General features: G+C 38.3%; 18 protein-coding genes, 1 long non-coding RNA gene and 1 pseudogene across 40 annotated transcripts in view; 11 read left to right on the top strand and 9 right to left on the bottom strand.

Moving 5' to 3' along the window:
* Positions 1-3,100: 3,100 nt before the first annotated feature.
* On the bottom strand, positions 3,101-3,852 carry LOC131302670 (ethylene-response factor C3-like). The gene has a single exon (XM_058329419.1). The coding sequence runs from the start codon at positions 3,804-3,806 to the stop codon at positions 3,180-3,182; it is 627 nt and encodes a 208-aa protein (XP_058185402.1). The 5' UTR covers positions 3,807-3,852; the 3' UTR covers positions 3,101-3,179.
* A 10,676-nt stretch (positions 3,853-14,528) lies between these two features.
* On the bottom strand, positions 14,529-15,322 carry LOC131302669 (ethylene-response factor C3-like). Its single transcript, XM_058329418.1, has one exon. It carries the CDS (start codon positions 15,254-15,256, stop codon positions 14,630-14,632), a length of 627 nt encoding a protein of 208 aa, XP_058185401.1. The 5' UTR covers positions 15,257-15,322; the 3' UTR covers positions 14,529-14,629.
* A 15,543-nt stretch (positions 15,323-30,865) lies between these two features.
* On the top strand, positions 30,866-35,142 carry LOC131302667 (receptor protein kinase TMK1). Its single transcript, XM_058329417.1, has 2 exons — positions 30,866-33,362; positions 34,352-35,142. Exons 1-2 carry the CDS (start codon positions 31,079-31,081, stop codon positions 34,879-34,881), a joined length of 2,814 nt encoding a protein of 937 aa, XP_058185400.1. The 5' UTR covers positions 30,866-31,078; the 3' UTR covers positions 34,882-35,142.
* Positions 35,143-49,035: 13,893 nt separating this feature from the next.
* Positions 49,036-50,724, top strand: LOC131302666 (U-box domain-containing protein 21-like). Its single transcript, XM_058329416.1, has one exon. It carries the CDS (start codon positions 49,250-49,252, stop codon positions 50,561-50,563), a length of 1,314 nt encoding a protein of 437 aa, XP_058185399.1. The 5' UTR covers positions 49,036-49,249; the 3' UTR covers positions 50,564-50,724.
* Positions 50,725-55,256: 4,532 nt separating this feature from the next.
* On the top strand, positions 55,257-56,879 carry LOC131302664 (probable methyltransferase At1g29790). The gene has a single exon (XM_058329415.1). The coding sequence runs from the start codon at positions 55,514-55,516 to the stop codon at positions 56,678-56,680; it is 1,167 nt and encodes a 388-aa protein (XP_058185398.1). The 5' UTR covers positions 55,257-55,513; the 3' UTR covers positions 56,681-56,879.
* Positions 56,880-70,741: 13,862 nt separating this feature from the next.
* LOC131302665 (uncharacterized) lies at positions 70,742-75,830 on the bottom strand. Its single transcript, XR_009191864.1, has 2 exons — positions 75,659-75,830; positions 70,742-72,527 (listed from the first exon to the last, which is right to left on the bottom strand). It is a non-coding gene; the product is annotated as an uncharacterized LOC131302665 (long non-coding RNA).
* Positions 75,831-76,861: 1,031 nt separating this feature from the next.
* LOC131302663 (PHD finger protein MALE MEIOCYTE DEATH 1) lies at positions 76,862-80,603 on the bottom strand. Its single transcript, XM_058329414.1, has 3 exons — positions 80,220-80,603; positions 79,306-79,549; positions 76,862-78,660 (listed from the first exon to the last, which is right to left on the bottom strand). Exons 1-3 carry the CDS (start codon positions 80,509-80,511, stop codon positions 77,145-77,147), a joined length of 2,052 nt encoding a protein of 683 aa, XP_058185397.1. The 5' UTR covers positions 80,512-80,603; the 3' UTR covers positions 76,862-77,144.
* Positions 80,604-81,976: 1,373 nt separating this feature from the next.
* On the top strand, positions 81,977-83,455 carry LOC131303174 (peptidyl-prolyl cis-trans isomerase CYP57-like; annotated as a pseudogene).
* A 9,640-nt stretch (positions 83,456-93,095) lies between these two features.
* On the bottom strand, positions 93,096-98,266 carry LOC131302662 (peroxidase 47). Its single transcript, XM_058329413.1, has 4 exons — positions 97,624-98,266; positions 96,008-96,196; positions 95,155-95,317; positions 93,096-93,635 (listed from the first exon to the last, which is right to left on the bottom strand). The coding sequence occupies exons 1-4, from the start codon at positions 97,840-97,842 to the stop codon at positions 93,253-93,255; spliced, it is 954 nt and encodes a 317-aa protein (XP_058185396.1). The 5' UTR covers positions 97,843-98,266; the 3' UTR covers positions 93,096-93,252.
* Positions 98,267-102,668: 4,402 nt separating this feature from the next.
* On the top strand, positions 102,669-105,639 carry LOC131303173 (uncharacterized). The gene is made up of 5 exons (XM_058329956.1): positions 102,669-103,758; positions 104,202-105,161; positions 105,281-105,289; positions 105,391-105,520; positions 105,573-105,639. The coding sequence occupies exons 1-5, from the start codon at positions 102,669-102,671 to the stop codon at positions 105,637-105,639; spliced, it is 2,256 nt and encodes a 751-aa protein (XP_058185939.1).
* A 787-nt stretch (positions 105,640-106,426) lies between these two features.
* On the bottom strand, positions 106,427-107,338 carry LOC131303172 (uncharacterized). The gene is made up of 4 exons (XM_058329955.1): positions 107,333-107,338; positions 106,898-106,990; positions 106,534-106,800; positions 106,427-106,447 (listed from the first exon to the last, which is right to left on the bottom strand). Exons 1-4 carry the CDS (start codon positions 107,336-107,338, stop codon positions 106,427-106,429), a joined length of 387 nt encoding a protein of 128 aa, XP_058185938.1.
* A 4,827-nt stretch (positions 107,339-112,165) lies between these two features.
* LOC131302661 (uncharacterized) lies at positions 112,166-117,650 on the top strand. 6 transcript variants are annotated; one of them, XR_009191862.1, is made up of 4 exons: positions 112,166-112,464; positions 112,789-114,027; positions 114,226-114,313; positions 117,054-117,650. XR_009191862.1 is itself a non-coding variant. In XM_058329410.1 (3 exons), the coding sequence occupies exons 1-3, from the start codon at positions 112,295-112,297 to the stop codon at positions 114,132-114,134; spliced, it is 696 nt and encodes a 231-aa protein (XP_058185393.1). In that variant the 5' UTR covers positions 112,213-112,294; the 3' UTR covers positions 114,135-115,368. The 6 variants fall into 6 exon arrangements, 2 of the variants coding, with proteins under 2 accessions (XP_058185394.1, XP_058185393.1); XR_009191863.1 differs by having other exon boundaries at positions 112,167-112,464; positions 112,789-114,007; XR_009191860.1 differs by lacking the exon at positions 117,054-117,650 and adding an exon at positions 115,095-115,368 and having other exon boundaries at positions 112,167-112,464; positions 112,789-114,007.
* On the bottom strand, positions 116,706-153,418 carry LOC131302659 (protein ABA AND ROS SENSITIVE 1). 10 transcript variants are annotated; one of them, XR_009191857.1, is made up of 10 exons: positions 153,241-153,418; positions 149,267-149,489; positions 148,252-148,351; positions 146,903-147,119; positions 146,009-146,294; positions 144,431-144,506; positions 144,288-144,334; positions 143,838-144,034; positions 143,418-143,519; positions 142,611-143,007 (listed from the first exon to the last, which is right to left on the bottom strand). XR_009191857.1 is itself a non-coding variant. In XM_058329407.1 (10 exons), the coding sequence occupies exons 2-9, from the start codon at positions 149,353-149,355 to the stop codon at positions 143,515-143,517; spliced, it is 1,017 nt and encodes a 338-aa protein (XP_058185390.1). In that variant the 5' UTR covers positions 149,356-149,489; positions 153,241-153,418; the 3' UTR covers positions 142,658-143,007; positions 143,489-143,514. The 10 variants fall into 10 exon arrangements, 7 of the variants coding, with proteins under 7 accessions (XP_058185392.1, XP_058185390.1, XP_058185391.1 ...); XR_009191858.1 differs by having other exon boundaries at positions 149,267-149,400; positions 153,241-153,410; XR_009191859.1 differs by having other exon boundaries at positions 142,658-143,007; positions 143,403-143,519; positions 153,241-153,386.
* Positions 120,209-133,240, bottom strand: LOC131302658 (potassium channel SKOR-like). The gene is made up of 15 exons (XM_058329402.1): positions 133,176-133,240; positions 133,028-133,093; positions 132,308-132,633; positions 128,649-128,873; positions 127,386-127,449; positions 126,236-126,575; positions 125,756-126,051; positions 125,511-125,591; positions 125,160-125,258; positions 124,398-124,619; positions 123,998-124,186; positions 122,974-123,049; positions 122,579-122,873; positions 121,360-121,481; positions 120,209-120,744 (listed from the first exon to the last, which is right to left on the bottom strand). Exons 3-15 carry the CDS (start codon positions 132,619-132,621, stop codon positions 120,497-120,499), a joined length of 2,571 nt encoding a protein of 856 aa, XP_058185385.1. The 5' UTR covers positions 132,622-132,633; positions 133,028-133,093; positions 133,176-133,240; the 3' UTR covers positions 120,209-120,496.
* Positions 153,419-153,563: 145 nt separating the features above from the next.
* On the top strand, positions 153,564-163,107 carry LOC131304432 (tRNA threonylcarbamoyladenosine dehydratase). Of its 2 annotated transcripts, XM_058331665.1 has the most exons (11): positions 153,564-153,731; positions 154,102-154,145; positions 154,691-154,808; positions 156,535-156,682; positions 158,843-159,055; positions 159,576-159,710; positions 160,186-160,320; positions 160,483-160,698; positions 161,305-161,429; positions 162,170-162,227; positions 162,572-163,107. In XM_058331665.1, exons 1-11 carry the CDS (start codon positions 153,640-153,642, stop codon positions 162,680-162,682), a joined length of 1,395 nt encoding a protein of 464 aa, XP_058187648.1. In that variant the 5' UTR covers positions 153,564-153,639; the 3' UTR covers positions 162,683-163,107. The 2 variants fall into 2 exon arrangements, 1 of the variants encoding a protein (XP_058187648.1); XR_009192404.1 differs by lacking the exon at positions 162,572-163,107 and having other exon boundaries at positions 161,309-161,429.
* A 1,470-nt stretch (positions 163,108-164,577) lies between these two features.
* LOC131304430 (nicastrin) lies at positions 164,578-181,446 on the top strand. 4 transcript variants are annotated; one of them, XM_058331664.1, is made up of 16 exons: positions 164,578-164,789; positions 165,757-165,867; positions 165,984-166,098; positions 166,749-166,831; positions 166,918-166,994; positions 167,830-167,907; positions 173,101-173,172; positions 173,286-173,359; positions 174,474-174,606; positions 174,705-174,770; positions 175,068-175,187; positions 176,722-176,793; positions 177,512-177,652; positions 179,329-179,413; positions 179,530-179,977; positions 180,946-181,446. In XM_058331664.1, the coding sequence occupies exons 1-16, from the start codon at positions 164,705-164,707 to the stop codon at positions 181,208-181,210; spliced, it is 2,025 nt and encodes a 674-aa protein (XP_058187647.1). In that variant the 5' UTR covers positions 164,578-164,704; the 3' UTR covers positions 181,211-181,446. The 4 variants fall into 4 exon arrangements, with proteins under 4 accessions (XP_058187647.1, XP_058187645.1, XP_058187646.1 ...); XM_058331662.1 differs by having other exon boundaries at positions 165,751-165,867; XM_058331663.1 differs by having other exon boundaries at positions 165,751-165,867; positions 165,966-166,098.
* Positions 181,447-181,730: 284 nt separating this feature from the next.
* LOC131304429 (DExH-box ATP-dependent RNA helicase DExH18, mitochondrial) lies at positions 181,731-186,356 on the bottom strand. 3 transcript variants are annotated; one of them, XR_009192403.1, is made up of 3 exons: positions 183,918-186,356; positions 182,581-182,837; positions 181,731-182,250 (listed from the first exon to the last, which is right to left on the bottom strand). XR_009192403.1 is itself a non-coding variant. In XM_058331660.1 (3 exons), exons 1-2 carry the CDS (start codon positions 186,119-186,121, stop codon positions 182,783-182,785), a joined length of 2,259 nt encoding a protein of 752 aa, XP_058187643.1. In that variant the 5' UTR covers positions 186,122-186,356; the 3' UTR covers positions 181,731-182,250; positions 182,771-182,782. The 3 variants fall into 3 exon arrangements, 2 of the variants coding, with proteins under 2 accessions (XP_058187643.1, XP_058187642.1); XM_058331660.1 differs by having other exon boundaries at positions 182,771-182,837; XM_058331659.1 differs by lacking the exon at positions 181,731-182,250 and having other exon boundaries at positions 182,452-182,837.
* Positions 186,357-187,986: 1,630 nt separating this feature from the next.
* LOC131304428 (protein MAINTENANCE OF PSII UNDER HIGH LIGHT 1) lies at positions 187,987-194,198 on the top strand. 2 transcript variants are annotated; one of them, XM_058331656.1, is made up of 3 exons: positions 187,987-188,422; positions 191,047-191,184; positions 193,700-194,198. In XM_058331656.1, the coding sequence occupies exons 1-3, from the start codon at positions 188,198-188,200 to the stop codon at positions 194,060-194,062; spliced, it is 726 nt and encodes a 241-aa protein (XP_058187639.1). In that variant the 5' UTR covers positions 187,987-188,197; the 3' UTR covers positions 194,063-194,198. The 2 variants fall into 2 exon arrangements, with proteins under 2 accessions (XP_058187639.1, XP_058187641.1); XM_058331658.1 differs by lacking the exon at positions 191,047-191,184.
* Positions 194,199-242,270: 48,072 nt separating this feature from the next.
* On the top strand, positions 242,271-242,822 carry LOC131303170 (uncharacterized). The gene has a single exon (XM_058329954.1). The coding sequence runs from the start codon at positions 242,271-242,273 to the stop codon at positions 242,820-242,822; it is 552 nt and encodes a 183-aa protein (XP_058185937.1).
* The window catches only part of LOC131303169 (uncharacterized), a 2,046-nt gene continuing 1,047 nt past the window's right edge, over positions 242,355-243,353 (top strand). Inside the window, exon 1 of the mRNA XM_058329953.1 lies at positions 242,355-243,353. This exon is cut by the window's right edge and continues 171 nt beyond it. Within this exon, the coding sequence (XP_058185936.1) occupies positions 243,048-243,353 (306 nt within the window). The 5' untranslated portion in view covers positions 242,355-243,047.

Here is a 243,353-nt window from a genome sequence, read left to right as displayed (position 1 = left end):
ATTGGATCAGACTTTCCTTGTTGCCTTCGGAAAATAATAATGGGCTAAACTTTCGTTTTCTTTTTCACGTCTGGAAATTTATTTTTGTATTGTATATAATATATATGTCGTAAGTATGTAGTTTTTTTTGGTAATGCATAGTGTCTTGAGCAAGTTTGCGTGCACCTCAAACCAATTCATACAACTGTTTCACACGCTTAAGATGATGGATGAGGTGGTTCCAAGAGTTGTTTACTAAGAGAATCGAACCAGCATGAGACCTTAAAATGGATCAAATATCTAAGTTTCAGGCCAAGACCACTTGACCAACCCTTTGGGGTTCGTTAGTATATAGTATTTATCAATAAGCCTAGTTACACTCCTACGTACCGACCACTCATTCCTCACATATGTGTGAGGTGTTGGTTTAATTTAATATTTTACATTAAAGTGGTTAGCTAATATATTATTTACCTCTGGAGTGCCATTAATGATGGGCAAGTTAGAAATATCTAGGATTGGTTAGTTGATAACCAATTTGACTTGGTCTCCTATTTTTTCTCCTAAAAATTAGAACACTAACGTTACTGCCTATAGCTGAATGCTTTCTCAGTTGACATAAAACAGAGATACGCTTGGCTTCCTATTTATTCTCCATGTTATTAGCATGAACGTGGAGTTCATAACAAATTCTGATAGATATCTAATCTCTATAAATAAGTTACTGATTTTTCCTTGAAAACTACTACACTCCTGAAAAACTACTTCTCTACTCAGTTTTGGTTGTTTACACAATAGACAATAAAATTCTTCTCTCTTTCACAAATACAAAAGCTTTTCCTGTTTCTTTTACTTCATACATTCGTGGATTATTTTGAGTGTCGGGAAACTATCGGTTCGTGAGTTTGATTCGCTGCACCGAAGAGAACTTGAAGGTCGTTGTATCTTGGGGAAAGAACGCCATCCAACCCCGTGCAGAGGGGGGTGTATCATTCCTTAGGAGGGCGTCATCACGTGCCTCGATCACCCCACAGGCTATTCTTATCTTTTCTCTAATAATATTGAATTGCCTTACTTGGTTGATTATTTATTCTTGTTTAGGCATTTAATTTCTAGCAGAAATTTCCAAATCTTATAATTTTCCCAACATGAGGTCCATCTCACAATTAAATAAATGGGTTCGATACATATGTGAGAGAGGAGTGGTCGGTAGATGTGTATGTAACATTGTTCTTTGTTTATGCACCTAATCAAAATGATCAACAGCAGAAACTAAACATATGCTGTTTGGGCATCTAATTAAAACAGAAAAGGATTAAGTGAAAAAGAGAGGGATATATATTGTGCTAAAAGTTTTAAATCTTAAAAATATCAACTTTTTAGGGTCGACTGAGAAGCCTGTTGTGCTCAAATACAGCGAGGTATGCTACAAGTGGGGGATCTAGATCCATCATCCATCTCGGACCTGATGACCTCTTGAGTACTGGAAGTCTGGAACCATTGTTATTTCTTCCAAATTCGATCATGAACAAAGTATAAGATTAATCAGTCTCGATCGGTAGTTGTATAATTAAACACGTACGTACGTTTGCCCTGAATAGTTGCATGAATGGCTACTAGCTAGTTGACCAGCTTAATGAGTCGAAAAAAATGAACGGTGTAAATCATAGGATTGATCATCTGGTGCAGCCTATAACGAGCGCGCAAAAGGACATGTATTCAGTATGCAGCCTTGAGCCGAGTAAGGCTACTTTCTAGAGAGAAGCTCTTAACTCTCCCCACGTCCTTTCTCGGATAGGAAAAAAAGCAATGCTAGCTAGGTACACTAAAAATGTACTCTGAAAAGATAGATCAAGGGTACAAATTCACTTCAGAAGATAAATCAACGGTACTGATTCACAAATGATTCAATGCTCTTGACGCATTGTTCTAAATTAAAGTCTTCGTCGATCACCTTGTACCGGTGTACAATTCGAGCTCTAGAATTCACTAAAATATCCAGCACCAAACACCCCTTTAGTATCTTTGTAGGAGTAGAACTAAAGGTGAAAATAGAATTTTCATGTTTTTCTGCATTAAGGCCATAAACATGTCAATAATTTCCACATCTCAATAAACCTTAAATCCATCTTAACGAGTGGAGTTCTCAAGAGAGGTATTGGTAAACAATGTTCTAAAGACAACAATATGGCAAAAAATAGGATGCAATGCTTATCTGATTTTGTAACATATATATTTAAGTGAAATTATTTTGGTCTGTTACTATACCCAAAATGTAGACCTAATAATAACTGCGTACCATATTTGTTCCAAACTTTCATATATGGCCCAAAAAGGAGGTCTAACTTAACCTTGCAAAATAGAATCAAACCGGGAATAATGCCAGATGAAATTCACATGCCCTTCTAGCGCTTTTTTTTATTGGCAAAAAAATTTATTAGAAACTTGACAAAAGGTACATCAAAAAATTTAAAAAAAAAGGGACAAAACACGCCTTCAGGTAAAATGTTAATTGTCTGTTCCCTTTCCAAATTCTTTGGACAATAGTTTTTTTTGTTGAACAGCAAAAGAAAGTTTTATTAATATTTGAAATTGTTACAAAGACAAAAGTAAACAAGTATTAGACATCATCATATCCCTAAACATACAAGCTAAGAAAAATCATGTGCCAATACGAGACTCAATCTAAGATTGGCAAAATGCCAACCAAAAAAACACCCAATGGGACAAGCCCAGACCTGAAGAGCCAAGCCCAGAACACCAATTTGGTTAAGCCCAAACCTAAAAATAAAAATAAAAATAAATCCTAACCCTACCAACAGCAACTAAAACCACCGCACTCCTCCAAGACCAGTCTTGGCCCAACCACCGCATCATAATCCCCTAAACCCTAGACAGCTGTTGTTTCTGGAGAGGAGGGGGAGAGAATTTTCTAGAGCGAGAAGGAGTAACGTTTTATAGCTGTGAACACAAAGGATATTATTACTCTTTGGACAGTAGTTTTGCTAGATGGGAAAGTGTTACAATAAACACCTAATTTCTGGGTGTGTACAATACAACACCCTTTTAATTGTATCGGAATTCTTTTTCAAAGATTAATAAAATTTCTTTTGCCGAGCAAAAAAAAGTATCGGAATTCATAGCAATTGCACATAAAACTCATAAGAATTTTCTCCTTAAATTGCACACACACATATCTTTCATAATTCTACATCAGAAGTAGTACTAGTGCTAGTGCTAGAACTAGTGGCATTAGATGTGGTTAAAAGCTCATCCAAGAGATCAACCCCTAAATCCTCAAACACAAACAACACATTTTCTTCCTTTTTCTCACTCCTCTTATGATCATTACCTGATCGCAACAACTTCATTCTCTTCATCTTGTTACTCTCCTTCAAAGCTGCAGCTGGTGATGTTCCACTACTCTCACACCTATTAAAACACTCGATCTCGCGAAGCGATTCGCGAACCCTCTCGGCCGGGAAGTTGAGCCGAGCCAACAATCCACGCATCGCGAATGCGGCTTGGTCGTAGGCCATGGCTGCTTCCTCCGCGGTTGCGAATGTTCCGAGCCACACGCGCGCTCCGTTCCTCGTCGAGTCGCGTATCTCGGCTGCGTATTTTCCCCATGGCCTCTTCCTCACGCCTATGAACCTTTTTTCCTTTCTGGGTTCCTTTTTCCCGTCAGTTTCCAAAGCTTTTCCCTTCACTTTTTCATCAGGGAAATTGCCTGGAAAACTTTCATCTGAGCTGTTTTCTTCGCTTGGAAGAAGCTCAGACAATGATGTATCAAAGCTCAGGTATTGAGGGGAGGAAAGATTTTCCATGGAAAAAGGAATTATTTGCAGTACTATAAGATTAGATCTAGAGTTTTTTTTTTTTTGTGGTTTAGACAATTTCCTTATGTAGGCTCTCTCTCTCTCTCTCTCTCTCTCTCTCTCTCTCTCTCTCTCTCTCTCCAGAATTGATGGCTTAGAATGAACAACGAATGGGACAATTTTGAGCTGAGAAAAAGAAGAGGAAAACAAAGATCTATGAACTTTTCAAACAGATCACTACAGGTGAAATATGGCGTTATGAAATTATTTTATTAAGGATGTTGATTTTGACGCTCCGCTTTTGTACACAGGCGTTTCACTTTTAACGCGAAGTTTATGTTAAAAACGGAGCGTCTGCGTAAAAATATGGAACATGAAACTCAATTTCCTTTATTAAATGCAGGGTAGTGGTAGGGTTTCTTTCTTTCTATAATTGTTTTCAAAGGAAGTGGTACTACTGTGGTAGGGTTCTTTTTTTGTCTAGTTGCAATTTCTTATTTGTTTATTTAGAGCAGCCACTTGGGGCTCCGCCTAGCTTCCTATAATGGAGGTTGTGGACTCACGCCCCGAAGATAAATAATTCGTTAAAAAATTATTTTAGTGAGCGATATATATTATTCCTCATATCTGAATTCAATTTTCTTGTCAGGAGACAAAGTTTTAGTTCCTCATGAGGCCATTTGAGTGTTCATCTGATTAGAGTGAAAATGATAGAAAATGCAAGAAAGAGGGAAAAATTATAATTTTTGTTGTTGTTTGATTAGTATGAAAATAGGAGAAAACGCTACAAAGTGAATTTTGATCAACCCATTTAATTAAGTATGGTTACATAAAATGAGTAATTACCATATTTGAGCACTTTATGATAAGAAGTTTTGTGAGTAAAAAATATTTTTGTTATATTTTTGGTGATCACATTATGAGTTTATGGGACACATGTGATGAGTTCAATGTTAATAACATATACTCCCTTCATCCCAAAATAAATGTTCAGTTCGCAAAATGAGAACTTAAAAATAATACAAACTTTTCAAGAAAAATGCAAATTTTTCTCAACAATTTGCCAGATATCCATGAGTTATTTTGATTTATGAAAAACATTAAATTTTTTCTTGAAGAAAATGTATTATTTCGAAGTCCTCGTTTTGCAGACCGAACATTTATTTTGGGAAAAATGTTAGGGTCCATGAAAACAAAACATGCATGAAAGTGACCAGCAAAGTGTAACGAGCGGTCCGGATCCACTTGTACCGTCCATCACAAGTTAACATGGACCGTCCATTACACTTTTCTGGGACACTTTCATGTTTTGTTTTCATAGACTCTGCAGACCAGACATTTATTTTGAGATGGAAGTAGTAATAATTTTATCACTGATGTATCCCATACACACTACATGAGTGAATTGTGGAAGCATTTCTCGTGTCATAGACTATCTAGCTTAATTGCTAAGCGTGTATTAGGTACGTATTTGTTACTAATTAATTAGAGAGTCAAGAATGCTACATGTGTTGAACCTATATATTAAGGTATGTATTTGTCTTTGTACATATTGGAAGTTGATGAAAGGTATATATATGTGCACAATCCTCGTGCTGCATGTTTCGATGGCAAGCCAAGGTATGGATCAGCTCGCTAAACAACGAAGACCCGGAGCATTGAAGGGATCAACGCTCTCGATGACCTGGAGGAGGAGGAGGATGATGATTTAGAGGATCTTGATCGATGATATCAAGAAAGGAGCTTCTCTCTTCTTGGAATTTTAATTCCGAGGTTTGGCCTTCATTTTGCCCCTTGGTTAGATCGTTGTGCGTTGGTTTTTTTTTTTTGGTTGCTTAGACTGCTTTTCTAGATTTGTTTGGTTTGGTGGTTTGATTTTCATTTCTGCTTGTTAGGTCCTGGTGCTTTTAGGTCAGTCTTCTCTGGTTTTTGTTTTTCGGTTGACGTCTTGCCTTCCTTTAGGTCTTGGTGGCTCTATGCCGGTGTGCCATAGATCCTTTTAATTTTTGTAACCCTTTATAAAGATTAATAAATCATTTTTTATTAGCGAAAAAAATGGGGAGAACAAAAGAGGCATGGAGAAGATTAATAAAATCCGCGCTCCATTTAATCTTTGTAATGCTTATTCAAAGATTAATAGGAAGGAGAAAGGTCAAGCGAAGCGGCATACTCTACGCTGGATTTACGCAAACGAATATTTGAACATTTGTAGAATCTATTATTCGGATACTTATTTTTTATTTCATATATGCATTCAACATTAGTGTTATTAAAACTAGCCAGCCACGTTGAGGGTATAACTCGGATACTCCAAAATGAGACTGCAAAATCACTGATCAAATTGTATAAGTGTATCTTGTCAATTATATATAAAAATGTCATAAATTTTTGGACATACATTTGGAATTGAATACAATGAAATAATTAAGGTGCACATATACCATACCTACTTATACCATTAGATGGGTTAAACTGCCGAGATGCCGAGATGAACAATTGGATTGGCCGCTCGACAACATCCCGTGTCTGGTTAAACTACTCAGTACTCACTTTAGGACTCACTTAATTTTAAAGAAAACAAAAGCAAAGAGACCACAATAGTAGCTAGTATATGCTGTTTCCTACTTATATATTTGAGAAAAAATAGTTGACAAAGTTTGTTGATAATTAACAAGACTAGTTGATAAGAAAGTGGGAAAATTTTGGTTGATAATTAACAAGACTAGTTGATAAGAAAGTGGGAAAAGTTTGGTTGATATGCACAGGTCCAGCTCCTTAATTAATTATTTAAATTCATTTCTAGTTTGATCCCCCGTATACCATCTTAAGCATCTTCAACCCACTGTGTACCCTCTGATACTCAAATTGAGATGATCAATATAACATCTATTTTTATAGTTCAGGTGTCTGTGGCAGTTTATAAGGTGCATCTCAACTATTTTTGGGGGTCCAATCTCACCGTTTACTTACGGGAGTCTGAATTAAAGCCAAAACAAAGTTCTGTATAAATGAGAGTCGAAATAAAATTGAACAGGGTCACCATAACATTTAGGGCATCTCTAACCTACCCTCTCCTTTTTTTTCTTTTGGTAAATATTCTTTCTTTCTTTTTTCTTCCTCTTTTTTTTTTTTTTTTTTTTGATACATGCATATCCTTATTTTCTGAAATATCATGCATTCTCCTCAAGCCCATCCTCCCTCCAAATGAAAAAATTGAAAGAAAAATAGAGAAGTAGAGGGTGTGATTGGAGATTCCTTATCTTGACTTCTTTGATCCAACTTGAGTGCATTATTGAGGTCTAGATTGAGTGAATATTAACCAATATGGTTAGAGTATGCAAAACTCTGATCATTTGTTGAATCTTGACACAAAAGTTGATCACAAATTCCCAATTCGATCCCTAAAGAAACCCTAAAGGAAGATTGCTTATATTGTTTAACCACGAGATATAATTTGATGACATTCTCGTAATCATAGAGATGTATAGCTATATATTCAAATTTGACAGCTATAATTACTTCCAATATAGCAGAATTGCGGGAGTTATGGACACCTTTAAAGCAGCGTTGATCAAGTGAAAGACGATTAATTACTGATTCTATTTCCCTAACACATTAAAATCAACAGGCAGTATCAACTATGTACTCCCTCGGTACCTTATAGGTCGGTACCTATCGTGGGGTTCAGGATCATATATATATGCTAAGATTTACCTATATTTGTGAAATATTCCTGGTAATACATTTGCCAATCTTCGCTGGTAAACATGGGTTTTTTAGGTGAACATACAAATCCTTGCGTTATCAGGAATATTTCACAAATATTAATAAATTTATCTTTTACCTTTAAAAAAAATAAACAAGTCATTTTATTACTTGAGCTACCTATTTTAAAATGTATATGCTGCAGTAGACTCTCAATATTAAAACTATACAATTAAACACCCCTCTCTCAAACTTTACTCTCTGATGTTCAACCAACAAACCAAGCCAAGATCAACCAGCAAACCAAACCACTTCCACAAGCTCCTCTCCGTTAACCTTCCGATCGACCCCCAAGATTGAACCCCTCTCTCTCTCGTGTGGGTTTTGATTCGGGTCAGGTACCCTTCGCCTCTCCAATTCCTCCCCAATGCGTGCATCGTGTTGTTTCTTGTTCAGAGCTTGGATAGGTTGGTTTTGCGTTTGGGTTGCTTGTGGATCAAATTGAAAAAGATCAAGCCAGTCTTGAAAGGAGGAGCAGTGGAGAAACTAATTCCTATTTTTCAGGGAATCAAGCTGTGCCGATCTTAGGACCGACTGAACTAAAATCCTTCGTTTTCTATATAAAATTTGATGAAAAAAAATTAACTATGAACGTAGTACACAATTAAACCACACGGGAGTCATACGCTACTAAATGAAGTTCAAAAGTTTATCTGCACATCGACCAAATCACATGAGATTTAAGTGAAGTTTGCACTGTCTATAAATAGGTAATCGTAAGCAAATATTACACGTGATAGTGTTTTGGTCAAAACCAGTAGAAAAAAAATACCCTGAGCTAGGAAATGAATTTTGTCACTGTTTTATGTCACGGCCAAGCATGACCGTCGTGATTTGCTATGTCGGTGGAAAAACTAAATTTTCTCTTGTACGTCACGTGGCAAGGTTTCAATAAAATTCCGACAGCAAAGGCATACATTTTTTAGTATTAGCAAAAAAATTAAGACATTATTACAAAGATTAAAAGGAGTAAAGACACGACGGTATTGTAACATGTAGCAAGCACCCCAACTATATGTGTTATCATGCACCCACGCACCCAACCAGTGGCGGGTGGGGTGGCGAAGGCCCCCCACTTTTTTGGGAAAAAATTAGTTTGAACTGAGAGGGGATTAAAGGCTTTCAAAGTCTCGCAACATTTTGGGGTTGCTGTGTGCTTTACCGATTCCTAAACCTAAATTAATGGGTTGCCCCAAGCGTAGGGCGGAGACTGACGCAGCATAATATCCGGTAAGACCGGAGTCGAATCCACAAAGACGGTAATGTGTGCTGAACAAAAACTCGGGTTGTTATAATTTAAATGGGCTCTTAGGTAGCCACCCCTTGTTGTTTTGATTGAGATTAACTAAACTTACGAAATAATTAAACTTTTCAGATAATTAAAAGAGGTACGGTCGTAGGGTTCATAGCACTTGTAACTAGTCCGGATTAACCTGCTCTGTTTGGAGTTCTTAAAAACGTTTAATTTTAGATTGAAATAGATACCCCGCAAGATGCGAGACCCTATGGTCGCCGTATACTCATGCGCAGCGAAGAATGAGTTTTGGATCCCCATTCTCCCGTTCACATGGGCTCCAACGATGCCCAGGTTCGTCCGCGGGAAGTATTTTCCAATCTAAAATCGTTTTTTCATTGTTTGATAAAAGAAGCAGTGCCCGAACTAGCCACAGTGTGCTAATCACCCCGCGACCCTACCTAAACGACTACTCACTAATCATTATGCAATAAACAAAAGAAACCCTAAATTGAAACATGGTTCTATTACGTAGAAGAGAAAATAAACAAAAGATTAATACCAATATAACTCAAACGAATAACTTTAATAAAGAACATAAATTAAAACGAATTACTAAAATGCGAGTAACTGAACAAAATTTCAAATAATTTAAAAGGAATAAAACTCCGAAGAAAACCTACAGGAACAGAAAGAGATCTTGGCAGCCACCGTTCCTCCTTTTTCGTCCGTAACCTTTTTCTTTTTTTTCCAAAAAGCTGCCGAAGACCAGTAGGGTAAAAAGTGGTATTTATATAGGAATTGAAAGGAAGAATCACATAGAGGCCCTTGGGTTTCATCTACTTCGCGCTTTGGCCCAAAACTTTTGCTAACTTCTGTCTTTACCCCAAAATCTTGAAAATCGAGCTCGAGCAACCTTTATACATAACAACAAATAATAACAATCAGTTAACAAAAAAAAAAGACTAATAAATATAGATTGGAGGGCCAAAATATACATATTTTGACACTTATCACTGTGACTACCTTCTTGTCACTTAAAAAAATTTCATTTCAAAATAAAACAAACCAACATTCTTTTGAGTTCTCTCTGTATTTTCCTCGCACAAACTCTCCCACTCCACTTCAATCCGTCAAATCATGCGTCGAACTTGAAAGCTGATTAAGGTGAGGGTCCTCGGCCAGCAATCAAGTCTATTTTCTACGGCTACCGGCGCTTGGAATTGACGAATGATGAGCGATGACTCTCTCTCTCTCTCTCTCTCTCTCGAATAGATCGAGATTATAGGATCGAGATTATAGGATCGTTCATCTCAGGCAATCTATTTAGTGCTATGTGCTTTTGTAATTTTCATAGCTAAAAGATTGTTTTGATTTGGCACCCCCGGATCATAAATCATAGCTCCACCATTGCACCCAACAATTGTATGCCACCCAAGAGCCCGAGAAACAAGCACTAAGTTGGCACGATACCAACCCATGCCAATACAATGAACACAAAAATTGACAAAATGATTGGAAAAATACAACCCACGAAAATAAAGCTGGCAAAATACAGCAAAGCTTAACTTTACTAAGGAAAGGTGCAAGGCGAGTGCTAGCTCAATGGTGGGCACCAGTGGCAACTTCAAGAATTATTAACACTGGGGAGTCATTCATTTGTTCAAATTTCAATTATTTCACACAAAAATTACTTCATAGTTCGTAATAAAAAGTAAAAAACAATTCATTTATCTCCAAAGAAAATTAAAGTTTCAAATAGGTCTGTTTAGATATACCTGTAAATAAAAAATTTAGATCAATTTCCAAAATACATAAAAACTATTTGAGGGCAATAGTTTACGAGATGAAAGGGAATCCTAAATTAATACTCCTCTTGCTAAGTTTACGTGATGTTTCTTTCCAAAAAAATTTGAGTGCAATAATTTTTTGAGAGCGGGATACAAAAAACAATTTGGAGAGAGGGGGACGGGGGCACCAAACTAACCAAAGTATGCATGAGTTATAAGGTTGTAGGGAAAAATTATCTAGTGAGTTACTGTATTGGACATGAGGTCATACAGACTACTAACAGACATAATTTATATACGCCAACCGTAGCTCTAATTTTTTGTCCCATGGTGTCAAGCAACCCTACAGCTAATAGGTTGGCGTCACCTCTGGTTGCTACCATATACTCCATGTATGTGACTATGGTTTAAACCTCACTAATTACAACACTGCTGACTTTTGCCGAGCGGAAAACATAATAATAGTAAATAAAATAAAAATAAAACTTTACTAAAGAAGGACAAGTAAGCATTGCCAACCCAAAGCAAAAATTGTGGCCCATGAGATTTCGGCCTGGTTTTTATTCTTCCCTAACACAAGTGGCAAGACTGTGGCATACGCAAAGTCTACGGCCCAAGTACGCGAACCAAGTTGGAATTGGATCAGACTTTCCTTGTTGCCTTTCGGAAAATAATAATGGGCTAAACTTTCGTTTTTTTTCTCCTTCTTTTTCACGTCTGGAAATTTATTTTTGTATTGTACATAATATGTCGTTAGTATATAGTTTTTTTTGGTAATGCATGGTGTCTTGAGCCAGTTTGTGCGCACATCGGACTAATCTATACAGCCGTTTCACACGCTTAAGTGTATGGGTGAGGTGGCCTCAAAAGTTGTTGACAAGGAGAATCGAACCAACTAGAGACCTTAGAATGGAGCAAACACCTAAGTTTTAGACCAAGACCACTTGACCAACCCCTTGGGGTTCATTAGTATATAGTATTTATCAATAAGTCTTGGGACACTCCTAGTGGTGGAGCTAGGATTTTGTTACCAGAAGAGCCGGCTTAACGGACATATATTTTTTATCGGAACGTATAATTATTATATCATAAGATTTTTGTTTTTCAGTTCATTACATTTGTACATTGAATTGATTCTTTAGGCTATTTCAACTATCACGTGCTTATTATTTATGAAAAAAATTAAGAAATGAGAATATAAAATAATCAATTTTTTATCAAATCGAAGCAAAATTATTAAGATTATAAGTAACTATACACGAATAATTATCAATAATATTTAAAATCAAGTATATAAAAATATAAAATTATAAAACTCGGACGCTAGGGGAGCCGGGCCCCCCCGGGCCTCTATATACCTCCGCCCCTGTACACTCCTACCGACCACTACTCTCTCACAAATGTGTGGGATCCATCCCACAATTAAATGTATAGACCCGACACGTATGTGAGAGAGGAATAGTCGGTAGGAATATATGTAGCATTGCTCTTTGTTTGTGCACCTAATCAAAATGATAATAGCAGAAAATAAATATATGCTGTTTGAGCATCTAATTAAAACAAAAAGGATTAAGTGAAAAAGAGAGGGATATATTGTGCGAATTAAAAGTTTTTAAATCTTAAAAATATCAACTTTTTAGGGTCGACTGAGAAGCCTGTTGCCCAAATACAGCGAAGGTCTGCTACAAGTGGGATCTAGATCCATCATCCATCTCGGACCTGATGACCTCGATCTTGAGTACTGGAACCATTGTTATTTCTTCCAAATTCGATCATGGGGATATCATTGTGTTGATCATACATAGCTCATGAACAAATTAATCAGTCTCGATCGGTACGTAGTTGTATAATTAAACACGTTTGCCCTGAATAGTTGCATGAATGGCTACTATAGTTGACCACCTTAACGAGTCCAAAAAAATAAACGGTGTGAATCATAGAATTGATCATCGAGTGCAGCCTATAAAGAGTGTGCAAAAGGACATGTATATATGCAGACTGCAGTATGCCTTGAGCCGAGAGAGAAGCTCTTAACACCCCCCACGTCCTTTCTCGGATAGGAAAAGAGCACAATGCTAGGTAATAAATCAATGGTACAAATTCACTTCAGAAGATAAATCAACGGTACTTATTCACAAATGATTCAGTGCTCTTGAAGCATTTTTCTAAATTAAAGTCTTCGTCGATCACCTTGTATTGGTGTACAATTCAAGCTCTAGTGACTTAGCGTTTTACGTATGCAATATTATATCTTATGAAGCCGATATATATATATATATATATTAGCTTCAAAATTTTTAATTTTGCTAATTATTATGAGTCGATCGATTGACTCGGCTTAACAAAGCTGATCGATCATGACTTAAGTTTGAGCAGAGCTTTATTAAAATTTGAAGCTTAATTATTGCTCATATGAACTAACTTTCTTTTTGGTACACTGGACAAGCAAAAAACAACTAAACTCTCTCAAGGGTCATTTCTTACACATCCATCTCAAGAAACGGAATGATAACATCCGGTGAAACGACGTGAGACACCATGTTATCATCTTGTTCTACTCCTAGCAAAAAAAAAAACCAGAAAGATAAAAAGAACTCTGTGTCATAACCTAGTTTTTACCGAACACTTTCAAGATGCATGCATAATCTATTTTTCATACATTCACAATACACTTTCACAAATTTTTAGTATGAGTTTTTCAGAATTCAGAAACATAATCCATAATCTAGAATTCACTAAAATATTCAGCACCAAACACCCCCTTAGTATCTTTGTCGAACTAAAGGTGAAAATAGAATTTTCATGTTTTTCTGCATTAAGGCCATAAACATTTTAATAATTTCCACATCTCAATAAACCTTAAATCCATCTTAACGAGTGGAGTTCTCAAGAGAGCTATTGGTAAACAATATTCTAAAGACAACAATACTATGGCAAAAAATAGGATGCAATATATGCATATCTGATCATTTTATAACATATATAAGTGAAATTACTTTGGTCTAATTGACTGTTACGTTTCTGTACCCAAAATGTAGACCGATAACTGCGTACTATATATATTTGTTCAAAACTTTCATATATGGCCCAAAAAGGAGTTCCAACTTAACCTTGCAAAAAAGGATCAAACCTGGATTAATAATACCAGATGAAATTCACATGCCCTTCAAGCTTTTTTTGTTTATCGGCAATAAATAAATATATATATATATATATATATATATATATATATATTTAGAAACTCGACAAATGGTACATCGAGAAGTAAAAAAAGGGACAAAACACCCCCTTCTGACTTACGGTGTGCAACAACCTCAACAATTTGATCTGTTTTGGGTAAAATCCTAGATATATATTTGAGGATTTGGGTATGCTAATTGTCTGTTACCTTATCAAATTCTTTGGACAGTTGTTTCTTTTTTTCCTTCAACGGTAAAAGAAAGTTTTATTAATATTTGAAATTGTTACAAATACTAAAGAGAACAAGTATTAGACAGTATCATATTCCTAAATAAGCTAAGAAAAATCATGTTACTAGACCTAATCCAAGATTGGCAAAATGCCAACCAAGGAAACACCTAATGGGATAAGCCCACACTTGAAGAGCCAAGCCCAGAACACCTATTGAGTCCAGCCTAAAAAAAAAAACCTAACCATACCAACAACAACCGAAATTGCCGCCTTCCTCCAAGGCCGGCCTCGGCCCAACCACTGCGCCATAATCCCCATGAACCCTAGACGGTTGCGGTTTTTGGAGAGGAGGGGGAGAGAGTTTTCTAGATAGAGAACGAGTAACGTTTTAGAGTTGTGAACACGAGCATATTACACTTTGGACAATAGTTTTGCAAGATGGGAAATTGTTACAATAAACACCTAATTTTTGGGTGTGTACAATATACACCCTCTAAATTGTATCGGAATTCTTTTCAAAGATTAATAAAATTTCTTTTGCCGAGCAAAAAAAAGTATCGGAATTCATAGCAATTGCACATAAAACTCATAAGAATTTTCTCCTTAAATTGCAAACACACATATCATATCCTTCATAAGTCTACATCAGAAGTAGTACTAGTGCTAGTGCTAGAACTAGTGGCATTAGATGTGGTTAAAAGCTCATCCAAGAGATCAACCCCTAAATCCTCAAACACAAACAACACATTTTCTTCCTTTTTCTCACTCCTCTTATGATCATTACCTGATCGCAACAACTTCATTCTCTTCATCTTGTTACTCTCCTTCAAAGCTGCAGCTGGTGATGTTCCACTACTCTCACACCTATTAAAACACTCGATCTCGCGAAGCGATTCGCGAACCCTCTCGGCCGGGAAGTTGAGCCGAGCCAACAATCCGCGCATCGCGAATGCGGCTTGGTCGTAGGCCATGGCTGCTTCCTCCGCGGTTGCGAATGTTCCGAGCCACACGCGCGCTCCGTTCCTCGTCGAGTCGCGTATCTCGGCTGCGTATTTTCCCCATGGCCTCTTCCTCACGCCTATGAACCTTTTTTCCTTTCTGGGTTCCTTTTTCCCGTCGGTTTCCAAAGCTTTTCCCTTCACTTTTTCATCAGGGAAATTGACTGGAAAACTTTCATCTGAGCTGTTTTCTTCGCTTGGAAGAAGCTCAGACAATGATGTATCAAAGCTCAGGTATTGAGGGGAGGAAAGATTTTCCATGGAAAAAGGAATTATTTGCAGTACTATAAGATTAGATCTAGAGGTTTTTTTTTTTTTTTTTTGTGGTTTAGACAATTTCCTTATGTAGGCTCTCTCTCTCTCTCTCTCTTCAGAATTGATGGCTTAGAATGAACAACGAATGGGACAATTTTGAGCTGAGAAAAAGAAGAGGAAAACAAAGATCTATGAACTTTTCAAACAGATCACTACAGGTGAAATATGGCGTTATGAAATTATTTTATTAAGGATGTTGATTTTGACGCTCCGCTTTTGTACACAGACGTTCCACTTTTAACGCGAAGTTTACGTTAAAAATGGAACGTCTGCGTAAAAAAATGGAACATGAAACTCAATTTCTTTTATTAAATGCAGGGTAGTGGTAGGGTTTCTTTCTTTCTATAATTGTTTTCAAAGGAAGTGGTAGGGTTCTTTTTCTGTCTAGCTGCAATTTCTTATTTGTTTATTTAGAGCAGCCACTTGGGGCTCTGCCTAGCTTCCTATAATGGAGGTTGTGGACCGGAAGAAAAATAATTCGTCAAAATTTTATTTTAGTGAGCGATATATATTATTCCTCGTATCTGAATTCAATTTTTTTGTCAGGAGACCAAGTTTTAGTTCCTCATGAGGCCATCTGAGTGTTCATCTGATTAGAGTGAAAATGATAGAGAATGCAAGGAGGAGGGGAAAAAAAAAAAAAATTGTTGTTTGATTAGTATGAAAATAGGATAAAATGCTACAAAGTGAATTTTGATCAACCCATTTAATTAATTTTGGTTACATAAACTGAGTAATTACCATATTTGATCGAGCACTTTATGATAAGATGTTTTGTGAGTAAAAAATATTTTTGTTATATTTTTTGTGATCACATTATGAGTTTATGGGACACGTGTGATGAGTTCAACATTAATAACATATACTCCTATCATCCCAAAATAAATGTTCGGTCCGCAAAACGAAAACTTAAAAATAATATGAATTTTTCAAGAAAAATACAAACTTTGTTCAACAATTTACCAGATATCCATGAGTTATTTTGATTTATGAAAAACATTAAATTTTTTCTTGAAGAAAATGTGGAAGCATTTCTCGTGTGGAAGCATTTCTCGTGTGGAAGAAAGTTGATGTATCCTATATACACACTAGCTACATGAGTGAAGTGTGGAAGCATTTCTCGTGTCATGACTAGCTTGTTAAGCTGCTTTTTCGTGTCATAGACTAGCTAGCTTGCTAAGCGTGTATTAGGTACGTATTTGTTAGTACTAATTAATTAGAGAGTCAATTAAGAGTAGAACTGGGCAACGGACACGAGACACGATAACACGACACGAACCGGACACGAAGTTAGCGGGTTAGGGTTGAACGTTTCTGACACGAAACACGAAAATGACACGACTCGAAAAAACGAATTCTAAATGGGTTGGGTTCGGGTTGAACACGCGAGATACGAAATTATCACGATTAAAACGGTTACTAATCTGTGTCACCCATTAACACGAACGTATATACATAATATATGGTATATCTGTAATTCTATATAGAGTTGGGCAATAGACACGATAACACGACACGAACCGGACACGAAGTTAACGGATTAGGATTGAGCATTTCTGACACGAAACACGAAAATGACACGACTCGAAAAACACGAATTCTAGATGAGTTGGGTTCGGGTTGGGTGATTTGTGATACGAACCCGAATAACACGACACGAACACGACCCGACACGACCTGTTACCCAGGTCTAATTAAGAGTGCTACATATATCTGTTGAAACTAGATAGTACTATTAATTAAGGTATTTGTCTTTCTACGTTGGAAGTTGATGTAAGGGTCTGCATGTGGACAGTATTTTGTTGGACCATCTAGCTAGAGTTTTTATTTTGATCTTTTTTATTTTTGCCCAAGCTGACTCTTTAAATAGTTTAAGACGTACGTTAATGATCCCTCATATATAGAGTTATACTGGAATCCAAATCTTAATTGCGATGTGGAGGAGAAAGACATGATCGATTGAAGATCAGAAAAAGAAGAAAGGTATGTGTGTGGAGTAGATTAATAAGGTATACATGTTTTGATGGCATGTAAGCCAAGGTATGGATTGCAGGATCGGCCCACTAAACAACGAAGACCGGGGGTCCGGGATCATTGAAGGGGCCGGGAACAAAAAAGGCATGGATAAGATTAATAAAATCCGCATTTTCTTTAATCTTTGTAATGCTTATTTAAAAATTAAGAAAAGAAATTTGAAGTTCAAGAAAAAGGCATGGAGAAGCAATCTGAGCATTACAAAGTATATATAAGTAGGAGGCCCACCTCTTTCTATTCTGAGCTTCTCAATTTAGATGGAGTAATAAAGCATCACTTAGCAGCCTATAACCTAAAGAAATCGTAATTAAGCAGCTCTTTCACTTCCTATTACAAAGGAAGGAGAAAGGTCGATCAAGCGAACGCATACTCTACGGTGGATTTACGCAAACGAATATTTGAACATAAATTGTAGAATCTATTATTCGGACGCTTATTTTTTATTTCATATCAGGTACTCCGAAACGAGACTACAAAATCACTCATCAAATGGTATAAGTGTATCTTGTATAAAAATGTCATAAATTTTTAGACATACATTTGGAATTTAAGACAATGAAATAAGGTGCATATATACTGTACCTACTTAAACCATTAGATGGGTTAAATTGTTGAGATAAATGGCCGCTAGGCAACATCCTCTGTCCAGTTAAACTACTCACTTTTAAAGAAAACAAAAGCAAAGACCAAACACAATTCCATGAACCTCCCACCCAAAACTTATTCCAGATTTGGAAAGACTAGTCAAATCATTAAAAGTATCCCAATACTAGCTAGTGTACGTATGCTGTTTCCTACTTGATTAAATATTACCTACCCAAGTTTGTTGATAACAAGACTAGTTGATAAGAAAGTGGGAAAAGTTTGGTTGATATGCACAGGTCCAGCTCCTTAATTATTTAAAGCCTCCTTTCTAGTTTGGTCCCCCATATACCATCTTAGGCATCTTCAACCCACTACGTACCCTCTAATACTCAAATTGAGAGGATCAATATAACATCTATTTTTATAATTTAGGTGTTTGTGGCAGCTTATAAAATGCATTTCGACTATTTTCGGGGGTCCAATCTCACCGTCTACTTGTGGGGATCTCAATGGCAGAGCAAAGCTTTATCTGAACAAGAATCGATATAAAATTGAAGAGGATCAATATAACATTTAGGACATCTTCGAACCAAAAAAAAAAAACATTTAGGACATCTATATATAACCCATTGTTTACATGTATATCCTTATTTTTCTGAAATATCATTCTCCTCCAGCCCATCCTCCCTCCAAATGAAAAATAGAGAAGTAGAGGGTGTGTCGGAGATGCCTTACATTGACTTCTTTGAACCAAGTTGAGTCCATTATTGAGGTCTAGAATGAGAAAATATTAACCAATATGGTTAATTACGAGTAGTGAAATGATATTAGCACTCCAAAAATTGATGCAGACACTCTAAAATCAGTGTAATTCCAAAGCCACTTTTTTTTTATTTTTTGAAGTGTCTGCATCAATTTTTTGAGTGCTAATATCATTTTCCTTAGAGTATACAAAACTCTGATCATTTGTTGAATTAATCTTGACAGCTATAATTACTTCCAATATAGCAGAACTGCGGAAGTTATTGACACCTATAAAGTAGCGTACGATTGATCAAGTTGAAGACAGTTACCAAATCGATTTCCCTAAAACATTAAAATCAAAATTAAGTATCAACTACTCCCTCGGTACCTTATAGGTCGGTACATGTAGTGGGGTTCAGGATTATATATTACCAATATTTGCAAATTTCTGGGTAATCCATTTGCCGATCTTTTCGGGTAAACATAGGTTTTTTCGGTGAACATACAAATTCTTGTGTTACGGGGTGATATATTGTTTTGTTTTGTTTTCTCAATTCTGTAACTTTAATTTTATTTTTTACTTACGTACGATGAGTGTCTCGGGCCAATTTGCAAGCACGTCGGACTAGTCCCTATACAGCTCTTTCCACAGTCATTTCCTCAATGTTGAAACTTGTTAGCAGTGAAGTGAAAGAATTTGATGGATATAATACTATTTGAACTTTGAAACTTGTTAGCAGTGAAGTGAAAGAATTTGATGGATATAATACTATTTGAACTTTGAAGGCATGGAGATATATGTGGTCTATGGACCCAAGCATTGGCTTACCCATTAAAGGCATGAGGCTTAGAGGTTTGGTCCACTCTTAAGGTTTCATTCACAAATTACACATATTAAATGCTATCAATGCTTAATCTATACAGAATTTTATTCTAACTTTAAATTGGACTCCCACAAGTGGGAGTGTGATTGGTCCCCCTATATTAATTGAGATAAGTATAAGTGATAAGGATAAAATGATCTCCCAAGGTCAGCCCAAATTACAAAGTCCAGCACAGCCCTAAGGGCTCAAGCTAGAGTCTCAAGAACATGGAATCTAGCCTATAAGAACTAGTCTCTATTAACCAGCCCAGAGACAGAGCTCAGCTCATGAGCACAGCTCATAAGGTGAGCTCAGCAGACGCGACAAACCAGCAACCAGGAACCTATTATTATAAAACACTCCATGGCAGAAGTTCATACAGTCTAGGGGACTCATAGAACAACCAAGACCTTATCTCATCCGAAGAGATTAGGCCGCGAGTCTTAGAGGATAACCACAGAGATCCGTCCACCATGAGGACTCCTAACCTTGATGACAATTACAGAGTCCAAGGGAGAGAAGAACTCCTAAACCTGATAAGGACCAAAGAAGTCCTAGGTAAGGAGAACATTCCATTACCAATCTATTCCCGTCATGTATGGATAAGACCAAGAGGTCCCAGTCCCAATTGGATTCCTCCCAAGATGCCTGTACAAAGATCAAACCTCCACAACTCAAAGGTACATAACTAATACTCAGTCCATACTCTCATCTGAAGTAAATCGACTGACTTAGGCATAAGAGGGGTGATGGCGACAGCCACGCCTATGCCCATAGTTTACCATTTTGTTTTGCAGATCGTTAATTGAGCACGCCGGAAGCCGCTTCATCCGCTGGAGGATCAGATGGACAGTTGAGGAACCCCTCTTTCGAAAATGACCAAAAACAACTTCGCCAATAAGCTAGCCCAATCACCCGAGTAAATAAAAAAAAAAAAAGATACATGATTGTGGTCAAAAAGGCATGAGGTTTTTTTTTTTTTTTTTGGAACTTGAAAAAATGATGCTCCATTCTTGTAATTAATGATCAGGATTGGCTCAATCTCTCTCCGAAACAGTTTTCTTTTTTGTGGAAGAGTTTTTTTTAAATCTAAACCGTCTAAAGCACATCTCGACGGCCAGTACGAGTTACACAAGTGTTGCATAGGTTGTGCACGGAACATTTGTGGTCTGTGTGCCTATGTCAATGTAGTACTAACATGCTTACGTACATTTAGGAGGTTATTATTGAGAACTAGAATCCTTTTAAGTAGAATATCTCACAAAAGTTTAAACCCCTTTTTCTTCTGTTTCCTTATCCCTTCTTTATTTATGGCCTACAACAGCTTTTTCTTTTTCTTTTTCTTTTTCTTTTTTAAATTACCCAACTTGCATTTTTTTTTAAATGTAATAATAAATCTCATAAAATTCGATCCTGACCTACATGGGTTCCCACTACCCAATCACTTGCCTGTGTAATTCATGCTTTTAGGAGAGAGAGAGGAGCACATAGACATAGGTTTGTTTTTGCAAACCCCTAGGTTTTGTCGTGTTACGTCGGCGGACGGTCCACGTGTCTTTCCGTACTACTGACATGGTCCTAAAAAGACTAAAAAAGGATTAGAATCAAGTTTAACAATATTATAACTAATAAATTATTAGAATCAAGTTTAACAATAATTACTTAGGAAAATGATAATGTCAAAATAATTTTTGTTGGTACCACAACTTTAATACCCAAAAAGCTTGGATAACATCAATTGCAGTTATCATACTCTTTCTTACCCATTCTGTTTCAAAATATTTATCAGGTCCGTAAAAATGAAAATTTGAAATTGATTTTTAAAGAAAAACTTCAAATATTTTTCATAAATTAAACAGACTCATTGATATTAATTAAATTGTTGAAATAATTTGATTTGTTTTTTTGAATATATTGCATTATTTTAGAGTTCTCGTTTTGCAGACCAAACATATATTTTGGTATGGAAAGAGTATTTTTGAGAAATTGAATTATCATACTAATCTTTGGCCTACTAGCTAGCTAAAACAAAATATGGGACGACTATGAATTAAGCACAATAATATTGAATCAGCGATCACCATCAATTCTCTTTTTCCGTAATTGCTTAATTACTTATGCGATGAGAAATATTCCTATTTCTATTACTTATGTGATAAAAAAGTGAGATCATTTTTACATTATGTAGAGGAACTTCCTATTCTTCTATTTTTCAATCGATATGAGAAATCATGACGGCGGAGTTTTCAAATGGGACGGAAGAAAGGTAAAAAGGGATAAAGGGATAATCGCTCACCACCCAAGTTATGAATCAACGGGATACAGATATCACCGCAAGAGGATTTAACTAGGGATACAGAGCGTAGGGAACCGCTCGCCACTCGAAGGAATCCACCTAAGAGAAATACAGAAACGGGAAACTCGCCACCTATCGGAATCCACCGAAGGATAAGAGTTACAAGAAAAATTATCTCCTCACAAGCCAAAGGCTATTTTAATTCAAACACACTCTCTCCACTTCCATTTCATTAGATCAACTATTTATAGGCATTACAAAGATGACTCTTCAAGACTAAATAACAAATACTCGACATTTTCCAACACAGACCTTCCAATACCTAGACCACAACTTACTAGATACTTTAAGACACATATTAAATACTGAGACCAAAAAACTAAAAGACATTGAAAATGAAAGAAAGACTCATAAAAGAAATACAAAAGACATTTAGCATGAACTTCACGATATTTCCCAATAACCATTAATATTCTTGACGTGCACATCATGCAAAATCAAGAACCCATCTTCAGTGTATTCATCATAGATTGGCGGCTTACTCCAATCCACAATTGGATCTAGAATAATTTTTGTTGTAAAGGGCCATTCAAGAGTAGCATCGTCCACTTTGAAACTATCCTTGTCCTTCCCACGACGTGGATTCTGAAATGATTGTTGTTGTTTTTGTTGCTGATGTTGAAACACTCCAGCCATGGCAACCCAAGAGCTCTGATACCAAACTGACGGCGGAGTTTTCAAATGGGACGGAAGAAAGGTAAAAAGGGATAAAGGGATAATCGCTCACCACCCAAGTTATGAATCAACAGGATACAGATATCACCACCCGAGGATTTAACTAGGGATACAGGGCGTAGGGAACCGCTCATCACTCAAAGGAATCCACCTAAGAGATACAGAAACGGAAAACTCGCCACCTATTGAAATCCACCGAAGGATAAGAGTTACAAGAAGAATTATCTCCTCACAAGCCAAAGGCTATTTTAATTCAAACACACTCTCTCCACTTCCATTTCATTAGATCGATCAACTATTTATAGGCATTACAAAGATGACTCTTCAAGACTAAATAATAAATACTCTGACATTTTCCAACACAGACCTTCCAATACCTTGACCACAACTTACTAGATACTTTAAGACACATATTAAATACTTAGACCAAAAAACTAAAAGACATTGAAAATGAAAGAAAGACTCATAAAAGAAATACAAAAGACATTTAGCATGAACTTCACGATATTTCCCAATAACCATTAATATGCTCCTGCATCGGATCATTTGCATTATATAAAGTACAAAACCCGACATACTACATCAATCGTGAGAGTTCATGAGATAACCAAGCCCTACAATTCAACCAATACAAGAAATTAGCCCATCATAGGAAAGAAACAAAGAAATAAAGAAAAAACCCTCTAAGGAAAAAACACTCACACAATGGAGTCTGGAGAGTAGATTCGAACTCTTGAATTCCTAATGAGATGCAAGAGTCCTGATCAATTAAGCTAGCCCTAGTTGATTTACGACATAGTGTTTGAGCAGTGGGACAAATTAATTTTGGAAACAAAACAAAGATATATTTGTGTTCAACATGGTAATAAATTAAGTATGGGAAAAAATTGATATGGTCCATGTAGTTAAGTGTTTGTGTCAACTTGGTCCCTGTAGTTGTAATTGGCTCGATTTACACTCTGTACTTTCTATTTTGTCCCAATTTGGTCTAATTGCTAACTGCCGTTAGTCCGTCGTTAGTCCTTTAAACAGCAAAATCAAGTAGCCTCCTTTTTTGGGGGTTAAAACAGTAATTCTCTCATTCTCCTATTACCCTAATTTGTTTCCTGCTGGATTTGGACTTCTCATTTTGAAGCAGACGATTTTGGAGGCAGAAGAACTTCCAACACCTTGGCTAGCTTCAAGAGATAGAAGAACTGGATATGGCTTGCTGCAGATTCGACGGAAACATGCCAAAATATGGTGAGTTTTTCGACTAATAGACAATGGAAAAATGTTCTGCTCAAATACTTTGTTTTTCAATGGAAACATGGCAGAATATGGTGAGTTTTTGGACTAATAAACAATGGAAAAATGTTCTGATCAAAAACTTTATTTTGCTTTTATGGCACAAAATTTCAGTGGTTCTATTTTATTATGTCCACATCTTTAGTACTCCCTCCGTCCCTTTTTAAGTGTCCTGCTTCGTAATTCCAACTTATTAAAAAGACATCATCATTATACCTTTCACATCAAATTTTTCCTCCACTTTTCCTACTTACCCATCATCATTACACTTTTACTCACTTACTTTTTAAAAAAAAAATCTACTTTTAGGGATAAAATAGATAATACATCAACTTTTACTCACTAACTTTACAAAATGGACACTTATTAAGAGACAGCCCAAAATGGAATACTGGACTCTAAAAAAGGGACGGAGGGAGTACCTATCAATATTATATGCATAGAATATGTATATAATGGTCAATATCATGTCGTGACTTTTGGGTCAATATCATTTTGTGACTTTTGATCTATATCATGTTGTGACTTTTGGACATGGTTCTATTTGCATTTTTAGTACTATGCAGAAAAATAAAGCATCTCGGTATTTGTCCATAAGTTGAACAGGTAGACAATACCAGTGGTTATGTTGCCTCATAGTTGATAATGAAAATGCTGAATTGGTGGACAACTTTTTTCAGAAAACTATAACCAAATTTCTTCTCAAGTGCCTCATTATCAATGAACAATGGAAGAATGGGCTGTGTTTTAGTTCAAATGTATATTAGGGCAAGAGGGGAATGAGAGAATTACTGTTTTAACACTAAAAAAGGAGGCCATTTGATTTTTCTGTTAAAAAGACTAACGGCGGACTAACGGCAGTTAGTAATTGGACCAAGTTGGAACAAAATGGAAAGTATAGAGTGTAAATCAAGTCAATTATAACTACAGTGACCAATTTGACACAAACACTTAACTATAAGGACCATTTGAGTTTTTTCCCCATTAAGTATTGTTTCGTAGGAATAATAAGTCATGGCCGCAAATAGAACTACCTCTTTGGTGTCGTTTAGATTTTCCATTTTGAATTTTCATTTTATCAAAAAAAAAAAAACACAACCAAAATTGTTTTCTAATTTATTATTCCCTGAAAATAACCCAATTTTCAGAAAATGAATGAAAGATATTTCCATTTTCAAAACTACTTTTGCACCAAAAAATTAGCATTCAAATTTTAGATTTGGCTTTCATAAGAATTACAAGAAGCGAAAATGAAAAACAAAAATGAAATCAGAATAAGTTAATTACTAAGAGAACAAGTCTTGTTTTGTAGGCTGCTTCAAAATTGCACCCTTTCTAAAGGAAAAATGATTCTACAGCAGAGAAGGCTGTCTAAAAAGACTAGACTTCAAATATTTCAAATTAAACTTCCTGTTTTTCTCTTGACCTTCTCTTGACCTTTGGCCATCAGAAAGGACCAAGAAAATGATGTGAAATTATATAATAGTCCGGGAGTGTCGCCACTCCGGACCACTTTACAATTATACATTCTCGTAGGGTCTACTACTAAGTGTATAGATCCCACAAAAATGAGTGGTTGTAAAGTAGTCCGGAATACTACATAGCGGTACTCCCAGAATATTGAATAATTACTCGAAAATGATATGTGCATTAGGCATTGGGGGCCCTTGTGCTCGGTGGTATATCATTAGTTGGAACAAAAACAAGAGTTATTTCTAAGCTTATTAAGTCTTTGAATAAGTCTGCTCGATAAGATACAACTTCCCTGGACTTGTTCTCAATTCATCAGGGAATTCATCAACTTGCATTATGACATCTTCTTTGTTTCGGGCTACTGTAAAAACCTCGTGTGTCGTAGATGTAGACATTCTCGTAGAACCATGCATGCGTGTAAGGGATGATTACTTGATTCTTCATTGTACTCTTTGAATGTTTGGTTTGCTACCCATCCACAAAAATCAACCATTAGCTAGCTTGTGTCATAAGTTGAGACTTTGATTTTGTTAATCTTGATGTATGTCTTACTGGCAAGAGAGGGATTTTTTCGAATTTAAATTTACAAAAATGCTACTGGTACAGCAGCTGCTATACAGCAGCTGTGTACAGATCCCCTTTGAGCCCGCCTCAAGTTCCGCAAAGATGATCGGAGCCACTCATTTTATTCAAAATACGTCGTTTAAGGTCCCTGAAAAAAATCACCTCAATCCAATATCAGGAAGGGTGTTTACGAATCATCCAACTTTGCTTCAAAATTTAGCCTAAATTTTGAAGCAAAGTTGGATGATTCGTAAACACCCTTCCCGATATCGGATTGAGGTGATTTTTTTCAGGGACCTTAAATGACGTATTTTGAACAAAATGAGCGGCTCCGATCATCTTTGCGGGACCCGAGGTGGGCGCAAAGGGGATCTGTACGCAGCTGCTGTACCAGTAGCACTACTCTTAAATTAATAACAATCAACCACTAAAGAAAAAGAATCGAGTCATGAATGGCTTACGTACCCGGCTCTATTAACATTCTTGCAAAACCTAGTCTTATATCCGCCCTTCACAAATCCGTTTAAGTTTCGGATTGGAATATGAAAAATCGGATCATCCGATGAGATTTAATTATTCTTTTAAGAAATTAAGCAAGCAATCCAAAATATCCATCCTTGAAATCTGGGAATCATACTCCAAAAAAGGATTGCATCTGATGTGTTTCCGAATCTAATAGGTTTGGTTTTCGGATTAAAACAGATTATTAGATCGAACATGGACAATCAGATCGGGTTGAATCGGGTCGGATTCAGATCGGATTTGGACCTAATCCAGTCTTTCACAGGCCTAATTTGAAGGAAGGCGTGAAGCAGCGAGGCTTGGGCTTGGGCTCATATTTATAGCGGTCCAATCTGGGCTTGGGCTCATGATGTTTTTGCACTTACACCCCCTAATCCTGTTTGGGTCAAGTTTTGAGTTTCGATTTGGAGATTGGGCCTAGGCTCCTCCCATGATCATAATAGGCCTAGCAGAAATGGCCCGAAATTGAATTTTATTGGGCCTAGAGGTCTGTCCATGTTATGGTAGTAATTGAAAGTCAAAATCCAGCTCCAAGAGTTGGTCACACAAACCGGACAAATATTTTAGAACGTAGAGAGTAATTGAAAGTCGAAATCCAGCCCCAAGAGTACGTTCGGTTGGTAGCTAGGTAGGTTTGTTCTTCACACAATTGACCAGGATTCGATTCTTGGAGTCAGGCTAGTCTTGTGATTCTTCTAATTCTGGCGTGGATGACTTGCCTTTGATCACGCCAAGAAGGGGATTAACCGAAATGTGCGTAAGAAGACCCGGACACGCCTGATCATGAAAAAAGAAGAGAAGCAGTTCAAATCGACATATTTAAATCATGTGACCTCCTGCCAAGTTAATTTCCAGTTGGGCCCTTAGTAATTGTATAACTGAACCGCCAAGTCCATAAATTTAGGAATAAACATGAACCTGTTTAAAAAAATAGAAATAAACACGAACATATAACATATGTAGGAGTATATATATTTTTGTTTATTGTTTACAGTAATTTTGGTAAATATCCTCTTTTAACTACTTGTATGGAACTTTTCCCTAGCTTTTACTTACTAGTGTTTACATATTCGGATATCGGACACATGGGTTTGTTTAGTTTGGGTCTCAAAATTCTTGCACATGTGCGCTTCTTAATAAATTTTCTCTATCTGTCTCCATTCATCACTGTCAAAAACCTCCCCCAAAACCCAAAACGGTGGTAATTAAACCCGTCCATATATGCCCGCGCCAAGCGGCGCCCAACAGCCTTGTCAAAATTACAGGCCCGCAAAATGAGGTTTTATTTGGTGTATAAAAGGATCATTGGTTGCTGCGATAACCTTAGTTATTCACAGACAGAGGTAAACCAAACTAAACCGAACCAAAACCAATCAAGCCTTAAGTACCAATTAATTGGGGTCGGCTACATGAATCTGTATTTTTCATTGAGCTTTGTTGAGAGCATTGTGTTCCGTAATGTCCAGTAAGCCTAGAATCTTGCGCGCTACCGCTTCTAAATTTTTCTCCCAAAAAAAACATCATTCAGTCATATGCATCCAAAGTGATTCCGCAAATGACAAACATTTGTGTTCTGAAATGGTTCATCACTGTATTGGTGACCATAACTACTTCAACTCTTATTCATTAAATTCACAATAGACTAAACTCTGTTTTTGTAGAATCCCAACACTCACCTTCCACATGGCTATGCATGCATGTAAGCATCTTCTCTTCTCTTCTTTTCTTTTCTTTTTTAACTTTAAAATTGTGACAACCCTTCTGCTATTGGTCAGATTATTTCCTATGCTGACAGTTGTTTTGAAGACATCCCCATATAATATTTGGTATAATATTGAGGTGTTTTGACATTTTCCCTCTCTCCTTTGGCTATTTAAAAGATTAAAAACCAAATATTCCAGCACCTTTCAAGACTACTGACTAGCCATATGGAGTGTATATTGGAGTAAATAGCTAAGATAGGCATCAGCCGGCCGTCCAGCATCAGTAGTAGCGCCAATAACAGTATTACGCTGTTCGGGCAGGTTCGTATTCTAATGATAAAAGCTAGCAAATGATAGGCCGGGGGAGACTAGGCCGGCTAGACCACATGAGAGCTCGTCCAGGGAAAAGGGCTTCCGGTGGATCTTGATATCGATTTCGTAATACCACTAAGAAAGAAAAGGGGGGAAAAAATGTAGAACTTTTTGTTGATTTGAACGTATTCGTCCAAGACTCTCAAATGATGTTTGATCTCTTTGTCAAATTTCTATTGAGAGGAATCTAGATTTTCTTGATGTCAGTTGAAACATGTGAGCCTAATAATGCCTTTCTAGAAAAGCCTAACGATGGTTCTCCAGATTGGTTATAGGATTACAAGAATTGTCAAAGGGAGCTTCAAAATCAATGGAGACCTGACAAATAATTTTCTATTACGATTCTATGCTCTTTGAAGTGCGGGTCTGACGCAATGGTAAAGTTGTTCTATTATGACCTAGAGGTTACGGGTTCTTTTTTTTTTCAAAAAAAAAAGAAATTTAGTCTCTTTGCTTTTAGGGATAAGGTTGCGTACGTACATCAACCATTTCCCAAACCTCACAATGGTAGGAGCCTCGTATACTGGGTTTGCCTTTTATTCTATATATGCTCCTAGATAAACATTTTGACTTCCAATAATTTTCTACTCGATCCAATTCTACACCAAAATTTATGCGCCTAGATAAAAGTTTTGATTTCCACTATATGAATTAAAATTTATCTCCACATGCACTTGCCCTAATTAAAATTGACTTCCAATAATTTTTACTACGATTCTACCCCCAAATGTTATGCTCCTCGATATAAAATTTTTGATTTCCACCATATGAAATTTATTTCTACATGCACCCGAGACCCGCCCTAATAGCCACCTCCAGACCTCTCACTCCCACACCGTGTGGCCCTTAAAGCCCCAGACCCTGAACCCTATTCAGTCATTCCCACCGTCCCCCAACATGTATCATCAGTGTGTACTCCTTTCTCTCTGAGTGATTATTATTCCCAAGCCCCTTTAACACTACACATTAGTACAAGAGTCAATTCAAATTATGTTACTTAATTGGTTTCATCAAGAGGTTGGTATAGAAATTTTTTTTGGATAAATTGAGATTATAGCCTAAACCACATAGAATGTAGCTAGCAAAAGAAGAAAAAAATGTGAAATCACACAAATGATAACACAAATAATACACGAAGAACAATCAAACAATAAAAAAACGCAAGACAAAGAGATTTTGCGTAATTAATTCCCAAAACGTTCAATTGGGTACATCACCAAGTCACACCAATTTTCACTATGTATTCAATGAGGAGAGCACAAGAGTTACATCGATTGCTGCATATAACAAGTCAAACTTCGAGTAGTACTCAGCAAAGTTCAAATTTAACCAAATCAAGTCTGGTTGTGGATCCTTTCTGAGCTCATTTTGATTATCGAGACCGTTGATTAACTTTTTAAACTTTGTCGAGAACATCAATCACGTGGCGAATCATGTTCATCGAATATCATTTGATATGATTTTCGAAATACATTTATACTGCAGAAATTATTTTTAATGAAAACATAATTTAGAATGATTAATTTCCTCATTTTAACCTCTTAAAAGTGAACAATTTCAATAATCACAACATATATTTGATGCAATTTCCAAGCGGGCCCCAAATTTGCTTCACAATTGGTGCATGGTGTATTCCACCAGTTGATGCCACCTCATAAAGTTGTGGTTTCCAACCGTAGAGGGATTGGGTTGCTTTCTGCGTAGGGCCAGCCAGGCACATGCAAGACAGACTAGCAGCCAAAAAGACAAATATACTCCTTTTAACCAAGTTGGCCATGAAATTAAGCTAGCACCAAACATTCACCAAACCCCTCAAAACTCTGCATACTTTTTATGGGAAATTGAAGAATCTTCAAACTTTAAAATACTCCAGCTTCCAACACTCCCCTTGACAGCCATTTCGTTCCCATTTTAGGCTATCCAAAAGCTGTGGTCCCCACAATCATGTGCATTACTCATACCCCCTCAGCTAGTATCCCATATTATCGTGTGACATTGTGATTTGGTACTTTCCGTAAATAAAATATTGTCGGCACAAGCAGTGGGTTACTCCTTGTTTTTCTGACCGCCTAACGAAGGTGAATGAGAACTGCCAAGCTAGCACAGTTGGTAAGTTCATGTTCCCCTCCGTAGTGGCTAAAGTTCGAGTCTCACGATGGGCTGGATTTGAGGTATCAGGGCTATAGACAGCCTCTGAGTCTTCCGTTGATTAACATTTTACTAACCTCGCTAACTATATAATATTGACAAAAAAAAAAAGAATGAATGATAATAGCAACTTGTCGTTACGTAATTGGAAGTACCACGTAAACAACGTCACATGATATTCGGGAACACCAAATAATTACTCTCATACCAGGTCCAAGTCCCTACTTGCCCCTTCCTACTCCACTCTCATCAATCCTCTCTCTCCTTCCCTCTCCCCCTTCTGGCCTTCTCTCTCCCCTCTCCATCATCCTCTGTCTTCAGCATCCAATGCCTCTCTAAACCCTTGAACCCATTCCTCCTACACCACCTCATAGCAACCCATTTCTCTCTCTCTCTCTCTCTCTCTCTCTCTCTCTCTCTCTCTCTACAGCTCCTTCCAAAGATGAAAATCCATCTGGGTTTTAACCTCTTACTCATTTGCCTCATTGGGTTTTCTTCAATCTTCACGTTTGGAGTAGTATCCCAAACCAACCCAGCTGATGCTGAAGCCATGTTATCTCTCAAGAACAGCTTAAACCCACCCGATACTCTCGGGTGGTCCGACCCGGATCCGTGCAAGTGGAGCCACGTGGACTGCTCAAATGACAACCGGGTAACCCGGATCCAAATCGGGCGCCAGAACCTCCAAGGTAATCTCCCTCCAACCCTCTCAAACCTCACTGAGTTGCAGCGGTTAGAGCTCCAATGGAACAACTTAACGGGTCCTTTGCCTAGCTTAAACGGGTTGAGCTCATTACAAGTGTTAATGCTTGCTAATAACATGTTTACTTCAATCCCTAGTGATTTCTTTATGGGTTTGTCAGCACTTCAATCTGTTGACATTGGTAATAACCCATTTTCCGCTTGGGAAATCCCACGAAGTATGTTGAATGCTTCCTCCCTCCAGAATTTCTCTGCGAATTCGGCGAATATAACTGGAGAAATACCGGCCTTTTTGGGGCCTGATGGGTTTCCCAGCATGGTTAATTTGCATTTGGCTTTCAATGGGTTAGAAGGGGGATTGCCAGCGGCTTTTTCCGGGTCGCAAATCGAGTCTTTGTGGGTCAATGGGCAGGGGCTAAGTGGTGGGATTGAGGTTATTGGAAACATGACATTGTTGAAGGAGGTTTGGTTGCATTCCAATTCATTTTCCGGTCCATTGCCCGATTTTTCGAGGTTAAAGGGGTTGGAAGTCTTGAGTTTAAGGGATAACTCATTCACGGGTCCTGTACCGGTTTCTTTGGTGAATCTTGGGTCATTACAAGTTGTCAATTTGACCAATAATTTTTTACAAGGACCAATGCCCAAGTTTAATGACTCAGTTGCAGTGGATATGGGAGTGGATAGTAATAGCTTTTGTTTGCCTCAACCCGGTGATTGTGACCTGAGAGTGAATACTTTGATTTCCATTGTGAAATCCATGGACTACCCGGTTAAGTTTGCTGAGAGTTGGAAGGGAAATGATCCTTGTGCGGATTGGTTTGGGATTACTTGTAATGGTGGGAACATTACCATTGTTAATTTTCAGAATATGGGTCTAAATGGCACCATTTCTCCTGAATTTGCCTCGATTAAATCGTTGCAAAGATTGATTCTTGCGGATAATAATCTCACCGGTACTATTCCAGAAGAGCTTACCACTCTGCCTGCGCTTAGTGAAATTGATTTGGAAAATAACAACCTTTACGGAAAGGTACCAGCATTTAAGAGTAATGTGATAATGAATACACATGGTAACCCGGATATTGGAAAGGAGAACAGTAATTCTTCATCTTCAGGTGTGTTGCCAAATGGTGGAAATAATGGCAGTTCTAAAAGTGGTCAGAAATCTAGGCATTGGATCGGAATTCTGGTATTTTCGCTAATTGTGGGACTCATTTTGATTTTCTTGATTGGTTTGGCTGCTTTCTGTTGGTACAACAAGAAGCAAAAGAGGTTTACGAGAGTACAAAGCCCTAATGCAATGGTTGTCCATCCCCAATCATTTTCTGATAACGAGGGTGTGAAAATCACAGTTGCTGGATCAAGTGTTAGTGTGGGTGCAGTTAGTGAGACCCACACTGTTCCAAGCAGTGAGACCAGTGACATCCAAATGGTCGAGGCTGGTAATATGGTAATTTCAATCCAAGTCCTGAGAAACGTGACAAACAATTTCAGTCAAGACAATATCTTAGGACAAGGAGGATTTGGGACGGTCTACAAAGGGGAGTTACACGATGGAACGAAAATTGCAGTGAAAAGAATGGAGTCCGGGGTAATTGCGGGAAAAGGGTTGGCGGAGTTTAAGTCTGAAATTGCTGTTTTGACCAAGGTTCGACACAGGCACCTTGTCGCTCTTCTTGGTTACTGTTTGGACGGGAATGAAAGGTTACTTGTATATGAGTACATGCCTCAAGGGACACTTAGTAGGCATGTGTTCAATTGGGCTGAAGAGGGGTTGAAACCATTGGAATGGACACAAAGATTGACACTGGCTTTGGATGTGGCAAGGGGTGTGGAGTACCTCCACAGTTTGGCTCATCAAAGCTTTATACACAGAGACTTAAAGCCCTCTAACATTCTTCTTGGGGATGATATGAGGGCTAAGGTTGCGGATTTTGGTCTTGTTCGTCTTGCTCCCGAGGGAAAAGGCTCTATTGAAACAAGGATTGCTGGAACTTTTGGATATCTTGCACCAGAATATGCAGGTATATATACTTGTTCAGTTGTTCAGCTTTCCATATTAGTTAAGGTCAGTTTACAATTTATGATTATTTCCATTGTTACTTGTTATGCTTCAATTCAGCAAACCTTTTACGAGTAACTAAATGGTGGTGATGCTTATTTTTCGCTAAATTGCTAATGATAGAAAACCTTGATGCCAAAATTAAATTAGCTAATGGATTCCCATTTCGATTTCCTGTTGCAAAATTGGGTTTGCATTTACACCTTAGGGTCCATCTTTTGAAAGTAGCAGAGTTGGTACATTTTCATCCTTGACTAGTATGGATGCTATGAGAAAATGTTGGGACAAATGACCTGTTTCTTTCCTTTCATCTCAAAACTGACTCTATAAACAGGCTATTTAGAATTTTAGATGACTTTAAGTGACAGTACTGGCACCTTTGTCAAATATTATCTACTTACTCACCAAACTGGGTCCTTAAATCAACATCAACTAGACATTTTTTAGCTTCTTTTGTAGTCTACTCAGTCACACTTTATAATTAGGCAAATGATTTACCAACAAATAGTGCATAGAAAGAACTCACTAGAATGATCTTTAGCTTCTTTGGTAGTCTACTCAGTAGGAAGTAGTTGCATCAGCTTTATGTTTAGGCAAACGGTTGCAGAAGAAAATTTGTACGAAGAACTCACAACGGTGTGGGTGTTTCGGTTTAAAATGATTGTACCACCAAAGGCCACCAAATTCTGTTTGAACATTTTGTGCAAATTTCTTTCTTTTTCGTTGCTTGAAATGACTACCCGTATGATCATTAGTGTTTTCCCAATTTTTTGACGGATAGTTATGCCATCACTATCATGTTAAATGATTCACCTCTTATTCCCCTTTCTGACATGACAACTTAGCTAACAGAATTGAACTCCATGATCATGAGCGTACAACTTGTTCTCTTTTTATTTGCATTGAATTCTTCCTAGAAAAACATCATATTTTCAAAGTTGTTTATTGCAGTGACGGGGCGAGTGACTACCAAAGTCGATGTCTACAGTTTTGGTGTGATTCTAATGGAGCTAATCACCGGAAGAAAAGCACTCGATGAGAGCCAACCGGAGGAAAGCATGCACCTTGTGACATGGTTCCGAAGAGTGCATCTAAACAAGGACACATTCCGAAAGGCCATAGACCCCTCAATCGACCTCACCGAAGAAACCCTAGCCAGCATCAGCACCGTCGCTGAGCTGGCAGGCCACTGCTGCGCAAGGGAGCCCTATCAGAGACCCGACATGGGCCACGCAGTGAACGTGCTCTCATCCTTGGTGGAACTCTGGAAACCGTCGGACCAAAGCTCAGAGGATGTTTACGGAATTGATTTTGAGATGTCTTTGCCACAAGCTCTGAAGAAGTGGCAAGATTTTGAAGGAAGAAGTCATTTAGATTCTTCTTCTTCTTCGTTCCCACCGAGCTTGGATAATACTCAGACGAGTATCCCAACTCGGCCTTATGGATTCGCGGAATCGTTTACCTCTTCCGATGGTAGGTGATGAGAAGTTTGGGTATAGTTTTTGGTGTTGATTATGGTGGGTTTTTCTTTTCTTGGTTTGTTTGTTTTGTTACTTCTATTTGCATCACTCTTTGGCTGTAATCTATGCTAGTTTTTTCTTCTTTTCTCTTTCGGCCTGCTTTTTGGTACTCTAATTTGTTCAGGATTTCACTGCTGTAGTTTGGATACTTTTCACATGGTTTTTTATGCAATGGGAAGAGGATCACATGAAAAGAAGGTGGTGATGTTTCTGTTTTTGCCATTCTGTTTTTCCTTTTGGACTCGTCTCTTCCGTTACATCTCAATCGTTCGTCTTTGCATTTAACTGTCTAGATTTTAGAAAATTCTTCCTAACGAGTTTTTTCTTCTTCTAAATTTGAACCATTAAAACACTTTTGGATGACTAAGATCATACGAACGGCTCTCTGCGGTAGTTGAGGAAAGGCCTCTTGTTGCTTCACTTTGGAGATAAAGTTGAAATCATTATATTTGCAAGGGACCATTCAATCTGTCTTTGTTCATGTCGCTCTCTTTTGGCTTGTGAGAAAAGGTGAATCAAAAGGTGGGCATTGGTAAAGCAAATGTGAGAATGCTTCTCAAAAGTGTTTGCCAGAGAAAAAAGAAAAGGACGGGAAACTGATAATTGTCATCACAGGAAAGGAAATTTAGGTGAGGGAAAGGAAAAGTGTTGCCAACGGGGTGCCGAGCGGCATTCGGCGGTTCATCTTGGCACAGACGGTTCAGATTGAATTTAAGCACATACAAATCTAAACCGTTCATTGCTCAATCAAAATCTGAACCGTGAATTGTCGAGATGAAAGGCCGGATCAGCCGCTTGGCAGCATCCCCCGTTGGCTTTCCTTTCAATTATAGTAACTGAACAGCTCCAATTCTGGCAATTTGTTCGGTGCACATGAGGGATCCGGGGGTGCTATAGTGCATCTGGGGGTGCTGTACTGCACACCCGCACTACACGTGTAGTGCGGTTAATCCGGCCGTCCATCTCGACAATGGATGGCTCAGATTTTCATCCAAACAATGGATGACTTGAATTTGTAGGAGCTCGAATTAAATCCAAGCCCCTCATATCGAGATGGACATTCGGATCTGTTGGAGTGTTGTTGTCAGACTACAGCAACTCCCAATCCGCACAGGGAAATCTGATTTTATTTTGTTCGGATACTCTTCAGTCCTCATTTTGGACTTGACCGGACGGTCCGAATCTAGACTGCTCATCTCGGCTTTTTTCATTATAAAAAACAAATTCGAATTAGTTTTTAACGAACCGAGCACGAGTCAAGCACCAGAGACTTGGTTCATTTAACAGCTCAAATAGACATTCACAAACTCGTAATCTTTGGTTAAGCAAAGTTTTATCATGATTCATGAGGCCGAGCTCATGAATTTCTCATCTAGCTTTTCTGGTTCCTCTGTCTAAATAATTATTCTCTAAAATTGACTATTAGTAAGATTTATAAAGGGCTAAATTCAGTTATCTTATTCAGATTTTGGTATATACCTAGTTTTCGGTCAATTTTCATAATCTGCCTTTTTTTTTTTAAACAATAGATATTAGTATGTTAGTAATTATTAGATAGATTACGTCAAGGACCAACCTTCTATTCATAGAAGACGAATCCGAAAACTCACTCTTCAAAGGAGCGCTACACATGCATGAATAGGAATAGAGGGGAATGGGGACAAAAGCACGTATCGAATGTCTGCTTCTAGTGTTTGTGCTAGCTGTAATTGTCAAAGCACACACATGGGTTGACGTTCGGTTGCCAATTCCAAAAGGAACCTGTGGCCTGTCAATTCTCCCAATTGAGTACAATCTTTTCTCCCATACTTGCTATTTTCCACAAAAATCCGAGCTTGGGTCTAGCTGTGTCAATTCAACAGCGCAGAATACGTTCACGACACGTTTGGAATACGGTACGGAATGAGTGAGTGTGGCATGTGACACACACACTTAAGTGATCGGGTTAGGCCATAGTTTTATAAGGACACGCAACCTAGGCACAATAAAGCACAGGCACAGACATGGAATGGACACAGCAGAAACACATATGTATTATTTGTGCCATTTAGACACAAATGAGTTGGGCCATCAAGATATGACCTATTTGACACATCTATTTTGGGCCCTCTTGCATGGAGCTTATCTGTTCAGTTAGGGTTACGAAGAAGTTAATCTAACAACCATGTCCATGGGCAAACACTCCATGTGGTTCCGCGTACCACATAGTCACAACGTTGGGCCATTGTCATAAGGTTATATGATGCAACGCGAGCATACGAAAACATGAAATTAGCACGTGTTAAGATTCGTTGCTTCGAGCACGAATATTCGAAAATTAAATCCTTCTCTAAACCTGTTGAATACTTTGTTGATTCTCCGGAATACCAAATAATTTGGAAGATAAAAGAGATTCTCCTTCTAATTCTAAAACTCAGTATGTTAATTATTCAATCCACTCCTTTGCATAAGACTTGCAAACACTCGACTCTTAATATTCCCAAGACACCATAAATAACCTAGAACTTAGAACCAATCTTTAGACTCTTGTGCATATAGAAAAAAATAACTCTTCGATCGACTCCATTAGTCTTTGATTGACTCAATGACTCTTTAATTAACAAAATGACGTCAAAGATTATGACCAAACAATTAAATAGACACGACTTTGACAAGAAATTAAAGACATGATTAGAAGAACTGAGAAACGCCCCCTCGATTCTAGTTGCTTCATTATGCCCCGGTATCATTATATGACAATCATTCATCACAACGTTGAGCCATTTTGGGGCATTGTCCGAAGAGAAGTCTGTGTGCACATATTAATATGCGCAGATCTCGATGTAGATGTGTTTGAATTTGTCGATGAAGGTGACGAAACAATGAGAAGCTCGATCGAACGGTACATGACACAATTGTGTTCGAATCTATATACGTAACATTTTTTCCTAGTACGAGATAGGGATAATAGATTTGGCAAATAGAGCTATCATTTTGAGTGCTCGTGAAAACCCCAAATGATAACTCTAAGGGGTTCAGCCAAACGGGTATAAAAAAGCAAATAAGTGATTGTCATTCATCATGTCACATGTTCGAATTCCACGAAGGCCAAACATTTCTAGGGGCCACTTGAGAATTTGTCTGGACGTTAACTTCAAGATCCTAAAATTAGTCGAGGTGTGCACATGTCAGCCCGAACATCAGATTAAAAAGGAATACCCCAAATGATACGGTGTAAAGAAAATGACAGCTAACGGGATGAATTACCTATGGGCTGGATCAAAGCTCAACTGATCAGAAGAATAACGTGTCTCCACTTGCGTTAATTTTCCACACCATTGCGCACGCAATACATGTGCAGTTTAAGGGTGAATGGAAATTCTAATCGTATACAAGATTTGCAGAGAATCACGCAAAAAAAAACCCGTTTGGACCCATTTCGAGTCCCACAAAAATTTTAAAAAATATTCATAAATTTTTGAATATTACGAATCCAAAAGTAATACTTACTGATGTCCGTTAGAGCTGATTTTTTATAGGGTCCCACTAACACAAATAAGAACCTTAGTGAAACGTGGCCTGAATTGGCAAACTTTACAATTTACATGCACGTGCTTCTCCGACATCTAAGTGTTTTGACCAATTTATCACTGGATGTATATATCCTTCATTTGTTTTTGTTTTTGTTTTTGCTATTCATTTGATTTAAATGTGTTATTTGTCGTTCACATGTGCAGTTAATCTTATTTAATTGTATTAGATGCATTCGGTAGGTTGTAATTTCAAAGTTCTTACTCTTCTTCTTAAAAAAAAAAAAAATACAATTTAACATTGGCACGTGCATGGGATCACCATTGTCATTAAGCTTGCTTTTAACATAGTAAAAGATACACTTCTGTCAATTGCGCGTATAATGAGTGTATCGTGTCTATTAAGCAAACTTTTTTTAACGAAGAAAATAGAAAATCTGAAGACTCATTAAGAATGCTAATTTTCCTTGTTAGAAAATATGTGGAGTATACTTTTTGTGCAATTGTGATACTAGGCCCCGTTCCCAAACACTAAATAAGTACTTATTTTTTAAGAAGGTAATTTCAAGCTAAAAAATAATGGGCTAATTGAAATCTAAAAATAGTATGTAATATGGATCTTGTTTGAAAGATTTCATTGAGATCTTTAATACGGTGCAAAAAAAAATTGAAAAATTATTTTCATTTATATTATTTTTGAGTTTGAAAATATAAAATAAGTATTTATTTTTTAAGAAGGTGTTCAAGAATGGACTCTAAAATGATAAAATCATAAAGAGAAATGCTACACTTACAACATTTTTCTACAATATGGTGACGTGGCCAGGGGACCCACTCAATTTACCCAGCCAAAAAATAAAAAAATGAGTGGGTCCCTTGACCACGTTACCATGTTGTAAACATGTTGTAAAAAAATGTTGTAAGTGTACGTAGCATTACCTGAAAAGGCGCATGAAAATTAATCAAGGCTAGCGTTAGGCACATGTCATTAAGAAAGATTTGTCCCCACCACGTTGCTTATTCATTCTTTGGATGTCTGGACTTCGGGTGGGTGCTGTGCAGTGAGATACACAGTATTGTGCTGCGTGTCTTTGAGCCATCGGATCATGCATCCAACGATCGAGAGCCGTTCATTGCCGAGATAAGATCCGAGCCGTCGGATACACAATCCGACGGCTCGAAGGTGTGCAGCATGGTGCTGCGTACACCATTGCACAACACCATCCCCAATTCGATATATACAATGATCTCTCAAGTTTTTCGACGAGATATAAAGAATGAACACTTTTAATTATCAAAGTGAGTTATGTTTGTCTCCATAAGAGTATCCACAATGGGAATAATCAAAATCGATAACCAAAATGTGCCACGTCAGCATTTGATTATCCATTTAGTTCATAATCAAACTTAACAAACTTGACCTTCACATTGGTTATTTTTGTATCTTTATAAAAAAAACCTCCACAATACTCAATGCACTTATGTCCAATTGCAAGTTCCAATCACGCACCCGACCACACCAAATTATTCGTCTTGATGAGACGATTCTAATGTGAGGTGTTTTTTAATTTTTTAGTTTTGAATTTGGTCATTGGGTTTGGTTATTGAGTTTTGGTTATTGGTAAAAGTTGTTAAGTTTGGTTATGGAATGGATGGAATTTGGTTATTTGCTAAAAGACTTGTAACTTTGCTTATTACAATGTGAGGTGTTTTTTTAGCATTGTTGTTAAGTTTGCTTATCTATACCAATTTGCTTATTACAATGTGGATGCTCTAAGTCAGCATGTTCATGTTCGTATCCCGCAAAGGACGAACATTCTAAAATTTTGGCTCCACTGGAGGGTTGTCTATTGTTAACTCTTATACTTACTAATGATTTTAAAAAAAACACACACACACACACACTCTTGTACTTAGAGTTGGGCAACAGACACGAGACACGACAACACAACACGAACCGAACACGAAGTTAGCGGGTTAGGGTTGAACATTTCTGACACGAAACACGAAAATGACACAACTCGAGAACACGAATTCTAAATGGGTCGGGTTAGGGTTGAACACGTGAGACACGAAATTGAAACGACCAACACGGTTACGAATCTGTGTCACCCATTTTCATGAACATATATACATAATATATGGTATATCTGCAATTCTATATAGAGTTAGGCAACAAACACGATAACACGACACGAACCGAACACGAAGTTAACGGGTTAGGGTTGAGCATTTCTGACACGAAACACGAAAATGACACGACTCGAGAAACACGAATTCTAAATGGGTCGGGTTAGGGTTTGGTGACTTGTGACACGAACCCGACTGACACGACCCGACACGACCTGTTACCCAGGTCTACTTGTACTTACTCGTTTAACAGACTAGTTAATATTGGTAAATCCTTACATTGTCCTTTGCAATTATTTTCTGAGATTAATTAATTTTTTTCTTTTTTCTGTTAAAAAAAATGCCTACATTGTCAAGATTTGACATACTGCACTCTTGGCAAAATTGGCTTTCACGGATATCATTTGAGATTTGAATGACTGCGGGTGTGTTCCACTAACACAAATAAGAACTTTAGTGAAACGTGCCCTGAATTGGCAAACTTTACAATTTACATGCACGTGCTTCTCCGACATCTAAGTGTTTTGACCAATTTATCACTGGATGTATATATCCTTCATTTGTTTTTTTTTTGCTATTCATTTGATTTAAATGTGTTATTTGTCGTTCACATGTGCAGTTGATCTTATTTAATTGTATTAGATGCATTCGGTAGGTTGTAATTTCAAAGTTCTTACTCTTCTTCTTTAAAAAAAAAAATACAATTTAACATTGGCACGTGCATGGGATCACCATTGTCATTAAGCTTGCTTTTAACATAGTAAAAGATACACTTCTGTCAATTGCGCGTATAATGAGTGTATCGTGTCTATTAAGGAAACTTTTTTTAACGAAGAAAATAGAAAATCTGAAGACTCATTAAGAATGCTAATTTTCCGGTTTTTTATTTTTAGAAGAAGTGAAAGTAGACTTTTGGTACTTTTTCAATTTTCAAAAATTTAGAAAACTCATTTTAATTTTTAAAAATGAAAATAGATAACCAAACAAACTTTCGGTTCTAAATTTTAAAAATTTTGAAAATGAAAACAGAAAACAGGAAATGAAATGGTTACCAAACAAGGCCTAAGAATGCTAATTTTCCGTGTTAGAAAATATGTGGAGTATACTTTTTGTGCAATTGTGATACTAGGCTCCGTTCCCAAACACCAAATAAGTACTTATTTTTTAAGAAGGTAATTTCAAGTTAAAAAATAATGGGCTGATTGAAATCTAAAAATAGTATGCAATATGGATCTTGTTTGAAAGATTTCATTGAAATCTTTAATACGGTGCAAAAAAAAATTGAAAATTTATTTTTCATTTACATTATTTTTGAGTTTGAAAATATGAAATAAATATTTATTTTTTAAGAAGGTGTTCTAGAATGGACTCTAAAATGATAAAATCATAAATAGATAGAACCTGAAGACCCGCATGAAAATTAATCAAGGCTAGCGTTAGGCACATGTCATTAAGAAAGATTTGTCCCCACCACGTTGCTTATTCATTCTTTGGATGTCTGGACTTCGGGTGGGTGCTGTGCAGTGAGATGAACAGTATTGTGTTGCGTGCCTCTGAGCCGTCGGATCGTGCATCTAACGATTGAGAGCCGTTCATTGCTGAGATAAGATCCGAGCTGTCAGATGCACGATCCGACGGATCGAAGGTGTGCAGGACGGTGCTGCGTACACCACTGCACAACACTATCTCCAATTCGATATATACAATGATCTCTCAAGTTGGGCCTGATGAACCAACTTAAATACATTATCAAAACCCATTTGTTTTGACAAAAAATAGGTTTCGATCCAATTTGCGCACTTATTGGTATAAATTTTAAAAAGACTAATTTTTTCGATGAGATATAAAGAATGAACACTTTTAATTATCAAAGTGAGTTATGTTTGTCTCCATAAGTCAGCATGTTCATGTTCGTATCCCGCAAAGGCCGAACATTCTAAAATTTTGGCGCCATTGGAGGGTTGTCTATTGTTAACTTTGGATTCCTAAATTAGCTGAGGTGTGCGCAAGCTGGCCCATTGTGGGCAGTGTGCCTTTAGAATTTCTGGATTCCAAAATGCAAGGGCCCGGATCGAGGGAGCGTGAGCGGGGAAGCAAACGCTCACAAAATACAGAGTCGTCACTCGGGTTTTGAAGGTCCGACACCCAAGGAACCGTATTTCAAAGCACTTGTCGCGCTATTTGATTTGAAAAAGTTAAGGAACCAGTCTGTTATAACCATATCTGGGTTCGGGAGCCAGGTTATGAGAGGGGAAGGGTTTTATGGCACCCCTCTCGCCCAATCCGGAGATCAGTCTCTACTTAGGCATTTGCGAAAATATTTGTTTGCGATTCTATTTGATTAATAAATTCTTTAGCCATTTAGGGAGAGGGAACAGTTTAAGGGATTAAAGCTGTAACATATTTTGCAGGATGTGAATGATAGCATGGATGAGCAGTTAGTATATGATGAGAACTGTAACGCCCCGATTTCTCAAGGGATTTCGGAAGCATTAACCCTAAAATACACTGAATTTTACAAACTATTAGGCCCTTATTTATCCTTATACAAAAATTTCAATTTCAAAATAATACAAAAATCTATGTACATTTATTTAACAAAAGCAATTCCAGAGCGACTCTAGTTTTGACACGAAATTCCAAGCAATATTGGCCCAGACTCCGTTTCAGGGGTCCCACCTGTATCAACTGCTCCACTGTGGAATCCTGCACACTCTGGTAAATTGAACGCCGAAGCAAACGATTTGCCAGGATACAAATGTATCCTGAGTGATAATTCACTAAGTAGAAATCCTAAAACCCAATACCACAATATGCAGATCAACAATATAATAATTCATAATACACCGAAGGTACAAAATAATAACACATCGTCTTTTTCTTTACTATCCATCATCTTACATGTAATCTAAGGATTCTCTCCGCGAGATCCTTTCCTCCCACATCCACTAACTACAATCGTCTCATGGGTCCACTCTTCTTCTTGCTTGTCCTACACCAGGGTCCTAGGTGAGCGCATCTAAGTTATGTACCGAGTATGTTCTCACTTAAGACCATAACAGGAGGATCAAGTCATCCCACGACGTATCGTACATTAGGGTCGGACATCCACTACCCCACGCTAACTATAACCGTCTCATGGAACCCATTCTCTTCCTCAAAGAGAAACTTTCCATGATGTATCATACATTAACGTCTCACTAACTATAATCGTCTCATGGGACTCATTCTCTTCCTCGAAGAGAAACTTCCCATGACGTATCATACGTTAGCGTCACAACACCGGGCCCCTCAGGTAACCCATTTCAACACAGGGCCCCATAGGTTACCCTTGCCATCACCATAGCTCAAATCACAATCCACACAATCACACTTCCAACACTTTATCAATTTCCATTTACTTAACATCGTCTACATGAGTCACTACTCGTAACCACTCAGGGAACCTATTTGTTCAATCTACAGCCACAACAAAATATCACACGGTTCAACATTTCAACTAAAAGTACTAACAACACATAACCATGCGATAAAATTAATCCTGTCATAGAATTAATCATTCGAGTAACAAAATAATATTCAGTCAAATAATTAATTACTACACTTAAAATTAAGTCTATTTCTCTCGTTTAGAAATTTTATAAAACATTTTTACTATTTAAATATTTTCTTTAACTCTCATATTATTTATAGATTTTAGAAACTAATTTTTTTATTGAAAAATACTTATTGCTAAATTTAGCATTTACTAACTATATTAAATATTAATATGAGATTTTTATAACAACAAAATTATGCGAGGCTATTTTAGTCAATATTTATTAGAGTTAAAGATTAACTAATATATAATCTAAAATATTTCTTGTTTACAATCTAAATAAATTTTTACTTATAAAATATTCTTGTTAATGTTTCATAAATATTTATTTACCCCAATAATTTATTAGACACGTAAACGTCCACTCAAATACAAATTAACAATGCAACATCAATAATAATTTCACAATCAAACACTTGTTAAACGATCATAAATTTTCACAGGGTATAACACTAATCATTCCAGCACAGCCGAACTGAATTTTAATATAAACAGAACTAAAAATAAATTAACAATTTAACAGCAGATCATCATCTTCAATAAACTTTAAATCTAAGTAACTCCATTAAAATGCAGATAAAGGTTTTGGATTTTCGGAAAACTACCTCAAACGCGATTCTAAGTTCGGATAAGTGTTGTCGGTGTCCGTAGATGGCCATGGTGGTTTTGAAATCTCGGGGCAGCGTCCGGCGGCACTCTGACAGGGCCCGCAGCAGCGGTGTGCCCACGAAACTCATGGTGTGCACACACCTACGGTCACAACTCTCTCTCTCTCTCTCTCTCTATTCTAGACTCAACAATAGAATTGGGAGTGAAATAATATACTGGTGTTCAATTTTTTGAATTTATGTGGGTATGTATAATGAGAGAGAATAAGGTAATGAGAAGGTGAGAGGATAAGTGTAGAAGTGGTGGAATAAGGAAGGAGAGTGATACTGATAATGATAAAAAGATAGGGGACAAGTGCCACATTTGGGGAGTTTTCAATTCTAATGTATGTGGACGCATGTATGTACATGGTGAGAATGTATCTGGACGCTTTTATGTATAGGATGAGAGATAGAGAAGTGGAGAGTTAGTTTGAATAGAGTTCTACTTAGAGTTTAGATAGAAAAGATAAGAGATAAATATGAATCACTGATTCGTATATCTAAAGTTTAAATACATATCTTATACAATAGTGTAAATAATATCAATTGTACACATAATAATATATTTTAATTATTCAATCTAATTAATTATTGAATTAGAAATTTAACAATATAAATTTGTATAAAAAAAATTGGGTCAAAAATCCGGGTCGTTACAAGAACAGACTCCTGTGGGAGTTTAAACAAACTGGGATGCCCCTGTTTTGGAGTGACGTGCATAGGAAGAAATCAGTATGCACTGAACAAGTCACTGCATGCTGTTTATTCCTGCGCGCACAACTCCAAGACATGCGCGCGCCGGTGAGCTCAAACCCACAACTCTTATTCTCAAACCATCTGGGCTCTGGAAGGACCAGTGCACACCCAGGACAAACCACGCAGTTTATAGCAGCATAATATACAGTTTAAAGGCTGTAAAGCCCTACAAATTAATAAAACACCCCATAAACAGTGTGGGGACAAAATAATGGCCTAAGGCCGAGCTACCTGTGCAAGGCCATTCACTGGTCAGAGGCAGACAGTCGCGCGATGGAGTCACTCTGGCACGCGATGGTGCGCCCTGGCGCGATGGAGCCAGTCTGGCTCGCGATGGTGCGCCCTGGCGCGGGATGGCCGCGCCCTGGCGTAACCAGACCAGTGCTTGGTTTACACATTTCTGGGTTCTGAGACAGGTCCAGAATGATCCCAATGGTACTCTAAAACAGCAGAAACTCATATTGAACTACAAACTAGCAGCTTATACTAAAGAAAGCAGTACAGTGGTTTTTATCATACTTAACAGTGATCTATATGAAATAAAAGCATAAAACAGTAAGAAACGAATCCCCACACGGTCCAACGCGTGCAACAACAAAGTGTCGTGCGCGAGAGTGGGACCGTCGCGCGCTGGTACTACCACGACGGTTTTTGAAACCTTGCCAGCTTTAGGACCAGGACTGGTATTGATTACCAGCCTTGACCCTGCCAGCCCCCCTCAGGGATCAGAACAGAGAGCAGAACAAAGGTAAGTTATACCTTCGGTTCTTGAGTTTTGAAAGATGTTTGAGCTTTGAATTGAGGTTGAGGTTGTTTGAGGTGTTTGAGTTGAAGAAGAACAAGCTATGCTCTTTATGGTGCTTAAGGTGTAAACCTTTGAATGCCAATTTTTGTTAACCCTTTGAAAGAGAACAAATGGAGGGTATTTATAGGAGGAAATGGGGGTGAATCTGGTTGAAAACGGAGAAGTTCAGCCAGTCCACGAGGCTTGGCTGAGGTTGCATTGGTGGCCAACTATCCTTCTTCAAAAAGGTTAGTGGTAAGTTGAACCGCCGTGCGACAGAGTGAGTCTGTCACGCGATGGTGCGCCCTAGCGCACAATCGCGCGATGGAGTGAGTCGGGCGCGCGATGGTGTGCCCCGGCGCTGGATGGTTGCACCCTGGCGCGCATCAGTAGGGTTTTTGGTTTTTGAAGTGGCTTAGGTTAGGTTAGGTTCAAGGGTTTTTCAAACACTCAAAGCTCAAACACTCGACATTCCCGGGATGTTCTTGATCCGTTTCATCATCGAGGAATCAAATACCGTAAGTAAACTAATCTGGAAGTCCAGATTGGGGTGTCTACACCCATACATTCAATTATCAAAGTTTCTTCTCATTATCAATCAAAGAGAAAAACTTTCTTTACGGGGCATCCCGTAAAGAAGATTTACGGCGCGAAATCGCACGGATCCAAAAGTATTTTAGATGATTCAAATTGAAAACCAATTTTGACGGATAAAAATTGAAAATATATCTCAGCTATTAATTACGCGAATGGACGAATGAAAATGAAAGGAGCCGTGAAAAAGTAATTCACGGCACCGTTAAGTTTATTTCCTTATGAAAGTGAGTTCGAAAAGAAGCTCACAGATGTCTCAAGTGCACGTGTTTCAGTCGGTTACTTTTCTTTTCTTCTTGGAATACCATAACCCAACAAACACAGCGGTCAAAATCATGCAAAATAAAAAACCTATGGGTTTCCGCCTCGTCCGGACAGAACGCGTTCTCTTGACAAAATAGGTTTCGGTCTGATTTGCATATTTATTTTCCAAAATAAAAAGTTCTAAAATCATATTGATCGGTGTACATTTTGAAACAACAATGCTACTTGCACATATTTTTGTTCACATATCATGCACATACATTTTTGTGAGGTCCATATCGGGATCTCACAAAATGATTTGAACCGCTCATCTTTTTTAAAATATTTTTTGGAGAGTTTCTGTAAAAAATCAACTCCAACGAATATCGGTAAGAGCTTTCTTAGAAATCGTAGGGCAAAATAGAATGATTCAGCTTACGATTTCTGAGAAAACCCTTACCGATATTCGTTGGAGTTGATTTTTTACAGAAACTCTCCAAAAAATATTTTAAAAAAGATGAATAGTTTGGATCATTTTGTGGAACCCCAATATGAGTCCCACCAAAATTTATTTGTATGATATGTGCACAAAAATCTGTGTGGGAATCATTATTGATTTTGAAAAGGATAAATTTTTTCGACGAGGTGTAAAGAATGGATTCGTCTTAACACCCCATTTCGCTAAGATTCTTATTTTTTAAATACTTATTTTCTCTCATAATACATCACCTTTAATTCAAAAAATATGTACTTATTTCAGTTAGTGAAACACAACTAATTTGTAAAGTGAGTTTTGCTTGTCCTTCATGGTTGCAAATTCAAATTTCACGAAGGCCAAACATTCTAAACATTGAAGCCACCGAAAGATTTGTCCGCTTATTAGCTTCGAATCCAGATATTAATTGAGGCACGCACAAACCAATCCATACCTCCCTACCTATTGTCACAATTTCTTTTTATCAAAGTGAGCTCGAAAAGAAACTCACAGATGTCTCAAGTGCACGGCTCAGTCGGTTACTCTTTCCTTGATTCTTTTCTTCTTGGAATAAAATAAACCCATCAAACACAGCGGTCAAATCCATGCAAAATAAAAAAGGCCCCATTTGCTGATTTTTTGAGGAAAAAAAAGGTGAAAGTACGCGGGTCCCCTCCCAACTATTACTTTTTCTCACAAAAAATTTCTAACATTTAAAATCGACGATCCCTTCAACTATATGAAATAAAAAATTGGCCAACTCTTAATAGAATGAGAGGAAATGATGATTCGATCTCTTAAAAATTGCACACACTAACCTCTTCATCTATAAAAATGTCCATACTGACTCTTTTATCTTAACGATTTTTTTGACAGAAAGGTGTTGATTTGGTTAACGGTTGGGTAGCCAAAATTATTTTTGTTGGTGTCAAACCTTTAGTGCATAAAAATCTTGTACACTGCACATGGTACAAATCTTTTGTACACTAGAGTTTTAGCACCAAAAAAACAATTTTGATATTATCAATTCTGTATAAACAGTTTTATTTTAAATATTAAGAGATCTCCGTAGAAAAACTTGATAGTTGAGGGGAATTCTGTATAAACAGTTTTATTTTAAATATTAAGAGATCTCCGTAGAAAAACTTGATAGTTGAGGGGGTCTCCGTGTATTTTCACCTAAATAGAAAAGAGAAAAGAAAGGAAAAAAAAACCCTGTTGGCTGATTGGCTCACCGGCCAAGTTGACCCCTGACCGAGTCACCGGTCAAACCACCTAGCCGACTCACCTCCCAGTCGAACCTTCAGTTTCAAACCTTCAACGGTCAACATTCAAATACTCCCACAGAAACGTTTAAATCTTCCCCATTCAAATTCAATTCCAATTCGTGTGCATTTGAACGTTTTCCCCTTTTCCCCTACTCTCTGGCCTCCATTATTGTTTCCCAACCTTTGACTCACCCATCCAAAACCCTTACCTTAAAAACCACAACAAACCCATACCCAATTCCAAACATTACCCATTTAGTTTAGTCTCCCAACTTTCAGTGCCATACCATTCTTCTCTCTCTCTCTCTACCTGAAGAAAAGAATGGTATTACCATGGAGGAGACCGAGAGCGTGCCATCCTGTCAGCAAGGCCACTCTGTTGGAAAACGGCAGTTCGGAGATGGAACTGATGACGGTTCCGACCCATTTCCGGTGCCCGATCTCGCTCGATTTGATGAAGGATCCGGTCACTCTACCGTCCGGGATTACTTACGACCGGGAGAACATCGAGAGGTGGATAGAGTCTGGCAACCGGACGTGCCCCGTGACCAGCCAGGCGCTCGGGAGATTCGAGCAGATACCCAACCACACGATAAGGCGGATGATCCAGGACTGGTGCGTGCAACACCGGTCCCTGGGGATCGAGCGGATCCCGACGCCGAGGATTCCGGTGGGCCCGCACGACGTCTCGGGGATTTGTTCGAAGATTTTGGCGGCAACCCAGCGCGGGGATCAGAGAAAGTGCCAGGAATTGGTGGAGAAGCTCAAAGCGTGGGGGCGGGAGAGCGAGCGAAACAAGCGATGCATCGCGGAGAACGGAGCCGGATACGTGCTATCGGTCTCGTTTGACTTCTTCGCATCGCTGTCCATCGAGGAGCACGAAAGCTTGCTCGAGAAGACCCTGTCGGCTTTGACATGGATGTTCCCACTCGGCGCCGAAGGCCGATCCGTGCTGGGTTCACCTTCGTCCTTACGTTGCATGGCGTGGTTTTTGGAGGGCGAAAATCTCACTTCGCGCCAAAACGCGGTTTTAGCCCTGAAAGAGCTTCTCTCTTCCGATCAAAAGCACGTAAGCTCGTTCGCGGAGATCGACGGCGTCGAAGAAAGCTTGGTCAGGATGATCAAGGAGCAAATTTCCCCGGCAGCCACCAAAGCTGCACTCATGGCCATCTACCACATGATCTCACCGTCCAACACAAGCGAAAAAACCGCGTCGAGATTTGTGGAACTGGGTTTGGTCTCTTTAGTCCTGGAGATTCTCGTTGGCAGCGAAAGAAGCGTAACTGAAAAGGCCTTGGGTGTTCTAGACAGTATTTGTGACTACGGACAAGGCATAGAGAAAGCGCGCCATCACGCGCTTACTATGCCGGTTCTGGTCAAGAAGATCCTCAGGGTTTCGGATTTGGCGACGAATTTTTCGGTGTCGATTATATGGAAGCTCTGCAGGGGTGAAGATGGCGGTGATCAGCAGATTGAAGCAGTTCAATTAAGGGCTTTTCCTAAGACGTTGTTGGTGTTACAGATTGGTTGTGGGGAGGGAACAAAGGAGAAGGCCACTGAGTTGTTGAAAATGTTGAATCAGTACAGAGATAGGTTTGGCTGTTTTAATTTATACGTAGGTGATAGAAAGATGTAGAAAAAAATATACATACAAATTTAGACACTCAAACAATTTAACCAGTATGCATATATTATTGGACAAGTTAATTGAGTATTCGAGTTGTTATTTGGTTTTGGCTAGTTTTGTTGTTATAAATGATACAGGTTTTGGCAAATGGTAGAAACTAGTATGATGCACATTCAATTGTAGAAAACATAATCCAAATACAAGTTTGGTGGTGTTCTAGTTACTCCCACCGTCTCAATTTACTTGTCCCAGTTTTATTCTAACTGGATAAAAAAATTAGTTATATCTTTAAATTGGTAATGAATTTTATATCCAATATGAATCTTGTTTGATGATCTCGATTTGTTCTATAATACAATGTTTTCAAAATCACCTAAAATATTATAAATTATAAGATATAATCAATTGAAAAATGACACGAACTCCCAAAAATGACAATTAAATTGGGACGGAGGTAGTACTAAAAGGAAAAAAGAGCAGAATAATGTGTTGATGGACTTAAATGCATGATTGACTGTCCATTTTGATCTAATATTGTGGAACACCGGGATATTTTGACAACGTGTACCGGTTGAAGGGGTTAAATTGGAAAAATTGGACCAAAATTGTCCAATTCGAATCGGAGATTTCATGTTCTTATATGCTCTCAGTAGTTGGATTATCTACTATTGATTGACAGGGAAAAATCAAGATTTTTTAGGATTGGCCATTCTGATTGACACATTATATAGATCTCGGATTTTTTTTCCATGCGGTATACATCAGCCGAGGTTAGAGGGTAGTTAGTAAGTTAGCGCACAAGGGTTTAAAGACTGTCTATAACTCTAAACCAAAAACGCCCTTGATGGGTCGCGAACCTTGGCCTCCCACAAAGGAATGACCAGAAAATACCATTGGGCTACAAGCCCTTTGGTGGTCAAGGGTGGCTTATGGTTCTGGACTAATGACTACATGGATTAGGCTGCTAAATTTTCTTGGGCCGAAGCCTACTTTTTATGGGCCTAATTTGCGGGCCAAAATATCCTAACTTCTTGCCTTGGGCTGTTGATTTGGTTTGCTATTCTGTGACAAGAAGGATTTTCAATCCCTCTCTGGGCAACTCTCTGAAGGAAGAGGAATGTGAATGCTAACAATCGAAGAGACACAGATCATGACACGTCTGTCCGAAACCATCCGGAGCACTTGAATTCCGCACGACACTCATGGGATGCACACGTCAGACAGTTTCAGACACATATGTGTATGCCCATCCGCGTCCCTGGCATTTTTACAGGAGAAACTACAGGTTTCATTTCGGCCTGCATTTTTGTATTTTTTTCAGTTCAGACCTTCCGTGATAGTGATATTGGTTCCGCCACTGCTAATTATGGGATTCTTTTGAGTTGATTGGCCATTCTAATTAGCACATTAAACAGATCATACGAATCTCATTTGTCTCTTTGTATGGGGGGTAATTATTCGATAGTTCCGGACCACTTTACAATCACATATTTCTGTGAGGTCTATACGTTTAGTGGTAGATAGAGACGGATTTAAGTGTGAGCATATGGGGGCCAAGGCCCCCGCACGGTTTCAGGTTATTTTTTAAATTAATATTAATATTAGTTGTTTTCGTTTTTTTGTTTGTTTGTTGAGAACACCTAGGTATTGTCTTTAGTATGGGTTGTTATTTAGATATTTAAATGTTTTAAGAATGTGTTCGTTTCAGGTCCCAAACCCCAATTTCTTTTTCTGCCTACGGTTTCCCATAAGTTTTTCTTTCACTTGTTAATCTCATTTCTTTTTCTATCTCTCTCCACTTGCTATCCAAAAAACTTTCTTCAAAATCTAAACCAAACAAACTATTAGATTGCCAAACCTTAACATTTTAAAATCTTGTTCATAGTTTGACTCCCGCATTTACAAAATCCTTGTTCCGTCCCTGATGGTTAGGGCTGTAAATGAACTGAGCCGTTCGTGAACTGTTCGAGGCTCGACTCGGTAAAGACTCGTTCGAGTTCGATTCGTCTACTAAATGAACCGAACCTGAATCTCAATTTTAGGCTCGTTTCATAAATGAGCCGAACATGAACGCAACAGTATTCGGCTCGATTAGACTCGCGAACCTGAAGTATATGTGTATCATGGGGATTTTATATAGTTATATAGTAAAAATTTTAAAACTTGTACAAGTCTAAACGTTTACAATTACTAAAAATTTACTTATGTATATGTTTTTATCTTTTTATATGTATATGAACATATTTATGTACATAATAAAAAATTTATTTGCAGTTTTAGACCTGTATAAAAACATAAAAATATGATATTATTGAATCGTTAAGGCTCGTAAACAAGCTCGAGTTCGACCCAAACCTGGGCAAGCTCGGTTCGAGTTTGGCTCGTCATAATTTTCATTGAGTTCGGCTCGAGCTCGAGCTCTCTAAAAAACTTAACGAACGAATCTGAGTATTCTAATATTCGGCTCGATTCGGCTCGTTTACAGCCCTACCGATGATAGACCCCACACAAATGTGTAATTGTAAAATTCTCCGGAATATCATGTGGCGATACTCTCGGACTATTATATAATTTCACTTGTAAGGGGTGGTTTATGGTTGTGGACTTTCCAACGGCCAAATTTGCAGGCCGAAATATCACAACTTCTTACCTTGGGCTACTGGTTTGGTGTACCATTCTGTGACCGCACTAATAGGATTTTCATTACTTCCTGAACGACTGTCCGGAGGACAAGGAATGTGAATGTTATAGATCATCAGAGAGACGATACAACTGTCTACGAAACCATCCGATGCATGTGAATTTTACACGATGCACATGTGATGCTCATGTCAGACAGTTTTAGACAGATCTGTCTCCGTAGCATTTTTATCGGAGACAAGTATAGTTTAGGGAGTTTAATGTTGTTATTAGGACCTGCGTCCGTAGCATTTTTACTGGAGATAAGTATAGTTTAGGTAGTTTAATGTTGTTATTAGGACCCGTACTGAACCATGTATTTTGAATTCAACTTTTGTTAGCCGACTTGTAGCTGGTTAACAGCCTTGCATTTGGAATGGAAAACTCCACCTACCCATATACGTATATCTGGGATACATAATGGTACATGTATACAAAGACACACACACCTATAGATCCTTACACGTCAGCACTAGGCCCCAGTGCCAATGGAAGTTCAAGTGAAACAAAAAAAATGTGGTGGGCTCCGGTGCTGACGTGTAAGGATGTTGTAAGTATGTTGTAGAATTTTGTTGTCAGCCTAACATTTTTGTTTTGGCCTTCATGGTTTTGGCTTGTAATCCTGTAATCTTAATCGTCAAACTCCGGCATACCTGCTTCTTAATAATATGGAATTCTCCAGACCCATGATGTGCCCTCGAATACGTGCCAACGCGACCACAAGTGTGGGGTGTTGGCCATGTCAAAAGTGCAATTATTTGGACATCGTTAATGAATTGAAACAGTAATGATTTTCAGAAAAAAAGTTCCAAGAAAAATGTGTTTCTTTTTTTTGTTGGTGCTGATATCTGCATAGTCATTTGTGGCATGAACGAAAAACTCAATGAGACGAACAAAATGAACGGTTAGGAGCACAATCATGAGCTCGGGACAGGACACACACCCCAACATCAAATTACCAACATATCTATTGTTATAATGTTACTAGTACTTTGAGTGGCATCTATATATACGTTCATAAGCTTCACTTCGCTGCATAAAAGCAAGCTTGAAAGCCGTTTTCTTCAAAGAACACAAGTGAAACTGGTATAGTAGGTCATCTATCGTTCGTAAGGAAAGTAGTAAGCCATGCCTCAAACAACACAATATGCTTTTCTACATCCTTCTCTACCAATATGTATGTCACCATATTTCTGGGGTTTAACCTTGCCGGAATGGCTCCAAAATGACTCTATATTGAAATGGCTCTTTGTTAAAATGAACTAAAAAAAGAGAGGGCAAAAACTGAGATCAGGTGAATGTAGTCAAGAGTATGTCATAGTTACTCCCGCCGTTACCTTCGATTGGTTGAATGTCTTCACCTTTGTCGAACACTGCAAAAATCGCATTACGCGAGCATGAGCAAGGTCCGGGGAACATCACAAAGAAGTCTAAGTTCAAATTCACGGAAACTTTATTGTGCTGTCTAATACTTTACATTTCCCTGGACAGGAAATATTATCTTTGGCTACTCATCCCCATAAAATACCTTAAATTTTTTGAGAAGCAACAGGTTTCATACGCTGAGTTAGGCTTCCATTGCATTATTTGCGTTACAATTGTCCCAGATCCACCTCCTATTGCGGATCTGCATAGAAAGACGAGATTTGTCCAATAAGCATGCAAAAGTCAGCAAGGGCATGCTAGCTAGAGAGAGCGCATTGTTTTAAATAAAAGCCGTTTCGTAACGGGACTTTGGACATCCGATACCGTTGTTTACCAATGTATCGGGTGATACTGTCCGATATCAGCCAATATATAAATCTATGGCCGTATCACCGATACCATTACATTTGCCCATGCCGCGATTTAAAACCATGAGAGAAAGAGGGAGATAGATTTAAATACACCAGATAAGAAATTTACCAGACGGGGTTAATTGTATAGTTGTATTACATGTGGAAACCAAGATCTTGGTTTTCTGGAAGCTTCACCCAGCGTTGACCTAGTACAAGTTGCAGTACCTGCTACAAGAGTAGTATAATATGGGGTGGTAATCAAGAACACTTGCTTTCAATATCAAAAAGGAGCTGCTTGACATAACTGCCCATGAATTTTCAAATCTTTCATAACCCGAAAAGGTACATATATCACACAAGTTTGAACCCATTCATCTTATTGGAAGGGGTGTAAAAGTCTTTTGATCAATTAGAACAGGCACATAGAACTATACATTCTCAATCGCCTACAATACAATTACCATTTTCAGCACCTTACCAAGATTCACAACAAAAACCACCCATGGATCAGTTTCTTAAGCCCGGTTCTCTTTCCAAAACTCTCCTCTTCCTTTTTCTCCTCTTTTCCACAAATCTTCTCACCTTTTTCATTTCCACCACTTTATATTCTCCTTGCTCTCTCAACCTGCCACCCGCTGCCGATGCTGAAGAAGACGATGTTCAAGTATCTGATGACCCTCAAACTACTTCAGACTTGCCACCAGAATTCCTAGCCTTTACATCAGCCCAACTACTTCCTTTTGGATACAACTCCAACTTCGATTCCGACACAATCTTCCCTCCAGTGGGCCGACCTTGCACCCTCTTTCCCGATGAACTCCGCGGCTTCATGTCATACAAAGTAAACGGTTCCTGCCCTGACGATGAACTTCTCGCCCAAAAGCTCCTCCTCAGAGGCTGCGAACCACTCCCCCGCCGCCGCTGCCACCCAGTGGCTCCGCCGGAGTTTGCCGAACCCTACCCACTTCCCGCCAGCCTGTGGGCCTCCCCACCTGACTCATCAGTTGTCTGGACTTCATACACTTGCAAGAACTATACGTGTCTAATCCACCGTAAGAAAAACAAGGGGTTTGATGACTGCAAAGACTGTTTTGACCTTGAAGGTCGAGAGAAAACTCGATGGGCTCAACCAGGCACCAGTACTGGTCCCGACTTTTCCATTGATGATGTGCTAGCAGTAAAAAGCCCGGGGACAATCCGGATAGGGCTTGACATTGGAGGTGGTGTGGCCACATTCGCCGTAAGGATGAGAGAGAGGAACATAACTATAATAACTACTTCAATGAACTTAAACGGTCCTTTCAACAGCTTTATAGCTTCAAGAGGAGTTGTACCCATGTACATAAGCATTTCTCAGAGGCTTCCCTTTTTCGACAACACGTTGGATATTGTCCACTCAATGCATGTGTTGAGTAACTGGATTCCAACTACGCTACTACACTTCTTGTTTTTTGACGTCTACAGGGTGCTTAGGCCAGGTGGGTTGTTTTGGCTCGATCATTTCTTCTGTGTGGGGGACCAGTTGGAGGAGGTTTATGCGCCGCTCATTAACAGCATTGGATTTGAAAAGGTGAAGTGGGAAGTGGGGCCGAAGCTAGATCGAGGACCGGAGCTCCGGGAGATGTACCTTTCAGCTTTGTTGGAGAAACCATTGAAGAACTCTTGGTGACTGTAGCTGTAATTTCCTTAATTTTTCCAACGGAGGTTTCTGTTTTCTTTCCTTTTCCTTTTTCTGATCTCAGAATCTGTCTCTAAATTGTAAATGTAATTTCTGCAAAAAGAATCGCAGTTAGTAGGACTAGGGTAATGAAATTACTCGATTTGAATGTTTTTCGTTCATATATGCACCATGACAACAGTGTTTATCCACATTAACTGCATTCATGAATTAGGATCATGTCCTCATTGATCAAAAGGTATTGAGAAAAGAAATAATTCTCATCCACGCCCCTGGACTTTTCGAGCAGGAATCGTAGTTCACATGGTAACTAATAAAAATTCCAATTCTAGAAGGCCAGATTTCCAACAACTTTAACAAAAAAATTCTAGAATTTACTGCCAAATAAAGAGAGATGAGCGTCTGAGTCAGCAGCAACTATAAAATCTGGACGGTCTTGCTTAAATTTTGAAGCAACTGCCAAGACATTCAGGTTCACAAAAGTACCAAAAATACACCAAGTAAAAGGTAATCCCTGTCTTGCAATGGAATGAGAGAGAACTGGAGATTACCACTTCCCACAAAGTCTCTACATGGGGAGAGGGGGACGGATGAGTGCCAAAATCTGCAAAACGTCAATACGAATTTGAGAAATGAAAGATATTGAAGGAGTTGACCGACCTTACTGTGTTCCAACATCTATTTACAAGAAACACCACATTGTCATCATGTTTTAACTAGAACAAAAGCACTGTTTGAGATACAGATTTTTCTTTTCGTTTATCTTCTCATCATGACATTAGAAATAGATTACAAGTGGTTTCTATCTTGGGGAAAGAAAAAGAGAGGACCAAGCAATCATGTCCATTCCTACGGTCTCTCCATGGGAAATCTATGAGATGCAAATTCCATAACAACGTAACGACCTGAATCCTATCATGACTAATTACAAAGAAAATTTTGGTCCTGTGCTACGTTCATTTCTCAAAGCTGACAATATGAATTTCATAGTCAACCTGATTACGATGGAAATTCCATTAGATCAACAACAATGACGTTGGATCTACATCTAGCATATCCTACTGAAATCATAGTGGAATAGTTCTTTCCACAATTTCGTTTAATAATGAAATTTAATGCTAATGCTTTAAGTATGCTCATGACAATTGTAAGAGAATGTTCTAACTGGGTACAACCAACTAAAAAATACAGACAATTCCATTTTATCTTCTGTGGTTTAGGCCTCAAGAACTCTACCACCCATCATTATTATTAGCAAGTTGATCACCTCGTGGTTTTATACTACAGTGCAATGTTATCTCCATTGGCATCGAACATGAAAACTGCCCTCTCTATCTTCTTCTTCTTCTTGCTCCTATCGTATCTGTCTCTTTTGGTTTCTGTACAAATAGATTCTTACTGGGACACATCTTAACACATTTAAGACATATATGAACCAAAATTTCCAAGTTTTTGGTAATCGAAGGTCGTTTACAAATTGACCACATAGGTGTGTGAAATGTGTGTCTTTTTGTCCATACTTAGTATATATGTGCAGCTATACAAAGGCTTTGGATGAAGCTCCAAAACCCCATACAAATCAAACCTACACATATAATTAAAGGGAACTTGCAATATATACAAATACTCCCTCTGTTCATTTTTAAGTGTCCATCAGTGGGAATCCAACTTCTTATGGGGACGACAACATTACACTTTAAAAAGGTTAACTTTCAAAAATACTTACAATTGAAGAGTTTTGTTTAACTTGAGCATTTAATGTGATTATTTGAAATCTCGCGTACTTCAATTCTCAAAAGAGGATCGGGTTTTACCTGTTAGAATTTGAAAATGGAAACTTATTTTGGGACAACAGAAAATGGGAAGGTGGACAATTAAAAACAGATGAAGTAGCTATCTATAATCTAACTATCTATACATGCGTATAGAGATGCATGCATAAAGTATGACTTCCAATACGCAGAAACACACATGCAATCTATATGTCATTACCACTGAACTATGAACTTAGCACATGGAGGGAAGGTTGGCAGTAGTGGATGGAGAGGGGAGAGGGATTGGTGACTGGGGGGGGGGGGCGGGGGGTTGGGAGAATGGTGTTAGGAAATGATGGAAAGGGTGGCGGGACAACAAGGGAGAGGTGAGTGGATGACATTTATGGCAGGGAATGTTGGAAAGAGTTATGGTGCTGGCTAGAGAGCTGGGAGGTAGTGGCAGAGGGTTATGGAAGAGGGGAAGAGATGGTGGTTGCAAGGGCTAGGGGTGGTAAGAAGTAGCTGTGGTTATGGCTTTCGGAGTTGAGATTAGGGTTTTTAAGGTTAAGGTCTTCACTCTATTTTAGAGTAATAAGAAGAGGATAAAGGCTTTGCAGTCTATTTCTTACAAGTTGATTCCGGCTTGAACTTTTTGGCATGCCAACTCTTATAATACACATGTCACGCTTGGGGCACATTTTACAATAATTTGAATGAAATACTAACAAAGTGCATGACTAGATACATTCTTGGAGTATCTCCAAAAACACAGAATGCTATGACATACAAGCAATGCCCTAACTACAAAGCAAGTAAGAGCTCAATGACAAGGAGCAAGTTGTAGGAACCCAAGTCCCACATCGGTAAAGAAATGAAAATGGAAGTAGTATATATCGTACTACGAGCAGCTACTGTATCAGCCAAGATTAACCTTTTGAGCCATGTGGTTAGGTTAAGGGTTTGCAAGTCATGTGGCACGGGTCGTTATAGTTGGTATCAGAGTACAACCTTGGTCTAAGGGGACTGGGGGGGAGGCAAGTCCCACATCAGTAAAGAAATGAAAATGGAACGAATATATATTGTACTACGAGTAAAACTTGAGGTTAATCTTTTGAGCGACGTGGTTAGACTAAGCATTATTAAAGCATCCAACTCCAAACCAATTGGCAATGAATGGAGAGGCCGCCCAGGCTCATATACTAGTTTTGGAGGAGATAATTAACCGATGTGGGACAATTTCCAACACTCCCTCTCATGTGTGTGACCCCCGACTCGCACGTGAAGAGTTCAACAAAGGATTCGGAACACATGGATCAAAACGAAACAAGTGCAACTATGGCACAAACAAAGGGGAAAAGCTGCCAAAAACCTAGCTCTGATATCATGTTAAAGCATCCAACTCAAGACCAATTGGCAATGAGTGGAGAGGCCGCCCAGGCTCATATACTAGTTTTGGAGGAGATAATTAACCGATGTGGGAATATTTCCAACAAGCGTTAGCAGGTCAGCTGTTCAAAGCCATATCCACAAGCGTGCGGGCATATGTGCTTGTGTGTGGGTTTGTGTGTGTGTGGGAGAGAGAGAGAGAGAGAGATGGAAATCACAATAATTTCATTTGAGTTCTTTAAATTTCTTGGCAAGGCCCAAGTAATACTAAATTGATTGTGTTCACATTATCAGGGAAACAACAAATGGTACATTGGTGGGCAACCACCAAAAACAAAGAAAAATATGAACAAATCCTGTGACCAAGAAGGAACACAATCAATTGTATTGCTTGAGAGAGAGAGAGAGAGAGAGAGAGAGAGAGAGAGAGAGAGAGAGAGAGAGAGAGAGAGTGAAATCACCAATAATCTGTTTGTTTCACGTAAGATTCAATTTGATTTGATTTGATTTTTTTAAGTTCACGTAACTATGTACAAACACATACTTTATGATAGCCAACACTAATTTGGCAGTGCCATCTTCTAAACGAGTTCCAACGTCATTTCTGACATCCTGGTTCTCATTGGATACAGCATTCTAAGCCTATATAGTCTAGATGTGTTACAAATCAGAAAGATCATTTACTAATAGGAACATAGGATAAGCAAAACTCTCAAGCAGATGCCTAAGAAGCACGCCTACAACTTGACAACGGCACACTCACAATGTCATTTTTCTATGTATTAGGAGTCTTAGGACATGACATGATAGAGTTATACTGGAAGAGAAGTTTCAATAAGACCTAATATCCTCTCCAAAGATGGCACAGCTTGACTAATGTTATTTTTTATAACTGCTCTTAGTCATATGAGATAGACCCTAAATATAGGAGTGAAGTCTCAAATAACTTTTTCCAAGCACACATAATAGTAGAATTTTCTTCCCCTAGAGAATATTGCAGACAAAAATCTATGGCGAGTTCTTTGGAGAAAAACTCTTGCAACATTTTCAATGTTAACAGTGAACCACAAGTGATTTTTCCAAGCTTGAAATGTAATATTTTGTGTCTATAATTGACACCTTCATCTAGCAAGCATCTGAAGGGTGTATGGTTCTAATAAAACAAAAGGGATAATATGATCCGACTTCTATCCTGGAGAGTACAACACATTTCCAATATGGACACACCCCATTCTTCATTATATCCATATGCTGTGCTATTACACTTACAATTAATATCAAGTTAGTTTTCTCAGGTGTTCTATTAATGGTTACGAATTGATTGGTCCATAGTTGCAATTCTTCAATGAGCATGCGAAGACTGAAGAGTATTAATTGCATTACAGTAAAATATTTAATGTAACCCAATTTTATCTAGTTCAAAGCCTAAGAAATTGTAATTATAGAAATTCTTAAAGGTTTATAAATTATCAACCAAAGCAACGAAACTAATAAGGAAAACTGATCTCCAACAGTAAATCAAAAAATCACAACTTTCCTGGATAACTAAATTGCAATGACTAAGAAGGTAAATTCTTTAAAGCAACCAAATGGGATTCTCCCTATTTATGTCAATTGAAAGATGCTATTGAGTTATAGTAGTTAATGCCCAATTTCTCCTTGTGTTCTACAATACCGCTCTATATGGTAGGTGTTAAATGCATAATAAAAGCCATTTTTGTTCATAACTCAACTGTCCAGGCCAGCTTAAATGGACCTCGACTAATTTTGGTGGACCAATCTCACTGCCTACTTACAGGGATCCTAATTAAAGTCAACGCAAAGCTTTGTATGAACTGGCCCCAAAGGAGTTTATAGCACCTGAAACGCCCACTTACGGGGTTCCAATTAAAGTCAGAGCTTTGCTTTGTATGGACTGGCCCCAAAGGAATTACTAGCAACTGAGGGGTTTTGAACCCGAGACCTTAAGAGGGAGCAAACCCCTAAGTCCTAGGCCTTGACCACTAGATCAACCCCTTGGGGTTCATTATAAAAGCCATTTTTTTAGGAGTACGAATGAATTTTTTCATTAAAAATACATTTAAATCTCTACTAGATGCGATTAAACGGATTTCCCTTACTGTAATCATCAACAACTTAGTATAGTCCTCGTACAAGAAGAAGTTACTAAGTGCAATTTAGATTGCTCAATCTAGTCTGACTTATTTGTGAAACGAGCTAGAAAGTTCACAAGTGCAATAAGGGAAACCTACTAAAGCGCAAGCAATATAGATTTAAATTCAATTCCAAGGAAAAAACTTAAGGATGAATTTAGCAGAAGCCCCTAGTAGATGATAAGTAATCAACTAGCTTTCTTTGTAAGAAGTGTTATTCGTTTCTATTGATGAGTTCAATAAGGGAAACACAGACAATGATGTACCAATGTTTTTCCATAAAATCCTCGATTAACTCTTTTTCGTATTTGTTGTATTTTCAAAATGTAACCCCATGAAGTGTTCAACCACAAACTTAGAGACCTTCAACTCTCCATATATGTATCACAACTGCCCTCTATTTGCTAGCTCTAAACTAAGAAGCAAAGACACGTATAACGCCCTCATGTATCCATGCCTGACATAGATTAAACACGGGACTCCACAAAGAATGCCCCAAACACTTTACTTGGACACAATAGGGGCACATTGGCGACATGTTGGAACGCACTAGGGACTCATTAGAGACACATTTAGAGGTCATAATAAGTTTTCAAAAAGTCGGGTCAGGGTCGAAATTCGATGGATTCTTAGGTCATAGATACTTAATTTAGCGGCAATTTTTTTGTTAGTTATCATTTGCATTTTTTCACCTTAATTTGATGGATTTTATGCCAAGCTATATAAAGAAACATGTATCTAACATATTCGTGTGGCGTGTCCCAAGTTTAAGAAAAATAATGGGTCTATGTTGATTCGTCTTATTAGAGTGTCTGTGCTTTGTATGCCATAAACTAAGAGATAAACTACCAACAACAATAACATTTAATGTATCTATGCTAACCTCAATCGATGGGGTATGGGCGGAGGAAGACTGTAGACACGCCTAACCTTGCTCATAATGTTTTACCACAAACAGTGGCCCCCCTATACCACCAAAAATAGAGGAACTCAAGGGTCGTTGTGCAGTGGAATCATGCCCCCGAATCAGAAGGCATTAGAGAGGATAGGTCTAGAGACCCATTGTTTGATTTTACTATTCAACCCTTTCATATAAACATAGGAGAAGTAATTGCCAGGAAAAACCTCAAGGAATAAGACCACCAATATAAGAATGAAATGTGTTTTGAGAGTTTCTCCTTTCATTTCCTCATTCAAAAGAATTCTCATTGCCTAATACTTCCATTATTTCTCCCATTCTAAACTTACCCAACCACCTTTTATTGCTCTACCTCATTCCTCACGCTAAGCAAAAATGAGCTCTTCTAGTTCAGACCAGGTAAGTAATTCTGTCATTCTGTGCATAATTTCTTTATACATGTTCTTTGAAACTTTGTAAATCCCATTTTATTTAATAATTTTGTATGTTTTGTTCACCAATCAGGTTGAAAAAGATCTAGAGAATGTTGGATAGGTTTGATCTTGTCCAATCTTGTTTTTCAAGGGGTGAATTAGAAAGGGAGGATTGATGAAAGAAACTTGTTTTTTTCTATATAAACAAAATGGTGTAAAGTTTCTTCCATCTCTTTCTCTATTAATGTGACTATATTCTGAATTTTATAATGACCACATAAGGCATCATTGATATATTGACAAATGTCGTTGGACATTACAATTACTAGAATATCAACCGACTCAAACAACTTAAAATTAGTAACTATATGATGTTAGTCTTCAAGCCGTTATTGGTAACAGAAAAGAAAATTTAGGTTAATCGAGAAGAATTAACTCAAGCTTAATAATGAAACTAAATATTTAAAACACATCAAGTATACTAAAACAAGTCTTGTGCCGTGGATATATCGGATTCTAGACCTTTACAACACTTGTTTCAGCATTTTGCCGTACACTTTTTTTTTCATTGGCATTTTCGGGTAAAATATGACATGTATAAGTTACAAAAATATATTCAGCTCAAAAAAACTCCGAGTGTCCTTAAACTGGAAGAAAATTAAGCTACTAAATGTGCACAGATACAGCCGATCACAAGTTGTCAAAGGTCATACTTACCTATTATATAAAGGTATGGACCACAACAGCCACATAATAGAACTACGAATGTGAATTATAATTCCTATACAAGATTGGGATCCTCCGGCCATTAAATAACGCATTTACACCAAAGTCGTAGCCAACTTAAAAACTGATTATGATGCTGAAAGAAATTTTCCCTATAAATTTAGATTCAAAGTTATATCTTCCATAAAAGTTACATAATGTGCATCGATTGTACCTCTTGTGGAGTTTGAGAGAGGCCAACCTTCAGATGAGCTTTACTTACATTAGCGGATTTGTTTGTTTCGTACCCCATATGCAGTTCAAGCAAGCAAAGTGCTCAGCCTTATCCTTGGTTCACTTTCTACAAAACATAGAGATCACAAGTCCACTTACTTCCACTATTATCATAATTATGACATTACCACGCCAATTTTCATTTCTAAAATATTTCTCTAACTCAATGGGGAAAAATAAATTAAGATCAGTATAGTTTGCATAATTCACTTTTGCTAAACCCAAAACAAATTTATAACATTGAAAAATACAAATAAATTTCATGCTGGGCAACAGATAGCCCCATCTGAAACTTAAGCTTAGTTTTGCAGCCGTACATACAAGTCAAATACAAACGGCAAAAGAACAATAGTTATTCTGAATATCATCTTTTAGCAAAAAACAACGGTTGAACATAAAACTAATTAACTGAATTGTCAATATTAATGAGACCAATTGTCAATATCAATGAGGTGGTTTACTGTAGCTGATTAACTGATTTGCTCTTACCACTAGATATTTCATCACTACATAACTTATGATGGGCAATATCTGCATTGTTTTGCCAAATGGTTGATCAAACTAACTGAACACCAATGTTTTAAAAACCGGACCGGTGAGCAAACTGGAGAGGGACTGGATGGATGGGTCACCAGTTCAATTGCGGGTGAACCAGAATTGAATCGTGACGTCATTTATTTATGTATGAATACATCCTAAATCTACCTACTAATTTATTTTCCACCTCGTAGTTTTCAAAGTGTGGTAGAATAATATAGTTGACCATAAATTAAGCTCTGCAAAATCTACAATAGGTAATCTTTTTTCCTTTTAAGAGAGTTGCAATTAGCATATAAAGTTTGCTAATAATGGAATATGTAGTATCTTGGCCAAGTGCATTATTTATGTAGTTTGAAAGTTTCAAAATGTAATTTCCATAATGCTGCTCTTTGAACTTTGAAGAAAGGAAAGAGAGGAGGATGCTCTTGCATCAAGGCAGGTTAAGTTAGTCCCACATCGGTTGAGAGATAAAGCAGAAGTTCCTTTTCAATATAAATACTCGCCTAGGCTACAGTTTTAGCTACCCAGCAACTGTGATAAACAGAGAGTTACTTGATATAATTCCAAGTTAATAATTTTAGTGGCATGGTTCATCGGAACCACAGCGGTTCGGCTGGTTCAACCGTATAGTGGGGGCGGTTTTCATAAAATAGCCTGGTTCTGATACTTAAAACAGTATTTTAGTTGAAACAAACTGGCAAAGTAGCTGGTTGATGAGTTAACCGGTTTAACCAGTCGGTCCGGTTTTTAAAACACTGCTCAACACAACTTGCCTTCATCAGATCATTTGAGGTCCCGTAAATGGACCATTTCCTCCGGTTAATCATACTCAAAATCACATTCTTGATTAAGTGGAAGAAATCATCTCTATCTGCAGCAATTGTTAGATTTCTTGGAGGGTTCCAACCTAAAACCAATTGGCAATAGGTGGAGTAGCCTCTAGAATACATTAACCAAGCTTGGTTGGCTTAGATGAACGATGTGGGACAAGTCTAACAGCAACAACCCATGTTTTCCACAGCCTTATCTTAATTTATCACCCTCCATGTGGATCAAATCACTACAACTTACAACCCGCGTTAGTTGCTAATGATGCTTATAATCACACAATCTCGAACTGTTTTCCCTCATAATATTTTCAATCGATGCCACATTTTTAACTTCTTCCAAATGGATTTGTGCTCGTTTTATCTTTGTTTTCATAGAATCTTACGCTCAACATTCTTATTCTAAGGTATACTCACTCTTTGAAAATGTTTTTTCCCTTAACCGTCCAACGTTTGGTACATACATCATAGTGGTACTAGAAAACTCCTACGAATTTCCCCTCATTATCAATATTGTGATAATCCTGAAACACTCATCCATTTCAACGGTACTTCTGCTCTACGACTAAAAGCTAAAAACATATTTTACTGTCGCATGTTACCACGAACATTACAGTTGTAGTGTTAAATATTTTATTCTATATCTTCTTTATGATTTAAGTTCAGTAACTATATCATCTTATTTATTGAGTCTCCATTTTCTAACAAAGGAGTTAACTTTGTAGGCTGAACCTGCAGTGCAACCGGAGGGAAAGCCCGAGTGGCTAGACTCCTTTCTGCAAAGAACCTATTTCGGTTCTTGTGAACTCCATGAACCACCAAAGAATGAACTAACCAAGTACTGCATTGATTGTGATTCACCTGCTTGCCTCCATTGCATTGATGCAGGTACTCATGCAGAACACAGAGTATTGAAAATATATCGACATGTTTACAAAGACGTCGTCGTCCGAAGTGAGATGGAAAAACATATTGATTGCTCAAAAATTCAGGTACTTTTTCCTAAATTTAAGAACTCCATGGATAACCATTTTAGTTAATCAACCTCATTTTTGTCTAGATTTCTTTGCAGTTAATGAGATTGTCATCTTCGTCTAAGAAGCTTGAGTTCTAATGCCTCTTTACTTCACTGAACTCCTCATGAAACAGAATCGACGCACTTGAAGGGTTTTTCATCTTCCTTCGTTTTAATCAATGGTTTTTGGATTTTCAGATTTTCGCAGTTAAAGCTTGCCAATATAACCAATTAATCCTTGTTGATTGTTATCACATTTTCTATACAAGGACACATTTGGTGTTTGCCTAACATGTCTAACCGGATGTATCACCTTGAAGGCATGCTTCGTGACTCCAGGCTTCCTCGGTGTTAGATAAGGCAGACCAGCAAGATCTTAGTGGGACCTAAAAATGTGACAAATGGACGAAGAGGCTACGTAATCATAGCAAACCAGGAGCGGAGTTGCTTCAAAATAAACATAGATTAGGCCACACGAGGAAGTACAAGGGGAGTGTCTACTAAGACTTGGTGAAAATACAAAGAATTTCCAGCAAGGAGGACCATAAGTCTAAAGGAGAGAAAAAGTGAAAGAATTCAGGTAGCTCCATCAAAAAAAATGGAAGGAAAAGGGTAGTGGATGAGATGAATAAAGAAGTGAACAACCTAGATCCAATCTCTAACGAAGCCTATAATTCTTATCATGAAATTCGTTGTAGGTGGGAGGGAGATAATCAAGAAAAGGCAAAAACTTAAAGGTAACAATCCACATTTTGATAAGAACTGACCAATCAAATAGTAGACCATGCCTCACTTGCGTGCAGGTGGTTCATCACAAATCGCAATATATGTTCCAATAGAGAGTATCATAGTGGGGATGGAGTTGTTAGTCCTTATCCCACATAGCAACTTGTACCAGTACCCAGCCAATTTGAGGATACCATGTGAGATTTCTTTTAGGGGTACAACCTTTACCAATTGGCTATAGGGGGATTGACCTCTGGATTATAATAACCAAGCTTGGGTGGCTTAGGTGACAATGTGGGTTAAAGTCTAGTAGAAGTCACCGAACTAACACTACAACGACGGGTGAAGGAGATAACGATAATCTGACAAAAAGAAGATGGAGAGCTTTTGTATAAAGAAGGCTTAGGCCAGGGAAGCCAACTAGTGGTATGTGCCCTGGGCACATTATGCTAAGATTACTGAGAAGATATGCAGGTACCACGTTGGGCTTGACACACCATTGAGCGGCCTCAATTATGTTGGAAATATATGCAGTAAATCACATGCAATTATTAAATAGAAGCTTATCAAACATATAACAAACCCTTAGAGGATGGGACATAAGGTGATTCCAGGCACAAGTCCCTCAAAAGGGAAATACACCATGATGAAACCTCAACTCTAGACATTGAACCAATTGCTTCCAACGACCTCTAGGTGAGTTAAAAGATAGTTGTAAGGCTATACCCATGACTACAAAACTTAGGGTGCCCTCACACCGGCATAGTTCATTTTTCTTTCACACCAAGCAACGTAGGACTTCATTTCAAAGATCTCAAGACACAAAAAAAGTACTTGATTTCTTTTATTAGATTTTCCTATTCAACATGGATCTTGTTTAAAAGATCCCAAAAAGACTACTCCGGAAATTTAGTTTTCATTGAACATGGATGTGAAAATTCAAAGCTAATAAAATTTTAATGCAAAACAAGCTTCTAAAAGGTTTGGTACCTGATGATGTGTTGCGGTGGGCAGCATTGTCTAGCAAAACTTGCACGCAATTATGGACAAAAGTTGATCAGACCTTGGACGTTCGGTGGAAATGTCCTGAAGCGGCCATAGAAGAATAAGAAAAAGACTAGAACTACATGTGTTATAGTAATGAAAAGACATGAAAATCTTAGACATGTCTGGGTAAATGATTTGAAGAAGAATTATAGAGACAATGGATCCATGTAAAAGGCCTAAAAAAAAATGAGACAAAGACCTGTTGCGCGAGCTTAGATCGTTTACAACTTTGAGAGAAGAGAAATTACATCTAAAAAAATGAAAAAGCCAGATTTTGAAAACTTTGTGTATTCTTACACCAAACTGGCTTCTGAGTAGTTAGATTCTTATGATGCATATATCTATAAAGATGCCAGGAATTGTGGAAACCTTGGAAAACATTCAACTAAAAAATATAAAAACCAACATGTTCATAAGTAAATCTAAGATGATTAAATCAAGATCTAGAAGAAGTATGCATGCTGCACCAACATACCACTACAGATGCATCATAGATTCATATCCAAATGTCACTTGCTTCCAAAAATTTTGAATTGGTTAAACACGTAGATGAAGAGGTTGCCTGAAGATTTTTAGTACATATTTTATTTATTTATCAGATAATTGGATATAAGGCGAGCAAATCTAGACATAGGGGAAGTATGCATGATTAAACAACCTATCATCAGAAATCCAAATCTGTAAATAATCAAACACAAAAATAGAAAGAAAATGTGGGAAACAGAGAACTGTACCTTTATGCCCCCCAAAAAAATCAACGATCTGCTTTCCTTCTGAAAATACGAGGAATAAAATACAAACACTTTGATCATGTGATGCAGGACAAGAAGATGATTGAACTTTTATTCTTCCATGAGATGGATTAACTTGCATGGGATGTTGATGTGAAAGAACCTTATATTTGGGTCCCATGTGAATTTGGTGAGGACACCAGAACAGGACCCTTTCACAAGATATCTTCCATACGTGTGCCATCAATGTTTTCATATGTTGAGGGGCAGAGAAATGCTAGCGTAACATGACCAATATGGCGGAGATTCATACGATGAAGGCCCCACTAAAGTTCATCGTTCGAGTAAAGCCTGTGGGGACAAAACGAGGAAGATCATAAATGGGGTTAAACTAATTAATATACACGTCATTGTGATAAGTACCACTTGAGTGATGTGCAATGGTACGTCAAATAGGTGGATATTGGTGTCATGTAAGCAACATGCCCTAAATATTATCAACTCCAACCCAAAAAAGAAGAAAAGAAAAAAGGATGTGACGCGACTGACAAGCAGTGGCATGTCAATTGAATCCAAACAAAGAATGAGACAAGATTGGCTTCCGTTCTATCTAATTCTAACGACATAAACAAAGTGGGTGGATGAAACATCTCCACAAAGAAGAAAGATAAGGAAAAATCAAAGGTTACTTTATCAAACTAAATTTTAACATTGAATAATCGCAATAGGACCTAAAAAGGTCTATACTAGATAGTTAAATGAAACGGCGTCCATAAAATTAAAAGCAACATATGACATATTAGGTAATTGCTTGCCTCTTTGACTGAATTTTCCAACATGATTCTCATGAGACCCTCACAAAACGAGTATGCATAATATCAACACTTCCGGAAGAAATCAAGGGTGAATCTATTTGTACTTCAAGAAAGTAGATATGTTGTAAAATCCACACGAATTGAAAAACAAAAAACGAAAAAGAAAAAAAAAACAGATATAGAACCGGAAAAAAAGAAGAAGAAGATATATGGTAAGAACCCACACAAATTGAGTTATACGACCACTATCAGTATAAAAAAAAAAAAATTTGAAAAGCCCACTATCAGTAATTGGCAGTTACACAATTAGAACAATTCTGAATTCGCCTCATTATAAAAGGCAATGTAGACATAGAATTAAGAGTTAGAGAGAAAAGTGTGGGAAAACCAAGAGGAAACAAAAACAGAGAACCTAAAAATCCAAGGTTGGGGAGCGAATATAGAAGACTCTAAGGTTGGGAGCGTCTTGAACGTGTGTGTGTGTGTGTGTGCTCGTGCGTTTGTGCGTGAGTATGTAAGTAAACCTATAAATACTCCAAAAAGTATCGATTCTGTCATTACTCCTAGTATACCTGTCAATTCATAATTGACGTCAAACTGCAAATGTTCCTTATGCGAATAGCAGGAAATAACATCCCTATACTAAGCACTTGAGCAAGTTTGAGTAAATACTTGTCTAGTTTCTTATCATTACTTGCCATCTTCTTACTTGGTAGCATTTCATTAGTTTCTTTCGGAATTTATATGCTTGAGAGGATTATCATAATTGGGAGCACGCTCTTTCATGATGGGAGCAGCAAGTTTTTAAGGAGATTCTGACTTTACAGCAAGGTTCTGAGGTAGATTAGCCACCCCAACAGGGGGATCCTGCAACTAAGTCTCCTTTTCTCCGAACCTATGTGAAACAAATGTAACAATATAGGCAAAAAAATACAATTTGAATTTTACATTTCTCCAATAGAGAACTTGCGTGGAAGCAGGAAACTTGATAAGGATGGAATGATGCTTACAATTAGCTAGTCAATTGATTGCTTTAAGCAGTCCTAGAAAGAATGAAATTAAGCTTGGTTCATGGTTGGCTTGCCGTCTCAATCACTTAGGCCCACAAATCCCTGCTATAATCGTAGAGTGGCCAAATTCTGACTCTTTCATGTTTGCATACTGCAAATCCTAAATCCTAAACCAAACAATAAGAGATTGAATTTATTCAGGCAAACATGAAAATTCTAAACCTTGCAGCCTTCCCTATTGATTTGAGACACTAAACGCAGTAGGGATTTTCATTGCTTCCATTTACTTAATTGTTCAAATAAAATCCAAGTTTAGACGCTAAAAATCATGTCATTAAACAGAGATGGTTATCTTAATTGAAATTGGATTTTCTACCTTTTCTAATTGTTAAGAGAAACGTATATGAACTTAGGAATTTTGTGTAATGTCAAAGCTCAAGCTTTGACTATATATCTGTGCAAGTACATGTTTGATCTCCGATGTAAGGCATATAGGTTATTCATGTAGGACAGGGTTCAAAGAATTGTCGTTTTGGAAGTTCTAAAGATATGTTTTAAAATTCCATGGTCAGCTGGTTTGTATTAAGCATGAAAAGTCAAAAAGTTAAGATCATCTACCCTTGACAACTCATCAGTAACTTGAAAATGCCCCCTTGTTGGTTCTACTGACCAAGGGCGAGTAGCTTCCCGTCCCGAACTTTTACCAAATGAAACTGGAGTAGATAGGAGTTGCTCTTAGTAGTATTAAGTATTTTGTTTTGGGAATATCAAAAGTAACATAAAAAATAGATTGGAATCTAGATTATAGATGGGGTTCTAGCAAAAATAAAACTTGTATCAAGTTTAATCAAGTGAAAAAAGTTCCTCCATTCCCTCTGTCCAAAGTGTTTATCTTTTTCTTGTGGACTCGCGAAACCATCTATTAAAACAAGATCTGACCAACTCGTATACTATGATGATTCTCAGTCGGTCCTGCAGCTACAACGATGGTATTGATTCCACATAAAAAAAAATTACTTCATGTGCATCATGCCCCTATAATTGTGTGTCCCTACTTTTGTGAAAAAAATCGTGTCGTCATGCCAGTAAATTGCCATATCCATGTCGCACATTTATATTGTTGCTTGCTGTGTCAGCACTGATACATACAAACTGCACTTAAGGAATCGTATACTAAGTTAATTGATATGCAGTCCTACTTCAAACTAAGGAAGCATAAACTTCGATGAATAAGCTTGTAGAAACAGGAGGAACTTCTATTGTGATGATGAGTTTATAGCCAGTGCAAATAGATCATTTCCTCTTTCTCCTTATTAGATCATTTTCTCGGCTTACAATAAATTGCCCTTGCTTTTGACTTCAGGCTTACAGAAATAACAGGAAGTTGGTGATAGCTTTGAATCCTCTTCCCCATAGTGGCTCACAAACGGGTGAAGAAACAACATGTGAGATATGCAAGAGGATATTGATGGACCCACGTTCAAATCGCTATTGCTCCATTGCCTGCAAGGTAACAAGGAAAGCAACAATATAATTTTTACTATTCATCAACATAAAGTATTATGTATACAACAAAAATGCAGAACAATAAGTACTCGTAAAAGAAAATAGACAAAAATGTTCACGTGTCACACACCACCGTCCAATCTACAATAATATAAAAGATATACATGAATCTCTTTAAAGGGACATGAGACAGAAGTCTAAACGGATGACAGATAGATGACAATAGGAGAATTGATAACATTTTTTTTTCCTTTTCACCAAACATAAGGTAAACTTGTTCAATTCTATTTCAGGTCGCAGCATTTATGAAAAAGACAAACAATGCAGAACCTCCATTTCTTGCACTCTGGAGTCCATCACCCTCACCATCACCGCCACCGTCACCGTCACCGTCCCCAGACAGGAATCCGAATTCGAAACGCCCTAGGAAAGGGGTACCTCACAGGGCTCCAATTTCCTGAAGATTTGAGTGAGCTTACTGTTTTCTCATTCATTGTCTTTGGAAATGCAAGCATTCATATCACGCAGCTCAAGTCAGCTTTGATGGAGCTTGAGATATGACTCTATGCTTTTGTGTGTGTGTTTTTCATCCTTTTAGCGGATCTTTTATGCCTTTCCTGGGTTTCTAAGGCACATATCATAAATAAGTTGAAGCACAGAAGGAAAGGGGTACCTAGAAGGTCTGCTCTTTTCTACTTGCTGTGCTCCCGTTGATTTAATAAGTGAAGCATTGCCTTCATGCAACTTAAACTTATAATGTTGTGGTATTTGAAATATGATACTCTGTTTGCTATCTTGTTTTCTCCTTAAATTGCACTTTGGATCCCTATCATGCATAACACTTGTATAGCGACGAAAAGGCATCAGAAGAAGGGAGAGGGGTGGATACTTCACAGCGCTCCCTTTACTAAAGACTTGAGTGTGCTTAGTGCACATAGAATTGGCAAGGGGAAGCCTTCCATGCAGCAAACCAAAATCACAGCACAACTTGAACATGATTACTTTTGTAGGTGCTTGCTCCTGAGCTCTAAATTGAAACCCAAACCTAGACTTCCCTAGAAGCAGAAACACGACATCTAGTCCACAAGGTTCCTAAGCAATCTGACTACTTCATTACGATTGTTCATTTGGTATATGGAAACCTTTTGTTGCCAGCACAAAGAAGTTTGCAAGCACATAGGAACAAACACCATCATTTTTCCCTACTTGCCCCAGCCATTATTTGGAACATAGGAATACACTAAAGATTCCTTGGAAAGTGCACAACTGAAACAAGGTTTTGTGCTGGCAAACAGCAGTGTTCAATGCAAACGTCAATGGTGGTGAAAGGCAGGGTCAAAGTGATTTCAATTTTCAGGCAAAATACTGGTGTCCTAAGTAGCACGACATGGACACACTAACACAATGAATCTTTTAAGCAATTGGAAGACAAATAGAAATATAGTTCGTTACACACGTTTATGTCATAAACTATCGATCTACCATGTATTAGGAAAAAAAATGCCAGCTACTGGATTGTTGTGGCCGCAAGATACCCACAAAGTTGAAGGGGAAATTCTTCTGTACAACCATAAGGACGGCCAAGCTACTAAGAAACAACATGCGAGTAAGATGAGTGTGACTGAAATGAGAATGTTGAGATGGATGTGTGATAAGACTATGGGAGATAGAATTAGAAAAGAAAACCTTCGTGGGATGGAGGGTGGCACCAATAGTAGATAAGATGTGAGAGAACAGACTAAGGTGGTTTGAACATGTCTATCGTACATCAGTCGACGCGGTTGATGCAGTAGTTAGGAGCGATATGGTTACGGTAGATGGTAACACTAAAGGGAGGGTTAGACCAAAATTGACTTTAGAGGTAGTAGTTCAAAAAGACCTAGGTTTCTTGGAGATCACGTAACACGATGCTCTCGGCACAACTCTATGGGGACAAAGGATTCAGGTAGCCGACCCCAATTGATTGGGACTTAAGGCTTTGTTTGATTTGGTTGCTAGTTAAAAGAAAGTAGACCTTACTCTAGAGCTTAATATACTAATACATAATTCACATAGTAATTGTGTTTGATCAAAGCTAGAAGAGTAACTGCATATCTTTTCAGGAAAAAATGCTCCATCAATTTGTTAATCATAGTTTACATCAATCATTTAACAGAACACTCTTAAAATTAAAAAAGTATCAAGAACGAGATATCAATAGATATAAACCTGTCATTGTCATTTTTATCAATGTAAAACAAGTTATTTTTACTGAACTTCTAATGTTTCATAAATGCCTAAAAGTGATGGAAATGCGTGACCTCCAACCAACCATCTGAAGAGTGTCCAGTTCCAAAAACAAAGATGTAAAAGACATGTTTTAATCACCGACACATTGTCCGAAATTATCCAATGGGGGCTGATGTCGGACATGACACACGAGCTTCTCATAAGTGAGTGCTTCTTAGCTGGTGGCGATCATAGTAGTGCTTGGATGGAAGAATTTGCTTCGTCCAGAAGCCCATTTATAGATGGAGCAGATTCATTGAATTGCTAGACTTTCTTATTGTAATATAGTCTACTTGACACAACTTCCGAGGCATAACCCCCACCTGACTCAAGAACCACACTTCCACATACGACACCTACTCAACCACCTCAAGCTTGTCCCCCGGCAAAGCAGTTGCAAGCTCGAACCGAGCCCTAAGTTCCAATCATTTGAGAGGAGTCGCCAACATGGATCCATTTTCCCCATTGATTGCTATCAATGACATCGTGTTCCGTGATATCCAACAAACCTATAGCTTTTCGACCCACCCCCTCCCCTCATTGTTGTCCTCTACCGTAACCATATCACTCCTTCTACTAACTGCATTCACTGATCTAGGACAGACATGTCCAAACTACCCTAATCCATTGTCTCAAGCCTTATGCCACTGTTAAAACGAAAACGACCCCAATACCGATTAGTATTAAAACCCAACGGAAAACATCAGCACACATTACACAAACCACTCTAGGTTCAATAACTCAAAGCTAAATTTAACCCACAAGTATATGCGTATTTCGATACAATGTCCAGACATCAAACTATATATTACACGCAACATATATATGTGGGTGAGAGAGAGAGAGAGAGAGAGAGAGACCTGAGGAGGTGAGCGGGATCGCCATGAATGAACCCTAGGCTACCAATCAGCAACAATGAGCCGTTGCAAGGCCTGAGTACTGCTTAAATGGGAATCGGTTTCTGATTTCTTATTCCGTTTGAAGGCAAAAACTGAACCGGGTCGTTTGACGGTCTAAAGTATCGACTTATAAGGCCGGTTTGGTTTGGCCACTCTCGGTAGTAAACGAGCCAAAGCTAGCTAATTTCCTTAACGAGTCTCTTTAAAAGAGCCGAGCCAATACAAATGAGCCGAGCTTTTGCAAGCTGAGCTTGGCTCGTTTAGTAAATGAGCTCAAAACTCAAGCTCGAGCTCGGCTCGATTTTTGAACGAATTTAGTCGAGCCAAGCTTTAATGAACCAAGCCACGAGTTGCTAGTTAAAATCGATAAAACTAAACCAATCAAAAAGTTCCATGTTTTATTTTTGAACATGGAAAAAAAGTTTGATGGTCAATCGTTCAAATTATTGTTTTGAAATTTGTAGCGAGCAGAAAAATTTGAGATTATGTCGTTCTAAGCAATGTTTTGAAAATTGTTGTGAGTAGAAAAGAAAAAGGAAAAAAAAAATTAGGCGAACGGATCACTAGTTCAACCGCAATTCTATCAAAGTCAAACGGTGGCATCATAAATACCTCAAAATATACTGTAATGAAAAGCATACTCGAAATATTATTATGGCATTTCCTGAATAACATGAGTTTTTGTTCATTTCGTTTAAGTTAATTGGCATAGCCCCAAATCCTTGGGACATATGGTATTGGGAGATTTAAAAGTTGTTCGAGCACTTCAAAGAACAACACTGCAATTAACATGCTTGCAATATAGCTTAACATGGCACATTTGTTTCATTTGTTTGACCATACATTTGTCCAACATAGTTCCTGAACAAATCGATTCAGTGTTACACATCCAAAATCATTGAACCCGAACCAATCGTACCCTTACTTCTTCTATGAGAACTTTGCGACACGTGAAAAAGCGTGTTGAGAACGAAAAATAACGAAGTCACCACCTCTCTCACTCGGCTTTCTTCTATCATTTTCACTAGTAAAACTTAGTAGTCCATATTTCAGAAACTCACTCATCATTTGGCTCTGTTAGTACTTACTCCAACCTATGCCTATGGAATTAGGGAGAAAAAAATTAAAAGGCCCCACACTCACTTTGTGGTCTAAAAGAATTTTCTTTATTGAGTTTCTAGTTCACATATCAAAGAATGGATCATATTCCTAACATTCTCTATCACTTCTTTTCCCATACACTACAACAATATCAGCTACAGAAAATGCTATTGACCGGCACTATCACTTCTAGACTGTGCCCGTTCGATGCACAAAGACAAAAAAACACTAATGTGAACTCTTTTCTTGTTGTTCTCGTGCATCGAACAGCCCGTTCAAAATTAGCTATACAAATGTTATTCACCTGCACATGACACCCACAGCACACATTAGCCCTCATCACTCTCTACAATTCCCACAAACCAGAACCAGACTCCATCCCAAACTCCTCAAACACAAGGCTTGAATCAGCCACAGACGGCACCAGAGAGGCGCAGCATCCGGCACACAAAAACAACGGTGGTACTGCATCAGAATCCTCAATGCCACAGCACCTAGTGTGCTGCCAAACCTCACATATATCACAAGCCACCATTCTCTCCCCATCATCATCCCTCGCCCCACACCTACACCTCACTGTCCAGTTATCAACCCCACTCTCATACTTCAACTCTGAACCCGAACCCGAACCCGAACCGAACCCTTTAACCCGAATCTCAGAACCCGACTCCACCAGTCCAAACAGCACCTCACAGTCTTCTATCCCTTCCATTCCTTCGATTTCAGTCACCACTAAACTCTCAGTGACACAGTAAGTGTCCCTCATTGCATTTTCCACTTCTGATTTTAGATCACCAAATGTGGAGTGCAATGGCAGTACAATGATTTCCCCATGAGAGAATTCCCTTCTTGAAAAATCACGCTCTGAGTCTCTGAAATTCGACACCACACGACAAATGAATCGAAGCAATTCGTCCTCTTCATCCTTAAAAGGCCACTCCTTCACAAAGTGTTTGGTGTCTAGAACAGTTTGAGCTGCCAATTTGATCTGTTGTGATACAGGGTAACCCGTCAGTACATTTCTGTAAAGGAAGTCTACGTCTTTATAAACATCAATCCCTGGAGAAAATGCTGGTGAGGGCACTGGATTATGCACTGCTTCTAGTTCTTGTTCAGTGTCATTGACATGAGAATCTCTTCTGATCTCCTCGATCGAAAACTCTAAAATCCCAGTGGACCTATTCACATTGCGACGAATGACTAGCCCTCCAACAACCACATTATTCATTGATTTCAGAACGTAATCGATCAAACCTGTGTCACCTATCTGGAGTCGGGCCGCATCTCGTGCCTCCTGCCTAGTCATCCCACAGTTAAAACCCTTGTTAGCTACTTTCTTTTCTTTCAGGGCATCCGCCACCACATCTGCTACATGCTCCAGTCTTCGAACCGGCCAACGGCTATTCAAACTCACAGCCACCTTAGAAAACTTCCTGCACTTCACGGGTTTCTCCTTGGCAAAAGACTTAGTCACAGGTTTTGAACAAGAAGCTGCAGAAATGCTAGTGGAAGCAACACTGGCTGATCTTCTCTGAAATGGGACTCTGGACTTGAGAGCGAGCATGAACCTGAGCAGGTCTCTGAGTGTGATCAACTTGGTTTCACTCAAATCTCTGTAGTAACGTATGATGTGCTTGAAATCTCGGAATAAGCTGCCGGTAGTGAAATCGTGAGTGATCTGATCAAGTTCTAAGAAGCTGAGAATTTCAACTGCTTTTTCATACTTGTGTTGGGTTACTCCAAAGCTCCCATTGCAGAATCTGTACCCCCAACGGCCAAACCATGGGTGCCCATAAGCTACCCCATGGAGCAGTCTAAGATCCATTGAGTGTTTCTTGGAATCATCTTCTACTGTTATTTGCCTTCAAAACAAACAGGACCCAGAACAATTTAGTCCATCTTTCATTCAAAAATCCATGTAAATTCTGTCAAAAGCAACTTTTCATTGCATAAGAATCAGAACTTGGACAATTTTCCTTCAAAACAAGCATAACTAAGAATTTTCCCCCCACTTCTAATAAAAACATGCAACTAAAATGTATGAAATAGCAGCATTTCCATTCATACGAATAAAAGCTAAGACCATTTTCCTTTGAAACAAATAAAACCCAGAAAAATTTAACCCATTTTCAGTTCATGGAAGTACTACAAATCTTGAGATTCAGACAAAACAACTGTAGGTGATTTCTGTAATTTCTCTATTTGTTCCACATGCTGAGCTGGCAGTTGGCTAGTTTGTTTAGTTTCTGTGATTAGTTTAGTCCGTTAGTTAATCTCAGATTAAGAGAGGAGTATATAAGCTCCTGTGAGCTCTTTGTCTTCATTGAAGAAAGAAAGAAATCGAAAACAGTTGAAACCCTAACTCAGTTCTGTATCTTGTTTGTGTTTCTATATGAGTATTGTGTTGATTCTTGCACATTTCTTCACAAACAAAACCCAGAAAAATTCTGAGCCTTTACACAACTCATAGACCTAGTTAAAATCTCTAAACAAAAATATTATTGTACCGGGCATGAAGATTTGAGCAGATACGATCCCAGAGATCCATGACTTCTCGACCACAAAGGTACTTAGACCCGCCTTCGATCCCATTGATACAGATCAGATGACCGAAACCGTTGCAGTGGATCAATCCGTGCAGTAGATGGGTTTGCAGATCAAAAACCCCTTCATCCAAAGGCTTATTCCACTCATCGTCCACCGGGATTATTATGTGATACTTTCTTTTGGACACAAAATGGTGACTCCAACCTGCAACAGAATTTTAAGCCCAAGAAACACGCAAGAACATTGATGATAAGGACCCCAAAAAAGTGCCTAGAAAATGTAATGTAGGGGCGGAATCATTCTGGGTAGGCCTTGAAATTTCTAAATCGTATCAAGAATTGAAGATTTCAGTTCGCAAAGCCGAAAAATCCACTTGAAATTGAGAAATTGAAGCTTTCCGATTAAAGTCTCGCAAAGATAAATTCTAAAATCAACGAAAACCCCTCAAGATTCCACGTAATTCCTGATTTCCCAAATCCAACCAATAAATTGAAGCTTTCAGATCAAGAATCTCAAAAATACCCAGTATCAAAACGAAACAGAACCTATAGGTTTTTTTTTCTCTAAACCCTGAAGTCCCACATCAAATCGAAGCACATTTCGCATTTCCAAAACCGAACAAAAAACTCTGTTTTCCCCCCAAAAAAAGAAATCAACTCAAAAACTGAAGCTTTCGAATCAAAATTGGACAAAAACGCAGTTCAAACCTCAAGAAACCCAACCTTAAAATCAAACCGTAGCTTTCAAGTCTGAATTCCACAAAACCCAGTTCTAAAATCAAAACTCAGTATCCTCTCGAAAATCGAAGCTTTCAAATAAAAAATTAGTCAAAAACCCAGTTCAAGAATCAAGAGAAAAGGGGGTACAAACTCACCAGTGCTACGGCAGTGATCGCAAAATGGCGTGAGCGAGTGCTTGACGCTCTCTTCAATGGTGTACAGAGGGACCAGAAACCCCCTGTTCTCGTGAACCAGAAACGTGCTCCAAACTGGCATGCCGTCCACGTTGTACTCCTCGGGCTCGGAGCACTGCCGGAGGAACACCCGGATGTTGTCCCGGAACGGACCCGCCGGAGCAATGGGGCAACCCGGGTGGCCGAACGTATGGAGCCCGTAGATCTTTGGGCTCCGCTTTCGTTTGTTGAATGCTTCCAATGGTGTCGACATTGTTGGAGCTAGATAGGTGAAAGGGAGAGGGGTTTAGCGAGAGAAAGCAAGATTGAGAGAGAGAGAGAGAAGGAGAGAGAATCGAAGTTAGTTGTAGTCTTGTAGAGCTTGCAAAAGTTTGTTGCTTTGTGATTTGGACTGGTAGTGTATTTACCCGCTCGATTTGGGGGTGGTTTGGATTGACGTGAATGCCCCTGGTAGTTCAGAGAGCTACGTTCGTGATTGGGGGGTGTAATGGTCATTTGATACGGAATCCCAACGGTTTGGTAGTTCTTTACGGTTGAAGAGGTTTGGGATGCGGCGACTAGACGCGCACAACCTTTTGCTGACGTGGAGGAATAAGGTTGTGTTTGGATGGAAAGAAAAGGGGACGGAAAACAGAATATTATTGGTGTTTGAATGGAAAGAAAAGGGAAGGCAAAATTATTGGTTGATTTGTTTGCTGAATGACTGTTTAGAGCTTGCAATAGTCGAAGGAAGAGAATTTTGTTTTGGGAAATTAAAGTAAGAAAAATCTATTGTGGTCTTGGCCTGAAATTTGGGTGTTTGCTCAATCATATGATCTCAGGTTCGATTGTCCTCGCCAACAATTCTTCGGTTCACCTCACCCCACGCGTAAACGTGTGAAATGACTATGGGAGGGGTTGTAGGGATTAGTATGAGGTGTGCGGAAACTAGCATTGGACACCCTGCATTACCCAAAAAAAATAAGTAACAAAAATCTGGAAAAGAAGGATTTTTCTGTGTTTTAAAAGGGTGGAAAATTACGCACAATGTGTTAGTAATAAGGAAAATGAGAAAAGAATAAGGAAGAATTATAGGTAGAAATTGAGTCTGTTACATGTTGTCGATTATGGGCCTACTTCTGCATGATGTCCGTAAGTGTAGTTGGTTTTTGTAGTGTTAAGTAGATGAACGGAAGGAGAGAGAGAGAGAGACTGCATGCTGTCCATAAGTGTAGTTGGTTTTTGTAGTGTTAAGTAGATGAACGGAAGGAGAGAGAGAGAGAGAGAGAGAGAGAGAGAGAGAGAGAGTGCATGATATCCATAAGTGTAGTTGGTTTTTGTAGTGTTAAGTAGATGAACGGAAGAGGAGAGAGAGAGAGAGAGAGAGCTGTGCCGGTTCCGGAGGGATCACCGTTCGAACGAGGAAAGATTTGATGACGCGGTGGAAGATGGTGTGGTCGTAGTAACCCTCCAAGCAGAGCCGGGCGAAGTTCCCGACAGCCTTGGGGGACTCTTTGGGCCATAGCTCTATGTCCAGTGGTCCGTAGGTCGTCTGTGGAGGTTTTAGAAATCATCATCATATTCATAAATGGTTCGGTATTGGTTTTGAGGTATTACCCCCATTACCTGCATATCAAAGCTTATCGACTGGACACACCATACGTGAGCCAGAGAAATTCGGACCCTGATTACCACTCATTCAACGGCCTTTCATGCCGGCCAGTCAATTCTGCACTGAGATGGATTTGGATCTATTTTCCTGTGAGCATCTATTGTGGGAATCGGGTTGTTGATTCCCGAAATTTTAGAACAATCTGAGTCATGCAATTCAGTGCTCATGAAATTTTCACTACATGAAAAGGACTTGTCTTTGTCAATTTTGCTGGCCCTCTCTCCTTTCTGATTGTGCATTGGGAAATGAACGGGATGAGAACTAAATTTAGTTTACTAATTCATTCGTGGGACCTCTGGCTGCTGCATTTGCATCCTTCAATCTTTTGATGCCGTTCATTTACAGTCGGTGGTGGTTCTCAATATATGCAGGTGGTGAAAGTATATGGAAATGTGTTTTCTGATGAGTTCCACTCGCGTCTAAGGTTCAACCACAGGGCTATTGTTGCATGTGCAGATGCCGGTCCACCACATTCAAATGGAAGTCAATTCTTCATAACCTTGGATCGTTGTGAGTGGCTTGACCGTAAGCATACCATATCTGGAAAGGTAACAATGACATCATGTATTGCTTCACATATCTATCGCCATTTTTTGATTTTGGAACTTATTCCCCTCTTTACAGGACTGGGGATTCAGTCAATAGTCTCACAAGGTTGGGTGAGGTTGAAACTGAAATTGATCGGCTATTGGATCCTCCACCAAAGATAACCTCTGTCGAGGTAGAATATTATGAAGCCTTGAAAATATTAGCAGTTGATGCTTTCTAGATTAGCACTTCAGAGATATGTAGTGTATTGAAACTTGGCAACTCACAAGGAGATATAAACGCATTTACGTACCTATATATTATAGACTATAGTTTCTATCTTTGTGTTGAAGTAGATTGTTTTTCATGGTTTCTTTGTAAGTCTACCTCCAGGAATCTCCTTCATTCAGCAATGCTAGGGTCTTCTGTAACGCAGTCAATTTTGTTGCCCGGTATGGAATTTCTGCTTTAGGTGGTATGGAATCCTTTTGATGATATTGTTCCTAGAGCAGTGCCTGCCAAGGCTTTGCCATCTTCCACAGTTGATGTTGACAACAAAGCCTCGAAGAAGATAGCTGTGAAGTAAGTTTCTGACCTCATATTTGGTACAGAAAGCAGTTCTGCACGTAGTTGAAGTCTCGATGCTATCGCACTGAAGTACTACTGGTAAAAAGATGATCAATTTGCAGAAAGCTGAACTTGCATCTGTGAAGACAAAAATTAAGAGTAGTCATGATGTCTTGAATGATCCTCACCTCTTGAAGGGAGAAGGTCTGAGTAAAGAATTGGTAAGAGTCCGTTTTTCTCTCTCTTTCTCATATGGTCTGATAAGCTACAGGAATACTTCTTGCAAGTATGTCCGTCCTGTTTCTATTAGAGCTTACCCAGCAGTATTGGCAAGACAGTATTTTCCCTTGTTTTTTATCAGATAGATTGCATTTACACTTTTGACGGAGAAATCAGTTTCGCTTTCAGTATGTTGGTCAAGTCACTTTGTTGGTCTCTGTGCTCAAATTGTGTTGAGTACATTCATCTATTTGGGGCTGGTACAACTAACACGTGCATTACCCACTAATGCAGGCTGCTGCCAGGAGTGGAATTGTAATAGCCCTAACCTCTGGCTCTTTGGCCCTTCCCAAGGCCCGCCGCGGGTTTGGAGTCCCTATGGGAGGGCTGCCATGCCTGGTTGCTCTCCTCCATTGGTTTTTTTATTTAAGCAAAAATTTCTGGTATTATGTGCTTAGCATTCTCCCACTTGACAGCAGAGTTTCTTACTTTCCCAAAACTATTGCTATTCTTGCTTACATGCGATTTGCAATGTGAAACTTATCATTAAAATTTCTCGTCTCGTTCTTCCCACGATAATGTGCCACTGTGTTGTCATCAAACGAGAAGAACGAATTATAGCACTTAAAGGTTTTCCTTTGCTATTTAAATCTAAATCCTCAATTAATCAGTACATCGGTCATTATCGTACTTCAAAAACCTTCTTGTAGGATCAAGCGCTTACCATCTTACCAAAACCCGCAGGTAGTGGTAAAGGCGCAACTCTATTTCCTTATACCATAGCGTAGCAGGCCCCAAGCGCCACGGTTCGACCCGCATGGGCAAGATGCTGGCCCGCAACCAACAATCCCCCCCCCCAGCACCTGCCCGCAAGCAGCATGCCATCCAGGGGAGTCGAACCCGCGACCTTGGCTCTGATACCACTTGTAGGATCAAGCGCTTACCATCTTACCAAAACCCGCAGGTAGTGGTAAAAGCGCAACTCTATTTCCTTATACCATAGCGTAGCAGGCCCCAAGCGCCACGGTTCGACCCGCGTGGGCAGGATGCTGGCCCGCGACCAACACTTCTCCATGTATCTCTTGTTCTTTTTCATGACTCTGTGAAGACTGTGATTTCCCTTCTTGCTTTTGGCTTCGACGTAGCTTAAACTACAAATTTGCTTGTGTCGCTCAATTTGCCCTTAAGAAAGTGACACGTCAAAAGATCATCTGCCCTTATTTTTTCAAGTGTGGCGAATTTTTTTGTTCTTATCTGGTGCAAATGTGTTGGCCTATATTTTGGATAAGTAGTATTTGATCAATCAACTATGTATCTTTAAATCTTATAACGTGAAGATTCATTTTCCCATCATCACTGTTACCTGCAGGTGATGCACAAGAGAAGAAGCTACATAGTCCCACTGAAGAGGTGGAGGAGAAGAAGAATGCTCCTGGGGAGAGCAAAAGCGCAAAGAAGGATAAGTCTTCAAAGGAGGCTAAAGAACAGCAGGCTCATCCCAATGGCACTGACCCCACAAATGAAAGTGATGAAGCTGCTGTGACTGAGAAGGCAGAAGTAGATACAACTGTTGTTGATGGGAAAGAGAAGATAAACAAAGTGGCATGAATGAAGAAGAATAACAATGAAAGCATCCTGAACTCTAAAAACTGATAGTGTGCAGTGCTCCCTTAGTTCATCTCTGCTGTCGAAAGGATTCAATTCAGGGTATTCTCAATATGCTTTCAAGTAACAATGTCAAAGGGTTTTTGCTATTCACCTTTCTCCTAATATTGTACTTGTAAATGGACAAATAAAGATAAACAAATTAATAGTAGTATTACTTTGTCATGACCCAAACCTAGAGGTTGGAATCCATGATAGCTTAGGGATTAAGAATCACCCTAGGCCTCTTCTCACTCTTGTTTCAAAAACAGGTTACTACCAACTCTAACTCAAAGTTGCTCATCACCATAGCTCTCGTTCTGTTTTGCAGGGGGTGTGGTCTTTTAAAAAGGAAACATACAAGTTAAAGGTACAAATTATTTTTGTATGTACTTTAAGCATTGAATGTATAAGAACCATAGAACCAAGGCATATACAATGATCATGGGGGCCCAGTAAAACAACAATCACAAAGTGTGGGTAATGTTGAAGAAAATTGTTTCGGGTAGGCTTACCGTGCTCCGAACAAAACCGTTTTTGGGCAGGCATACCTTGTTTTGTACAACATCAAGGATTGTTCCAAAGTATTTTGTTGCGCAGTTACCCAAAAGGGTTCGAAATGATGGGCAAGATAATACTCAGACGTATATCCCATTTGCATGGGTGATCTGTTAGTGCAGTTGGCATGAAACCAGTGGAAATTACCATTTTGATTCAGGATATTGGAATAGATTCCAGAAGGCCACAGTGTATAGATTCCACCACCTATGATAACGTTTTGAGTTCTCTAGGGGGAAAAGGCTAAAGAGATGTGCATAATTTCAGGAGTCTATTTGCTCCTATTGTAGGATTCAACTTGAATATTCTAACTATTTTGACAAAATTCTGCTATTGATAATTTTATTGATTGATTGGAAAATATGGTAATTGGTATGCCTCTAAAACTTGGATAACCGAATGATTGTTCTCTGCAACTACATCTCCTTCTGCAAGTTTAACACTTGGACATCGTGATCAGATAGAAGCAGATGACAAGCAAGTCTAAAATAAACATTATGTAGTGAAGATTCAAGGAATTCTAGATATCTTTTGTCTCTTACTTTCGTTTGGCTTCAATTAAATGTGTGTCCAGCTTGTGGAAGACACCGGTGGGGAAAATGTTAACAATTCCATCAACAGATTTACCTACCACATCTCCATCCCTGATGACTTGGATGAATTTTGAATGAGAAACTGAATTTTTATAAAAATCAAGATTTTGCAGAATGTTCATGATGGATTCCCACTATACTTACCCTGATTCTTTTTCTTTGTGTAGACCGTTGATGGAGTGATTGATGAAACCTCTACTTCTGATCCATTGGGTTACAACATGTCCACCTTTCTCCAAAATATTAACCTCGACGATCAATCTTGTTTCACTTCTCTTAGAATCAAAGCATCTGAAATATGATAAGAGGATCCAAAACAATGTTCCTCTCAGTAAGCCAGAATTCTTGTTATCACACTTAGTGGTTTTCGTCGTTCATATCCTTTCATTACATAGCTGCTGCCAGTGAGGCAGCTGCTAGGAATGCAAAGCTTGCTGCCGCCAAGAAATAGGAGAAGAACCACTACAACCAGCAGTAAGTGCGTTATCTTACTTGGGTATGGACATGTACTTTTTGGTCATTTGGTTAATGCAGTATAAACATCTGAGTTTGGGTTCACTGGGATATGAACTTCAAAATAGGATTTTTTTTTTTTTTTTTGGCTTTCCTTGATCACAGAAAAAACAAGTTGTGTTTAGGAATTCTTAGATTGCTTTTATATAGATGCTCGAGCTTTGACCATAAATCTGTGCAAGTACATGTTTGATCTTCGATGTTGTGAGGCATATTCATGTAGGACAAGATTCAAAGAATTGTTGTTTTGGAAATTCCAAGAGATATGCTCTAAAATTCCACGGTCAACTGCTTATTCCACAGAAGACCTGGCATTGTACACAGGAGATTGGAGACATGCCTAAAGTGGAAGAGGTTGATTAAGCTCCGAAATCATCTGGGTGGACCGTTGATTTCATGAGATTACCCAGAGGATTTTATCTGAGCAGCTCTGTTACTTAATTTCAATTCATGCATATGGAATGAGGGAGAGAAAAACTGAAAGGCCTCACTTACGTTGTGGTCTAAAAGAATTCTTTATTGAGTTTCTAGTTCACATGTCAAAGAATGGATCATCTTCCTGACATACTCTTATCACTTCTTTCATACAATACAAGTTTACAACAAATCCAGAATCGTGCCCGTTCAATGCACAAAGACTAAAACACTAATGTGAACTCTTTTCTTCTTGTTCTCATGCATTGAATGGCCCATTCAAAACTAGCTATAGAAATGTTATTGACCTACACATGGTGAACAACACCCACAGCAAACATTAGCCCTCATCACTCTCTACAATTCCCAGAAACCAGAACCAGACTCCAGAGAGGCACAGCATCCAGCACAGAAAAACAAGGGTGGGACTACATCAAAATCCTCAATGCCACTAGCGTGCTGCCAAATCTCACATATATCACAAGCCACCATCCTCTCCCCATCATCATCCCTGGCCCCACACCTACACCTCACTGTCCAGTTTTCAGCCCCACTCTCATACTTCAACTCCAAACCCGAACCGAACCCTTCAACCTGAACCCTTTAACGCAAAAGAGCTAGAGAAATGAGTAGAATATGGAGAAGAGAAAAAACCAGGTGAAGGATGTCAGGTAGCAGCAGAAAGGTCCGTACTGATAGATACCGACGAAAGTTCACAAAAGAAATCTCACAATATACTTTCAGGTGTTGGGTCAAAAGTGAAGCATTGAATTGCAAAGGTGAAGAAAGTCATAACTGGGAAATCTTCCCATCCAAAGGCTTCACCACCACCAAGTTAGAGGAAGAATAAGAGCTGGACTCCACTCCAGCAATTGAACCTGCTTTCCAGTTGGTTTACTAAAGTAGAATTCCACCACGAAGGGCTTGTTTGTTATTTTTCATCTGTGCTAAGATCACCAATTTTAGAGCGTGGTTGTGTATTTGGCCAATTTTTTTTTTGGGTAAGTTAAACAGAATTGTGTCCAAGTTACAGTCGAGATTTGTTCGATCGATTTAGGTCCAATTTGACTAGTTCAGATCGATTACTTTCAAACAGTTACCATCTATTTTCATATTCAACAATGTGTGCAGGAAGGGCTTGTTTGTAATATCATTTGTGCTAAGATACCAATTCCAGAGTGTGGTTGTATCTTTGTCCAACTAGAAGCAGTTCAGAATAATTACTCATGAACAGTTAGTTAAACGGTTACTATCTATTCGGGTGTGTGTACTTGGCACGTCATTCATTGCCATGGCAAACGAAGGTTCAAGTCGTCGTGGGTGTGGGGATGGCAAAGGCTAGCGGGGCTAACTCACGACAGTCGAATGCACCCAACGTCTTGTATTCTGATCAAAGTAGTAAATCCACAAGTAGTGATCCGAAATATCTGTTGAAGGTTGTAGGAGGAGCTCACCTGTTTGAATTGCACAAGCGGTATAAGGATCATCCTCTCGAACCCAATCAAGCGGACACGCGATCTTTTCATTGACCCAAATCCATTTCTCTAGAATATGACTCCATTAACACGACGACTACCAGCACCAAATTCAAAGTGGAAGGGAACAACATCAAGCTTTCTCCATGAATGTGTGCCCGAAGTGAAAATTTCAAACGTGTAGTCGTAGAGCTCGGCGTCCTCCTCCTCGAAGCCATCAAGGTGGTCTTTGTGGGTTCTCAGAAACAAAACAAATGAGGAAATAAAATGAAAATTCAGAAACAAGCCAGTGTAAAACGTTCCTCAGATATCAATTGAAAAAAATAATCTAATGATTCTTTTATTACTGGGAAAGGAGAGAGATGTACCTGCAGTTGTCGGAGAGAGAATTTTAGAGAGAGAGAGAGAGAGAGAGAGAGAGAGAATTTTAGAGAGAGAGAGAACCAGGCGATTGAGGGACGGCGACCGGCGACCAAAAAGGACGGCCGTGGAAAGCCAGGACACGATCTTTATTTATGTCGAGCGGCACTTCGCCGTTTCATTCTACGTCTCCTGTCTAAGGCTTTAAACGCGAGTTTGCTTTGGAATTGATTCAATGTAGCCAAGCCTATTATTATAAACACAAAAAATTCATTTTACTTCTCGATGTGATATTGATTCGTCTCCAAATAGAGTGAATTTTACTAGGTTTAGTGTTCTTAATGATTTCTACGGTATGAACTGTTTAGATCTATGAAATAAACCTGATAATAAGTTCATATTTGATAACTAACGTGGCTTGATTGTTTTGTTTGATTTGATGTAGCCAAGACCATTATTATAAACCCAAAAACTTCAATTTACTTCTCGATGAGATTTCTATTCGTATCCGATTCGAGTGAATTTTCCCTATGTTATTTTTGTTATTGATTTTTACAGTATGAACGATTTCGATCTGTGAACGAAATCTGATCTGAGTTCATATTTGATAACAAATGTGGCATTACTGTGTTAAACACACTTCGCAGGTTGAACCTTGGAAGTCTGACTCGCGCTTTAGAAACGCGCCTATGTTTTGGCATATAAGACCTTCCCCCTTCGTCGAGCTGCGAATCAGAAAACCCAATCACGTTGAGCGTCAATGGAGGTTCTTCATCCTCTCTCCTCTTCACTTCTCCCACCTCCACCCATCATCCCCCCTCCTCCTCCTCTCTCTCTCTCTCTCTCTCTCTCTCTCTCCTCTCTCCTTCTGCTCATGCTCCTTGACTCAATCTTCTTCCCGCTCTTTCTCCCTCTCCATTCCCGCTTCTTTCCTCACATACCCGAAAACCTCCAGACGACTCTCTCTCTCTCTCTCTCTCTCTCTCTCTCTCTCTCCTCATTCAAGCTCAGCACCAGTGTCACAGGGAAAGAAGAAGCTCCTAATTGTCTGTACCAACGGTGGTGACCAAGCCATTGGTACTGACAAGGGTGGTGATTTTCGCAGTACTTTTGATGGGTATGATGAATTTATTTAAGAAAACTTCAGATAGAATTTGGTTTTTTTTCGGGTGCCCTCTATTCAGTAGATTATTTGTGAACGTTTACTTTAGAGATTGAATTGGGATTAAATGTTTGTACTCTGTTATGCGTATGGTGAATTTGTCTAGAAAAAATTGAGGGTACTTGGGTAGTATTCAGGAAATTGCGAGTGCTAGTGGAAAGACGGTGGCATGGAACCTAACGATATTGGGAAGATTTAGGAAAGAGCAAGATTTGATGCAGTATCGGATAACAATAGTAAGGACTTGGATGTTGTGAGGTTGTTGACTTTTGATAGAGAAAACTTGAGTTTGCGTATTAAATTTTATGGCTTCTGGTTTTGCCCATTGCCCATTGTAATTTGGTGCTTATTTTGTCCTTAAAATTCGGTATTGAGGGTAAGTTCATGTGGCATAAAGGGTGTTCTTCTGGAGTTTATTGGCTGGCGTCAACATGTGCAAACCGATGATGGCAGCAGGGATGGACTTTCGAGATTTGGGTTTGTTTAACCAAGCATTGTTGGCTAAACTTGCATGGCGGATTCATCAAAGTCCAGATCTTCTTTTGAGTCAAGTCTTGAGGGCTAAATATGGTAGGGGAGATTTGTTCTCGAAGGCAAAAATTCAACCTGGTTGTTCGTGAGGTTGGCACGTCTTATGTGGGGTAAGTAGTTGTTGGTATACTCGCTAAATTTACTTGTTTTAATTTGCAATATGATGTATTTGGTCAGAGTCTTTGTTGCATTATCCAATGTCAACTCCTGCTTATCATTTTACAATTCCCCCATCGCCAATGAAATTTAGTTTAAAGATGGTTGTTCCTAGAGAACCAAAGTATTTTCAAAAGAATGTTGATCAGTACTTGTGGCATGTCATGTGCCCACGTGAAAAGTGTAAACAACGTAATAGTGCTAGAATTTTCTTCAACTGCTTCTCAATAATGCTTGTATGAGGTAACTGGTCTAGAAATCTTTGATTGATCGTATCCTGGTATAAATCATCTCCCAAAGAAGTAGCTGCATCTTGTGATGTCGCATTTGCCATGCTTGCTAATCCTGAAAGTGCAGTGTGTATGTTAGTATTTAATCTTATTTGCTTGGTTGGTATGTCAATTTTGCTAGTTATAATCGATTGTTGTGACTTCTCAGTTGCTTGCCCCTTGTGGAGAGCATGGAGCTGCAAAAGGAATGAGTCCAGGAAAAGGGTACTATTTCCTTGTCTTGTCTTTCATGTAAAGCATTAGGAAATGAGCTGTCCGTCCACTGTCAGCACTCTTGGCAGCATACCGGTGTAAAATCACTCTTAGGCTGCCAGTTACTAATTGGTTTGAAGAGAGTTACTTGAGAAACCAGGCACCTTCCGTTTCTTCACTAGATTCTGATGGGCCTAAATTTCAGGCTTGGATGAAGTAATCTCTAGAGTTCATTCTAGCTTGCTATGTTGACAGTTACAACAAGCAAAACATGCAAAGGCGCTTCTCCCGTTTGTTTCCATCGTTGCTTCATATGAGGTCATATATGAACTTAACCTCAAAGGGCTTGTTTGGTCATTTGTAGTAGGGTAAGTAGTCCCGTTTGATTTAGAGAACCATATGAATTGCGATGGATCGAAATTTATGTCCATTTTCTGTCTTAAACAACCTTTATAGTGTTGGGTGAGGCTGTTTGAACAGAATGATGTGGATCAGGTAGCTGAAATATTTTGGGCTTATGGCATTTAGTTTTATAGTCTTATTGCTAAAAGAAGTCAATGTTAGAAATGCAGTGTTAATGTCTGTTGGAAAACCTGTAAGAGACTAGCTGGCAAATGCATAAATTCATAGCTTATATATAGACAATCTCATGGTACCTTCTCATTTGTTAAGAGCCATGAAAAGACCTGTTCCCAGTTCATTAATTCCATTCTACGGCTTTTAAGCTTCCTCATTCCAATCTGCTTCATACATTTTTTGAATCGCGGGGACGGCCCACAAGAAGGTTACATAAGATGAGAGGACAGCTCGAACCGTGTTGATTTCGGTTACGGTGAGTGGGTCTAGTGGGTGTACAGGGCTTGAAAACTTTGGTCTCTAAGACTGATCCAAACTTGGCATGGATACATAATCAACTACTCCTACTTTACATTCACCTGGATCTGAGGTTTTTTTTTTTTTTTTTTGGATTGAAACGATGGAACATATATTGGAATCCTCACCATTCTTACCACTATTCATCTCCTATGAAACATTAACAAATTCATTAAGTATTTCGTTAGATAAACATAATTATTGACCCCTCCTAACAGAATATAACCAAATCTCCACCAATATACTAAGGATAGGAACGAAAGACAATCAAAGAGCAACAAATCAAGAGTATATGGGATGTAACGAGCAAAACAAATAGGAAAATCTAGCACACTCTCATACAATTCAACTAGTCCATCGTCAATACCAACTTGTAGCAGTCCTCTAAATTACATTTTTAAGTCAATCTCCAAGTGTACTACCACCAATACTAATTCTTCAGATTCAATAACATCAAACTCCAACTACAATACGTCACCAGCTAGCGTACTAGTAAAATAAATGTGACGATTCCAATAACGAATAAAAGCACTTATGCTAATTCTCCTCCAGTACCCTATCAAAAGTCTACAAAAAATAAATGTTCCCGCCGAATAACTATTATCTCCATAATATCATGCGGGTACCGATGCACATCAAATAACAAAAGTTCTCACAAATGGCAGTAGGACTCCGGGACTCGGATCTCCACTAAATGAACATGAGACAAAATGAATGCAAAAGTATTTTTTTTTAAACCTAGGCTCTGATAACACATGTCACACCCGAAAAAGGTAGTGACCGGCAATGAACCACAAGATCTGAACTTGTAGAACATGCGGCCTAAAAAAAATTAAAATAAATACAAAAGCTATAGATTACTAAGCAATAAATACGGAAGCGATAAATAAAATTAAATTAGGATGAGACACCCTAAGGAGGTCCACTAAAAGAAATCTCCGAGTTACCGCCAGAGTCCTTGCCTAACGGAAGATCACGGTCCAAAACTAGTTTTATGGACTATAAAATCGGGGGGAGAGAGAGATGATGCGAGAAGCATTCATAGTCATAAAAAAAAAAAATTTCCCACGTTTCATAGTAATAATTAAATATATGGTATAAGAGAAGGGTAGAGCTGGAACGGAAGATGAAAACACATATAAATGCTTAAGGTACATAAACACACAAAAATCCACGTACTATGTACACTACATGCATGCCCAAGCCCGAACATACAAATATATGTATATAAATGTCTTATAAAGGGGTACAATTATTTATGCACTCGACTAGTTGATGTTACGACAGTTTTGTCTAACTTCCCCATTGGAGCCTTCCTTAACATCGAGCAAACTCATTTTGATCATGGCCTTCTGGAAATCAAAGAAAAACATGGCTTGGTTGAGCGCGTAACTGCTGACGATGCCCCTGGTTCTGGCGCTTGCGTAAAGGGTTTGGTCGGATGTAAGAACTCCGGCCTTTCTTATCAGAGCGTTGTAGTAATCGTTGTCGAAGTCGTTTCTGCTCATGTCGAAGGGCTGCTCTGCGTTGTCGCCTCTGCTGCATGTTCCGGACAAGGTTTTGGCGAAGTTGGAGTCCAGATTTGGGTCATTACCATTGGTCAACCGGGTTTTGAATGATGAGCACCTTGCCACCCCTAGTGTATGTGCCCCTACAAGACGATTAAGCCAAGTCCACCAACACCAAAATGAGGCTACAAGCTACCTAGAAATTTTCGGTGTTGGGTGGGTATATATATCCCACGTGATACCCGCTCGGCATATCCGGGCCATCCAATATACTTTTGGATGGCTCGGTTTGAAACCATCTCTCTCCTCTCGCCCCAATACTTCCTCTCTTCTTTTTCTCTCTTCGAATCCAAGCCGTCCAAAAACGCAATAGACGGCTCGGATACGCCGCGCAGGCACCACATAGTACCCACCCAGCACTGAATTTTTTTCCATGTTTTCTGAATAAGATCGTTATTAATATAACTAAAGGAAAATATAATGTTTAGATTATAGAACTTGGGTGACAATATCATTAATTAACTTGCTAGTTTTGTCATGTTTTAGGGTTTGATTCTTCCGATGTCTCGCATGGAAAATCGTTTAGGTGTTACCAACTTTCGTGGATTGAACCATGTATACAGGGCTTTACCAAAATTTCCAGGCTCTTAGCTAGTGCACGGTGGGATGAATCACAGATAAATTAGTCGAGATATGCATAAATTAACGTGGATACCCTTAGTATACCAAAAAAAGGACCTCCGTTCCACAATGAAAGTCCCACTTTCTCTCTTTTACCTCTTTTCAAATCAAAAAATTAACTACTTCCATGTATAATTTTTTGCACCTTATTAAAGATCTTGATTAGTACTTTAATTTGGTGCGAAAAAATTCAAAAAATTATACATGAAAGTGGTTAATTTTTTAATTTGAAAAATGACACGATTTTTCATGATGGACTCTTGATATGAAACGGATGAAGTATATTGTTGATAGTAACAAATGGGTATGAAGGCATATGATTGTCATTGGCTGGGGCGGATTTAAGGAGAGACCAGGTTATCTATTTGCACTTAGACCCCAATTCATTCATATAAATTTTCATTGCGTCCTCATATAATTATACTATCGCTCCCTATAGATAGATCTTATTAGCTGATCGACTCTGTTAAACATCAAAATAGCCCTTTTTGATTCACCATTTTTCTCTCAAACATCACCTCTTCTCAACATTTTTATGATTTCATTAAACAATTTTTTTTACTAATCATGCGTGTTTAATGATTAAGTTTTGTTTGCTCGATTTTCAAATTGAATATTTGCTTATATTGGGTTCTTGAAAGGTGTGGCTTAGTACGTATTCCTAAATTAATCATTAAGCTTTTTTTGTTACATGTGCTTGATTTTTTTAATTCATGAGTAGATTGAATGTCAAATTTTGAAAACATATTAAACAAGACCGAAAAATATCATTAGACTTTGGTGGAAAATTTTTCGAGACCATCAATTATAGGTGCCCCTTCTATTTCGAATTCCTGGAATGGTTTTTCATGCCAACCTAGTTGGGGTATCTGCCTCGTTTGTGATGCAGTTGTTTTCTTGTCCCCTGTAGTCGTTGGGAGCGCTTTGTTCAAAGATTAATAAATAAATAAATAATTGCTGTTCAAAAACAAATTTAATTACCAGATAAAGCCACCATCTCTTGAGCACTAAACCCATGCTGTCCAAACAATCTGATGAGTTGTGAGCTGTTGAAGAAAGGTGGAGGGAGGTTGATTGTGTCTTCTATTTTGGACCTTCTTCCATCCTTTCTTCCCTTTGGTATATCATATACTGGACCCCCAGCCTAATAAGCAAAACAAAAAATAACAACAATAATAATAAATGAAGATATAAAGAAATGAAAGGGGGGCAAAAAAGAACTAGTTATATGTAATTTTACATCTCTAAATACAGCGTTGTAAGCAAGGATGGAGCCAGGGAGGTCTAATGGGAGAGGCCGTCACAGCAAAAATTTTGAAAAATATAATTATTATATGTAAAAATAATAATTATTCCCAACTTATGTAGACTCGCCATCGCTAAATTTTTTTTTGCTATATAGTAGTCCTAAATTCTCTATTTTTTTTTTTTTGAAGGAGACCCAAAAATAGCATTCCAAAACTAAATTAGTCTTTTTCGTACGCCATGTGCAAATGACAAACATCATTTACTATAGTTTTTATTATGTTATTTTAATTTTTCCTAAAGTCGATGACTATTCATATTGCAACGCATCTTTTTAATTTTTTAGTATACATTTCGCGGACTCAGGGGGTGCTTGGCAGCGGTGTCGAGCAGCCAATCCGGTCGTTTATGCTTCGTGCCGAGATGAACGTTCAGATCGACCGCTCGGCACCCCTGCCAAGCAACCCTGCTTGACAACATCTCTCAATCCTTCGCATTATTTTGCCACTGTTAGGGTAAAATCCTGGCTCCGTCCCTGTTTGTAAGTACTGAAAGGAATTAAGCAAATGGAACGTAAGCTGAGTCTTACAAAGAAAATAGAATCCCTGGCAGCCATGGCGATAATATCAGCACAGGAAACAACTCCTGGGCATTGCTGTTCCAGCTGGTCTTTCGCATCATCGATAATTTCATAGCCCCTCAAGCTCAAATTCGCAGGGGAGTCTTTTTCTGCTGTATTATCCTTCGTTGAATCAACCAAAACCGAAGCGTCGCATCCCTACATACAAGGAGATCAATAAAACCAACCGGCCATGTTAATCGGTTGGCATTTTCAATTACAAGAAACCGTTCTATCAAACAGAAACGCCTCGACGATCTTGTGTTCATATTTGCATATTTATGTTCAGAAAAATACATTTCATGAACTCGAAAACATCTTTTCGGTGTTATTTTTAACTGGTTTTTTCAAGAAAATTTTTAAAAAAAAACATAACAGAATGACAGATTGAAAACCTATTCACCAAGTATGTTATCTATGTTTGTTGGAAATGAAGTCCGAAAAGCAAAAACCAAAATAGGAGTACCAAAAAAGAGAACTTTTTGGTAATAATTAAGTAAGGATTCGACGACGGTGCCTCTCTCTTTCTCTCTCAGGAATTTTAATTTCATAGATTGACATTTTTGGTTGTCGGTTCTATATCTTTCGGTTTGTAGTTCAGATATAGGGTTGTTTTCTTTTAGTTTGTGGTTCTTTTGGTGTTAGGCTATTTTGAGGCTTTCGTGCTTCCTGTAGTGTTTTTTGGTTGGCTTCTTGATTTCCTCTGCATGGGTGTGATTTTCGGGTGGCTTTTGCAGGTGTGTCCGTAATCTTTTTAATTTTTATATTCTGTTTCAAAGATTAATAAAATCTTGGGCAAAGTTTACTTTCACCCCCTGTGGTTTGAGCCATGTACGGATACACCCCCTATAGTTTAAAAGTGTGCACATAACCCCCTGTGATTTTGAAAGTGTGCGAATATACCCCCTACCGTCCTATTTTCCATCCATATTAACGGAGGTGTATTTCACACACCTTTAGAATCTAATCTGAACCTTTCATAATGTATTAAATAAAGACTAGAGTATCTCCGTAAAAAAAATCATTTAGATCAGACATCAATAATCCAGTAATCTAATTCTTGATAAATTCAAATTTGAAATTTTAATTTCATAATAAATTTGATTTGATCATGAGATTTTTATTTTTTGATCAACTTGAATTTTGGCATAAATGTAGTACTCGTCAAACTCTACAATATCAACGGTTCGGATCCAATTTTTGGTGTAAGAAATGGATTGGTTAGATTTAAGGAAGAAGATGAATCAAGGGAGAGGATGAGAGCATATTGGTCTTTTAATGTTTTATCCGTTAATATGGATGGAAAACATGACGGCATGGAGTCTATCTGCAGATTTTTAAAACCATAGGGGTTTATGTGCACACTTTTGAACCATAGGGGATGTATCCGCACATGACGCAAATCATAGGGGGTCAAAGTGGACTTTGTTCTAAAATCTTCTTTTTGCCGATAAAAAAAAAATTAAGTAAACACCAAAGACACAAGTGAATGCAATCATGGACTGCAGTTTTACGAGAGAGAGAGAGAGAGAGAGAGAGAGAGAGAGAGAGAGAGAGAGAGAGAGAGAGAGAGAGAGAGAGAGAACCTCAATGAAGCAGTCATGGAAATGCATTCTAACAAGGCCTGCGGCAAGAGTAGGGTCAGATTGCAAAGATTTGATGACTGTATTCTTCACAATTATCTCAGCCAATGGGCAGCTCATGATGTAGTAATCCATCCTCAGTCCATCTGCTCCAAACGTTATTCCACTTATCACCATTATCGCCACCACTGATACTGCACCAAACATGTTATCAACAATCATCTTAATTCTTCGCGCGCGCTGCTTAATCAAGAGTTTCTAGCTATTGACATGAACGAAGCCAAAGTATGAGTGACAGAAGAACCGATTAAGAGAGAGAATGAGCGGAGAGAGGGGAAATGGGTAGGCAAAGCCAGCTTGAGAGCTGATCATTTCAACTTATATAGACGAATGCAGGGAAAGTGTAGAAGGAAATCTATTAAACAAGTGAAATATCGTGGAAATAACACTTAAGCCTGGTGTACAGTGTTAATTAATTTGAATCGGCTACAATTTTTTTTTTTTTTTTTATTGTTTTCCATGTTCATATTCATTCATGCGGTGTGACTTTTTATTACGTGCTAGTGTCGTGTCGTGCTCTAGTACTTTCCCAAAGAATCATCTTTTCTGGGCTTAGGACCAAGTATGTAATGAAAACAATCAAATCGATCCCAAGTGGACATGGTTACTCCGTATATATAAAAATAAGTGACTTAGGTTGCGTTCTTCTAAACTTATAAAATTGAAACTTATTTCGGTATTTTTTACTTTTCGTAACTTTTTGTTTAGCTTTTCGACGTAATTTTAAGGGAATTTAGGGGTTACTAATTGTTCGTCTCATCGAGACGAATTGGAAAAGTATAAAAATATGAATTGATATAGAAAAAATTCAAATAAGATGGCATTTAAGCTCCAAAAGACAGTTGTTTGATACTTTTTTTTTGCTTCTAATCATAACTTTGTATTTTTTAGACTCCTCTCGTTAAGACGGATGATTAATAAAAAAAAATGATGTAAATCTAACAAAAATTCAGAATAGACGAACAAAACAAAGAAATAAGTTAATTAAGTTTAGGAGAACTCAACCCTAATTGGGAATGAAAAATGACTTAGTGGGTAATGAAAAAAGTTGAAGACAAATGGTCTCTACTACTTTCTCCACTAACGACTTTATCAAGGTTGATTAATCCAAAGTAATGGATCGAGTAATAATTGAACATAGTGTTTAATGCAAGAGTCCAATACATTAACGACAAAAAAAATTATCAAGGTTGATTAATCTATCGAACCAATTACTCCGTAACATATAGTATTAATTGTGCATGAGTCCAAACATGCAATTCTGTGAGTGGTTGAGACAAGCATGTGCCTAGAATATTACTCCATCTCAAACTTTAGAGGGTTAGCAAGGTGAAATTAAAGAATCATTAATTATTGTTTACTTTTTATTTGGCCGACAGGAAATTAATAATCAATCTCTTCTTCTTTTATTTTATTTTTCTGGGGGCAGCTTTGGTATTTATTTTTTCTCTCTCTCTGGTTATGTTGGTTGATCTCTTGTCTTCCTTATAACCTCTTGGAGCCCAAGTAACATATTTGTGTGCTCTCTCGCTCCTTTTAATCTTTTTTATCATTACAATTGATTAATAAGAAAAAAACTAAAGATACAATGTGAGAGGTACTAAAGTATGATATGATCAATAGCGAAAGTGGAGGTTTTTTTTTTTGTCATACGGTATACATCAGCGGAGCTTAGCGGGATGTTAATATATTAATCAACCGAAGGCTATCCATAAGCATTGTCAAATAGTACTAAAACAAAGTGGAGGTTGCAGGTGGGGATGGAGATGGAGAGGTAATTATGTACTGGCCTAGTGATGGTGGTGGCCTGGAGAAGTAGAGACAAGTCTCTTTGTGATGGTAATGGTGGGGAGGAGAAGGTATAGTGGTGGGGTACTCTTATTCTATGCGCGGGGTGTCTAAGTAATATTATCGGAGTGTACCGTTAATAGATTATTTTTAATTCGAATCATCCAAAACACTTTTGGACGGCTAAGTTTGTGCGGAGACGTGGCTCATAAGTTTCTCTCTTAATTAGTACTGGAGCAACATTGCGTGCGTGATTCTTCGTTTTGGGTATCCAAAACCCCTACGCACGGTCCCCAATGTAATTTTTTTATCTCTCTAATCTTAAAAACCTCCCTCAAAACCCAAAACGAACAGGGACGCAACATGTTTGGTGACTAGGTATCTTTTTTATGCAAGTCGGAGGTTTGTGCATCGAATAAAGAGCATTCATTCTCTATTCAGCATGATTACATTTTGTTTACCGACGATGAATGTATAAGAAGGTGGTAGCTACCTGGGATAAAATAGTTTTAGGTTTGTGGGAGCATGCTGTTAGACTGTTAGTTAAGTGGAGCTTTTGTAAGCGTCCAAAGTCAAAAGTTAAAGGTGGTGGGAGAGGGAGCTGGGGCGATGCCATCAATTCACTGCATGAAGCTAGTGACCTAGCTAGCTGGTTTCCACAATCACAACGCGAGAGAGAGAGAGAGAGAGAGAGAGAGAGAGAGAGAGAGAGAGAGAGAGAGTGGAATTGTATACAATGTGACAACTTTTTGGGTGAAGAAGTGGGGGAGAAACTTCTTCTGGCAAAAGATGCTTTTGAGCGTGAAATTGCGCTATGCTTACATGAGTGCTGTGAACACGTTTAGGTATTGGTTCATGATGATATATGTGCATGGTGTTTGGTTTGGTAGGGTTACAATCTTTAATTCTTGCTTCTTTATTTGTTAATTACTTATAATCTGTTTCTGAGAGTCAAAGAGGAGAAGAATTTTTCAGTGCCGATGGGTACCATGTGGTACCCGCTCGACACATTTGGGCCGCGCGTCCATTGTGATTTTGGACGACTTGGATTTGGAGAGAGAAAAATGAGAGAGAGAGAGTGGTGGGGTGAAGGAGAGAGAGGGTTTCAATCTGAGCCGTCCAAAAGTGCATTAGATTTTGGACAGTCCGGATGTGGTGAGCGGACACCGTGTGGGGATATACCCACCCTGGCACCGAAAAATTTCCGTTATGCTTAGAGTAAAATTCTGATGTCGGTGACATAAAAAGTACTCGATCAAAAGGGAGAAACTTAATTAGTAATCAGGAGTGCTACTCAGTCGTGCAAAATCGTTGTGTTTATCTAGGAACTAGGAAGCAACATTTCTCATCAAATTTGTTTATCCAGATCCGACTGGTTAATGTGATCATCTAGTTCGTATTCAATCTCGTTGTGTTTATCTGAGCCGTTTGTCGCCTGATGTGTTTATAACTCGATTGGTTTTTCTTTGGTGTGTTTAACCGGATTCTATTTAATTGTCACCAAACTCACTGTTTTTATTCGGGCCAACGAAAGTTGCATCGTACATGTTTAACTTGTGTACGTATATTCATCTAGTTCGCATCGCATGTATGCTTGTTTTGATTATTCATGTCCAAGTACGTACGTACGCACGCACACAGTTAGGAAACACAAATGAAAAAAGAACCCTCCCGCTCCCGCAGATTCAAGATAATCTGGTTTTAAATATACAATAAATTTGACCTTATTTAAGTGATCAATTTTTAATTTCCTCATTGATGTAAACATGAGACGTACCAAAGATTTTACATAAATTCCAATATATATAAGAAGAAGGCTATACCAGTCCCATGTACGATTTTAGAGATCTTATTCAGCAAATCAAGTAAATTAATTCAGCCGTGTTCAATCACATTATTTAGAAAAAGAACATTGTATGCAGTCGAGCAACAACATTCAATCAATTTCCAGCTGCCGCGTTTTTTGTCCGTGAACACCGTTTACAAACTCAACCTTTCATGTTTGGTAGCAGTTTTGGCAGAGGTTTCGATGAAAAAAAGACCATTTTCCTCAGCATACGAACTCAACCTTTCATATGCCCGTCTTCGATTCTGTAGCTTGGACCGTTGGGCCGGCTGTTCTATGGAGATTGGGTTTGATGTTTCCATCTCTGGTGCCTTGGCCTGTGCAACGTACCGGTAATCCGTGTTTGTACTCTTTGGAACCGGTATGCCCCGGCCGCCTGTATCTGAAATTTTGACCAACTCTCGCCTACCGATGTCAACTGTCAGGGTGAGGCCCTCGATGGGCCTCATGCAGTTGAACAACATCATTCAATCAATTTCCAGCTGCTCGCGTTTTTTTTCTGTGAACACTGTTTACAAACTCAACCTTTTTATACTTGGTAGCAGTTTTGGTAGAGGTTTCAATGAAAAAACAGCAAATTGGTCTACAGTCCATTTTGGACCAGCCCATTTGGATTCTAGCCCAGCTTCTTTTACCTTGCTGGACTTGGTCCATTACATTGTTTAATTTGAAGTCTAAGGTCCTTGAATTTACTATTTTAACCTTTTGTATTTAAAACTGGGGCCAATTTACATTCCAATCGCCCGCTGTTTTTCAAATGGCGCGTTGAACGCTAGGGCTGGCGATCGTCTCTCTCTCTCTCTGGATCTCTCTCTCGATCTCTCTCTCGTTCTCTCTGGATCTCTCTCTGGATCTCTCTCTCTTGATCTCTATCAGGTACGTCTCTCTCTCTCTCTCTCTCTCTCTCTCTCTCTCGTTGATTTTTTTGCAAGTTATGGTTTAGTTTTGAGTTCGTGCAATTTTGACTCTGTTTTGAGTTTGTGCGATTTGTAATTGTACTATTTTTTGGAGTTTTGCAAGCTGTCATTGTTCGTTAATGCTGTTTGTTGATTTACTGGCACAATGATCATTTGTGCATTGGCATATTTGTATCTGTTAGTCTTTCTGTGTATCTGTCATGTTATTTTTTGTTCGTATGCTGTATTTGTATCTGTATCTATCAACGTGATTTTGTTGGCATGTTTGTATCTGTTAGTCTCTCTGTGTTTCTGCATGTTTATTTTCTGTATCTGTCAGCATGTTCATGTATCTGTGTCCCTTTGTCTTTCTGTTTTGTTTGGTATATGCGTTTATATTTGTCCTGTTATACCTTTGTTTTCTATTTGTTTTTGCAGAGTAGGATTACTCTATTTCAATGGCTTCTTCGGTTATATTGATGTGCAAATATGGTGAAGTTACTCTAGTTGTCATGACTACAAGAGGTTTTGGTTTCAATGATCTGGTGGAAAGCATTCATAAAAAGTGGCAGAATTTGGGTAGTTTTGAGCTTTTTTGTGCTGTCGCTGACCATCATAATTGCAGTCTGGACAATGATGAAGACTTTTGTAACATGATTGCATTAGCTGCTGCGTTTGGTGTGACTTGTGTTGATGTATCTGTTGGGGTTATTTCTTCTTCTACCATTGAATGCGGTAAAAGTTTGGGTGAATGTGTTAGGAGTTTTGAATATGGTGAGTGTAGTACTTTTCAAGGAGAGGAAGAAGATCCGCTTGATAAATTTTGTCCTCATCATGAGACAGTGCGTCTTTCAGCCGATTGGGTTAATTTGCTTAAGTGTGTTGGTCAAGAGTTCAGAGATGGTGTAGATGATTTTAAGGCTTGTTTGTCCAAATATGCCGTTGAAATTGGTTTCAAGTATAAATATCTGAAAAATGACAGATCAAGAGTAACGGCCGAGTGCTGTAAGAAGCTGGATGGTTGTACATGGTTTATTCACACAACTTTAGAAAGATCGAATAATTTTTTTGTTATTAGGGAGTTTCACAAAGAGCACAACTGTATTGGTACGTTCTTTAGTTCAAAAAATCTTCGGATGACCTCAAAAATTATTGCCAAAGAAATTGTTGAGGAGGTTCGTTCGAAGCCATCTTATACACCGATAGAGTGTTTGAAACATTTTGAGGGGCGATATGGTTGTTTGATTGGTTATTACCATGCATGGTTAGCAGTTGAGAAAGCAAATAAGGAGCTATTTGGTGATTTTCAATTATCTTTTGACAAACTCCGCTGGTATGCTGAGGAATTAAAGGAGAAAAACCCGGGGACTGTTATGGATGTGGAATATTACAATGAGACTAATCGGTTTATAAGGTTTTTCCTGGCGTTTGATGCATGCATTAAAGGCTTCAACTATTGTCGTCCTATTTTGGCTGTTGATGGTACCTTTTTGAAGGGGAGATACAAAGGAACGCTTCTCTCAGCTATAGGAAAGGATGCCGATCAAGGTTAGTTACTATTTTTTGTTGCTTGTTGTATCTGTTAGTCTCTTGGTATCTCTGTCAGCATGTTCGTGTATCTGTTGACATGTTGGTTTTATTGGTATATCTGTGTATCTGTTTCTTTGTTTTGGTATATCTGTTGTTGATGCAGTTGATAATGTATTTTGTTGCTTGCTTTTGTTGAAGGATTAGGTTTTGTTGGTATATCTGTCTCTTTGTTTTGGTATATCTGTTGTTCAAACAGTTGATAATCTTTTTTTTGTTGTTGCTTGTTTTATCTCTTAGTCTCTTGGTATCTCTGTCAGCATGTTCGTGTATCTTTTGTTGATTTTGTTGTATCTCTTAGTCTTTTGACATATTGGTTTTGTTGATACATCTGTGTATCTGTCTTTTTGTTTGGTATATCTGTTGTTGATATTGTTTTTTGTTATTGTCTTTTGTTGGAGTAGGATTATTTCCTCTTGCTATCGGTGTTGTTGACTCTGAGACAGAGGCAAATTGGCAATGGTTTTTGGAGAAGCTGTCGACAGTTATTACGTGTTCTCGGCCTCTTACGTTCTTTACGGATCGTCACTCTGGTCTTGTAAAGTACGTGCCTACAGTTTTCCCAACTGGTTATCACTCCTACTGCTTGCAGCATTTGAAGGGAAACCTTAGGGATAAGCTTTCAGGTCGACTCTCGAATGAGTTTAGGGAGAAAGTAGTCAATCTTTTCAATGATTGCGCACATGCTCCTACTGTGATAACTTTTGCCAAGGCTCTTGAAGAGCTATGTACTGTTGGTGGAGCGAGTGCAAAGAATTTTGTTGAGTCATTTCCGCTTGAGAGATGGGCAAACGTGTACTTTAAAGGTAGACGATATGGTGAAATGACTTCAACTGCAGCTGAGTCATTTAATAACCAAATTCTTAAATTCCGTCATTTGCCAATATGTGAGTTGGTTGATAAGGTAAGGGTGCTAATCATGGAGCAGATGTGTAACAGGAGACTACTATCAAACAAGTGGAGCAGCTATGTTTGTCCTATAATGGAGAAAAAGTTGATTGACCGTTTCAATAAAGGTCGAACTTGGCATGTGGCAGCAGCAAACGATGATATTTTTGAGGTTTTTTCTCAGCCAACTGTTGTGGTTGATCTTAAGAAGAGGACATGCATGTGCTGTCGTTGGCAACTTCATCTTTTTCCATGTGTGCATGCTGTTACAGTTATTCAAAAGACAGAAAAGCAAATGTACGATTATATTGATCCCTATTATACCATCGAGGCTTTCCAATTGTCGTATGAAGGTACTATAAACCCGGTCCCCACTCTTGGAGCTCCGGTGATCACGAAAGAATCTGCCATCATTCTTCCTCCTAAAACGAGGAGGCCACGTGGGAGGCCAAAAGTTGGAAGAATCCGATCAAGGGGTGAGAAAGTAAGGCAAATGTTGTGCGGGAGGTGTGGGAAGTTAGGCAAACACAACAGAAGGACTTGCAAAGAGGCCGTTGATTGATGATTCTTTAATTGCTATTCTTACGTTTTATAGATATACTTTGTAATTGACTTTCATTTGGATATAAATTGAGGTGGTTCATTTACTGCAGTCATTTTGTGTATCTAATTGAATGTTGGTACAACCGTATCTGTTTTAAAAAGGTATATTGGTATATGTGTATCTTTTTTATGTTGGTGTATCTGTTTGTCTTTATGTTGGTATATTGGTGTATCTATATGTGTATGTCGGTATATCTGTTGGTGGTATGTCTGTATCTGTTGCTGCGTTAGTGTATCTGAAAGATTTCCCTCAAACCATACATATGATTTTCATCATTGTCCAGAATGCACTTTGTAATTGACTTTCATTTGGGTATATCTGTTGGTGGTATGTCTTGCTTGGATGCCTAGTGAGAATAATTGTACAAATGAAAAACGAGAGATATAAATCTACTTCAGTAAAGATCATAACCATTGTGGTCCAATTGTTTGGACAACAAAAAATATGTACAACTATTGGTATGGAAAATTCCAATTGTTTGGAGCCGAGTATATGCCTAAATTGTCAATCCATGCATTAGCTGCTTGCTTTTCCATTCTTCTGTTGACCATGTTCTGGGCTTGTCATTACATGTACACACTAATTCTACTTCATAACCCTTGTCGTCCGGTTTGAGGATAACAGTTTACCACCGGACACCAAAAAAATATGTACAACCCTTGGTGTGGACAAAAAAACTTTAATTCTTAAGCAAAAGTATATACCTAATCTGCCATTCCTTGCATTAGCTGGTTGCTTTTCCATTCTTCTATTGACCATGTTCTGGGCTTGTCATTCAAGAATATATGGACCAATTCAGCTCTGAATTTTTTCAGATTTTCCACAGTGAGATACGTTGGGACGGGCTTCTGTTCTTCAAGTTGTTTAATGATATAGCACACAATTATTCCACAATCAACCCTGTAGAATTCATAGAAAGCAGGTCGAAGAAGAGAAGAGTTTAGAAACACGACGACGGTGACAGATACAGGGACAGATACACCAACATAAAAATAACAGAAGCTTACGATCCAGGTTGTTGCTTAGGTGCATCATCAATGGAGCTTATTGGAGCACTGAGTGTGTTGGTTGGAAACAGTGTTGGTTTAGGTGTAGAAATGAGTTCAAAGCTTGGTGGTTTACTAAGAGTCAACTTCCTCATTTGTTCTTCCACGTACTCTTTCTACAATTTGTAAAAAACAGCAAATTTTTTTAACTGTTATGATTGAGGGATGGACTACCAAATTAAAGGTAAAGTTATGTACCACAATGGAGGCATCTGTCAAGTAAGGATCCTTCTTTTTCTTGGGCTTTGTCAAAGAATTGTAGTGCATCCATTGTTGCTTGGAAGTATCGTAGACCAGAAGAGTCCAATGGTCAGGAGCTTTCACTTTTCTGCCTCCCATTGAATTCATCGGGAATATGAGATATTTGTAGAATGCAACACCATTTATGTCGATAACTTTGTCCAGTTCTTTCAGCTTTTCGTTGATTAAGTTTGTTCTTGCATCAGCTTTTTCTTTGATTAGTGTCTGTCAAAAAAGAATGTATTTCACATATTATCAGATATTGAGATAACATATATCTGTTCTCAGTTGACAAAGATGGAATACTAAACAGTTTGCATACCCAACAGGTGGATGTAATGTAGAAGCAGTTTCCCTGTGTTTTTGCTGTCTTTTCTTCTTGTCTTTCCAAAATGTAAGTGAGCCCATCAATGCACTGCAATAGTTATGTCTTGATGTTAAATTTGAAGTTGATAAAAAATAGATGTACCCATAGACCTACATGGTTCCAAAGTACTAAACATATGTACCAAATATGCTTAAAATAGATATACCAAGTGTACTAACAGATACGTTGTTCCAAACAGACCTGTATTGTTCCAAACTACAAAAACTATCAAATAGATGTACCAAACATGCTTAAAAATAGATATACCAAGTGTACTAACAGATACAAACCTATATTGTTGCAAACTACAAAAACTATCAAACAGATGTAACAAACATGCTTAAAAGAGATATACCAAGTGTACTAAAAGATATAGATATACTAACAAACCAGCATTGCTTCAAACTACAACAATCGAACTGATTTACCAACATGCATATATACAAAACCAACTTAGAAACCAGCCGATATACAAACGTATTAACAGACACACTCACATAAATCAGATACAAGTAAAAATAGTTTCTTTCGTGTTACCGTGTTTTCAATATCACCCTCGTTCAACAGATTCAGGACGTCTTCGATTGTAACTGTATCATTGTTGACTGGGTTGTGCCAGACGAAAGATCTGCGATTGCCAGAAGAAAAGATGTATTAAATGGAATGAAATTTGTGAATTTTACTCGATACAAATCTAGCTTTGCTGATTTCACTTACTTTTTGTCTTCTTTCTCAAATTCATAAATTGTATCTAGTAGATCCATATCTTCCTCCGAAATGTAATTGAACAGCTTTGTCATTTCAAATGCAGAATTGCTTTTCTTTCTTTCCTTCTGGTTCCTATTATAGTAGATGAACCCTTCCTCCATCTTCACTGTTCTGTTATCTTTGCCCTTCAGATCTTTTACCATTGACGACGGGTCAATATCATCTTGTTCTCTCTTTCTTTTCTTTTCTTCTTTCCTTTCTCCTTCCTGAGTGTCTTTGAAGATTTGGGAGATTGTTTTGTCAATGACTTCGTCAGACAAAATTTCATCATGCAATCCAGTTGCTATCTCAACTCTTTCGCTGATAGTTTGATCAACTTCTCATTTCTTGCTCTGCTCCTCTTCTTGCCTTTTCTCTTTGTCTTCTTCTTTGTCCTGACAAAGTGAATTAGGCAATTATGATTTATGTGTGTAACTAATGTACAGATACATATATGATAAGGCATACAGATATACCAAAACACTAACAGATACAAATAAAACTAAACAAATACCAACAGATATACAAACAGATATAGCAACATACTTATGAAGAGATGTTTTTCTTACGTGGTATTCTTGTATAACCATATGGGTTACCATGTCATCTAGGCCATCTTCGACACTTGCTTTGTCTTTTTCAGATTTTTTAAGTTTTTCCTCTAATAAGTCATTGCTGACGTACAAACCTCCTATCTCAACCTCCTTTTGCACAATTTCTTCCTGCAGGATACCCTTTTCAACGTGTACCGTCCCGACTTCTATTTCATAGTCAAACATTTGCTCAGCGGCGTCTTCATACGGTACATGGTCCCTTTCAAGTTCAGCCATTTTTTGTTGCAAAGTTTGAATTACTCTGTCCTTTTCCTTCGATTCTTCCTTCAACCTGTCAATTTCTTTGAGTAGGTCAGAAATTAGGTTGTTGGTATCATTGTTAGTCTCCTCAACCCCCTCGTCCTTCTCAGATTTCGATCCATCGTCGTCCAAGCTGCACTCCCGAGCATCATCATCCTTCACATCACTCTTATTTTCAATTTGTTCAAGAAAATGCAACAACTTTTTCTCTTTCTCGTTGATGGGCTCCAATTCTGCATCCTTTACCATTTCTGGATTAAGGGATTCCAATGGTGTTCGTGCCAATGCTTCTGGTAAATCACTCATATCCCACTTCATAAATCTTGGACAATTGTCTTTTGATTGTTGCACATTCATTATGCTTGTATGCTCGCAGAGCCAATACTGCATTCAAGCAAAGTAGCTATCACCATAGAATTCTAATATAAAGCAGATACAGGTATAGAAAATAGATACACATATAAAACAGATACAAATACAGATACCAATATAAAACAGATACAGATACACAGATAAAACGGATACACATATACGGATATACCAATATAAAATAGATACAGATATAGCAACAAACATGACATTAAACTACAAAAATAGAAGAGATATTCACCAGTAGTCCAAGTACACATCCACCAACAGTTGTTGGATTTGTATGCTTTGTATCAAGCTCTTTGACCAAGTGCTCTATAATGAATGTTGACCATGCATACGTTGTGGATGTGTTGAGATCGTCAATGAATGGATAGTAAGCCCAGCTTAATTTTGGTTGTGAGAGTGGGACAAAGATTGTCGCGAGAACCAACATCATTAGCACACGTGCGATGCCCTGCGCACTTTGAGTAGAATCTTTTGTAAAAGCTTTTCTCAAGAATATCTTCATCCTTGAAACTAACATTTCCTTTTGTTTTTTGAAGACTCTGTCGAGAAAATCTGAATTTGGCCTTCTCGGGTTCCCCTGGAGGTGTATTTTGATTGGTCCAGATTTGATTCCAAAGATAAGTGTCAAATCCTTGACACTTATCTTAACTAATTTGCCACCAAGATCAAAGTATCCCTCCCCTTTGTACTTTTCGACCAACTTCAATGTAATTTCATCGCTTTTTTTCACGAAAAGTTCATTAATTTCCGGTTTCGTCATTGCAAACAAGAGATTTGCAAAAGGGGTTTTTTTGATCTCACGAACTTGGAGAGGAGTGAATTTTCTGCGTTTCAGAAGCCGTACAAGACTGACGAGATTAGACCTGTAGGAGATTTTGTACAGATGAGATAATGTTATACAGATAAACCAACATAAAACAGATACACCAGTAATGTAACAGAGAAACCAACATAAAACAGATTCATCAATATAAAAACAGATACACCAATAATGGAATAGATACAGAGAAACCAATATAAAACAGATGAACCAATATAAAAACAGATACACCAGTAATGTAACAGATACATATAAACTAACATAAAACAGATGCACCAATATAAAAACAGATACCTGTATTGGCATCTCTCTTTTTTGATCTCAACAACATCTTCGTTCTCCTCTTTCTCCTTTTTCCCTTCTTGTTTTTTTACCCTTTTGTTTGGAAGACGTGGGCTAGACTTCTTCCTTTTTCCCTTGACCTTGACGAACTTGTCGTCCTCCTCATCTTCCTCAACATATTCCTTGTCTTCCTCCTCGTCTTCCTCTTTTTCTTTCTCATCTTCCTCCTCGTCTTCCTCAACACCTTCCTTGTCTTCCTCATTTTCCTCCTTGTCTTCCTCAACATCTTCCTGCTCGTCTTCTTCATCATCTTCCTCTAAGACTACCACATCATCTTCTTCCTTGTTTCTAGTCTTCTTGTTTCTGTTTGATTTTCGAACATGCTTCTTTTTTATTTCAATCGTCGGTTCAATTTTTTTTGACATCCTTGTCGTTCTTATTTCTCTTTTGGTAAGAGATCTTGTTATTCTCCTCGATTGAGTACCTTTAACAGGTGATTTCTGTGAAGCCCTCCTTTTATGCGGCGATTCAATGTCATTCTTCTCCTGTTCAGTTTCCTTTATCTGTGTTTCATCATCATCATCATCTTCCTTTTGATCTGTTGTTTTCTTTACAGCATTTGAAGGTGAGTTCTTTCTTGCTCGCATCTTAAATCTTACCTTTTTTGCCTCTAACAGTTTAGTCTGTTCTACTACATCTTCCTGTTCAGAATAAAAAACACAAATCCAAAATAAATATACCAACACAAAACAACAGATATACAAAGTGTACTAACAGATACAGAGATACCAACACATGGATCCAAACAACCAAACAGATATACCAAATATGCTTAAAAAGAGATATATCAACTGTACTAACAGATATAGACCTAAAACAGACCTACATTGTTCCAAACTACAAAAACTACCGAACAGATGTACAAAACATGCTTAACACAGATATACCAAGTGTACAAACAGATACAGACCTACAAACAGACCTACATTGTTCCAAACTACAGGGTAATAAGTAGGATATCGAAGACATATTAGTTTGCACTTCGTTCTTTAGGATCCATGACTTTGTGAACATAAACTCTGAAAGAAGGTTCTCAAAAGAAACTAAAAACTTACAAAATACGCTAATACAGGCACAACGATATACATAGAAGACAATTAGTATACCAAACAACAACAACAGATGTACCAAGTGTACTAACAGATACAGACTTACAAACAGACCTACATTGTTCGAAACTACAGAATAGATGTACCAAAATAATGTCAAAAAGCAAACAGATACCAGCACAAAACAAACAGATGTACCAACTCGTTCATAATGAACTCAACAATAACGATGATGAACTCAACAAACAGATGTACCAAATCGAACAGATTTACCAATATGCATTCAGATACAGACATGAAACCCTAAGTTAGAAGGGAAGACAATAATGAACTTAACAACAACGATGATGAACTCAACCATGACGATGAGAAATGAAAATGAGAACATGCGATACAGACATGAAACCCTAAGATGAAGAAGACAATGATGAACTCGATCAAGAGGATGAGAAGTAAAAACAAGGTCGATTAACTCACCGGACGTTCCATTAGTGATCGATCGATCGAAATGAAAACGATCTGCTGATTCTTTGTCGATTCTCTCTTTGCCTTCTCGTTTCCACAGACGTTTGGCATACAGTGAGCTCACGTGTTTGTTTTTTGTAATTTTTGGGCTCGCGTGAGGGCTCGCGTGACGTAAGGGTTTTTTTTGTAAATTCTGGACACAATGTCCTTTAAACTCTAAGAGTAAATATTTATGTCCTTATTATAGTTAAAAATCTTATAGTATGTTCTCCTACTCAATTTACCCATGAAAAAAAGGCCATTTTCCTTGGTCGTAAAATTTGCTACATTAAACAGATACATAACAGGTCGTTAACTTTTTTTGGAACTTAACAGAGATACCAAGGGACGTAAGTGTTAATTAATAAAAGAAAAAATGTGTATAATTTTCAGAATTCTAGAAAAAAAATTGGGAATTGATATTCGCGCTCTTTTTTTTGAGGCAAGCGTTCCACTTTCAACGTTAACTTCATAAATAAAGTGGCGAGAACCGTGCCCCCAATAGTAGTCCCACATTGTCTCTGTGTGTTTACAAAACAAAACCGAACCGAACCGCCTTTACATTTTAAAAACGGTACCTAACGGAACCGATACAAATTAAAAAAACCAAACCACTTTGGTGAACCATAGAAAATCCATTCAAAATAGATGGTGCATAATGGTACTGGTAGAAAACTACGAGTGCAAAAAGTGTAGTTTCTCCTCTCTCTCTCTCTCTCTCTCTCTCTCTCTCTCTCTAGGTCGGTTCCTTACTTCCTCCGGCAATGTTCAGGCCACGCGAGACGTAGGAGAGAAGGCTGCGTTGTGCGTATTCGTCATTCGAGTTAGGTAAAATTTGAGTCACTCTTTACGCTTTCTTCGTTGTTGTTCTTGTAGATCTTCCAAGTTTGATTTGTTTGGGGGTTCCTAGTTGTCGTTCTTGTTACCGATTACTATTTGGTTTTCTCTTTCTGTCTTTGGAAATTTGCACGGGAGTTTGGGGGGCAACATTTGTATGGTTGATTGTTGGTATTTCTCTGCCCGAAATTCGCGGGCTTTGTTTTGTTTAAGTAATAAGTAGCTTTGAGTTCAATCTTCGCGGGCTAGTGGGTGCATTTCAGTGCAGAATCTGTTACAATTTCATGCTCCATGACCTACGGATTTTCAGTGCAGGTTGGGATTTTTAGTTCGGGGGGGTGAGCAGCCGTTTTTCGCGAGTTCGAACCAAGCCAATCCAGTCATGCCGGCGCAAATTGACTCCCGTGCTGCCATTGACTCGGTCCAACGTGCTCGTCTTCGCTCTCGCCGCATAGTCCACCGATTTACCTCTGGCTCCTCAGGAGTAAGGGCAGCCATGCCTTTCGTATCAACTTACTTTGTACTAGCAATGGCGTTGTGTAATAGGATGGAGGGGGGTCGAGAGAGGAGGAAGGTGAGAGAGGAGATGGAGGAGGAGGACCGGAAACTAGGTGAGAAGAGAGAGGCCCTCCATCAGATCCATAATGACTTGATCACTATCAAGGAAGGGATCAACCGTGGGTTTTTGGGCTCGCTTTTTCTCCTCTGGTTGAAGATAAAAGCGTTGATGGAGGGTTATGTAGTGGGCCGAAATATCCGAGGGGTAGATGAGTCCTGATGGGTCGCGCTTGTCTGAGCTCACCGCGTAGTTGTCTCAGTTCATCTGTGAATTTACACGTGAGTTGGTACGATGGATGTGACTATTTCCCAAAGGATAAGGAGGTTCTTGTAATCTTCGCCGAACATGGAATTATCCGAGGGTATGAAGATTTGGTCTCCTTCGGTAATTTGTTCAAACGTTCGGTGGGACCACTATGTTCGGATAGAGTTCCTATTGTTCGGTAGATAATGAGTTCATTCGAATTGGTTTCATTCACTCGGGAATAAGTTTGTTCGGATATCGCTTCAGTAGAATCTTCTGGAAGCTTCCACTGATATTTAGGTTGTCATTTCTGACAGCTGAGATGACATCTCTGTATGATGTGACTTCTCTGACACTGATAAACGCGGCTCTGCAACCTACAGAGAAATGATGTCTATTAAATACGCTGACATGTGACGTCATCCGAACGTAGCACACCACATGGGTTGCAAAATCAGGCTGTGTAGTACTCAATATCTTTGACTATAAATACAAGACCATCCCCTCATGTGAAGGGATCTGAGAAAAAAGGAGAAAAAACACATCTCTCTCTCTCTCTCCCTCTCTATCTCTTTCTTTCCATACCTTCTTGCTAAACTTCTCCTTTCTCCACTTACTGACTAGTTCGTCGGAGCTTCTTCCCGGAAGAACACCCCCCTCCGGTTCTGCAGGTACGCAAAGATTTCAACATTCCCACGAATTATAGAAGAAGGCTCAAGAAGGAAAGGCAAGGTGAAATCAGCCCCCCACAGGTTATCATTTGAATTACGACTGTCGCACTTTGAAAACTGAAACTCTCTGTCTTTCATATGTTTTTCAGCATGCCATACCTATGCAGCACTTATTAGATTTTGATTAGTCAAGTCAGTTCAGTTTGTTTCGGTTTTCCTGGTACCATCTCGGTATGGTTTTCCCTTCCTTTCTATGCTATAAGATGTCGTTCTTTGCAGTGTGCAAGTTAACAAAGACGATCAAAATTTGACACTGGCCTTGGAATGGATGGTAGCGATGAGAACTCTATAGTAAAGAACTAAAGCGGTATGATGATGCAGGATCTTTTCTTGTTCATTTTTGTTGACTCAAGTTACGCATTTTATTATGCTTCTCTATCGGGTTAAGGTTTGAAATCTACATGACGATGGCCGTCTAACTTCTGTTCAATTTTCTTGGATGACACTTGACCTATTTCCTTGGGTACAAAAACTTAAAAATGTCCACTTTAAACTCAAGCTCAAGAGTTATTAGTCAGTAGGGAACAACGCTGTGTCCAACCAAACATGACGTAGGTGGGAAAAATGGAAAGCAAGAATGTAATTAAAACGATTGTCATTCCTGTTGTTACTTCTAGCACAATATAAATTACTCTTGTACGAAGTTGGTCTCACAGTTGTATTTATGCAATAAGGTTTCTATTCAATAATCGAACTTATGATGCCTTTAATATTTGTCGAGCACTGCTTAGTTGATATACGGAAGTCAGAAACTCGAGCTGAAATAGTAGTGTATTGAAATTAGTGGGACATGGTCGAAGGGGTTTCCTCAAAAAATCTGCTTGCCACATAATGCTGTGAGTTAAGTTGCCAGAACATGGTAGCTGTCAAATGATATGTTTATGTCTCATCTTGGCACAGTTTTGAATTCAGTTGCTATTTCCTACATGGGTCGTATGCTTACATTATTTGTGTTGATACTTCTATTCATGCACCTTCCTGGCTACCTCGCATATGGACGGTTTTCTAATGAATATTTTTGACAATCTATTCTGGTACATACTCATTCATTGAAATGTTTCTTGTGTCGTCATTTACTTGTCGTGTAGAGGGCATGGGAGCAGGGGGCAAACCTCCGTATTTGATGGTAAAATAAGTTGCGAAAAATTCCCCAGATGTATGCATTTTATTGTCGTGTCTTCCTGTATTAGACAATGGTTGGCACGGAAGTCATTTGTGTTGAAGGATTTTCGACAAACAACCTGAAGTGTGTAATTGCTGTCATTGTTTTTGTACTCTCGTGGACTTTTCTACTTGTATTTAGTATATTCTAGATTGGATGTAGGGTTTTTGGAGAAGTTATTATATTGAAGGGGTATCCAACTTTGACTTGAAAATTTTACTAAATAAATAATCACTATTTCCTGACAATAGAAGTTTAGGCACACTTGACTTCTTGTGATACATGGTGTGGCTCAGTATGTATACCATATTGAAGAAATAGTGGAGTAATAAAAAGGGATGCAGTTGGGAAGTGTTGCAAGCTTCCAAGGTGGGTCCTTTTACAACAGTGTTACTCAACAAGGGGAGAAAAAAATGTTGGTATTAAACGTGCAAGCACCCACACCCTAGGGGTGAGCACGGGGCGGGGCGGGTTCGGCCCCAACCCGGCACCCGACCAGACCATGTCGGGTAGAAAAGTTTCGGTCTGCAACCGAAGCACATTTGCTGGTACAAACCGTCCACAAAACTGATTCTGTACTTCGGGTCAGGTCAGACAGGTTGGACTAGGACGGGAGTAATCACAGAACCAGTCGGCAGTCACCATCATCCCTAAAAACAGGCAAAAAAATTACAAGAGAGAAAGTGAGAGAGAGAGAGATTCATTCCGATTCAAAGTATAAGTATGAGATAACCGATTTCGCGATCTGGAGATGGTGGAGTAGTGGACGCTGGACAGTGTGTGTGTGTGTGTGTGTGTGAGAGAGAGAGAGAGAGAGAGAGAGAGAGAGAGATGGTGGACGCGACAAAGGTGTGGCGGAGGGTCACCGTGGAACTGGAGGTGAGGATTGTGCGGCAAGTCGGTGACATCATCTTTCAGATCTGGAGTATGGGTTTTGAATAGAGTGTATTGGTTTTCCCCTTTTATACCTAGGGCATAATACATGTATGTATATATGGTTGGGTCGGACCTGACGGGTACAACACATACAAACCTGAACCCCGAACCGAAAGCAGATTTTTCAAAGGAAATCAACCCATACCCGATCGAAGTATTGCTCAGACCCGTCCAAAACTCTTTGGGTTGGGTCAGGTTGGACCCGCGGGTTACCGGGTAATATACTCACCCCTACCACATGCATTTCAAACACAACTACAATTGTAACCAAATGAAGTATAACGAAAAATAAAATAGAGAGAGACACGCACGCAACATGTTTGGTAAGAAACGTTAGTAAGGATCACAAAAACATAATTCTGGAATACTGGGAGCAACGCATAAGGTTTCTCTGCCATATCTAGTGAATCATCACTTATCAATCTACAAAAATGCAATAGGTAAGCAATGCTCTCGCAGATACAGATGGAGGCTTAAGTTGGGAGGTAGAATGTACATACTACATACAATCAAATGTAGTTTGAAGAATATACAAGGGAGGCTATTTTCTTTTTCTAATAAAAAATTATAGGACCCAATACTAAGAGAGAGAGAGAGAGACCAGCAATGACAGCATTTACAAATGTTTAGCTCTCCAATCAACTGTGAAATTCTCATCACCATCATCATCACTTGATGAATCTTCATGGTTAGTTTTGTTGCCCTCGACTTGAGGACTTCTACTATGTGCAGTAGATCTAGCAGCCATTAGCTCCATTTTCTTTTTCTTCAACATTTCCACTCTCTCCCAAAATGCCCTGTGGAAATGGCAAAGGAAGATCCCCATTATCATTGGAAATTATGTACAACTGATAGTAGCTTAAATATGAACATTTAAGCTCCCCAATTTACACTTGATAAGTCTATGATCATGATACTTGGAGACTTGTACATGTTATTTGAGTTTCAGGTGTTGATGGCTAATTGTGATTGATTTGGAGTGATGGTGAAGGTTAGAGCGTGCAGATGAAAGCTATAAGGGCAATGGATCACGACTGAGGCTAGATGGGGTGAATATTCCAAAATCAAGCAGCCACAATTTGTTTCTTGCATGTGTCCTGAGACAAAATCCGGCTTGTGTCTAGATAGATTCCATATGGTGGTGGACGGATTCAATCGACTCTAGTCATTTTCTTTGACCTTTGTGGATCTTGAAGAGCCAATTTCGGACTTGGAGCTTGTAAAAGCTCTTGGGGACTAACCTAGGGCAACACTGTTGCCTTGGAACTAGTTTAGGCTTGCTTCGAGGTTAGAAGGGAGAAAGAGAAGGAAGAAGAAGAAAATGAGGAGATTCAAGGGAGTATGAGTTCTTAATCCAAAGAACTTGAAGTCTTCTCCATCCATGGCTGGCTAAGCTTCATTTCTGGGGTTAGATGAAGGTTTCCTTCAAGTAGCTTGAGTTTTGTATGTGTTATAAGACTATTCCTTTGAGATAAGGACAATTTCATTTTTTGAATGAATGATTTGAATGCTTCCTATACTATTAATTTATTGTGTTTTTATTCTAGACTTCGAACACTTGCATACATGGTTTGTATTGATTCACGGAGTTAGGTTGAGATAATTTATACTTGGTAAAACAAGGTGTGCTATTGGACGAGCCGTACTTAGATACGGCTAGTACAAGTAAGACAACTAGTACTACGCAAAGATATCCTATGTCAATCGGTTATCCCCGAATATTTTGTGATGATTTTGACGAATAGTCTTTGACCTAGCAAAAATATAGTTACGAGGGGGAACCAGATTGGTTTTAATAGAAGAGTGTGTGAGACAAGAAATGACAAGGTTCACCTAAACATGTTTGCACTGGATGACAAAGGCTTCCTCAGAAATCGTAGGACGAATTATTCTGTTTTGCTTTATGAAATCTAAGAAAACCCTTACCGATATTCGTTAGAACTGATTTTTTTACAGGAACTCTCCAAAAAATATTTTAAAAAAAGATGAACGGTTCGGATTATTTTGTGGGATCTCAATATAAGCCCTACAAAAATATATGTGCAAGATAAAAGCACGGTGGTGGTTGGAATGCAGAGACGAGTAATTCTGCTTTTTAGCACCACCCCCCCCCCCCCCCCCCCCCCAAAAAAAAAAAAAAAAAAAAAAACCAATAATGGCCATGTACTGCCTCTCCCCAGCGTGCTTTTAGTGCTCAAATTGTCATATGAAAACCCCTTAGTAGGTACCCAGTTCCTTATGCTACTAAGAGCATGTACACTAGTATTGGTAAAATACCTTTTTAGTTATTTTGGAGAGGAGAAACTCAAAAAAGAGCCCTGCACTAGATTAGGTAAAATGGTAGGTAAAATAAATTTATGAATAGGGTTTAGTCACTTTTACCTAAGCACTATTCACACTCTTTCTTTTTTTTATTGTTTCTTTCTCTCTCTCCTCCCTCTTTGGGGAAAAAAATAATAGGAAAAGAGTGAAAAAATATATATATTAATTGGTGTTAGGTAAAATAGATAATATTGGTATAGTTGTGAAAGAAAAAGTTGATAGCTAAAATAGAATTGTGAACTGTTCACAAGGTATTATTCCAATCTATTGGTAAACTTGCTCACGAGAAACAATCAAGTGTTTAAAAAAAAAAAACAGAAAAAAGAAAACAGAACCAAAAGGGAAAAAAGAACAAGAATAAAAAATAGGAAAATTCTAAAATCAGTCCAATGGATTGATAATAGTAAGTGTGTGAATGTATATTAAACGGTGTAAAAAATAAACAGAAATACATATTTTCTTTGCCTTTTAGTGTGCTTATCGTCAGCCTAGTGAGGGAGGGGAGGTGACAATAGCAAGACCGTAAAAAATATACTTGGAGAATTTCTAAAGAAAATCTTATCGCTGAATCGCTCTTATTCTGCCATATACCTATCCAAAGACGATCCCATAAGCCCCTCTTCTATTATAGACCAAGTACCCTTTTTATTTTGTTGCAAAGAGAATATCATTAAGTACCTGATCGGAACACATGTAACTTGACAACCATGAGTTTCAATGGATTTGATTCAATGTTTCGGATCCGTTCTCTTCAAGATAAAAAATGTTTCGATCAGGCACTTAATAATACTCTATCTAGTTAATTTTTTGCAAAGTTGTTCCATTCAATGAGTTCTACGAAATGAATGTTTTCGATTATCGGATAAAGACCGGAGCGGGGCCTGCTCGGCCGGGACAGCCGGTGCTGTCCCTCAATATGGACAACGGAGGCCCCTGTTACGGGAAGGGAACCTTGAGGGACCAGGACCAAACCCGTCCTTCCGAAAACGGTTATTTCGTTATTATCGGAAAAAATGATTTATTAATTATTCAAATCAGTAAGAATGAGGAGTTAATTGATTGTAATAATTTCTTTTTTCAATTTTTATAGGAAAATCCTCTCAAGGAAGGGTCACGTACTTTTTGCACATCCCTTTAGGTTAATTCGGATAATTTTTTGTTTTGCTAAGTTGACAAGGATGAAAAGGGGCAACTAGCGTAGAATGAGAAAAACAATAGAGATGTTGAGGAATATTCTTCCCTCGGAACCAACACTCACCAACCGTACTAGCACTGCCGAAGCCTGTGCAGTTCGACCTTTTTTTTTGTTGTTGATGTTTTAGATCTCATCGAATAAGTGTGATTTAAAATAAGAACATATGGTTGGGTTCTGCACGCACCGAATTAGAACCGGCAACATTCTGTACTGATTTATTTTTGTACCCCGATCACCAATTGATTGGTATAAAATCAACACTGATTTTGAACTATACATTTCAACAAGATCTACAGTATGAACGGAACCGATTCTTGAAATAAATTTTCGCAACGAACAGGAAAAGACAAACTACACGAGTGCATTTTTGCAGTTTTGCCGAGAAGCCTGATGCTTTAGGTATTTTAGTTCCTTTTCCTATACAAGGCATTCAGAGTCATATATCCAAAGTCAAGTCCAACAAGGTTAGGTCATTTTCTCACCATCACAATCAAAGGTCTTCTCCAAACCCATTTTCAGCACAAAAACAAAAAAGCTCTAGTGGCCTGTAGAAAAATAAGAACATTTTACGCAGCCGAGCAACATCATTCAATCAATTTCCAGCTGCTTGCGTTCTTCATTTGTGAACACTGTTTACAAACTCAACGTTTCGTATTTGGTACAAGACCTAAATGCAGAATCCAATTCGCCACAATCGAAAAAACAGCCAAAAGTACACGGTTTTTGTAGTCATCAGTAGAATTGTCAAAACGTTGAACGACTCTGTAGCATCAAGAGAATTGTTGAAGAGCCGAACGGCTTTCTATATCTTACAAACCGAGTACAAATCTGATACAAAGGCCAAGTGAGGGGGGCAAAAAATTCACAAGAGGGAATCATGTCTGGTGTGTTTGACTGATCAAGTACAGCTTCTGACCATCACTGATCAAATCCACATCAAGAATTTTACCTGCATCTTCGGATAGTATACAAGATCCGGATGGGAATTCTAACTGCTGGGCTGCTGTTTTGATGAGCTCCTCTATGGTTTCCGGGACCCACAACACAATTCCATGCTTCGTCCGGTCCTTGGGATCCCACGGATGGGATTGGAATACCGTGCATTTCCTCCAGCGCACTTTATCTGTTTCCAGCAATACAAGTTCTTTTGTTAACTCATTGAAAGTACCAGGTGAACCAGGTGATCACAAGAGCATCTTGGACCAACCCTCTCTATTTTGGAGGATAATTTTTGCTCCGATCCATCTTCTATATTTTCCTCTATTTTAGAGGATAAGCATCTGATCCTCCAAATATAGAGTATGGAGGGGAAAAGGAGATGCTCTAATGTGATGAATTGAGAAAGAAACATGTTTCCAGGTAACTGTGTACATGTAATGAATCAAAGGATGGAGGAAACAAATTCGTTGCCCCGTATATGATAACTGATTATAGCAAGGCCCAGGAGCTTATTTAACCAAGACCAAGAACCATAGTTCTTATTAGACAGAACACCAGTTGTGTCAAACACTCGAGCCATTAGGAAACAGACCCAACAATGCATACCAAGCTAACAAAGGTAACCCCAACTTATCCAACGATAGTGAATTGCTCAGATTTATGTTTCGTGTAAAACGTCTTATTAATTGTTTTAAGCAACCTACCGCTGTAGTTTGTAGTCTTGCTAGTCTTAGATAATCTGTGCGACACATTTGACACAAGTTTGCGACCGAAGCAGTAAATTAGGGTGTCACAATACCTATGGTTTCTTGAGAGGAATTAGGGAACTCAGACACCTGATTGGATTTTGCTTCTTCCAGTAGCTTGATCAATTTGTTGTTTCCAGACATTCGTGCTTCACTAAGTGGAGTATTACCCCACCTGCAAATTACAGAAAATCCAGAATTAATTTAGTTGTAAGGATCCACTAACTAATTAATGAATGATCAGCTCCTCAATTTCGCTACCTGTGTGCATCCGCCAGATCTGTCTCCATCGTTTCATATGAAGAATAACATTGAGTTCCTTTTTATTGTGCCTTTTATCGCAGTAAAAAGATTACGGTCGCGTTAGGATTTTGGATTTTTGGAGGGGCTTTTGAAGAGAATAAAAGGAAATGGAAAGGATAGGGAAACAAATAAAATATGCTTGAATAACTTTCTCCATTCCACTCCTTTTCTTTTTTCCTTTGAAAATCCCTCTACATATCCAAGATCCATATACAGCCTAAGGGAAAGGAAAAAAAACAAAGATTTTGGAGAACACAAAAATGGAAGTGAACTGTTGACTTGCTGCCACAAATTAACCAGAAAGTTTAAGCTGCTAGAGTGAGGTGTAAATTCTATAACCAATGGGCCCGTTTGTTTGACCGGATGTGAGTTTCGGATTGAACTTTATACCTTAGGTGACCCAATATCCTTTGTTTGGATAAAATGCTTGTGACCTGGATTAACCATCCCACAGATATATAATCCCAGAAGTACAGGATTTACATTACCAGGGGGGAGTGGTAGTAGTAATCCGATCAATATTAATCCAGTGGAAATTTTATAACCCTCGAGATTATCCCTGAACTATTAGTCATCTCAACAAAATGGTCCAATATCTCTAACATTGATACTCGGAGGTAAGTAGGTAACTTATATCCTCACCCCATGGGATCAAGATAACATATCAAGCGTAATGAGTCCCAAGTGGTGCTGATGGGAAGATAAATGGGTATAGTATTAGGTCACTAAGGTCAATCTAGTTTGGGGTGTCCATGTATATTTCTTATGCTAAACGACATCGGATGAAAAAGAAACCAATGAATGGAAGACCAACTTTACACAACTATATCATCTTACACCTTTTTCCAAGAGATCCATGGTGCGCTTATACAGAAATAGTGACTTCTTTCATCAGGATGATATGCAGAAGTTCACTATCCTGGTAATTAGGTGGAAGCTGTACAAATACAACGGTAGTGAATCACATACCTGTCTTCTGAAAATACACTAGCCCCAGCCCCCAAAAGCATCTTCGCCATTAGATAAAATCCCCCAGATATGGCTGCATGAAGTGGGGTCCGGTGGTCATAATCCTTGGAGTTTGGATCGATGCCATTGGCCAATAGCCTTTTGAGAAAATCTGAATCACCCCTTGCAACCATAGTACACAAGAAGCAACCCACATTATCAATATTTAATGCAGCCCCGTGTTTAACAAGTTGTGAAGCAACTCTATCATGTCCATTCTTGAGGGCTTCTAGTATGGGGGTGTTTCCAAACTTATCTGTGAAATTTAACGGAAGCGGTGTATGTTAACTACTAAGGTTTCTGAAATAGAATAAAACTTAAACAAAGTTAACGGGAAAGCGCCTCAGAGAGTTAACCTGTGATGTTGATGTCCACACCTTCTTGAATAAGGAAGAGTGTTATATCCTCATATCCTTGGGATGCAGCAAGATGCTGTTGAAAAAAAATAAATAAAAATATTTTCAGGACAGAGCACTTATTTGTCGAAAATTTCTTTTCATATGTTGGCAGACGTGAACAACTTGATGGCTTCCAGTCACAAGCAGTATCTAAAATCATCACGGAACACAATTATTTGTAAAACAAGAAAAGGAAAATGACAACGAAAGAAGGCATATATTGAGTGGTGTACCAAGAATTTGGAATACATACATAAACCAAAGCGGGATAGAAATGTAGCTTCTGCTATTGAAACAACATACCTTTATTATACTGTTCCTAGCATGGTAATCCATCAAACGTGTTATCAGGTCCATTTAAAACATTATATAGACTTCAATGGTTTATTAGATATGCATGATTACAGAATGGAAGAAAGAAAATATCCTAAATAATTGACGATGAAGAAGGGGCTCCTCCATTTTCTAATAAGTTCACAGTGACACCAAGTCCAACTGGACTGCAAAAGCAAACAAAGATGCACAAAGCAGATACCGGAACAAAAGGGATAAAAGACAAAGATGAAAATTTATACTAATCAAGTATGAGAACATCTCTTTTTTCAAGTAAGTCTCGTAATTCTGCTTGATCTTGACTCAAATGTAGCACATGGATGCAGAATCAGCCGAATCTGCACCAGCTATTTGTTCCACACAAAATGGCCACTGCATCTTCCAAATATCTGTGGAGTTTCTATGTTGCAGCAACAAATAACAATAATTATAAATGATTCGGATCGCTTACAAGGAAAGATGCTTGAATATGAATCCCATGAATTACATGCATTAAGAAAAGAAGAACGAAACCTATGTGAATCTTTGTCGTATTGCGAACAAGATAGTGCTGCTTTCATAAAACAAGCATCCCATTGAGAGAGCAATGAGCAAATATTGAAATCTGTAGAACAACTGAAGCAAAACCATTGTAACTTTTACAGCATACCAATGGTGATCTTCCATCATAATCAGTCTTGTTGGGATCAGATCCAGCTCGAATCAAATCTTTGAGTTGATGCAGATCTCTGTGATAAGCAGCACTGTTTACTTTTAAAGCAAGTTCAGCTTCTTGCTTTCCAATATGAAAGGTGATATCAGATTCTGATTGCTTGACACCAACATTTGCGTCTTTTCCCTGTTATCTTACAATTTTAAGGCGTCTGATGCATATATATATATACACACACACAGAGAGATAACTATAACAATTAACTACTTCATCATTTTCACATGGGAAACAGATAAATATGCTTTCTCAAAAACTCAAACCATGGGCCAAAAAGAATTGCAAGAAGCAACATAAACATAATGAGAGGAAATGGATAAATTACCAAATTCTAGATTACCTCAAGAAGGTTGTTCAGGATTCTTCGACCATCATGAAAATATATATCAAGGATACTTGAGAAAGATTGTTTATCAACACGCAGAAGCCTACTTAGCTTGCACACTCGAACAGTATAAGGCTGAGGTATGTTGCATAGTATAGAAATTTCACCGAATGAGCTATTAGGTTCCAATTCTGAGACAGTCTCTTCTAAACCAGCTGCCCCTATAGCAACCTCCTCCTGCACATACACAGTTTCATCAATCTTAAGAAACTAACAAGGACAATTCCCCAAGGAAATCACTTGGAAACTTATCCAAGATAAGAGTAATGCCTCCAGACATGTTAGTAGGTAGTAGCCATGGCAAACGGGTGGGTTTAGGATGACATATCTTTCACGATTTCTTTCCCAATCCTATCTATAGAAACTCATTAATGAATAATTATCTGTGCCCAGTCCCAAGGCACTCCACTAACAGGAAAAAAAAAATAGTGTCTAGTACAAAGGAACTACAATAATAGGACTGGATGATGACCAGTAGATCATAGTCAAAATACATAGACCAGTCAAGACATTGCAATCTAGATAACTAATCTATCGTGGCATCAGAAGAGGCTAACAACGAAACCAACATATCCACAATGAGAATCAAGAACTGAACAGGATATGAGATATCTAAACGGAATGAAACAAGAAATGAAGAAAGAAAGAAAGAAATAACGAACTAACTCATGGCAATTCATTAAGTACTAGTAATAAACTTTCAAGATTGTATCATACCAGCATACCATGGCATACGAAATAAAGTTGATCTACCACATTTCCTTGTTCCATTATTACTTCTCCTGGGAGAAAAAACTCTTCATGCACTCTGATTACCTGCAACAACAGAAGAATAGTTGAGAATAATTTCGTAAAATTAGGTAAATCAAAGTTTTCTTATTTAACAAGGACAAGCTTGTTCCTCTAATCGTTTTCACAGATTCACATACTATGTTAGGCACCAAACCTTGTGTCACCAATCATAACTTTTATAACCACCACACAACTTTTCAAAGTGAACCAGAGCGAAAGTGTTAACTTTTGTCCGTGATAATTAATTTAACAGTCTGCTTAGGCGAAATGACTTACAATCTGATTGATAAAGTCCAAAGAGCATCCTTTGAAAAGAGGTACATCTTCAATATATGACTTGTATAATGTTTGGGAAATCTGCAAAAGCAGGTCATCAATCAGCGATACAAGATAGAAACCCGTTAAAGCACAAAAGAAAAAAATTCCGAAATACAACTTAACTTCAAATAAAACAAAATGGTTTAGTTATATTTGTAAATGATCAACTATGAACGTCTTGTGCAGTGTTTCTTGTTTTCTACCTTAGCACGAATGGAGATGGGGATATCCTGAAGAACAGAAGCTTCAGTATAGCTGCTTTCATATTGTAAACGCAAGTGACCTTTGATCTGATCACGGATGTCCCTCCCAAGTTTATTTCTGTTCACATATTTCATAAGATCTTTCGTTTTATCTCTAAATCTCTCTGTCTTTGATCCTTTTACAATTAATGCAGTCATGTTACCAATCAAATAAGCACCGATAATCATGTCAAAAGAGATATAAATCATCACAAATATCATTTCCCTCAAATTGACTGCATGTATATCTCCATAACCTGCACCAGAAAGAGGACAAAATTTGAACCCCTTTTTTCACCAAGGAAAGCATCCAAAAATTTCAAGACTTTAGAAAGATTATGCAGTTGTTTTCTGTTGTCACTTCTATGCGTTAAGTACTAAACATGCCGGAAGAAAAGAAAAGAAACGTTAGTGCTTTCATTCATAGAGAAAGGAACTCACCAACAGTTGTCATGGTGACAATGGAGAAGTAGAGGGATAGCGTGTACCGTGTCCACAAATCAATCTCTCTGAAGCTAGAAAAACTGTAGTCACCCATTTTTAAACTCCCTATCCATGTGTACCCTTCTTGTTCCACAGGCAGAGTGGTAGCCAAATAATAAAAGATGCAGGCTGCTGTATGTGTGCAATAGAGCTCAACAGCAATGAGCTTTATAATCCTGGTGAACATATAATTGATCCTTATATCCCTCTCCATCTTATAGAAATAGTCACTGACTTTGAGAACCCGACTCAACCTGATCCACAAAAGGTACCTCACTTCTTCTTTATCTCCACTAGCCTGATTTACACAGTTTGCCAGGAAGTAATTACGGAAGAGGTACTTGGTGGTGTTTGAATAAAATGGCTTCAAACTTCAATACGCTAACTCAATTTCAGAACATCAAAAACCGTAATGATGTTGATCTTCAATTATCGCTCAAAAGTTCTGTAATTTCTATTGTTCTGCATAGTTGTGGCCCAGCATAGAAGAAGTGTATGCTAATCAAGTTTGGATGCTTCAAATTTTGATTTAACCTAATAATTTTGGAACTTTTGTGCAAGACTAGGTATCACCTCAAAACAATGCAATCACCCAAGGGACTTTCCAATCCTAAGTATTGAACTTTTGTGCAAGACTAGGTATTGAACTTATGTGCAAGGTTAATGATTAATCTCCTCTTTTCCAATACTTCTTAAAAATAATCCAACAATCAAAGCAAACCAATAACGTGTCCACGTATCACATGAATTCATTTGCTCTGGTTTTATCCATATGTCTGGATTATGTCCGAGACAGACATCGACAGGCAAATATTTCTATCGGGAAAGCTTCGCTTATTCAAAGGGCTGATTATTTAGAACCCATTTTGCTCATAAGAAAGTTTATAACAAATACTTAAATACATGTATGTTGTTTGCTTCGGATTTGAACATAGCAACAATGACCAAAGCACCCCAACAGTAACCATAAGTCACAATAGATAGACACAAAAATGAATTTAACTCGAAGAAAACCACAAATCTCTGCATCATGTCAAATAAAAATAAGTAGAAACGATGTGTGATCTTGAAACAACTAGTACAAAAGTAGAGTAACAAAGAGGATTACCCTATAAATAGAATCCCAAGGCATACAAGCGAGAAGATCAGTGACAAAACTAGATTTCAGGTATCTGCAAATATAAAAAAAGAACACAAAAGGGAGAATTAGTTTTTGACTAAAAATGTTTCACTCATATTAAACATGGCTGAAAACTACAAAACTATGACATGTAAAAAACCAAGGGTTTGTCTGAATTTTAAGGGAAAAGGAGGCCCTTGTTTGGTTTGGAAAGAAAGCGAGAATAAAATGTGAAAGTAAATTTTTGAACACAGTGCACTTTCTCCTATATTTTCGTCACACTTTCTTTCTTAACAATTTTCTCTTCCCTTCTTTTCTTTCCACATGTTCCAAACATACCCTAAAGACAACAAGGAAAAAACAGCCAAAACATTTTCTTTTTCTTTTCTTTTGAGAAGACCAAAACATTTTCTTACAAAATCAGCTTCTCTAGCTATATTTTTGTCTTCTGTACTTTTTTCCGATATATTTTTTCCTCTATCAATGCCGATCATTTTAGTTAAACAACACAACAAACCCGAAACCAAAGTCTAAAACTACATAGACACTGAAGCAATCAACTGGGGCTGACTCTGTTGGCCAGAACTCCTGCATCTCACTAGGAGATTAGAAATTCGAAAACCTCCCCACCTACGTGTGGTTATTATTTCCCTTGTAATTGTCGGGATTATTTGTTCCCTTAATGGAGCTATTAGTTCGAGTTGGGCTCACAGTGAGTGACAGTGGACTTATTTCAAGTTTGATATAAGGGATTAAATTCTTTCCACCGTAGATAGAAAACCCACGATTTTCCACCACCTATTGTGGGCCCCATCATTTGTTCAATGCAATAATCTAAACCCGTACATTTTGTAGAACTCATAAAGTACTTTATTCACGCAAAAATTTAGCTTGATCGACAACGATAGACATATGAAATATCGAATTTTGGTTTGTAAAATTGTCGGCAATGGACAATTTAACTTTAAATGATCAATTAAACCGACCATTTTACAAACCAAAAGTTTAATTTTTTATACACCTATCAATGTCTGATCGAGTTGATATTGAACGTGAATTATACTGCTCCGCGGGTTCTATAAGTTGAAAGATTACTATAATAAATGCACTACAGGTTCTATAAACTGTAATAAATGCACGGTGGGCTCATAAATGGTGGTGGTAGAAGCTTTAATCGTAATTCTGACACTTGTATTCTCCTGCGGTTTGTGATAAAAGAAAAAAACTTAGCAAAGAGGAAAGAGAACTGACCGAAGGGCAATGGGGGTGTGATTGTAGACCATTTTGTGAGTCTGGCTATCTCTGTAGGCGACGAAGAATCGGAGGACGATGTCAACGAGGAAAGCCGCTTGACTGACGATGTCCAACAGGAAAAACTTCCTGGGTAATCCTCTGAAGAAAGCGAACTCGAAGGGCGTGAAGAAAGACGAGTAGATTGCCCATCCCAGTATGATCTTCGTCCATGCCCGATACCACCTGCATAAATTTCCAAAACAGACACGTTCCGATCATCTGCGTGAGACTCGGAATGCAAAATAGACATGTTCGGATTGGAGCAGTGCTGGGGGCACATCACCCCAACCACACCCTCTCACATATAGGCGGGTCCCAGTTTTGGATCCTAATTTTGGGACCCATCTATACGTGAGAGAGTGTGGTTGGGATGACGTGCCTCTAGTATTTTTGGTTCGGAGTATCTGTACAGGACTCAGGGTGGGTCCCGCGCGTGGTGGTCAGCTCCACCACCGTCGGTGGCCATAGACGGGTTCAAGATTTTTGGTCCTGCTTCAGAAACGTGCTTGTACGTGGCAAAAAAGTCTAGAAACAGTATTTTTGAAAACAATTCGAACGCTTAGATGGAAGAAAATTTTCAATGCTAACGGGTATTTGTAAGGTCTCTCTTATATAAGGTGTGATTCGCATCATGTAAAAAGACGTTACAAATAACCATCGTATTGAAATTATTTTCGTTAGATACATGTGTGCATGTAGTATTTTTTGGTGGCAAGTTCGACTGAAATGCAATCTAAGCCGTCTGTCTATTGCTCTGTATGGACGAATGAGATTGATCCAACACCCATATTGTCTCTGAGGGATAACATGCACCCCAAGTCCGATCACAAGCTATTTGGTATCTAGTTTACATGATTTTAACCACGACTAATTAAGCATTTGGATGAGATCTGAAATATTTTTAACCAAATCGATTATTGAGATAGAGTCCTGCTACGTACACAGAGATCTGTGCACAGATTGTGCACAGATTTCATTGTGGGGCCCACCACGGGTCCCACAAAATCATCCGAGCCGTTCATTAAATGTAAAACATTTTTTCAAGGGTTCCCGTAAAAAATAAGCTCAATCCAATACCAATAGGTGCTTCATCCAACCATTTAACTTTTCATTCAGATTTTCGGATAATGAAAAGTTATATGGTTGGATCGAGCACCTATAGGTATCGGATTGAGCTTATTTTTTACGGGGACCTTTGAAAAAATGTTTTATATTTAATGAACGGCTCGGATGATTTGTGTGAAACCCGTGGTGGGCCCCACAACAAAATCTGTGCACAATCTGTGCACAGATCTGCTGTGTGTAGACTTTCTGATTGAGATATGTCCGGCAAGGGGCCGGTAAAAGGCCAACTGCACAGTGCACAACAGTGCTATACGCACAGATTTTTGAAACATACAGGGCGTAAAGATGGTTTTTGGACTCATTTTGGATCCCACAAAGATGATCGAAATCGTTTATTTTGTTCAAAACATCTTGTTTAAGGTCACTGTAAAAAATCAGCTCATTTGGATATCGGTAAATGGGTTTACGAAACATCTAACTTTGCTTCAGAAAATAACTTTTTTTTAAACAAAGATGGGTGTTTCGTAAAACCCCCTCCGCTATTCAAATAAGTTGATTTTTTACGACGATCTTAAATAAGACGTTTTGAATAAAATAACCGATTCCAATCATCTTTTTGAAACCCAAAATGGGTCCAAAAGTCTATATGAACGCACTGTCTGTTTTCAAAAATCTAGGTCGCACCAGTTTTGGTGCAGTTTTTACCCCCCTAAACTACCGACATTAATATTCATCCAAAATAGTAAAAATAAAAATCAGGACTCTCACAGTGTGACAGCGCGACGGTGGACCATTAATCATGGGTTCAGGTTGGTGGTCCTTAGCATGTCCATCTGTTATTTCAGGGTGCTAGGATAGGATAAAAGTAGAATCTAATATAAGGAATAATACAGATATGCTATCGCTACTTTCAGGTCCCACTAAGGAGAAATTTTTGGGTGCCTTTCGTCGGCCGGTCTTTTGAAACGTGTTTTGAACAGCTCAGATTTATCATCTCTGTTTCTCTCCTCACCCAACCACTATTTCTCCTCTTTTTTTCTTTCTGAAATTTGGACCGTCCAAAACTCGTTTGGACGGCTGAGATCGCCGACGGGTTACCACGTGTGTGGCACCCGCCCGGCACCCAAAAACTTCTCCCCACTAAGAGCGGCATCGTTTTCTGTACTTATCTGACTTGTTTGACTAAAGTGGCAACTGGTGCGTCCTTAGCCGTTGATGACTAATCACACTCCCATGAAGTGATCAAAGAATATCAGCAATGCAATGCAAACCAACACACGTTTAGAACATAATTTTGGATACTTATTATATGCTCGAAATTGTTAGATGTATGTGACTTTACAAATATTGCACTGTTTCGGACACAATTATATTCGAAATTGTATTTTAAATACGTGCTCTTAGTTAGATGTTTCGTGAAAATATCAGCGCGGTCTTGTCTGTCTTATTGTTGAGGGTTCAGATTTGTGGTCCTACGTATTTGGGGTGACGATGATTGCAATTGGGAATTGATATTCGCGCTCTCTTTTTTGATGCAAACACTCTACTTTCAACGTAAAGTTACTAGTAATTTCATGAATAAAGTGGAGCACCTGCATAAAAAAAAAAAAAGAGCGCGAATATTAATTTCCTTACAATTTCATGTTTTAGAAGGAAATTTATCAGGTGCTCTGGCCAAATGGTAAGTGTATGAAAAGACTGGAAAAGAAATTACGATTTTCTTTAGTTTGTAGTCTTGGTGGTGGTGTTCAAAGAGTCTTCTCCGCCGCACAATCATTTGGATACAGAATTAAGTATGAGTACACCACATGAGTATAGTGAAGGAGGATCTGATAAAAAAAAATAGTGAAGGAGGATGAGAGTCCCCTTTTTTTTAATCTGCCAAAATTATTTTTATTAATCTTTAGAAATGATTACAAAGATTATGGACAAACCGGCATACGCCATCAAAGAATCAAAACCAAAAGAAGACAAGATGTCAACCAAAACGCCACAAACAAACATGAAAAATCGAACAACACGGCATATGCCATCAGAGAATCAAAACCAAAAGAAGACAATATGTCAATCAAAACGCCACAAACAAACATAAAAAATCGAACAACAGCTAAAAACAACCCAGGGACATGCAAAACCAAAACAAACTAAAGCCAAAGATCAGCCCCAAAATCATGATAAACAAATCGAAAGAACAAAACAAAACCGAAGACCGAGAAAAACAACCCAGAACCGAGGATGTTGAGAGTTCTGATCAGACCATGTAAAAAGTTTCCAAGACCTCTGAAGGATTAATGCGCTATCCTTGAATGATAGATTACTCGTCAATGCCCTGGCCTGTTCGATTTGAGTTCTGAGGGAGGATTTTGAGAATAATGAATAGTGAGAAATAGATAGAAAAAACCTATTGGAGATCTTACGCAAAGATTTTGAGATTCAAAACAAACAAGCTCGAGTCTTGAGAACGTACGTGGTCCCTCCGAAGCTAATGGTTTTAGAGGGAGAAAGCATAGGGAGAGGGAGAAGAAGAAGAAGCAGCAGCTGCAAGTACGTACCTGTTATCAGGATGGATGACCGTGCATTTGGAGAGGACTCTGGTGCCATTGATGAAACTTTCGCTACCGGATATCCTACGAGCCTGTTCCGGCTCGAAGCCTAACTCTCTGTTGATCAGATTCAATCGGCTTCCGCGCGACGACTTCATTCGATCTCTCAAATCATCCACCTCATGCTCTTCTTCTTTCTTGTCGACCTCGATTCCCGTCGTTTCATGATCTTCCCTTCTTCCACTTCCAGGCATATTGTATCGCGCAGTCGGGCTTCTTTCCTCGTCAAGTCTAAGACTTGACGTTTGAGAATATCGGCTCATCTAAAACTTAAGCTGTTAGACGGAAAAATAATTTCATGACTTGTACCCTCGACAAGTTTCCAGAATATGAAAACTGAAGCTTTCGTATTCATGACAAATAGAAAGTCATGTGACTGATCAATGAATGAAGAAACTGGAAAGCTGAACAATTGGATCCGTCGCAACTGACGGGGCTCGAACCCGCATCTTCCTCTTGACAGGCTTTTGATTCATTTTTATCCAAAAGACTATAACCTGCAGTATTTTGCTGATTTTTGGCATTTTTGGTTACCTCCCTCTCCTCGGGATAAAATTGATTCAACTGATCTTAGAACATACTGTATTTATGATGGAATATAAAAATCTATACAAAACAAAATTGATCATAGAAAAGAATCAAATGAAATGAATTTGGAAAAAAACTGACCGTGGAAATGTTTGTCAAAGGAAAGAGTCAAGTCACGGTCGATTGAGAAACAGTTGTTCCAGACACCTGAATTGTGGAAACAAAAAAAAAAACGATTGAGAGACAGATCAATCACGAGAAATATGGGTTGCAGAGTACGTTGACGTACATTGAATGCGGCTGTTTGAAAAATGTACCGACGGAGTTGGAGGAGGTTTTGCGAGAGAGAGAGATGGGGGTATATGTTAGTGGTTCTAGTCCATTTATACACACAATATCAGAATATCAGAATATTGTACTACAGTAGTATTTAGAATAAATATCTTTCTTTTCGTGATGTAGGGTGTCCCGAACTAGTTTGCGCGCACTTTGAATTAATCCCTACAGTTCCTCCCGTAGCCGTTTCACACACTTATGCATGTGATGAGGTGGCTTCAAGAGTTGCTGGAGAGGAGAATCGAACCTGAAACCTTAAGATGAAGCAAACATCTAAGTCTCAGGCTAAAACTACTTGGCCAACCCCTTAGGCTAGAATAAATATCTTTGGGGTCAATCTCTCCTCAACTTCGCATGTGGAACAATTGTGATACCTAGGAGGCTCTCATTTACTAGAAAATCTATGCCTACTGCTCAACTTAATTTTACCGCTCCTTTCATCGCTTTCAATGTTATCGTCCGGAGTTTTTTTTTAAATTCAAATCATTGATTGCCATATTGACGATGAGATGTTGAGCGGTGAAACAGAACGATGGACGTGGTGGGCCTTTTTCGGTGAGATGTTTTTGGGGTTTGTGGTGGGCCTTTTTCAGGTTTGCTCTGGCGATTAAAATCAGGAGAGTTTTTTTTGAAAAAAAAATCAATTTGGATTAAAAAAATCAACTTGAAATTTTGTTGATTTATTCAAAAAAAAATCGCACTTGTTAATGTTGTTGCATACTTTTGAGTATTATTGGTTCGTATCGACGAAAGAAATAGAAAAAGTAATTTTGCGGCAGGCGGCAGACTTTTTTTATTCCTCCCGTCAAGATGAACCAATAATCTACAAAAGTCTATCACAAAATTTTGATCAGTTTGTGAAAAAAAGAAGAAGAAATAAATCCACGATGACCCCACATGTATTTCAAGATAAATAGATTTTGATCAGTTTGTCAAATGAATAAAACAAAATAAATGCGTTATGTGATCCTGATTTCTTTTCATATAATTAACGTTTTGATGAGTTTAAAGAGTAAATTATTCATTCAAGAAGGTTGAGGACAAGGACAAAACAGCCCAACACCTCTTATAAAAAGGAAAACATGTTTCAAACTCGGGTTTGACTGAGTCAACATGCAAAAGTAATTCCAAGGCTTTGCCCCCGAAAATTGCTATTCCCCCCTTCCCCCCCCCCACCCCCCCCCCCCCCCCCCCCCCCCCGGCCCCACCTCCCTTTTCCCATTCTACCCCGCCCCCTCTCTCTCTCTCTCTCTCTCTCTCTCTCTCTCTCTCTCTCTCTCTTCTTTCTTTCTTTCTTTTTTTCTTTACCGTTTGGTTTTTTTTTCTTTTCTTTTTCTTTTCAGTTTCAGTTTCATTTTTTTTTTCATTTTATTTTCAGTTTCGTTTTTTTTTTCATTTTATTTCCTTTTCTTTCTTTCTAGTTTGAATTTTTTTTTTCTTTTTAATAATAGGTTCAAGTCTAATTCTAGGCTTTGTAAAGTAATTGAGAGAAAAAAAAAGTGTTTTAATTGATCATGTTTATCCGACTGTTTTATTTTTATTTTTTTGACCTTTATAGATTAAAAAATATAGTTACTAAAATAAGTGTTTCAATTTTCAATCCGTTTGAACCGGTGCAAAGTTGTTATTTTTCTGATTATTTCATCCTAAATGGATCTAGTAAATTTTTGGCTCCAAGACCTTTCAATGGACACCCTAAGAGAGTTTTGAAACTAAATAATGAGTCTTAGGGTATTTGTTGAAAGGCCTTAAACCAAAAAATTCATTATGACCATTTAAAATAAAATAATAATAAAAACGATCTTTGCTCTGATTTAACTGAATTGAAAATTAAAACACTTAATTCTTGAATTATATTTTTAAATATACAAATGGTGTATTTATAGAAATTAAATAAATAAGGTATAAGTAATTAAATAAAAAAATAAATGAAAAAATAGGTGGGACCCGGGGGGCTCAACTGCCCTCATTGGCACAGTAGCCCCTACGAAGCCCCTAAAACGTTTCCGTTTTAGTTATAAAAAAAATAGAAACCAGCCATTTGCAATCCTATGGAGTAGAGACGTGATTTGAAGCAACATACTACTGAATTAGTTAAGATGATTTATGCTAAATAATAGTTAACAAATTTATTAAATTGTACTATAGTTAAAAAAAGTAATCCTAAATATAACATTTGTATTTTGGATTAGTATGTCGTTTGCAAAATACATTTCATAATTAGTTCCCGAACACTAATTGTAATCTTAATTGAAAATAGAATTTGAGTTAACCAAAAAAAAAAAAGAAGGGAGGTAAATGGGAAAAGAAACAAATAAAGAAAATAATTGAAAAAAAAAAGATTCAAAGTGGAAGGAATAAAAGGAAATAAAGAGAAAAAAAACAAAAAAAAAAATCCAGCCGAAAAGAAACAAAAAGAAAATAAAGAGGGAAAAAGAAAAAGAAAAAGAAAAGTAAATGGACAGAGGGGGAAGCAGGAGAAGGGAGGAAAAAAAAAGTGAATGGGAGGAGGGAGGGGCAGGAGAAGTAGAATGAGGGGAGGGGAGGGGGTAATATGGGAAATGGGGTGTGGGGCCGGGGGGTTGGGGTGTCGGGCGGGGGGGGGGGGGGGAAAGCAGCCCTCTTTGCCCCCATAGCTTGCTAACTTTGAATTCTGCGGAAGTCAAATATTTCAAATGTTAGAGTCATTGGATGTTTTTCTAATAGTTCATTTCAGAATCCCGAAATTAATTGAGATAAGTGCAAGTTATAGCCCGAACTCAATTATTCAAAAAAAAAACATGATTCTATCCACTGTCGGGCCATGTTGAGGCCACTAAATGTTTTTCTTGTAGTTCACTTTGAAACCACGGAATTAGTCGAGATTGGCTAAATTAGTCGAAATGTGCGCAAATTAGCCCGAACCTTAGTTATAAAAAGAAACATGATTCCATCCAGCGCTTTTTTTTATCAGAGACTGATAGGGTAAGCATGTGGACAGTGGTCCCGAGAATAGCGGCATATTTTTTGTGGAGCTGTGCTACGTGCACAGCAGCTGTGCACAGAGCCCTTTTTTTCCCGTCTCGGGTCGCACAAATATGATCGGAGCCGCTCATTTTGTTCAAAATATGTCGTTTAAGGTCTCTGTAAAAAATGAGCTTCGTTCGATATCGTTAGAGGCATTAACAAAACACCCAAAATCACTTCAAAATATAGGCCTAAATTCTGAAGTGATTTTGGATGTTTTGTTAACGCCTCTAACGATATCGAACGAAGCTCATTTTTTACCGAGACCTTAAACGATATATTTTAAACAAAATGAGCGGCTCCGATCATCTTTGTGCGACCCGAGATGAGAGAAAAAGGGCTCTGTGCACAGCTGCTGTGCACGTAGCTTTTATGTTTTTTGTGTGTGTCGTAGAGTGGGTGGGAGTATAAATATAACGTGAAGCCAACATAATTTATTCAAGTTAGCCTGTGCGGAGGAATAACAAATGCAACTTATATTGATTAATTAAAAATTGGAGTACAAGTTACATGGTTCATAGGCCAAAATATATATATATATTTTATAATCTTTGAATACAACAAAGGACTCAAAGAGGTCCGAGGAAATAATTGCAGTGTTAGAACCACTGATCCACTGATTGAAGTGGCTCGGAGGAAGTTGGAGGAAACAGATTTGCAAGTTGGAGGTTTACGTCCTTTCGTCGTAGTGGACACTGCAAGTCAGGGCCCACTGCTAATGATGGAGAACCCACAAATCGGTCACCAAAGATGAACGAATCTAAAATCCAAGCAACCTATATGAAAAGAACCAGATCTGGGATAAAGAAAACCTTTTTCATTTTTATTTCCTTTCCACGCAATTTGATTGAGAAGAAGTTGTGCATGGTTTCACCACACACAAGTACACAAGAAGAAGGAGAAGAAAAAGAAGAACTTGTGCTTAGAGCATGTACAACAATATTGTCAACGTAGAGAAGAGTTCTAAAATGATTTTCTTTGGGGAGTGATTTTGGCACTCTCCAAATTGATAACTACACTCCAAAAGGGAATGCCAAAATCAATTTAGCACTCCCCTAGAGGTTGAATTTATCAATTTGGAGAGTGCCAAAATCAATTCCCTTTTCTTTCCGTTTACTTTGTTACAATTTCTACCCACTTTTTTTGACTAGTTACTGTATCATATTGTAAAGTAAAGTTGTAAGATTAATAGGTCCGTAAGTTATTGAAGCTTGTTTTTGGTGTAAAAATCTCTCTTTTAGCTAAAAATTAAGAGATTAAATTAACTGATGAAATAGGGGTCAGTGCCCCGAGTTTATTATTCATACAATGTGATAAAAAAAAAAAAAGGTCCCCGGAGCACCACGTCCAGAAGCAAGCAATAATGTCGATCCCCAGCAACCCACGTTGCAACGGGCATGGCTTCCCTAAAGTTTTGTCACCAAGTCCTTCTATTATGATCAAGATGTAAAAGTGACCTCTCTAATATATCATACCAATTTTTATTTTATTTTTTTTTGTAACGGAGGAACAACCTTACAGACAAGTCATTAAATGATCACCCGACTGCGCAATCCAAACTTTTGGGGGATTTAGCGTGGCTATACCAGTCACGGCCCCCCACTTACTGCAAGGTACGTACTCACCCTGTAGAAAATCGAATCCCAAACCTTGAGAAGTACTTCCAAAGTCTAGACATCCGCACAAATCATTGGGATAACCCCTGAGTACTGTGTTAATCATACCAACTTTATTCATAAAAGAGTAGTGGAAATGTGGAATGTCCAAAAACATCAGACATGCATGTCCTCAGCTGGCAAATAGATATATTCTTCATAAGCTAACCATGTGGCCGTGTTATCTACTATGTCCCTCTTATTTATTTTGGATTTGCTCAGCCCTTGTTCCGTTGTTCGGTTGTGGGTTTGGAAAAAAAATTTCAAACCCAAATTCACTCATCACCTACATTTTAAATTATTACTTTCATTTCTCTCTCCACTCATTATCCTTATATCTAATCATTAATTTCATTTCTCTCTCTATCTCTGTCCACTCATTACCCATATTATCAATTATTACCCTATTTTCTCTCCTCACTCATTACCCAAAAATCAAACCCAAAATTTTTCCAAACTCACAACCGAACAAGGGAACAAGTACCAAACCCAAAATTTTACCCATATTATCAATTATTACCCTATTGTTCCGTTGCTTAGCCCTTGTTCCGTTGTAAGGGCACAGTACCAAGTTTTGTTTCGAAATGTATATGTGGAGTGTAGAAATATATATGGTTGTATCTCGTATATATAAAACAAGTTGATTCAGCCTAATCACCAATGGGACAAAGCCTTTCAAAGTATTGTGAAAGACTCCTCCCTTCTACTGAATTTTATATACCATACAAACAATAAGAAAACAAGCATAAACGCCACAATTAGGAAGAAAAAGCAATCTGCACCAAGGAGATCATGTGACAACACAAAATGCCTTGCCAGATTGCCCTTTTTCCTTGAAGAGGTTGCGGCATATCTACAATAGAAACATAGTGTCACGAAAACACTTCTTTGAAAAAGAAACCATACCAACGTCTCCACCATTTGTCTTTTATAGAGTTTTTCCAGCTGATAGCCAAAGTCTTTTTTTTTTTGGGTCAAACGGAATAGAGATAACCAGAGTCTGTCAACCATTAAATTAACATACTCCCTCCGTTCCGGTTTGTTTGTCTCCTTTTTGACTTTTTGAGAGCGTTTGACCTCTCAAAGAATTGACTATAATTTTCAATTTGTAATGGTTTTAATATGCAATATGGATCTTGTTTGATAGATCTCAATTAGTTTTATTATACAAAATCTTCAAAATCATAAAAAATATTATAAAATATAAGATATAAGTATATTTTTGAAAGGCACGTATTTCGACAATTGGACAAACAAATTGGGACGGAGGGAGTACTTAACATTGTACATATCTGCATGACAAGTTCTACAATCCGGTTGTAACTTACGCCATTTGCCTAGCGTATTGTGAGATATTCACCACAATTTGTACTTCAATCTTTCACCAATACTAGGGATATTTGCATATGAAATCTTACCACAGGGAAGAAAAAAGGAACTCCCACCTCTACTAGAGAACTATTATATGATGTGAAGCAACCTACAAGGCGTTTAAAATTTTATTATGTAAAATAGAAAACTCACACAAAATCTATAAGTTACAATCATCAATCTTTACAATCGTTCAATTTTTCCGAGTAGTTGACAGAGGCCAAAATGATGTGCAAATCAATAGGGGGAAACCGTCAATCTTTACACTTGTTGGCTCTTACACGGGAAAAATGCAATTTCAAGTGTTTGGAGCCTGGTCTGCAAGTTCTAGTCAAGATATGAAGCTTCTTCGATTTGTAAGCCCCAATGTTCATCACTATTTTTTTTCCCCTTGTGGCCAATGATCATTTTATCAAACAATGACCAAGCAATTTTCAAATACTCTATGCCTAAGAGGGAGTAATGGAGAAACTGTTGTGCCCGGAGTGGATCAAACAGAGTCAAAACACACGCACACAAACACCAACGCTGGAGAGATACGTGGTTTCCCAAAATTAGGTACATTCACGGAGGTAAATGGAGCTATTATCAAAACGGGAGGAAAGCTTTACGAGTGAGGACTCTCATTCCTCACCACACTCTCCTACATAGCTATACAAACAGACCTCTCTGGTCTCTCACTCAGGAGAGATGCAGAATATAAAGACAAGGCCATAACTCCATGGCTGCTGAAGAAGGACCACTTGGAGGCCACTTGTCTCCAATTATCAACGGAGGTGTGCTAGTGAACAGGAGGATGGGAGCCAAAAGTCAACAGAAACTCAAAGAGGGCGGGTCGCAGGAGGGCTGAGAGAGAGAGAGAGAGAGAGAGAGAGAGAGAGAGAGAGAGAGAGAGAGAGAGAGAGAGAGAGAGAGGTAATGAGTTTGGTCGTTCTCCTGTAGGACTTGGAAGTGAATATACTAACTGCAATTACAGAGAGGGGAAAGAAAGGAACACAACTTTTGAACGTTATTTTGGATAAAATTGTATCTAAAACCGTTCAATACATGTGAACCTCTCATACATCGAATGGCTCTGAACATCATTGAGTCTGGAATTGTCCGGAATTTCTGTTTTCTGGATTATTTGCATAGAGAATTCTAGCTGCTATGTTTGGGCTAATTCAAATGAACTTATGCTTCGTTTGGAACTTGTGAAAAATGAGAGAAAGGAAAGCAATTGAAAAAAATTCTCTCACATTGTTTGGTTTGGAAAGAAAGATGAGAGAAAATAGAAAAATCTAGAAGTGTGTGCCGTACAATTTTCTACTTATTTTATTCTCAACTAGTAGTATATATATACACTCATAAAGTCTACAAACACAATCTTAAAATGCAACTCCAGCTATAATTATGTTCGGGCTTCGGAGCCATTCAATTCATGTGGGTTCACGTGAATTGAATGATTCCAGACGCAAATCCAGGTGAATTGAGTAATTTTGGACGCAAATTCATGTGAATTGAATGATTGCGGACGCGAAATCTATGTTGTTTTTCCAAATTGTGCAGGTGCATTTCTTCACATTTCTGTTTGTTTGAAAGTCGTGTTATCAGAGGAAACATAATCATGGGCGGGATAGGAAACCAAATCAAAGGAGGAAATATAGGAAACAAAATAAATTTCGAAATCCCAAGTACAGATGGTCTCAAACCGCATACTTCGAGCCCTACAAATAGCCACTTCGGTTTTTTTCACACTCCATTCCAGTTCCTACATCCTCATATAATATTCTTCCTCTTCGCAAACTCGTATTCTTCCCATGGCTTTCAATGGCGAACTCTTTGAAATCTTCTCACGGCTTCCTGCCAAATCCATATTCAAGCTCGCATCTGTCGCTAAATGTTGCGACGAATTCTCTTCGGAGGACTTGTTCGTCAAGAAACAATCTCAAAACATGGTTCGTAAAAACAATTGTGCCTTCTTCATGCAACAAAGTTCGTACCAGATGTTCATGGGAGTACCAGAATTTCACGTGATGCCAGGTGAGGAAAACTCTTCCGGAGTGTCAAATAAATCGCTCAATTTTTTGAAGAAATTTGGTCACTTGCTTGGTTCATCCAATGGGTTGGTTTGTTGTAGAAAAGCAAGTGAAAACCCCATTGACAATGAACTATTTATTTGTAACCCCGCAACTCAAAGGTGGCTATCCATACCCAACCCGTGGAGATTTCAAGACCCAAAACCAGTGTGTAACGTTGTGTTCCAGTGCAATATTGGTGCATCTGATGAGTTTCCAAGCGACTACTTTTTGATGGTACTGCAGCCTACAGAGTTTTGGTCTTCAGACCTCATGTGCAAAATCTACTCACCAGCTGAAGGGATTTGGGACGAGAGGGGGCTGATCAACTTTGGCGCTAGAAGGATTCTTTTCGAATCCTTCGTTTATCAGAAGGGTGTTTTCTACTTCTTGTCAGATTGGTTCCCTTCCGTGGTTAAGGAAAGTCGTTTCTATTGGCCTTACATTGTTGAGTTCGATCCCAAAGAACGTACATCGAATTTTTTGCAAATACCAAAACCCGCAAGAAAGCATGATTTTCTCAATACAAATTTGAACATGAGCATATTCAAGTGGAGCCAAAGAAATCAGGAATCAATTTGTCTAGTTATGCTATCAAAGGGTGTGTTCACTGTGTGGGCACTGGAACACGACAAGTCGGGATCATGGAGGAAGATTTTGAAAGTTCGAGCACGAGCGATGCGGATGGTGGAGTCTAACCCCAAAATAGCTGGATTTACCGTAATTAATGGGGACTCTCTACTCGTGGCTACGGAGAAAAAAGTTTATCGATACAGTTTAACGAGCCATTGGAGATGGAAACGAGCAGAAAAAGTGTGCTCGCATAAATGTTGGGGTAGTGTATTGTTCTATCCGTATTCCAACACTCTCCGTCCATGCGGGGATGGAGCGACCCCCGTCCCAAAATAAATTTGGTCCTGCTCTCAAGATTCCAATTGCTTTTAGTCTACATTTGTCTTCGTTGTTTGTTGAATGTATTCCATTCTATACCACAGTTAATCGAGCGTTTTCAATATTGTATTGCATCGAGTAGTGGATTGATAATATTGCAGTTCTTTTCTTAGTTCTCGGGTGGCGTTTTGCTATTATCACTCTTCAAACTCAATAAATTTTTTATAATTACCCTCTTTTTTTCAATGTAATGATTAGTTTTTGGACTACAATGCATTTTCCCCCCTCCACTTTTGTACCTCAACGTAAATATGGGGATCAAGGGCAAAATGAAATTGGCTAAAATATCTCTCCTTGACTAGTCAAAATCAACTAAGAGCCTGAAACATCCAAAAAGAAAAAATGCAATGAGACAAAGGAAGTATTTGATAGCTGATTGTCAGAAAAACTACATAGGTTTTGTAAAGAATCCACCATTTAAAGATTGAAAAACTACATAGGTTTTGTCATTGTTCATGTACAAAGTTTAGGCTAACTGGTAAACAAGTATACTAATTTCAGACCTCCAGAGAATCCAGACCATCCATCCTGTCATCCCTGTATTTTTACAAGCCAGCAAAAAGAAATCTTATCCTATAGAGTTAACTCTGTCATAGGAAATAATAAACATTTAAATAAAACCAAATTCAAGGGAAGAAATAGAGGTCGTGGCTCGGATTTGGTTCGTGGAGATCTCCATAGCGGCCCTTGAGGTTCCTAGATCACCTTAGGGATTGAGTTGATTGTGCAGAGAGAAAACCCAAGCCTGAAAACGGAGAGAGAGAAATCTGGCTGTGAGTCCGTGAATTGATCAATCAAGGAGCATAGACAGAGATTATTCTATAAAGTTCAACATTACAGGTCACGAGAGAGAGAGAGAGAGAGAGAGAGAGAGAGAGAGGGGGGGGGGGGGGGGGGCGGGTGCAAAAAAGTAGAAACCCAAAATTGGGCAACTACGTGTGCATCCCAATGTTATCACCCATCAATCAAATTCTTTCAGTCCTTTGCCAAGAAAGACTTGCCTCGAGTCATGCAAAGTTGCAAACAAAAACCGGGAAAAAAAATACTTTTGTCCCGATTCTACGTGACACAGTTATTAATCGAACTGCTAACAAGATCAATAGACTCAGTTTGAAGTATGTTAACGAAACCGTAGCAAACTTCAGGATTCCAAACCTGGAAATGTTAAGTTTGATATGCATCCGAAAGGTATGAATAAACGTAGCAGGGTCTAGGTCGAAGCTTACAAAGACAAGCAGTCAAATTGATTCCTTCAATCTGCAACACGTTTGGTAAGAAACGTTAGTAAGGATCACAAAAACATAATTCTGGAATACTGTGAGCAACGCATAAGGTTTCTCTGCCATATAGTGAGTCATCACTTATCAATCTACAAGAATGCAATAGGTAAGCAATGCTCTCACACATACAGACAAAGGCTTAAGTTGGGGGAGGTAGAATGTACAAGCTACATACAATCAAATGTAGTTTGAAGAATATACAAGGGAGGCTATTTTCTTTTTCTAATAAAAAATCATAGGAACCAATACTACTCTGGAGAGAGAGAGAGAGAGAGAGAGAGAGAGAGAGAGAGACCAGCAATGACAGAATTTACAAAATGTTTAGCTCTCCAATTTAGTGTGAAATTCTCATCACTATCATCATCACTTGATGAATCTTCATGGTTAGATTCGCTGCCCTTGACTCGAGGACTTCCACTATGTGTGGCAGATCTGGCAGCCATTAGCTCCATTTTCTTCTTCTTCAACATGTCCACTCTCTCCCAATATGCCCTGTGGAAATGGCAAAGAAAGATCCCCATTAACATGGGAAATTATGTACAACACGACAATAATATCAGTATATATAGCACATCTATCATCTACGTCACTTGGAGGTCCTGCAAAAGAGAAAAGCTGCAAAATCTGATCCAATTTATCTCAATCAATTAATTGATATGTCGGTTAACTGTATTCTGAATTATGGAGGAAAAAAAAAAACCTTAACATTATCAAGTTCTCTATCGAGCCATGAAACATTACTCACTTTTGTTCCTCAGTCTCGGCCTCTTCTATTGTCTCAGCTGCATCAATCTGCAATATGCAATTTCAGAGAAATGGGAAACTGATCATGTCTAAAGCCTTGCTGAAATGTTACAATAAATTGTACAAGTAAATGATAACCCTAACCTCCTCTTCTTCCAAACGATTGTCCACCTCTTGCAAATCCTCTTGGATCAACTTTTCGAACTCCTTGTACTCATCCCTGTCCAGGATATGTCAGAAATTCAGTGTTGATGTAAAAATATCCGAATTAACGTAATGGCAATTCCCAGCATTTTTTTATTATCTAATTCCCAGCATTTAAATACTCTAAAACTGCTGAAAGAATTCAATATCCCACAGTACAGAGTCAATGCAAAATTAACATTATTTTCAAACATCTCATAGGAGCCTTTTACTTTCCTCTCTCCCCCTCCCTCTTTCAATACCATAACGCTCTACAATATGTTGATCATTTTCTGAGACTAATGGACTACGTCATCCACGTGATCAAAATTCTAGAGCCAGCTAGATTTATCACCTCCAAATTCCAATTTCCGTCAATGTGAGACTTTTATGGCTAGTTGGATTTGCAATCCTTTGGAAGACAGTTAAGGTACTTCAAAGCTACTACCATATATGCATGTCAATTATAGCAGAGGAACTCCACAATTCACAAGAAATGATAAAGGTTCACCTAAACATGTTGCACCGGGTGACTGGAGTTCTTTTCATCTCTGCCTTTCATTTAATTATAGTTTCTTCACTTTCTTTCTTGCAATTGTTTGAATACTTCGTAGGTAAATAAGAAGAAAGAAGTCATAAGTATAAACAATACACAAAGTCCAACAGAGGAATATCATATTGTTGGAATGCAGAGACGAGCAATTCTGTTTTTTAGCACCAAACCAATAATGGCCATGTACTGGAGTATTAACTTTGTACCTTTAGTACTCAAATTTTGTCATATAAAAACCCCTTAGTAGGTTCCCAGTTCCTTATGCTATTAAGCACGAGAAACAATCAATGGAAAAAAAAATACAAAAGTAAATAAAACGCAAAAAGAAAACAGAACCAAAAGGGAAAAAAGAACAAGAATAAAAAATTCTTATCGCTGAATCGCTCTTATGTCATATACCTATCCAAAGACAACTCATAAGTCCCTCTCCTTTTATAACCAAGTACCTTTTTTATTGTGTTGCTAACCCAGAACCATTGTTATCCCAATATTCCCCTACATCACATCCCTTCAACTCTCGGACTCCAATTAAATTACCAGCCCTGCTCTAATTGGTCCGTGCCACCCACCAACTGGAACTTGAATCCTAGCTACCAAAGAGTCCACTTAAGGTTTCTCCAGCATCCTTATCAACAAACAGGGGATAGTAAATTGAGATAAAAAGTAAGCTTGTAAGCTAGAAAGGGTGCTTTTGTAGTCATCAAGTGGCACCCTTTTGATCGATATTGCCTCTCGGAACAGTGTGTTCTCTCACAAATCTCAGCATGAGAGTACAACCACATTCCAAACAGCCTTAGCATAGAATGAGGATCTCAGAGCCAGACCAAACTACAAAACAGGTAAAGAACCCACAATAGATGTCTAGATTAACTCTAGATCCCATGGTAGCCGCCACCCTAGGCGCAGCATTCCCTTGTTTTGACCCACTTACTATGTAAACAGAACAGTTTTAAGAACAAAAAGCCAAAGCAGAAGTATGGACTTACTTGGCATCTATCTTAACAGGCGTAATGCCACGTGCACGCAGATCAGCATCTTTATCATCGAAGAATCCTTCAGGAAGATACTTTTTTGTTTCCTTGGTCTCTGAACCCGCAACTATTTTTGATGTCCACGTTTGCTCACTGTCACCTTGAATTTCAATCCTTTTTTCCTCTACAACCTTGGCACTGGAAAATGCATCTCTCGTACTCTCTGAGTTCAACGGCTCGACCACTCGAGTTTGAGCAGAATCTCCTGGCTTTTTGAATGGATTTGGATTTTCCATTGGGGCTGCAAACATTCCAAGAAACACCATAAAGTCAGATAATTGCTCAAAAAACATTATTCATTTTTTGGTTATCACAACTGGAACTCCAACACTCAGAATTCCAAAGAATTCAGCTATAAGACAAATGGCCAATAGCTGGTACAGTAAAATAAGTTGCAGGATGGCAGAGGCACAGTTGAACTAATAAAATGCAATAATCCCGAGTGAAATTGAAGGCTTCTGCATTTGCACACTTAATGATAAGTTAATTGTCATGGGGAACCACAACTTTCATCTGTCATAAATACGAAATGATAGAAAAAAATCCCACTTTCCATGCATTATTTGCACTATATTGCACCATACAAGGTTATAGCAGCTGTTCTCCATAGTCCGTCATACGCTTGTTTGTATGCCGATTTTCTTTTGGGTAAGTACCGCATCTCAGCCGGATCTATCTATCTTTTGTTTGGGGAAAAGAAGAACATCATTACATACTCATTTGAGCAAATGAAGTACTTGTAGAAAGTTAATATTGCCTCGCTTGTGAAGTTCACAGGCATCACTAAAACATGCATTCTACAGATATTGGGCTTAAGAAGGAACGGGTAGAACTATGACAGGTTCTTACCAGTTTTTTGCCTCTTTGCTTCCTTATTGTCAAAAAAATCTGGCGGAAGCACCGATGGTGAATGTGCTTTGGGCAATTCCCCAGAGGCTTTATCTTTAGCACCACGCAGATATGTAGAATGCTCAGGTTTGGATTTAGGCAACTCTGCAGTGGACTCGGCTTTTACATTGTTAACTCGTGTTAGTCCAGCTGCATTAGCTTTGATATTATTAATCGCCTGTCAAAGTAATGGAACAAGAAAGAAGTAAACATTCACTCCCCAAAAAAAGTGTTGGTTAATTGGTAACAAAATATTCCGTGGACAAAGTATGGCGGAATAAAATTCCAAAAAGGAACAACTGAATAAGATATTGCAAAACTTCTCTTATGACACATGAAAGTGCAAATCCAGAATGAAAATACATCCACCTCAAAACACATAATAAGTGAAAACACACTACAGAGCAACTCTAGAATAGTGAAGCTGTAATATGTTTCTCTATATGACTATGTGAGAAAGGATGACAATTTGCTTGCACCTGTGAGGTTCGTGGAGCGCACCTTCATTTTAATAGTTCTGTTTTGCTTCACATGGTGCTACCATTTTCTTTAGTCTACGGCAAAATTGGTAGAACTCTGCTATATTCTCTCCTGCATTAAGAGTCAATAGCATTCCAGCAACTTTATATCCTGTGGTGAAACTGGTGAGTAGTTGTAGATTGTGACCAAGGGGTTTTAGTTCGGCTGTAGATGGGCCACTGAATCATTATGTAGGGCTGTTTGCAGGTTCGGATGGCTTCTGCTAACATTATTGTTTGAGTAATACAACTTTGGAATCATTTCCTTATCCCAACCAGCACCATTTATGCACCATATTAAATATCTACTGATTTATCATATAATATGTGACTCTGCTGTTTGTCTATACATAAAAATCAATCTAAACCATGGGAGTCTATGGCACAACCCCGCAAAAATACAAGTCAGAATCAATGTAGGCGACCTTGTTTCCCACTATCAAATGCAAATAATTGGAAACGATCTACAAAAATTAATAAGTTTGTAATCAACTTCCATTCGCAAAATCAAGGCAACAAAAATTGATTGATTGTTACTTTCATGAGTCACGAATTCAAGATGACTACGTTTATCATTCTATATATAGCATATGCTTCTTTAACTCATATATACATATATATATATATATATATATATATATATGTATATATATGTATATATCATGATTGATTGTTAGCTCAATAGATTCATCAAGTAAAATATCAAGCTACGAGTTTGGCAAGTTAGCACATTGAACCCTGTGAGACACTGAGAGTCCCCATATATAATCAAGTTCAAGTTGCAAAGTTCACCTCATGATGTTTACGAGAAGCCTCGTGTGCGGGCCAAAGTGACTCAGATTTCACAACAATGTCACATACCCTACAGACAGGTTGATCAAATTCATTGTACCTACACGCCCCAAAAATGAAAGTAATAAGATGCCACCCGAATAACTCCAAATTAGCAATAGTACTCATTAGAAAAACCCAAAAGAAAATAAATCTCAACTAACTAAAAGTTAGTCCAGGAAAAAAGTCAAGGCTTTCTGTTGATATTTTTTCCTTCACAGGAAAAGTATCATTATCAGGCAAAGCCCAAGTACTCTCTTTTACTCAAACGATTGAAGTGAGACATTCCGACTGTTCCACAAAACTCATATTTTAGGTTTGCTTACAGACATCTACTTGGTACCCTTGAGAACATCACATATATTTGTTCAATGAAGTCACCTTGTGGAACTTGAGTGCAGCTTGGGATTCATAATGGGACCACTGACCTAAGGAACACCAAGTCTTTACTAAAATTAAAAAAAGTTGTCTTCCAACTTGTATGTGTATTCATGTCAACAGATTCAAGCCAAAGGACTCCTTCAGGTCCCAGAAAAGCCGATGGACTTAAAAGATTAGGAATAAACACCAAACAGATTAATATGACTTTCAATGAGCCCAATGTGATAGCATTTACTCTCTGGTGATGAGCTGATTATCCAACAATGAGACTGTTGTAGTAGGACCATGCTCCTTTACAATAAAAAAGAAATGATGATGAAGGTAAATGATTTTGGGAAGAAACCAACTAGAACATCAACTATTGTAAAATTCTACTACTCAGCTCTTATACCCACTCCATCGTACAAGACAAACAATAAAACCCATTGCATTGATCAACATAGAAAAAACATTGGATTGAGCCACAGAAAATAAAGTTAATGCATTTAAAAAAAACAAGTTAATGCAAATAGGCACCGAAAATCAAGGATTTGCGTGGTTCTTTTAATGCATTGGATTGAGCCATGCACAATATCAGAAGTTTAAATAAAGTTACCTAACAAGAGGAGATTGGATGCGCTTCTCCACCTTATTTGCATTCAATTTAGCGCGATACAATGCCTTCTTTCTCGCTTGAGAATCCATTGCAAAGCTTCTTTTTCAACTAAAAGGATACAACTCTCCTCAAGCCTGAAATCAAGCAATATTATTCTATTTCAGTCCGCTTAACCTTCCAGGTATTCCAACCAAAAGCCATTGAGAGGCAAAGAGTCATTTTCCTACAAGAAACAGCAAACAAGAAATTGAAACCCAGAAACACGTATCTTTGTTTACTGTGATCCAAAGACAAAGAAACATACAAAATGTAACCATGTCATAATCAAGGAATAAGCATAATGTAATTTCAGTATAACCCGTTTCGTACCATTCGAACAACCTAGCTCTCAAAATAAAATGTTGAATGAAAAAACAATATTGAAACCAAAAAAAAAATGGCAGAAGAGTCTCTAAATAGTACTCTCTTCTACATGAAATGATCAATCCTTCTAGATTCACCATTAGTATCTAATCACTGTTAAATTTTCCAAAAGGAAGCTTGAATGACATGTGAGTTTAGCAGAGCGGATGGAATGCCATGAGATGCATCTAATTTCATGCAATGTAAGTTCTATAGATCCAACCTGCCCGACCATGATACTTCTATTTGCAAAACCTCCCATGTGTTCATGCTGAATACCCAAAACAAGCAGCTCCTCTCAAGGACACTACATGCTTGTGGAGCATTCAGTAAATTATGGCAACAAAACCAATTGATATGATTACACAAGAGGGTATAATTCAGAAAAATAAACAGGAGAAATTTACCCGGCAACCCTAGATTTTTGTCAATGAACAACGATCTTTTCAGCTTTCAATACTACGCTACAATCCATGCGAGAGAGCCCTCTGCAATTATTGGGCTCTCTCGCCAGTTTGAAGGATTGTTGAGTATAGACGATGTCAGTATAAATCTTTTCGTTTCAAGTACATGATAACAAGAGTCCGAAGGGGACTCGATCTGTTGTACGACAATCAATTAAGGGTAAAATTTAAATGTAAAAAACTAAAAGTGTGTAAATTGGACATGACTCTTGATGATCTGAGGATAAGGGTGCAATTGTTACAAGTGGAAGCACCACTGGATTTAAGCGAGATTTTAAATGGGTTAGAAAAACAAGCACGCTCTTATTTGGCTAAAATAAGTGTCTTCACTTGGAATAATATTTCAGACACAGGGAGTTAGTTCAGCCCAAAATCAGAACCTCTAGTGAGAATGTTGTAAGAGATTCTTTTCTTACTTGTTATACTACAAGTTATTTTACTATTTCAAACTTACATAATTTCTTACGTTCTTTGATTTGTAACTTCTATAGCCTATCAACTGAGGGTACCGAACGTTCTGTGATTTGTATTCTATAGCCTATCAACTGAGGGTACCGAAGAAGCGATGGAAGTTCACAAGAGCGTGACAAAAATCGATTTTTACTTCTACACTATGGAGGAGATGGAGACATTGCTTCGTCAAAGGACACTTGTGGATGCTTATTTCATGATTGAAACTTATAATTATGACAATAAATGTAGCATAGAATTGAAAGCGGAAAAGATCGTTGTTCATTGACAAAAATCTAGGATTGCCAGTTTAATGTTTCTCTTGTTTGTTTTTCTGAATTATACCCACTTGGGTAATCCTATCAATTAGTTTTGTTGCAATAATTTACTGAATGCTCCACAAGCATGTAGTGTCCTTGAGAGGACTTGCTAAAGTGGGATAAACAAATCCCTTTCTTTCACATCTCCTATAGTTCTGTAAGGTAAGGAGAAAACCTGGTAAAGAGAAACGAAAATGATACACCCACCGCTCCGCCCACCGCACGCTTGCCGGGCCCACTCCGGCCACCGGACGGCCGATCCAAACCGTTCAAAAATTCTAAAAAAAAAAACCGAGTGGGCCTACGCGAGAATCAATGGCATCCGAAATGTGTAAGTGCTCAAACCAATCTTCCATTTTTTAATGGCTCGGATCATCTGATTTTTGGAAGTTCGGATTGAGCACTTACACACGTCGGATGCCGTTTATTCTCGCATAGGCCCACTCGGTTTTTTTTTTATAGAATTTTTGGACGGTTCGGATCGGCCGTCCGGTGGCCGGAGTGGGCCTGGCGAGCGTGCGGTGGGCAGAACGGTGGGCGGTGGGTGTATCATTGTCCAAAGAGAAAAACCCAATTACTAACACTACAACGAAAAGGGTTTTCCCTGTATATACTTCCAAGCATTTTTGCCTTGTATATGCAGGGAAAACCCGTTTTCCTTCCTGTGTACGTACATCGATGTATGCGTTTGTAGGGTTTGTGTGTATACATATGTATCTACAATACCCAGCACCTTTTATATATTTATTTCTTTGTCGTTAATTTGGGGCATGATTGGTTGGCACTTGGCAAAATTACGCATGAACTGTGTTGGCATGGAAGGATTACCAATGAATTGGACAACTAATCCCAAATAGAGGTGCAAACAAGCTGATATTTGTTCTGTTCGAGCTCTTTTATTGGACAAGTAATCCCAGTTAGGGGTGCAAACAATCTGAGCTTTGTTATGTTCGAGCTCGTTGGACAAGTAATCCCAGATAGGGGTGCAAATAAACTGAACCGATCCGTGCTTTGTGGTGTTCGAGCGGGTAAACAAACCTATATTAAGGTTGTTTAATTAATGAATCGGGCTCAGCACGTAATGGGCAACGAGCTCAGCCCATACAAACGAACCGAGCTTTAGAGTGTTGAGCTCGGCTCGTTTACTACACGAGCCCAAAAGTCAAGCTCAAGCTCGGCTCAATTACTTAATGAGTCAAGCTGAGCCCTTAACGAGTCAAGCCTTGAGTAGCTCGTTTTGTTTGCAGCCCTAATCCCAGAGGACATGGGATATTCAATACCGAATCGGGCTTAATTTATCGCTTTTGCATGGTTTTGCTTTATGTGCCTTTTGTGTATAAAGGGCAAGTGTGCCTGATCTATGAAGGGTAAGATTCTCTTTAGCAACTTCCAATCATCATCTACAAAGTGTGCCGTGAGACACATGTAGTTAAGGTTTTGTAGTGATGTCCATGTATCAGTTGTGAAGTAAATCCTGCGACCCTTCAATAATTTCTTCAACTTTCCCCTCTCATTGTTATTAATTACAGCAACCACTCTAGTTATAGTTTGGCGAGAAGGGACGAGTGAGAACTTTGGTTGCATGACATTACAAAACTTCATAAACCGAATCCCCTCAACAAACCTAAATGGTAATTCATCAATAATGACCATCTCCGCAAGAGCTTCTTACAATCATCATCAAAAGAAAAGACACTCGTAACAACCTCAACACCCCCATATGTGGGTTTGAATGAAAGATTTTGTTGTCCATGTTGGTCTCTATTAGGATGTAAAGGCAATTGGGGAAGTGAACTTTCAAATTACTAACGCCATGTTTTTTACTTTCAGTCGTATTTCGTTTCTTTCAATACTTACACTCAGCCCATTTGGTTTCTTGACCCACTTTAATTTGGTCGAAGTGATCCCAAACAGGAGAAACATATCTTAAAAACAAGTGTAATCAAGACATTGACCAAAGAATCTCTAAGAATGAAAGAAAAACAACCACATAATCAACTTGCTCTGGAAGAGAAGACCAACATGCAAATTACAGTCACAAATCGCAGGTTACCTGATTTACAGTCATAAATCGCAAAAAAACAGTCCCAAATTACAGTCCCCGTTTGAATGGAAAAGTCACAAATCAGAGTCCCAAATTACAGTCCCAAATTAGAGTCCCAAATTACGCAATCAGAGTTTCTGATTTCGCACCAAAAGGAAAAGTCCCAACAGCCAAAAGCCATATACAGTCACAAATCGCAAAAAACACATTCGAAAATCGCATGAACAGTCGACACTCGACGATCAGTGGCTATTCAATGCCTAGAGACTTAGAGAGAGAGAGAGAGAGACTTACCACTGCAGTATCACAGTCGATCGACGGAGGTCTGGAGTCCCTGAGTCGATCGCCGGAGGCTCAGAGAGAGGATGGGGTTGATTCGGGTGAGAGAGAGAGAGAGAGGAGTTGGGTGATCGGTTAGGGTTCTCGGGGGAGGAGAGAGGGCGTGGGTCGAGGGCGAATGAGCCAGTTTAGTATTTTTCTTCATTTATTTATTAATAATAATAATAATAATAGGATTTTTCTTCTTTTATGCCTCTTTTTTGGTCGGGTCGGGTCGAGTCGGTTCATCATTCGGTTCGGGTAGGTGGTGACCACGCGTTTAGGTTTGAAAACGTTTTCTGCTTGCCAATCGCAGGCGCAAATCGGTGCACTCTCAACGAACACACACACAGAGGGAGAGAGAGAGAGAGAGAGATGGAAGAGAAAGTGAAGTTGTTGGCTTTGGTTGGAGCAGGAGCTCTGCTGGGTTCTGTCACCACCATAGCTCTCCTCAGGCTCTACACCAGGTAAATGCAGGTTTAATCCATAAATAATAGACTTCTATAGCAAAAACCCATCTTAAGTTTTTTCCTCAAGAAATCGAAGAGAGATAAACGAAAACGAGCTTGTATGCATTGCCTTCTTCTGGAGAAATTTTTCATTTGGAATTACGTTTGTGTTCAATTTTTTTTTTTTTGTTGGGTTTGTTTCTCTTTAGAATCTAGCCAGGCCCTAAATGAAAATCAGAAAATGATGAAAAATTATTCTCTGTCCCCTAGGGCACTGGGTAATTACTCGAAAATGATCTGCCACTTTATATGCATCTGTAAAATTATTCGTGGGTAATTCGTTCATGTTTGAATGGTCCTAGTGAGATGTTGTTTTGTATTTTTGCAGAAGTGTTGCAAGCCAATCCAGTAGTAAGGTAACTGATTCAGGAGGTACGATCTAAGCCCTGTAAACTCTCTTTCCTCGTGCGATGTGAACTTACCAACACGGGCAGTGATTTTCACACTAATTTTTTTTTATTAACACACCCTTTTTTGTCCTCTTGTGATGTGAATTTACGATATCATCCTTCCAAGAGTGAAAGAAAGTGCAAATGAATGGTTGATATATAAATTCACATCACAAGATAACAAAAAAGGGAGTGTGGTTATAAAGGAAGGGAGTTTGAAAATCAATTACCAACACGTAATCAATTTGTATTCTTTTATGATATTCTCCCATTGTTTTAAAAGGTAAATGAGTTTAGCACTCCAACTTTTTATAATCATGCTCTGAAATTTGTCTTCAAGTGTGTTTTGGAAACTGTGCTATTTGCATTTTGAAAACTAGAAGACAATTTTGCGGTTATCAAATAGAGTGCCAAAATCATTTCCCTAGAAGGAAAATTTTGATTTTTGTCTTTGTTGTAGTTGAAGTCTAAGGCTTAATTATCACTTCTTTTGTATTGGTTATGCTTCTCACAATAGTTATTTGGTAGGTAGAGGATTTACACCTGAGACAGCTGCTAAAGGCCACGATGTTTGTGGGGATTGGAACCATGGAAGAGCTAGGTCAGACCTGCTTAAAGATGAGATAGTTTCAGAACAACTCACCAGGTAATAATCTTGACGCACCCGATAAGTTGAATGCAGCCAGAATATCTAGCAACCCACCATTTCAGGAAATTGTGGAATGTTGACATGAGTATTCGGCATGTGACCCTTTTGTTAATTCAATTGTTATCTAGGTATTTTCCTAGTAGTGAAGAAAGATGGGATGTGGGTGACTTAATATTGCACATTGAGCATGAACAATTTCTTTCAAACTTATCTTTCAAGCCATATTTGAGCATCAAAAGTAGAGTTGACACTTTTGAGGAGCAACAATGTCCATGGGGTCCGTATCAATTGTCAAACACTTGCACTTCTTTAACACTTTTTAGAAATGTATTGGGTTTGTTCTGAGTTAATTTCATAATTCTGGATGGTTGACATCACTTCCTGCAAACTTACAAACTAATTATAAGCATTCTCCTCACCTTCTGTTACTAGGGGTGGGCATCATATGGAATGCGTAGCATGATTGTATGGGTATTGGGTTTTCTGTGTAGACCCACAAGGGACGGATTCAGGCTTATGTATAGTTATTTTTGTTTTTGAATATTAATTTTTCTTAACCTCACGAGCATATGAGGCCATTGCAAGAATCACCGCTTGACTTCTCACTAAGACTAAAGACTGAAGCTATAAAGTTACTATGTTAAAATGTAAGGTATCTTTATGAGAGGCATCTATTTCATTTCAATTTGAATGAGACTAGCTGGGCTAGGCTTGGAATAACGAGTTTTAGCTCTTCCATATTGGGCCATGCCAGGCTCCAACCTAGTGCATACAGTGGTGATGCCACAGCCAAGGTTGCGGGGTCCGGCGACCCCATGGAAAAAAAAAATTTACTACTATATTGAAATTTTCTAAAAATTAATAGATTGACCCATGGATATTTACGGCAACACCACACAGGATAATTTTCCCTTCATAGTCGATACAAAATCAGAGGCGACACTACACTGTACAAAACGAAAAGCAAAACATGTTCACCACCTCTATTATCTTTGAGTCTTCAATTCGACCCAATGAATAATTTTATAAGCTTTGCCCTTTGAAATTTGTATATACTCAAGCTTGACATGAGTTGTTTGATTTTTTGGCAAAGTCTTTACAGGATATGGGTTTTGATTTTTTGGGAAAATAATTATATAGACTTTTGACGCTATTGACATAGAGACTATCATGCAACGATTTCAAAATATGAAATCGCATCAAATGCAGTTGTAGAAGTTCTTGTAGCCTTTTTTTTTTGTCGAGAACTTATAAGAAAGATTATTAGTATATGCATTTTGATATCTTTTGTGTACAAGTTGAAACGCTTGTCGAGCTTTAAATGTGATTTTTGTTGGAAGTTGGTTATTAATTGCCATTATTATGTTAGATATTTTTTCAGTCTTACAATTGGCAAAAGTATTGACGTTTATGGATGAACCCATGCTCCGAAATTCCTGGAGTCGCCACTGAGTACATACTAACCCTTAGTTGAGTGCAACGGTGGTCCAACCAAGCCAACTAGATTGAAATCAGCGTTGGACGTTGTAGACCTTTGTGTTAATTTTATTTATATGTTTGTGAACGTAAGAACATTAGAAATAGACAAATGTCTGGTTGCTGAGGTCGGAAGATTTGAATTTGTAGCCTTTTGCCCCCTCAATGTGGCATGCGTGAGGTTTGAATGTACAGGCCAATAATTTTTGTGACCCTATTTATCTTGTGTGTTTTGTAATGTCATTAGGAATATTCAGTTCTTTGGCATTGAGTCCCAGCATAATGTGTCTGCATCTTATGTTGTCGTCATTGGTCTTGGCGGGGTTGGAAGTCACGCTGCATCTATGCTATTGAGATCTGGAGTTGGCAGGCTCCTTCTCGTGGATTTTGACCAGGTATCTTTATGTGGAGCCTAGCATCTTGAGTTTCGGTTCTCGAATGGACTTCTGGTCTTGATATCTTTTTTGTTGGCTTCGACTTTTCTTTTGTGAACTTGTTATTTATTCCACTATCATGGACTCGCTTCTCAGTTTTCTCTTTTGTCTTGTTTTTCATACCCCATTTTGTGTCATTTGACTCATTGGTGATTTGAACCAGCTGCTTATTCTGGTTGTTCAATCCTCTCTTTTTTGTCTCTTTCCTTTTCTTGTTAGAGAGGAGGCTGTTCATATTGACTTAAATGTAATTGCAAAATTACCACTTGTGTTTTCCCGAATAAGTAAGCAGGTCTTTGTCATTGAGAACTTCCCTCCCTTTACCCTATTTATATTGCTTTACAATTTACACATAATTTTGTTTTGGGAAAAAAACCAAAATGGTCCTTGTAGTTTAGTATTTGTGTCAACTTGGTCCCTGCAGTTTGAATTGGCTTGATTTACACTCTGTAGTTTTCATTTCGTTCCAACTTGGTCCAATTACTAACTGCCGTTAGACTCCGTTAACCCCAGACTCAAATGGGCCCCTTTTCTAGGGTTAAAATCGTAATTTGTCATTCTTCTCTTACCTTAATATACCTCTAAACCAAAACACAGAGCCTCATTGTTCCCTTCTCCATTTTTTTCACAACTTCCATTCTCCATTTGTCACGCCTAGAATTTTACCTTCAGCTGAAACGTGTCTCATTCGCCTTCGGGGGGAAGGAGTGAGAGGGATTAGGGCCTGAATAAGTGATCCGATTCCTATGGATTGTGACGTGGTTCTTAAAAAGAAAGGAAAAATGAGGAGTTTTGTGTTCTATAAAAGGGGTTCGGATATTTTTGAAAAATGTTTGAATTTAAGAAAATGAAGTGGGTTTTATTTTAAAAAGGGGCCGAGTTTTCATCAATCTTCCTACATATCTCCAGGTAAATGAGAATCAAGCACGGCCGTAGTTCGGGCCACAACAGGGGTTTAGAAAAAAACTTAGAGTCTCCACCGAGTATAGAGTTTAGGTGTGCCTGGTCACCTCTTGAATATCAAAAGAATAATTCAAGTATTTTAGAAAAAAGAACACGGGCTAGAGAATCCGATTTTTAGAAAAAAGTGACTCTGTTTTGCTTTTTAGGAAAATGTTTTAAGTCTGTAAGGTTAGAGAAGAAATGGTTCTGTAATTCACTAGAAAATGGACTCATTGGTGTCTAGGGTTAACGAAGGCTAACGGCAGTTAGTAATTGGACCAAGTTGGAACAAAATGGAAACTACAGAGTGTAAATCGAGCAAATTCTAACTGCAGGGACCAAGTTGACACAAACACTAAACTTTGAGTTTTTTCCCTTTTGTTTTTTTCTATTCTTGTTTGGTGGTACTTCACATTATAAATTTCCTCACTTCTCCATTGAGTGTCAGTTGGCAGCCAAAGTTCGTTGAATGTCAGAAGCTCAATCTTTAATGGGCTGAGCTAGTTAAAAATGGTGGATTGCTAATTTATAGCCTGGTTTACTATTGCTTGTGTTAGATAATATTCCGTAAGTTAGAATTTGTTGGGCTAGGACTAGTAGTTTGACTAATTCTTTAGAGAGTTTCTCTTGGGGGATTTAGGATATGCAATACGATATCTTGGGCGGACTAGAAGCCTTTCTTTGTTGACTGAAGCAAATGCTGGACTTCTCTAGGATGAGAAGATAGAACTGAGATTTGTCTCCTATCTTCCCTTGAGGAGTCCAAAATCGTGAAGATACCAACTGAGATGAAGTTAGTATTCTAATCCTGTCTTCATCTGGTCCAGTTTGCTCTCTGCACGAAAGCAAGTGGTAGGGTTTTCTTGCTACAAAGTGGCTTCTGGAGATGTTTTGAAATTGGTTCTGACGGAATGTAATGACAGATTACAGTGAAAGCACGTTATTTTCCATTAAGCTGACTGCCCTGTTGCCCTTAATTGTCAGTCCATTCACTTGCTCAAATAATATGGACCTGTTATCAGTTTATACTGTAATAAGTTAAGAAGCCGCTGACATTGAACAATGTGCGCCCTGAACTTGAAGGGACAGTTGCTAATATTTGTTTTGCATATAACACTAGCTTTTACTTTTTATATGTTTTATTATTGGTTACTAATACTACTCTGTGATCTAAATTAGGTGTCAGTTTCATCACTAAATAGACACGCTATTGCGACAAGAGAGGATGTCGGTATCCCAAAAGCTCATTGCCTGAAGAAGCATTTCTTATCAATATTCCCAGAATGCCTTGTTGAGGCAAAAGTGCTATTATATGATGCATCTTCTGAAGAAGAAATTCTTTCTGGCCACCCTGATTTTGTGTTGGACTGCATTGATAACATAGACACAAAGGTATTCAGCTTGTTATAGATTGTCCATTTAGCACACTGTGTCTGTTAGCAGCGAGTATTATCATCCTTGAATGCTTACCGAAAATGAGTACTTGGCTCAACCTTTTTTACTTTTACAGAAACATTCAGAAGTTTAGGGTCATAATTGGTTGCTGAAGTGAGATGTGTGTGTATGCTTGCTTGCGTGCGTGTGTGTGAGAGTCACATGTATGGTTGTTCGCAGATTGCCATATTTGATTATTTGAGCAAGAGTGCATCCTAGCATTAATGGACATAGTATCCTCTCTCATCTGGAAAATTACTGCACTTGCAGAGGCCTTTCATTGTACCTTGAATGATGCATTTTCAGAATTTATAGGTTGGAACTTGTGAATGATTAGCTTTCAGCAGATTTTTTTTTTTTTTTTTGTATTACCTGCATTCCAGTTATTAAGTTGTCTATCATGAGTTCAAATAACTTGTGAATCTGATAGAGGTTTTACTTTTCAATTTACGATTTCTTGATTCATAATGTGTAATAGGTGGCACTTCTTGCAGCATGTGTACGTAGGGGCTTGAAAGTTTTGTCTGCAACGGGAGCTGGCGCAAGAGCTGACCCCACAAGAATCCGTGTGGCTGATTTGAGAGAGTCAACAAATGACCCACTATCTCGAGCTGTAATTCTCCTTTTTTGTCCCCTATGATTTGTGCTTGTGCATATCGGTTTGCATTATGCCTCAAATCTATTTGGAACAATGTCCGTATGGAATGTTTGGTTTCCAAGCATTGTGTTTGTCATTTTTAAACTTCATATTTAAGAGCTCTTTAATGTCTCTCTTATGAGCGTTGAGTGGATATATATTTCGTCTTTCTATATTTTCTATTAACCCAATCCATAGTCTTAAACTGCATCCTTTTCTTTGGTTTTATCAACAACTGGTGCTGTATATGTCTATGCCACCTGCCATATAATTCTTCAGGAACTGGTTCACAATCTGTTTTCATGATTTTCTTGATTCTATAAGCATTGTCTGATGGTTTCTCTACTATATGAGATCCTTGTAGAATCAATTTTGAAAATAGGAAAATATCTCGTGATTTATCCGAGGTGAATTTTATTTCCTTTACTACTTATGTTAATTCCTTTTGTAGGTGAGACACCGATTGAGGAAAGATTATGGTATTGAAGGTGGCATTCCTGTTGTTTTTTCTTTGGAGAAACCCAAGGCAAAGTTGCTCCCTTTTAAGGGACCAAGTGGAGAAGAAGAAAATCCTTCAGATTATCAGGTGAGGATGTTTACCTGTTCCTTTGAAGTGCCGATTGCTATTTTCTAATAAGTTTAAAGGTGTATATTCTCCTAAACAACTTTGAAAGGAAGATTAGAATCGTCTCTTCTGTATTATCTGTCCTAACGAGAAAACACTATTTGACATAAATATCTTTATCAGATAGTACCAGGATTTAGGGTTCGGATAATTCCAGTTCTTGGTACCATTCCTGCCATTTTTGGACAAGTCATGGCTTCCTATGTCATTACACAACTGGCGGGGTTTGAAGTTCAAACAGAGCCCTTGGTGAATTTTGACATGGATCACTACCGCGTGCTTCATCAGCGTCTTATTGAGCATGAGGAACTGTTATATGGCACATCCATGCAAGTACAGGTAGGGATGATTGTAGTATACCATCGTGAATCCTTTTCTCATTGTCATCACAAATATCCTTTGGGAGCAGTAAAAAGTATGTATGGGCCTTTGTTCTCTTGTTGTGCTTTAAAAATCATTTGCGTCATTGTTGAATCTGTTGTACACAAAAGCAGATGTTTGACAGTAGATGTTGGAGCTTTAACTGTGTGAGGGGAGGGCTGAATCCACCTTGTAGCATAAGAGTTTATTATGAGAATATGGGATCTGCAGAATTTTATCGGAAAATAGTTCCGTTTTGTTTATATCCGGGATGTAATTTGGTGGACTCTTTTTGATGCTTTTGGGAACTAATTTATTTACATAGGAAAAAGTCATCATGTAAATATTTATTCTTGTGATATTTGCAAGAGACGGAAATCTATTTAGATTTTTCGTCCCCCATAAGAAAAAAGACAAAGAAGAAAGTGGTGGTTATAATGGTTCTTGATAGAACGTTAAATGATAAAATTCTCATTTATATTAATTGCTGTTGCTTTTAAAATTTACTCCGTGCATATCTTTTGAGTATTGATATTAAGTATATTATTGTTTGCTATTGATGTGGTGTGCGGGTCTGTCTTTAAGGTAGATGTTGAAGAAGTTATGTATATCGTGAAAGAATTGTGGCGTGGAAGAAGTGCAAGAGATGAATCTATGAAAGATATTGGGCGAGGAATGTGGCGTTCAATCAATGACTTAATGCTTGTGAGGTATGGAATGCTTTTGAACTAATTGTGTTACGAAACCCAATGAAATCTTTCTTGGCTCAAGTAAGCTTGGGGAGTGACAGCTTTTCTTTGGAGATTTGCATGAACATAATATGCCCCAGCTTCCATAAGTTCTTTTGGGGATGAAAATTTTGGTGTCATTCGAAATGCTTCTTTGAATACACTGTGATTTTCCAGTCTTTAAATAGGTTTTGTTTGTCTTTTTGGGTTGGTAGGAGGCTGTCCCCCATCCCCTTGGCGAATAAAATATGCATTAGTTTAGGGGGGGGGGGGGGGGGGGGGTTAACCTGGTCCAAGTGCCTCTAGCAATTTCTTGACGCAACAACTTAAACATGAAGGATCCAGAACTAATTATTAATAGTGTCTCGTGACTCTCGACATTACAGGGAAAAAACTAGCTGCAATAAGATTTAGGGAAGTCTTGTATAGCGGGAATAATTGGCTTTGGTTTCCTGGATAATAGCATGTTTTACTGGATGTCTATACAATGGAGCATCATAAGTCATCTAGGTGTCAAATTGTCAATTGACATACTAGAATACATGTATGCTGGAGTTACGTTGTATCATGCGTTGGTTAACCAACTCAAAGCGGGTTTTTAACTTTTTCGTCTGACAGATGCATCTTTTTTGTCCTCGTGTGTTTTTCTGTTTATCCTTGGCAGTTCCAGTGTTTCCTAGGCTACTTACATTAGTCTGCTTTTGTTCGTGGTAACATCTCAGGTGGGATCGCGCAAAGCCAGCAGCTATATCAAATTTAGTTCTGCTAAGATTTAAAGAGGTATTGCATTATTTGTCTGGTTTTAGTTGAGCTTCCCTTTGCCTTGTGTCTTCTTTTTCTACTGCGATAACAAATTGGATATTTACTTTATTTGAATTCCACCATTCATATGGTCTAGCTTCTGATATCTGAGGCTTAACATAGACAAACTTCTCAGGTAGTGGTTTGTTTCCCCAAAAAGAGCAATATACATTTTATGCTGGAAATGGTTGAATGTTTCAGCTTGTATTTGAATTTTGAACTCTGGTATCTGAAATTGTTTTGCCATTGACTCCTTCTCTCTTTCACTTTTTAGCACTCTAGTTGGAATTATCTGGTATTTTGTTTTTGTCCCCAAATTTTAGGCCGATGAACACGAGTTGCAGACACTTGAAGATATACAGGAAAATGAACCCGAATTTTTCTCGAGGGTAGCATCTGTGCTGAAGCGCGCTGAACTTGATTTCGGTTTGTAACTATCATGTCGTCCGCTCCAGTTAAGATCTGAAGGTGTTTCTCGGATGGACTGCAATCAGTTGTTGCGCTCTAATAGAATTCTCAGTTGATCAGTCAGTTAGTATTCCACATTTTTGTCCAAATGCTTGATAGTAGCAGTTGATGCGTTTTGACCGAAACTGGATTCGCAGAGAGGAGCTTGTTTTCAAGGACTAATATTCTTGCAATCCCATGGAACAAGAAGACTGTGTTTGGATCTTGGTTTCTGAAATCGAGATCCAAAGAGTAGCTGTACTAGGGATTTGGCTCTTGTTATAGTACTTTTTTGCTTGTAATTGCAATTCATTTGCTTCCAACTCTTGTTTTGTCTACTTTCCGGTGGCTGTGATGTAGGAGGATATGCTTCTTTTCCAAAATATATACTGATGAATTATTATTACTACTAGTTTTCTTTTGCTTATGAACTTAACACTGGTTAGTCTTCTCAAGCCCAAAACTCACAACATGAGCCCTAAAATTTCGAATACTTTTAAAGTAGTTGAGGCATGTTTGGATTTCTCGTAATATGCTTCAACATTTATGAGTTTTTATGTGGTTATAAATTTTTCTAGAGAAAGGAAAGGGTGATGGTAGGGCTGTAAATGAACCGAACAGATTGCGAGCTCGAGCTCGAGTTTTCGAAGCTCAGTTCATTAAGAGGCTAGGCTTGTTAAGGCTCGAGTCTAGCTCGAGCTCAAGTTTTTTACTTGTTTAGTAAACGAGCCGAGCTCGATCTCGAGCTCAACAAAGTTCGGCTCAGCTCGTTTGAATTACTATTTGCTTTTCTTTCATATATGGCATTTGTTTTGGCTTTCTCTCATACTTCATATTAGCTTTGAACTTTGTCAAACATCATTTTTTTTTTCTGCTTTTTTTCTCATGCATTATTATGGAAACACAAACGCTTACTAATGAAAGGGAAAATAGGACCCTTGAGGGCACATTTGTGTACATTCACAGCTTCCCCATCCTTGTTTTCTAGTCCTCTATTTTGAGTAAACAGTATTATCAGTATTTTTTAACAGCAAGAAAAAATTATCACTATTTAACTACTAAATTTTTTACTTGATAGTTGATTTGCCAGGTTTCTTCAGAAGCAAATTATCACTATTTAAATACTAAAATTATCAGTAAAGCAGCGAGTCAGCAACAAATTTCGTTTTAGAATAGGTTAGTGAGCTATGTAAAAGTCTCAATTCTTAACATAAATAATAGTATCAAATCTAAAAGTATTTTTCTTATTTTACTTATTCCAACATAAATATATTACTGTACAACACAGAAGTAATGCGTAAAAATCTAAGACAGAGTCCTTGTATAAAATCTCAATTTATCCCTTTGAGAGTGACAATTTTGCTTGCGAATTCCATCTGTTTCAATTACGTCGTCAACAAGTTATGGGGTTCAAATTGACAAACACACACACACACACAAAACTATGCTTCCCCATCAAATTTTACAAAAAACAAAAAAAAAATTAATGATATCATTCCACTAATTTCTTCGTTTTTCCATTTTTTGTATCCCTTGTTCTATCCCTTTCGATTAGAATATCGATTATATCTTTCAACTGGTAATACTTTTTATATACTATATAAATTTTGCTTAATAGATTTCAATTAATTCTATTAAACAAAGTTTTCAAAAAATAACTTTGTTTGAAATAACTTTTTTACTCAAGAAATAGCAGGTCCATTCCGAGAAAATATTAGTATAAGAAATGTCGCACCCTATAATAATGTTTGAAAAAACATTTACAAGAAATGAAATCTCCTTTTTACCAAAAAAAAAAAAAAATATCAAAAAAGAAAAAGAAACATTATTAGCACAAGCTTAACCAATTTAACAGTAGCACCAAGTCCCAAAAAACTAAAACTAGCCAGTCAACCGGAAAAGTCGACTCTGTAATTGCAGGAAATCTAGAGAGAGAGGAGGAGGAGGAGGAGAGAGGGCTAGGACGACGTTGATGGCGTAGAGTTTAGGGTTTCTGATTGCTCAAACTGATGCGTTCCTCTTCGCCCCGTATGGCCTCGAAGCTCTTCTGTATTCTCCTATGCTTCCCCGCTCTATTTCACGCCTCTCTCTCAGGTCAGTCACTTCGATTGTACATTTTTTGTCTTCCAATTTTGATCCTTCGTGGTTTGTATTCTAAATGAAGGAATATCGAAAATGAAGTGCAGAATTCCTTGCTCTCTGTTTTAAATCGAATCTCTCGGTTAATTATACTTAAAAATTGTGGCGCCTTCAGTTTTGAGTAACTACTGTTTGGAGCTTCCTTCTCTGGCATGGCAATTCATGTTGAAATGTGGTGTATCTAAGTCAAACATTGTGTGTCGGTGAGCGGAGCGTGGAAGTCTTAAAAAAACATCCAAACTACTAAAGTTCGTGTGAGCGAGGAGAGAGGATTGATAACGCGAGCGCAGATTGAGAGCGTGAGCAAAGGGCCCTACTGAAGGATTATATGACTAAGGGTGTATCATTTTTGTAACCTCGAATGAAATGGCGGATTCAAGTTTTGTATGTTGAGACTATGGTGTATGTGTTAGGTTATCAATTTGTCCCCAAAAGGAGTTAGGAAATGTGCCTAACATGTATTATGCTATCCAACGCCCTCGCTCAGGTGCAACTCCGTCTTGTATGTGGAAATGCAAGGAGGAACACATTTTGTAGGGTAGAAGCATGATCTAAAGGAAGACATATGCAAATGGAGAGACTTGAATAGAAACCAGGGCTTTGAGGCCATGTTAAGTTACTAATTGTCCCACAAGTTTAAGCTGTTAGGAAATGGATCCATTAGTGTGTATCAAGCAATGCCAAAGAAATGTAGGCTCAACTGTTGAAACTTGAATCCGCGATTCTCAGAAGGGGTTTGGGTTACTGTGTTTCTTACTGCAGTTTTGATGTCAGAGTTTGTAGTAAACTATTCATAATCATGGTTGTTGTGGGTCTTGTGACTGTATTCTGTCTTGGAAACAGATTACCTGTTTCTGTTTGTTTTCTACATATTCTTGATTTTTATGTTCCAGTGAATTGTTTTTAATTTGAACAGCTACAGAGGATGTGAACTTCCAGTCAGTTCCTGATCTCCAAAAGTCCATGTACAAGGTTGTTGACGGGTTTCCTTGTGTACGACTTCTTAATCTTTCAGGGGAGATTGGTTGTTCAAGTAGGTATCCGAGTAGTTCACCTCCTAATAGTGTCATGTGTGCACTTTGTTTAACTAAAAGGTATTTTCCATGCATAATCAATATCCTTCATTAACAGTTTTTATTGTATCCCTAGACCCTGACCGCGAGAAGGTTGTTGCTCCAATTGTAAGATACAAGAATGCTGATAAGTTGGCTCAGTTATCTGCAATACTGGTGTCATTACATGAATTTGACAGTTTTTTTCTTAGGTATGTTTACGTTTTAAGTTACTTTCAAAATAAATAGTTGTGTTTACTTATATTTTGGTGTGTTCTATGTTGTACCTACTTTGAACCTCATGGTTTGACCCACACCTGCATCCGATCATTATACCCAAGTCCATGTAATGAATGTGTTTGGAGAATGAGCAGGGGATGACTTTATATTCTACGAAAAAGAAAAACTAACTCCATCCTAATAAAAAAAGAAACTATGATCTCCTTATCTATGACAAGTGATTGTGAACTTGCACTTGACGTGTAAATGAGGACTAAGTTGTATGTAAAATCATGTCTATATTTGACTTCTAGCGTGGAAAGGTGCAATTTGCTCTAGTGAAGCGAGTTTCCAAATGCTATTTGATCTTGGAAAGCATGCATTCCTTTGGGATAATCTTCTTGTAGCTTCATTAGTATGTGTGTTCTTACAAAATTTGATCATGACCAGACCGGGAAAACACATCTTTACACATATGGTAGTGGCTATGTTTATACATCCAATTGAATGGTTTCTGTTTCTGTATTGATTTATTATATTGGTTGTGTTACTGGAAAATGACGCGTTATTGTTATTGCACTATCCTCTGGTTAAATAGTTTTGTACATTGTTACTACTTCTGTTTCTTTTGTTTCCTTTCCAGAGTATCGAATGATGTAGATTTTGCTAAATATGTTGGTGGTGTTTTAGTTGAATCAGGAACTGACGTCCAAAATGAGTTAAAAGGTAAGTGAACTTTCCTATTTATCATCAGTTTAACAAATGAAGGGCTCTTTTGAGGCTACTAACAAAGATGTTTCTTGGTTGTGTAGGTGTTTCTATGGATGAAAAGTTTCCCCAAGCTGAATTCTCTCCTTATAAAAACATCAGTTATCAATGGAACCCAATTGTATGTAATGAATTACGTGTGAGAAAAGATTCCTTTTTTGTTCTGTGTAACTAGATAAAGTTCGTTAGATGTGAGCATTGGATCGATACTATGTTGGAGCACATTATATGAAAAGAACACAGAATAAACCAACGCATAACAAATTTGCAATCTTGAAGATTGAGAATCTTAGTAGCACGAAGTAGTGGTGGGTGCAGGTATGTTGGTGGGGGCAGGGGAGTGGAAGATAATAGAAGTTCTGCATTAGGGAGAAGCCAAGGAGCGTGTAGGAGCATCTTATAAAATAGAAATTGATTAATGTGAATCTCTCTCTCTCTCTCTCTCTCTCTCTCTCTCTCTCTCTCTCTCTCTCTCTCTCTCTCTCTCTCTCTCTCTCTCTCTCATATGCATGAGAGGTTCTATCCTAGTTGGGAACCTGGTCTTTTCATGAAGGGAGAAAGGTTCCTTGGAGGTTTTGACTTGGGAGCTTGGGCGCAGGATATTGGGGTGGATTTGTGTGCCCGACAGAAGGATCCTGCAATTACTTGAAGGATAATATGCTAGGACTGAAAATGTTCTAGAGAAAACCAGATTTAAGTAGTTCTACAACTTTGAGGGACATTAGTAGGTTGTACTGTGGGCTGCAGTTGTCTAGATCACTAACTCTTGTTTTACTATTTTTCTCCTCCTTAATTTTCTGATTTTTCAGTCCTTAACCATGTCTGATTCACTTGCTGTACGCTTTGAAAGTTGAAACCATAGCATGGCCTTAGTTCCTTGGCTTCTGACATAAAACACAGGGCTTCATTTACCATTTTGTTTTTGAGGCTAAAACATCATTATTTGTCAATTGCAGGGATCCGGTATTATGTGGAACAATTATGATTTTCCTGTATTTCTACTTTCTGATAGTAGCACCTCGACCCTCAAGGAGGTATTGATTTTTCTGTGATTTGTTTAGCGTAAAATAATTTTACTACATATAGGTATTGGTCCAATGAGCAAAATATGGATTAAGAATTGTTTACGCTCCCATTAGAAATTGATGAAGATTCATTGCATAACATTTTGAGTAATACCTGAACTCCCTCCTCATACTTCATATAGTGTTCAAGTGTGGTTGGGTTAACCAACTGCGACTAGCTCACTTGGTCAGGGCTCTTGCATCTTACTAGGAGGTCAGGAGTTCGAATCTCCCTGTTGTGAGAGAAAGAAGGAAAAGTGTATAGGGTGTTAACTAACCCTAACACAGGTGAGCTTTATTTATATTATGCGGCGACTAGTTACATAACATAAGCAACCAATGTGGGACTAAGTCCAACTCTATTCTAACACTCCCCCTCAAGCTGGAGAATAAATATCACAAAATCCCAGCTTGTTACGTAACAACTCTAAACGTGGTTTAACTAGAGACTTGGTGAAGATATCTGCCAACTGAGCTCCTGTAGACACGAAAGGGGTAGCCAACAGGCCACTATCTATCTTCTCCCGAACAATATGACAATCTACCTCGATGTGTTTGGTTCTCTCATGAAATACCGGATTCGAAGCGATATGTATTGCTGCCTGATTATCACAATACATAGGAATAGGTAACTGTACACCAAGCCCCAACTCCTCGAGCAAAGCTCTCAACCATACAATCTCGCATGTAGTATGAGCCATGGCACGATACTCTGCTTCAGCACTGGAACGAGCAACCACAGTTTGTTTCTTGCTCTTCCAGGTAACTAAATTTCCACCAACAAAAGTACAGTACCCAGTTGTGGACCGTCTATCAGATGGTGATCCTGCCCAATCAGCGTCGGTAAAGGCTTCAACACGCAAATGACCATTTGAACGATAAAACAAGCCACGTCCAGGATGAGCCTTGAGATACTTCACAATACGAAGACAAGCTTCCCAATGTGGAAAACGAGGAGCTGACATGAACTGACTTACCATACTGACAGCAAATGAGATATCAGGCCGTGTATTGGTGAGATAATTCAGCTTGCCTACCAAGCGACGATAACGGTCTGGATGAGGAAATATCTCCCCCTGATCAACACACAATTTGACGTTTGGATCCATAGGAGTCTCCGCAGGCTTTGCTCCCAATAAACCAGTCTCCTCTAGAATATCTAGCGTATACTTTCTTTGAGATAAACCGATCCCTTCCTTGGATCTTGCTACCTCAATACCCAAGAAATATCGTAGCTTACCCAAATCTTTGGTGTGAAACTGACGCTGTAAGAACTGTTTCAGCTCATCAATACCTTTCTGATCATCCCCAGTAATAATGATATCATCCACATACACAATCAACACTACTCTTCCCCGATCTGACTGAATAGAGAAGACAGAATGATCAGAATGAGAGCGACGCATACCAAACTGCAACACAGCATCACTAAACCTGCCAAACCAAGCTCGAGGGGACTGCTTAAGACCATAGAGGGCTTTGCGAAGGCGACACACCTGAGAACGCTCCCCCTGAGCAACAAACCCAGGAGGTTGCTCCATATAAACCTCCTCGAGCAGGTCACCATGTAGAAATGCATTCTTAACGTCCAACTGAAACAAGGGCCAACCAAGATTGGCAGCTATAGAAATAAGAATGCGAACAGAGTTAATCTTGGCCACCGGAGAGAAAGTCTCGGCATAATCAACGCCATACGTCTGGGTATAGCCTTTGGCCACAAGACGGGCCTTGTACCGTTCTACTGTGCCATCTGGATTATACTTGACGGTAAATACCCATCGACATCCAACAGTAGACTTTCCTGGTGGAAGAGAAACCAACTCCCAAGTGCCATTGTCATGAAGAGCAGACATCTCAGCCTCCATAGCTGCCCGCCACTCAGAAACAGATAAGGCCTCCTGAACAGTGTTAGGAACAAAAATGGACGAAATAGAAGTAGTAAAAGCACGAAGGGACGGAGACAGATGATCATAGGAAACAAACCGAACAATAGGATGAGATGTGCAAGACCGAATACCTTTGCGAATAGCTATAGGAAGACTAGGTGATGGTGGAGGTGGAGGTGGAGGTGGAGGTGGAGGTGGAGGTGGAGGTGGAGGTGAAGGTGCAACCGGATCTTGGGACGGAGGAGGCGTGGTGGCTGGTACTTGTGGGGCTGTTAATACTTGTTGCCGACGAACATACACCTGCAAGGGAGGACCAGATGGTACACAAATAGGAAATACAGACTCAGACTCAGGAAGGTCAACTGGAGTACTGTGACCCGAGGAAAAGGGCAATGACTCATTAAATGTGACATCAGCACAAACAAAATGACGACGAAGAGATGGTGAGTAACACTTATACCCTTTCTGAGTGCGTGAGTACCCCAGAAAAATACACCGAATTGACCGTGGATCAAGTTTGTCCCGGTCAGGATCCAGAGCATGAACATAACAGGTGCACCCGAACACTCGTAAGGGTAATGAGTGGAGAGGGCGACCAGGAAATAAAACGGTATGGGGTATCTGACCACCTAGAACACTAGATGGCATACGATTGATCAAGTAACATGCTGTAAGAACAGCATAACTCCAGTAAGACTTAGAAACTTGCATTTGAAATAATAGAGCACGCATAACCTCTGATAAATGCCTAATCTTGCGTTCGGCAACTCCATTTTGTTGTGGAGTTCGAGCGCAAGAAGATTGGTGAATTATACCATGGTCATCAAAAAACTTAGAAAGAGAATTATGAAAATATTCACCTGCATTGTCAGAACGAAATATACGAATGCAAGTATCAAATTGAGTTTTGATTTCCATATAAAATGACTTAAAGATAGAAGACAACTCTGACCGCTCTTTCATGAGATAAAGATACGTAACACGAGAATAATCATCGACAAAAATAGCATAATACTGAAAGCCAAAAACATTAGGAACACGCATTGGACCCCAAATATCAGAATGAACTAAGTGAAAAGGACGGGTTACGCGACTCTCAACCCTAGGATAAAAAGACACTCTATGATGTTTACTAAACTCACAGACTTCACAGGGCAAAGCATCAACACGGCTACATGAAGGTACCAGCCGTTTAAGATTCTGAAGGGATGGATGACCAAGTCGACAATGATGTTGATAGGGTGACACAGAAGACTGAAAGGCAACAGAACTAGGGTGAACATTGTCAGTAAAGTAATATAAACCACCACGCTCAGTACCACCACCAATTTTTCGCCCCGTCTTGAGATCCTGAAACACACAACCATGAGGAAGAAATGTGACAGAGCAATTTAAAGATTTAGTAAGTTTACTAACAGACATAAGATTTAATGGAAAACGAGGAACGTGCAATACTGAATCCAAAGTCAAAGAAGAAGTAACAGAAACCGAACCCAAACCAGTAATATCAGTGGTAGAACCATCTGCTAAGGTAACACGAGATGGTTTATCAATAGACTGATGGCTAAAAAGAATAGTAAAATTACCAGTCATATGATCAGATGCACCAGAATCAATAACCCAAGGAACAGAAAAATGAGAAGTTGCAATACAAGCACTAGAAGAACCTGTCTGAGATAGCGTAGCAATGGAGGAACTTGTCTGAAGTGACACAAGGCGTTGGTACTCCTCCATAGAAATAGTCACCATAGCAGTGGAGCGTGCAGCCTGCCTAATATCCTTGGGAGAAGTAACCCGATGAGCCTGAGAAAAACCATGTAGGTCATAGCAGTGGTCCACCGTATGATTAGTTCCCCCACAATAAGTACAAAGTCTATAACCATGGCCTCGACTATGGCCACCTCTCCTTGACATGTGACCTGTACGACTAAATCCACAACGACCAAAACCATGACCACCAAAAACGCGGTCAAAACGACCACTGTACCCATAATCACGGCTAAATGAAGAACCAAAATCACCAGAATCAGCGGAAGTAAAATCAGAACCAGATTTCATTGCAAACATATCACCGTACAATGAGAGGCAACTAGTCAACTACCGATAGATCAACCAACCAAATACTCCACTAACAAACGCCAATAAACAAGAAATAAGGAACTGATTGACCGGCTAACGACCAAGGGCACGACACCGCATGCATCCAACAAAACCAAAGTAGCCACCGAACAACATAATCCCAATATCAAGCAACAACCAAGAGCTCATATGCCAACATAGACCAAATAACTCAACACAATCTAACAATCGAAATCAGACTTCAACATACCCAAACTACCATCTATTGGAGAGGATAAACTGTAAATTGACCAAAAAATCCAAAATTACCAGAACAATCAGTGCATAAGAGTAACGGAACAATACCCAACAACGATGAACAGTAGCGCGATGAACAGTGCGTGATGAACAGTACCGGCGATGAACAGTAATCGGTGAACAGTACCGATGATGAACAGTACCTGTGAACTAATGATTAGGGTTAGGGTTAAGGCAGAAGCTAGGATTAGGATTGTGATTTTATGTACAGAGACTAGGGTTTAGGCTAGGATTGTAGCGATTATGTACAAAGGCTAGGGTGGTTTAGGATTAAGATTAAAATCCCGCTCTGATACCATGTTGTGAGAGAAAGAAGGAAAAGTGTATAGGGTGTTAACTAACCCTAACACAGGTGAGCTTTATTTATATTATGCGGCGACTAGTTACATAACATAAGCAACCAATGTGGGACTAAGTCCAACTCTATTCTAACACTCCCAACCTGCATGTGGGGGTTACTCCCCTTGTTTTTTGGGGATTATTCATCCTCTTAATGGGGCTACTAGTTGGGTTGGATTTATAATGATTGTGGACTTGTTTCTTGTGGACTTGTTCCAGTTCTGATACTTGTATTCTCCTACTGCTTGTGAATTTAAAAAAAGTAGTGGTTGGGTTGCCTTCTGGTAGTGCAAAAAACCTTTAAAGTCCTGCAAAACATAGAGGTAAATGCATTTATGGTAAGCTACAACTGTCCAACTACCCTACGGAACAAAAATCAAAGTTTCTGTTTCTGCCCCATTACAAGAGGTGTCTCCATTAATATTCGAACAAGGAGCACTGTATTTTAACGATGGCCTTCATGGACTTTGGTGGTGGTCAATTCTCCTATATAGCTGCAGTCTTGGATACTTGGTTGAAGCTTTGGCCTTTGTGCATTTAATGCTCTCAATTACACATTCAGGCAGCCATAAAGAATGAAGGGAACAAGAAAGCTTATACTACCGATGTTGCAGAATTTGATCTGGTTATGCAGGTCAGAGATTTTGGTGTTGCACATTGACTGAATCAACATGTAAATTTGATTTAAGGAATGCTTTACGAGGTCAATATCTTTGTATTTGCCATTTGTTTATTCATTTTGATTAGACAACAAAATCGGGGACACGTGATTCAGAATCTTGCTTGAAAGAAGGGACTTGCCTTCCATTAGGCGGATACAGGTGAAATTTCTTGAATTTTTCTGGTTCCATGGCTAAATACTATGAGAATGTGAATTTAGCAGATGTTGAATCGTTAAAACCATTAAAGGTTATTTTTGGGCTTCAAACAGCCTTCACCCCTCCAAAAAGCTTAAGCTATTAGAAAACAGTCTCCCAAAAGCATAATCTCTACATTGCTTAGACACAATAACAATCAAATAATTTGGATGTTAGTAAGTAATACCTATTAATCCTACTTCTTTTAGGCTTCAGTTTGATGATGATTACAACTTTCTTGAATAGATATCAACATTTCTTTGTTCACACTTCTTTAAAAGTGTATGAAGTATATAGAAATTGATTTCATTGGTTATACCTCATCTGGCTTCATTTTAGGTTTTGGTTTGCCTTTCAGTAAGAGAATCCTTTTGTTTTTGAAGCACCATGATGCTCATATTGAAATTAGGAATGCTAAGTTGAACATGTTTTCTCTGTTTGGAAAAAGACGAGTGATAGTTCATTAGGTTATGGATTAGGAATCACCATTTAACATTTACACTTTTTGCATATGTAAGTTAATCAGTTTTGCTCTGTGGGCTGGATTTGATTTTCCTTGATCCCTTGTAATTATTAACCTAGTGATACTGTGTCAATTTGTGCCTTCTCTGTTGAGTGTTGGATCACCAGCAGTGGAGTGGGTGATTGAAATTTTGCTGCTGTTGAAGCAATTCCATGTTTACAATAATTGTGCCAGCGTAGTTGTGACATGAATGGAGTTGCAAGTACTGGACCTAACAAGAAGATGTTTGCTTTTTTGGTTTGAGGATGACTTATGTGATGGCTTCTTGAGAACATAATCAAGTTTCACCCTTTTATCCCAAGTCTCAGCCTGTAGCTTCGAGAGATGGATTTTTTTATCTATACAGGATGATGGAGAGAGTTTATTCATGAAAAAAGTTGAAGTAGAGTGTTTCTATAGAAAGACACTACCAAATAGGTTAATCTCGCATGAAGCTTTGCTGTGTTGCATGTTGCTCATGAACTGACTGTATAAGGTTAATATCTTCATACACAGAGAACTCAGATGTGTTTGCGCCTTATATTTATTTTCTTGTATCTTTGGTATGAAGGGCAGTGTGTGGTCGGCCCTTCCACCAGTCAATACTTCGTCTTCAGAATCATCTAAGCATATCATATTAGCTGTGGCATCCATGGATTCTGCATCTTTCTTTCGTGACAAAAGCCTTGGTGCAGACTCCCCAATATCTGTAAGTTAAAGTCTCTTGACACAAACTTAATAAAATCTGTTTTTATATGCTTTTGTCACAACACTCCATGCAAAACGTTTTCCCTAATCGATGTGTAGGGATTGATTTCCTTGCTGGTGGCAGTTGATGCTCTTTCTCGTGTTGTGGATGATCTTGGTAAACAGGTGTGTATATTGAGAAAGTAAACATGCTAGTGGCACTTCTTGTAATTTCTGAGTTGTTTAACGGATGTGTATGCTTTTGTAAGAAGGTTGATAAAACTGACACCAACTATTTGAATTACCTATTTCTAGTGACTCTTTAGTGAAAAAATGATCCACGTGTGTGTTTGATTATCCTTGTTATATTTTTTGAGTTGATGTTTTGCTTGTCAAAAATTAATTGTTGGTACTCTTGTGGTTTTTTGGTTACTCTGAATTTTTCGCTGCTGATGGTTATCCCCCCACTTTTTCTCATTGCAGCTAGTTTTTGTAATTTTCACTGGAGAGGCATGGGGTTTCCTTGGTAGCCGAAGATTTCTTCTTGAACTTGATCAAAATTCAGATGCTGTCAATGGGCTTAACAGTTCCTTAATAGATATGGTAATCTTCTCATTTCACTAAATTGTTCTAGTTTCAAAAGTTTTGTCATATTTGACATCTTGATTTAAGATGAATGTGGTTATATTTTTGTCTGACTTGTGATTTTGGTTAATTGGTACTGTATTTTTCTTTACTCTAGATTTTTTATTTTCTTTACTCTAGATTTTTTATTTTTCCATTTCCTCCACATTAAGTTTCACTATATCAGAATTCAAGAATCCTACGCCTTCGAGGAGCCATACAAATGAATAAGGCCATTCAAAATTGGACTTCAATTTGATAAAAAGTTAAAAACCTGGCACAGGTGACAGTAAAAATCACACTTACCTTGAATGGGTATCAAAAGGAGATCATTTTCCTTCGAAAGCTCTCATCTTTAATTTCTTTGGTCCAATTTCATTTGAGATCAGGCTGACGTTTGCTAAATATCCTAAATTGTAATGGTTGGGTTGCAACCAACCATTTTGATATACAGTAAACTATTCTTGGGACATGAATTGAGGTAGTGCCACAGTGGCATTCTGATAGTTACAAATAATAATTTGTTCATCACAAGAAGAAAGATTGGTAAATAGAACATTAGTGTCCTCAGTCAGTGAGGACGTGGTATTTTCTTATTAGTCCAGTGAAGCCAGAATGGTAAAAAAACCCTCGAAACTACATTTTAGGACTTCTTACCTCATCATGTGGTAGTCAGAGATGGTGCTGAACTTTGTAGAAGTTGCAGTGTAGCAGGCTCTCAGGCATACATAACTAGTGTAATGATATCTGGTGTCGAGGTTTTCAACTTTCCAGTGTGTGCATCATTATAGTGGGTAACCTTTATATGGATGGTTATAAACCAGTATTCACGTGAATGAAGTGTCATATGATGTAAGGGCAAGAGGCACACTGAGGGGCAAAGGTTTGTTGGGGTCTAGGCGTGAGGCACGAGGTGAGGCGCGCTTAGGTGAGAAAAAATAGCATACACCAAATTTTCAAATAATAAGCACTGAGACAATGATGTTTAGAAACTGTACCAAGTAAAAAATACATAAAATCATCTACCAAATGCCAAATAGTCAACAGTTCTTGCATATAGACAACTAAGATATCAAATTCAATAAAAGACAATCAACCAATATTGGAAACGAAGGCTGAGAGAGATCTTTTGGTTGAAGTCGATTGAAAGATGAGGGATCAAATTTGGGGCGAATTGAAAGAGGCTCACTAGGCGCATGCCTTGTGCCTTTCCAAAAGGCACGCCTTGGTTGCCAGGGCCTTGCCTTTTTCTAGTCACCTCGCCAAGAGTCAGCCTTGATGAGCCTTTTGTCTAGGCGTGCCTTTTACTACTATGGAAGTAAGCTTTGGTTTGCTCTTGCATTAGCATATTGGATGCGCACTGCCTTGTTAGGAGGTGGTTCATTTTTATTTTTAGGAAGCTATTGGAACCTGCCAATTGGGTGATTTTATTGACTATTGATGCTTGATGCTTTTCATGTTTGACAATGTGATGGAACATGCTGACTTCTTCAATTTGGATAAACTTTCATAGATTTTGGAAGTTGGATCTGTTGGGAAGGGATTCAGTCAAGGAACCAAAAGTTTTTTCGCTCATACCACACAGGTGAGAAATCTTTTGTTTTTGGAGCTAACTTATACCTTCCTGCTCATGAAATGTACAATTCCTAATCCACAATCTGCTTTTGGACAAATAGTTTTTCAGATTGTAACGACATTTTTTGTGCAACATACTGGTCTTGCTGACCGTGGAAAAAGGTGAAGTTAAATGGTGGCAGATGCGGTGTTTGTGACCATGTGATTATGGTGGGAAATTGGTGTTGTACTACTTTGAAATGGTAGCAGTGTAGGAGATGATTCTGTCGTGCGGAGGCAGGGTTGGTGGCAGTTTTGAGAAAGGAAACAACATCCGTGCACCAGCTGTGTCCACTAAATGCCCTGCACTTTTTTTATTGATCTTCATACTCACATTTATGTAGATGCACGTCCCAATGAGATGTGATCTAGAAAAAAATATAAAGTGATGCATAAATTAGACAATGGAATGAAGCAAAATTTGGTCATTTTTTACAGTTTTTTTTTTTGTTCTTTTGTTTCTTCAATTAAGGCGCACAATCTATCTGTCTAGAAATAGCTGTTGTTTGGTTTCTTTTGCTCAGATATGGCAGTTTGGCTAAGAAAAGTTCTGATGGTCAAATGATATTCTATTAGCTTCGGTAGTATTTTTGTAGCATTTGTTTTCTTTTCTATCTTTGCCAAAATGAGTTTTAACATTCACATGTCAGCATGGCTACGCTTGATACATCTCTATGTTATACTTGTAGGTTTCAGCTGCCACAAATGAAACATTGAATGCTTTAAAACTTGCTCAACATTCACTTCAATCTAGTGGCATTGATATCTCAAAGGCTAGTGCATCAAATCCTGGTATACCTCCATCATCATTGATGGCATTTCTGAGGAAGGTTTGTGATACCGTAACGAATTCCTGGTCTGTACTTATATTATATGTACTATAATTATATGTCGGGAATACAGACCTTGCTTGTTGCACCATTCATGAGTATGATAATCCACCTATCTCTAAAGTTTCTACCCTTCTTCCTTTCTTTGTCATTTCCTTTCATGGCGGTCACAGTAATGGTGGAACTACTTAGCACCTGATAATGCAACCTGCCTCTATTGTTTGTTGCAGTCATTCATCTGCATGGTTATCTCCATCAAAGAAAATAAGCAACACTAGCATGTCTGCCTGACTCCTTCCTTGATTGTATGATGCAAGTTACTCTATCCTAGGGATCATGCGATGCTCTTAGTTTGGCTGGAAACCTTTCTCAATGAGGAGAAGGAATTTTTCAAAATCACTTTTTGATCGGAAAAGGAAGCCAGCCAGACCAAGAGCATCACCTGATCCAAAAGAGAAAACACCATTCTCAAAAGAAACTATGTGCAAAGATGCTTTTTGTTTTGTTTAATACTCACTCCGTCCCAAAATGAATGACAATTCATTGTTTTGGACCTTTCAAAAAGTTGTACACATTTGTAAATTTATAATGCTTTTTATATGAGTCTATGAGGTATGGATCTTGTTGGATAGATCTCATGTAGATCTATCAGGCGACAAAATTTAAGAGGCACGAATGCCAAAATTATCTTCCATTTTGGGACGGACTGCGTCATATAAGCTGAGCAAAGTAAGCGAAAAATAAGAGAGCAGGAAGTAGACACGAAAACACGGCATGGCACGCAACTGCCACTGGCTATAACCATAAAGCACACATAAGTCTCCCAAAATAAGCTTTTACTACTTTAAAAGAGGGTTTCAAGTAATTTCCTTTTCTCCTGAAAGCGGGGAACAGACATGAAATCTCTTTCAATTACTGACTTCTGGCCTTTGATCAAGCCTTCAACTCCAGTAATCAGTTTCTGGAGAGATTAATTTTTCTCTGTGTCTGATGTAAGAAGCTTTTCAACATAAAAAGAGAAAGAAAATGAAAAAATATACTCCTCTGTTGTTTCAATAAATTGAATCTTGATTATAATATCCAAAACTAGTGTATGAGCCTGTGCAATCTCTCATTGCCAAATGGTTTTGAGTTTGGTACTTCAGCAGTTTTGTTTAATCCTCTTGAAAACTTGTATTACCAATTTAATTTCATTTATCTTGGTGAAAATAGCTGGAATGTCTGCTCAACAGGATCATCATGAATTTATATTGGGAATGAGGTTTGCAGATAGCTTGTATGGGCGGAAGCATAACTAAGATGCTAACTCTCCGCCATTGGAAGACTCATAGACAAACTTTATTTATCTAGTGTTGATCTACTAGGTATGTAGAAGTTTGGGTCTTCAACCCCTAAAAAAACAGCCACCACCCAAAAATAATTGTGAACAGGTTAAAAAAAATGTCTTCCTAAATGGGATAAAGTAATAGGCCTTCTCTTTTCTTCACTGTGTCACTCTTTTCTCAACTACCACATTCGAAGTTCGATTCAACCACATGTTTTACAATATGAAGCAGGGAGAAGTTGATGATTTTACGTGTTAACATGAATTTCAAGTAGAGATTCCAAACTAACTTGAGCAAGTACTTTGTCTAGCTAAACTCTCATGTGTTTTCGTCTCTTTTCCCTTTTAACAGAACTCCCAGACATCCGGAGTTGTTCTAGAAGATTTTGATTCTGCCTTCACCAACCAATTCTTCCATAGCCACCTTGATGATTTGTGTGAGTTGATCGGAATTCATGCATGCTTCTCTCATAACTCTAACTGATTAATGTTGGATTTTACACTATTCCCAAATCACTTACCATTTTCTCTTTCATAATGTATTTTGATGCAGCAAACATTAACTCCTCATCCATTGTAGCTGCTGCTTCTATTGTTGCCCGCACTCTCTACATTCTTGCCAGCAACAAGAAGGATTTAACTGCCACCTCTCTAACTCTAAGTGCTATTAATGTGAATGCTTCTCTGGTTGAAGAACTTATGGGTTGCCTATTGAGCTGTGAACCAGGCTTATCCTGTGAGCTGGTGAATCACTATATTTCACCCACCAATACTTGCCCAAGCCACTATGTTGGTGTCGTTGAGGGGGAACCTTCGTCCACACCTTATCCTGGATACATTAGTGATGTTTCACGGTTTCTTTGGAATTTTCTGGCTGAAAAAACATCGATTCCTTCAGAGAGTGCAAGTTCTGGTTGCCCAAAAAATTGCAGCGGCGCTAATCACTTGTGCGTTAGATCGGAGATAGATGGAAAGGGAGTTTGCGTGGTCTCTACAACCAGGTGCCTTTACTAGCTCGTTTAAGTGAATTAGTCACCATTGGAATATCTGTTTCAGAGATTATTTGTTTATTAGATTGGGTTAGAGGTTTTGGGAGATGGGCATTTGGTGATGTATGCTGCCACTCTGCTCTTGCCCCTAACATGTTTAGGCTGTGTTTGGAACCTAGGAAAGGAAAGGGAAAGGAAGTAAGAATTAAGAATTTCCTTCCTTTCCTGCTTGATTCTTAGTTTGGAAAGAAGGGAAGAAGAAAGGGAAACTAGGAAAGTTGTTTTCTTACGTTTTTTCTTTATACCCTGACTGCGGAAGTTATTTCTAGTTTCCTTCCCTTTTATCTTTTTTTGATCAATTCCTTCCTTTTATCTTCAAAACCAAACAAAGAAAGGTAATTGCTTTTTCTTTAAAATCCTTTCTCGTTCTGTGCGATTTTGATGCAGTATGAACTTCAAGCCAAACTCTCAATGTCCTCATTAGTCCCTTGCTTTTTTTTCTTATACATGTACCTCGAATGTGGCCTCTTTGGCTCTTTACCTTGCCATTCTACTGTCCCTGTACAATGGAGGTATTAATATTGGTATTCTGGTCTCCCTACACCCCGAAAAGCTGGGTCTGAGCATTCATTTCTCCCCCATTCCTTTGTTGTGTTGTCCATGTACCACTTCTACCCGATTAGGGTCCAAATAATATGATAGCAAATCAACTGCTCCATAGTTCTCCCTCAAGGTAAGGTAGAATTTTTAGTTATTTCAAAAATTTACCTTGCCATTAACTAGTTATGAATTCAAAAGTTCGCATACAGGAGTAATACTGCAGTTAATGCCTCTAAAAACTTGAATACGAATGGAGTTATTACACCTAAGAATTTTCAAAAGACACTGTGTGTGACAGGAGGAGTCGCTTTTTGTGTCAAAATTATTGAGCTTGTGTTATATATCTGTTAATTTGAACAATGCATGGCCTACAATTTCAGGTATGTACCGGCATATTCAACCCGGTTGAAGTTTGAGTCGGAAAGTTGGGAGTTGTTGCCCCCTAATTCGTCTGATCCCATGGGGCTGGTCGACCCTGTTTGGACGGAGAGCAATTGGCGTACAATTGGGCTTCAGGTTTATACTGTACAGCATGCATTTTATGACACTATAGTTCTGCTGGCTGGTGTGAGTCTTACGATATTAGCTTACCTTGCGATACTACTCATCAGATCCATCATCAACAAAGCCTTAAAGCAGGATTGAAGGAAAACTACATTATTGTAACTTCTATTTTTGATAGGACATTATTGTAACTTCTCTCCGGATTTTGGTTTTATAACTTCACGAGGCAGCCTTGAACACTGTCCACAAGTTAAGCTTCTGGTAAACTTGTTAGTTCTCTGGGTAAGTTTTTAAAATTGTACCCATGCAAAATTATGGGATTACAGGGTTGTAAAGAACCAAAAATAAATAGGCCATTAAACATTTAAATTGGACAATACTTGGATGAGTGGGATTATTGCCATTGTATCATTACTATTATTATAGGGGAGTGGTGCGGTTAACAATTTGGGGAGTGCGAAAATCACTCCCCTATTATTTATTATTTCTCTAACCATTTTATCACTAGACACTATAATATGTCGTACTAGAAGAGCCGAGAGAGCTCGAGAGAGTCTGGGTAGAAACCAGCATTGCTCCTGGAGCACCAAAATAATTTTTCAGTTAGAAGATCTCTATCCAATTGGCAATTGTCAAGCGTTACCATGCTCCACGAGACTAGTAGCGAATAATTCATTAGAAATTCATTCGAGTTTGGCTTGTTAAAAGTCCCTAGACAAGTTTACATTTCTATTCTAGGTTACTCCTTGAATTACGTTAGATTAAGATAAACAAACCTGTGACATTGAACTAAAAATCCATATACGATAAGTTTACAAGGCCAGAAGGATTCGCTCAATGCAACATCATCCATGAACGCAACGACCATGGTCCTTTCAGTTGTTATGGTTAGTCGAAAGACAGAGATATCCTTTCCAGGACACTGGTGCCAAAGTCTGTTTTTCGCTTCCCCCTCGAAAGCTATTATGTCCGATCAGGATATCTTGAGTCACTCCGAAGAACACTGGGCCCTAAGGTACAGGCCACGATTAGTGCTATTCGCTCCCACCAGGCATGCTGAGAACTACTGCACCTCTTTTGCCGGTAGTAAACAGCAAGAACCAGAACAGCTACTGTGAAGGTGGTGGAAATCCTCCTGATACTACCAGATGCATCGATAATTTCAGCCCTAATACTACAACCTGCAGAATCAGATGCAATTGGTTACAAAATGCAACTCAACGGTGGAAACAGATTAACTTAATCGTAAGACAGAGTGAGAAACAATATCTCCCGTGCACGGCTTTTGTAAGTTTCAAAGAGCTTCGTGGAAGATGAAACAATACAAAGAAACAAGGCAGGCAAACCTTCCATTTACCAAAAAAAACTACTGCAAACACTTGGGAACAGAAAACGGTAGTTTCAGGAATTATTAGAATGGCTCAAGGGAGAAGGTTTTACAGAGGAGAATTCGGAGCCCTTAATCCTAACATCACAACTAATCTAATCTTCTAAAAGACAATGAAGCCAACCTTTAGACACCCTGAAATACCATGCAATTCCTTTTCTGCCATATATATTATAAACCATCGCTGAACAGAAGATCTCTTATTGAAGAATAGGCAGCAATATTACATAAATTTCACGGAGATATCATCGCTCATAATACCCAGCAGAAGGTAAACCAAACCAAGAACTTGGGTGTGATAGCAGTACATGCACCTTCGGACAGCACTATGCTGCTACCTTCTCCAGATGACCAGGCAGAACAGATTTTTCAAGCCTTTTCCTGCAAGCCATAAATTTGTAGCCATTTTAAGTTTTATTCTAGCCCGGATGCAAAGCATCATAAACAATGTATAGAATGGCATCAAGCGGGGAGAAGAAAAAATACAGCTCAAGATTGCCCACATTGCAACTATCTTTACAACATAATAATGAGGAGTTTTCAAGATCTCTCACTCCCAAGAGCTAAGAAGCATGGACATGAATACCACAAGTGATGATTTTTAAAGTTTTGCGTAGGGATATGAAACGAATACAAGAAAGTGCCTTATTTTGATAAGTGACAAAACACACGTTTCACAATATTTTGATTCTTTACCTCCCTGAATATAACATTCACAAACCACTAGAAATAATAAACCAAATAACCAATATAACGAACTTATCGTAAGCTTGTCCATGTTCAGAAATGTGTACGAGCAGTGTCCTTAACGTGTCCAACAAAACAACCGCCAAACATATATCTATGCCACACTGTTTGCTTGACAGATATGTCAGTGTGTTCGAGGCATGTCTGACACATGTCGAACACTTCAACGACTTAGTCGAAATGTCCGACTGCCCGTGCTTCATAGCCCAACAGTTGTTAAAACAAGGTGTTTGCATGGCCAACTAATGACAATGTCATTTTTTCACTGCAGTGACTATATTCCAAATGTCGCAAGAAAATAAAGCACATTGTTACCACAAACTTATCAGGACTAGCTCACTAACACACGTCAGCTGTCATATCACTGTTGCTACACAATCACCATGACAAGCCATCACATCATCACTGATCCACACTACTGTATTACACATGAACTAACTGACTATGCAACGGATACTTCTCGAAAGAAAAGAAAGCACGAAAAAGGAAGGAATGTTGGTAAATGATTTACATTCCATTACGACAAAACATATAAACCAGGGAACTTCTTTATTTTAAACTAATAAATCAGGGATTTTTTAAGTCGGGAATTACAATAGGAACGAACACTGATACTCATATACCAACAAAGAAAAGATACAATTAAACTGTATTTCTTATCCGAAGATCATGTTAAAAAGTAAATAAGCCAGGAATTGATTCAACAGAACTTACGTCTCGTGTAACTTAATAATCGACCTTGGTCTCTCATATCCATCTTTCTTCACAAGAGGCTTTGGTTTTGCTTGCGTCCTTGATTCTGGTTTCCAGCAAGCTTTGATGAGTGACTTACCTAATAAGTCAGCAATATCAGTTGCCATTGCCTCGGCCTTTTTCACGTACGGGAAAGTTTCCTCTTTGAAGTGGTGCGACAGCCATAAATACATAGACAACACCTGATGCTTGGACTCAAGAGCCAAGAGCTCGGTATCATTATTAGCAGAACCTTTTGGCATTCCCATGGCTATACTGACAGGCAATTTCTGGGAATACGATGATGCAAATCTCAGAAGATGATGCATTGCTTTTGGATCTCTGATATTAACTGGAGCAAAGCAAAAATTGAAACGATCTTCGAGAGATAATCCCTGAACCTTCTCCAACATGTTAGCAACCTTCTTTACATGCTCGTGTTGGCACAAGAAGTAAGATCCATCCAAACGGCAATTCTCACTAAATTTTTCTAGTAGTTTGGGAAAAGTAACATTTGGAAGTTTCCCTGCAAATAACTCAACTTGCTCAAAGAAAGGAAAGAGACCCACTTTGGTAAAATCGTCAAAAGGTTCCTTCAAGCACTCGATTAAGTAATCCAAGTCTTCAAAATGCAAGGTGGTTGCCAACCCATCTGGATAGAGACTTCCTCTCCGACCAGCTCTTCCGGCAATCTGCTTTACCTGTGATGCTGGAACTGGAACAATCTTGTCACCATTATACTTTGAAAGGGTATAAAAAACAACCCTTCTAATATTAAGATTCAAACCCATTCCAACTGCATCACTAGCAACCAAGACATCGAATTCGTTATCTTGATCATTAAACAATGTAGCTTGCTGCCTACGAGTCTCCGGAGGCAAAGCACCATAAATAACACAACAGCGATGATTTGTGTGCTTCTCAATTGCCAATTTCACCTCAAATATCTCTCTCCTTGAGAAAGCAACAACACAATCCCCCGAGCGAACATTTCGAAGATCGCCCAAAAGGGTCTTGGCTTCAACCACCAATGGCTTAAATCTCTCATAATGGTTCTCACACAACTCATCCCCTATTTCTGAACAGAATTTTCGAACAATATTCAATACGCTTGGATCCCCACACAAGTGTATCTCATCAGCCTTCAACCCAAGTAAAGCCCTCGTCCACGCATAACCTCTGTACCGGTCTGACATCATTTGGATTTCATCAATAACGGCCACATCATAGATATCATCAGTTGATACCATCTCTACAGTACAAGCAATATGGTTTGAAAATGGAACATGCTTCTTTTCTTGCCCAGTAAGGAGACTGCAGTATACCCCATGCGCATTCACCTTATCAAAAACTTCCATGGCCAAAAGCCTAAGAGGACTACAATAGATACCCTTCTTCGCTTCCATAAACCCTTGCAAAGCATTATACGTTTTACCACTATTAGTCGGGCCGCAATGGTATATAATCTTGCGTTTCATAGCTCGAGCAAATGGAAACCAAGTGTGTGGTTTTGTAAGGTCCGCTGAGTCAATCATGCTCCTAAACCTCTTAATCTCATTGGGAAATTCTTCTAAGCAAAACTCAACAAATATAGGGAACAGAAAACGTTCGGCTGCATCGCCCGGACCCAGTTCAACCAAGTACTTTGAAACATCATCCCCGCATTTTTTGAAGAAGAAGTTACGGAAATTGTGGGCTGCGGTAGGAAAAAACGACACCCCGATATAAACTGCCAATGCTTGATTGGATGCCCAACCCGACTTCGAAAAACTACGAAAGATCTCAATGAGTACATCCCAATCACTCTGAGTCCTCTTTTTGCCCTCGGGCGAATCTCGAACGGCCCTATAAATGTCAAGAGGATCACGAGCTCCTACGTGCTCGAATCCAGCAACTACTTTAAAACCCGAATCCCCGTTTTCTGAATCAAGAACACTGTCCCCATTTTCGACCAGCGTCGAAAACAGTAGTTTGTCAAAATTTAACAGCTTGAATTGTGGATTATAACATATTATTCGGTTGATTAAGGAGGGTATAACGAAATTTGGGGAATTTGGGGGTTTTGAGGGTTTGGATTGTGCGGAATGATGGAGGCATCGGTTGGATAGTAACGAAGAAACCCTAATCACATTGCTACGTTTGGATGAATATTTACGTAAGATATGAGAAGCAGAGCCTCCAGCCATGGAAAAGTGAAAAGTTTTTACATGGAAAAAAAAAATGCGAAACAGAAAGCGAATACTCCTATATGTTTGTGTAACGGTGTTCGTAGTTGAATTTGGAGCGTACCTGGTTTGGGTGAAGAGATATTCGGATGGTTGAGAAAGAGAGAGAAGAGAGAGAGAGGCAATGGAGGGAGAAGGGTGGTGGGCGTTAATGCTCCAAAACCCTAGACCTCTTTTCTTTTCTTTTTTTCTTTTTTCTTTTTTGGAGATTTGGGAGTGAGGAAAATTTTTGCCTAATTTTTCATGTATTTTTGTTTGTCTTTTTTTTTTTAACCGGTATTTTTAGGGAAAATGACGGTCCAGGACGTATCTTGATCATTAATACTCACTAAGAATATGCTGAGAATATCAGTTAATGTTGAAAATATCATTGACGGATATTAACTATCAAATACTCATTCCGTCCCGGTTTGTTTGTCACCTTATTGACTTTTTGAGAGCGTTTGACCTCTCAAAAAATTGGCTATAATTTTCAATTCGTAATGTTTTTAATATGCAATATGGATCTTGTTTGATAAATCTCAATTAGTTTTATTATACAAAATTTTCAAAATCATAAAAAACATTATAAATTATAAGATATAAGTATATTTTTGAAAAACACGTATTTCGACAATTGGACAAACAAATTGGGACGGAGGGAGTACATCCTTGGCCGTCATTTTTCCGTATTTTTATTGGTCATTACTGATTTTTTTACTATCTCGATGTTAATAAATTTTTAAATTAATCATTGCTCTTTACAAGATGAATCTAAATTTTTTTTAAAAAAAATCACTAGTAACAAAGAATATTGAGACAACTGACTTTTAGTGCATTTAGTCCAGACATAACTGAAAAATCAATCCATTTCAGCAAATTTTAGTCAATTGAACGATGGGTGTATTTTTAATAACAACCTTTAGGTACCAAATTATATATAATGGAAAATGATTTTGTCACTCCATTTTTTTTTAATGCCACTCTTCTGCATGGCGTTAACAAAAAAGGAAGTAACAAAATCAGCAGCCTATATAATTTATCAAGGTTTAAGTATGTATGAGACATTAGGGTTAAAATTTATGAACAATTGGAAAAATTTTCATTTGTAAAGCACTTATAATCTCTAACTAGGCTAACTAATACTCCATCCGTCCCAATTTAATTGTCTATCATTCTATTTTAACCAGCTAAAAAATGAGTTATATCTTTAAATCCATTATGAATTTCCTATCGAATAGGGATATTGTTTGATAAATCTTAATTAGTTCTATAATATAATATTTTAAAAATCACATAAAACATTAAAAATTACGAGATATAATCAATTGAAAAATGACACGAACTTCAAAAATGACAATTAAATTAGGACGGATGTAACAAGGATTAAAAGAGAAAGAATAATGATTTACTCTCCACTTTCTTATTCTCTGTTTGGAACTTGAGGTGGGTGAGGGAAAAGAAAAGAAAAGAAAAGAAATGAGAAGAAAATGAGAAGAAAAGTGTATTGTTCATATATATAATTTGATTGTGTTTTTTTTTTTCCCTTTTCTTTTCTTTCTTTCTCACATATTCCAAACCAAACTTTAAAGATGCACTTAAAAATTCTCTCACACAAACACTAACTAAAATAAGTACTTTTTTTTAAATTAAAGAAATAACAGGTCTTGTAAAATAAAAAATTAATAATTAAAAAATAAAAATCTTAGCGAAACAAGTCTAAAAGAAATTTTGTTTTGGAATACATTCGTAAAAGAGTGGAGCGGATTTAACCAAATAACGAAAAAGAGTAGAGCGTAAAAAAGATTTTCCGAAAAGGAAAACAGGAGGAAAAGGGAAAAAATAGAAGATTACGAAGATCGCACATTTTTGTTTTGGATGGAAGATAGCCACGTTCGACCACTTCGGCTCAAAATGAACCACAAATTACCCAATCCCAATTCAGCTCTCTCTCTCTCTCTCTAAAACGAACCCAAAAGCAGAAAGAAAGAGAAATCAATACGAGCTTCTTGTTGGGCAGAGTCGTATTAATTTCTTTCATCTGAAGAATTCATAAGGATGATGGGTTGTGCGTCGCAAGCAGCTATTACTATGATGTTATCAACAACAACAAACAGCCACTGCTCCACGGTAGCAGCAGCCAAGGACTACCCAAGGTCCAAGATGATGATGCCGACAGCAACAACAAGCCGACTCAACCTCTTCAGAATTAAATCTTCTTCTTCCACCACCGACGCTGAAGAAGCAGATTGTAATGTCGAAGAATGCGCCCCCGATAAGGAGGTATGCACTACTCGTTAGACTCTATCACACATCGCTTGTATGAGTCACCTAGAATTTTGTAGCTTGTTGTATGGGGGCCTTTTTTGCTTTATGAGTCTTATACTTGTGTAGTTGTTCTTCCTGGTTTAGGGGGAATGCCCCTTTGCTTACTTGTATTCCTGTCTCCTTTAGGTAATAGAATACTTTTTCCCAAAAAAAAAAAAAAAAACTTGGTTATATAATCTAGAGGTTACTCCGGCTATAGCGTCTATTGCTAGTTGGTTTTTCTTAAATTAAAAGGAGGTACATAAATTTCCCTTGTTTGCCTTCTTATTATCCTTTGTTTTGTTGCTGATATGGCTGCAAACGAACCAAACTGAGATGAATATGAGAATGCTTAGATTTATATGTTAAGCGTTTAATGAGCTCGAATTCAGTGAAAATGTGACAAGCCGAGATGACCTAAGCTTGAGTCGAACTGAGCTTGTTCACAAATCTTAATGAGATTGAACTCGAACGAGCTTCTTCACGAGTATTCATTATTTGGGTTTATGTGTTAAACTTTTAATGACTCGAGCTCAATGAAAATTTGACTCTAAATCGAACTCGAGCTTGTTCACGGACCTTAACGAACCAAAATGTAATACATTTAAGGTTGCATATGGGTCTAGGACTGCAAATAGAACTTTTATTATATACTCCCTCCGTCCCAATTTAATTGTCCCTCGTTCTATTCTAACCGGCTAAAAAATGAGCTATATCTTTAAATCTGTAATGAATTTCATGTAGAGTATGGATCTTGTTTGATAGATCTCAATTAATTCTATAATACAATATTTTTGAAATCACATAAAACATTATAAATTACAAGATATAATCAATTAAAAAGTAGCACAACTCCCAAAAAGGACAATTAAATTGGAGCGGAGAGAGTACATTAAAAGTAACATAACACTAAATTTTATACGAGCACAAGTTTATAGTACATACAAAAGTTTGTACACATACAAGTTATAAAATTTGATACGTATATAGATAAGTTTGTAGGTATATATGTTTATAAGTAAACAAGTTTAGTTTTCATGCATAAAATCTTCTTCGTGCACATATATTGCAGGTTCGCGACTCTCATTGAGCCGAATACTGCTAGGTTTGGGCTCGACTCCTTTATTAAACGAGCCTAAAATTGAAGCTTAGTTTCGGTTGGTTTAATGGACGATTCGAACTCGAACGAGGATTTACTGAGTCGAGCCTCGAGCAGTCCGCGACCGAGTCGGTTCTTTTCAGTCCTAGTAACCTGAATGAAAATTATATGAGGACAGACACCACATATTCGAGTGCATATATAGTAGTCTCAGACTCAGTAGAGACAACTATTACCAAGAAAACATAGTGAGTTTCTTACATTTGAATTGTTTTCTTTACCCCTTTCAAGGAGATCTGTATAATGATCTATTTTAGGGCATGTTAAGAAAAATATATAATATCTAGAGAAAACTTAAATATAGGGGTGAGGTTTTTGAAATAAAATCTTGGTAATTCTTGAATAAAATATGGGTGATGGAGTGAAATCAGGAACTGTTGTATATGTGCGGGACAAATGGCATTTTCTTGGAATGGTTGAAAGAATAACGAAAGGATATTGCAAAAAAGCACAGTAGCCGTGCTATACATCATGCGAGCATGGGGAAAATTCTGTTATGTTTAGTGATATGTACCCCTCATCAAAGAGAAAAGGCACAAAATGTGGTACTCATTTAACTCCCTCATTAGCGAGTTAATGTCAAGGATCAGGTAATTCTTCTGTCTGCTGGAACTTACCTTCTTGCTTGCGATTTATCTCGTTCAAACCAGTTGTCTTCCCTTTAGTGACTCCTCGGGTTATGTATCCTACTTCTGTAACTTGCCCATGCAAAATGGTCCAGATCAACTGGGAAGACAGATTGATAATCATCGGTCCTAAATTCTAATATACATCATGTCTCCATTGCCTTAATTTTTGTGCCAGAATTCCCAAAATCATAGCCCCCGGGACATCAGGACATGCCTTACCAAGGTTGGATTTGAATTTGATGCCAGTGAAGTGAAAGTCAGGTCTATCTAACACAATGTACTTCAAGTTAGTTGTTTAGTGTGGAGTCCCTATGTGATGAATTCTGTGGTCAATTTATTTCGTCTACTCTTGTAAAATGTGCTGCAGAGGACGGGCCTAGCCGCCTAAAATGCTCATTTATGTACCTGACTTTCATTTAGCGAGTATATGTTTCTATTGATAACTTGCTATCCAACCCAAAAGACCGACTAATATGAGGACCAATCCCACCGTCTATTAGCGGGGACTCAATTAAGCCAATGCAAAGTTCCGCATGAACTGACCCAACACATGAGTTGATAGCACGCGAGCGAGAGTCGAACCAAAGGCTTCTTGAGGCCCTTGGTTGCTAGGTGACCACCCCTGCATCAACCCCTGGGGTTTTCGCTTAGCTAGCGTCAAGTTAGCTTCTATACAGTATCTGTTTCCATGGGCAATATTCGGGACACAAGTTAAAGCATTTTGGTTTCTGAGCTTTGAACAAAACCTTCTGCATAAAATGGTTGCAAGTTGTATTCAACCTGAATCCTAAGTTATTGCTGTGCTAAAATAGGTTGGCAAGGTGAGTATCGAATGGTTAGCAGCAGAGAAGACCAAAGTGGTGGGTACGTTCCCACCTATTCGTAAGAAAGGTTGGACAGGTTATGTTGAGAAGGACACTGCCGGGCAGACAAACATATATTCTGTTGAGGTTAGTAGTTTCAAGTATGCTATTCACTGATACTATACCACTCTACATAGTTATAATCGAATAATATGGGGATGGCCGAGTTGAAATTTATAATACTTGAACAATATACGTATGGGCGAGTTGAAATTTATTATTGAAAGAAGATTACAATGAAATGAATTTTAATTATCTCTCTCTCTCAGAAAGAAGAGCATAGAAGAATTGTGCAATAACTGCAGTTTTTCATGTTGAGCATTTGTGAAAATTAATCATGCTAAATTTAGAGTATGTGAAGGATGTTATACGGCTTGAGATTATTTTTGGTTGAGACTGGTGACTTTCTGAACATTGCTGCCTAATTGAACCATGAAATCTTCTGCCACGTATTCCATGGGAGTTCTTGAGGAATATGTTATGACATTATTTTGTTTTGGATCCCAGCTGGCTTATGAAGCTGTTAATTCAAGGCTAAATGATTCCCTTGTGTGTTAAACTGTTAATTTTAGTTGGTGTAACAGGAGAGCAAATGGAGGCTCCCTTCCCCACCCACCCCTAGTTTCCTTTCGACCTGAGTTCTGTGACTTGGTGTCCCTTTCACCTTTTAATATTTGCCTTTCCAAAAAAAAATGCTTAGCATTTACTTCTCCTTTTTTTTTTTTGGCTTAGAACATCTGATATTATCTTCGGTGTCTCATGTCTACACAGAGGTGGGATGGCTGGGATTGCAACTCAGCAGGTGAGTGGGGTTGTGAAGTCCCTTTTCACTGGACACCCAGGCAATTCATAGCTTATAGACTTATTCCACAGCTTGAGCTCTATGACTGACTCGTGAAAAAAATCTAGAGATAACCGGGGTATTTTTAAACCATGTGGGCTCGCTTGGATGCGGGATTAGGTTTGAAGGTATTATGTAAGAAGGGGGGATTGGATAGTAGGAGGTATTGATTAATAAAGGATGACCCACATTGATGTGATATTTATGAAGGGGGTATTAAATAGCACTTGGTTTGGATGGGGGATTAGAAAGGAGGGATAAAATAGTACTTGATTTGGATGAAGGATAAATAGGGGGTATAAGGAAGGGTGAATAATGTAAAAAGCTGTCAAATGACCATTTCGCCCTTGTGCAGTCCCAAATTTAATTATGTATTACGTTATATATATAATTGCAAATATAATTAATCTTTCACACTTTAAGCCTAAATATTTAATTTTACTAATAAATGTACTAATTTAATAATATTACAAAATAAAAAAGTCAGTAGTAATTTGATAGAATTCGTTTTTTTTAATATATAAACTATAGGTTGAAAAAGTCAGTTTTACTAACAACTGTAGATTAAATTCGTTTTTAATCTCTCACACTTCGTTTTTTTTTTTAAACCATATTTTTTAATATATAAACTGTTTGTCGAAAAATTAAGTCTTCCAATTTTCAATTGGTTTAAATAAGTGCAAAGATACTATTTCTCTGATCATTTTATCTTAAAAGGTCATAATTAATTTTTGATTTTACGGCTCTCGTTGGTTAGCCTTAAGATATTTGGTTGTACGACTTTCTTAGAGCTAATCAACGAGAGTCCCAGAGTCAAAATTTAATTATGAACCTTTAGAATTAAATGATCAGAAAAATAAAATCTTCCCATCCATTCAAACAGATTGAAATTTGGAACACTTAATTTTTCAACCTACAGTTGTATATTAAAAAATATGGTTAAAAAATTAAGTGCTCTAATTTTCAATCCGTTTGAACGGGTATAAAGATCATATTTCTCTGATCATTTTATCCTAAGGATCATAATTAATTTTTGGCTTTAGGGCTCTCATTGATTAGCCCTAAGATATTTGATTGTACGATTTTCTTAGGGCTAATCAACGAGAGTCCCAGAGTCAAAATTTAATTATGACCCTTTAGAATTAAATGATCAGAAAAATAAAATATTCCCACCTATTCAAACAGATTGAAATTTGTAACACTTAATTTTTCAACCTACAGTTGTATATTAAAAAATATGGTTAAAAAATTAAGTACTCTAATTTTCAATCCGTTTGAACGGGTATAAAGATCATATTTCTCTGATCATTTTATCCTAAAGGGTCAAAATTAATTTTTGGCTTTAGGGCTCTCGTTGGTTAGTCCTAAGATATTTGGTATGGAAAAGGGGGATTACGAGGGGTAAGATGGTCCGAATGATGGGGCGATTAGGGCGGATTCGAGATAGCTTGCTCAAACCCTCGCCATCTCTAATCCCCCCTCAGGCTGTATTGGGAGGGATTACGGAAGAGGCCGTGTAAAGATATCCACCCTGATTTTGGACTTCCCAAACCACGCCATATCCATGAGCCCACAAATAGGAGGGGGATATCATAATCCCCCTTCACATTGCTGCTTCCAAACAGGCCGATAGTTCAAATCATTTAAACTAACTACAATATCCTATTGGGCTCTTGTTATGTCGGTATAATGTGCTATAACTCTGCAGCTCTTGGCAATTACCGTTAGTTGTTGAATCTGATATTCCCTAATATTTTGCAGCCTGCAGTTTATGTGGCAGATAGTGCAATCAGCTCAGGAGCGGCAGGTTCTTCTGCTGATGGAGCAGAGAACACATTAGCCATCAGCAGTGGCCTTGCCCTAATTGCTGTTGCCGCAGCATCATTGATACTGCTTCAAGTTGGAAAGAAGCCACCTCAGATTCAGACACTGGAATACTCTGGGCCATCCCTTAGTTACTATATCGACAAGTTTAAACCAACGGAAACGCTCCAAGCTTCAGCATCAGTAGAAAATGAAACTTCAGTATCTGTACAGCCAGAGAGCAAGAATGCCTCTGAAGTTTCTGAGGTTCAGGCGGAATCTGTATATCAACCGGATGCTTCAACATACTTCAAGTTCTAATCTCTTAAGGAATTAAAGCTGCTGGTTTTCTTTCTGTTGATAAGCCTCCTTAAATAGTTTTTCTGTTATACTGTCTGTTGTAAAATACCTTGAGGATTGATATATGATTCACAGCACCTCTTCAGTTTGTCGATAATGGCCTTTTTTTGCCAGTATCAATCTACTGTATGTTTAGGCCATGATTGTTTGCCTGGATGGGATCGAAGGATAATTGCAGACCATAACGATGTTTAGGCCTTGATTGTTTGCGTGGATGGGATCGAAGGATAATTGCAGACCATAGCGTTTGCAAGAATCAATCAAGGTTCTGAATACCGTATTGGCTCGAGTACGTTTTCCTACTGGTATGGTACATACCGCGTACAGTTTCGTCGTTAGTGTCATTTATCCATATGTATAATATATTCATTTATTAAAAATAAAAATAAATTTAAAAATAGTCCAGTACCATCCGGTATTGACCTGTATCGTCCGTTATTGGAAGAAAAAAATAAATTTTATATGTAGTCCAGTACCATCCGGTAAGCTTGATATCGATTGGTATTTGAGCCGTAATGAAATTTAATGTGTATGGAACCGGATTTTGCCAATGCCAGTACAGTATGAGATTCAAAACCTTTGTTTGTCTATCTCCCCTGGTCATTGTGTTGTGTCATTAATATATAATTCCTCCTAATCTCATTTGGGGGCCTTACTTTGGGCCATAAAAATGGGCCTCTTGGGCCTTTTTTCCCTAACATTTCAGAAAACTCATAATTTGCTTGATAATTGAACAAAAGTTTCCTGTGATTTCCTTTGTCATACCCGACACTTAGCTGTGTTTGGTTTGTGTTTTGAAAAGTTTTTTGAAAAATAGTAGGAATAATAAGTGGAGAGAGATAGAGAGAAAAATAGTGAAAGTAGGGAGAATTTAGGAGGAATCTAGGGAGAATTTTTTGAAAATTTTTTTTTGAGAAGAGAAGAGAACAAGTAAGTTTCTTGAAAATGTTTCTTTGGAACAGTGAAAAAGAGGGAATTTTTTTTTTTATTGTTCTTTGGAATGGGTATAAAGATTAAAAGGAGAGCGAGACAGCATCACAACTAAGATGAAGGATCCTAACAAGATTGGTGCACAACCGCTCGACGATCATGTGCCACTCTCAAGACGAAAAGGAACAAAAGTGCAAAACAAAAAACAAAAGGAAATGACAAAAGTCCCCAAACATTTTGACTCCTCTATGCCGAAGCATAACCAGAAACAGATCCAAAAACCATGACCACGCCAGAAAAAGAAAACCCACACTACTACAAAATCCATGTAGAAGCCTCAGCAGATGAAAGTGAAACCATCGTCAGCATCAACGCATCCGCTGCAAAACAGGAGCCAGAAAACAACAGCAGTACGTAGCATAAAAAACCCACCCTTTCCTCTCTATACCGGGAGGTTAAGCAGCTGAAAATTGTCGAATGCTGTATATGAGTTTTTCGTTGTTAGGTTTATGGGCTTTATTCATGGCAGAATTCATATCAGAACTCATTCCAGCGTTTCATAATTCAATTCCTGGTGTGCAGCTAAATAGTCACCTCTTTGGTTATAAATTGTTGTATCCATTTGTTCATTGTTTATTACGTTTTCCATATTCTACAAAATTGCAATTCCGATATTGTTCTTGAGTGAGAGAGACGCGGACGAAGTTCAATTCATCAAGGCAGTTCACAATGGTGTTCAGTTAGTTGTGGTTCTAGCCGTTATCTGGGAGATAGACGCCGGTGCACTTCAACACCCTCGATAGGCAGTGAATCTGTTTTAAGTTTCGCTTTATGTATTGTTATTTCCTTAAAGTCATTTGCATTTAGTTTTTTTTTTTTTGTCAATTGATACAAGAGATCATTTTACATCGGATATGAAGTAGTAGAGAGTACACATCCGGGACACTACCGCTCTGTTTGTTTCGATGTAAAATGTTTTACAATGTAAAATATTTTTCATGTAAAATATTTTTCAAAAAACAAACGTCAAACTTTTATTTTCCGGTGTTTGTTGGCACTTGAAAATATTTTCAAAAATCAACAAAATAGTGTAAAGAGAGAGAGGGGGCTTAAACGGTGGAGAGATATAAGATTATTGGAATTAAACGTGGGTCAGGATTGACGATCAAAGAAACTGAGCAATGAGAATTGCAGTAGAAAACAACGGGTTTATTTCGGAAAATAACTTACGGAAAATTTAAGAGTAAGTCATTTTCATCCAATTGATGGAAAATGTTTTACATGTAAAATATTTTCCTCATTTTTTATACAACAAAACACCGAAAAATAAGTAAAATATTTTACCGGAAAATATTTTACGCCCAAACAAATGGAGCCTACATCAATTGTAAGAACCCACGAGACAACCAAGTCTAACAACTCAACCAATACAAGAAATAAGCCCATTGTAAGGTAGAAACAAAGAAAGAAAGGAAAAATCCTCTAAATGAAGAACACCCACACGAGTGCAATTTTGTTTACCCTCCTTAAAAGAGAGTGAACATTACCCTTTCTCTTATTGGTTGAAATGGTGTAGACCCCACCACAAAATGATGTCATGCTTACCATGCAATACACTTTTTGGTAAGTATGACATCACTTTGTGATGGGGTTCACACCATTTCAACCAATAGGAAGGAGGGTAATATTCACCCTCTTAAGTAGAGGGTGAACAAAACTCAACTCCACCCACACACGCAAGTGGAGAGACCGAACTCCTGTCCTTCTAATGAGATGCAAGAATTCTAACTAACTGAGCTAGTTCCAGTTGGTTCATGCAATCTGTATTTGCATTTTGGGTATTGTAATGGAATTGTTCTCTCAAATTTGCCGTCTATATTATTTCCAGTAAATTAAACATTTGCAGAAGCATGGTGTGATCTGTTAAAGCTTATCTCAAGTGAATGGAAAATTATTACATCGATATGATAGTGATTAGTAATTTTGCTTCTTGAGTTTCTACACATATAATAATGGCGGTAAATGAGTTTCAATTGTCGTTTGTTGAATTCAAACAATTAAATAAATCTAAATTATTATTATCAGTTGAAATATTCCAACCGCGTGAACATAAAACAATAAAAAAAGCTTCATCGTTAACGAAATAGATCCGCAAAGACCGCAATAATACATAATGCAATGGACCTGTTATACATCTTTTACCAACAAGATCATCTCATTTATATTAAAACGAAAAAATAACAACTTCAACAACAATTAATAGAAAATAAAACAAAGGATTCAAAAGATCATAACAAAATGAGAAAAACAAAACAAAAAACAAATGTAAATAGACCGTGATCTCTATCAATGCGGTTATACATTGTTAGTTGCTTGCAACTTAAAAAATTTAAATTCTAATTTGACTCCATTCGTGTAATAAAATAGTATTAAAACTATTCAAGTTGGCCCAATAGAACTCAAAATAAGTGATAATGCCAAAACTGTTTTTATTGGTGTTAAAACTCCAGCACATAAAAATTTTGTACACCACACATGGTATAAGCTTTTTGTGCACTAGAGTTTTGACACCAACAAAAATAATTTTGGCATTATTGTAACGATCCGCTCCATCTTTGTACAATATTGTGTCCGCTTTAGACGCCCAAAGCCTATAGACTTCCCAGTAGGTCACCCATCCTTGGGCTACCCCAGGATGAGCACGTTTAACTGTGAAGTTTCTATGCGCTTCGCCCCGCCCTCACGGCTTTAAAAGGCCTTGTACAAGTAGGAGAGATCTTTCCTTATAAACCATGACTTGCCTCCTTCCGTCCGGACGAAGCCCACTTCCTGCAGTACCGCCGGCCACCGGAAAGCGGGGTGTCACAATCTACCCCCGTTAAGGATGCAACGTCCTCGTTGCACAGGCCCAGCAACCTCCCCCGGGGTCCGTGGTAGCAGAGCGCATCCTACTCACCACTTTGCCCAGGGAGGGGCTCTGATACCATTTGTAACGACCCGTTCCATCTTTGTACAATATTGTCCGCTTTAGACACCCAAAGTCCATAGACTTCCCAATAGGTCACCCATCCCTGGACTACCCTAGGATGAGCACGCTTAATTGTGAAGTTTCTATGCGTTTCGCCCCGCCCTCACGGCTTTAAAAGGCCTTATACAAGTAGGAGGAATTTTTCTTTATAAACCATGACTTGCTCCCTTCCGTCTGGACGGAGCCTGCTTCCTGCAGTACCGTCGGCCACCGGAAAGCGGGGTGTTACAATTATCATTTCCCATCAAATAAATTGTTATTTGTGAACTTCAAAAAAAGAAGATTGTTATTAATTCCTATATAAATGTTGACCGCTTAAATGCAAAAGATTATTAGAAAAACCCAATGATGAAATCGGTCCCGTGGGCCTTATATGCCATAGAACACACTCGAATCCGTAAAAATATACTACTTATCATCAAAAAAATTAGAGGACTGTGGGACCGACAATATCAAAATTTAATAATAGGGCAGTGATTTTGACATTTTCAAAATTGATAATTGCACTCTCCTTTGAGAGTGCCAAAATCAATTCCCAAGTAATATTAGTAATATGTGTCACAAATGATCATTGTCACCCACTATATATTGATTGCTGATTTTGTCACTCTATTTTTTGTTAACGTTACTTTCCTGTAAATGTATTTTTTGTGCTATGAGAGTGACGTTAACAAAAAAAGAGAATGACAAAATTATTTCCCTATATATTTAAGTCTATGACCAATCCAAATGAACTTAAAACATAGAGTCAAAAACTAAGGATGTTAAAGGAGGTGACTAATGATTCACGATTGAAGAAATTGGACTGAATAAAATGTTTGAGAGGGTTATATTGAAGTGAAGTATGCCATAAATAAAAAGGCAACCGATAGACTAAATTGGTCAATTCTAATAAACCAAAACATTATACCAAGGTAAAATATTTGAGTTAATTTGCTCAAAAAACCCAAATGTAATCGTGGAGGCGACTGATGATAAGTGAGAAGAGTATTTGGCCCTTACGTAGCACATGCTGGACGCTAGTTTTTATGACAAAAAAATTGATTCTCCGTTCCACTATCTCTCGAAATCAAACTCTTTTTTTTCTTTTAAATATGTGATAATTACTGGACCAGTTTACGCACATTTTTAGTAATCTCCGAGGGAACAATCCCGTCGCCTGCTAGTGGGACAAAATCTCACACATGGATTGCTCTGAGTTGATAGTGTTGGGAGTCTGATCCGCCTGAGGTCTTACGTGTGCACGCAGGCCCAATTCATTGGAGAGTATCCACAAAGTCCACACCACATCGCCTGAACCTAATATACATTGAATGACCCATATCCACTTAAAAGGCTAAGCCTTGTAAGTGGTGAGCCATCCAATTGTATCTTAAGGTCCAACTCTTTTTCTATTTATCCGATGTGAGACTCAATCTTTCACATATGTTCCCAACAATCTCCCCTTCATGTGTGAATCATCCATTGGGCCTAGCTCCCCCTCGATTTGATCCTCTTGACTCCCCCTTGATCCATGATCTTTATTCTCCAACACCGATTTAACCCCGGACTTCACCGCACCTACTCCATCGATCGAGAGCCAACCCCTTAACTCCATCGAGAGCCTCCATGCAGCGCTTTGCCTGCATCCTTGCTCCATCAAGAGCCACCTTGGATTTTTCTCGCTCCACCGAGAGTCCCCGTGCAAGTCCACCAAATCGATTTGAGTCCGCCCAAAGATCGTCAGCCATCGGCTCTGATACCACTTGTTGGGGATTCGAACGTTCAAACCCACAAGCAAACGCACACAATCGAAGAACAAACCAAGAACAGAAAACAATATAAAATAAGAAAAGAACAAGACACAGAGATTACGTGGTTCCGACTTAAGCTGATTGCTTAATCGTACGTCCACGGGGTGCTGGGGTGTTTCACTATGATGAAAATATATCAGAGTTACAAAAGGAGGTAGCCCTAACTTTGCTTTTATACGTGCAAGCAAGCTAATACTAGAAAACCCTAAAAAACGCTAAAACCTGCGTTGGGTGGGACCCAAAACCTTCCGAGTCATTTTTTACTACAACTCTAAAATTGTCTTCACATATCAACAATCTCCCACTTGAAGACATGATCAGAGATCCAGCCAATCATCAACTATCATTAACACCACCAGCACCCAACCTCCCACTCAAGCTTGGAGACCCACATAAGCTTCTCCACAATAACCACCTTCGTAAACATGTCTGCCGGATTATCCCTTTTGTGAATCTTCTTCAAAGTGAACTGCCCATCCTCCAACAAAGAGCGAATAAAGTAATACTTTATGTCAATATGCTTGGTCCTCGAATGAAAACTGCATTCTTTGCCAGATGTATTGCACTCTGACTATCGCTGAACAATTTGCAATTGTCCTATTCCTTACCCAACTCTTTCATGAAGCTCCTTAGCCATATTATCTCCTTGCACGCCTCCGTGGCTGCAACATACTCCGTCTCTGATGTGGAAATAGTCATTATTTTCTGTAACCGCGAGACCCAATCAACTGCTGCATTCCCCAGTGTAAAAACATACTCAGTAGTGCTCTTCCTGTTGTCAATTTCCCCTGCTAAATCCGAATCCACATATCCTTGCAAACAAATATCAGAACCTCTAAAACACAAAGCCAAATCAGAAGTATCTCTCAGATACCGCAAAATCCACTTGACTGCCTTCCAATGCTCCTTGCCTGGATTTTCCATAAACCTGCTGACAACTCCCATTGCTTAAGCAATGTCTAGCCTCATGCTAACCATAGCATACATCAAGCTGCCTACCGCCGAGGCATATGGAACTTTGGCCATGTAGTTCTTTTCTTCATCAGTTACTGCCCCTTTTTCCCTCGAAAGCTTGAAGTGACTTGCCAACGGTGTGCTAACAGGCTTAGCATCTTCCATGTTGAACCTTTTGAGCACTTTTTCAACATATTCCTCCTGTGACAATTCAACTTCCGGTTCATCCTGTCCCTACTGATTCGCATCCCAAGGATTTTCTTCGCAGAACCCAAATCCTTCATTATAAACACCCTGGACAGCTGTGCCTTGAGATTAGCAATCTCATCCATGCTTGAATCTGCAACAAGCATATCATCTACATACAACAAAAGTATGAGATACGATTTGCCAAGCTTCTTAAAATAACAACAGTGATCCCCATGACATCTACTGAACCCCGTATTTGTCATAAAGGTATCAAACCTTTTATACCACTGCCTAGGCGCCTGTTCTAATCCATACAGACTCTTTCGAAGCTTACATACCTGATCCTTTTTCCCTTTGACAACAAAATCTTCTGGCTGATGCATATAAATATCCTCCTCCAAATCCCCATGAAGGAAAGCAATTTTAACATCTAACTGCTCTAAGTGCAAGTGCTCAACAACTACAATATTAAGGACACATCTGATAGTACAAATCTTTACCACAAGAGAAAAGATTTTGGTGTAGTCAATACCTGGTTTCTGCTCAAAACCCTTTACTACCAACATCGCCTTGTACCGTTTGCTCCCATCAGATTCTTCCTTAAACCTGTATACCCATTTGTTGTGCAAAGCTCTCTTCCCCTTGGGCAACTGAACCAAGTCCCAAGTCTGGTTTGATGAGAGAGAATCCATCTCATCATCCATTGCTCGCTCCCACTCTCCCCTGGCCTCCACCTGTAATGCTTCCTTAAAACATTCTGGTTCACCACTATCAGTTAACAACAAATAGTGTAAAGTAGGAGAATAACGCATTGGTGGTTTAACGGTATGTGTAGACCTCCTGAGTGGAGGAGTTTGTGGATCTGCCTGTGGAGTAGGTTGTATATTAATATCCTGAGGCTGTGAGACATTACTGTCAGGGATCCCCTCAAACTCTACAAAGTTTGAATTTTCATTAGCCTCCTCAGGTTGATTCTGTCTATTTCTATACAAAATAGACTCATTAAATATCACATCCATACTCCTGCGTGTTTTTTGATTTTCAAAATCATATAGCCTATACCCATAACTATCAGTACCATAGCCTATGAACACGCACTTTCGAGACTTAGCATCAAGTTTACCCCTATCACTCTATTCAATATGCATATAGGCCATGCAACCAAATACTCGTAAATGGGATAAATTTACCTCTTTACCTGACCAAGTCTCCTCCGGCAATCCATTGTTCAAAGGAACTGAAGGTCCCCTGTTGATCAAATACGCGGTATTTACTTCGTCAGCCCAGAATTGCTTTGGTACCCAGCATGTAGCCTCATGCTCCTTGCGCGCTCTAGGATCGTCTTATTCATGCGCTCAACAACTCCATTTTTCCTTGGCTTCTTCGGGATCGTTTTCAATCTTCGAATCCCATTTGCAGCACAATAAGCCTCAAACTCACCATCACAATACTCGCCGCCATTATCAGATTTCAGACACTTCAATTTCTTTCCTGTTTCATTCTCAACTAATGCTTTCCAATTCTTGAAAACACCAAACACATCAGATTTATGCTTGAGAAAATAAACCCATAATTTTCTAGTAGCGTCATCAATGAAAGTAACAAAATAACGTGAGCTACCAAGAGAAGATACCTGAGATGGTCCCACACGTCTGTATGAACCAGCTCCAACTTCTCTGATTTTAGAGTTCTTGCCACCTTTGTAAAGCTAACTTTTCTCTGTTTCCCGAAGATGCAATCCTCACAGAAGTCCAAGTCCAGCGACTTACAACCCGGCAATTTCCCCTTTGACAACATTACTTTCATCCCCTTTTCGCTTATGTGACCCAGCCTACGATGCCACGTAGTACAATCAACCGCTGATGCTGCCACTGCAATGCTACAGTAAATACCCAAAGATACACATAGGGTTTCTTCCTTTTTACCGCGAGCCACAACCAGTGCCCCTTTGCTCATCTTCCAAGCGTTTGAGGTAAACGATGTGACCACTCCACCCTCTGACAACTGACCCATCGAAATAAGATTCCTTGTTAAACTAGGCACATGTCTAACATCCTTCAATTTCAGTATTGTCCCGTCTGTCTGAGTCATATACATCTGGCAAAGAATGCAGCTTTTCATTCGAGGACCAAGCATATTGACATAAAGTATCACTTTATTCGCTCTTTGTTGGAGGATGGGCAGTTCACTTTGAAGAAGATTCACACAAGGGATAATCCGGCAGACATGTTTACGAAGGTGGTTACTGTGGAGAAGCTGAAGTCTTGTTCAGCTTCTGTGGGTCTCCAAGCTTGAGTGGGAGGCTGGGTGCTGGTGGTGTTAATGATAGTTGATGATTGGCTGGATCTCTGATCATGACTTAAAGTGGGAGATTGTTGAGATGTGAAGACAACAGCTTTTGGACGGGTCTTCGGGGCCGGGAAAAAAAAAAGGGAAAAAAAAACAGCAGCTTTGACAAGGCTACTGCTGCCGAGATCAAGAGGATGGGGCTGCCGATTCTTTTCGTTGATATTGTTTTTGTTCCGAATTTCTTTTCTTTTCCAGTTAATTGAAGCTTTGTTTAATTACTCGTATTGAGGTAATTCGTTTTAATTTATGTTCTTAATAAAAGTTGTATGTTTATTTTTGCTTGGTTTAGATCCTGTGTTTATTTTATATCTTGAGTAATAGAAGCATGATTCAAACTAGAGTTTTATTCCTTTTATTTTTTATAATGAGTGAATAGTTTTTCTGAGGTTTGGTCGCTCGGTAAAGGCGCGCCGCAACCCAATTAGAATTCGTCTGGCAATTTTTCGCACATTAATTTAATTAAATAATTTAGTTGGTGAAAACTACATCCGTTGGACGAATTTGAAGCATTGCCAGGGCTCATGTGAGCGGGAACAAGGGACCAAAACCTGTTTGCCACTGTGTACAGGACCGGCAACCTTAGGATTCGCATCCTTTGGAGTTTCCAATTCTCTCTAAATTTAACCGTTTTTAAAACTTTGAAAGCGAGTGAATTCTGATTGGGTAGCGAGCGCCGGATTCCCAACGACCGTGCCTCTTTTTTTTATTATTTGAGCAAGTTATCTGTTAGTATTAGTTAATTAATCAACTAAAAAGACAAGGGATGGCTATCTAAGAGCCAGTTTAAATAAGTAACAACTCGAGTTTTTAGTCAGCACACATCACCGTCTCTGTGGATTCGACTCTGGTCTTACCGGATATTGTGCTACGTCGGTCTCCGCCCTACGCTTGGGGCAACCCACTAATTTTAGGTCTAGAAAATTTTCAAGCATTTTTGGCGCCGTTGTCGGGGACGATAACGTGTGTTAAAAATTCGGGTTGTTATTTTTTTATTTGTTTTCTTTTTAGTTCTTTATTTTATTGTTTAAAAGAAAAAAAAAGTCCCATTTTGCAAGATGGTATGAAAGTTATGCAAACCAATTTGATTGTTCAGTGTCACTTCCTATATTTTATGGTTTGGCCTCAGAAAATCCTTTTTCGCATGTTCATGACCTTGAGAAAGCTTTTGCTAACAATGAATTGGCTCTGTTACATGTATTCCCAGCATCTTTGCATGATAGTGCTCAAGATTGGTTTAATTTTTTGAGTCCAATATTGACATGAAATGAGATTGTAATACAGTTTTTCAAAACTTTCAATCCATCATATGAGACTCATATTCTGTTACAAGAACTATCAGATTTCTATCAACAAGATGATGAGCCTTTGTCACAGTGTTGGGAGCGATTTAAATTTGTCGTATTCTCTTGGTCGAGTTTTAGTTGTGAGTTTGGCAGTCTTTTGGTTATCTTTTGCCGTAGTTTAAATCTTAAGCCATGCTAGGTGGATTTTAGGTCCACTGATGAATTCCTGGATAAAAATCCTGAAGAGGCTTGGAATTTCTTAGATGAATTAACCCAAAAGCTTCAATTTTGTGAGTTGACTGAAAGTTCTGAGATTACCAATTATGATGTGAGGGAAAAAGAGGAAATAGAGCCGCCTTATTTTGATCAATTAGCTGATTCTCTTTCTTGCAATCAAATTGAAAATTTTCAAGTGATTAATTCTTGTGTATTGGAAGATGAAACAATAGAGTCACTTGTAACTAACGAAAAAGTTGGTTTACCTGAAGTGCAACTATCTTCTTGAGAGCATTCTAGTACACTTGAGATGGATTTTCATGACACGACTCCTGGGGAGTCGTTGCCAATAATTGTGCAAAGCCCAGTTGTTCTTGATGATCAAATATCCGTAGCCATAAATGTGGATGTCATCACTCCTGTTGAGCGTCCACCATTGCAAGAGATTATCACGTTAGAACAAATTGACTTTCTTGGTGTTGATAATTTTTATATAATTTACCATCCTTTTTTTCTGACACTCATCAACAACTTGAAAGTTAATTTGGTTCGGAATATGCAATTGATAGAATTTAAATTTCAAACGCGATTAAGGCAATTAAGATATTCTAAGTATTTGGTTTTGTGGTATGGTCGCGTTCAATTTTTAACGGAGTTCTTAAAGTGGGGTGAGATGTTGATTTTGATTGATCTTCGTAGTGTGATGAATGGTTGGATTTCACGTGATGAGAGTGAATGTCATTATTATTTTTTTTTTTGTATAATTTTTTTTTTCTTTTCTCTTTCTTAGATTAGCTACTTTTATTTTTTATTTTTTATTTTATTTTTGTGAGAACTAACATTGCAGGATGTTTCGTTCAAGTTGGGGGGTCTTCTTCCCACTATGTTATTTCTTGCATAGTTCTCCGTTCAAAGGTGATACCTTTCCCTTCTTTTTCTTTTATGTCCTATATTTTTATTCTTTTGTATTCAATGAGGACATCGAATAGTTCAAGTTGGGGGGAGGGATCACTTTGTTCTTTGCTTTTTGTTAAAAAAAAAATTTTAATTTAAAAAATACTTATTGGATCCTTTCTACTTCGGACTTGGAGATTGTAATGTTTACTTGTTGGTTGCTTATGCTGAGAATTTGTGGGCATTCATTGAATATTTATATTGCATGGTAGTTCTTTTTGCTAGCTTAGCGATAAGAATTTATCCTGGCATACACTCGTAGTATCTTTGCACTGCATATTTCTTGGACCTTGACTGCTTGTGAATTGTGACTTTAGTGCTTTCAATGGCTAGATTAGTGGAGACTTATGCCCATGTGAGCTTTAGTGCCTTACCTTTCTTTGGAGTGGTGTCACATAAATTCTTCGTTTGTCGGTAAAAAAAAAAAAGGCTTAATCGTTGTCGATCTCATTATCTTTGTCGTCAAGTATTGAGACTTATTGCATGCCTATTATTTCTTCCTTTGGGAATGGAAAGTTACATAGTTGTATTGCCCTTAGGAGATGATAGTAGGCCATTTTTGTGCTTTGAGCTGGTTCGTTTTTTTTTCATAAACACTTATCTCTTGTGAGCCACATTGAGCCTCTTACGTGAGTCTTTTTCTTGTTAAGCTTCATCAACCATATTGTGTCGTGAGAATGACAAGCTAATGATGTGAAGGTTAATTTTTGAAGAGAATAGAATAAGTACATTCGAGAATGTTGTACTCGAGTTGCGGTGTTTTTTCCCATGCTAAAAAAAGAGAGGTTGTAATTTGAATAAAAAAGAAAAGAAAAAAGAAGAAGGAATACACTAATATACTTGTTGCAAGAATGAAACAAGTTGTTTTATCGTGAAATTGTGTAAAGGGTGAAGAATATGAGGGATATGGCGGAGTTGAAAAGAGTTGAAAGAGGACGCACATTATTATTTGCCCTATGTATTTTGGCCTATTCTCGGACACTTGATTATGTATTACCCTGACCTAGAAATACTTTTCCTTACCTAACAATATAATCGAATAGAAGTTCTATTTGATCTTAGGGGCAATGAGTTGTGGATTGATGGATCGATAGGCTTTAATGCTTGACATTCCTTTCATGAGATCGTGTGTCTACTTTAAAAAGCTTTCTTTTCGTGTCTAACTGTGCGGGGTACTTTGGTTTCATATTGCATAATTTTCGCCCGCACACATTGAGAGTTTATTAAATGCACCTTGTTTCAAGCTTTTTCTTTTGTTGAGTGCATGACATGGTGAGAATTGAAGTCGAGACTCGGTTCGGAGAGAGTACTTGGTTGTGATTCACTTGTGGTTAAGGTCCTTGCTCACACACGCTAAGCTTGGATGCCATGATTTATTTCTATGTTTTGATAGCCTCCAGAACTATTTTCGCATATGCTATATTCTTGGCATTGGTATATCAATGAGTCGCATTGCAAGTTTTTGGGTTCCAAGTAAAGGGATCTGCGGTGTTTTGTGGGTGATCACTGCTGAAAATCCTCACGAGACTTCACTCGTCCTACCGGGGCCACCTGGGTGTTTAAAAGATCTATCCCTTAGTTAGTTGCTTTCTTTTCTTTTCTTTTCTTTTCTTTGCTAGGGACTAGCAAAGTGTAAGTTGGGGGATGTGATAGGTGCGTAAATACGTCTATTTACGCCCCATAACTTAAACTTGTTATGTCCATTTATCGCTTTATTTTGGGTTTGATACTTGTTAATTGTGTTTTAGGACTCTTGGAGCCGATAGTTAACAATTGGAGCTAAAAGCACAATTCATATTTTACCCCAAGTTGATGCCGATCCAATTGATCCTGAGACTTGATTAAACTTATATTGGATGATGAAAAACAGGCAATCAAAATTCCAACATAATGGAACTTCGGAGTATATCGATGTGGGTTTGCATGTGGTGCAAGTTAAAGGCAATTGCATATTTTCATTGATGGGCCAGCAATTAAATCTTCAGAAAAGCTACGTGCACAGCATGCTGTGCACAGCAGCTGTGCACAGATCCCGTTTTCTCCCGCCTCGGGTCGCACAAAGATGATCGGAGCCGCTCATTTTGTTCAAAATATGTTGTTTAAGGTCTCTGTAAAAAATGAGCTTCGTTCGATATCATTAGAGGCGTTAACAAAACACCCAAAATCACTTCAGAATCTCTAATGATATCGAACGAAGCTCATTTTTTACAGAGACCTTAAACAACATATTTTGAACAAAATGAGCGGCTCCGATCATCTTTGCGTAACCCGAGGCAGGAGAAAAAGGTCGCTGTGCACAGCCTGCTGTGCACGTAGCACAGCTCTTAAATCTTTGGGTTGGCACGTGGAAGATGAGGGCCCAGTATTGGCAAAGTTGGTCTCTCTCCTCTCATAGGTTTTACACAGCAACAAACATATAAAAGAGAGGGAGAGCTGCGGCTGATAGGGAAATTGTTTAGGACCTTGAGGGACACCATGCACACAAACCACACAATGATTTAAGAGAAAAACTCTCTTTGATTTTATATTCACATAATATATAATAAAGATGAAAAAACTCTCCGGGAACCACATGCCGATTTCTCTCCGGGAGGCCACAAACCGGCCCCCCCACGCTCGCCTCACCCTCTCCCTCACATTATGTCACACACTAACCCTAATAAGGTTTACAACTATATATAAGGGACTCCAATGGTAAATACGCTCAACACCCGACACTAAGGGTGTTACACAAAATAACCCCACCACTATGGGTGGACCCTAACAATCACCCCCTCCACCCAGAGTGGGTAATTGTTGCATCCGTCCAGCCTCTCTAGCAAAGCGCCTGTGTCACTCCAACTCTAACTGCCAGCACCCCCTCACCGAAGTACTCCTGCCTGACTGAATGTCTCTTTGCAAGACTAGATCTTCCAAAGCTAAACCCGCAGCGCTGTCCGGCTGCAATACTGACAACTCCGCCGATATTTAGCACCCCCTCAATAGAGTGCTCGCACCCCCTTGACTGAAGTGCCCGCATCCTTACCAGGATGCAATCCGTGACTTCATCTCTCATTCTCATGCAGCCGCATACCATAGAGAGAATTCAATCACAAAATCCACAAAGGAAGAGATCCCAGCGATGCATCTCTAGTCTCCATCTCCATTCCTCTGTCCGGAGCTCCAGTGAACATCTCCCAAATAACCAGTTGCTCGCCGTCTGCAGACTATTCCACACACAATCTGATTCGGTAACCGACACTCCTGTACATCTCAGGTCATGACTCCTCGTACTCCAGTGCCCTTCCTTTGTGTCTCCGCAACTGTTGCTTCATCTGTTCACTGTCACAAAAAACTCATACTGCTTGTCTAGTACCAAACATCAGCTCTATCTGTCTGTACTCTCCACAAGCATGTATCAGTTGCCCATCATCATCCTCATGCAGCCCAAATCACAACTGCAACTCCCGATGATAGGTCTTCATCACATCTGCCACTCCTTGTATGGGCCGCCCTTCAACCGCACCTCCGCCAACTCGCCGCCACCTTCGAGCGGCCATTGCCGCCACCTCCGAGCTCCTCCGGTGACGTGATACCCTAATCCGTGATCCTCTCCTCGAGGTGAACACAACCCAGTGCTCAAAACTCGTCTTTGATCATCCATGACCTCAGGCTTTTCAAAACAGCCTGTCTGCCCGCCGCTGACTCCGCCCGCTGCGATCAAGTGGCTCCCGAGCCATCTTGGGTGACAAAACACGAGGTTTGTGAGCAACTTTTTTTTTCAGAAATCGAACCCGTAATTTTTTCGGTGACCCTCTTCTTCAACCCTGCTTTAATACCAATTGTTGGGAGTCTGATCCGCCTGAGGTCTTCCGTGTGCGCGCAGGCCTAATCCATTGGGGAGTATCCACAAAATCCACACCACATCGCCTGAACCCAATATACATTGAATGACCCATATCCACTTAAAAGGCTAAGCCTTATAAGTGGTGAGCCATCCAATTGTATATTAAGGTCCAACTCTTTTTCTATTTATCCGATGTGGGACTCAATCTTTCATACACGTTCCCAACAGATAGTATCTGAGAGATTTCTAACATGAGATCTTAAGAGGGTGTGAACTCCTAAGTGTCATGCTTTGGTCACCATCAATGCAATGGTTTTCCATAACGTCTCTCTCTCATGGAATGAGACCTATAAATACATTGGACTCAAACCATGTAAAAGGTCCTTACAAATAACCGTTGCATTGGAGATTTTTTTCCATGCACATTATCAAGTTTCTTCAATAGCCGCGCACTAATTTGTAGATTCAATGAGCCCAAAGGAGCCCTTCTTTGTTATCTCAGAAGACCCTTTGAATGCCTCGATTTTATTCACTAATTTTGGAAATTTTCCAACAATGTTTACTTGTTGGGTTAATTTAGAGGCATGTGCGTTTTTTCCCGGCATTGAGAGACTGAAATCAATTCACAACCCTTTTGCAGCATGCACTTTCTCTCTCTAACCTTAAAGAAGTTGCCGCCTTCCATCTCCTTCCCTCCCCTCCCCTAGGGTTTTACGCCCCAATGGGTGACAGGAGGGGAGTGATTTCTCCTCCTTGTGGGATTTTTCCATCTCCGGATCCTAGTTCTCGGAGCTTTTCTCTCATTCCCCCTTCACCCTCATCCTCCTCTTCCTCAAACCACCGTCCGCCACCCTTCTTACGCCTTTTCCGCCTTGTAGTCTGACGGTTGTTGGAGGTAGTGCTTTGCAAATCATGGTCGCCGGAGGCGTCCTTCCCCTGACGGAGAGGAAGATCTAGGTTGGTGGATGAAGTCTGCTCCAGTACGACGGACTCTATCTGGTTTTGCTATCGATTTTTCTCTTTTTTTTTTTCTGGTTCTCTTCTTTGGTGTCCCCTGCATGAGATTTCTACTCGTTTGTGGGGCTTCTCTCACTCCTGTGGATATTTTTGATTGTTTTCTGCAGTGCTCTGTCTGTTTGGAGCGATGGGCTTAGTTGGAGTTTGGTGTAGTCTATGGACCGACTCAATCCCCCCCTCTTTGGTTTTTTGATCCCTTATTTGGGGATAAAGTTTTCTCTTGATGTTTTGTTTCTTGGGTCTACATTATCACATGCTATTATTTTGGACAAAAAAAAATACTTCGAATCTCTGGTATTAAGCCCCATTTCTGGTAAATTACAAGTTGTAGATTATAACTTTTTTGTTTTGTCCATATTCAAATTTTTTGCACCAAACTTTTATGTGTTAGAAGATTAAAAAAAAAAACTTTTATGGAGGATGTATTATTGTCTGATTAGCTTTTTGAGCTTTTTCTTAGATATTTTCAAAAATACTTGTGTAAAATCCATAATTTTTTACTTTTCTGATTTCTCTCGTCGAGACCAAAACCAAGAATACTTAAATTTTGGCATAAACTAATAAACGTGGAAAAAAAATTGAATATGGACAAAACAAAAAAGTTTTAGTTTACAACTTGTAATTTAGCGAAAACAGGGTTGGTTATATCAGTTATCGAACAAATCTAAGAGAAGATAAAGAAAACACGGAATTCAATTGGAACATGTACGACTACAATTTTCGATCCACGTCTGAAATCATTCACATTCTAGAGCTATTGAGAACTTCAACTACGTCAAAAGTCTAGTTGACTTGATGTCGTTGAACATATTTATCTTAAAAAATATATACTCCCCCAATCTAGTGTTGCTACCTCATTTTTTCTTAAAGGCAAATGTATTCTGAAATCAATCCACCTAATATTAGATAAATTGATCATTGGCGTGATTTATGTTCGGGGAAATCTTCAATACACACACCCTTTAAGGTGCATATAATATGCACCTATTGTGTGGTTCATATTGTGCCACCTCATAAAAAATTACCTGCTGAACCGGTCATTCATAACATTTTAGGTCTATCGTAACTTTTATACCAAAAATTCGTAACTTTTGATTCATAACATTTTTCTTACAAATCACAACCTTTTAGTGCATATCGTAACTTTTACGAATGAATTGTAACTTTTTAGCAACAGATTCATAACATTTTTAGAATCATAACATTTTTGTGTATTTTATAACTTTATAAAAAAAAATCATAACATTTTTTAGTTCGTAACATTTTCACTATGGAATCGTAACATTTTAATCCATTTCATAACTTTTCTATAATCAATTGTGCAATCGATTACTTGATCAATTTTTTTTTTTGAACGGTAGTTAATCAAATATGTAATCTATTATGTGAATGTTCAATTCCATAATCGATTAGACTTTATAATTGATTTTTCAATTGATTAGACATTATAATCAAATATATAGTAATTGATTTTGCAATTGATTACATATTTGATTAGACATTTTGCAATTGATTACATATTTGATTAGACATCATAATCGAATATGTAATCAATTCTATTATATAATCGATTAGACAATATAATCGATTTTGTAATTGAATTGAGTATGATTGGGTAATAATGTGAAGTCGATTACTCAATCGATTTGCTAATTTCAGTAAGTCCTCTAATCAATTGCGAAATAAGTTAAAAAAAACATTGCAATAGATTTAAAAATCAATTGTTCTGAATAACACAAATAATTGATTACAGGATAGATTATATTTCTTTGCGGTTTCAATTACGTAATTGATTGGTATTGATAATACTTGTAATCGATTACATTATCAAATATGAGTATTAGTTATTTGTAATTCGGATGCTTGCACTAATTCACAAAACACTAGTAGTACGTCTATTGACCAAAAAATAAATAGCACGTCCTAAATATTGTTGTCTTTTACACATAACCTAAAATGTATTGGTAAATTTATCTCATCACCATCATTCTCTTGATCACCCATTAACTTTTTTTGTTAGTGTTTTCTACTTATTAATACAGATGATTGACTTCGCTATTCCTTTTAGTTGGACCATTTATGTGAAAGTTCAATATGCAATTAAAGATGTTGTGAAAAATATTAAACATCACAATATTTCAAAAAAAAAATTAAAAAAAATTGGCTACAAATATGAAACACTTTAAAAATCCTATAAAAAATGCCTTAACTTGACTTTTTATTACATTATGATAATGATGGTATCTTTTTCCTTTAGTAATTATTGAGAACCTATTTTAAAGAAGTGAATTATTTTCACTTGAAATAATTTTAGCTTCAAAGTTTTTAAAAAATAAAATTATTATTTTTAACATAAATTAATTATCAAAAATAAAATTGGGCCTAATTTTTCTTTCAGCCCAAATTTACGGCCCAACTATTAATTCACAGGGTTTACCTGTTGCACTAGTAATAGGTTTTTTGTTAGTAACTTATCGTAACATTTTAAAGGGTCCAGATCATTTTTCAAGCATTTAATGGTAATCAAAGAAGGTGCATATGATATACACCCAAATAAGGGGTATGTATTGTAGCACTTCTCTTTATGTTCTCAACAAATTATTAAAATATGAAGAATTTTAATCAACACAAAAGGCATATAAAGAGCCCATAATGGGCCGAAAACTCCATCAATTGAACTAGAGAGGATTGAAAAACCCTTCCTTGTGAAATTGGTTGTTTCACTCTCCTTCCACAGTGGAGGCGGAGTTTCGAATCCCACGGAAGGTGAATTTGGGGTTCAGGGCTACGGACTCTGGACCTCCTCTTGACTAACATACTAATACACTGCTAACCATTTCTGATGTATACAATATTGAAAAAAAAAAAAGAACTAGAGAGGATCCAGATCTATCAATGAAAGTTTAAGAAAGAAGAAGAGTTTGATTGGTTGAAACAGTGGAGGGTGCTATACAGAGAATCAAAGTTTTACTGTGAAAAAACTCCAAGTGGAAAAATTTAACTAAGGAGTTATTCTATAGAAATTCAAAAAACTTCTCAAGCCCAATTCTCTTCATATTTCAATAAAACCAATTTTCTCACCCGAAAATTCCCTTATAATCATTTTTTAACAAAATAAATCAACAGTCAACTTATTTCACTATTTTTTGCTAAAAAGTGGTTATTTGTCAAAATATTTGAGTAAAAGTAATTTTTTTTATTTTTTCGATTTCTCTTATCAAGACAAACCAATAACACACAAAAGTTAGGTGTGATAAATTTCTTTAGGAGAACTTCACCCTTAGAGCATCTCCAACCCTTGACTTCAAATTGGGGATGTCAATTTTTTTTTGAATGCTGATGTGACATTTTGGCATTTCCAATTTGACATCAAAATCTCATTTCCAACCCTTATGTCAAATTCTATTTATTTGACATCAAATTATTCATTTCCAACCCTTATGTCAAAATACAAATAGTCATTTTTTGAAATTTGAGGCAAGGTGTAGATAGTCAAAGTTGGCATGCTTCCTCCCCCCTTCATCCAAGTCAAAAGCCACGTAGGATTTGGCCTAAAAAAGGCATCTGGGTTGGTTTGTCAATTAGTATCAAATATTACCGTTACATGCTCCACATCAGATTTGACATCTCCCGTTGGAGATGCTCTTAGAAGTTACAGAGTACTGCTACTGCTATTACTGTAGATCCCATGGATTCACATTTTTGTCCTTGTCAAATCTCAGATATTTATTGTCAGATATCAATTTGCAATCAGATCGACAAGACTGGAAAGTCTCAGAGCCCGTTTTAGAAACCTTTTTATTTTATAAGTATTTATTTTGGAGTTTTGTTCCATAAAATCCAAATAAACAGTTTATTTTTACATTTTCAACTCAAAAATAATGTAAATGAAAATTAATTTTTAAAATTTTTTTTACACCGTATTAAAGGTCTCAATGAGATCTATCAAATAAGATACATAGTGATAGAAAAATTATTGACGTAAGCACATGATTTTTGAGCTTGAAATTACATTTTTAAAAAATAAGTACTTGTTCATCTTTTTGTGGAACACACCTTATTATTAGACAAAAAATAAGTTCTTATTCCGGTTCTGGAACGAGCCCTCAAGTCTTCTGCTGCTGACGCTGTTTTGCTAGTGCTGATGCTGCTACAGCTGCTACTGCTAATTTGATATTGCTGATACTGCTTCTTTGGCTGATGCTGTCTCTATTGCTGAAGATCAAGAAGTTTGGATTCTATTGGTGTTGCTACTCCCCTCTAGAACTCTGAGATGGGCAGTTTGTGGTTTGGATATCGATTGATTGGTTGGAGTTCCACCCTTCATTCAATCTCTCATTGGATGTATTTTTTTTTTTTTATTACTTTTCTTAGACCTCCTCCATGATTCAAACTTCCTTCGTATCTAAAGTGTGGTCTGCCTCGATGTATCCCTTGTCGAGTTTTAATAAAATCTTTTTTGCAAATAAAAAAAATTCAAAAAAATGGGATTCGGGGAGAAAATATCACGTACGTCGGTTGAATGCAAAAATATGTATTTTCTCGTGACAAGGTAGTGGTATTATGTGATTTTGTAATTGATTTAAGTGAGATTTATTTATTTATTTATTTATTTATTTATTTGGGGGGGGGGGGAGATAAAATTTTATAACCACCACACGAAAGCACAAAACAAGCCCCGGGTATACCCATAGGCAAAGCAAAACAAGTGGCACATGTTTTTCAATTTAGCTTATTAAGAATGTGTTTGATTTCTAAGTTAGTTTGATTTCCAGGAAACGTTTATCACAATTCAAATAATTGTACGAGTAATTTTTTTGAAAGTGTCGTAGGAGCGGGTCATCCGCTAGTATCGCGTACGTCTGTTGAATGCAAGAATATTTTTAGCGGATCGAATGGATATACCCGAGTAGAGATTTCCCAAGTAATCCATTTGGTCCGGGTCGTATTCTACATGTCTACTCTACCAATATCAAGGAAATATACCTGCGAAATGTCAATAGCCGTGTGTTTTTTAAAATGTCTAGTCCAAACTTGTGATATCCGGAGCAGAAAAAAAAATTGCTCACGTAACTCCAAAATAAAGAAAGGAGCTGGTAGCCGTCCAAAATACGTTTGGATGGTTAGAATCTCCGACAGATACCGCCAATTATAATAACAGAATATACATTGTGTTAAGTCTATAACAACTAAAACAAGCCCGTAACCATCCAAGAAATATTTCACAGCCCATAGATAAAAGAAATGAACTAATGGCGAAAACTCTTATAAATGAGGAGTAATTAAATAATCAACTCTTGCATTTTATAATTAACTACTCCCTCCGTTCCAAATTGTTGGTCCCTTACGCAATAACGGACCCAGTATTTGTCTCACGCAGGGGCACATTATATTAATAACTTTAAGCAAAAATCGAAATTAAGCGCGAAGGCACAAACTATGGAAAATTGAATTGTAAATTTCATCCATTGGGGAAAAACCAAGTAAAGAATGAAGGCCTAATTTTTCCAAACAATCAAAATATATATTATGCACCTTAAAAGAAAAGAATAAAAAGTCTTAAATTATGTAGCCCTAAATTAAATGTCCTTTTAATTAAATATTACTTTTGTCGTGTAGCTCCAAATTTTATTGATGATTGGTGAGGAAAACGGTAAGATGATGGGCGACGACCACAAAGACGAGCAACCGGTAACGACAAAGTAAATCAAGCGTCGAGTAAGTTCTTCCCGTCAAGTTTTCTGTGTGGATTTCTCATTCTCCCATTCATTTTTGCCCAAAAAAAAAAAAACACTCATTTTTACATAAAAAAATAAACTATAAATTAAAAAAGAAAGGGGCGGTGGGGGGTGGGTCACGTGCCCCTTACTCGGTCTGTCCCTGCCCCTAAGAAAAGACAAGTAATTTTGATACCAAAAAATAAATATTTTCGCGCATAATTTTCAAATTTTTGTTGTGCAAAGAAAATTTGAAAATTATGCACAAAAGTATTTTATATTTTGGTATTAAAATTGCACATATTTTTATAAGAGACCAGGAAAGAGTACATAGTAGGCATTTGCATGGCACTCGACATTGTCTCTCTTTTCAATAAAAAGTTCTATCGAGAACCACGCCAATAAAGTGGAGTAATAACTTAATAAAGGGAGTAAAAGAGTCACATTCAATAACTCTTGACGGAGGGAATCCACTTGATTTCATATCCCAGAATATAAGCCCTGTCGGAATGTGTAATCCTGTTCATAATGTGTTTGGGAAAATGAGACGATTGGATGTGTTTTGATAATTAATACCCACCAAAAACATGCTGAGAACATTTATTAATACTGAAAATGTTTTTGACGGGTATTAATTATCAAAACACGTCATGAGCCGTCATTTTCCCAACACGCACGAAGAAGAATGATTTTGAGGCCCTTAGATTTAGGCCCCGTTCCCGAACTTAATATAAGTACTTATTTTTTAAGAAGACAATTTCAAGCTAAAAAATTATGTGCTTATGCAAATAATTTTCTTATCAATATAGATCATGTTTGATAGATCTCATTTTGAAATTTTTTAAATGATACAAAAAAATTAAAAAATTATTTTTCATTTACATTATTAATTTGAAAATGTAAAATAAACTGTTTATTTTTTTTAAAAATTTCTAAAACGAGGCCTTATATGCCTAGCATTGAATAGAATAAGTATTCACCTCAAGAAATCTTATGCTATCCTCAGTACGCTAATCATAATTAGGACCCACGAGCCCGACTTTTTTTCTTTCTTTTGCCATTCGAGAAACATTATTACACGAAAGATTTTTGTTATAAAGAAGAAATTATTTTGAGTGTTACGACGAATTTGACCGGAAGCCAAATGATAAAAAGAAGGGAATTTGTTAGCTTGTTATCTAGTATAGTAGGAATCGGTGACTGGTCCGTTTTAGATTAAAATGGTTCTACTTTTCCTATTCCAAAGTCTTATCAAGGCACTATTTTTTTTTTCCTGCGGGACCCATTGTACGACATAGGCCTCCACGTTTGAATTTTTGTCCATATTCAATTCACGGTACATAGTAAAGGGAAGCACTACGCCCATCCCACGTAGACCTGGGTAACAGGTCGTGTCGGGTCGTGTTCGTGCTATATCAGTCGGGTTCGTGTCACAAATCATCCAATCAGAACCCGATCCATTTAGAATTGGTGTTTCTCGAGTCGTGTCATTTTCGTGTTTCGTGTCAGAAATGCTCAAATCTAATTCGTTAACTTCGTGTCCTATTCGTGTCGTGTTATCGTATCCGTTGCCCAACTCTATATAAAATTACAGATATATCATATATTATATATATATGTTCGTGTTAATAGGTGACACAGATTAATAACCGATTTAGTCTTGTCAATTTCGTGTCTCGTGTATTCAGTCCAAATCCGACCCATTTAGAATTCGTGTTCTCGAGTCGTGTCATTTTCGTGTTTCGTGTCAGAAATGTTCAACCCTAACCTGCTAACTTCGTGTCTAATTCGTGTAGTGTTATTATATTTCGTATTCGTTGTCCAGTTCTAATCCCACGAGAATGCCAAATGGGCCAAGTCAACTATTGGGTGATGCTTCTCGTTAAAGAAGTTGACATCAATATTCGAATATGCCAAGTCAACTATTGTCGTGCAGAGATGGATGTCTGTGCCGTGTACTTTTTTGATATTGTTAAGCGATTGGCATCACATCCTGTTGATGTAATAGTATGGATATACTTAGATATAAACAAAAAAAAAAAACCACCGCACGGGAATGCCAAGTGGACAAAGTCAACTATTGGGTGATGCTTCTCATTAAAGTACTCCAGTTGACATCAATATTCGAATCAATAATTCTAGTGCCACACTTATTTTCACACCCAAACACACACCCATATTCACATGAGTGGTGGGCCCCATACACACACTAGAGTGTGTAGTGTGTGTGGGACCCACCACTTATGTGAGTGATGGGTGTGTGTTTGGGTGTGAAAATAGGTGTGGTACTAGCACCACTCTATTCGAATATGCAAAGTCAACTATTGTCGTGGAGAGGTGGATGTCTGTGCCGTGTAGCAAAGTTGTCAATACCGTACCGGCCAGCGTACCGTTTTCACTACTGGAATGGTACGTACCGGTACCGGGCTGTATCCCGGTACCGTTCCGGATTTACCGCACCCGGTACCGTTCCGGATTTACCGCAATTAATATTTTATATATATATTTAATATATATCTACCATATTTTAAGTATAAACATAAATAAAATGTAAAAAAAAAAAAAAAAAGAGGGTAATTTTGTACCGGCCGGAACACCGGAATATGTCCGGAACAGGCCGGTATTGTCCGGTACACCCGGTATTGGCCGGAACAGGCCGGTATTTCAACCGGAACGGAACATGACTTTTTGCGTTCCGTTTACGATCCGGTACGGTACGTACCGGCCGGTACGGAACGGATTTGACAACTTTGCCGTGTAGATATTTACTGGACTAGTTGAGTTTAATTTAGGAAAGAACATGACGAGTAGGTCGAATGCAAAATATTTCACGGCATCGGTGGGATATATGCAAAATAATAGAGATTTAAAAAGTAATCCATCTGACCCAGGATGTAATGGGATTGTTCAGTGAAGTTTTTGAGAGAAGTTTTTCGATAATAAGTGATGAGATATAGATAAAGATATATGTGAATAACAAGTGAAGAGAAAATTCTTCGGAAAAAAATCATGCATTTTTTGCAGAGAAGCCGTGTCCTCTGAAAAATGGGGCCAGAAATAAAGAATCATGGTTGGAGTGTGTATCAACAGTGACATGTTCTGAAAACCTCCAATAAAAAACTGGAGAAAGTTGGTTTGAATGTTCTTAGGCACGCTAGTGATGCAAGAAACGTAGAGTGTTTACCATCAGAATCCTTCGTTTTTGTTCAATTTTAAATAAGGAACACAAAGGTTTTAAAAAGGAAAATAAACGACTGCTACCATAGGCAAACTGATTTGAAATGTGCAGAGTTTCTCTAATGAGGAGCTCAAGTAGAGTAATTAGGATAAAATTTGGTATGGATTATTAACAACAATTGGGAGGTTTTGAAAACGAGAACGTACTAGAGTTCCCAGCCCATTTAGATTTCCTTGCTTCTTGTGATCTGATGGAAATAGATTCAGGGAAATAAACAAAAGACGATGGAGTTGAATGTAAGATCTCCTCGAAAGATATTTGATGTATATGGGTGCATGATCCACTTCAAAATGAGCACCGATGGAAATAGATTTACTGGAAAAAACTGAAACAAGTAAAAAAGTAGGGTTGAATATTGAATCACATAGATAATATGGATTGAAAAATGCAATCATCAAGGATATGTGACAATCTTATTTACCTTATTTTTACTGAACAGGAACGAAATTCAGGCTATTTTCTTTTTCTAGATCGAGTTAAGTAAGAAACTAGCTAGTGTCATGACGTACTTGATCAGGATCTCATGGCATTGGACCAGACATTTTCACAAACGCGCTTAGGGTATCAATATTTTCCAGGAATCAACTCCACTTTGCATATCTATTTCCTTGATCTTGGTGCGCACACAGATTATGACCTTGACCGATGGATTACTTCATAAGTATCTATACGCGTAAATATTTCTGTAGTCACAATACTCGTACATAATCTAAAATTCCGACAAAATGCCGTGTTTTTTTTTTTTTTAATCTTGTAGTTGAACTAGTAAACATCATATTGATACATCAACAATATATACGGGATTATAATATAGGTAACGAGATTGAAATAAAAATAAAAATAATCGTGGCCCACAGTTCACAGTTATTTTGTACTATACTGACCCAACTAAAATAAGTTATTTTGTTACATCTTTTATGGTAAACCAAAAGGTAAAATATGTACTCGCCTCCTAAACTATCTCGAAAATGTTTACTTTTTCTTCAATTACCAATTGAACACTCTTGTCCCTTCAACTATTTAACCGTCAGACACTAAGGACAATCTGTCATTCCTATCCAAATTATGGACGAAAAATTTAACATCTCTTCCTAACTGGGTTAGTTGAAGGCTATTTTAGACTTTTAACCTACTATATATGTATCTAACCTCTTCTTCCTCTACCTCGCAATCTAGTAGTATCTAGTCTACAGACTACATCTGTTCGTGTCTCTCTCTCTCTCTCTAGCAATCGGTGCAAATAAAAAACCCCGACACGAGTCACACCATCACACCTCTGCGAAAAAACCCGTTTCTGAAAAAACCTACAAGAAATCAAATAGCCATAATCAATAAAACAATTGAACACAGCAAACAAAACAAAATGCGCGAAAGGGAGGCGCTCGTATTTTGATCTAGTAGTACCTTTCTTTGTTTGCTTTAGCACTGCTTCATTTGATTGTTGTCTTTAACTGGGTAGGAGGGGCCGACGAGGTTTTCTCAGCAAGATTCTCAATTTTTTTGTAAACCTGTGAACTTAGTCCCTTTATAAGTTTTGAATTTTTTTTATTTTTTGCACAATTCTCAATAAATTTCTCTATCTATTTCTTTTTTCATTCATTATCACTCATTACATCAATTTTTTTTTTTTTTTTGTCAAAACTCAAAACCAAACAAAATGGGACCGTAAAAATGTTTAATGTATGTGAACAACAAGAAATTATGTAACGTAACAAAAAGCTGACTAAATGATTTCAACCATAACAGGGTGTAACAAGACTTGTATCTTAACCCATACATACATACATGATACAGCTATATATACATATTTTAGTTGCGTAATGTTACATCTTATATATAATGTTGTACCATACTTAAATACATACGAAAAATGAGAAAATATGCAATTTTTATGAATAACCAAAGACTTTCCGCCACATAATTAGAACCTAACAAAACAAATGCCTAATTAACCATAATTAACTAGGTGCATGTAATAAGTCCTTACATATTGACCTATACATACATCTATGCTACGCACCAAAATTTAGCATAACGTACACGACCATAAAATGCAGTAACTTGACCGTCATTATAAGCACCAAATATCTAAAACAAAAAGTATAGTTTTTGTGAACCTATAATTAAGGTCAACACAAATTAACATGGTTTCATCTTAATCCTTCAGTCTTTTTATTTCCTCACACCAATAACTAACCATATTTCCTCTTAATTGGTGTTATCATCTGGTTCTTTTTCTTGTTTTTGGTTGGCGTTTTACCTTCCTTTAGGTCTTGGATGGCTTCTTGCCGGTGTGCCCTTGATCCTTTTAATCTTTGTAATTCTTTATAAAGATTAATAAATTCTTTTTCTTAGCAAAAAAAAAAAATACTAACCATAACAGCCTCTTTTGGCCGAATAATCCAAATGGAATATATTTTTGTTGCCCTTGTTCAAAAAAATTCGCATTTGTTAACTTTTCGTCAAATTTTTTTTTGTGAATTATTGTTTCGTCATGATGATAGAAATCTAAAAAGTAAAAAATTATGATTGGAAGACATTTTTTTAATAAAGAAAAAAAACAATAAACGGCTTATTTTCGTCTTTATTAAAAAAAGGGCTGCAATGTTAACTTTTTACCTTTTAAATTTCTCTCGTCATGACGAGCAATAATTCACAAAAAATCGACAAAAAAATAACATATGTGACAAAAATTTGAATAAGGAAAAAAAAAATTCAAATGGAGTATTTGGCCAAAATAGGCTTAATTTAATTTTAGAAACAGAAACCGGCATATCCCTAAATTTTTGGTTGCAGATCGGGAACCACTTGGTACCCGTGCAACACATCCAAGCCGTCCAATTAACGCAATTGACGGCTCGGATTGAAACACTCTTTTCCTTTTCTTTTTCCTTTTTTTAAAGTTGTTCGGTACCTTTCAATCCGAGCCATTGGTTGCATGTTCAGACGGCTCGGATGTGCTGCACGGGTACCACGTGATCCGTACCCTATTTGCACCCAAAAATTTAACAACTTTTGGACGGCAGTTGCCGCCTGTGTCGGTTTATTTTCTCCCCACGTTTAAAAGTTCTATCATCTATGGCCAGGATTAAAAGCTTTCAAATCCAATGGTGTGTAGAGGTTTTCTCAAGTAATTTCCTAACACGGTTTTTTTTTTTTTTTTTGATACTCCTAACACGTTCATTAGGCCTAGTTTCATTGAACTTTTTTTAAAAGTTAACGTTTTGTCCTTATTTGAATTTTTGCGTTTGTTAATTTTGTACCAATTTTTTTTCGTATTTGTTAATTTTGCGCCAATTTTTTTTCGTGTTCATTAGTTATCAGCTCTTGGCAGCATAGAGTTCATCCCTTACTATAAATTTCTGTGTGCGCGAACGTTTGTAAGTTATAAACTTACAGCCTATCCGCCATAGGGATGAACTGACAAAAAAAATGGGGTAACCCACCAAAGGTTTCGAAAGGAGAAAAATGGCTGCTACCTTAGGCAACCTGATTCGGAAACTGAAGCATTTCTCTACCACCCATGACTCAAAATTTCATCTGATAATTGACCACCTTGTTGTGATCGAGGAAGAACTCAACCGCTTGCAACCTTATCTCACCGATGCCGAATGGAAGAGAGATGTCCACGAGTCAGGGAGCAAGGCGGTCACCCACGGAAAGGAAATTTCGCGGTGGGTTTCGCGCGTTGCCATTCTGGCGGCAGAGGTTGAAGATATCATCATCACTTGTGACTTGCATCTGTTAAACATTGGTGATTTGACTTTGTCTAAGTTGATTCACTATTGGCCATTCATCACGGAAAATGACCACTTGACAGTCAAGATACACACGTTCCTGTCCCGATACCCTCAATCGAGATTCATGCCTGTGAATGAGTTTCATTTACCTCGAACGAGGGGAAATGAGTATTTTTCACTAGCATTAACAGACCTACTGCCACTATTAATTGCTGGAATTGGGATTGTTGTGCGGGCTTGTCATACATCTTTTATCACCAGTTGGCCCTATCGCCTCTTGGGAATGGATTTCGTGCAATTATGGGGCAAATTCACAAAGGTGGTGAAAAAGGAAATAAAGAACCTCAATACCGAAGCATTGTTGATGCAACTAACCAAAGATGTACAAGCTTCCCAACCTATGCCGGAGCAGGATTCAAGAAAGGCTATCGAGATGATAATCGGATCCATAAGCATGTTGGGCCGGGCAAAAGAGTTAGAACAACTGGAACTTTGGCTTCTGGCCGCAGAGGAGAAAGAGTCTCCGACTCCCACAGTTATTGCTGTGAATGGAGAAGCTGGAATCGGCAAAACCAGTATCACAGCGGTTGCTTATGAGAGCTTGCAAAAGCACTTTGATTGTCATGCTTGGATCTATGTTCCTCCAAATCGAGCAAGTCTTTTGCCAGATATTCTAAGAGGTCTTTTGAAAAGCATCTCAGTAGCCGTTCCAGAGAACATAGATTCATTAGATGAGGCAACCATGAAGCAAACAATCTACCTCTTGTTAACTAAGAAGAAGTTATTGTTAGTCTTGGATGACCTTCCAAGTCAACAAGAATTGGACTGTGTGAAGGATATTCTGCCTTCCGGCTGCAGAGCAAAAATAATCCTCACCTCCCGTTCACATATTCCCGGTTGTACGCATGATCTTGTTCTCCCATCGCTAACTCCACAAGACGGCTTCCACCTACTCCGCAAGCGTGCCTTCTTAGAAAGCCAAAATTACACGTTTTGGTCTTCTATAGAGTCAGAAGCCAAAGAGATTTTGCAAACATGTGAAGGTCTCCCACTTGCTATTGCAACGATTGGAGGCATGCTCTCAACTAAGCAGATGGATGCCAAAAAGTGGAGCAAAGTCCGCGACATGCTCAAGGAAGCCGACTTCATATCTCTAAGCTATGCCGATCTGCGTCCTGTGCTCAAGAGCTGCTTTCTACATGCCGCTTCTTTCCCCTCTCAGGATGAGATCCCGAGTAAGAAACTGCAGCGGCTGTGGATTGCAGAGGGGTTTGTAGCACAACCTGATAGGATGACAGTGGAGGAGGCGACTAGACTTCAACTGGACGAGCTCATCCAGAGGAACATGATTCAAGTAGCCAGAGTGGGAAAAGACGGAGAGGTTGAAACGTGCCGCGTCCTTGAACCAATGAGAGAGTTTGGTGCCAGAAGATCTGAACAAGACCTCGTCTCTGTCGTGCTTAACGTTGGAGGCCGTTCAATGCCAGAGCGAGTCCATCGCCTTTTCTTGCAAGTTGAGAGAAGCAGCACCAACAACACCACGATTGAGGTTGACAAACTAAAGTTAAGTAGGTTGTTTTCATTTCTTGCATTCGAGGAATGTAAGAACCAGATTCCCAGTATAATTTCAGCTAGCAACTTCAAACTGCTAAGCGTGTTGGAACTTAAACATCTTCCCAATGGCACCCTTCCACATGCCATAGGGGATCTTGTTTTGTTGCATTATTTGGGATTGAGACGCACAAGGCTTAAAGTGTTACCCAAATCTCTTAAGAAATTGCGAAGATTGCAAACTCTGGATATAAGGGATACATTTGTGAAAGACTTGCCACCAGGAATAGAAGTCTTGAACATGCTTAAGTACCTCCTTCTTGCCGGATCCTTCAGCAATGAGGTGGTGAATGTTGAAACGAAAATCGAAGTTCTCAACCATCTACTGACACTCGCTGGAGTGAAACTAACCGAAGATATTGCAGAGCAACTACAACACCTTTCTCAGCTCCAGAAGTTATCAGTTGGTGAGGTGAGAAGCAACCACTCGAAAAGCCTTTCCAAATCCATTGACAAGATGGAATACCTTGGCTCCTTGACCATTAAATGTTTTCCGGGGGAGAAGATTCAAATTCTTTCAAGTACCCCCCTGGAGTGCCTGCAAAAGTTACGTGTCGGCGGTCAGGTTGAAAATTTGCTAGATTGGGTTAGCAAGAAACGCTCACTTAAGTATTTGTACATGTGGGATTGCATGCTAACCGAAGACCCCCTCTCAGCTCTCATGCATTTGCCTAATCTTGTTGTCTTATCTTTGTGCAATGCCTATGAGGGAGAACAAATGCAGGTGGATGCAGATGGGTTTCCTAGGCTGAAGAAGCTATCGATACTCCGCTGCAAGATGCTCAAACGATGGACTACGTTAAAGGAAGGAGCTTTGAGGAAACTTGAAACACTGACAATCGCCCATTGCCCCAAACTTACAGTGCTTCCAATTGGCCTGGAAAAGCTTGATTCTCTCACAAGTTTGGAAATAGCAGAAATGCCTGAAACATTCATCAAGAAGGCGAGGGAGATACATTCAAGCTTACCAGAGAGCTCCATTCTGTCACTTCTTGTCCGAGACACAAGTCAGCTTTTCCCGACTAGGCCAGCACCAAAGAGGTTCCCAATGTCAATGCCTGTTAACCAGATGAGAAAGGTACCAACGAGAGAATTTCCATCGTACGAGTCTAAGAGGGAAATGTAAGAGCTCCCTTGATGTATGTCTCTCTGCGAATTGTTCGTGTAGTTGTAATTTGATTAGTTTTTGTATAAAATTCGTATATGGGTGGATTGTATTACTGTGCAGCTCCAATTATATACAGGGAATCAGGGATTATATACAGAGAGAGAGTGAGAGAGAGGTATGTTGTGTTGTGTGTTGTGCACTTGAGTTTTGATTCAATAAAAATTGTGTGTTGTTAATGTGTATATTCGCGGTGTGTTCATTGTTCACGGACTCCTACCACCAACACCCCCATCATCTTTCTTCTCATCCCCTCTCTCTGGTGTTTCTTTTGTGTGGTTTTTTTTAGTAGGTTTGAAATCCCTCCATAAAATCACATCTAAATGTTTGGATTATTTGATGGTGCTATGGTGGCGTTGCGACGTAGGGTCTGGTTGATCGAGGTGGTGTTGGTGAAGGTCGAAAAAGGGTTAGGGCTTGCATGCTTGCTACATTTCTTATCAACAAATTTGTCTAAAGTCCAAAAGAAGAGCTCCCAAACTAGATTTAGTCCAACTTAAGTTTTAGTGATGTGTAAAGTCCATTAATGAAAATATTTTAGAGTTTAAAGGTCCGTGAAAAGACCAAATTGCCTTTAATGAGACAAGGGCATTGTTTGGCTAACACAAAAAATGTCTTTTTTAATTTAAATGATCTTAAATGAGACAAGGGCCTTGTTTGGCTAACACAAAATATGACTTTTTTCGTGTTTTTCGATCTTGTTGCACTTTCATAGGGTACCCTAGGATTTTAGGCATTTTCATAGGGTACCTTAAGATTTTAGGCACTTTTATAGGATTTTAGGGTTCATTTTCCTATTATAGGGTTTTAGCGGTTTAGGCACTTTCATAGGGTATCCTAGGATTTTAGGCACTTTCATATAAAGGGTATCCTAGGATTTTAGGCACTTTCATATAAAGGGTATCCTAAAATTTTAGGCACTTTCATATGGTACCCTAGGGTTTTAGGCACTTTTATAGGATTTTAGGGTTCATTTTTCTATTATAGGATTTTAGCGGTTTAGGCACTTTCATAGGGTACCTTAGGGTTTTAGGCACTTTCATATATAGGGTACCCTAAGATTTTAGGCACTTTCATAGGGTATCCTAGGGTTTTAGGCACTTTCAACACCGGTCACCCTTGGTCAACACCGGTCAACGCCAGTCAACGCCGGTCAACTTTGGTCAACGCCGGTCAACTTTGAAAAGGGTTATTTGTAAATCTTGGACAGAATGTCCTTTAAACTTTAGAGGTAAATATTTATATCCTTATCATGGCAAAAACCCTTATAGTATGTCCTCCTACTCAATTTACCCATTTCTTATTTGCTTGCTTGGTGGTTTGCCCGGGCGTTGATACACTTTCTATGATATATATTGTGCACCCGTGGTGAGGGTGCTTTGCCTTATGCCTTATGCCTTATGCCTTATCTTGTTGCTTGTGCTTTGTATGTACCATATAGCTTATTCTCGTTGATCGATCGCTATTTCCGTTGGGCTATTTGATATGCCTATCATATGTTGTTATATATTACCTTGCTTTGCATGAGCTGTTAGATTGCAGGATCTTGCTACTCCCGGGGAAGCTTTGTTATCTAGAATTTGTTTCCACGTAATGTTTCTGTATGTAGACACCCCAATCTGGGTTTCCAGATTAATTTACTTTCAATTTTTGATTCTCCAATGATGAAACTGATCAAAAACATCTCGAGAATGTTGAGTGATTGAGTTTCGAATATTTGATACCCTTTTAACCCTAATCAAACCTAACCAGAACCCTACTAGCACGTGCAGGTTTCCTTTCCGCGCTCGTTGGTTTATCTGCCACTTGTCAGTCAACTAGCTTTGACTTGCGTGCGTAGATCTAAGACCCGCGCGCTAGTTAAAGTCACAGCCGACCTTATACTTTTCATTAATTAATGGAAGGCTCTGGAAGGTTTCCATTTATGGAGGGTTCCCATTTATGAAAGGTGATTTTCTCTATATATACCCCTCATTGGTATTGTTCCAAAGGGTTAGAACATTTGGTTACCAATTTTTGTACTCCTCTTTGTTAAAAACAATCAAAAGAGATACAAAAGGCATTCAAGCAAAGCAATACACTACCCATTTTTGATCCACCAACATACAACACCATCATCCATCAATCTCATCCATTCAACCCACTCACTAAAGTTCAATCATCTTTCAAACTCTAAAACCAAAGGTATAACATTTACTGTTTTCCTGTTCTGATCCTTGAGGAGGGGCTGACAAGGCTAAGGCTAGTAATCAACACTAAGTCCTGGCCCTAAAAGCTAGTAAGGTTTCAAAAATCATAGTGCTATAGGGGACCACCGCGCGCCGGTCTATAGTACGTGCGCGCCACATGCAGATCTTGCGTGGGAGCTGAGATCCTATTATTTTATGTTTTTGTTCATATATATACCACTACAAGCATACTAATAACCATTTTACTGCTTTCTTTGCTAGAAACTGCTAGTTGTCTTTCTTTTCCCTCACAATGTATCCCCACAGCACCAAAGTAGGGATGACAATTTGGACCGATCGATGGGTACCCGAACCGATAATCGAAATTATTTTCGAACCATAACTGAAATTATCCCCGTGGATATGGGTATGGTTGAGGTCTTGGATAACCAAACAGGTATCGGTTTAGTTATGGTTTAACTGATACACGAATCGAAGCAAAATTATAATTACAAAAATACCATTTATATTTATATATGCAAGTATAACAGAAACATTGTTTAGGGTTAGACACGTGACTCCACGCAGCCAATACCTCAAAACCCACTACCCCTTTTCTCCTATACAACCCCTCACCGCAACGCCCCTCACCCCTCTGCCATTAGTCCATCGTCACAGCCCTCCGCTGTTCGTCATCAATCTCCCTCTCTGTGACCGTAAGACTCTCTCTCTCTCTCTCTCTCTCTGGCTGTCATCGTGTCTGTTTGTACAGTACAGTGAAGAAAGGGGTTTGCTCGTCGGAATCGGTGAATGGTGGAGAAGATTTGTGGAGTTGTGACAAATCCTTTTTTTCTCACCAACTTGGGTTTCCGATCGGTTCGGGGATTACCCGAACCCTGTTTGGTTTGGTTATAGTTCACCACTTCTCTACCTGTTTGGGCTTCGGGGCGAATTTGGATACCCATTGGGGTTCGGGGATCGAGTATGGATTTGCCAATATCCGCCCCGAATGCCATCCCTACACCAAAGGGTGTTGCCCCATCTTCTACATCTTCATCTCGAACATTGCTATGGGTACATATGTCATGTATATACCATGCACATATGAGTTTTTTGGGGTCCACCTCGGGTTCTACAAAGATGATTCGAATCGTTCATTATTTTTAAAATATTTTTTATGAAACCTTGTAAAAATAATGTGCAGTTCGAATCATCTCTGTGGGACCCGAGGTGGGACTCGAGGTGAGCCCCGCAAAACTCATATATGCACAATATGTACATGCTCTTATGTATCCATAACTTTTTCCAAATATTAAATGCTTCCCAATCTTTTTTGGCAAACCAAGATTTCCAAAACGTCGAAAATCTTGTGCTAACTCCAAAGGCAAGATTTTATCCAATCAAAGATTGATATCTTGCAACTTTATCTTCAATGACTAGCACGAGCCAAAATTCAACATTGCACATGCCCAAAGCCCCTTCATCACCTTGTTGGATGCTTAAGAAAAATACCCAGGTTCAGATGAAAAAAGTGTTTGGAAATCGAATCTCAAAACCCAGCAATGACGCGTACAGGATAGACAACAAAAAATGCAAAATCCTACAAGGGGGAACTAGGGTTCCGCCTTTACTTCCACGACACGAATGCTATCTGAACTTGTTAACAGCACACCTTACTGTATGCCATGAATTCTGCTTGACTGACCATACGATCTTCTATTGTATTTCCTGCACTTCCAGAACACGAACTAAGTATGGATTTCTTCGTGATCTATTTGCTCTCTCTAAGTCTCTCACTATTTCATGAATAATAAAAAAACGAGTGACTGACCTAGAGAGCATAAAGTGTATATATAGGGCTACGATAGAGACCTAAAGAGTAATAAGTTCGGGCTCCTAGAGTAAATAAGAAATTCTAATTCCATCAGGATTTTATTTCTTATTTCACTAATTATAATTCACTTAACTACATAATTATAATTGCACTCACGTTCTTATCTCAATTATATTTTGAGTTTCATGTTATTAAATACTTATTAATCTTTCTACGTTAAGATTACAAATACCTGTTGTTTAGAATAAATTACTGACAATCTCCCACTTAATCAACATCTTATAAAGACCTTGAGACTATCTGCTTAACTTATCCACCCGCAGAGTTTGACATAATTGAAACTTATAAGCTTATTCAAGGGGTATCATCAATTCCTACTGGGACGTGAATTCCATCAATAATTAATAGCTGTCATATACATAATGTTGGGACCCAACTCACCAAAACTATTGATCGTATAAAGATCTCATCTTTTAATAAATCAAAGTCAACAATATTAAATATATACCTCTAATAATTATTTTTGGATTAGAGCATAAGTATTCATAATAATTATGAGGTCCTAATTGTCTAATGAAGTAAATACAAAGACAATTACCTCAAAACAGTCTCGTTTAATACACACAAAGTGTACTAGCACAATGGGTTGGAACTAGTATCATTCCCTGTAATCAAGACAGATCTACCAAAACATTGGGCTACAGTCCTACCGATGGTGTGTCAAATTCCATCTAAGACTGTGAACCATAACTTATATTCCACAAAAATCGATGATCCGATCTTCTGTGTGTAAGCCGTACTCTACACATAAGATCATCTACTATTTATACACATAAGATCATCTACTATTTAGAATAAAAGACACGCATGAACAACATATAATAATATCATGCAAATATTGCCCATAAAAGATTCTTATCAAAAAGGGATAAATCTGATTAATAATTAAATATTAATCCATCAAATAAAACCATAACTTTTACATAACTTTTTACCAAACTCCCACTAAGACTCAAAGTCATGCTGCCACACAAGTCACTCCTATTCCCTCTACGTAACTATCAAAAGTCTTGGCTTGTAAGCTTTTTGTAAAAGGATCTGCCAGGTTGATCGCCGATGCAATCTTGGTAACAGCAACATCACCTTTTTGTACGATTTCTCGAATTAGATGATACTTACGCTCGATGTGTTTGCCCTTCTTGTGAGTCCTTGGTTCCTTCGAATTAGCAACTGCACCGCTATTATCACAATAGAGTGTAATGGCTTATTGCACTGAAGGGACCACTTGTCACAATAAAGTGTAATGGCTGATTGCACTGAAGGGACCACTTCTAGATCCATCGAGAAGTTTCTGAGCCAAACGGCCTCTTTGGCTGCTTCAGAAGCTGTCACATACTCGGCTTCCGTGGTAGAATCAACAATGCAAGATTGCTTGATGCTTCTCCAACTAATGGCTCCACCTCCTAGAGTAAACACATATCTCGAGGTAGACTTTCGAGAATCCTTGTATGACATAAAGTCTGAGTTTGTGTACCCACAAGGTACCAGACTATCTGACTGGTACACCAACAAATAATCTCTAGTTCTTTTCAGATATTTGAGTATATGTTTCACTGTAGTTTAATACTTTTGTCCTGGATTAGATTGAAATCTGTTGACTATGCCAACGGCAAAATAAATATCAGGTCTAATACACAGCATAACATACATGAGGCTTTCTATTACCGAGGCATAAGGAACTGCCTTCATTTTCTCCACCTCCTTAGGTGTCTTAGGACACTGATCCTTAGATAGGTAGATTCCATGTCTAAAAGGGAGGAACCCTTTCTTGAAATCCTTTATGCTAAAGCGAGCAAGGATGTCATCATTATAAGTAGCTTGTGAAAAGCCCAACATCCTATTCTTGCGATCTGGTATAAGCTTAATTCCAAGGATGTGAGCGGCTTCTCCCAAGTCCTTCGTATCGAATTGGTTGGATAACCACACTTTCACTGAGGACAACACTCCTACATCCTTTCTGATGAGCAGGGTATCATCGACATATAGCACTAGAAACACCACCACTTTTTCGTTGCGCTTCTTGTACACACACAACTCATCCGGACATTGATCAAAACCAAAAGGCTTAATTGCCTGATCAAAACGAATATTCTAAGACCTAGAAGTCTGCTGAAGCCCATATATGAATTTCTTGAGCTTGCACAACATGTACTTTTGACCGTTTACCATGAATCCATCTAGTTGCACCATATAGATGCACTCTACCAGATTTCCATTAAGGAATGCGATCTTGACATCCGTTTGTCAAATCTCGTAATTGAGATGAGCCGCTATGGATAAGAGAATCCAGATGGACTTAAGCATGGCTATAAGCGAAAAAGTTTCCTCATAGTCGATCCCTTCTTTCTAAGTATAATTTTTCGTAACAAGCCTCACTTTGAAGGTATGCACCTTCCCGTATGCCCCTTTCTTCTTCTTGTAAATCCACTTGCATCCAATGGGTTTAATCCCTACGGGTGGCTCTACAAGATCCCGGACCTGATTAGAGTACATAGACTCCATCTCTGATTTCATAGCCTTTTGCCAAAGTTCTGCATCTTTATCTTGAAGTGCCTCATTGTAGTTACAGGGTTTGGCATGTTGATCCTCATGAATCATTTCAAAAGACTCTCCCAACAATGTATACCGACTGGGTGGAACAATAACCCTCCCACTACGACAAGGTATCAGTGTGTCAATAGGTGCCTCAATAGATGTCTCTTGTGGTGTTTCCTACTGCACTATTGGTGGTAAAGAAGTTTGTGCCGGTCTCTCTCCTCTCAATTACTCTAGAACAATCTTATTTCTAGGCTTGTGGTCTATCACATAGTCATCTTCTAATAATCGGGTATTAGTGCTAACAATAACCTTCTTATCCATAGGACTATAAAATAGACCACCTTTTGTTCCTTTAGGGTACCCCCACAAACAAGTAAATTTCTGTCACTGATTCCAATTTATCTGCATTCCCATTCAACATATGTGCTGGACTACCCCAAACTCAAACACGCCGCAAACTAGGTTTGTGCCCAGTCCACAATTCTGTGGGTGTAGATGGTAATGACTTAGATGACACCAAGTTAAAAATGTACGCTGCTGATTCTAGTGCATCCCCAAAATGAAAGATGTAAATCTGAATAACTCATCATTGATCTCACAATATCCATAAGAGTCTTGTTCCTTCTTTCTACTGCACCATTTTATTGTTGCATACCTGGAGCTGACAACTGGAATGTAATCCCTTCAACTAACAAGTAATCCCCAAATTGTCCCAAGAGGTATTCGCCACCACAATCAAATCGTAGTGTTTTGAGACATTTACCTAGACGTTTTTCCGTTTCTGCCGTATACTTCTTGAATTTCTCAAAGCATTCAGACTTGAGGGATATCAAATAAATTTATCCATATATTGAGTAATCACTAATTAAAGTGACAAAGTACTCAAAATCACCTCTAACTTGGACATTCATAGGTCCATATAAATCAGAGTGAACCAATTCCAACGGCTCTTTGGCTCTATATCCTTTTGCTGAAAAAGGCCTCTTGGTCATCCGACCTTCCAAACAGGATTCACAGACTGTAAGTTCTCAATTTGTAATGAACCTAAAGTTCCATCCCTAACCAGTCTAAAAATCCAATTCAAATTAATATGACCAAGGCGTAAATGCCAAAGATATGTTTGGTTCAATTTAGGAGGCTCGTTTCTCTTACATGGCAAATTATTAGTGTTATTTAATTCATGCAGTTGCACTGTAAGAAATATAGGATTTATAAATGTAGATATCATCCACCAACAAACCAGAACAGATAAAACGTTTATTTAACTTAATAACCACAGAGTCACTAATATAAACCAAATATCTATCCTTAATCAACTTAGAAACTGAAATCAAGTTTCTTCTAATAGAGGGAACATAAAGACAATCTCTCAAAATTAAACTCCTATTACTACCAAAATTTAAAATGACATTTTCGATTGGAACTGCTGCTACTCTCGTAGCATTTCCCATATGTAGATAAATCTCGCCATCACTGAATCTACTGGTTTCCTGGAACCCCTGCAATGAATTGGAAATATGATTAGCGGCTCCCGTATCTACACACCAGGTAAATAACACTGCTAAACATGATTCAACAACTAGTAAAAAAGATTTACCTTATTTGTTCACTTTGTTGAGATAAACTAGTCAATCCTTCTTCCAGTGTCCTTTCTGCTTACAGTGAAAATACTTGCACACAGACTTTTTCACTCAACTTTGAGGCGCATGAACTGCCTCCACAACCTTCTTTTGAGACTTGTCCTGCTTCTTCTTACCTTTCGACTTAGAAATATAAGCCTTTTCTACCACTAATACAGTTGGTTGTTTCTTTACAACCACAAGACCCTTAGCTGCTTGGAGTTCCTTAAAAAGTTCTGCCAAAGTTAAATGCATTTTGTTCATTGAATAGTTCAGGCGAAACTGGTTAAAACTCTCAAACTACAGTGAATTAAGAATGAAATCGATCTGGGTTCCCCAATCAATTTCTGCTCCAAGGATCTATAGTTCATTCAGAAGAGCTATCATTTTCAGAACATGATTCCTAATTGGGGTCCCTTCAACATGTTTCATGTCAATCAACTCTTTCATAGCAACTAGCCTCGTTGCACGATTCTGATCCCCAAATATTTCTCTAAGGTTCAGCAAATGTAGACACCCTATTTTGGTCTGTCCAGATTAGTTTATTACTGTCTTTGATTCCCCAATGATGATCACGGTCAAGAACATTCCAAGGTCATCGGTGTGTTTGAAATTTGAGCGTCCTGAACCTCATTCAATCTTTGTCGAGCCCTGTCGAAACCCTTCAAGCCAGAACCAAATGGCCTCTGTAAAACCTTACTTGCTTACGCCTGTACTGTGCTGGCGTGCGCCAGTCAGCTGCCACATGTCAGTCATCGACCATTGACTCAGTTACCACCAGCGCACGCAGGTGCAATGTTGGCGTACGCCAGTCAAAGTCAGTCAAATGTCACTATTCAACCACGTGCTTAAGACTTTTGTGGTCACCCTGACGTAGTCTACCATTTCTTGATGATTGTAATCGTGCAGGGTTGCTCCCCTCTCTCTCCTACATCTTCCATCACCTAGTCCCATGCATTTAATGCATGGGAGACTCTCTTCTTAACCTAACCAACCTTTAACCCAACTGATTACTGCCATCTTCAGTCCTCCCTTGGGCTATAAATACCCCCCTTGAATTTATATGCAAGGGGTTCACAAGTATTAACCACCCATTAAGAGTTCAAGTCTCTCTCTCTCTTCTTTCCCTTGTTTCCTTGCTTCCTCTTCTTTCATCACTTAAAAGAGTAAGCAAGGAACCCTTCTCTCCATATTATTGCATCCTCACACCCATCTTCCATCCACCAAACCTCTAACTCAAGCTTAAAACATTCCATCAACCTCAAAACCAAAGGTATACCAACTTTAGTAATCTCATGTTCCGACTTCTGAGTGGTGCTAGCAGGGTCAAGGCTAGTAATCAATATTAGTCTTGACCCTCAAGCTAGTAAGGTTTCAAAGATTGTATCTGATGGGAAGCGGCGCATGCCAGTTATGGCTGTACGTGTAGCACTGCCGTGGGGACCACCGATCATTCTTTTCTTGTTTTATTTCTTGTCTTATCACTTTTATGCATGCTAAGAACGAGTTTACTGCTTTCTGTATTTTAGAACTGTGTAGTTGCTTATTTGTTATTTCTGTTTTAGAGGGCCTCTGTGATCCTTTTGGTCATGTTCCAAAACTCAGAAGATACAAAGCCAAGCATTGGACCAATGATGTAACTAGCGTACGATCTCCTATGACTGGCGTACGACAGTTAGACCAGGGTCCAGTGGGTGGCCCTTGCATGGCAGTTAAGCCTCGGCCTCTGTTTATATCCCTCACACTGTTTATGGGGTGTTCTGCTCATTTATGGTTCTAAAATCATCTCTGATGCCTGTAACTGTATTTATTCTGCTATATTAACTGCGTGGTTTGTCCTGGGTGTGCACTGGTCCTTTCCAGAGCCCAAAGGGTTGAGAGTAGGAGCTGTGAATTTGGATCTACCGGCGCACGCTAGTAATCCTATGATGCACACAAGTCGTCTCTGTATGCAGTGGCTTGGCCAGTGAATACAGCTTCCTCTTGCGTGCCTCATTCTGGGACAGCGTGTTCCAGTTTGTTCAAAATGTTCACAGGTGTTTGTTCTCAATATATTATCATTTGTTTCAAATAAATCATCAGTCACATTTTTGTCATGTAAATGCAACCTGCTACAATTTTAATCCCCTTTAACTGTTCCCCTGCCCTAATTGGCAAAAAAATGATTAATGAGAGAAAATTGCAAACGTTTTACAAAATGCCCAAGTATAGACCGATCTCCGGATTGGGCGAGAGGGGTGCCATAAAACCCTTCCCCTCTCGTAACCTAGCTCCCGAACCTCAGATATCGAAAGTGACGACGGACCAGTCTATGCCTTTTCAAAATCAAACAACGTAGCAAACGTTTCAAGTTCGGTTCCTTGGGTGCATACCGTAAAACCCGAGTGGCGACTCTGAATTGTAAGCGTTTCGCCGCGCTTCCAAGAAGGGCGCACCCAATTTTTATGCACGAAAATGGAATTTTCGGGGCATGTGCCCACAGCAACATATCGTTCGCGGTTCCCATAGACTGATGCTGATGTTGCAATATATTCGACATGGAAGCCAGAATATAACACGCGCCATCTCATTGGTCTTAACCCAATCTTTATAAGGTTTTGTTTCATGTTCTGTGGCATTCTCTTTAGGTTTAGAAGGACACACCTCAAATAGCACAAATTTGTGCTCCTCAGCAATTAACACAAAATATCCAAGTTTCTTTTACAGTCAATATAATTCGGTCCAGTAAGTTAGTTTTCTTTAAGAATAATGGCAAATGGATTGAAAGAGCCCATTTTTGAATCTGAGAATCACATGACATAACAATAATTTGTGTGTGTTTGCCATTTTAGTTTTGTTTTCCAATCACTACTCTATTTCTTTCTCCAATCATTGTAGAAAGGTATTCCTAAACAGGCTGAAATAGGGCCCGAACATGTGGTACGTGGGACCATAGTTTGAATACAGATAGAACAGTGGTCGTGCAAGACGGTGTTCGGTGATGTGGACTAGAAACATGAGAAGTCATTGGTCCAGAAAAGTTGTACGGGACATGGTCTAGTAAACATGAGAAGTTATTGGACCAATAGACTAATAAAGGAACAGTGACATGTGAAGTCACCGGTCCAAGTAGTTTGTTCGGTAACAAAAGGGCCGAAGAGACGGAGAGCTCCTGAGAAGACATTGGTCCAAATAGTTGATAAAGGACCAGTTACATGTGAACTGATTAGTCCAAACAATCTGTTCGGCGATGAGATAGCCGAATAAGGAAAGAACTTCAAATCAAGTGTTGGAGTAGAAGGAATACTCTAGGAGGTTTCAGAACAGTGGTGTATTGTAAATGAATGGGATCCCGAGAATTTAGGATCCAGGAAAGATACCCAACGGGAATGGGATGTTCGGCCAGTTATGGAAAAGAGTCCTAAAAGGACTAAGGTAATAAACTGATAAGGGAATGAGAATCCAAGATATCTTAGGTTTCCTATACGAGATAGGAATCCTAGGGCAACAGGGATGCTTAGGCAGCAAGCATCTATGAATTTATAAATACAAGATAAACCTAGAGATAAAAAGATACGCCATCTTGCATTCATATCATTTTCCTACTGATAATTAAGGTTTTCTACTAGTACGTGATACTAACTTAGGCATCGGAGGGCCTTTGCCACGAGAGGCAAAGGTGCGCTCACCCCTTTTCTGTTTTGCAGATTAGGGTTCCGACGACGAACTAATGTTCCGACGAAGAGGCACAAGTAGCTGTAGCAATCTGGTGCTATTCTAAGCACCAATTGTTTTCATCCCTTTACAATCATTATCCTATTTCTCCAATTATTACTTTGACATCCTTTTCTATCTCTCTCTATTCATTACTCCTCTCTCCAATCATTACCCTATTTCTCTTTCCGCCGACTATCAAAACTAAACCAAACTAAACTAAAATGCTAAATAAACAAAGCGAAAAACATTGGCAATCCTACATACCCTTGGAATTTCATTTTAATATTGGTTCTCTCAACCACATGTTAAAAGAAATACATTGGCAATCCTACATACCGTGAAAAACATGCCTCGATGGGAAGTCCTCTACTCTTCAACATTCGTGTAGATAGACACAACCTTTTAATTTTACTATCTAGACACTAGACCGTGCCAGCCAATATAGCTTCGGTCCTATAAATAATAGCAATGACTCAGATGGAGAAGATATTATTATTTACAGCTAAGTGTATACCATTACCTAGCCTTATGACCTATTATTCCATTATGAATCACATCAGATGGAGAAGTAATTCACACAACAATTATCATAGACCTATCGATTTAAGGAAATTTGTACTGATGAAGCCATAATTAATTTTGCCCGATGGGGGGGAAGGTTCTAGAACCATCACGCAAAATTAATTATATCATCTATATACTAGTAATGGAGACCGTGGGATTAAAAAAAAAAAAACTCCCTCTCCCACTTAGTTATTTAAAAATTTATGAGGGTTATCAAAAAAAATTCGAGTTTGCAAACACGTGATCTAAGTCAAAAGCCAAATATTTTCCATGTTGTCCGAATATGGTAAAACTACCACATGCAAACACTCATGAAAACAAACATAAACATAAATAAGAAAACGTAATTAAATATGAATCCCCTTTATTATGGCTAATGTCCTTGTTTCCAAAAAATAGACAAGAATGCAGCCGTGTCTTGCCCACCAAATTTGAGGTTGATGCTGGCACAGGGGTCAAAGGGGGTCCAAACAGCAACTTTAGCCACCATACAAAAATTGTAATTTATACATATATCCTATGCCTCCAATATAGAGTTCACATAATCTATATCAAAAATTACATGCTCCGGAAATTGTAATCTTACAACAGATACTTCTATTACTGAAGAACAAAGATTACATAAAAACTTATGCCTCCCTCATACCAGAGTTTACATACTACTTTTATTAATTACAACCACGGAAAAATAATCGTGGTACCCAATAATAAAAGCAGTAACCACGCATAAAAGAACGTGGGATCCAATCACACAAACATACATGCGTGACCATAATTGTGGGATAAAGATTTCTGCAAAACAGAGGTTAGCATATACCGAACTTTTGCAAAACAAAGGTTAACACAGTTCTATATTTTATCCTCTACGGTCTATGGACAACATGACATGTTTAATTCATACGCGTGATTACAGCCTGCTCTAATACCGCTGTCGGGAAATCGAATCCCCGAATCCAGCAATGATGCATACAAATTAGACAACAAAAAACGCAAAACCCTACGAGATGAAACTAAGGTTTCACCTTTACTTTCGCGACACAAACGCTATCTGAACTTGTTACAGCACACCTTGTTGTATGCCACGAATTCTGCTTGGCTGTACCTTACGATCTTCTATCGTATTCCCCACATGTCTAGAACACGAACTGAGTGTGGATTCCTTCGTGATCTGTTTGCTCTCTCTAAGTTTCTCTCTATTTTGTGAATAATAGAAAAACGAGTAACTGACTTAGAGAGCATAACGTGTATATATAGGACTACGATAGGGACCTAAGGAGTAATAAGTTCGGGCTCCCAGTGTAAATAAGAAATTCTAATTCCACTAGGATTTTATTTCTTACTTCACTGATTATAATTCACCATACTACAGAATTATAATTGCACTCTCATCCTTATCTCAATTATATTTCGAGCGCTATGTTATTAAATATTTATTAATCTCCCCACGTTAAAATTAAAGATACTTGTTGATTACAATAAATTACTAACAAAAAGGAACATGGAACCAGCATTCATAAGAACTCTCAATTAAGGTTAAAAAACAGAGGGATTACCCGAGCAAAAAATAAAAAAGGTTAAAAAAAAACAGAGTCAATTGAAGGCAGAGACACAAGAACCCAAAATGAGTCGTTTGGAAAATGTAACCATTCACGAAAACAGAACAAAAAGAGAAAAAAAAAAAAAAAACACACCCATACATTCAGTAACATTCAATAATTTTTGCAAAAGACCAATTTAGGATACAACCGCACAGTTCCACTATTCCAAAAGACCAAATAAGCCTTATAAACCAAACAACTCCACGAAGTTCACAAAAGTTTATAGAATTCCTATGAAAAATCTGGTTTCGTTCGAGCTTAATTTCAGGATCGTCTTCTTTTTCTCCGGAAGGCTATATCCTCAGTTACGGCGGGTGAGCTAGTTGGATTTGGTGCCCCCAGACTTGTGACGAAGACCGTTTAAGAAGTAGGGAGGACCTCCACTCCCGCTTTGGTATGGGTGACAATTTTGAGCGAACCTTCAATCTATGATAGAGAAACTGATCTTGGATCATGAACAAACATGAAAGAGATGGGCGGTGTTGGCAATGGCGAGATGCCTATGGCGACAGTGGGACGGCGAGAGATTGACCAATGTTCATAGTAACTCTACTTCTGCTGTTTAAAAGCTTCTTTGAAGGATTTAGAGTGTTGTCTACTTAGGGTCTGTTTGATAACCTAATTCAGTACTTAAAACTGAATAGTTTAAGTGAAAATAAAATAAGTTGGTTTGATAACCACAAAAGTGTTCACTGAACACGCTCAGTGGAAGTATAGAGTTAAGAGTTAAAAAATAAGTAGGTCTCTCCCTACTTATCACTTATCGCTGAACACGCTCAACCTGAGCCCAACGTGTTCTTTCATTTTTTTCTTTTTCTCGCATCTTCTTTCTCTTCCTTGCCCTTGCCTTCCATTCTGATCCCACAACCACGATCTGTGAAGACCCAGACCCATCTCCAGGTTTGCTCTCTCTCTCTCTCTCTCTCTCTCTCCCGCCATGGCCAGTCCATGTATTTTCAGTTTTTTACATAGGGTTTCCGATTTATATTGTTTGAGATGTGGGTTTTTAGTTTATATTCTCTGAATTGCAATTGAGGGAGAGAGAGGGCTTGAAAGAATTTCATATTACAATTTCAGTTTATATTCTATGGGTTTAGGCAACTAGAATTTCATATTAGATTTATGTTTTTGAGAAATTGATCATCGTAGCAATTTGGACAGAAGAAAGAGGGCTTGAATGTTACATCTCTGCTTATGATGATCCAAGCCTGTATCCCTTAATCTCCACAGCCTGTATCCCTTAATCCCTCCAGGGAAGCCAACGAAAACCACTTTCTTGGCTCTCGGATCCAACTTTGATTCTGTAACATGATAGTATGCCAAACACGCAATAAGTCTCGTGAACTGCTAATTGAAGAACTACCCTGTTTTTTGAATCATTATAAACAAAGTGTTCCTTATGAAAAAAAAAATAGTTCTCCCACCACTAAAATGTTTCTGTTTTAGTTGCCGGAATTTCGAGAATTGCCTTACTTTATCGTGCATTTCTCTTGATTCAATGCTATTAAATTGTTTGTTCTTCAAATCTATGTTGGAAACCACAAGCTTGGTTTGACAAGTTTATTTTGGGTTGGCTCTTGTTTGTATCATTGTCATCATAAGTAGAAAATTTGTCTGGGTGGCTCAACTGAGACATTAGTTTATTAGATTCAATACATTGATTCAGATGGATTGAAACTAAAGATATCTACTCGTAGGGATGGCTTCTGGAGATGGTGGTAGAGCAAATTGGAAAGATCCAGAGCTCTATAAACTTTTTATAGATTTGTGCTTGAAAGAATCTACGGAGAATGGTAAAAATGGCGGTAGTCTTAAAAAAGAAAGTTGGGACAGGATTCTGGTAGCTTTGAGCAAAGAGAAGGGTCTCAACTTAACTCAAAAACAGGTGAAAAATCAATGGGATTTTTTGAAATCAAAATATGGAGAGTGGTCAAAGATAATCTCAAAAACTGGTAACGGTTATGATCCTATAACTAATACCGTCAACTGGAGTACAGAGGAATGGAGTGAGTACATACAGGTATAATTTGTCTCTTATGTTAAATTTTTTATCTTGTGATTTCAAAGCTTTTGAAAGCTAAAATGATACTCAATAAATATGAGATTTATACAATTATAATTTTACAAGCCAACCCCAATGCCAAACAATTTCGATATACTGGACTACAATATTCGAACGAGTTAAAAGCATTATTTGACGGTGTTAGAGCAACAGGAAGATTTTCATGGGGACCATCAAAAGAAGGGTTTCCTACTGATGGCACTCAATCACAATCACAAACGTACATTAATCTTGACATTGGATCTCTTGAGACACCTTCTTCGCCAAATGGTGACGCGGAAAAACATGGCAATAAACGGCAAAAGAAAAACAAGTCCGATGATCTTGATAAACAACTGCTTGAAGCTCTTCACACTTTACAAAGTTCTGATGGGCCAACACTAGAAGAATGCAATCGTACTCTGGATGAGATGCAACTTTTTGACATGAGCGACCCATTATATATAGTTGCATGTAGCATTTTTTGCGAGAGCAAGGCACACAGGGAGCAATGGATGCTATTACATCAAAAACCAGAAGTAGTTAGAAAAAGCTGGATAGAGTTGAATGGCAAGAAGTTAGGATTACTTTGAATTATAGTGAATAGGCAGTTGATTTTGAAGTTGAGACATTGCTTGAGCTTGAGCTTGTTTTTTTTTTCTTTTTCTTTTTGATTACGTTTAGGAATGGGTTTGTTTGGAAATTGGAATTGTTTTTGTTATAAAGTTTAATTTTTATACCTTGGTATTTTCTGGTTGACATGTCATGATATTTATCTCATTTTTATCTAATTAAATACTTGCAATGTTTGGCGCAGCATGTTGTCTGATAAGCAAAAGAGCGCATTAAAGATTATCGCACTTATTTTGATCATCAAAATATTGAGGAAAAAACGTATTGGAAGAAGACTTGATACTGACTCTATGCTTACCGGACCTGGATATATGAAAGAACTTGTAACAGGAAACCCCGCACATTGTCAGGAAATGTTACGGATGAAAATAGAAGCATTCGTAAGCATGTGTCATCACTTTCGTATTAGAGGATGGCTTCAAAATAGTCGTTACATATCTGTAGAAGAAAAGGTCGCAATGTTTCTCATAGCATTGAGTCACAATTTACGG

This window comes from Rhododendron vialii, chromosome 10a, assembly GCF_030253575.1.
Source record: "Rhododendron vialii isolate Sample 1 chromosome 10a, ASM3025357v1".
In the NCBI taxonomy this organism is placed as follows: Eukaryota; Viridiplantae; Streptophyta; class Magnoliopsida; order Ericales; family Ericaceae; genus Rhododendron; species Rhododendron vialii.
The sequence above is the reverse complement of the archived record's forward strand: the minus strand, read 5'-3'. Positions and strand labels throughout refer to the sequence as shown.

Coding starts and splice junctions, on each gene's coding strand:
- LOC131302670 (XM_058329419.1), bottom strand. CDS start 3,806: ATGGAAAATCTTTCCTCCCCTCAATACCTGAGCTTTGATACATCATTG.
- LOC131302669 (XM_058329418.1), bottom strand. CDS start 15,256: ATGGAAAATCTTTCCTCCCCTCAATACCTGAGCTTTGATACATCATTG.
- LOC131302667 (XM_058329417.1), top strand. CDS start 31,079: ATGAAAATCCATCTGGGTTTTAACCTCTTACTCATTTGCCTCATTGGG. Junction 33,363..34,351: donor TCTTGCACCAGAATATGCAG/GTATATATACTT, acceptor TGTTTATTGCAG/TGACGGGGCGAGTGACTACC.
- LOC131302666 (XM_058329416.1), top strand. CDS start 49,250: ATGGTATTACCATGGAGGAGACCGAGAGCGTGCCATCCTGTCAGCAAG.
- LOC131302664 (XM_058329415.1), top strand. CDS start 55,514: ATGGATCAGTTTCTTAAGCCCGGTTCTCTTTCCAAAACTCTCCTCTTC.
- LOC131302663 (XM_058329414.1), bottom strand. CDS start 80,511: ATGTCGACACCATTGGAAGCATTCAACAAACGAAAGCGGAGCCCAAAG. Junction 79,550..80,219: donor CGATCACTGCCGTAGCACTG/GTGAGTTTGTAC, acceptor ATTCTGTTGCAG/GTTGGAGTCACCATTTTGTG. Junction 78,661..79,305: donor TGCTCAAATCTTCATGCCCG/GTACAATAATAT, acceptor TTTGTTTTGAAG/GCAAATAACAGTAGAAGATG.
- LOC131302662 (XM_058329413.1), bottom strand. CDS start 97,842: ATGATTGTTGATAACATGTTTGGTGCAGTATCAGTGGTGGCGATAATG. Junction 96,197..97,623: donor TCCATGACTGCTTCATTGAG/GTTCTCTCTCTC, acceptor CCTTGTATGTAG/GGATGCGACGCTTCGGTTTT. Junction 93,636..95,154: donor AGAGATGGTGGCTTTATCTG/GTAATTAAATTT, acceptor ATCGTCTTGTAG/GGGCACATACACTAGGGGTG.
- LOC131303173 (XM_058329956.1), top strand. CDS start 102,669: ATGGCTTCTTCGGTTATATTGATGTGCAAATATGGTGAAGTTACTCTA. Junction 103,759..104,201: donor AGGAAAGGATGCCGATCAAG/GTTAGTTACTAT, acceptor TTGTTGGAGTAG/GATTATTTCCTCTTGCTATC. Junction 105,521..105,572: donor GTATCTGTTGCTGCGTTAGT/GTATCTGAAAGA, acceptor ATCATTGTCCAG/AATGCACTTTGTAATTGACT.
- LOC131303172 (XM_058329955.1), bottom strand. Junction 106,801..106,897: donor ACATTACATCCACCTGTTGG/GTATGCAAACTG, acceptor CTTTTTTGACAG/ACACTAATCAAAGAAAAAGC. Junction 106,448..106,533: donor TGACAGATGCCTCCATTGTG/GTACATAACTTT, acceptor AATTGTAGAAAG/AGTACGTGGAAGAACAAATG.
- LOC131302661 (XM_058329410.1), top strand. CDS start 112,295: ATGGTACTGGTAGAAAACTACGAGTGCAAAAAGTGTAGTTTCTCCTCT. Junction 112,465..112,788: donor GTATTCGTCATTCGAGTTAG/GTAAAATTTGAG, acceptor TTTTCAGTGCAG/GTTGGGATTTTTAGTTCGGG. Junction 113,208..114,027: donor GATAAAAGCGTTGATGGAGG/GTTATGTAGTGG, acceptor AGCCCCCCACAG/GTTATCATTTGAATTACGAC.
- LOC131302658 (XM_058329402.1), bottom strand. CDS start 132,621: ATGAGCCGATATTCTCAAACGTCAAGTCTTAGACTTGACGAGGAAAGA. Junction 126,576..127,385: donor CTTGGGATTCTATTTATAGG/GTAATCCTCTTT, acceptor TGTGTAAATCAG/GCTAGTGGAGATAAAGAAGA. Junction 126,052..126,235: donor TGTCACCATGACAACTGTTG/GTGAGTTCCTTT, acceptor TTTCTGGTGCAG/GTTATGGAGATATACATGCA.
- LOC131302659 (XM_058329403.1), bottom strand. CDS start 149,355: ATGGATTCTCAAGCGAGAAAGAAGGCATTGTATCGCGCTAAATTGAAT. Junction 146,295..146,902: donor AGCAAAGAGGCAAAAAACTG/GTAAGAACCTGT, acceptor GAATGTTTGCAG/CCCCAATGGAAAATCCAAAT. Junction 144,335..144,430: donor ATCGTTTGGAAGAAGAGGAG/GTTAGGGTTATC, acceptor TGCATATTGCAG/ATTGATGCAGCTGAGACAAT.
- LOC131304432 (XM_058331665.1), top strand. CDS start 153,640: ATGGAAGAGAAAGTGAAGTTGTTGGCTTTGGTTGGAGCAGGAGCTCTG. Junction 159,056..159,575: donor TTGATAACATAGACACAAAG/GTATTCAGCTTG, acceptor AATGTGTAATAG/GTGGCACTTCTTGCAGCATG. Junction 160,699..161,304: donor GCACATCCATGCAAGTACAG/GTAGGGATGATT, acceptor TCTGTCTTTAAG/GTAGATGTTGAAGAAGTTAT.
- LOC131304430 (XM_058331663.1), top strand. CDS start 164,705: ATGCGTTCCTCTTCGCCCCGTATGGCCTCGAAGCTCTTCTGTATTCTC. Junction 173,173..173,285: donor AATTTGATCTGGTTATGCAG/GTCAGAGATTTT, acceptor CATTTTGATTAG/ACAACAAAATCGGGGACACG. Junction 175,188..176,721: donor ACAGTTCCTTAATAGATATG/GTAATCTTCTCA, acceptor AAACTTTCATAG/ATTTTGGAAGTTGGATCTGT.
- LOC131304429 (XM_058331660.1), bottom strand. CDS start 186,121: ATGGCTGGAGGCTCTGCTTCTCATATCTTACGTAAATATTCATCCAAA. Junction 182,838..183,917: donor ATTATTAAGTTACACGAGAC/GTAAGTTCTGTT, acceptor TATGGCTTGCAG/GAAAAGGCTTGAAAAATCTG.
- LOC131304428 (XM_058331656.1), top strand. CDS start 188,198: ATGATGGGTTGTGCGTCGCAAGCAGCTATTACTATGATGTTATCAACA. Junction 188,423..191,046: donor AATGCGCCCCCGATAAGGAG/GTATGCACTACT, acceptor GTGCTAAAATAG/GTTGGCAAGGTGAGTATCGA. Junction 191,185..193,699: donor CAAACATATATTCTGTTGAG/GTTAGTAGTTTC, acceptor AATATTTTGCAG/CCTGCAGTTTATGTGGCAGA.
- LOC131303170 (XM_058329954.1), top strand. CDS start 242,271: ATGATACTCAATAAATATGAGATTTATACAATTATAATTTTACAAGCC.